Genomic DNA, 288,358 nt, shown 5'->3' with positions numbered 1-288,358 from the left:
GTGGCACAACACAGCCCAAGCCTGCTCACCACCTGGAAGGGGGACAAATGAAATGGGGGTTGGAGAAGGAGGTAGGACACACACATTCGAGGAAGATGTTCCTCTTTCACATAAATGAGCTTTGAGGAAACAGATCTGTTTGAGCATAGCTGACAGAGGTCCTGTCCCCTACAGGGTCCTCTGCAGAGACCCACTGACCCTTCAGATTGTGTCCACAAGGACACTGCTCCATAAAGGTCTCTAGTATCTACAGCAATAAATTTTCTGTGTATAACATAAATGAAGTCTGTTTTTAACACCCTACTTAATGGTTCATTTATGGCGAAAAAGGGTGACTGTGGCAGAGGATATAAAATGCTACATTTAGTGACAGACTTGCCTGTCAGTTGGAAGTCTCTGGATAATGAAACTGTCACCTTTAGACTCTCATCCCTCAGGCAAACAGGTAGTTGTATCAAGCTTGCAGACAAGAAGTGGTGACAAGACTGGGTCTGGGCAGGCAGGCCTGGAGGAAGAGTTCTTCCAGCATTTTCCAGTCCCTGGCTTAGGAATGAGGAGAGGACAAGAGGGGAAATTCTACCTATCCTACGAGAAAGTGGTGACACCATAGCTATGACACCATTTGCTTCAAAAAGGGATAGAGAGCAAAGCCATAGGGACATTTGAGGTTGTGGTTGCAAATCCATCACTGCTGGTGATTGTTATGTCACAGTTTTACCAGAAAGAGATACGGACTTTATGTGAAATCCACAGAAGTTACAAATTATCATTGGCTGTACTGTAGGAAAATCCTTTCTTGAGCAGTAGCTTGCAACTTACATATACTATGCAATGAGTAAAGACAGAAAAAAGGAACTGTGTGTTGCGGGTAATGCTGAAATTCCAATTAATAAGTGATAGGTAAGGAGGCTTAAAATGCACTTTCATTGAAAAAGAAAGACCTTGATTCTCAGATTCATAGTCAGCCAGTATGAATGACAACAGCGATGTGAGTAATGGATTGAATATAAATGGAACGTAACCAGCAGCAACATTTGAAATGACTTACAAAAATGGGAACAGAAAGTACAGAAGGTCAAGGAAAAAAGCTCCGTACTCTCCTGATGATGTATTTCTACCATGTAAAATGGGGTTTAGCCACAAAAACTGTCAAGTGTGTAAAGCACAGGCGAGCCTTCTGCTGGATTGTCAGCTGAAACAAAGGTCTCATTTAGGCAGAAAGAATCTCTGTCAAAACAAATACCTATAGTTTTAGGCTTTACCTGTCTTTCTGGGCATCTTTAACGGCCACGCATTCCCAAACATAGGTCAGGAGTCTGTGCCTAACACAAGGAAAACTGCATTCACTAGAAAGAGAAACGAAGCACCAGCTGGGCAAACCTCCTGCCATTCCGAAGGCATGAGAGAGAAGATTCCTTCTCCTCCTGTAACTTTAGAGGTAACCCATTGACTAAGTAACCTAGCTAGCAGTCCAGCTACCACGTCACCATGATGGTAAATGATCCTCACTACTCAAGTCACTCTCAGGCTAGAATGGTGCTTGTGCTTTGGTGTCAGTAGAGAGTGTCATCCTACAGCTTTGAGCGTAATTTAGTCCAACCTGATGGAAATGCTGCCTCCTTCTGTTCTGAGGCTTTAGGTAGCTCAGCTCCAAATTATTTCAGCTCTATTTAGAGGCAAACAGGAGGAGCCTCATCAGAGCTTTCTTAGCACTGTTGCTGTCACCAGCACCTCCTGCCTTACCGCCTATGAAACAATCCAACAAAAGCACTGTAGCCTTTGGGGCAAAAAAAGCATTATTCAAGGCCCTGGTGCTGATCTGTTCCACCTTGGCACAGGGAAGCCTTCTCTCCTCCCTGTTCATGCAGTCTTATTTCATACACAGCTATGACAGCTGTGAAAGTATGTCACAGGAATTCTGGGCAGAAAACCCCAAGCAAAGAGTTGTTTTGGGGCTGTCCTGCCTGCTCCCCTGGGGTGTGCATAGAGCCCACTTCCAGCTCTGCAGCTTTGGACAAGCTGTGTAGGAACATGCTCTCTGGCCACTCTCCCCCTTCCTCACCTGCAGCAGGACCTGAGGGCTCTCGCCTGCATCTCCAAGGGGTAACCCTCACTTGGGAAATATTAGCAGCATTAAAATGTTAAAACAGAGTGGAAGGAAATGAAGGTCAGCTAGCACTGTCTTTATCTACTGCCCAAAAGCAGTTGAATCTGACAACCCTTAAAACCCAAGAAGCGTGGAAAACACACGCACTGAATAACAGTATATTTTCAAAACATTCTGACACATGTTCAATAAATGTCAGCTGCACAAGAAAGAAGCGCAGTGCTATGTATTTGTAGCCAGACTTGGAAGTGAAGAAAAATCTAATCATTATTACCCTAGAGAGGGGAGTTACACCAACATACACCCTTTAAGTTACCACAAGGACTGAAAAATGGAAAGATAACTGAGGACTGCCCAGGAAACCCTCCAGACAAGTGAAACATATTCTTTGGGCACAGCATTTCAACTGATATTGAATCTAATTATTCTTTTGAAACTGCCAGCAATGAAACATGCAGCTGGGCTCTGAGAACCAAAGATCAAGAAGAACCTTGGAAGAATAATGTGATGATAAATAGAGTAGAAATGGACAATAAATCACAATGAATTAACAGCAAGAATAATGCCTGGGACCTAGTGATTATAAAATTATGTGAAGTCATTTGCTGTGAAGCAATTACCTTCCACAATATTTCTGATTATCGCAGTAAGTGGCCAGCTCTATTGATTCAAGATACATCTATAATGTTGGGAGCTAAAAAAAGTGTTTCTGTGCCTTGAGAATGTGAATTCTGTTAATGCATTACTAGCAAATATCGCCACCGAATATGGGACAAAGCAACAAGAACACTGACAAATGCCAGGGCCAGGGTTACTACGACACTGTTACATTGTACAACAGTGCTGAGGAATACGCTGACCATGCTGTTTAATTTATTTCCTGTTGCTCCCTTAGCTTTACTCTTAGACTTGCTATTGTCTTCAGTTGAATGATTTTAAATTGTTCTCTTTCAGGTGGAAAGTTTAGAGGGGAATCTCTGCACTTCTGTATTTGTGAAATGTTAACCTGTGCTAAAAAGATGAGTGGCTTCTTGTAAAAAGTTGCTATTAAAAGGAAAAAAAAAAAATTGAAGACACCCAAAGCATGATTTACTATCACCCATGAAAAATTTACCAAGTTACCTGATTGTGTGACAGTATTAGCTAGCAGCAGCTAAAAAAAAAAAAAAAAGGACGCTTTATGGTACCCAGGTTAAGCACAAAGAGATGAATCTTGATGTGCTCACCTGGTTTGCTGTTCTTCCCTTCAGTACAATATCTGCCATAATGAATGGGAAGAATTTGCAGAGAATTTGCAGGCATTCTGCTAAATGCAGCAAGACCTGCCTGAAGTCTGGGTCTACCATTGACATGTTTATCGCTGTTATGGTACTGGTGGGGATGTGGACAAATAATATACCCAATAAATGTAGTGAGGCTGGGGAACTTAGTAATTTTTGAGGTTATATTAGCCAAAAAAGTACTTTGCAACTCATTTTGTTTGGAAAACTAGTAGCAGCTATGCTGACAAGATAACTCTTTGACTAAGCGCTCGCTTACATGAAAAGGGACATTCCAGCCTAGATAAAGTAACAGTATTAGCTCAGCAAACTTTTTTAAATGTAGAAGCCAAAGTGAGGCCTGAATAAAACTGGAGGCCCAGGATATCTCCTTGAAGCTGGATCTGTGAGGTAGGACTGGAGACCATTTAGCATGAATCTCTTCAAAATTAATCACGGTAGCTGAAGTCATCCAGCTCTGGGTTTCCTCTCCCTCAGCTCAAATGCTCTGGCAACCAGGGTACTGTGGTGTCAGGCCAGCCTGGAATCCTACTTAAGAACAGTATTTCTAGTGAACAGGGCATGCATAAACCCAGTACTACAGCTTCGAACTGCTTAGCATTTATTTGCCATTTATACCAGGTCAGTAAGGGAACAGTGTAGGCCCTATACAGTCCCTGGTCCAGCGCCCACTTTACAGGCTTCAGGACTAAGGCTGGGGAACTTTATACTGATGATAGAGCAAGGCTCATTGTATAGCGACCTGCAAGCAAAGAGGCAGATTGTAAAGCTTGGGTATTCATATCCTTTACGAAGCAGGCATACTGGTGGGCACGTAGTATGCCCTTACATAGGAGTTATGTTTCTAGAGGGATGCTAGTGTGGTTGTACATGGGCTCTCAAAGGCCCAGTTTGGACCCAAAGAAAAAAGTGTGGGATTTGTCCTCTTGTTTTCACCCATATAAAAGAAAATGCACTGGACATGCATTTCAGTCACTGGACCACAGATGAGCAGCTGGAAAAGTCTGAATTAAAACCCATATTGGCAAGACTTTCTAATAAAAATGTTATTGTGCCCATCTGCTGCAGCACTTTAGGCACCTGAAAGTCACAAAGTCAAATCCATTAAAATATTGCACAAACAAACAGAAGATAAAACTTACACAGGCAAATACAGTTAAATCATTGCGCCAAGCCAAAAGCCTCTGCAAACACAACTTCTGAGAGGATTTATCCAGCTTCAGAAAACTGGAAGTGGTGGGGAGGTTCTCATGGCACGTAGCACGTAGCAGTTTGCTATAGAGTTGGAGCTCTTTAGAGCTTGGACACCAAAGGGAACTGATGTCTCAAGTATAGACCAGATCTACAGACATACAAAGGAAAAGAATGGAAGTTAGTCCCAAAGGTACAGCTGGAAAACAACACTGACAGAGTTGTCCGCATTCCCCCCAGTGCTGGATACCATAAAAGACACCCACCACCTTTCCATTGCTCATTCAATCTTAACTGAGTCTCCTTTGTACTCGCCAGGTGTGGTCTTCAGTTGTATCATCTTGTAATTGCACAGGATGTGATCTACTCCAGGGATTAATTAGAGCTGGTGTGGAGGCTGTGGTCTGTTCTCTGAGACCTTTGCTTTAAATGTTGCAAAAGTTTACTTTCAGAGTACATGGACATGGAAGGGAAAGCGCCTCACTTTACACTGCAGGGAAGGCTAGAGAGCCAGGCTCCGCATGCTCCTGGGAAACAGGAAATTTTAAAAAAAACATTAATGGTAGTAGTAGCAAGTAGTAGAGTAGCAAGGCCATGCTAAACATGACATATGAAATACGGGTTGATCAGTAGCACTGTGTTGGCATAGCTACGTCTGAAAGTGTAAAACAAGAACAGACCCAAACTGCATATTAATTTATGTACTTGCATCCACAAAAACTTCAGTGTGGACTTACACAAGGGTAATGAAAGTTATCTTGTAGTATAGTTGAATAGGGAAACTGGTATTAGCTGTACTAATGAAATAGCACTTTTGATAATTCAAGCTGCATCTTTACTAATCCTGCCCAGAGAAGCTAAGGGCTTTTGTTCTCAAAGAAATAATACTGCGGTGTTAGGAAAAAAACTCCCAAGGAAAGGGTGTTGTTAAGAAGAAAAATATTTGGAGTAGAGATACTGCTGATGAAAGAGGGGAACAATTCAAACAAGGGAGAAGAGATAGAAAGGAGCAGCGTTCTTCTTACATTCCTTTAGCAACCTCTTCTGAGGTCTTCAGACCCTCATTTGGGAGGGCGTTTGTGCTCACTCAGATATCCCTGCTCTTTCATCCTCTATCAGACTTCAGCATGGTACTTCCCGAATCTCTCAAGCGTGCTCTGCTGGCTCAACTTTGATGGGATAAATGGGCCACAGCATCCAAGGTGGAAACATGATCCTGCTACGGTTGAATGTGCTTATTGGGGATTGAGAATACAGAGAGGAGAGCCTGCTTACTCCTAGGGTGACAACCGTCATTATAAACCTTCAACCTGTTACTAAAAACCCTGTAAACAAAGAAAAGGCAGCTAGAATGGATAATCTGAAGTATTTACTAGCACTTTCATCTGAACAAAATCTCATATCATTTCTTCCAAGCCGCAAAAAATATTAAAACCTCCTTTGGTGTGGCCTTTAGGGTGGTTAATGATGGGAATGAGCATTCCTTTGGGCTACATGAGGAGAAAAAGAGTAAAAACATCTAGGGCTCCACTGCTGTACCTAACATGCAATTCTGTTTTCATGAAGAAAAAACAGACCCAGAAGGGACAGACTTTTTAGCTTCGTCTAAAAACATATTGGAAGGGTTATATCATATATCATTTTCAAATAGAACTGGTAAATACCTTAGTTTTTAGGTCAGAAAAACCAGAGGACACATTTGATCCGAGGGTCGAGGGGTTCAGTGAGGAAGGGAAACATTTGAGTTTTTATTGCCTTTGAAAATCATTCAGTACTTAGGAATCATAGACTCTGCAACATACATTTAAATTGTAAGTTTTCCTTCATTATTTCATAAAACATGCTTCTTTTTTTCCATTATTTTGAATAGATTCCTCTGTTGGGAAAGTGTAAAGTCATTTTCAAATAGAACTGGTAAATACCTTAGTTTTTAGGTCAGAAAAACCAGAGGACACGTTTGATCCGAGGGTCGAGGGGTTCAGTGAGGAAGGGAAACATCGGAAACAACAGGAGGTGGAGGAAGAGGCACGGCAGGAGCTCAGCTCTTAATTTCAGATTGTCCTGGAGGACTGGGCCGAAGCCCCTCTTTGACTCAGCCACCTCGGGGCCCCGGGGATGGCGGGTTTCCCCACATCCCAGAGGAACCGGTGAGCGCAGTAGCCGGCCCCTGCCCCCGTCGGGTGGCTTTACAGCCCACCCACGCGCTAGGCCGGGCCCGTCCCACCGCCCCAGCCAGGAGCAGGTGCTGGGGGGGCACCAGGGCCACCCCAGCCCTGGGCACTGGGCACCTCCCTGGGGACGGGGACAGGCCGGGACGTGGCCATGGCTCGGCAGGGCCCATGGCCGGGGCCCATGGCCGGGCAGGGCAGGGCTGTGGCGAGCTGGAGGCCGGCCCTGCTGCAGTGTTTCTGGGGCAGCGGCTGGTAGCCCCGGGGGGCTGACCTGGGGTTCTGGGCCCTGGGCAGGTGCGGGGAGCCCAGGGGGGCTGACAGGGCCAGGCAGGGCTGCGGGTGCCCTCAGGGCCTCGGTGCTTTTTTCCTTTCATCCTCTCTGGGGTTTTAAATTCTTTTGCTGTTTTTCTTGCAGCTTTTCCACTCCCTTTTTCCAGTCCTGATGAGCACATGATAGGTCAGCTGGTGGCTCCTCCACATCCAGCCTGGGCCACAGCGGGGCTGGAGGCAGCGGGTCCTGCCATCGCCTGCTGGGTGTTTCCCCTTTTTTCCTGGTTTCCCCTTTTTTCCGGACACCCCCCAGGCAGTGTGGGGCTAGCAGACCTTTGGTGTGGGTGCTGCACAACCCCCCGGTGCCAGCCTGAGGCGTGGGAGGCCCCTCGGAAGCAAGGGCGTGAGGTTTAGCAGGAGGCAAGACAAAGAAATGAAGGGAAGACAGCAAAGAAATGAAGGGAAGGCAGACGATGGAAGAGGTATCGACTCATGGAGTTGCAGCGGTAGCGGTGTCGGAGCTGTAGTACTGTGGAAATATAGTAGGGGCAATATTTGGGGGAGAGAGGGATTATTCTGAAGCACGAGGTCGCTTATGCTTCCAGTTATTTCAAGTGCTGTAATAAAAGCAATTACTTTGTACAAATCTTTGCATACTGTCAGGTCTTCGGTGGAAGAAAAGGTAAATAAGGAACTGGAGCAACATCAGCTGCAGTCTGGTGCGTGCGCTCCCGCCCCCGCCTTGCGTGTGCCCATTTAATTTATTTATGCATTTGATGCTACATTTCCCCCTCCTTTCTCTCCGCCGCCCTCGCTCCCTGCAGGGCTCTCCTTCCTCCCTCCTGCCCCGGCCCCCGCGCTGCCTCTCGCTGCCTGCCCCTGCCCGGCATGGCAGGGCTGGGATGGGGTCCCAGGGCTCCCCAGTCCCGCTGCCCCCGCTCCTGGGAAAGCTTGATAGTCGGCTGTGGAAATTTTACATTGTGATAGTTTTCATGGGAAGGGTGGGTTAATTAGCTCACTAAATACTTTCTTATCTCTGGCAGGCAAAATTAGGGAGTCACCTTTACTGGAAGTATTTCAAAGCAAAAGAACTTCGGTTCTGTTTTCTCCTTGTTTCTCTTTCACACAAAGCCCAGCATTTTAAAGCACTGATTGTTTCGAGCTTTAAAGTAGCTTGTGTTACTTTTTGGTATATCTTGTGGTTGACTGTGCCAATTCTGCCTTAGCGTTTTGGAACATAACAAAATAATTTCCTTCTCTCCTCCTCTGCTCCTGCATGTGTTATCAGGAGTGCATAATCATCCTTTTAGTTTCTTTTACCTATTTTACAAAACAAAAAGTCTTACCCATGCAATGCAAACAATTTAATTTGAACAATCAAAGAAAAACAACTTAACTAGAACCCACTGCCATAATTTTAAGACTTTTTCCCAGTAAGCGCTTTGGGGAAATAATGGCGACTGGAGCCAGAGGCGATTTGGTTTATTTTTCCAAAAAGGGCTGAGCCCTGCTGAGTCAGTATTGTGCAGGATTGAGCTGAAATTGCTAAAAAGACTTTCCAAACAAGGCCTGATGAAAAAGCTTAGAATATTGTTCTCTAAAAAAGGAAAATATTCTTTCCTATAACAGCAGAGCTATTGAGTTTTTATTGCCTTTGAAAATCACTCAGTACTTAGGAATACATATTGGAAGGTTTATATCATAGACTCTGCAACATACATTTAAATTGTAAGTTTTCCTTCATTATTTCATGAAACGTGCTTCTTTTTTTTCATTATTTTGAATAGATTCCTCTGTTGGGAAAGTGTAAAGTCATTTTCAAATAGAACTGGTAAATACCTTAGTTTTTAGGTCAAATAAGCTATGGCTGAACACCCAAACCCATTGCTCCCAAAATTGGCACATAAATTTTGAGGGATAAAAGCAGATATTGGGGCTTTATGTGACTATAGAATTTGAAATTTTTAATTCTAGTGGCTGAGACTTCCCATTTTCAGGCTTTCTCAAATGTGAAGGAGAATTTTCTTTAAAATCTTATTGAAAAGCAAAGGTTTAAATTCCTCAAAACCAAATAATTCCTGGAAACTTTAAAGAAAACACTAGACATTGGAACACATTCTATAGAATTTCAGAAATGCAAAACAAATCTCATTGGCTTGTAAGAGTTACTCAAAGCAAAAAAAAATCTATATCTACATCTGTTCTTTTGGGAAAAAAAAAATGTGGACCTGGAAATATCCCAGCCTTCTCAAAAAACACTGAGATTCTTCTCATGCAGCTATTGATCTGGGGGTATTTCAAAGACTGGGGCTCATGCGATGGGCTTCATCAGATCCTTTGAAGTTTCTCCCCTGCTGAGTTTCGGTTTTAAATTGTAATTTCTGAGTGTGGTATTGCTAACCTCCGAATATTCATTACCCTGTGCTCTGCTATTTTGATACTTTATACATAAACTTAATCTCAAAATTAGGTTAAAAAGTAGTCCTTTATATAAAGATAGCCTTCTGAAGAGCTCTTTTATTTACTGGCCTGGTTGTTTGCTCGGGGGGGCAGTCTTTAACCGCAGCTGCCAAGCCCTCTTCTGTTGTAATTAAATGGTACATTTGGAGCAAAAGGAAAATATGTAGTGGTTTGTTTACTCAGGAGGACGTGTTTGATTTAATTTAACAGATTATATTCTTGAAACGGAACAGGAACAAAACCAGATCCTGAGCCAAATTCTGCCTTTAGCTACATCTTGCAATCTTAAGCACTGCCAGAGCCATGCTACGGAGCGGGCCCCGGTGAAAGAGTGGAGGCTGTTGTGGGGCTGTGTTACATCTCTGCAGGACTGGGAGGGGAGATAATAACCTTCCTCTGCCAGCTAGAAAAACTGGCCTTTGGTCTGCTTGTCTGCCAGCTCCAACCTCTGCCTGTGCAGAGGAAAGGGGAGAGGCTGGGGAATGTACTTTGCACATGTGGCACCCCCACGGCGGGGAGGCTCCCCGGGCACATCACAAACCAGCTGTGACCGACTGCGGAGAACAGGGAGAGCGACTGCATCTGTGGCAACCGAGAGATACCGGCTGAAATCACCAGTCTGATAAAATACACCGTGGCTTTTGCACAGTCACCTTGGACTGAGTGTGGAAAGTTCATGCATCTCTTCTCCAATGCTGGTTCCCATAGGCGGTTTGAATACTTAATTCTGCTCTTGGAGATACCGATACGAACCAAGGGCCTGAAACAATTGGCTACCAGTTGTCTTGTAATTGAGTGTTAGGATCAAGATTTTGTACAATAAGGGCCCATTCTTCCTTGGTCTTGGGGTACCTCTGCAATGCAGATACATATAACTGAGCTGGCGCTGCAGGGAGGAGCGCACTAGCTCCCTGCTCCCAGGTAGTGTAGCCCTGTTCTGCAAAAAAACCAAGGACTAGTCTTGGAAAGGGCATACGGTTAGTAAAGGGTAGGAAAAGCTTAAAGATTTTAATTGCACTTAGAGTAATTCTTCCCCTCTTTTTACAGAAACAGACAAAATGTCCTGTATGTATTACAACGAAAACATCCCATCCCTACTTACCTTCCTTCTCAACTCCAGGTCTCAGTGAACGCAGAAGCAAGGAAGAGGTGGGGCAGTGTGGAGACCATTACAGTGAACCTTTTTCTCTCTTCCAAAAAAACCCAACCACAAATAAAAAAATTGAAGTTACTGGGAGTCATAGCTGCATATTTCAGGAAATTGGGAAATCTCAGTCAATTAGGAAATAAAAAGGAGAAGGTAAATAAAAGAATCCCCAGTGTTTGTCATCTACTATGCATTGCTGTGAATCAGCTTTTCCCCTTTTTGGGTGGAGTGAGATGAGGAGAGAGCATTTAATGTTGTCAGGGCTGGGCGTCTTAAAAGGGGAAACTGATAGCAGTGGCCAGTATACCAGCGGGTAGCTTTCAGCAGCTCACTGGATGCTGTTAAGGAGCAACAGCTACTGTTGAGGATGCTCGTGTTCAAGCTCTGCAATTCTACCATTTTAAAGCTTTGATCTTTCGACCCTCATGTCCATCCCTTCTTTACTGAAAGCAAAACACTGAACAATAGCAGATATCTAAGGAAGCATATAAGAACAGGAAAAATACGGAAATAAAATACATTCCTGGTCTGCAGCCATTTGCAGCTTGGGACCACCTTAGATAGAAGGGACAATTTGTATTAAACAGTATTTGATGGCTTTTTCTTCCTTTTTTGTCCAATTGCTCCTTGAACTTATAGGAACTTCCCACACTCCCAGCGTGCTGCGACAAGGAGCTCCACAGCTTAATGCTCTATGGTGTTAAGAAGTATTTTCCATTATTTTAGCTTTTCTGTTTCATGCCTCCTGATTTTTTGTATTGTAAGAGAAAGTTGTTCTCTGCTTTCATGCATCAACCATGATTATATCAACCTCTGCCATAAGTTCCCTGCCCCCTTAATTTGTTTTCCCTGAGGAACATATGACCTGGAAAATAGAAGCGTATGAAATCCTTCCAGGTACATTTAACAGAACACAGGGTCACAAAGTGTCTGTTCTTAGACGCAAAAGCAACAGCCCTAGTCTGCACTACAGACTCTTCTTTCTTGAAGGAATGCCTTTGTGCAGGATAACACTCAAATTTGAGTCCTAAAAGCAAGACCTTGACCTTCTGCCAGCCTAATTAAACCAGCTTTACAAGCATTATAAATCCTGGGCTGGTTCAAAGATTTTAAACAACTACACATAGTTGTGAATCACAAGCAGCAACAAAACCTTCGTGCTGCATTCCTGTGACTACTTTAGTGACAATTTTAAACTTTGGAGAAACAAAATGTTACTTTCAAGGCTTTTAGATAAAGGATCTATTCCAGGAAAGTATTTTTAATATTTGCAGCTAGTGTTTCTCCTCGTTGGCTCTTCTTTCTCTAGTATTAATTGTACCATATTTCCCAACAAACTGCAGCTGCTCTCCAGTTTTGGGGGGCTCTATTTTGCAGCTGTATTTACCATATACAGGAATTTGAAGTTGTTAGGAGGGTCTGATGCTACTATGCAATGACTCTGCTGCTCCACCTGCAGGTCTGGGGCTTATCTTTAAATGCACTTTGTATGGGCCAAAGACTTTTGCATTACAGAGTCATAGGTATGTTGAAACAGTGTGCGTGTCCTCACATCAGTGGAACTGAAGACTTGGCAAGAGATTTTATTACTATTTGGTTTGGGAATAATTTTACATTGGAGAAAGTGAAAACATTTATCTAGCACCTATAAACCACAATATTTGGTTTGACTACAAGTGTTTTCCTACATCACTTTGCACTCATAGGCTGTTCTGGTTACATCTGCAAGTGCCTAGGACGATTCTGGAAAATGGCTTGCAGGTGCACTGCAAGACAAAACCAGCACTTGGGGCCCTGCGACAGGACTTTGGCGTGAGATCCCAGGGTGAAATCACTCTTTATCTCAGACATAGCTGAGAAGCTCAAGGACAGAAAGGAGGATGGGACCAGCTGGGAAAGACTAAACAAATCAGCCTGAACACCCACACCTCGTTCTACTCAAATGGCCTTGAAATGTGTTTACAGACAAAAGAGCTGTGAATTGTGCTACTTGGCTGTGCTGGGAATTACTGTAGGAAATCAGTGTAGGAAGCCCGGGTTAGTTTATTATGTTCACATATCTTAGGAAGTTATTTTGCTTTCTGCTAAAATATTATTGTGCTAAGAAGCTTTTGATAGCAGAGCCTTTCCTACATAGCATTAAATTTACTGCTGGCCTTACTTTGGTAACAAGCAAAGTACAAGGAAGGAGCACGTGGCAAAGCAAAGCCACAAACCCCTCTGACTGCAACTGCTTCCAAAACAGGACTGATGATTGGACAAGGAATCTGATCATGGCCAGAGGGGAGATAAAATGGTATTTCAGATTCAGAGAGGGCTCTAGCAAGGTGCTCTCATTGCTGGGCAGATTTTCCTTTTTGCTAGGTCAGGAGAGATGCCCGTGTTGCCTTTGGCTGAGCACACTGGCAGGAGGCAGCGGCGTGATGAGCACTGGCACCACATCGTGCCTGGTTCTGATGGCTGCTTATAAGTGCACTTTCTGTGCTGTTTATTATGTGGTTCAGAATATGGTGTCTAATAGGCAGGAAAGCTTGCAGAGTATAAACACATAACACTTGTTTGCCTGCCTCTGTGAGCAGTTCTCACCCAGATGATCTCTTAGACCTCCCTCACTTATCCTGCTAATTAGACTTCTAGTCCTATAGCCTCAGAACTGATGCAGCTTCTGCCAAGAATCAATAAAATGCAAAGCAGCAGGCAGCCAGTGTGCAGCCCATTAGATACCAGATGCTCATGCCAGGGTGCTTTCCTATATCAGCATACTGAGAAACCTGAGAGGAATACCTGAAAAGGACTCCCTGCCTCTAGGGTCTTGCATATCTGTGCAGTGTCCTTGGGACATGGCTTTCCAGAATTGGATGTGATGTGATTTTTAGCATTGTTACCACGGAAACTAAGCAACCTGGAATGAACCAACTCTTGCTATCCCTCAGACCTATGCTGCTCCAGTCACAAGAGATCCCTGCACAGTCTGAAAGACAAAAAGTGCCCACTGCACCTGTGAGCCTTCTCCCAAACTTCTCATTGTAAATCACTTTTAGTGATTAGTTTAAACCTCTCTGTTTCCACAGTGTACATGTTATCAGTGTTTGCGCATTTACTGCTATTTGCTCTTTTAGTAGGTGCACTTTAGGGTTACTAAAGTTGTGTTTTGTTTAAGTATAGGAACATTTTTGTGAACACTTTGTGTTTCCCATGCAGGATTCACAAAGCATTTTCAGGACAGCCTTCGTACGGATTATGAGCCTACCTTGGCCTTGTACCCTAGGGTTTAATATTCATGGGGCACCAAAAGCACAGCAGGCCCCACTGATGGTTCATATCACAGCCAAATATGATGCACCATGGGATGTATGCATCCCATATAAAGTGTCCCACATGGCCAGGTTTTCACAAGGGACATCAAAACCTCTGGAAGGTCAGTGAGCTTTCATGTCGCAGCTGTGGCAAAGCTCCTCCCTTTGCTTTCCCAGGTGCTGTGCAGGATGCAGTGCACAATTACGATTTGAAACCGGTACTGCTCTGTTGCCTTAATCTTCCTATTAATAGCTACCATGTATGTCTCGTTTTCCCAGCCACTTTCAGTCTCAGCTTCACAGAGAAGAGTTAAACAAGTTTTGCTCTGTGAGGCAGCAAAAGGCTTCATTATTTGCTGCAGGAGAGGACGGGGTACCTCAGGATAAGAGCAGGAAGGCTGATTCTGTTCACGCACATCAGACAGAAGAAGAGGTTACGGTGCTTTAGGCTCCCATGCTATGAAGACTAGCCCATGTGTCCGAGTTTCACATGACCCTGTGCTCATGTAGCTACATCTGCCTGCTGTGTGTGGTATTCATTCTCCCTTCTCCCTTGGGGAAAACACCTGAGAGATCTTGAGATGCAAGCAATGGCATTTACTGCCCTAACACCATCACAGCACGAAGAGCTGCCGTGTCCATAGCTGTCTGCTGGCAGTTTGAAAATGTCACAGCCTACCTGAGCACCTGGGTGGGGTGGGGAGAGAAAAGCCCTTCAATTTGTCCCGAAGTCTGGAGTGCAGTTACCTGTGCCATGTATCCCACTGAGACTCACTGAGCAATCCTGTTGCATGCAGAGCTCAGCACAACACAGAGAGCATCGCTGCACCGAGCACATACATGGTGGAAAATTCCCAATGCATTCCCAGGGAAGCAGTGAGAAGCTCTTCTGTAAAAGATTGTTGTTCATGCAGATGCTCCATTTCATGTCAGATAGTATGAACCTGAAGGAAATAATTTTGAAAGCACATCCACACAGGCATGTGAGGTAGACTGGAATCTAAATAACACACCTCCCTCGGGGTGAGCTCTCCCCACATATGCCTCAGTATCTGACCCCTTCCCAATATTTTTGTGGGGAGGCATACACATCAGGAAAGATGGTAAGGGAGAATTCCTCTCTCCAGCACTTTGGGCAAGCATGGTTCTGCACGAGATCTGCAAAATTTCTGCTGTTAAAGTTAAAAAAGGAGGAGAGAAAAGGAAGTGAGACAGCCCTTGCAGCTGGTTCCCCTCTACCTTGGCTAATGTTTGCGCAGGAGCAGGGAAATGTCAGTGGGGCTCAGAGACTCATTAACTGCCCCTGCCAAGTTTTGCGGCCTCAAGGTCACAGAGCAATGGTGCACTGGAAGACTACAGGAGTGCAGCAAAACAAGTCTGTTGGTGCTGGGGGCACCAGAGCACCTTGTCCACGAAAGGCAGAGCTCTGCGCACACCTTTAAAGCTGCAGCTAGGTTTGTTCCTGGGATTCTTCATCTCTGATGCTGACACAGCACAAGGATGTGAACGTTGGACCTCCTAAAAGTTGTGTCTTTAATTTTTATGGTTTTTTTTAATCATTTTTTATTTTTATTTTTCTCCTTTACTGCAGTTCCAGGGAAAAATTAGCCCTATATGTCTAATTGTAGTTGCCACCTGCTAAATTTCTGACATCCCAATTCTAGTCGCCTTGTCTTCAAGGTCTTCTTTTCCTGATGGGACAACGTGCTCCTTGCTGTCTGGTTAGTACCTGTGTTACTGGGATGATTAAACCTAACTCTCCCCCACAAACACCTGGCAGCTCCCTCACTTACAGTGCAATTTATGGAACCTCTTTTCCTGGATGAGAGCAGAAAGTCACCCCCCTTCCTCATGTCCTTGAGCGCATGCCTCTGTCTGAGGGCACTTGTTTCTTGTAGTCCACAAAGCGCAAGCAAGTCCTCTCAGTGTGGGACTCGTATTTTGCCGCTATTTCTCACTCCACAGCCCAGGTGAAGTTAAAGAGCATTTAGGGAGGAGGAATCCAGATTCCACACCCCCCCCCACCCCCCACAAAACTGTGTGCCCTCACCAATGAACAAGTAGGTGTCTGCTTCCTCTAAGGACAAGCCCTCTCCTACCTCCTTGACTGTAAGAGTCAAACTCCACCTACGCCCCCCTGCAGTGCTGCAGTTCCAGGACAGAGCTATAGCTTCTGCGCTGCTTTGAGCTGTGCCTGGTGCCTGAGGTCCCCAAGCCGGGGATGATCTGATCCCCAGACATCAGCCCAAGGCCACAGCGCCTTCCTCCTGTCCCCCATCCTCCCTCTTTCCTTATAACATCACCTGGTGCATGGCATCCCTGTGCGCTGACATCCAGCCAGCCGGAAAGGCCTCAATCTTACTATTTACCCACTTAAAGGTCAGTACATCTCACTTGGCATGAGCAGGAAAAACACACCAACCTTGTAGGAAGAATGATGTGTTACTGTGTGTAAGTTTACTTTTGTGCAATGTAAGCACAATCCTGAGTTTTCAAGGCTTGCTCTCGCCTGCTTTTTTATTGCAAAGAAGATGCAGTTGTAAGATGCTGCCAGCATACAATGCCCTCATATAATGTAATTAACATTTTGACCACTGGATGTTACTGTTGCTCCAAACATCTGCAGGGGAATGCAGGGCAATGCAATCTTCTAATTTTTTAACCTAGAACCTAGCTAAATCACAGTAACCTGTGGATAGGTGGATCACCTATTTATTGTATGCCCATCAACTGAATAGTTTAGAAAGTTGTTATTCAGATATAAGGGAATATCTGCATCCAGAAACATGCAAGCAAATGATTAAATTAATGGTACTGGACTGAGATTTTAGTAATGAAGAAGCAAGCGATTTTTTAAACCATTAGGCTTGGGAATTCTAACACATTGCCCAAGAGAGTAAAATGGTTTTGTATGTATTATACTAGTGGTACACGAAGCCCAGAAATAAACCACATATTTAGGAACCTTTGACCACTTACGTTGCACTCATTAATCCACCTCCCTTAGAACAATTAGTAAGCCTTATGTGTAAGAAAACTCTTTCAAAAATTTGTGGCTTTATTATTATTATTTTAATCATATGCAAACATTTTTGAACACTTCCCAGATCTCCAATTATTTTTGCTCTCTACTACATGCCTCCCCCCAGCCTTTCTGTATGGATCCCACACATTGTGTGCATGCAGCTTTCACTGATGTATCCTAAAGCAAAGTCTTCCTATCAGATGAGCACAGTTGTCACAGTTGAGATGTGCCCAGAGCAATTCATCATTTATTGATTGGCACCTCTGCGGAATACTTCCTTTATGCATATGGTGCTGCAGAAGCTCCTGTTTTCATCTTCCCCAAACAAGAAGAACCTTTTAAATATGCATGATAATTCATCCACCCATAGGTGGACAGCATATGGGTGGACAATATGTCCACCTATAGGTGGAAACAACCATTACTACACTCTACTGAAGCTGACAGAAATTCAGTACATGGCTGCACACCAGCTATCCACAAAGATGGTTCTGCAGTCTTTGGTGTTACTTTTTGATTCCTCACATATAGTAGGAAACATCCAGGAACTGTTCCCCCAGCAAGGCAGTGTTTTCTTAAAGTATCATTTTATCTGTAGACCCAGTAACCTGTTTATGCATTACCTTATCATTCCACAGTTTCAGTATCTCCAAGTAGGCATCTTGAAGAACAGGTTTTGCACACTTTTCTGAAATCTCTGTGTGATTTCTGAGCCAGTTTGTCATGTCTGAAGATACACCTGTCTTGAAATCAGAGGTAAAACTCCTACTTGAGATGTGAAAAGTATGAATGCTCACAGACAGTACTCAAATAGGGAACTATTCATCGGGAATTCACATTGCCTATTTTAACTGCTTAATGTAAATGACTAATGCTCTGATGTATCCCATTTAGGTTTAGACATTACTAAGTTCAATGTCTTGGTCATAAGTAGGTCATCTAGGCTCTCTTTTAGTCAGTCAGCAGGAAGAAAGAGATACCGCCAAAGGGGTGAGCCAACTGATCTCTGGACAAAACCTAATCCAGAAAGATATGAAACTCCAATTATGTGTTGAATGGAAGGCTTCATCACTGTGCATACCAATACAACACGGAGTTATTACAAAAAAAAGAAAAAAGCTTTCTCTTTTGACTCAATCTTATCGCTTAAAAAGTGGTTGTAAAAAAAATTTCCTTTAATTCTGAACTACTTTCTTTACCTCATCCTCAGAAATTCTTAGAGACTTGATACTAAAAATGGTTTCTTTATCAAAATTTCCCTCTCTCCATTTTGTATGCAGCAGTTTCTGCCCTGTGCCTGGAAAACTGCTAGTGGGCTGATGCGATATTTTAACATAGAAAATATGGGAGCTTTTTAAACTGACATGTAAAGGTTTCTTCATATTTGAACCTCCTAATCTAACTCTGCTTGCTTGCTATGGCAGAGCAGTCTACGCCTTTTGCTACGTGCTTGCCTGTTGTCATGATTTACATGCCAGATTAATGTGAGGGATAATAAATCAACAAAGTGTAGCTCCATAGTGCATAATCCTCAGTGCTTTAAATTAAAACTGTCTGCTGTGGGCAGGAGAGGGATTGGAACAGAACTTTGCCCTGCAGGCACATTTTTCACCACCCCATCTGTTGCCCCAGATACTAGGGATGGAAATGCTCATTTTGCTCATTTTTCTTTTAGGGGATCATACTTTTTTTCCTTTAAAAATGTTTTTCTTATATTTTCTTTCTTGAGACTGTTGCACATGACATATGAAATACAACATTCAAACCACAGCGCAGCAGTGGAATGTATGCTACAAGCCAGAGCAGTATAAAATATTCAAAGAAAGAATACATGCATATTTAGGTCAAGTAAAACGAGGGGTCCCTACAGTCACTTCCTTTCTGTGACTTGAACATGTTGTTACTCCTTAGTAATTATTTGCCTGGGTTGTTGTCCTCTTTTAGCTCTTTTCAGCTGAAGAGTTGGTGGTCTGGCATTTGGTTCCTAGAATCCGTATGATCAGCCTCCATCCCACATCAATCCTCTTTCCAACAGCTGGAGGCAGCACCCTTAGCCTGCTGTAACCTGGTATAAGACATGCTGGATACCCAGAGTGGAATAGATCAAGTTTAAAGCTTCAGATTGCCCCATCCCCTTGAATTCAATCAGGAACTAGTTTCTTGATTTCTTTGGAATTCCCCATGAGTTAATCAAAGTGAACTCTTGGCCAGATTAGCTCTGAAAGGTTTGGAGACGTGAGTCCAACTGCAGGCCAGAGCAGCAGCTACAACAGCTTTATCTGAAAGACCTTTGCTTTCCCCTCTCCCTTTTTCCTCTCTTCAGGACCATTATTTCCTGCTATAGGCTGGAAAAGCATCTGTTCTGGGAGAAGATGGAAATGTAGGACACAGATTATAATGAATTACTTGCCTTTTATTAAACCTATCTGATCCTCCATTCTGGCATATGTAGGGCCAACACAGTCTCTTTCAAGGGTACCTAACTGTGCAAAAATTCCCTCCACACACACTTTTGTCTCTTTTTTCTTCACATATTCTCTATGTGAGATTGCAGCAAGCCTCTCTGCCATACCTGAATCTTGCTCAGAGCGACCAACGTATGAGAGTTGGGATGAGAAAAGTTCAGACTGCTCATTTCCCACAGCAGTTTACCAACTCACGGAGTGAAAACTGCTAGATCAATAAATACACATAGTCAGGTTTATAAGCTTTGCACACAGAAATACAGGTCTAACTCAGTGAATGCTTGAAAACTGAATGGTTGGACACTCTCACATTGATCACTTCATGTAACTTCTCAGATACATATTCCTGAAATATTTCTGAGCTGTATTACTTTACAGCTAAAACTTTGCTGTTAATCCTACCTCATGTAAAAAGCCAGCATGGACCAAATGCCTGTCTCAACAGATGTAGGATCCCTTTAGGATGTGGATGTGAAATGGCAATGTCCAGGTTTTAGGTGGTACCAGCTGGTACTGGAAAACAGTTGATTGTGGGTGCCTGTTGTTAGATCTTAGCAACATGTGGAATGAGGATGGGGAAAAATGTCCCTAGTTTTCCTGATGTCCCATTCCATCACAAAACACATGTCCACTGCTACGTCTAGAAAAGAAGAGCCCTGGGTATTCCATCATGTCAGGTCCAAATGCTCTGACAGTAGTTGCTTCAAACACTCCCTTGCACAGTCTGCTCTATCCACCCCTAGGGCCCTGCCTGCTGTCCCCTGCAGAAGTCCCTGAAGCTCTTCAGGGCTGAAAAACTGCTCACTAGCAGGTTCATAAATGTCTCTCAGAGGCAGATAAATGATATCAGGTTCCTTCTGGCTCAGGAGGGAATTGCTGGCCTCCACAACCGGGCAGGTTGCTCCCTCTTCCCAAGGCAGTTGCTGGGAAGCAGTAGGTGGTGGCTCCTCTGCTAGTGAGGAGTCCTGTGAAACATCAAAATTAACCTCTGGGTCATGGTTTTCCTGTCTGGTACTGCACACTCTCTAATTCCTCCTTTCTTCAGAACTCACTTAGGCTCCATCTCATTTACAACATATGACTGCTCACCTCCAAATTGCTGATATTTAAATAATATGATAAGAACTGAAAAATTAGTATATTTAATGGTATAATTGGGCCATATGTCCCCTCTCTGTCTCTCAATGTGCCTGTTGTCTTCCCCATTACTATTTCTTATCACCACACACATTTACGCCAGCACATAGCATAAAATGAATAAAATGAAAGCAACTGCATTCATCAGAGTTTTTCTGCCTCTTTTCACAGGTGCTACCATTTGAATAGAAAAATGGGAAAGAAGAGCTTGCTCCGTGTGCATGTCCACCCAGTGCTGCTGGATCCAGCCCCAGCACTGTTGTGCAGAGCTGCTCCTCGGGGTCTCTGTGCAGGGAACTTCAAAGGGGTGAGGGAAGCCACCGGGCTGCCCATCCACTTCAAGCCTACCTGAGATACCTGTCCTCACTCGACATTAAAGCCACATCAACAGCACGGTCCCTCCACACAGTCCAGATAAGGTGACAGATGTATTTAGTAGTGGGAGCAATAGTAGCAATAACATGTATTTTCTGGGTTTTTTTGCCAAGGACGGACCAGCTCCTCTAAATGGATTACTTTAATCTACAAGGATAACCCCTTGCGTTTTCACACTCCCTACACAGAAGAGTAAGCAGTATGTTAAAAAGCTCTTCCCAGTAGCTTATCGAAACGTGTCTTCTCCTGGTCCCCCAGTTTTAGTCTTGAAATTAAAATATGCTCTTTCTCCTTTTATTACAAAGTCACTCAGCAATTAGCCTGCTGAAGATTCAGAAAAATTTTAATTCACACTAATGAGACACAGTTTTCTTCTGACTACTATCTGTCCAAGGAGATTAGAAGGTGGAGAAAATGATGTTTCTAAATGGGGATGGAAAAAATGAACCTCCTTGCCAGGGTACTGGGCACATCCCCTTCTGGAGTGTAACTGGCTGCGTCCAAGGTCAGCTCCTCTGCTAATAAGGGCTGTTGTGAAGAAACACAGAAGCGAGAGCCTGCTCCTCCTGCCTCGTGGGAGTTGCTTTTTAGTTGAGGCTTCACCCCTGCCCCCCCGCCTGTGCTACATCACTGCTGTGCCGCAGTGATGCCTGTGCCCCGGCTCCTGCTGCCGCGATTCTGGCCCTGACCCAGCTCCACCAGCTCAGCTTCCTGGCTTGCCCTTGGACATGTCTTTCTGCTGCAGACTTGCTTGGTGACCACCTGCTGTGTCTGACCCCAGTCACTGCCCCGGACCTGATCCTGTCCTGGACTGCCTGCTCAGCACCCTGGCCCCTTGTCGGTGAGGACTCTGCCCCGCTGGCCGTGCCGCCACGGAGCAGCACCAAGGTCCTCATGGCACCCCGACTCACTTTTGGCATTCCAGAGAAGGATTTAATCCCATTCATTAATATTCCCTCTAACTCAGAACCCAAGTGAGATTGAATTGGTCTTGGGTGGCCACGTGATGAAGCTGTTTCTGCCCAGCTCATTATTTCCAATGAGTAATAGCAGATTTGTCAATATCTATACTGCATCCTCAGTAAAAGTCAGCTTGTTTAAGCTGAGGTCAATATAAACTCTACTGATTCACGCTGGCTGAAAAATCTGCCCATACCTTCTAAACACTTCAGTTGAGGTAAAATCCCTGCACCTTTAGAACAAGAAATATCTTCTGTTAATATCTCTGTGTTAATATTTTCCTATTATGTAGATTAGAGACTTGGGGAAATGACATTAGCACTTTCCTTCAACACCATTTATAGCTTTTTACAGCTTCCTGACATTGATAAAGTGTGTTACGAAAAGCAGAGTCAGCAGGCTGAAGATATCGACTGAGTTATGTTTTTATTAAAAGTATTATTCAGCTGTCATGCAATGTCACATGTAAATATCCTCATAAGCCTCTAATGAAGCAGTGTCATATCTGCAGATGGTCTCTGTTTCCACTGTTGCCTTCACAGCGGCTGTAAAGATACCACGCCAGTGGAGAGAGAAAGGAATGGGGGCCCTGAAACTCAAATCCACCCCTCCTGGTTCGTGGGTGACCCTGGGCAAAGGCACAGCACGTATGAATTCCCAAGCTGTATGAAAGCGGTGTTACCTTCCAGATGGATATATCAAGTACTAAGCAAATATTTAAAGCCACCATTTTCACTCCATTTCTCATGTGAATAAATGCTCTCAGATTGACCTGCTTTATAAAATTGAATTCTGAACTCAGCTGTGATGCATTGTGTGGAGATACTTGGACACCTCCCGTTGCAGCGTGTACCTCACAAAAAGCAAAGATACCTCTTTGCATACTGGACTCACCACCAAAACCACGTCTGATGGAGGTACACCCTGACTAGTTCAGGGACTGACTATGTGCAAGCCTGGGACTCCGTATTTATGCTGCTCCTCGGGTAGATTTCACAACCTGCATTCAATTCCTTGCTCTACAGCTACATTATTGAAAATCCTAAAGTTTGGCACTGTAGAGCTGACCTGGAGTCACCACAGTGGTGCAGCAAAGCAGGTCCTTCAGCCTGCCATGACACAACAGGGCGATGGACAGCAGGAGGGACAGGAATAGAGTACCATGATTGACTGGGCCTGTGAAATGCGCTTCCATTTGAATCTGGCATTGTTTTGCCAGTAGAGATAATAGCAATAAGCTTGTAGGAGTGATCTGAAAATGGTAACTAATGCGTTTGGAAAATTAGTTCCGAGCACAAGGCACCAGGTCTGTGGTGAGCAGGTCTTGCAGCTTGATGTATGAGCCATAGCATTTGGTGTTTTTTTCTCTAAGTCCCACTGTCTCCCAGTTCTTGATTGTGTATGGCACTCATCTCAATTTTTCTTCTTCTTTTCTTTATGGAGTAGACTTAATTAAGCTGTTTTGACTCTAATGTGCATGCTATCTAGATGAGGACAGCACCGTGTCATTAAAACTTCCCAGGAGGCAGAAAGATGAGTCTGAGGACAAGATCAGTGTGCTGCCTCAAGCTTCTGGATCAGAAAAGAAAGTGAAAAGAATCAGAATGATATCAAACACCATTTTTTTAGTCATTTTCATGATTTTGGAGATTTTATCCTGTCTTCAACAGTGGCAATAAGAAGGTGGCTATTTAGGGAGAGCACGTGAGCCTGGCACTTTGCACTGCTCGTTTCTCCAGCACACACAAGTACATTAAGGCTGTGAAAGGGTACATTCTTGTCAATTCCTTTCAGTATTTATAGTCCTGTTTTCCATGAAGAAGAAAAGACAAGGTAAATAAAGAAAAGACATGTAAGAATCCTTTCAAGAAAGGAAAACACTTGGAGCTTTGGTTTTTCTTCCCCCTGATCAGAGCCACCTCAGGGTGCCTTCCTCCAGCTGCCAGTCTTATGGGTTGTTTCTGCTTTCTTGTCTGCTGTGCTCTCCTTTCCTCCTGCTCTGCCTTAGGTGAGAGATCCATATGGTTTGCAGGCTGGGAGGCTGCAAGCAACGCGTAATGAGCAGCGAGAAGGGAATTCATAGTCAGCAGACCAGGCTGCTGAACTACAGCTCCTGTAAACATTCATTGCACAGCGCCTGGAGGTGCTTTGGGGAGAAGCCCATAAACATCACATGGAAGGTACCAGCATTTTCCCCAGCTTTGATAAATGTGCATGTGTACCTTCCAAAGGGTGCCCGATGACTGCGAGACAGCGTAATTGCAGAGCGAGGTGGCAGTTGCTACAGAAACGGGTCCCTGGAAGAGCCAAGTGATTAGGCAAGTAAAAGCCAAGGAAATCATCCATGTGTAAACTGACTTCCTAAACATCCACACCTCCTCTTATTGTATCCATTTGTGTGCAGATAGATGGAGCGTGTAAATAAGTGGAGTATTTATCATCAGCCAGAGATGTTCTTTTTTTAATTTTTTTGAGGGGGAAGTGTACATCCTCTTTAAAAATGAAAGAAATGACCGCTTAGAGACAGAGGAAGCTTTGCTAAAAGGTCTGCTTTCCCCTGGCCTTATTTATTATTTAGTTCTTCAGCTGATGTATTTAATACTGCAAGGCACTTGGAGACTCTAGTTTGAAAGAAATATGCTGCAGAAGATCAAGCTTCCTCACAGGAGCAGGAAACATCTTCAAAATTTAATTGCTTTTTCACAATTAAATAAACCTCTTTATTACTGCCCTGTTCAATAAAGAAAAAGAACATGCAGCACATCTTTAATTTCTTCAAGATGCATGTTATATGGGTAGCCTGATTTCCCTCTCATTTTCTGTTTTGGTAACAGTGAATACTTCACACCAATGAGTTGAATCTGACTGTATATTGGTACACACAAGAAGAGAATTGGGCATGTTATCTGATATTTTCTCTTAATGCTGAAATTGGCTGGAGACACACAGCCACATACTGATTTACTTCATAAACCCTAAGGATAAAGCATAGAAGAGCTGCAGAAGAAACTGTGGACTTTGTCCTAGGCTGTTTTAAGTCGACAGCAGTAGATAATACATTAAGTTGAAAGCGCACTGGAGACACCACTGTGTACTGTCATCACAAGAGAAATAAAAATCCACAGTTCAGTGTTCAGAGAGAACAGCCGCAAATATTAGTTCTTCACCCAGGTAAGCAGGTACTGCCTCCAGGCTGAGCAACAAAACCATTCACATGCCTCTCTCCTTCACAGCAAACCAAAATATTGCTTATAAAGCTACTCTGAAGACCTTGATTAAATGATTAATTATCACGGACGTGTTAGGAGGTGAATTGCAGGACATGTTGCCTTATGGCTTTTGAACTCACACTCTCTTTTATACCCTCATACTATGGCACCTTGAGATCTGTGTGTGTGTAGGGGGGCTGTCATTCATTGACTTCTCCCGGTTGTGTGGAAGGGGGTACCTACAAAGCCTTTCAGTGGAAGAAGAAAGAACACGCAACCAGCTGTCTTTTGAGACCTGCTTACTGGTACTGAAGGTATTATTATTTTTTGTGTTTTGCATGCTCCCAGGGCTTTACAGAATGGATTAAAAGTTTGCCCTTGGTAGTAGTCCCTTACTGCAGTGCAACGCGAGCGGCATTAAGTGTAACATGTCACTGCTCTGAGCCAGGAGCCCAATGTACCCACCTGGTAGAGGTTTAAAAGGACAAGGCTGTGACCAAAGGTCAGGCTTGCATTGTGGGGTCCTGCCCCTGGAAACCTGACCAAGATCCCACAGCTGCCGTCTTTGACTTGGAGGATGCGGAAAATAAGAGTAACTGTGAGTTGGAGTGACCACGTGTGCTCATGGCTGTGTGATGGAGAAATGGAGCAGCTGGGACTTGATGCATATGCAAAAGAGGGCAAACAAGTGTGCACATGAGGGGCTGGACGGGTGACGGGTGTGTGAATGGCTACATTACAGAGGGAGACATGGAGGTTAAACAAATCCAGGTTGTAACTCCGTCCTCTGCTGTACTGCACACCAGGAGTTCTGGAAAGAGCTTTACGTTATTTATCTTCCAGCCACTTCCATTTAGCACTGAGAGGCAGCCACCCTGCAGTGTGGTACATCAACATGCCTGCAATGGCTTTCCTTAAAATTGCAGAGGAAAGCCACCTTGCTACCAGCACGCTAGGAATGCTCAACAGCCTCTGCAGCCATGAAGGGAGCAGAATCTATACTGAAACCAAGTCTGGCTATTAGCTGGGTTCATACCAGAAACTCAGACTGTTTATTTAGTGAAGTAATGGAAATGAAAAATGTGTAATGCAAACATACAGTTTCAGGAGAGTAGTGGGATTTTTCAGGCACAGAGGTTTCACAGTTATTCACCCAGCTGGCATTTATTTGTCCATCTGGAGAGCTGCTGTTGTGGTGAGGACTGAGACTGGAGCTCTCAAAGCATCAACAGGACACACCTTGAGCTGAAAGAAATAGCTGAGAGATGCAAATTTGGAATGGGGGCACAAACATCTATATGTAGCCCAGCTAGCGCTGTAGGAGGGCAGGGTACTACTTTAAGAGGCATACGTTGTCCTTTAGGTTACTGGTCAGATAACTGCACATACACTGCTTTCTATCGGCCAGCGGTGTTGCTTTATCGTGGCTTACACGCACACAGCCTCAGCAACTGCATGGGCAAATAAGAACACCCTCATGCTTGTATTTAGCACAGGAATCAATGTGTAATTCAGGTGCAAAATGTATGGGCTTTTGCAAATGAAACAAGTACTGGGATTTTCTCTTTGGTGGTAGAAAAAGTAAAACCAAAACCCACTCAGGCCGGGGACAGCAGGCGGTTGACTTTGCAGAACCACATCTGTGTCTCCTTGTTGCTGCTAAGCAGAGAAGTGGCTGCCCCATTTTTTGAGATCTTCTGGTGGAAGTTTAGGTTCACTGAGCAATCAGATAAACTCTGTGCTGCTTTTAAACAAATAGATATATGGTAGGAAAGGAACTGAGGAGTCCTGCTTTATCTGTTTTGTTGTGGCTGAAATTGGAAGTACAGCCTGTCTGCTTTGCGGAAATTTCAAGGCAGGATTTTGCAAGGAGTTTCAAAATGAGCTTTATAAGATCAGGTAGGAACTATGTTAAGAGATGTAGCATAGTTGGCTTCACAACAGTCTGAAGGAAAAATTACTTACACAAGTTATATCTGATTTGTGCAACTCATGTTGGAAACATATTTCTAAGTGAGATTGTGATAGAACTGCCTACTGGCTGGGTAATAGCAGCAGGGAGTAGACAGCGTTATAGTAAAAGATTAATGAGATGAAGGAATCTTTAATCTCAGCATTTATAGTCTAATTTGTTGCTCTTATTTTCACTTTACATTGGCTAGCTCAGTGAAATGCCTTATCAATGAAAACAGCAGCATGCTTAGATACTTGAAACAACAATCGTCTCTTTTCAAGAGGCTAGATTCTACATTATCAAGGAACTATGAAGCTTGACTTTTTATTTGCAAAACAGGGAAGGAAAAAATGTCTGCTGAGGGAATTTAAAGGCTAGAGTTCTGTGGCTTGTGTTACGCAAGTGAGCAGGCTTCCGCAATAGTCTTTCTGCTTGTAAAATCCATAAACTATTTGCCACAGTTTTAGTTAATTGGGTCATTGCTTTTTTCTTCCTTGTAGCCTTTTAATTGGTCTCTTATATATTTCTTCTGGCTCTGGTTTTGCTTTTTTTCTCTGCTTCTAGCAAATTTTTTATAATCTTTGTGTTTTGGTTTACCAGTAATAAAGTGGGCCTGGTAACACCTAGTCATCTCACAAGAGTATACTGAAAGTTAACTACAATTTGAAAAGCAGTCCTAGATCCTCTGGTTCTTAATTACCATGTAGTAACTGTACAGCACTGCAGCCTTAAAAATAATTTAGTACTGAGTTACTGAAGACATGACCTCATTTTATTTCTAGTATCAATTTTTAGAATGTGAAAATGTTCCATTTAGTCCATTTTCTGGAATAGAGTATTTGTGACTGACTGATTAGCAGCAGTTAGTTGACACGGATGTAGTTTAGCTAAAGCTTTATCTATAGTATATTTAGTACAGCAATAAAGGTGCTTGCTGCAGATGGTAATGCATGTGACAAAGAAAGTACTGTGCTCCCCAATCAATATATTTATGTCATAACTGGAAACAGTTCGGAGGCTTGAGAACATTTTATCGCATCATTCCTGGAGCTAAAATTGAGCAAACCTTATCAAAGAAAGCTGTGGTACAAAACTAAGTAATAACGAGAAGTTAGAAGCACGTCTTCTGCTCATATGAGAAAGTAAAGAGCAGGGGTGGGAAAGGGGGGAGGGGAAAGGAGAAATACAAAGTATTCCTAGATATACATGAGTTTTAGTAACTTGCAAAGGGCAAAAGTAGTGACCTTAACATCAAATTAATAGTTGCATTATAGCATTGTATTTCATGTGATGAAGCTTACATCATTTGTGCATCTGCGTGTACATCTATGCCGAATTTCTTTTATCTTATGCAAAATAAGCCTTCTTAGGAGTTTTGGGGTCTTAATTAAAATAAGCACATAGGTACTCTTCACTGGTAAATGATGAAATAACCAGGAGACAGACAAAATCCAAACCCATGGGGTGCTCTAGCTCTCCCTCTAGTGCCTCTGCAGCAGATTTCACATGGAGTTTGAATTTTTTTTTTTTTTAATTTTTATTTTTGCCCCCCACCCCAAGTCTGTTTATCCCACACTTCCTAGCAGCTGTACAGAGTGGGTGTCAAATGCTACTACAGATGGGAGGCACAAATTCTCAGCTAATGGCCTCTTGCATGCACCCAGTCAGATTAGTTACAGGAAACAAGCTTCACGCAGGCGGGTGTTGTGAAGCCTGGTCCTTTGATGGAAGGTTTAGCTCCTGTAAGGATTTCGGGATTTGGCCCAGGACAAATAACTGTCTTACAGCTAGATGGCCACTGTGCAATGCTCAGGGAAGCTTCACTGTGGTGGACCACTCAGCTGAAGACCTCCAGGTTCTTTTGGAGGCATCTCCAACAGCCCTGCCTTAAATGTATCAACACCCAAATGATTAGAACTGCAGGGTAATCCTCTTCTAAAGCATTTAAGCAATTCAGAGTTTAACTCCCACTTGCAAAAGTGACCTTGGACTTGGAGACACTCAGGCATTTAAAGAGGCAGAAAGCATCCGCAGATACTTTCACAAACCTACTGCACTTAGCTTGTGGTGAAGCGGGAGCCTACGGTATTTTAGAATCCCACTAGGCATCTGCTTATCTGTCCCAGTGTGTACATGAGTATGACCTTGACCTGTAGACAGTAAGAGGTGTGAATGATTAATTTTCCACAAAAGGCTGTTAGCCGGAAATATGTGAGTCAAAACTATAGACTCTGACTCGCAAGTCAGCTGATACCCAGCCTTAAAGAGGCACTTACCTGTTCAGTGGGTCTTTTTGACAGTACAGTTAGTTGGGCACAGGCAATTCTGCTTTTAGGGATTTCTAATGCTGCCTTAGGTGGGACATATTGCATAGGATTTCAGACCGAATGTATGCCCCTCTTTGGCTGCTAGGACTTTGATCCAGTAAATGCTTTCAGCGTATGCCTGGCGCATCAGGCAGTAAAATGGAGGGAGGGAGTGTGCTTGCTTGTCTGTTTTCCTTCCCCTAATATCCCACTGATACTCACCTTGGATATGGCAAATATAGGTTCATTGAGTAGCTACAGTTTTTCCTTACCCTTGATATCGATGGTTCAGTATGTACTTGTCTCCCCTGCTGAAGGGGTTTTGAATTTGCACTTTGCAGGAGAATGACCAAGCCAGGAGCTTATGAGGAAGAGACTACCAGGTGAGCCAGAGAGCGGTGCGAATACCGCTCTGCCATCAGGGCTGTCGTGTGGGGAGGAAAAAGACCCCCTCTGTGTTTAGCTATGTCACACTGAATATTTAATAATGTCCTTAGCGGGATGCAGCTGAGCGACTAGGCTTTTCCCTCGCTAATATTTAATGTCAGACTCTTTTGATCCCGTGAACTTTTTTTCATGTGCAGTGGAGCCGTTTCCATTGGAGGAACTGAACTTCTTCCTACCCCACGGCAGGGTGCTTCCCACTGAGCTTGGGACAGATTTATGGGAAATAAGAGCTTAATTCCACATCTAGAAGCGGGAGTTGAACTCAGGTTTAGGTTAACAAAATCCTTCAAGGCACTGACTTACAAAGGAGCCAAGCTGGCAGTGCTCTTTTACTGCATTTTGAAATAAAACGTTAGGCATGTTCCTTAGGAAGGATTTCTCCCAGAAGGTGACTCAAGGCTGTGAATGAATGGAGGACATTTTGTGCCAAGTAAAGTACTACAACCCTGGCAAGGCAAAAGATTTGGGACAGATTTCTTTAGCACTTTCTAGTGCTGAGGTTATGTGACCTACATGCTTCAGGTCTAAAATGCTTTGGGACTTGGCGCTCTCAGTAGACTCAGCACACTTATAGTCGTACAGTCTTGGTTTTGTTTGCCATTAGATCAGCACAGCAGCTACACTGAACTAGTATAACCTATCATCATCCGCTTCAGCTCTGTGTACATAGGAAGGTGTCTGTTCGGAGGTAATTGCATTTGTAACTACAGCAGGAAAGCTAAAGGGCAGCAAGGTTCTTTGAAAAATAATTAGTTGTCTTAAATCTGGATTCTTCAATGACCTTGGCAGCATTAATTATTTGAAATATTGGCCTTTATTAATTTCTGACTGCCTTGCCTGTTATTTGCAATAAATATCTGATCTGGGGGGAATATGTTTTAAAACTAGGCTCTGACTCCACAGCAGGAGATCTGGCCTGTCTATACAGCAGAGCACTGGGAAGGCTCAAGCGTTGTGAGTGTGAAATGAAATGTGACATACAGCTACAATGTGAGCTGCTTCTGCATTTGCTGCTCTACTCATATTCCCATACAATAAATGTCCCTTGCAGGGGACTAGGCCCAGCCCCACTCAGGACAAAGTATTTTGAAGTCCTGTATTTAGGTAGGTAGACTCAAGTTGGAACACGTTTGCCTTCTATAAATGTACCTGTTTGGTTTTGTTTTTTTAACTGACTGAAGGAAGCAGGAAGTCACGGGCACAAAGCTCCGTAGCTCAGCACACCCCTAGTCCCATTGTTCTTCACTTTTGTCCTTTTTCATAAAGACAATAAGACCTTCAGGACAGATTCAGTCTTTTACTCTCAGTTCACGTGTTTATATTCTACAATCATAATTGGAGCCCATAGGCAATATTCATACTACTTTTAATAGGCATCGGTTTGAGTAACAGATGCTCATTACAAAGATTCTGTCTCCTTGCTAGTCAGGGCTATGTGTAAAAAGGGAATACGTCGTCATATTTGGAGATGGTGGGTTTTGAGTATCTTCCCATGTAAAATCTTTCTGGATGAGACGGCTGGGGACTTGGTTGGGCTCTGATCCCACAGGTAGCCCCGTCGCCACTTTGAGTGGGCCAACAGCTGCTAGGGAAATCGAACTGCAGAGTGCTTAAGGGAACTGGGAAGGGCGAATTTCTAAACTTAGACACTGAGTTCAGGGAAATTGGTGCAAGGCTGTGCATGTTAAGGCTACACCTGTATTGAACAGGGCATTGCTCAGCAGGGTGGGCGGTGAGCCGTGGCAGTGGTGGGAGTTTCGCTGGCAGAGGGTACTGAATCAGCCTTCCAGATAATACCCCCTTCCTGATGGCTATCTCTTGCTTTTTGAAACGTGCTGGTGAAATATCTCTGCCCCTAAAAGCAGCAGTGAGATGCTGACAGCTTCACTGCTCTGCAGGTTGATTCCTAATAGGCATTTCAGTGCTGCTAGGGATGCTGCTCAAGTAGATGTAAAGGAAGGTAAATTTTAATGCTGTTGATATTCTTCCACTGTGATTACAGATCGTGTATCACATATTAGCTGCTTAGTGGGAAAGCCTGGGACTTCAAGCAGAGTACTGTGGGAAAAAATCTTTTTCTTTAAAAAAAAAAAGCAGATGTACCTTCTCAAATATCTATTTAAGTTTATTTTTTGAAAGAGTCATAAAACATAACTGAGTTACATGGGATGAGCTTGTGGTGAGAATCATGTATTTGGGCAAATTAATTGCTGTGCTATGAGATTAAACAAGGTATAAACATGCAGAGATGTATTCTGATCTAGTCGCTATTTTTATGGCACTATTGTAACAACCTCCTGCTGCAGCTACGCAGATCCTAGAATATAAGCAAGCGTTCCTTTACCCTAGCAAAAGCTCACGGTCCTCAGCTGCTTCATAGATTGAAAAATACCTGGATTTGCTGCTGCTGTTTGTCATCACAAGCAAGGACATCCTGAGTTGGCACCTCCTGGCTCGCTATTGTGCTCTGCTTTAGCATGTGACCGTGCATGCTGAATGCTGGTGACAATTTGGCTATTCACACAGCCCCACGCCGCGGAGGCCTTGCCGCTCATTCTGCACAAACATTGATCTTTTCGAACAAATGAATCCATAGACATCAAGGCCAGGGATTTGAAAAGGGTGGAGTAGATCTTTTCGGTAGCTTAATATTCCTGGTAGTCTTGTAAAGCAGCTTGCTGGGCAAACCACATAATGAAAACTTCTCTGCGCTTAGTCATATTTTAATAGAGTTCCAGTTGCAGTTAGGATAGTTGGTGGTGGTTTTCTCTTCAGCTGTTAAAGTCTCTTCAACGCAGCCACAATGCATCGGTTTGCCTGGAGTGCTAGCGAGCCACGCAGGGGAATCTCTGAAGCGAAAATAAAATCACAGTTTAATTGCCGTAACGCGGTGCAATTTGTGAGGGTGCATACGCTTTGCTAGCACATGCATAACGAGCAGAAGGGAGAACGGCCGCCAGCGGCGGCTTCCACAGCAGCGTAGGTGGATCCCTTCAGCTGCCGTGCTTCCGCAGCCTCTTCCCGCTCCCAGCAGTAATTACCGGCGGCGGGTTCTTCGCCTCTTTCCTCACCCAGCCCGAGCAAAGTTGTGTCGGCCAAGGCAGACGGCACGCTGCCTGCACACCCCCCGCGGCGCAGGGGCGCTGCACAGCGAGCCGGCCGCTGCCCTGGCGTGGAAAATACCAGAAATAAGGGCTTGACCGAGGGGAGAGCACCGCGCCCAGAGGCACGGGGGGGGGCAGGCCCGAGCTCCAGCTTCAGGGCTCCTCGTAGCGCGCTGTGGGCGCGTAAGGCGAAGAGCCGACACACAATGAATCCGTTCGGCCGCTTCTCCGCCCTTCAGCGTTCCAGCACGGAACCCGCCGCGCCTGCGGGGCCGGGGCCGGGGCCGGGGCCGGGGGGCCGCACCGCCCCGGCCACCGCTCCGCCGGCTGCGGGCCCCAGGCCGGGCCGCGTTCCCCGGCCGCCCTCACCTGGGCGGGGCGGGCCGGGCCGCTGACTGACGGGCGGCGGCCCCGCCCCCGCGGGCGCGGGCGGCGCCTCCGCTGCCAACCAGCAGCCGGCGGGGGGAGGCGGCGGTTGCCGGGCCGAGGCGCCGCGAGCCGGGACCGGCGCCGGGGCTGCCATGGAGCCCCCGAGGGACCAAGGTAGGGCGGGGGCTGCCGCCGCGCCTCAGGCCGCCCCGGGTGGCGGTGCCTGGCGCTGCCTGCGGCGGGGCGGACGGCGGCTCCTCTCGTAGCCCTTCCGCCGCCGGCCCGGACCTGCCCTGCCCAGGTCTGCCTTGCCGGCCCGCGGCGGGCCCGGCTCGGCGCACCCTGTGTCCGCGGCCCCCGGGCTGGGCTGGGCTGGGCTGGGCTGGGCTGGGCGGGCAATCCCGTGGCGGGCGTGAGGAGTCTGCTGCCGGAGCTGAGCGCCCCGGGCTGGGGTGGCTCCGCTGGGGCCCGGGGCCGGCGCGGGAGCGGGTCCCCCCGGCCTGGCGCAAGGCTGCGCCGCCCGCCGCGCCCTCACCTCGGAAAATGCGGAACCGGGGGGCGGGGGCGGGCGGCGGAGCCCCGGGCGGCCGTGTCCCGGGTGTCCCCCCCGCGTCCCCACAGCCGGTGCCGCCGCTCCCTGGGCGGCGAGCACGGGCAGTAAATCCCGACCTTCCCACCGCGGTTAGGGGAGCAGAACAAACTTTCTGGTTTCGCCCAGGAGTAAAAGTAGAGCGCTGTCCATTTTACGAGTGTGTAACTTTTGATTAACCAGCGCTGTCTGTACGGCTCATTCCCTCTTAAGGCCGTCCATCCCGGGGCTGCCCAGCAGCTGGCAGCTCCGTTTTGGCAGCCGCTCCTCGGCCCCGGAGCCGTGGCAGGGTGGCACCTCCGGGCAGCCGCCTGCGTGGCTCTGCGGGCTGCGGAAGGCGGTGGTGCGGGCGGGGGGGCGTTTTGCATGGGGAAGGCTGTTGTCCTAGCTGCCGCGGTTGCAACGCTCTCCCTAAAAGTTCCTGGTATATTTAAAACAACAAAAAAAAACCAACCAAACCCTTGGGACTGCTGCCCAAGAGAGTGGTTGGTGCCTTATTGAGGGCTGGCCTGAATGCGAGCAAAGCAAGATCTCTTGCTGTACAAGCTTCTCCCACAAAGGTGTACTGTGTATATCCTACCGATCCATGTATCGGTTGGAGGCTTTTATATGGTGTAGTGCTGAACTACGCACCAGCTGCTTTCCACCGGATGAAGTGCGGTTGGGGTCAATAAGCTACTTTGAGTACGCTGCTAACGCTGCTCGGCCCAGCTCAGCGTCTGCGCCCTTGGACTGATTTCGTTCAGCGTTTTCCTCCTGCGTGTGCTCAGGACGGTAGGAAGTGCTCACTTGTGGAGGCAGCGGTGTTTGAGGCACGCAAGGTGCTGGGAGTGCAACCCTTGACTGCGCGATCAAGGTCTCTGCTCTGCCAGGTGAGCTGGTTCAGGCACTGACCTTGATCTGTCTGTGCTTTCGGTTAAGTGTTTTGAGGCTGCTGTAGTACACTTGTACAATTATCAATGACTTCTGAGTTTCTCTGTAGATAGAGAAAAGAGCAAGTTATCTTTGCTCAAGCAAAAGATATTCTGGTGCGGGTGCTGAACCTCCTCAGGGAGGTTCCTTCAACCATTCTGAAGTCCTGTGTCTATCTTCAGTATATATAAATTTAAAAAAAACCCAAAAAACAAGCAAACAACCCCCCAGATCCTATTCTTGGGGACTGGCAAATAGAACCGTTCAGCCAGAAATCGGCACAACTGTCAGTTCGATGAGGATTTTAATTCCAACTGCAGGAGCATTAACACAGATTTCAGTATTTGTCCTGAAGTTCTTTCTTTGTGTTTGAGCCTGTTAAAGGGCAGACACCTTTATTGAAACTGGAGGGTCTTGAACAACTTCTAGTGACTGTTATGGAGCAAACGTGGTGCAACACCTTCTTCCTCTACCTTCTTTTTGGAGGTGATTATGCTATTTTCTCTTTTGGTTGAGGTGAAGACCTGCAAGTACAGTGGGAAAATCTAGAATACCAACACACTTATGTCTGTTCAATTAATGGCTTCTAATACCCTGTTAGTTAGCCTTCAAAGACCCATTTCACTGGCAGACTGGAGTGCTTGCGTTGGAAATTGTGCTTGATGATACGGTATTACTCACCAAAGCCATGTACTTGGCTAAAATCCAGGCTGCCAGGTCCTGTCTCTGGGGCTGGCTTAAACATCCTGGATTGCCTCCTCTAACCAGAAATTAATTTGTTTAAAAGTGTGAGTCAGAGGTTGCACTTTTCGTTGTTACGATGACAGCTTTCTCAGCTAGCGAAAGTTAGGAGGTGGGAAGCAAATCTAAATTATAGTTCAGACTGCAGCCAAACTAGACAAGGCTTATACTCTAGGTGTATAGTGTGTTTTAAGTCTTCCCTCTCTCTTGAGCGGTCAGGTGTGGCAGCAGTCCTTAAACAGTTGTTCCTAGCCTACCATTAGCAGCTCAGAAACATTGAGCAATTTTTCACTTGAAGTGTCATTATTTTCAGTGAAGGGGTGTTTGGCCTGGCTGTATGTTTCTACACGGTGCTCAGTGCCCTTCGACTGCTCTGGAAAGCTTGGGCTGCAAGTACTTGGGTCTCTTGCTCTGTGATTACAAGCACCAAAGCAGTAGTGTTGGCTCAAGCCAAATGGATAGAATATTCTCCTGAGGAGTCCCTTGTTCTATTGCTTTGCATTAAGTTGCCATGAACAAAAATCTGGGCTTTCACTGTGTGGATTCAGCTGCTGAACAGGCTAATAACTGCAGTTGTGTTTTCACAAAGATTCTGGCTTTTTTTTTTTTTTTTTTCCTCCCTTCCTCCCCACAAAAAATCATGTATCTGGTTTTGCTTGCAAAAAGAGTCTGTCTGTGGCTTGCCACTGTTACTGTTAGTGCTGGTATGGTTCACCACTGGAAAAACAAGGGTGAAGCTGCCCCAACAGTAGCAGCAAGTGCTGATGTGCTCTGAATGAGGAGACCGTGCCGCTCAGCAGTCTCGTGAAGACATGCAGCACGACACAAACAGTTACCTAGTAATACTGCATCTCCGATCTTGTGTTTAGGGGGTTCCTCTTATGCTTCAGCAGCTCTTCACTTACGTAACCTGGTGTCTTTCAAAATCTTCTGGCTTTGTGGGACTTAGGAGTCCCAGAACACTACACATTTCTTGAGAGAAGTATGTGAGCCTTTCTTTTCCTAGAGCCTTGACTTGCGCTTCTGGGGCTGACAAAATGGACTTTAATGTTCCTTTTGTGCAGAAAGAACTTTTTGCTGGCAGTAGGACAAGATTTCCTGCATTGTCCTAATGGATGAAGCTGCACCTTTTTCTGCGGTTTTATTTGTTTTCTTTATCGCTAGGTACTGTAGTACTGTAGGTAAGAATCTTTTTTTTCCTTAATGTGGAATTGTGAAATCAAACACTTGCAAGTAAATAAGAGTGGACAGCTGCTCTCGGAACTGCAAAGGAAGAATGATTTCACTGAACTGAGCATCTGTAGCAGTGACTTGAAGATGAAAGAGGAAAAAAACAGAACAGTTACATCAGTAGGTCCCTTGAAGAGCAGCAAGTCTTCCCCTCTCTTGCATGAAGAACTTGGGGGGGGAGGGAAATCTCGTCATTCTGACTCAGCTGAGGGTCCTGGCTTGACAGGGTGGCGTTAAGCGAGTTATTTAAGGGCATTGCTATCCTCTCCCCTCAGCTGGCGCATGAATGAGGTACTGAAATTCAGGGGATTGGGGCACTGTGTTGGAGGGATGCTGGAGCAGCTGGTGCACAAGCAGCTGCCCGTGCATTGGTGTGGGGTGGGCAGGCGGAGGCTGGAGTGGTGTCAGCTGTTCCTGACCTCTCCAACGCTTGGGCATTCAAGGGTAACTTGAACTCTTCATTCATGCTCGCACCCGCTTCAGGATGAGGGGAGCCTGCCTGGCTCTCCAACAGTGGAAAGTGTTGCCTGTGGTATGTATGGATCTTCTGTCCCTGTTCCCTATAACCAGTGCTGTCACATGCAGTCAAGACAGTCCTTCACCCAGCCAGAGTAAAGCCTGCTCTCAGAGCTTTCGGGGTAGGGAAAGCTTAGCTAAAGAATCTGCTTCCTTTGATCCTCCAACAAGGCCAAGCTGTAGCTGCTTGGGGCTTTTAAAATCCCAGTGACATGAAATTGATGCAAGTCTTATTTGATCCAGTTTCCCACACTTTGAAGCCGGGTGAAACAGCCCATGGATTCCCCTTTCTCCCACTGCAAATGCCCATCTAAGCAATGGGAGACCTCAGAGGCTCGGTCTGACCTTGCTGGCTCAAAACAAAGCACTGTGCCTCGGCTCCAGTTTAAGAGCTGCGCAGGCTGTATAAGCGCCTTGCTCTGCTTGATCGGGCTGCTTTGTGGGTGAAGTGGGAACAGCTGATTTTTTTTTATGGCTGAAGTTGGCTGCCATATGTTAGCACCTCTCCTAAAGCTGGCCTGGGCACGAGTGCTATTGAGCTGCTTTCAGCTGTGCCTGGAGACTTCTGAGCAGGGCCCCTTCCATCTGTAGGGGCTGGCAATAACCACATACTGCACTGGTCTGCCTTGAGAATTTTATTTGTATTCATTTTCTTGCTCCTGTTTATCTTGTGCATGCATTTTTTTTTTTCCTTGTCTTCTACAGCTGCTAAATACAGTAGCCCTTGACTAACAGCCTGTGCTTCATGAGCCAGATCTCAGCATAGTCCTGGGGGGAGCCAGGTGGCAAGGGAAATGGGTGTTGGGGCTTCTGATGCTTTCTGCCATGCACTGTCCCTGCTGGGTGAGGGCACCCTGAAAGCTGCTTTGGTTGCCCGAAGTGTCGTAAAGGCCGGGGTGCTGGGTAGGCTTTGCCCTCTTCCTTCATGACTCTTTGCTCCTTTAATAGGAAGGGGTCCAGCCAATTTTCATGGGGAGGGAACCCTTCAGCCAGTACAGAGGAGTCTTGTGTGAAGTCCAGGGACTAGATTTGCCACATAAAATCAGTGAGTTGTTTGTGGATTGCTGATTCCTGGGGTGCTGGACATTACTGCAGGTAAGGGAGGATATCAGCTGTATCTCTTCAAAAAGTGATGTTTCCATGGCAGCAGATACAGTGCAGGGAGTCTTCTTGAAAGGCAATGTTTTCTTGACCAGCTTTCAAAAGAAAAAAAAAAAACCCAAACAACTCCATTCTTCATTAAATAGGAAAGAACAACAGTATCTGTTGCTGAACCCTGTGCAGCAGACATCTGATGGGTGTGGGGTTTTGCATGTTTTTAAGAGAAGCTCACCTCCAGGTAGGATGATGATGACGACCCCACTGTTGCCTCCACTGGAGTCTTCGTAATATGGGCACTTCTGATTTGAGATTTGCTACATGGAGGAAAGGAGGTGTTTACGCTTGTCCTTTTAATATCCTGCAGTGAGTAAGCAGAAAAATGTCAAAGGGTGACTGAAAGGGAAAGCAAGCATTAAGCAAGATTAAGCACTAAATTGAAATGCTCTTGTTCAGCCAAAACTGTCACTCTCTGTCAGCTTCAATTTAAGACTCCAGAGGGACAGCTTTCTCTTCTGTTAAAGGTAGTGAGTATCTGCAAAGTCCCTCATATTTGGGTCTGTATTAGCCAGAGAGATTGAGAGCCTTCACTAAAAAACCTTGTATTGGAGGCTTTCAACCACAAGCCTTCTCTTTTGAAAAGGGCTGCACTAACAGACTAGCTACCCATAATTTTCTAATCTGGATCTTTCCTGAAGGTTCAATGTCGCTCCTGCCATTTCCTCTTGCTCCTCTTCCTCCTTCTCCTCTGCCCCTCCTTAAGGTTGCTGAAAGAACATGTAGCTGTCTGTTGGCTTTGACAGTTTGGTAGGGTGATAACCACTGAGCTGCCAGCAAATGCTGGTGTGTGGAAAAATGCTCATTGTGCTATTACTTGCTCCTGAACAGAAAGGGGTGGATTGATGCTATCTAGTGAGAAACCAGCTCTGCTATTGTGGTGTGAATGCTGTCACTGAAAGAGGCAGCTTTCCTGTTTTGCAAGCTGACTTCTCTATTGTAGAGTGCGAGAGCAGAGCAGTAAGTGTCCTCGGATGCTCACTGACAGTGGAGTGCTCCAGCAAATGTGTATGCTGTGTTGGCTGAGCCTGGGATGCTCCATTAACTTCTGCAGAACTGAGGTCTGTAGGAACATGCTGTGCCACTCAACGCTTCAGAGTAACAGGCTTCTGAACTGCCCCTCTCCGCTGGTACCCTACCAGCAGCACAACAAATGTGTTCTATGCTTAAGAACTTCATAGGCAAAGAGGAAGCAAATTTTGTGTGTGTGTATATATATATATAAAAATAAAAGAAAGCCAGTATTTTATTTTTAGTGTAATTGAAATTTTAACAATCTAATTCAAGAATGAATAGTAATTTAGATCTTATTACAGAAAAAAGACTATTTATGCAGATGAAGTCTTAGTAATAATAAAGGTAACGTACGCACTTAGTTTCTACGCGTTTTCCTGGTGTTATTCTCATCCTTCCCCTGGCTTCTGAGGCTGGTAGGGTCATTTTGGTGGTGGCAGGGGTATTATAGCAAGTTGGCAGCATTGTGAATCCTTTGCTGGGAGGAATAGGATGTTGATGGTGGCTTCTTCCTCGCTGTAGAATCCACTGGGGTCCTTCCATTATGTTTGCTTTTTACACATTTGCTCTTTCTTTCATTGCTCTGCACGCTCCATGTTACATCCAAATCTACTATATAAAGTGTCTTTTATGTATGTTAGATACTATTTCTTTGCTCTCTTTGTTACCTCTAAAATAGTTTTGTCCAGCTGCAGATCTCCATTGGTGATTGATGACTTTCTTACAGCCGTGGGGTCTACAGTGTCAACCCTCTGCCCTATTACTTATCATACCATGCCTGTACTGTCACATCCCGTGTCTCTGCTTTCTGAGATATGCCAAGTAAAACAAAGCTATAGGCAAATCAAGAAGAGTTCAGACAGAGCAAGCCTGACAAGCCTCTAGTCCCGAGGCCTTGCAGACTTGGTTCAAAGCTTATGGCCTGTTACTAGCAATGGCAGTATGGTATCGTGGGGTAACAGAGGCGGGTGAGCAGCTGCAGCTTGCTGGGGGTGGTGGGAGAGGCTAGCAGGGGAAGAACAGCAGTTTTTCCTGTTTTGCTTTCCCTTCTCTAGCAGCTAGAGGGGAGCTGAGTTTCATCAGAGCTCCCTAAGCCTGGGATGCAGGTGAAAAGATGGGCCAAAAGAGGCAACCTGGGCTGGAGTTGGTGTTTTCAGTCAGGTGCTTCCTCTGTGCTTCGCTAGGATCAGAGCCCACACTAGGCAGTGATCTCGGTTCATGGGAAAAACCTCAAAAATGTTGAAAAAGAGTTGTAGGTAATGCTTTTAGCTGCTCTTTAGCATGGCAAAACTGCATGTTTCAGCTGTGAGCGTTGGGGATATTGCTTATGTCTGTTTTCCTTTGTTTACTTTTTTCTAAAGTACTTTAAACTACTAGCAGGAGTCCTAAGATGAGCAAAAAGCAATCCTAATCATCCCTCTCTCTTCAGCTGTTCTCTGCCTAAATATGTATTGCATCATGGCATTAGAAAGTCTTGATTAACTTGATCAGGATAGCAGAATTTGAAAGAAACCCTGCTGATGCTTCCGCTTGAGTCATCGCTGTCTGACATTTGTTGCACTGCTCTATAGCAATCCAGTCCATGGGAATGCTCATATAATAGTGGACATCTGCAGCTGCTGGCAGGAACAGCTGCCTTTGAAGAAGGCCATTTCTCTAAACTTGCACCTTCTGGTCCCCTTAGTCTCTGTAGAGTAGTCTAGGGTCCTGATATGTCCCCTGCTTTTCTTCACACAGGCTCCCAGGAGTGGAGCTGTACAAGGACTTGCCTATAAGCATCTTTAAAGAAGCTGTCCTGTAAGTAGGAACCAGTACTTCCAACCCAAAAGAAGGGTTGGGGCTATGAAATGGGCACAGCTTGCGCTGGCTGAAGTGTGTCTTGCTCTCTGGTTGCGGTACTGCTCTGTAGAAGACAAATCATTTCAGCACAGCTCAAAAGTGTTTTGCCTACATCTGAGGCATCTCGAGAAGCAGGCTGAAGGCAGAGCAGAAGCCACAAAATCAATCGCTGTTTTTAAGTAACCTGCTGACTCTTCTGTGTACTTTGATTACTGTTTGCAAAGCTTAGTTTTGAACATAGCTACTGAACATAGACAGGCTTCAGTCCGCATGAGTGGATCACACGGTGCTGCATGCTGTTTCCATAGCACCACTCAAATCTGTGCTAGGCAGTCCCTGAAGAGGCTTGCTGAGCAGCTGACATGTGTTCAAGGATGAGGAGCATCAGGAGATGTACCAGCCTAGTGCACGGGGTGGGGAAGGAGCATTATTTAAATATTGACTTTCCTGTTGCCAGATGTCACTGTCTTGGCAGAAGGAGAACAGGCCATTTTACTGCTTTGCTTGGAGCCATGAGCTCTTAAAAGCACCATTTACGCCATGTGTTTCATCTCCTCAACAAGCCACTTGCAGTGTTGTGCTCCAAAACTGTTTTTTTAGAGGGGATTTGATCTTGAGTAAAAGGATAGACCTGCAGTCAGTTCTTGTCTTTCTCTTCTCCCAGGACTGCTCTGGTGCCTGCCTGGCAAGTATTTATTTTAATTCCTTATCCTCTGGATTGTGACACCCCTTGGCATCCACTGCCTAGGCAGACTCTTCAGGTGCTGTGCAGCTATAGTGCCCCGAGTAGATAGTGTATGGGCCCTCGAGCAAGGGATGCGTCCTGGATGTCTCTACCCACTGCATCCAGAGCATTGCCATGTGGTCCGTCACCACCTCCAGAGTCACTTGAAGGAGCAGGGAGCAGAAGTTACTGCAGAGGTTCCCAAAGAGATAACTGGACATCTGAAGAAAGCTGGGTGATGTGTCTGAAATGGGAAGCTGGGTATGTGCTGCCACCTGCCAAGCAGTTGCTCTTCCCTGATCTTCTCACTGAGCAAGACTGAGTGCAGCATGGGCCTGGGTCCATACTTCTCCCGGGTCTCAGGCCATGTTTGGACCCCTGCATGCTATCTTCCCTACCAGCTCCTGCTCCAGGGTGCGTGGGGACCTCAGCCCCAAGCTTGGGCTGGTGACACACACCCCAAACCCAAGTTAAGGATGTGTGTGTGTGATCTTGTGCTCCATAGAAGTTGGCCTTTAATTTATATAGCTTAACTGCTAAAAACTCTACTGCGACTTCTAGCTGGCTACTACTGTTGTAAGATCTAACTGCAGTAATTTGGAAGGAGGGGAAGACCTTAAAGCTTTATTGGTGTTTTCTTCAATAAATCAATCCTTAACTGCAGTAAAGGTGTGTTCTGGACACCCGCTTTAAACCTCCTCACCTGAAGACTCTGAGGAAGGAATAAACAGCTGCTGCTGCTCTTTAAATAGCTGTTTCTAGGAATTGGTCTTAAATACTAGCCTTTTCTGAAATACATTTGCATTTCTTAACGCACCTCTAGCAAATGCTGAGGTGCAGCAGAGACCTGTCTGTATCTTGTGAACTGCTACTTGAGCTTTGTATACTGATCTTGATGCTCTGCCAGGACTGCAGATCTGTCTAAATAATGGGCCTTTCTGGGTTCAGTGCCTTGCTAGAAAACATGTTAGCACTTTACTCAGTGTAGCAGAACGCGTGTGGACGTTAAGCAGGTAGTAGTAAACTTCTTTGGAAAAGTAAACTGCAGTGGCTGAATGTCTCTTTTTGAATAAGATGTTGATTTCTAGGTGCAAACAAGTCCTACTTTCCTGCCCTTCATGTTGATCTTGAAATACTCAGTCAACTATGTTTTATCTTTTCTGGAGGAATATCTGAATATTTAATGTTAGGGGCAGAATTTAGTTTTGGACTGCATTGTCTCCAACAGTTAATTAGTTCAGAGAAATATGTCTACTGCAAGTGCATGCTTTATTACTCAGTTCCAGCAACCAGTGCTGCCATTCAATGTAAACTTGTTTAATTGTGTTTCCCGTCAAGGGAGGAAAAAACCAGAAGCTCACCAGGCATGTAACAACTGCCAGAGAGATGCTGCATACATTGCAGGGTACTGGTGCCATGGGCAGTGCTGCACAATCTGTCCGCTGGTTAGATTGGTTAGACAGTACAGAGCGCTTCTGTAAAGAAGCAAGAGTTTCATGGCTTTGCTGGAGTGTGCATGGGGGTACTTGTTCGGGATGTTTCCTCATGAATCATGGTTGTGAAGGCTTGGTTTTAACAGTCCAGCAGAAGAGACAATTGGTGCTCTGAGAGCACGGCTGGGATGGTAGGTGGGCCTTTTGCCTAATGTACCTCTGGGTGCATTGCTTAGAACACCAGCTTCTGAGCTGTTGTTCACGCTATTAAGTGTATAATTTGTTCCTGCAAATTGTTCTGGGTTGGGGCAACCCCTGGTACCGGTACAGGCTGGGGGATGAAGAGATTGAGAGCAGCCCTGTGGACAAGGACTTGGGGGTACTGGTGGATGAAAAGCTGGACATGAGCTGGCAATGTGCACTCACAGCCCAGAAAGCCAACCGTATCCTGGGCTGCATCAAAAGAGGCGTGGCCAGCAGGTCGAGGAGGTGATTCTGCCCCTCTGCTCTGCTCTGGTGAGACCTCACCTGGAGTACTGCGTCCAGCTCTGGAGTCCTCAGCACAAGAAGGACATGGACCTGCTGGAGCGGGTCCAGAGAAGGGCCACCAAAACGATCCGAGGGCTGGAGCACCTCTCCTCTGAGGCCAGGCTGAGAGAGTTGGGATTGTTCAGCCTGCAGAAGAGGAGGCTGCGGGGAGACCTTGTTGCGGCCTTTCAGTACTTAAAGGGGGCCTATAAGAAAGATGGGGGCAGGCTTTTTAGTAGGGCCTGTAGTGATAGGAAAAGGGGTAATGGTTTTAAACTAAAAGAGGGTAGGTTCAGAGTAGATATAAGGAAGCCATTTTTTACAATGAGGGTGGTGAAACACTGGAACAGGTTGCCCAGAGAGGTGGTAGAGGCCCCATCCCTGGAACCATTAAAGGTTGGGGTGGCTGGGGCTCTGAGCAACCTGATCTAGTTGAAGATGTCCCTGCTCATTGCTGGGGGGGGTTGGATTAGATGACCTTTAAAGGTCCCTTCCAATCCACATCATTCTATGATAAATCACAGTCATTGTCTGAATCTTTAATTAGGAAACTTATGCCACCCTTAAAGAGTATTTGGGGCATCCTGCTTTGATACCTTTCTGTGTGGATTGCAGATGAACATGGCAGATGAACATGAGTGCTATGGTTGACGAGCAGCAGTGATAGGGAGAATTCGTTTCTGTGTATTTCTAAACTGTAGCAAGTGAAAACTGTTGGAATTAATGCTCTGAAGCTGAATGGTTTCGGTTGGCTTGCATGCCTGTCACTGAGCAGGTTTTTTGGCGTGAAAGATTTCTGGAGATTGTGTAAGAAGGAAAGCAATTTGAGTGTCAGGAGTGGAATCTGCAGAGCAACCTGTTGAGTGCTTCCTGCAGTGGCGAGGGAGTGTTTTTGGAGTAAACGGCAAAAGGGAGAGCTTTACTGGAATAAATTTGTGGTCATCTTTAATTCCGTTCTAGCACAGTGGTAAGTTAAGTCTTTAATATGCTTCTGTTTCTTATTTACAATTCAAGAGCAGACTTCACCTTGGTGAATCACAGAAACGTACTTCCTTTCCATCCCCAATGAAAAGTACTTCCCTATTCAGGAAGCATCTTCTGAGAAAGTGAAAATATGGAATGGGAGGAGGGAGACAGAAGTCAAAGGAAGACCTCTGTGTGTCATCAAGAGGACCTGAGAAGACTTTTTAAGCTCTTTGGGAGGGAGAACTGATAAGGCGAGGACAAAGTAAGCATTGAGTAAAATAACTAAACTTCTTTAGTCTGCCTGTTCCAAGGCAATGTCACTAAAGAGGTCTTGTTTCGCCTTCATGCAAGGTGGTGGCAGCAGCATTTCTGAGGGGTGTGATGGCTCCTTAATAATAATAATGCCATATCACAGCTCCCTAGCTAAAGTGCACGCTTGGGGATGGACAGCTGGGAACAAGCAGTATGGAAGTCAGTGCTTCGAATTTCCCCTCTTCAATATCCTGATCCAGTTTTTATCTGGCAATGCAGAATGAAACATTGTGAATTGCATTATTAATAGCTATTTAATCTCTGAATTATTCTGATGTTTAGGAAAACTAACCTTTGTGTGGAATGGACTGGGACACAACTAGATCATGCATATATGAATACTGCTTGGAAATCCTGGGAGATTAGTACTTTTATGATCTGTGGTCAGTACTTCTCTGATCTGAACCTGTGTAGGTTGTAAAAAAGCAAATACAGATTGCCTGTGATGTCACCCAGAGGCAAAAAGTGATGTCTTCTGTCCAGAGTTTGATCTGATGGAAGGTGGTATGCTCATGTTCGTCTAGGACCTGGAAATCCTTGAAAGCTTTATCTCTTTGTGGGGAATCATCTCTGGACAAACTTTTGACCCTTTTCTTTGCTTTCCTCTGCTTTTGGAGTGATTAGTCTTTCATGACTGTTGATTTGTGTGACAGCAGTATCTCTGTAGGCTAACAGTTTCATTTAATTTACTGTCCTAGTGTGACTTGGAGTAGGAGCAAATGTCTCTTAACAGGATTTACTCAGCTCAAGCAGCATTTAAAGTCATTCAAGGACATATCAATCAGATAAAATCTCAGAGTACTTATTAATATAATGGGAACTTGAGTGGTCATAGTACTTTAAAGGTAGATGCATTATCTGCATTATATTAGAAAAAAATAATTCAGTCGGTGCAGCTGGTTTGTTTGTGAAGTGCTCCTGGTTCATCGCAGGCACAGTTGCAGGATTCTCCCTCTTATCTCTTAAATGAGCTTAAGAGCAGCACAGAAATAAATATTCAAGCCTCACGTCTTGAGTTTGACCAGTTTGCAGCCCTGGCAGAATGCAGCTCAAGGTCTCTTTGCTAGTGACAGCCATTGCTCCAAATCAGTTTGGAAGTACCGCAGGAATTGGCGCTGCCCAGCTGAGTATGCTGTGCAGCAGTATGGGCAAATAGCAGCCAAACTCCATCTTGAATGTGACACTTCAAGTACTGCGTGGTTGGATGGGTGACTTGTAAAATGCTGGACTGTAAAGGAATAGGTAATATATCTTGCTTGATGCTGCAGAAAAAACAACACAACTTGTTCTGTGTTTTCAAATGAGAGATACCCAGTAATAGTGACCTGCTGTATTAGTGTGCACGAGTACTTTATATGAGCAATCTGTTGGTGTGCCATTAGCACTCCTCTGTGAGGACTTACTTTCTTAGTTTAGGTGGGCTCACCAAAATTCTGCAGTGGGTGAGAAATGTAGATGAATAATACCGGCTTGCCTTTGTTATGGGCTAATCTACTTGGATAAGCTATGTAACTGGCTCAATGTCTGTTGTTGGCTTTTAAGTACTTCATGGACAGGCTGGTGCTCTGAAGGGTTTGTGGCAAAAAAGCATTACTAGCCTAAAGGTGTGATTTGAGCAGCTGGGGAAGGGGGATCAGGAGCATGTTCTTATGACTTGAGAGATTTCTGGGGCATATATGATTGCATATTTATTGTCCCAGTGCACTTCTACTGCTGGCTAGGCAGGGTTTTACAGTTTCATGGACATTTCACACTATCTTCTCAGATAAGCCAAGAGCAAAAATGCTAATAGGATTTCTAAACAGCTTGCTACTTGCAGTTGTGTTGGAGAAATCATACTTCAAGTGTTATGCAATTACACTTGTTTGACAGCACCAGCCTAAATCTCAGACTTGGTTAGTCAAGGACTGAGAAGGGAAGAGAGTAATCAACCTAGTAGTTGCCATTATCATGTTGAATTATTAAGCAAAAAGCTTATCTTTGTCAGGGATAACTGAATAAGGAGGCAGACAACAGCAGGAGTGCAGCTTAACTGTGCAACCGGTAACTTCTGTGTGGAAGTTCTTGCTAAAAATGTATGTTTTTACAGCTTTGCAGTTTCCAAGAACATAATGTGACTGCAAGGAGCTATGAGACTTGAGAAATTGGAAAAGTTTGTGCTTCTCAGGATGGACCACTTAAAAGTAACTGGTGTCCCAGGAACTTGTGCGTATCCACCTCTGTTTGGTAAGAGTGTGTACAATAAGGGCTAGATTCAGCTGTAGGTTTTCAAATCCATTTCCACATTTTAATATGCATTTATTGGAGGGGCTTAATTCTCTTCCAAGTTGCAATAAACTTGAAGTTGGGTCTGAGGATGAAAAGGGTAAGTTAGAGGTCTAGGTCCTTGTTCACTTTGGTAGCTTACTGGAATGGCTTCAGGCTAGTATCAAGTACCTTCAATTGAATTCTGATACATTGTTTGGATCTGTCTTAAGTCAGCTGGTATTGTGAGCCTAGAGGAGGGCAGGGTAGCCCAATGAGGGGATTAGGCAGGATAAAAAAACCAAAACACAACCCAGTAAGGTATCCAAACAACCTGACAAAAGGTTGGCTGCCCGGTTTCCATATGAAGGCTGCCACTGAGCAGTGCGTGTATGTGTAACAGCAGAAGTCAGAATGATGTTTCCATTAAGTCCCATCAAATCTGCAGTGAGGTTGCCGGGGTGAATGTATCTGCACACTGCCTGCATTTACAAAATTGAGTGGGATCTTAGGAGAGCACAGTGAGCTAGCTGTTTCCTTTGTTAGTGTTAGGGATGTTTAAGGGGGGAATTATGTCAACAGGGCAAGGCCATTTTGACAAGATGGAGCTTTCTGTACTTTGTTGTCTTCTGGTGGTAAACTTAGCAGTGCTTCTAACACATTTCATCTAGTTGGTGTTATGTGTGCATCCTTTGTGGGAGCCCACCTGCAGATTACTGTGCTCTGACTATTTCTGGGCGACTTGTATGACAGTGCTAAAAATTACTATGTCCCATGCACAGAAGTGACTCTCCCAGTGCTTTTGAAGGGCAAGCTAACATCTCTAGCTGAACTGACATGTGTTTGGAAGCTTTTGTGCTATCTTTTGTGTGGACTGAGGAGCTTTGCTAGGAGAACCTGAGAGCAAGCACTAGCAAAAGTTGCTGGAGGAATAAAGGAAGCTGCACTGGGGTGGGTGAAGAATAAATTGAGGAGTCTGAGAAGGGAATTCAAAGACTTAACTTCAGCCTAGTTTCCCTGGGCTCTGTTTAATCAATAGATTAAAGGGTAAGAGGAGGAGAGGCTCCTGCTATAAACAGAGCATAATATAGCTTTAGTATAGTGACACTGATAGCTAATTTGCCTACTTCAAGCTTTGCTTTCTGTACAAGAATGAATTCTTCCTGCTGAAGCAGCATATATTCACTTGCTTCCTGGGGAAGTGGGATGGCTTTCTAAAATGTATTTGCCAAGAGCTGCTTCTGTGCTAAAGGTCTGGAATCATGTGTCAGGCCTAAGAAGTTGCTTGCTCATTCATTTTGTGAGCAAAATGTAAGCCAGTCGCTTTTATGCAAATACAGCCCCCCTCCCCCCCTGCCCCCCCGAATCCGGCACAACTGTACCAGTCAGCTGCCTTTTTCCTGCAGACTCCTAACTGACACCAAAATAGTCTCTATTGATGTAAATACTCTTGCCTTGCTTGTCAGCTGTCGTAATACTCTGGTACCCTGAGGAGATGTGAGGAAGTACCAAGTCTCCTGTGAAGTCTCTGTCCATACCTCAGTTTAGAAAGTATGGGAGAAAATTGAACTTTATTCTGTCAGCAGATAGGTATTTGCAAATCTAATTCAGAAGATGAGGGGCTGGCCACAAACCTCCCTCAGGGCAGGGCACCAGAACTCCTTGTGTTCCTGGACAGTGTCTCCAGAGTTGCAGTCCTTGGAGGGTCTGGGTGAGCAGCTTGTGACTTTGTACAGTCACCGTCTTAATCACAGAATGGTTGAGGTTGGAAGGGACCTCTGGAGGTCATCTGGTCCAACCCCCCTGCTCAAGCAGGGCCACCTAGAGCTGGTTGCCCAGGACCATGTCCAGATGGCTTTTGAATAGCTCCAAGGATGGATTTTTTGAACTACTTGCCCTAAGCCCCATTGCTTGTATCAAATTGTGTGCTGCTTGGTTGCTTACGTGCATCTGTACTCTGTACTTCTGTCCTTGATAGTAAATGGTGCAAATTCTGTGCTATGCCAAATCCAGGCATGAACTTGGTAATTACGTGGTGGGAGCTAGTGTGTACCTCAAGCATTGAAGAGTGTTTGCTGGTATTATTAAGGTATTGCTAAGACTACAGATACTGCTGTTTTTGGTGATTATCCTTTCAGATATCACAGTATGTGATTCAGCCTAATACGTAATCAAATCTGCTTTGTTCTTAAAACTTCAGTGTCGTTTTCATAGTGGGACCTGATATTGTGGAGTGGGAATGGTGAGCTTTTCTGGAGCTGCTTTTCAGAAATGGAAGCTCTGGGGTGCAGCATTGAAAGAGGGAGGTTTGCTTTAAGAGTGCAAAAGAACAGACTTATCTCCTCAGGGAGGATGGGAGTTGCTCCAATTGAACTCACTCAAGTAAAGCTTTTAATTAGATTGCAAGGTTACATACTAAAACTTTGTTTAAAACAATCCTGTTCTGCACCACAGCCTTTTCTTCCTAATCTTTTTCCCACTGTCATCTGGCTGCAGCCCAGCACTATTTCTCCAGTGTTTTTGACAGGTTCAGTCTCTTACTGGGGATCAGAGTCTCTAGAGAATGGCAGCATAACTGGGATTAAGTGGCTGAAGTCGAATAACTAAATACATTCTTCTAAAATCCACCTGACAGTGTTTTGACTCTGTGAATCTCACTTTGAAATGTTGCTCTCTATTTGCAGAGTTTGGCCCGAGTTCTCCAAAGTCAATGCAGTGCTCTACCTGATCACTGTTTCTGGGGTGCTGGCTACTGCATCCTTTGGCCTGGACTCTTCCCATAGGTTGGAAATGCTTTTCACCTGTTATTGCTAGAGTTGACAAATGTGACTGCTTTGACCGCCACTTGAGAGACAAAACTTTGCCATGAAGCAGGGATTTCCACCTAATGAAAATCCTTCAGTGTTGGAGCAGATGTCTTCAAAAGGTAGTGGAGAACCTGTGCAAATAGAGAGACTTCTGTCTGATATGAACAGGTTAAGAGTCTTACTGTGGTATCAGCTTGTCTAGCGGCAAAATATGCTGGAGCATGGGTCTACTCCCTCACAAGATCTCACAAAATTAGTCTGAGTTTATAATTGGATTGGGAGGAGGAGAGAACTGCTGCCTTCGCTAAGACATGCGTCAGCTGTCTGAAATGCTGTGAGCTGAGACTTTGGCTTAAGAGCAATACTAGCAACCCCATAATCCTTAACTGTAACACTCAGAAGCGTTTGTGTTGCAGGGTGATACATCTTGGGAGAATACTGATCATTCTAAGAGAGTTTTGTTTGTTTGGGTTTTTTGGTGGTTTTTTTCTTGTTTGTTTGGGTTTTTTTTTTTTTAATATGGGTAAGGGAAGGCAGCATTTAGTCTTAAGAAAATGCTGGAGAAGATATTTCTATACAAAGAATCATACTGGACAATGGCGTTGCATCAGGAAGAACTAGTGCAGAGAAAGCGTGTGTGGGGAGGCTGAAGTAATGAGATTAATATGGTGGTGTTGAGTTGGACTCTGCCAGAAGGCAGCAAATGCCTAAACCCTTAAGCCACAGTTTCTTGACCATTACTAACAGGACTGCAGAAGCCTGTACTCATACTGTTCAGCAACTGCTTTAGCTGTGCAGCTCCATTCATGTCATGCACAAATCTCGGGGGCTGAAAGAGGTATCTGCTGTTAAAGGGAGGGGAGAGAGCACAATATGGAAATAGGAGCATGAACGTACTAATTTAAGGCTTGCTTAGTGTTTGGGCTTGTGTCCTATTGCTTCATGGCATCTTTCTTAATGCAGTTTTAAGGCCTTGGATCAGGTGCTGAAACGCTTTACTCATCTGTAAACTGGTAGGACTTTGAAGATCAAATTGATGCTACAGAACCTAGATTGGCTTAAGATGCTTAAGTAGCTTTATAGCTCTTAAAATGGCTTATGCCCTACCAAACTCACTTGGAGTGGGGAGAGGAGCCTGACTGTTGCTGCCTGATTGGGATCTACCTGGGAAAGATGTGGGTGGGGGAAGACCTGGCTGGAAGTGTTTACTCCAGCCACCATTACTGGAAGGCCTCCCATCAGTCTTGCCTCCCATCAGACTGCAGAAGGTGCAAATTCAAACCAGGTATAGGCTGAGCAGGCAGTTGAATCTTAACGATCAACCTTGAAATAAGATATTGAATCTCTTTGCTATGCCCCCAAAACAGCAAGTGACTCTTCCCCTTCTTTGGCAACAAACTCTTCCCCTCATCTTCCCCCATTCTCTTTTGCTTGCTGAATTAAGTGCTGGAGTCATGGTAGGCTTGCCAAAAGTATGGGCTGTGGTGCACAAGTCTGGCATCTCTGTGCTTAAACAGGACACAAACTCAGGACATCCGAGATGGTGAAGGTGCCTATGTAGCAGCAGAACTCTAATTTGATTAGGCACAGATCTTGTGGATTGGTTATTTAGGTAGCTTTATCCAAAGCATTGTTTGGATCTTGTCCTAGGGTAGCTTCTGCATTCCTCCAATCCTGAGGCATTTGTGGTAGCTTTTCCATTTTGAATTTAACTCATTGTATGAAATGCTACTGAATACATAGCTTAGTGTCTTCAAAGCCCAGAGATAGTATTCAGTACTTGAGCTGGGTTTGGTTTCTTTAGGGAAAGAGGTATGTAATTTTTTCATGTGTAAACAAATTATTGTTCTGCTAGACCTGAATGTGGGAAGAGCAGCTTCTCTGCAAGGCTACCATAACATCTTAACCTTGCTTAGCTACCAACAAGGTAGAAGTGCTTTAATACTATATTGCCTTACTTGCTGCTAGAGCCTTGGGCTACGGTGGAAGCTGCAGACCTGGGTAGCAGGTGGTATGCGAAGAAAGAACGATGTCTGAGACTAGGCAGGTAAATATCTGGTTAACAGTGTTTGCTCAAACTTAACAGCTTTTCTAGCTGTGCAGGAAGTTCCCTCCCTTATGATTCATGATGTGCACAATCTGGGACTGATGCTCAATGGTTACCTGGGAAAGCGTTAAGCACACTAACCTTAACAGAGGAGATTACAACATGATTAATGGTGGGAGTTGTGATGGCAATGCTTTGCTGAGGCTTGCTGAGCCTTCCTGAGCCACTTTGTGACATTCAGTTGTCAGTAAGTGGTTCAAGCATACTTGACAGAAGTTATATACCTTCATGCCAGTCTCTCAAACACCAGCTTCTAAAACAGCATAGATGACTTAAGTACCAACCTCTTCGTTATCCTGGGTTGTTAAGGGCAAATGGGTACTTGTTCTGGAACACCAAAATCTTCAGTTTTAATCTCTTGCATAGTGAGCAAAACCCCACTGCTACTTGTCTCTGGAGCAGGTGTGTCCTTAGGCTTCAAAAATCTCTTCAGGTACTGGCTTGCAGCTGATACCTGCAGTAACAACCAAGGTACACCTGTAATGATTGAATTTGCTGTGCAGGGCAAAGAACAAAGATACTTGAGCATGCACAATAACTACTCCAAGCCACATAAGAGAAGTCTAAACTCAAGCTTCAGCTCTAAAATGTATGTCTTGCACTGGGAAGGCAGGGTACATCTAGCAGGGTATGGTTCTACAGCCTCAGTTCCACCTTGAGTCAGCTGCATGTGCTCTGAATTACCATGAGGAGGAGGAAGGCTGTGCAGCAGGAGATTTTGGTCATGGGAGGACCCTTTAGAAAGGTCTTATAATGAGCCTGCGTTCATAGCGTAGAGAAATCTTGATTCCTGCCATTGCCTAGCTGTGCTCAGACTGCTGAGAGCTGCTAAACTTGTCAAAAAGCTTCATGCTGCAGAGCAATACCTTTCTTTTCGGTTCCATGTGGCTGCTGTCTGTCATCCCCATCCTGCTTTGTTTCCTTGGGGCCATCGCTTTAATTTGGAAAGTCCCTTGGAGAGACATTCATTCCTCCTCCAGATGCACCACACTAACAACTAGCAGGACCTATTTTCTTCAGACTGTCTTTAGGCAGCATGGGCACAGTGCTGCCTTGCTCTGCCCTGAATCCCTGGGTGTGCTAAGGAGCTACTGGGGAAGAAGCAGACAAACTGACTGTTATAGCTGGCAGGGGAGTACCTGACTTCCCTAAATTGGATGCATTAGGGATGACGGGTAGTCTAGAAGTTGTTGTACAGCTAGTTTGGAAGGCTGGACCGCAGTCCTTTCTCCTTACAGCTGAATTGGCTTGTACTTCAGGGTGAAGCCCATCAAACTTCCCTAGGTGATGAGGAAGAAGCTTGTTCAGTGAGACAGCTTCCTTCCTCACCAGGTAGGATTTGTAGCTGAGAATGAGCAAGGAGCAATGCTCCTGTAAACTGCAGGTAAGAGAGCAGGAGGCTGATGTGTAGGAGGCTTGTTTGGGAGGTGGTGTAGCAACCCAGCTGTGTGGCCACTATAAGATAGATTAATCGGAGCAAAGAGGGTAGTTTGAAGTGAGGAGTGCTTGCATGGTCTCTCTCTTGGCAATGATCTTAGGATAGTAATATTTCTAAAAACTAGAGAATTGTCTCAGGTGACTTCTGGGCTCATACTCAGGCTATGTGTAAGCAGGGGCAAAAGCAGAATTCAGCCTCTCATGAGGAAGCTCAGATTTGTAACACAGCAAACCTTCTCTGTAAGCCAAAGGTATGTTCTAGTGGTGGGCAATGTCCTGTACTTGTCCCTCTGACTACACTGAAGATGTGTTGGAGTGTTTGGCCCATACACACTTCTGTCTGTAGCGGTGACAGGCCAGGTCAGCAGTCTTAGACTGGCAATCTGTATGTCTCTAGGGACATGAAACCAACTTTTGCACAATAAAGATGCAGGAAGAGTACCAGATTTTTTTTTTTTAATAGATGGTGTGGGGTAAAACTGAACGCAGGGAGTTTCCTCTAAATTACAAGAACGTTAAGTGTTGACTCCAGTAAATGCCCTTGGCAAGGAAGTGGTATTCCTGATTGTTAGCAAGGATGAGCAGATCTTCATGGGGGTTCTTTTTCCTATAAGGGCTGCTTTCAGTTGTCATAGCCTGCTAGCATTGACTTGTGTTACATGGAATGATTTCCTGGGGTTGGAAGAAGTCCTAGGGGGTAGCCTCACCTTCATTCTCTCTTTCTGTGTCGGGAGAGTGATGGTAGAAAACACCCAGCTCTTCCAGCGTGCTACATCTGATAACTTGTCATTTTGCCTAATCCAGTTAGTGCAACTACTGCTGGAGCCATTTGCACAGAATGGAGTCGTCTGCTGAATTACACGAGGGAAGGCTGCAAAGCAGAATCAGTAGCTATTCATATTAGCATGCTTGGTTAATAGAGAGTGTATTATTACTGTAGCCGTGTTACAGTTCTCTGCTGCCTCTGGATGCTTTAACTAGAATCTGTGACCAGAGCTTTGACCTTTGTCAGGTGAACTTTGCAGTATTTCTGGCAGATGCCACAGCCACGTGTCAGAAATGCAGAGGGGCATTATATTTTCTTCTTTTCAGTGGGTTCGGAAAATAGCAGAGACCTGTGTTTCGGGGTCCGGCACTCTCATTGTTATGAGCCTGCAGGTAGTCTGCACCAGCAGCCAAAGTAGGTCTGCAGCCTAAAGGGGCTGCACTTTGATTAGCAGGAAGGTCTGTTCCTGCGCCCACTGACTGCAGTGGAAATGGGAAGTTAAAACTTGAGAAGTGGTACGCTTTCTTCTCGTGTCCCCAGGGAATACATTGCCCCAGCTTGACTTGGATATGCTGCAAGGCTCCTTCACTTCTTCAGCTTCAAGTGGAGGGTGGTGTAATGTCACTGATCGGCTCTGTCTTAAAGCATCGCTCTTACGGTGGAGGAAAAGATTAACTTACATTTGATTATGCTTCCTCTGTGTGCAGGCTGCAGTGAAGAGCCCAGGTGAATGTGTAGGGTTGGGAGGACAATCGTTGCTCAGCTGCAAAGGTGATCTACACTGCTAGTAAGCTTGTTTTTTCAGTGAAAGAAGCTGACCTTGGAAGAAAACAAAATGTAGTGAAGCACTGCAAAACTGTGCTGAGTGCCTCTGAGGAAAGAAGCACTTCTGCTTCCCAGGGCTAAATCTTACACCCCCACCATGAAGTCAGGTGGCTTATGTAAGTTGATCTTTCTTTATGGTATACGTGTCAAAACATAAATACGTTTCACTAGGACAATGCATTCCAGTGTTACCGGTTCCTGGCATAACTGGCTGCTCTAAATGACACTAGCCGAAGCACCAAGGACGTAGGGCAGTGCACTTCGTTAATATTTAAAAAAAAAATAAAAAACCAAACCCAACAACAAAAAAAAAAATCCCAAAACCCACCCAAACCCCTCATACCCAGATATGTTTAGCCTCGTGGACAAAAATCATAATGAACATTAGCGCATTCATTAAAAAACCTAGGTGGCGTTTATAATGTAGCCTTCAGAGATGAGTGCCGCTCTCTTTTCTATTCTGAGCTCGCACTACGGTGTGATACCTGGGCAGCCGAGACTGGGTTCTGGCTGCTGGTTATTACAGTGGTGGAAGCAGCTGGAGAAATAGTTAGGCACGCAGAATTTTCCATTAATCAGAAGAAAAAGTCCTACACAGATGGTATATAGGATAGATTACGGCTAGTAATCCTTTTGTGTCCTAGAAGATTAAGGATATCCTAGTGTAGCTGCAGTCAGCTGACCTTTTTTTATTTAAATGATTGAAAATTCTTGATGCAGTTCTGCAGAGGACCAAGGCTCTTCCAGAAGCCACGAACGGTGTGCTGTGAATGTTTGTTAAAGGAACGGTCTGTTTAAGTCCAGCCCCGATTATAAATTTACAGGAAGTTAAATTTGTGCCATGTAAACAGCAGCAGCTACAAGATGGCTAAGAAATCACTTGCTAGATGGATCTATCAAATCTAAGAGGCGTAAGAGAACTGAATTTTATGAGGAGGTATAGTGAGTGTCATGTGAAGAAACAGAGCATTTCTGAATCCTGCTGTCTGGGTCGCCCCAGAAAATGAAGATGAATGCTTTGGTGGAAGAAGAGGACAGCTGCACACTCTGAATTTTCTGGCATGGATCTGTATGAAGATTACAAATCGCCCTTCGATTTCAATGCTGGAGTGAACAGAAACTATCTTTACCTGTCGCCTAGCATAAACCTTTCTCCACCTGGATCACCTACATTAGCAAAGTCTGGTAACTTTCTTCTTCTTTTTCAAAACCTCCATGTGGAAAGCTTAGTGATTAAGATCTGTAAAAAGGAACTTCTCAAATTAAGAATCTGTAAAACTTGGCTGAAATGCAGGTGTAAATGAAGGTAAAAGAGTTGACCTGTTGTTAACTCCAGTAGTTTATTAGTTTGAGTGTTTGAGTGTGTCATGTAGGTAATATCTCATGTGCTATGCATTTACCAGCTTTACCTTATTTGTTATTTCTTAATTCAGTAGAAAAGCAGTTTGAGGGAAAACAAAGTGAGCAAAAAAAAAAATTAGGAACAAAAGGGCAAGGAGTGATTTGCCTAGTTTGACTATTAGCTTTTTTTGGGGGGGAGGTAGGAATTGCATACTTGCTATGACTTCAGAGCTCTGGATAGTCTAACAGCTGCTCTTGCCTTACCACTGAAAATACCACCAGTTAACAAAAATGCCCTCTAAAACCTTTACTCTGTTCCACCTAGCATTTAAAATACTGTTAATCTTACGCTTGCAGATACTAACTGTACTTGTGCTGACCTGAGGAGCGGCTGTTGCGTGCTGTGCTGCAGGAGCATCTGTCTGTCTAGTGCTTAAACCTGCTGGTTTCTAGCTGGTAACCTGTTGTACGGAACATCTACAGCCATGCCTCCCAACAGATCCTAGTCTGGTTTTACTACCTTTCCTTTCCATTCTGTGCTGCCGGATGTGATCTTCCAGAGTAACTAAACATAGAGAAAGCTTAGCCCTACTTCAGGTGTGACAAAGCAAAGTTCCAAAGGTGTTGACTTTTTTTTTTTGGTGGGCTTGCTCTTCAAAAATCTTAAAGAAACATGCATCCCTTGGGGAACCTCTGTGTGAACTAAAACCCCTCCGTGAACTCGATGAGCTAGGGGTCTCTGGGGAACAGTGGTCAGCTTTCACCTTTGCAATTACTGCATCTCCCACCTCTTCTAAAGGAGGGGGCAGGAGCAGTGCTTTGTATCTGGTGGTGATACATCACCAGAAAAAGAAGCCCAAAGGTTGATGTTTATTTCTCATTCACTTTGAATGAATATATGATTAGTGTTGGGGAGAAGCCCAAGAACTTTCTCCCTTGAGTTGAAGAAATATGTCTTGCTTTGGCTTTTTTACTGAGATAAATGGGAAGCACTTAAATTTGATCCTTCTTATATATTGCAAAATAAATATCCTCTGTAGCACTGTACATCACTGAAATGTTGGAGTGATCTTACAATTTTGTAACAGCTCGCTCTCCTGAACTCTAACAAGTGCCTTTTTTCTTTAGCTTTGCCAGCTATATAGTGATAGCCAAAATGCTCTTCTGAGTGTCTGACACAGAAAATGTCTGTCTAAAGATAAAAATAAAACTTCGTGAAGGCTAACCCTCCCTCACCCCAAAGGCTGCTCCCCTGAAATGACCAGTACTTCCTTAAACTGCTGATGTTTACTGCTAATCTCTGAATCCAGGCCAGAAAGAGGTAGGAACTTCTGGTCAAAATAGAGCACAAACTTGGGTTGAAACCAACCAAAGCAAACCCCAAACCAGAAAACCTGTGTGTAAATTGCATGACTAATGCTTTGCCTACCCTGGCAGAATAATAGGGGCCTAAGTGCTGTTTCCCTGTACGTGATCTGTGCAGTCCTAATCAACTAACTTGTTCATGTCTTTATTTGGTTCATTTAAGTAGATCTAATAAACTGCTGGGATAATACATTAATCTTAGAAATACAAACACCTAAAAACTGACCTTAAAACTAGGTAAGTTTTCCCAATACTAGATAAGTTCCCAAATTTTTTTTCCCCAATGGAATTTTTACTCTTAAGAGTTTGAGAGATGTGAAATGCTCAGCTAAGCTTGTGTCTTGGGTTTGTGTGGCACGGTTTTGGGAGCAGGGGGGCTACAGGGGTGGATTCTGTGAGAACCTGCTAGAAGCTTCCTCTGTGTCTGATAGAGCCAATGCCAGCCGGCTCCAAGATGGCCCTGATGCTGGCCAAGGCTGAACCAATAAGCAGCAGTGGTAGCCCCTCTGTGATAACATATTTAAGAAGCCGGGGGGCAAACCCCAACAACAGGACACAAACTACTGCAGCTGGCGAGAGGAGCGAGAATATGTGAGAAGAGTGACTCTGCAGACACCAAGGTCAGTGAAGAAGGAGGGGGAGGAGGTGCTCCAGGCACCAGAGCAGAGATTCCCCTGCAGCCCATGGTGAGGCAGGCTGTGCCCCTGCAGCCCATGGAGGTCCACGGTGGAGCAGATATCCACCTGCAGCCCGGGGAGGACCCCACGCCGGAGCAGATGGATGTGCCCAAAGGAGGCTGTGACCCCATGGGAAGCCCACGCTGGAGCAGGCTCCTGGCAGGACCTGTGGAGAGGGAGGAGCCCAGGCTGGAGCAGGTTTGCTGGCAGGACTTGTAACCCCATGGGGGACCCACGCTGGAGCAGTTTGTGAAGAACTGCAGCCTGTGGGAAGGACCCACGTTGGAGAAGTTCATGGAGGACTGTCTCCCATGGGAGGGACCCCACACTGGAGTAGGGGAAGGGTGTGAGGAGTCCTTCCCTGAGGAGGAAGGAGCGGCAGAGCCAATGTGTGATGAACTGACCACAACCCCCATTCCCTGTCCCCCTGTGCTGCTTGCGGGGAGGAGGTAGAGAAAATCGGGAGTGCAGTTGAGCCTGGGAAGAAGGGAGGGGTGGGGGGAAGGTGTTTTAAGATTTAGTTTTATTTCTCATTACCCTACTCAGTTTTGATTGGCATAAATTAAACTGATTTTCCCCAAGTCGAGTCTGTTTTGCCCATGATGGCAATTGGTGAGTGATCTCTCCATGTTGTTATCTTCACCCACGAGTGGGGTTTTTTTTTTGTTATATTTTCTCTCCCCTGTCCAGTTGAGAAGGGGAGTGATAGAGCGGCTTTGGTGGGCACTTGGCATCCAGCCAGGGTCCAACCACCACAGCTTGGTTATAGCAGTTGCAGTACCAAACAACTGAATTTTAAGTCCTTTGCAACTCTAAAGATGCAAGAGAACTAATGAAAGGTAACGAGTTGGAAGCCAAGAACTACAGTTCTGCTGGTGAATGGAGAAGACCACAATTGAGCAATGCTCTCAATAACAGACTGAGCAGAAGTATTTGCATCTGTTGGCTGACTGCTATTTCCCTGGTTTCTTGCCCTGCACCCCACAAAAATACCTAAGGTGGGCCGTGCACCTTTGCTTATGAAGCTTGCTCAAAGCCAGGATCTTACTGTCTGTCAGCTGTAGTTTATGGGGTATATTTGGGTTGTATCCATGCCCTTGTGGAGGTCTGTGGGTTGTTATCTGTGCAGACAACTGCGTCTTGGTCAGGCTGCCTAGCACAGCCTTCCCATAGCACAGATGAACCCTGTGTCCTGCAAGTATTGAAATGAACTGAGGAATGGGAGCAAAGCAAGGAGAGAGGTGAACAGTAAGAGGGAATGAGAGGGGAGGTGCCAGAATAAAGACTGATGGGAAGGTGTTTGCGTACTTCAGATGGAACTAAAGAAAAAGTAATAAATGGCAGGGGGGCAAAACGTGAGGAGCAGAAGGCATGGTTAGATGTACAGGGTGTGAGTAGCAGTGATTTCCTGTCTTCCTAGAAGATTTAGAAATGGGAAGGGGAGGGGAGATCATTCCCTTGCTTCTTAGCATTGTGTCGTAAGTTCAATGTAGGCAACAAGCAGCACAAACTCCCTTAAAACGCTAGTTTTCCAAAGAGAAGGTACATTCCCCAAACGGAAGCTATTGCTGTTGGAGACAATCCAGCATGTTTTCCTACTGCTGGATTCACTTGATCTATTTTTGGTGAGATAATCCAGATGCCTCTTCATAACCAGATTGAACAGACTTTCAGCTGGATGTGCTAATGCTCTTGGAGTCAGCATGGTCTTTGGTACTTGCAAACTTTCTGAAATGGCTTTTGCAACGGCAAGCTCTGGGCCTGCAAATGGAGAACAAGGTCAGGAGTCAGAGGCCAATGCACTGGGGGCTGTAGAGTGTCAGCGGAAAATGCAGTTTAAATTGTGAGTTTTCCTTCAGTGTAGGCATATGTAATTAATAGGATAAATAGCAATTTGACAAAAAGGTATGGCATTCTTAACTGTTTGATATTAAGAAAAGGAAGTATAGAATCATAGAATGCTTTGGGTTGGAAGGGACCTTGAGAGATCATCGAGCCCAACCCCCCTGCAGTAAGCAGGGATTGAACCTGTGAACTTGGCGTTATTAGCACTGTGCTCTAACCGACTGAGCTAACCCGGCATATGTTGATGTATAAAACAAAAATTATCTGATTGAGACATGAGCTGTAATCGGGTTTTTTTTTTTTTTTGGTGCTGTAGTGCTGTGCTTTGGTTTGGGCATTAGACTTGAACTTTTTTTCTTCCAGAAAATAGTGTATTGGGAAACCTATAGGAACTACATTATATTTGTATAGAATATAGATGTAAATTTCTGGGAAAACGTGCTATAGATTTCATAAATAAATGCAGAATGGAATTTCAGGTGCTTTCTGTATGCTTCCTTCTCAGTGTACTCCGTGGTAACTTACCATTTACAAATGTTCTGCCCATGTAGCAGTGTGCTTCTAGAGGACAAGTGTTCTGGACACACATACAGGCAGAAAACATACTATTTTGGAAAGAATTTGTGGAATTGAGCTTTACCAGAGTTCAGTAACTTGATCAAGAACAAGGCTTCTTCTCTTAGGCTTGACAGCTGCTAGGAGCATCTTTCATAGAATACCTATGACTAATTACAGACTTGCAGAATCTTTTTTTCCACCTGACTTTTCAGTTGATTGTGGTGTAGCTATTTGATACCAGGCCTCACAACGAAATCATAGTGGTGGTCTCATTGCATATTAATGAGTTCTTGGATTCCCAGACCAAATGGTAGTATGGAGTGCCATCAGAAGCTGCTGAAATGAGGATGGAATTTTATCCGGTTAATTACTGTAGTGACTAGTAAGGGAACAGTACTTAATATGTCCTCAACTTGTCTGAATTACATATTTATATACACATACACACACACTCACCCTCTGTCCTTACAGACAAACAATCCTCCTGGTTTTTTTTTTTTCCTTCTATTTTAAGATTTTTCTTTCATTTCTTTTTTACTACCTATAAAGCTGTTTTATCTCTTGAACAGAGAATTAGTTCTGGGAATCCACAACCACTCCAACATGCAGTCTCTCTGCAAACTGCTCTCTCTGCAAATTAGAACAGGATTCCTTAATTCTGGCAAACTGTATGTTTAAGTGTCAGCTACAAAGATTCAAAATGGGAAATCTTTTGCTAGAAAATCTGTTTATTGCATTAAAAGGTGTTTTAAATTGATCTTAGTGCAAGCACTAAGGATGCAGAATAAATAAATCTGCATCATACTAATGTAAATAATATCATTCTCCTTCCTTTCCCTAAAGCTGTGAAGGCGAAAGTTGAGTAAGACGATAGGGATGTTTGGGATTCACACAGAGGAGTTTGGCAGAGTTTTGGTTTCTGGATTTGGAAGGGGAAGAGGCAGCAGTGTGAGTGGATGCACATCCTCATGAGTCCCTTCTCAGCGCTCCACCGCTTTGTCTGAAGTGATGGCCTTTTGTTCCCAAGCTTCTTCTCTGGGTTTCTCATCTGCCTTAATGTCCAGGTGCAAAACAGCAGCTTACTTCTAGTTCCACGCTATCTGCGACTTTCTAGCCATGGTAGTCCCAGTTACTAGGGACGGAGAGCTTGAGCAGGGTACGGGAGAAGTTCATACTTGCAGTGCAACCCTTTTCTCTGCTGTTGCTCAGCTTGCTTGTCGCCGTCACTGCTCCCAGTGTGCTGAGAATGGGCGTTTTTAATCTGATCCAGAGAGCAGTGAGGGAGGGAGCCTCTGTGTTGGTCTTGAGCACCTCCAGCGCTTCCAGAGTTTCTGTGGGCAAGAGAGAGCAGAGAGCACATGGACTCCTGGGCAGAGGTTGTGTAGGAACCACTGGTTGGGACACAGCGTTCTGCACCTTGGTTTCTGTCAGAGTAGTGGGATGCATTGTTCTCAACATGTTTCCAGTCTCCTATTATAGTAGCAGTTGCCATTATATTGAGCTTTAATACAACTTGATAGAACAAAACAGCCAGTAAAATGCCTTTGGTTTCCTGTATGCCGTAGTACTTGGGAAGCGTGACTTTGGTGTCCTCTCATCAATTTTCTTTGTGCACTGGCACAAATGGGCTGTATATTAACGTTAGCTGCTGTCTGGCAGACATGTGATGATCTGACTTTTAATGCTTTTTTCACCTCAAGGGCTGCTGAGAAGTGACTCTATACCTGAGGTTGGAGAGGATGCTGCTGCTACAGTTGGTATGGCAGAAACACTCTCAGAAGAAGAACAGGATGAGCTAAGAAAAGAGCTTGCTAAGGTAAATCTCTTGCAAATAGCTCTTAAACTGGTTTTGAGAATGAAAATCTGGGATAATGCTGTCTTTGAACATATAGTTAATGCTTTGCATATTTTTTTCTGTGAGTGTGTAAAGCTGGGTATGGCACTCCTGTGTATTGTGGGGAGGGAAAGGGAAGGTGTCAAGGAGAAAAGAACAGCCAGTTCTAGCTATGAGGAATTAAGCTAGAAGTGCTGATTGTAGAGATCTTAAACCAGGATGCATAAATGCCTAACCCTTTTTTTCCTCAAGTGAGAAGGGGGTAAATAAGCTGTCAAAGAGAACATGGTTGGAAGCCAAAACCAAGTGTTATCTCAACTGGTGTGGAGTAACTAAAGCTGTTGTTTTCATGAAGGATGCTTTGTAGTAATATCTATGTAGATACTGTTCTGCTAATGTCTAACCATGTAACTGTTCTTGTCCATAGTTCATACAGCAGAACTTTTAAGAGTGAGTTGACGTAGTGCTCTTCGAAGGACAGTCGAATATTCAAGCCTGATACCTGCGTTTCAAAAGTTGTCACAGTTAAGCTTTACTGAGTTGCCAGTCTTTTTTTTTTTTTTTTTTTTTTTTTTTTTTTGTAGCTCTGTGTGACTTTAGGACCCTAATAAAAGGCACTAATTTAAGCCTAAGGTTAGCTGTGAAATAAGCACATTTAATGCAGTCTTGGTTTTGGTAGTCCTGAGTATTACTTCATGCCAAACCAATCAGCTGAAGATGGTGAGGGAAATCTGGTCCTGCTAGGGTCCATCACACTGGACTTTGGACAGGTATCCAAAACAAAGGTGCATTTTAAATATTGGTATTTCCTCAAAGGACCTTAAATGAGTGGGCAGCCTGATACTCTAAAGTAGGGTGGTCCAGTCTGGATGAGGAAGTAGAGTTGGATGTATTCCTTCGCCTTTGTACATATGGCCTTAGTGCCTCTGTCACATCTATATAGCCCACAGAATGGCATCGTAAAACTGTTTTAACGTCTCTGATTATGACCTGGTTGTGCTTCTGTGAGAGGATTAAGTGAACATCTGTGTAAAGATGGAAGTATACAAACAATACAGTTTTCTAGTTGCTGAACAGGTGCTGTGTTTTTGGGGGGTTGGGGTTGTTTTTTTTTTTTTGCTCTGGGGAAGGCAATCCTGTGGCTGGATCCAGCCTGCAGTTGATGGCTTAAGCCACAAAAGAACCTTTCTGTTCAAGCAAGGCAACAAAACTTGTGTATGGATCAGACATGCTCTGAGCTTCCTGATACTCGTCATACATTGGTATCTCTTCTGACGTGGAAGGAGAATACAGGCTTGGCTCTTGTCCCAGGTTTGACTAATCTTCAAGCTTCACATAGGCTTAATGTTGTCTAAAGGTAATGATTTCTAACTATGCAGTCTTTTACTTACCAACTTCCTTGTGCGTATTCCAGTAACAGAGCTAGCTGCAGGTAGATTACCTTCTCACTAGCTCTTGTTGTAGATGATGTTGGATTTCCCTTTCAGTATTTAGAAACAACTGTGAGGCAATGTTAAAAATGTGTTAGCCCTCCCATTACTGGTGCCTAGTAGATGTTTTAATAAATACATAGTTAAGTGGCTGGGTATATTGCTTGTTAACTTGCATCTCATCAACTCTGCTGCCACAGGTGGAAGAGGAAATCCAGACGCTCTCACAAGTGCTAGCTGCCAAAGAGAAGCATCTAGCAGAAATCAAGAGAAAGTTGGGAATTAACTCATTACAGGAACTAAGGCAGAACATTACCAAAAGCTGGCAAGATGTTACATCAACCACAGCGTATGTACCAGTTCATGATGATTGTCTCAGCTGTTGAGGTGAAAACTATGTAGTTCTTGTGTCATGTCTAAATCCCGTTCTTGTGAAATGAGATGAGTGTAGATAACACAAAGTTAAGTTGCAGTAAACCTTATCTGGATAAATCATCATAGATTTCTTTAGCTGTATCATCTCATGCACAATAAGAATGATTGACCATAATATGGGTGATTCTAATACACTTTTTGTCTGACAGATCTGAGATACCGTTACTGAGATACCAAAGTGTCCTAAGTCCACGAGAATACCCTTCTTTTCCAGTCTGAAAAATTGTTGTAAAGTGAGCTCGTGCAGGAAGAGTGCAAAGTCAGAGTTAATGTTCTTGCCAAACACATCTGTTAGCTTAAGGTCTAGAGTGAGCTGCCTTCTGCAATTAATGACTACACAGAATGTAAGAGGATGTACCTCAAATTTTTTATGGTGAAGTTTATTGACAAAACTATTTGGTACAAGATTTTAGACGCTTGGCACAAAAAATAGACCTCTGTTCTTTTTCAGTGGGTGTGCATGGTGTTGTTTTCATGGGGTTTTTGTTTTGGTTGGTGGTGGTTTGGTGGTGGTTTGTTTTTTGGTTGGGTTTTTTTTTTTTTTTTTTGAGGTCCTACAATAGCAGATAGTATCTGTTCTGAGGGTTGGTTAGTAGGTGCATGTTGGTGAACCTGGTCTGAAGTCTGAGGTGGCAGAGATGCTGTAGCCAGATGGGACTGCAAGGCTCAAGATAATCTCTTGAATAGCTTGTTCATTTGACCCCAGAATTGAAGTATGCCTCTGGGTTTGATACAAATTTACATATGCTAACAGGTTCCTTATGTGTTCTGTTAAAATAACTACAGACTTAATTTTGTTTGAACACAGATACAAGAAAACATCAGAAACACTGTCTCAGGCTGGTCAGAAGGCTTCTGCTGCTTTTTCATCTGTTGGTTCAGTCATAACGAAGAAGTTTGAAGATGTCAGGTAGGTTTCTTTAGCTTTTTCCAAATAGTTGCATTTTTGATTTAAGCAGGTGATCACTGAAATAAATTTATGCTGTTAACCACTGAAATAAATTTATGCTGTTAATGTACATAGCAGTTCTAAAAGTCTGTCAAGAACCCTTAGTATCAGTTTTAGGAGAGCTGAGTGACTTGCTGCAAAATTGGCTTGTATGTCCTCACTGATGCAGAAGAGTTCTGTGGTGTGTGTATTTTATATATGCAAGAGAAGCAACGTATGCTATTACCTTCACTGCTACTCTTATTTTTCTGGTAGGATTGCAGGTGGCTGTGTCTCTGCCTGCCTCTGTGTGATGCTCTAGCATTGTCATTTCTGTTCTGACTTTCTCAGCTTGTGGAGTGCTACATTTAAACTACTAATGTCTTTAACTGTTTGTGGTTTGGTTGGGTTGTTCGCTGTTTTTGTGTTGTGGTTTCCTTTCAGGAGTGTTTTATTTCTTTGTAAGCTGTTCTACCTCATAGCAGTGGCTTGATTTTATTACCTTTTTAAGGGACTATTGGCACTTTTAAATTCTCAAATATTGGCATACAATGTATTTTGACTTTGTGTTAAGTGACACAGCCCTTCATGCAAATTAGGTAAGTTTGGTGGTCATTTTTAGCACTATTGTAAGCTGCATGCAAAACTCTTCCTGGACGCAATCCAGTCATATGCTTAGCTTACAATTATTTGTTTGATTTACTACTGGAACAGGTACAGCTATTCAGCTGTGCTTGTAATTTGTGGTGGATAGTGGATCAAACTTATTTTTCAGTTATTGGACAAGTAAAAATTCACACACTCTAACAGAATATTGCTGCATTGGAAAGCAGTGTAATAAAATCAGCCCTCTGTTTTAAAGTGCTGCCATTAACCTCTTTCTTGCTTTTTGAAGTCTAGTGAGAAAACACTTTGAGGTGCAGCTACATAGTTACATATTTTTCTTCAGATTTATCAGAACTTCCTTTCTCTCTTTAATGCTTACTCGGCATTGTGCAGACTACAGGCATTTTCACATTCCTTTAGGTAAGGTGGGCGCAAGAATTGTTTCTGAAACTAAGCATGTAGTCAGACTGTCTCCATTAAAATTTTTAAATAAGTTTTGTCTGTAAAAGGTAATTTCTTTTTTTCTCCAGTGTTAGTTACTGTAAAACTGAAGCTCTTTTAAATGTCACGGAAGTTGTTTCTTCATGTTCACCTGGTAACTGTCCCAGAACATGAAATCTTGAGAATACATAATAATCAATTAGTCTCTCTTCCTTGTAAGAAAGGAATCTGTTAAAATGATTCTGCAAGGTGGGTTTTTTTGGGTTTGGTTTTTTTTTTTTTTTAGACAGACAGAATATGGTTTTGAGGTCAATGGCATGCAGAATTCCTCCTTCTCTTTGTCTGTACAGTGTTTGTGCCTTGAACAGAGTAGAAATTTTCCTTTTTCTGTGTCTATTACAATAGCTGTTTAGCATTGTGACTCTAATCAAATCATGAGAGTCTAAATGGAAAATAGTTTATGCATTTTCTGTTCATAGTTTGTCCAGTGAAACAGTTCTTATCTTTGAGTTGATTACTTCAGCAGCTCCAGACACTGAGTATTTTAGTTACTTTGTCTGCATTACATTTTATCTGCCTAGTCTAAGCAAATATTCAGTGTTAAGTTTTGAGTAGTTAAAATTCCTGTGTAGCAACTTCTGTCCATTGCCTCTCATCCCGTCTGTGCACACCTCTGAGTCTGGCTTCATCTTTTCTGTACTCTTCCACTAAGTAGCTAAAGACAGCAGCAGGATCTCTATAAAGATGTAGGGATCTGGCTCCTAGAATACTAATTAGGAGCTATAGCCCCAGGGGCAGCGCCTGGGGGGGGAGATGGGCAGCAGAACAGGACACTATGAGAACTCAGACTATGAAGTGAGCTCAGTTTGCTCAAGTACAAGAATAGCAGCCTGTCTGAAATGCCTCCCCTTTAGCATCAGTAAGACAAAGGGAGCCTGGAAGATGTCTCTATACCTTCTGGATGCAGAGCTCTGCTACTTACTTAACAGGGTTAACCTTTCTTCCTTAAGGCTATGGTGTTCCCTTCCTAGTATTAGACTGTTGCATTTGACAAGGACAAGCACAAACGCATAGCTTTCTTCTGGCTTCAGGAATTTAGTACCTCAAAAGAAGTGCGTCCTAATTACTCAAGTTAGTGGCTGGGTGGGTGTTGAGTACTCTCTATCAGAAACTGGGCCACTGGGAGGGAATGTAACAGGGCCAAATTTGTCCATGCTGCTGGTGTGCTTCCTGAGGAGAATCACGGCAATGGAAATTCAAGGTATAGTTATAAGTTCAGGAGCAGCTGGGTTTAAAAACAAAAAAAAGTGGGAAGAATTAGTGCTGTTCAAGATCTTAGTTGCACTTAAACAGAAGATTAAAAACCTTTGAGTTTTTCGCTTTCATGAAGACCAAGTTCATCTGGGATTCAACCAGTGAATTCAGGTCCCAGGGTTACATGACTACTCAAGTGGTGTCTACTTTTAAGACTGCACAAGTCTGAACTTTAGGAAGTCTTAGATGCCCAAGTTCTTTCCTGGAAATGAGAATTGATGGGCCTGATACATACTTGAACAAATACTGAATATGCAGGTGGATTTTTATTCTTAAACTCTTAAGAGGCTTCTTCATCGAGGCTTTGCTTTTCTTGTACTGTTTTAGCTTAGGGACTTCTCAGCTGTAACAGCACGATTTCTTCTGTGTTGGACTATTTCCACATGTCCCATGCAGCAAACATCACATGCAGGTCTTCATTCTTGCACTGCAAAGTGATTTTGGATGGAGTTGTGAAAGGGAGTAAGGCAGCTGGTAGAGCTGTGGACCTGGAAAGTACTGAAATAGAAAGGAAGAGAGAGGACTGGTAGTGTGAAGTCAGTGCATTATTGCTTCCTTTTTGCGGCTTGGTTTTTTTTTTTTTTCTTTCCCCTCTGCATTTTGTTATGCTGAAAATGAACTCTGTTCCTTCTTAGGTTTCTCTTAATTCCTTTACTCTCCTTTATAAGAACGTCTTGAACTCTTGATGAGCTGCCATCCTTGTGTAGGCAACATCAGTATTATGTGCAAAACAGCAGTAGTACCAAGATGTAGCTCTGGGCAAACTTCCTGAGCAATCATGACTTTGCACTTAGCTCCTCTTGCACTCCATCCATCTTATGGAGCAGAAGTCCTCATCTTTGCCCTGTTCTGAGATTGCAAAATAACTTTGCTTGGTTTGGAAATCTGATATTATCATGGACTCATGGATCACCGTTTATTGGCGTATCAGCTGGAAACCTAACTATTAACAAAAGTCAATAACTAGTGCTTATGCACTCTTAAGCCTGTGTTTTCCAGGCAGGGACTCTGGCATACCTCCTTGTGCATTTTCAAAATCGGAGGCAATGTGGTAGCTATAAAAATAGTGTGAAGGGTAAGAAAGCTTTTAATGCAATACAAAATACATGGAAGGCTGGAGAGCAACTTACTGTGCCTTTTTTTTTTTTTGTTTTGTTATTTTTTTTAAAGCTAGGGGTTTGCTTGTGAGCATTGTAAAAAGGGCTTCTCTTCTTCAAACTGCCGAACTTGATGGCCTAGTTGAGTGAATTGTTTGATGTGGCATTCTGTCATTTGTGAGAAGAAATACAAGTTCTCTTCTTTGTAAAGTTTTTCAAGGCTTAATCGTGCTTCTTTGCATTACTTGAAGAACAGGTGATTTGATGTTAAAAGATGATCAACTGCACTTACCTAATCCAGTTCTCTTGCAAACCAGATTGTTCTGTGATAAAACTATGTACTATCTTACGGTGACATTTTACAAAATGGATACTGAGTATATGTAAGTGTATTGTACAACAGCAACTAAATCCTTCATGAATGTACGAATAGTTCTTCCATTAAATGATCTCTGTGAGATTAAACTAAACTCCCCTAGATGCCTGTTAAAAGATCTGCAATACACTGTAGGTTGTTGCTTTTCAGTGTGAGCAGGTCTACAGACTGTAAATATATATGGGGAAAAGAAGGTAACTTTCACCCTCTTTAGCCTTAAACTTCTTGCAGGGAGGCACTTCCTGCAGCATAAGGGGAAGTGGCTGAGCATGACTGGCCAAAGAGAACTAGTTAGTATCAGCCTGTTTAGTTCTGGACTAAAACTTGGCACATAGCAAGACCAGAACTTATAGTAATCCACATCACAGAGCGAGGAATATAAATCACACTCCAGAAGACAATCAACTTCTATGTACTCTGGAAAAGGTTGTGGAAGCCAAACCGTCTGTGAAGATGAAACACAGCAGAATTGGGGTTGGGGAAAGGGATGAAACATGGCCACACATTACTGACATGTGTCAGAAAAACATCTGGCCTTTTCGTATCTGATTCCCAGCACGCTGCACCTACAAAATGACCTTCAGTTGTGCATCTACCTTAAGGGATCCCAACCTTAAGGGAACTTTTTACATGTGTAGTATTTTTTCTATCACTGTATTCTGCTGATGAGCCTTCCAAAACAATCTCTTAAAACTTGTTCTGCAATGAATTCGTAACGTTTTTCCTTCTGTGAATGTATTTCCCATTGTGCTGAAATACTAACTGGAGTTTTGGAGGTGCTCAAATGTGAGAGATTTCGCCCCCACGCAAATTGCCTGGAAAGTATTCTCTTGAAAGACATCGTAAAGCCCAGTCAAAATTTGACATTCCAAATATAGTTACGAAAAACTGTGATCATCTGTTCTAACTTACTGTTATGGTGTTTGACAAGAAACATTTCACATATAAGACTGAATTGTATGAAGAGTAAACAGGGATTTTTCTAGAATATCTAACTAAATTAGATTCCAGATGGTCTTGAAGTTATTTGGAAGCTCCTTAATCTGTATCCAGTCACCTTTGGTTTAGTGGTGGACTTGGTAGTGTTAGGTTAATGGTTGGACTTGATGATCTTAAAGGTCTTTTCCAACCTAAATGATTCTATGATTCTATGACCTTCTAGGAGTAGGTGTGTGTTGTCACTAAACAAACAGTAACCGTATAGCAACACTGGCAGGTTACAGAAATCCTCCATGAATTTCAGAACCAGGTTGAGACTAGGACTTCCCCCTGCCCCAAGCATAAACCTGACCTTGAATACGGATTGATGTGACTGCTCCTGCTAGATAATCTATATTGATGAGTAGATAATTTGTATTGATGAGTATGGAAATCTTACACTGAATTGAAATGGAAGCTTTCTGAATGTAGGAATAATTCTTTCAGTAGGGAGATTAGTTGACTGATAAGACTCTTGAGTGCTCACTTTCTACTTGATATTGTCAAAACTGTAAATGCAGCATGTCTCTCATTTGCTTGAGAAACTTAAGTAGACAGACTGTTGCAGCTGGGCAGAATATGTACTAACAAGCATGGCACTTGAATCTTTCTAAGGAAAAAAGTTGTTGCAGCTTTTGCTCTCTGCGTGTGTGCGTGCATGGCTAAGCAATTTTAAAAAGCAAAACCAAGCAGTTACTATACAAGACTATAAGACTGTTTGCCTGTTTACCAAAGATTGTATCTAGAAGTCAGCTCTCTAAGCCAGTTTCTTCTCAGTCTATCACTTAAACTAACTTCTCGCTTTCTTTTTTCTTAATGCTGGCATTTAGTATACGCTCCATACAACACTCAATTAGCATGCCTATTATGAGGTAATGTATGCATAATCCAGCTGTTGGATTTATTTATTTTCATGTGTGGAATCAAGTCACATTGAACTTAAGTCAACTAACAGATTTAAAACAAAACCAAAAAACCCACCCAACTTTGTAATGGATTTCCTGTACTAACATGTATGATAAAATTTGTTTTATTCTGCGTAATGGTGGTGGTTATCGCACATCTGGAATGTGACCAAGTGCACTTTCCTGCTGTTTGGAGAACTATAACAACTTTTCCCTGCCTGTTAGAAATTTAATGCTACTAAATGATTCCAAGTTTAAAAGGCAATAGCTTGGCATCTGGTTTAGAACAATGAAAGTGAGTAAAAAATACTGCGGTTTCACAAAAAGTCTCTTGCTGACTTGGAGTGCTTGCCTTTTCTCTCCCCTTGCTTGGCACTGTCCCTTCATCTCCTGAGAGAGTCTGGTTTGATATATATATATGTCAATGTGTGCTTTCCCAGATGAAAGAGTGCTGCTAAGTGTGTGGGTGACCTACACAAATACCAAGCAAAGGGGGAAGGGAAGCTTAAGACCTCTTTTGAAAAAACCCTCCTGTCTTTCATCTGTATATAATATTTTTGAGTCTGCTACAAATCCTTAGTCCTGGTCCACTGAAGGCAAGCATTTTCCATCCTGCACAAAGGCAGAAAAGGTGTACAAGCTATTGCACAAATTTGCAAATGGCAGTGACAGCTAGTTGGAGCATTAAACCACTCTTCTGACCCTAATAAATAATATACTGGCCCTCAGCATTGAAAACCCCGAGCTGTCTTCCTCTTCATATGCAGAGCTTACCATTTGTAATCACAGCTGTCTCCAGCACTTAAAAGGCAAAGGAGATTCTCCCTTAAATTTAACATGTTAGCAGAAAATGCCACTATGAACCATGTTTTGTTAATTGAACATAGAGCCTATTAAATTAGTTTTCCTATAGCAAGTGAAAAAACTCTGACAAGCTTACAAGCTTTCTTCAGCAATAATGTACTAGGCTAACCAGAAGCGATGAGTAAGCTTTTCTGAACAAATCCTTTAAGCCAGGAACCTGTTTGAAATCACTGGGAATAAGCTAAACGTAAAATACTGGCTAGTCCTCCCTTCCTTGTTGTGATGAAAGATCCTATTGCTGAGCTTGGCAATGCTTAGTTGCCAAAGATACGAATGAGCTGCAACTTGAGTGTGTTAGAATTTTAGTTTTGTAGTACTTAGGGACATCCAGATCTAAACTATTTTTAGGCTACCCTGAAAACAAGGGAAGAGCCCCAAACAAACAAAACTCATGTTGACATTGGAAAAAGCAACCGTCTGCTTGTTTTCTGGTATTTATAGACTAACCAGATATGTTTTTAATTCTGTGGTTCCTTTTTTTATTTTCCTAGAAATTCTCCTACTTTCAAATCCTTTGAGGAAAAAGTTGAAAACTTAAAGGTAAGCATTACTACAACACCTTGGTGATTTTGGAGCGGTGGATGTGGAGAAAAGACTAAGTGGACTCTGGGTAGCCTGGTTTTTAGTTATTGGTAAACTGTTGAAGGTGCTTAGATGACATCTTTTTAAGTACTGTGGAAATTGTTTCTCTGCCTAATGATCTGAGAATAAAAAAAAGGGGCTTCCTGCACCTCTTACAGGAGGATGCCTTTAACTAGGATGACTAACAGCTAGCTAACCTGCACAAACAGCTAGTATAACCTACCTAGCATTATGTATCTAAAATGCTCTAGGCTTTTATTTCCATGCCTTCCTAAGGACTGGTATCTTACACAGGAGTATAGCTTGGAATGTTTCTCATATTTCTGGCATAAAATACACAAGGTCTTTGTACCTTAATTTAAAATTTACTCACAAAAGCCTCAAGTGCCAGAAACAACCATTAATAGCTCTCCAGGTAAAAAATCACTTTAAAAATAACTAATACATGTAACTGGAACCAGATTTGACTGTTGTCCTAGGCACACTGGGTTCGAAGAGAAGCATGCAAGTGATAGCATGGGGAACTAGACATTCCCTTGCAAACTAATTGGCATTAACGCTCCTGCCATGCCACAGGGTATATATACTGTAGAGGGATGTGAAAAGGCAAACACGTTATCTGGAGAAAGTAAAATAGTTACTATGCTCCACTGAAGATCTCCAGAACTGCTGCCGAGACTGAAAACTGGTCAAGGTTTGTTCTTGAGCACTACGGAAGCGAGTTTTAACTCTGAATTTTTGAAAGCTTAAATGGCTTGAAAGGCTGCATACCTGTATCCATTTTTAACTGAGGGTGTGTCAACCTTCAGACACCCTGGAATCAGGGCTGCTTCATGCTTTGTGTATCTCAAAGTCAAAGGGACGCCGCTATGTTCATCTGCTGCTGGTGACTGCTTTCTGCATGATACTTCGACTTGTCTTTAGAGTATTGTGGAGGTAGCCCAGTCCTGAAAAAGCTGCTCTGCTGAAAAGAGTTATTAAACTTTTTCAAGCAGGGGTACGGGGTTTTATCCAGTTAACCATGTTTGGCATGCCAAATAACTGCAATCTTATGCTGAGGCTCTGTCTATGTTCTAGTCTAAAGTCGGAGGAAGCAAACCTGCTGGGGGAGACTTTGGAGAAGTTCTCAACTCTGCTGCCAATGCCAGTGCCACAGAAACTATTGCAGAACAGACACAGGAGGAGACCCACTGAGATTCCTGCCTCTGTCCTGCTACCCACTGCCAGATGCTGCAAGCAAAAACTAAGCACACTTGTAACATTCTTTGCGCTCTTTCCACCAGATGTGCTTTTATTTAGCACGTAGTTATTTTACCAGATTAACTGATACTGAGCTTGTTCGTGGGTTCAAAATATTTTTGAAACTAAAATACATTGTTTGGGGTTTTGTGTGGGAAGGGGAATTTTTAGCCTTTCAAGCATTTAAAGGACTTATCTGTAATTTGAAGGCAACCTTTAAAATATAGCAATGAAAAAAAACTCTTGAGAAGTTAATTATACTGTACATATACTGTGGATACGTAATTACTTTTGAATCTGTAACTACTGCTCAACTTGATCGTTATGAATTTACTGCTGCTGCCGAACTGAAGCTTGTTACTTCACTCCCTTGTGATTCTTTCAGTTAAGTGTTGCCTGCACAGGACACCAGACTAGGAGGATCGCTCCCAGCTAAAGAAAGGACTTCTGCTTCAATGGGCTTTAAACAACTTATTCATAGCAGGATTACACATGGGTAGGAACGTACTGTCTTACGAGTGTGTTCCTCACACAACAGATGTGGATACAGTAATATGTAACATCAAAAGCTTATTGATTTGTCTGTGGATTATCCACCTAGGAAACTTCTGACCATCACAGATGGAAGCAGGATGCCTAGTAGTGCTGGTTTGGTTCAGTTACAATAACATTTTCAGTCTTGTTTTTTGTACATGATGTTAATGTGGTATACTCTGCTAAACTTTTGATCAGTCGTGAATAGATTAATCTTATTTCACACATGGTGGTGTCACATTTACACTAACAAAGCATGGACTGTAAGAATAAGCCTGAAGACGAAAGTGGTTCTTTTTTAGGCATCAAGAGAACAGCTCTCAAATGCTAATGTTGTTTCTCTTGTAGGCTCACTATCGAAAACATCTGCTACACTCTTACCTTTTTTTTTTTACGTGTTAAAGTCCTGTACTGCTGGCATCCCTATTCCTGTTTAAGACCCCAGAAATCTGTTTCGAGAGGTGCACAGTGTCATACCGCAGCATAGCTCTCTTAACAAGATCTGTTCTCCTACATGTTGCTTTATCTGATGTACTCTTCAAATTTCTTGTTTTGTATGTTTCTAGCACATGGTGTCGGTATGGTTAGAACTTTTGGTGAGTGTTTTATCACCATGGTTAGAACTGGAAACAAGTTTTGAAACATTTTGTGTGAAATCCATGAAACTTTTTCTTCCAGACACCTGTGGCAATTGAAAAGTTGGCTCCTGACAACCTTGTTAGCATGTCAGATGTAGTATATATGCTTAATTATGTGTGAGAACCTTAATAAAAACCTGTATGTGAGGAATGCATTGTCCTGTGAATATGGAGGATTATATAAATAAGAAATTTTTATTTCTAATTGAAACAGTCCTTTAAGTTTGGTTTCAAAGTAGTGCTGTTATATACTACTGTACTAGGGGGAATCTGCATGGATGAGCTTGGCATTTCTAGAGAAGACTAGGCCTAGGTTGTCTTCTAAACTGCTGTTTAAATGGGTTGAGATGTACCCTCAGTGTGGCAGCTGCACCTTAATGAAGGAGTGGAGAACTGAATGACACAGCGGGAGTGGAGCTCTCCCTCTATGGGGTCGACACTGTGTAGGGCAGGTCCTTGGAGAACATGATCCTTGTCTTACGGGTTCTTTTTTTATCAGAAGGGTCACCTAGTCCAGAGCTGGGCTTTCTGGGTTATGAATGAAGATAGTGGTTTTTTTTTTTTTTTTTTTTAAGGCCAAATGGCTGCATCGTTGGGTCTGCAACACATCGCACTCAGCTTTGCAGCTGCAGCCGCATCCTCCTCTGCCTGCACCCCCCCCTGCACTGCAAGTAGCCCGAGGGTGGCCGTTGCAATTTAGGATTTACTTGCAGGGGTGTGCGCATTAACGTCGCGGCCGGCATCCATCTCCCGCTCCCTGAGGCAGGGCAGCCGCCCATCTCCCGCTCCCTGAGGCAGGGCAGCCGCCCATCTCCCGCTCCCTGAGGCAAGGCCTCTAGTCTCGGCCCGCCCCTGGCCTGGCTCCTTCCCTGCGGCTGGGTGCTCGCCCCTTGGCCGGGCACACGGCCCGGGTGTGCCCGACGCCGCCCGCGACGGCTTTCGCCCCGCCGTCCCCGTACCCCCGTAAGCCGCTTCGGGCTCGCCTCAGCGGGAGACCGGCGGAGGAGAGCGGGCGCCGCGGTCAGCCGTGGCTCCTCCTTCAGCAAGAGCGCCCGGGCCATGCCCCACCGCCGCCCTCCCGCCCGCAGAGCAGAGGCCGGCCTCCCTCAGCCAAGATGGCGGCCGCCCAGCCTCAGCCGCGCCCGGTGCGCTTGCGCCCGCCGCGTACCGGTGACCCGGGCGTGGCGCGGGGGTCAGAGTTCACGCTCCGCCCTCCACGCGGACAGTCATGGCGGCGCCGAGCTGGGGCCTCGCCGCCGCCCGGGCAGGGCTTCGGCCGTGGCGGCTGCGGCTGCCGGCGGTGAGGCAGTGCGGCGGTGCCCCGCCGGGGGGAGTGCCGGAGGCGGGGACCCCCCCGCAGCAGACGGAGGAGCGGTCGGGCACCGGTACCGCGGCCCCCGGCCCCCGGCAGGTGAGGGCGCGGCGGGGGGGCCGGGCCGGGGCGGTGTCCGGGGGCGGCTCTGGCCTGGCCGCCCCGGCGGGGCCGCCCCTGCAGGGCCTCCTCGTGGGCCTGCTACCGCCTTCCTCTGCCTCTTGGCCGGTGCAGGCGGCGTGCTTCCCGCCGGCTTCGCGGTGCCTGCTTGGAATGCCGGCTCCGTGCGCAGCCCTTCTGTCGGTGCACCTGGCTGCTTTGGGGTGTTCATCTCTCTTCTCACCGCTTCACCCTGCGTAGTAAATATCCTACAGAAACGTAGACGGTTCTTAAGCTTTTTTCCTAACACGCTCCTACAAAAATCTAATATAGAAAGCGTACAAGTAGTTTTGGGTGTGTAGGTACAGCTCTGTGGGCAAAACTTTATTCTGGCTTTCACAGGCAGGCAGGGAGGATGTGGAAAATCTTTAAAAACAATTTTAGCAGGTCAGATCAAAGACCTGTTAGGCCACTACTCTGGAGAGGTGTAGTGGAAATACGAAGGCTGGTATGAATGAAATACACGTGGAAATGCATGTATGTGAAGGTGTCAAAAGAAACAGCAGGACAGGTTGGAAGAATAGTGTACATTAATGTGGAAAACCAGAGCACAAGTCTCATGAAGAGTAGCTGAGGGAACTGGGGTTGTTTAGCCTGGAGAAAAGGAGGCTTGGGGAGACCTGATCACTCTACAACTACCTGAAAGGAGGTTGTAGTGAGGTGGGTGTTGGTCTCTTCTCCCAAGTAACAAGCAGCAAGACAAGAGGAAATGGCCTCAAGTTGCACCAGAGGAGGTTTAGATTGGATATTAGGAAAAGTTTCTTCACTGAAAGAGTTGTCAAGCATTGGAACAGGCTGCCCAGGGAAGTGGTTGAGTCCCCATCCCTGGAGGCATTTAAAAGACATGTAGTGCTTAGGGACATGGTTTAGTGATGGACTTGGCAGTGCTAGGTTAATGGTTGGACTTGATGATCTTAAAGCTCTTTTCCAACCTAAACAATTCCATGATTCCGTGATGCTGTTCTCAGGAGTAAAATTGAGGATCCTGATGTTCTTGTCAAGGCCTGCACTCTGATAAGCCTGGAGCACAGATGATTCATCAAGGGCAGACCCTGCTTCTGAACAACAGGAGGGGGGCAACAGGCTTGTATCATAGAATCATCATATCTTAGAACCATTGTATCTTATGTGCCATTTGTTTTCTTGTTACTCCACCATGAAAATAAACGTGCGTAGATAGATAGATAGTAAGCAGTAGTCTGCTATTTGTTGAGGCTGCAGTAAGTGAGTTTCTGGAGCAAAGGACCACCCTGTAAACAGCTGTTGTCTCCTGAAGGGTATAAAAGATTTGTCCAAAAGCTAGTTCATCATTGCCAAACAGGAAACATCTCAGAGATGTGGTGAGGCTTTGATAGCTGGCATCCTTTATCCTTGGTGTTGCACCCAAATGGTCCTGCCCAGACCACTTCAGTATATGCTGCTTCTTGTGAGTCTGCGGGTATGAGAATGTGAGTGAATGAAACTTGTGAAAGAATGAGTGTGAGTGGACAAAATGTATATAGAGCTGTTATTAAAAAACATCACCTTCTCTGGCTGTTGCACTACTTTTTGTCGTGCTGATTTTCCCACAATGTCTGTTGTGATAGTGGCTGTTAACAAATGCCTAGGGCATCACAGAAAAAAGCAGTGTGTGTGTACTAACATATCCCAGATTATCTCTTCCAGGCTGAAAACCCCTGACCTCTGTTTTTTCCTCAGGTGGCAGTGATTCCATGCTGCTCTTAATACTTGTCACTCTTCTTTTTCTAACTTTTCCAGTTCTGACCACATCAGGGGCTGGGATTACTTGGAGTATGCCTGGTAGGATATGGAGATTAATGCTGTGAATTAATATTGCATGACTGTTTACTACTGGGAATGTAGAACTAGAAATGCCTCAGTCACTCAGCCACAGAATACAGGACCTGAGATCCTAAATTACCATGTAATCTGTAACACTCTGTTTTCCGTTGAATATCTGCACTGACAAGGCTGGCTGTGCTAGGATTGAAAGTCTGTCTAACCCAGGGTACTGGGTGCATCTAACCCAAGGGGAAGGTCCGCAGAAGAGTTTGGGAAGAGATGCAGTTGATCCAGCTGTAGAAGATACTGAATGCTACTTTGGGGATTTGAGGGGTCAGGTTTTTTTTTTCCCCTTTCTGTTGAAGTAAGAAGCTAGGGACATAGTCTGTTTCTATCTATAAATATATTGTCATCAAGCCTTTAAAGGTTCTGAACTAACTCTAATGTTACATAGTATTCACAACATCATGTCCAGATGGAATTACATATACAAATATAAATAATACAATACAGAATTCAAACTAGGAATATATGAAGAGCTGGACTACAAGTCTGGATTTCTCTATGCTCTGCTGAATTACTTTCTCACTTGGAACAAGAGGAAAACTACTAGCTTGCTTTAAACAATGAGATGAAGTAAGATTGTCATGAGTCTAGTTTCATGCTGTTCTTAGCCCAGTTAGCAAAGTGCTTGGTGAGCCCAGGTGTGGTTGATGATTATTCACCGTTTGCTCTTCTAAGAGTGTGCAGAAGTGGGAGTGGGTTTTGGTGCGAATGAGTTAGCAGTGGAAGATGGTACACTGAAAAAAGAGGAAAATGAAAGGGGTCTGACTTGCAGTGTAATCTGTTGGTTCTGTGTAGTTTTCTTTAAATCACCTTTTCACCAATTTTAACTGAGTTTTGATTGCTAGGAAGTGTGTTATTTGGTAAATAAACTTTTCCACAGCTGGGAGCAAACCTGATGCTAATGTGGTATAAAGGTGGATAATGCTTATGGGAGGATGTACTGGATGCTGCTGGAAAAACTCAAAACATTAGAAGACCTTTTGAGAAAATTCTTCTGAGGGGAGCAACACATCCTCCTCAGGAGAGGGTGCTGTGGCTCTAGCTGCAGTCCCTTTCTGGGGTGCCATGCATCTGCAGGATCTGCTCTTTCAAGCAGGAGGAATGCGGGCTTGCTCATCCCTTACCTGAGCCGCAGCCAGAGGAAAGCTTGTGTGTGCCTTATCTCTGCTGGCAAATAGACAGGTACAAAGCACTGCCTGGGTTTTGGTGTACTTATACCCTGCAAGAGCACAGAGATGTTATTTGGGTCCTCAGTATTTCTGTTTCTTTTTGGGGGGCGGGTAGAGGTTTGGTGATGTTTCTGTACTGTTTTTCTGTGTCAGCTGTTTTTGCCTCATTTTTGAAACTGGATGAATGCTATGATATTTGGTAGGCAGTGCCTTTTTTTAGGCAAATGTCAGGAAACTTGATAAATGGGTGTGTTGACATGCATTCGTCTAAGATGATTCAAAAAGCATGATGATATTTTTCCTAGGTAGCTTTTTAAGTTTTTTGGGCACAGCAGCAAATGTGTACTCCTGACCTTGCTTCATAGTTGTCTGGTGGTGTTCTCTGCTGTGTTGGTAATTTTTTAGGGTTTTGTGGGGTTTTTTTCACCTTCAGTTTACAGTTCTGTTGCCACTGTTTTGCAAGTAATGAAACTTATAAAGCAGGCACTTAAACGATTAAAAATGTTAAAAAGTTAGCAACTTAGTAAGCAAAATATTCTGATAAACCCACATGATATTTAACTTTGTCTACAGCAGGCATCTTATTTCTTAAGCTTACTTCTTACTGCTTTTTCCTTCTGTGTTTTTATAATGTCTAAGTTTTGCATATTAAACTGAACAAGAAAAGGACAAGTTTAAAGTTCTCCTCTTCTCTGTGGAATTGCCTAAAGAAATCTTTTAGAAGGACAGGAAGTACTTTAGGTGTTACCTTTATTTGCAGATTGAAGCTGCCTGCCTAGCAAAATAGGAAACCTTGCCTTTTAGGAAGGACGTGATGATTTTTGTTGATACGGGTAGAGAAGTGGTTGTTGAGCTACGTTCTTAGCTGGGTTACCAACATTTGAAGAAAATGTAAGAATGAAGGAGCTAATTAAGAATAAATTGTATATTTTCCTGCATTGTGAACTATAAATAGTCTAAAATGTTTTAAAAAAAAAAATGACTGATGCAGTTTGTCAAATACATTTTTCAGTAGAAATGGGTTATTGCTATGATAGCTTTGCCACTGGTCTGCAGTATGTGTCACAGTGTAATAAAACTTCTCTGTTGGTACCTTTTTACTTTATAGTAACAGGGTACAAACCATCAGGTGCATGTCAGAGATCAGTGACATGAGCAGAAACGTAGTCTTTATTCAGAAGCAGAGATTTCCAGCTGCAGGTCCCGCTGAGGCAGCCGGGCAGGGATGCTGTGCTTGGGTTTAGGTGAACCTCCGCGCCCGGCACAGCAGAGGGCATTGCTTGTTTCTAGATGTTGCAGGAAAAGTAGCATGTTCGAGGAATTTCCTATTCAGTTCCTTGAATAATGTGTTTTAAGGGAAAGCATTTATTACGAAGAAACATAACTGATTTTCTCTAAAGTTCAGATGGAAGGGACTGGGTTGGTATCGGTACATCATAATAACTAATTTCTGAAATAGATTAGAAATTATTCTTCCAGAAACATATATATTTTTAAATTTATTTAATCAGTCACAGGTTCTTTGCTGAAGGGATTCAGAAATTTGAGGAGGGTGTCTGTGTATTTAAATTTCTTGTCACTATTTAAAGAAAAAAAAATCAGTATTCATAAAAAGAAGTAAATAGAAACTATTTTAGTAGGTGATATAAAGAGTTGCCTTATCTATTTATGTGTTAGGGGAGAGATTTAAAAACTAAAACACAAAAGTGAGAATTTTAAAGGAAAGTATTACACTTCTGAAAGCTACACGGATATTCTTTATAAAGGATGTGTATCTGTCTTGCTTATGCAGTATCTTGGCAACCTCAGTTTAAAGTAATATATAACACTGGATGTTTTGAAATCAAGCATTAAAAAAAATCATAATTATTTTTAATGTAATCATTGATGGGAAATATTTCTCTCAATCTATCTTTTCACCTAAGTTAACATTTAGAAGATCATTTTACTGAAGTTGCAGTTATTTGAGAGCAAAAATACTTACTTATATTTAGTGCAATTTTCACTTGTAATTTTCATAGTGTAGTATTTTTTAGGATGCGTATAATCTTTGTGTGGATGGAATGCTTTTCCAGTGTTAATAAATAACTTAAAAACATTTTTGGTTTGATTACAAATGTAACAGCATTTTATAAAACCTGTATGCCAAGCACAGAGGTTACTCTTTCAGGTAGATTACCTTCTGGCCAGCATTCAAGTACTGGAAACTGCTGACTAACTGAGAGCGGGACTTGCCAGTTGTGGGATTTGCGGGAGCTGGAATGAGTTTTCTTTACCTGGAAGTTTCTCTTGGCTTACTTTGCCAGCTTGTATGGCTGCGTTTGAGAAACTTGGGTTATGTCTGCTCCTGCTACGCTGTGAAAACATCCTGGTGCCTTCAGCTTTGTGCTAAATAAGGACTGTCTCGCAGACTTCTCCGTGTCCTCTCAGCTGGGTCTGCTCAAAACGCTGGTTTGCGTTACAGTGGGAATGAGCCATTTGTCCTTCTGTGAAGGAGCAGTTCTAGCCTGTGAATGCTCTGGCTGAGGCACCAAAACTTGGCTTTTCTGGCTTGGGTTTGTCCTAGCTGTGGACACAGCCGGGTCTGATGGATGACCTGCTTTGCATGTAACAGAAGCGCTTGCATGACAGGATTTTGTAAACTCACATGGTGTTGGAGCAACGCTCTCTGAAATGAAGTAGACAGGACTTCTGATGTTGTTGTTGGACGGCAGAGGAACGATGCATGCTGCCCCTTTGGAGGATGTAATTGTAGTACAGTAAAGTTGTACACAGCTGTGATAGGCAGCAGTGACTCAGGAACGCAAATTTGTGTGGGAAGGCCCTGAGCACCTTGCACAGCTCTGTCCTTGGTTGGCAGGAGGAAGACCACAGCGCTGGTGGAGCAGTGGGTTGCAGTTGTCTTCTGGAACTCGCTCCTACAGATAGCTCTGGGTTGGGGAGTGATCGCTTTGGCATTGCTGGAGGTCCGTGAGTGGTAGGCATATGTGATATGCCTTGGATGACCGGCTGTCAGAGTGGAATCCCAAAATTCAGACTGTCTTGGGGCTACCAGGATCATGGAGAAAAACAAACAAGTGAATGGCAGCTGCCTACTCTTGATCGGCTGCATGTGACTTATCTGGAAGAAGATGCATGGAACTGTAATGTAAAGGTTAAATAGGAATTGAAATCCTTCCTAGTGGTTATTGTTATCAACAGGATATTTACATCCACTGTTGCTGTGGGAGATGCCAGTTACTCTCCTACTATGACTATTGAAACAGCATCCTGTCTTCCAGGAGCCTGGAAAAAAGAGCCTGGAAGGGCAGGGCAGTGATAAATGGAGAAACTGTCAGGCTGAAGATAAGGCAGTGCTGTTGTGTGGGATTGCCAGTGTCCCATTTCAGCATGGCAACCCTATACAGCAGCCTAAAATGTGAGGACACGGACATATAACTGCTCAGAGACGTGATGCAGAGTTCTGTCTAAGCAGTCTAGCTGCACGGGCAGATGCCGGGCTCAAAACATCATGGGCTGTTCTTCGGACTACGTGTGCTCGTCTAGTACAATTTTCTTTTTGATGTAATCCGTGCAGTAGGTTCACCCACTTTCCCTGATTTAGAGACTAGGTGATTTCTGTTCAGAATTGCACTGGAGAGTTAGACACTTCGGGTGTTCTGCAAGCTGTGAGTTTTGGTATGCTCACACCCCCGGGTGACCTGGTGTTTGTGTGCTCCTCGGGGTGGCTGGCAGCGTGCTGGGTGGATGGGAAACTTACTGTTGAGATAGCTGATCCCAGCTCATTTAGGAACTGGTGCAGGCACAGGGGAGGAGTATGTATGAATTGGAGGTAGCTGGGAGGAATGTGAAAAGCCATGGATGTACAGTTTCAGGGCATTGTAGAAATCACCTCTTGGTTCCTGTTTTTCTTCCACCTCTTCCCATGTATTACATAAAGTAGTAAAAATATTTAGATAACTATAAGTGATCTGAATTTGTTTCCTTTCCTGTTACTGATGAAGAATTGCGATAAGACTTGGCTCTCCTCTTATTCCTTAAAGCAGAACATCAATGAACTATTGTCTGTACTCTTGTCTTCACCTCTTTGTTTTCAGCCGTTCTTTCTTTCCATCTCTCTGAAAGCTTCATGGTTTGTTAATCTTGTATTGATTCTGTTGCAATGTTCTAATTTTTTGCTATGAAATAATCATTGAAAGATATAGATAAATATGTTTTAAATTATATATAGAAGTTATTTAACTTCAAGAAAAATAAGGAGCTTCATTGTGACCAAATTACGTACTATTTTATGTTATGAAATAAATTCTTAGCTCAGCGTTGTTTAGTAAATGATCCTTCTGGCTAGTCAACAGCATATTTTCAAAGCTGCATTTGAAATTCTTCATGGAAGTCTTGTTTTGCAGTGTTTGCACTGTGTGTCCAATCAAATGTGAAGATAACTGGAAAACCTTCCTTTTACTACAAACACAAAAAAGTTGGTATTAAGTGAACCAGTGCAGTAGATTGTACATTTACAAGATCTGTTGGGTAAGCCTTGGTGGTTTGGGTATCATTGTAGTGTGTTAGCAGTGTGACTTTGCTGCTTTCTGGTATTTTAAATGGACAGTTGATTGATGGAGAAGTTTCAAAAAAGGGTCTAGAAGCAGCTGTAGATGCTTAATTTTCTTGATTACAGCTGTGATGTCCTTCCCCTCCCTAGGTGTACTCTGTTGTTTTAGGCTATTCCTCCTAAGCACAGTTGCGTAAAGTCACAGGGAAAAAGAAGTATAGTTTGAAATGTTAGTCATGTGTGTTGCTGTATATAATACCAAAAAATTCAGACTCAAACAAAATAGACTATACCTTTGACTCTTCTGATAAGAGGCAGGTATAGCCATAATTGACTAAAAAAATCACCTGTCTTTTGGATTTACTACAATAGCACAGTATTTGTTGTAGGACATAGGAGGTTAGTCTGTTAATTGAAAAAATTTACATTTGTTTTATGAACAGTATTGCTACATTTGATTTAGCAGTATGGAATAAGACATTGGTAACATGTCATTTTACAATGTATTCTGAATAACTATGCTCTTTCATGAGTTTGAAGAACAGTTAATGTGCTGCATCTTGATGATAAGTCTAAGAAATATCCATCTTTGAACAGAAAAAAGCTGCAGATAGCCTTAACAACATAAATTTCTCGACAACAAAGAAGTTGTGCAAAGAAGTTGCACAGTGTACAAATCCTATTCCTGTGATTTTTTTTTTTTTTTTTGAGATCTGCATGATCCTACTTGAAAAATGTAATTATGAGAGACAAAGATTGGTTTCACCATGGTATTTTACTGGTTAAGTGCTACATGTATTTGGTTAATTGTTATTTGCATCTCTTGTAAAACTGTGAACTAAGCACATTTTTAAGTTGCTCATTATTATGAGGACAATATATATACAAATATATACATACAAGTATATTGTGTGTTCTCTGCACAGCTGAGATACTTTTAATTAGAAGTTTTTCTGTATGCAAAAATAAAATCAGGTTTGGTATATAATATATTCATCAGTCAGCATTGCAATGAGTACCAAAATATGGAGCTTGATGGAAGGATGTTGATGAACATAAACTGATGTCAAATAGTGTATGATGAATCTTCCATTGTTTTTGAAATACAAGTGTAATCCTTTCCTAATCTCCAATCAAAATGTAGTTTAAAAAACTTTTTAAAGAAGTGTAATTTCAGTATGTGAAGTTGGCTTAAAAATTGTATCTGTAGCCAAGCAAAATCTTCCAGTGCTCTTTGCCAAGTATGACACCTATTACCCTTATAAGTTCTTATATCCATGTTTGTTTCCCTTTGGAGAATGCTATGAAATATGAATAGTCCTGTTCTTAGTAAAACTGAAGTTTAGTCCTTTTTATATTTTTTTCTATTTGGGATGAGAAAAGTTAGTAAATAGGAACTGTAACTTGGACAAAATTAAGATATTCTTCAGTGAAAAGCAGTTATTTCTGCATTACATGCATTTCAAAATAGCATGGATATTTTTGTGTAGTAGCCTCTTTCTTAGTCACAATTCTTCCTAGGTGGAAGTCAATGAAGCAATACAGCTCTTGCAGATCTTCTTTAGGAGTTATGTCCCAGAAGATTTTATAGCTTGCATAGGATGTTGGAAAAATGGTATCTGTATTGTTGAAAGTATAACATGTACTTACATAACTGAAGATTAAACAATTGATTTTTAGGCTGGGAAGAATCACTGTGGCCATCTAGACTGACTTTGATGTAAGGCACTGAATTTCAGCCAGAGACTCTTGGACTTACCACAGCAAGTTTTTCTTTCCGATAAATTTGCAGACATAAAAATAAATAAATACCCTCTAGTCTGCTCTCATGAGACCCCACCTAGAGTACTCCATCTAGTGCTGGGGTCCCCAGTACAAGAAAGACAAGAGCGGGTCCGGAGGAGGGCGGTGGAAATGCTCAGAAGGCTGGAACACCTCTCCTGTGAGGAAAGGTTGAGAGAGTTGGGGTTGTTCAGCCTGGAGAAAAGAGGGCTCTGGGGAGGCCTTATTGCGGCCTTTCAATACTTAGAGGGCTTGTAAAGTCTCTCTCCATCTTTTTACCAGGGCCTGTAGCGATGGGACAAGGGGCAATGGTTTTAAACTGAAAGAGAGTAGATTTAGGTTGGACAAAAGGAAGAACGATGAGGGTGGTGGGATACTGGAACAGGTTGCCCAGAGAAGTTTTGGATGCCCCATCACTGGAAGTGTTCAGGGTCAGGTTGGATGGGTCTTTGAGCCACCTGATCTAGTAAAAGATGCCCCTGCCCATGGCAGGGGGGTTGGACTGGATGATCTTTAAAGGTCTCTTCCAACCCAAACCATTCTATGAAAAAAGTGTCAATTGTAATACATGCGTGTAAGAAAGCAACATCAGAGTTTCTTTTGCAGTATTACTTTTGGTGTTTTCTGCCTTATGAGGGCAGCTTGGATATCTGCTTAATGTAACTATCTAAATGGGATTTCCTAGAGGCTTTTTTTCAGTATTATTGTAGTTTACTTAGGACTAAATTGAAAAATAAACTAAGGTATTCTTCATTTTCCAGGGCTTATAGCTCAGCTGGTTTCAAATGGATTGGGAAGAGCAGCTTTAAATTCTCCCGTTTACAATCAAGGCTTAAAATACTGTCAGGTTGTTTTGTCCATGCTGTGTAGAAGGCTTATGGAGTAGATCATGCTCTCTCAGATGTTCCACAGGGGAGAGGGTGCTCTGCTCTGGAGACTTCAGTTTGGGTGTGCTCCCAAGTTGCGCTGGGACACTGAGACTTCTAGCGCATTGCATGCAGCAAAGTCACTGCCAAATTTTACCTTCAAGTGAGTATGGAGGTACCTTAGCTTCTGCGCTTATGGTCCTTAAAGCCTAATCCTGCAGTATGTAAAAAAAAATAAGGAGTCAGGGTTTTAATGAAGAGGTCTTTACAAAAAACTATTAGACTTGCACAGTAAATTAGTTGCCAAAAATCCTAGTATCTACAGTGAAATTTAAATGACGGTTTGCCAAAACACTTAGTCACTGCTTCTCGCCAAGGGATGCTTAGATGCCTAATTTCAGCTTTTTACTTCCAGCCTTTTTGGCTGAAGAGTTTTGTTTGTTTTGCTTTCTAAAATAAAACCACGTTTCTTCACTGTGCTGAGGAGAATGTATCGATGTTCCTTTTCTTGTTGAAATGACAGAAGTTTGCTTTACTTTTTGGCAGTTCTTTGGGGGTACTTATAGTTTTAAGGTTGTGGTGGCAAATAACTCTAGACAGTTAAAACCCTAAGTATGCAAGGTTTTTGAAAGTGAATAAAGACTTAATAAAGGTAAGAATGAAAACATAGCAGTCAATTTCCCTCATCCTCTTCTAGGCAAAAAGAGCTGTTTTCCTTTCCTTTTTCTGATCATAAAATCTGAGTTATTTCCCTCCAGATTTTAAAGCTTTAGAGGAAAAGCTTTCAGTGCTCATTGTGCTCTTCTTGAATATCGTTTTTATAGTACCATATTGTATTAAAAAGTGGTTCTGTTTTCTTCTCCCCTCTCCTGCTTTCTTCAAAGCTTATCTTTAAAAAGATGGGTACAGACACTATTTATATTTATTCCAAAACTATATAATTTGGGGTTTGCTGCCATCAAGGGTGCAATTCAAATCATTATGCAGGTATACACAGAAATTAATGAATATGGTATCTGCTGGAATTTTTAGTTGTTCTGATAATTCTTCTACTGGACTGTAGATATTAAATAATTAATATTAGAATATATTAGAAGCCTTATAACTGAAATAATTCCCTTAAAGAGTTCAGGTCATCGTAGTCTAAGCTGGTATGCAAGTGCTGTCTTGCACTTGCCAGAAATTTGGCCTTGTAACAGTCTTCGCATAGGAAGTGGCCCATATGAAGCTTTTCATAAATATCTTCTTGCTACTAGCAGGGAAGCTTCCAGTTTTCTTGACTGCTTTCAGAGCTCCCCTTTGTGACTTTGCAGTCATTAATCTTAGATTTTTCCCTAAATCGCTGCTTTTATTTCTGCTTTGAATCACAGGTCCTTCTGGTATGCTTTCTATTTGTACTATCTTCCTTCAGTAGTTTTATTAAATAACACAAATCTTGGTTTTGTTTCAGCTATATACTGTAGTTAATCTTCAGAACCCTTTGTTAGCAAGTAGTTTGTATTAGTTCTTCACTTTTATCTGTTTGTATAGACTAAAATGGAAAAGTCTCCTGTTTAAAGGAAACTGAAGAGATCTTCCTCGTCTTTGTAGTTGCCCAGTTTGGGTTGTAAGTTGAATCTGTTGGGAAACAGTATGAACTTCAGTTGTTTATTTGTTGTGTGGTTTTGTTGTTGGTTTTTTTTTTTTTTAATAGGACAAAACCTCAGACCACTAATTGGGGAGAAAAGAGAGCTATATTATGGTGGGGAAAAAATGCAGAACAGACAGTGGACTTTAAAGGAATAAACTCTGAGTTCATGCTGTCTGATAATAACTGATTATAACTGTGTGCTGTAAGTGGAATGATGTTGTGCTGTTACTTATGAGCCTTAGTAGGTGAATTTTGTGGCAGTTGTATTTAATTACTTGCATACTAGCTAAAACTTGTGTCCTAGTTTGCATTAGGCAGAGCTGTGTAAGAATAATCTCCCTATTTGCTACTGTGTGCATAGTTTCACATGTCTTCCTTATTCATAAATATTTGGGTTTTTTAAATAATAGTATTTTAATACTTGCCTTAGTACATGTTGCAGAATTAAACATCAGACTTCAAAAAAGGCTAAAATAGCCTTGTGCATCTTTTAGTGACTGGAGCATCAAGCCGGTGTTTATGGTATGTATTCTCCATGTGTGAATAATGTATATTAGCTAGCAATTTGCAAATTTTCCTTTTTTTTTTTATTTGAGACGAATGCTGTTTGCGAATAAGAGGATAACAAGTAATTTGATTTTTTTTTTTTTCAAATTTCTCTTTTTTCAAATGGTAGAATGGAGATGGAGAAGAGAAGGTATGTGCCGTACTGAAGAGATGGTTCCTGTCTTTGCGTTACTGTTCACATGAAATTCCAAGTGATGCTCCAGAGTCATATTTTGTCTTAGACTTCTGATTACTACAAAATATAAGCAAGTCATGTACTGTATATGACAAGTACAAGTATTTGTCAGATTTTATCTCTATTTATTGTTTACATATTTGTTGATAATAAACAAATAGGTGAACCTCTGGCCTGCAGAGCTGTAGCTTGTGTTGTCTGAAAAAATAATGGTGGGCACAAGCCTTCTGCAAAGGAGTAGGATGCATAATACTGTAGTTAGTGCTATATATTGAGGCGATTACTGGTGGTGTTTTCTGCATCTCAGGATGTATGTAAACTGTGGGACAGTATTTAAAAAAAATTTATGGATGAAAAAGAACAATTCTGTATCATCCTGTCCTTTGGGTAGAGATGTGAGTGGTAGAGACCCGAGGTGAGCAGTGCAGGGTGTTTTGCCCAGTGCAGAGCTACTTTAGAAGAGGAGACAAAAATTCCATGACTGCAGGAGGTTTGGAGGGCTCTGCAGGTTTAGTGGGAATGCTGTCTTGGTAGACAATAGCTGTACAGTGGAATGAACCTGAAGATGCAAGACTGGGTTAGTTTTTAAGAAATCTAGATTAGGCACTTACTAAAGGTTGACAGTATTTTAGAGTAAATAAGCAATAAATGTTAGTGTCAGCTCTTAACTTTTAAAATACTTATTTTCTAAACTTTTCTTTCCTACTAATACAGGAAGCAGAGCTTTTGCTTTGAGAAAGCTCTAAAATCACTGATTACTGCTAGGCACAAAGTTGTGAACATGTTCAAAGTTGGAGGTATAGAAGGTACTTGAACTTACTTGTTCGAGGGGAGACTGAGAGCTGTATGTCTCTGTTTGAGATGAGTTAAAGGCATGAGGCCTAAAATTTGAGTGATTATTTTCTGGGACCAGAATAAGATATGTTGAACTTCTAAGTAAAGAGTCATCAGCGTTAGACCAAAGAGTTTTATGATAAAAAGAAGGCGCACTCAGAGAAATTACTTCGAGCTGTAATTCCTTTTATGCTTATGTGTTGAAATTTCAGTCGCTGTGGTCCTATATCGGTTCTCTCGGTGCTTCTCCTGAGTCTTCACCCTCGTTTCTTGGAAGAACTTCAGTGTGCAGGGAAACTGTGGTGGTGAAACCAAAGATCGATGCTTGTTCTTTCATAAATTTAGGAGAACTCTAGAGTTTGCAGTGCTTGTTAGGCTGCTTTTGGATGGAAGGCTGTTAACTGTTGGATGTCAGGTTTTGTGGTACAGCGTCTGATTTGGTCCTGTTGCCTTTAAGGTGATATTCTTCTGCACAATGCAGTTTTGACTTAAATAGAGCTTGTTGCATTCATTTGAGTAAAAAATAGTAAAAGGACACTAGAGAGGAGTTTGGTAAATGAACTGCGTGAATCACTATTACCTGTTACCCTAGTAATGCCTACAACAACTTTTAAAAAATTCCTGGGATTTAGGTTTATACCTAAGCAATGGTGCATACTTTTAGTAGTTACAAGGTATGGAAAATTAAGGTCTGGTGAGCTAGTAGATAGCGACATTTTTTTAGGTTGCTGGTTCAAATAAGCGCCTTATCAATATATGCTTGGTCAGAGAGTAGCTTAATGTATTGGGTTTTGTTTTAATATTCTTTACAGCAGGCTCCCAATCTTCTCTGTTTCCTAAATAAAATAATACATGTTGAAAGTGATCTCAGGAGGTCATCTGGTCAGACCCCTTGCTCCAAGCAGGACAAACTTGGTTCAGGTTGCTCAGGGCCTTTTTCAGTCAAGTTTTAAGTATCTCCAAGCTGTTGGGCCTTTAACTATTGTGGCGTCATACTAACCTGTTACTGCAAATCAGTTCTCCCATTTTGTTGTTTTGTGTAACTAACTTTGGACAGGGGAAAAAAAAAGCTTTCTAGCTATGGATGACAGTGCTGAGGAAAACATTTGGTACTTACGGAGGGTTGCGTTCTTTGCATGCTCCTTGATGTTAATATGTCATTCACCCCTTAATTGTAGCAGTCAGATTACAAATCTCCCATCTCACTTCTCCATGTTTCATCCGTATCTATCACATTCCAGCATGTGTGCTGCTTGCCTTTGCAAGCCAACTTAAAACACTTACCTAGGGTTTTAAAGACACATTGCTCAGTGGGTGGGATAGGACCACCCTGCTTGTATAGTCATAGGCTTTGCTCCAGAAATAGTATGTTACCTTCCTCCATTGGAATAAGGTTATTGGAATACTTAGCTGCTTGTGATGGTTTAACCCCAGCTGGCAACTAAGCGCCACACAGCTGCTTGCTCACTCCCCCCTGGTGGGATCAGGGAGAGAATTGGAAGAGTAAAAGTGAGAAAATTCATGGGTTGAGATAAGAACAGTTTAATAGGTAAAGGAAAAGCCACACACACAAGCAAAGCAAAACGAGGAGTTCACTCACTGCTTCCCATTGGCAGGCAGGTGTTCAGCCATCTCCAGGAAAGCAGGGCTCCATCACGCATAACAGTTCCTTGGGAAGACAAACGCCATCACTCCGAACGTGCTCCCCTTCCTTCTTCCCCCAGCTTTATATGCTGAGCATGATGTCATATGGTATGGGATATCCCTTTGGTCAGCTGGGGTCAGCTGTCCCAGCCGTGTCCCCTCCCAACTTCTTGCGCACCCCCAGCCTACTCGCTGGTGGGGTGGGGTGAGGAGCAGAAAAGGCCGTGACCCTGTGTAAGCACTGCTCAGCAGCAACTAAAACATCCCTGTGTTATCAACACTGTTTCCAGCACAAATCCAAACTATAGCTCCATACTAGCTACTGTGAAGAAAATTAACTCTCTCCCAGCCAAAACCACCACAAGTTTCTACTTTCATTTGGATCTTACTGGCGTTTAGATCAATGACTTTTTCCACTCTCTGGTTAATACATATCATCTTGCAGAGTATTCTGTTATTGAAAGAGCTACTGGTTTTTATTGAACTATTGCACACAGAAAGTGAAAGGCATCCAAATATTTGTGAAAAACTAAAACCTAGAAATTAGAAGGAAAACCAAACAGGTTAGGCATTTAAGAAGGAGGAAGGAATAAAAGCCTTTATACTTCAGGTACTTGAAAAGAATGTGCCCTTTGTGCTTCGGAATTCTGTAATATTCTCCAATTTTTGCAACTTGACATGTTATTGATGCATTATCTATGACAGCTGCATGGCCAACAGTCCTTGAGAATCAGAAAAGTAGATTGGTTAATAAAGTATGTTGCCCTGTTGTCTTACTGTCTTGCTGTTTTTCTTTAGTGCTACTGTGAGGAATACAGTTAAGGAGATTTAGAAATCGTGGAGGAAAGTACTCAAAATGTTATTAAATCTCTTTAAATGCTTGAGATAAATTACTGTTTAATGAGATCTCCTTTAGGTTATGCAGAAAACTCGAGAAAATACTGTATTTTACCTCACTCTGTTTCTAGACTGTCCACAAAAGAATCCTTGATGGCAGTAACCGATGGAGTCTCTTGAAGATTCTCATATATGTAAATTAGATATTTTAGCTTTTGGGAAGTTCCTCCCCAGGAAGAAGAATGGAGAACGCTGCAGACTTGTAGACCTTTGATAGAATTCAAACGGGTTCCCAGTGGCTTCCTGGAACACTGTCCACAATGAAGAATGGCCAAGGATTTTTTTTATACGTTATCATCTGTATCTTAATGAGTTTAATCTCTGCTCTAGTAAGGAATGAGCACATCTGTCAGGGTGTAAAGATAGCATTTGTGTGTTGTGTACAGAGATTATTTCACAGGCAAGTTTGCATATGGGAGAATTTTGTATCTATATTTTTTTTCTGCCAGGGGGATAAAAGGAGAGGGGTGTTATTAACTAGAATGGACCATTTTTAGGTGATAAAAACAGGAAATCCACAGGATGTTAGTGTACCCATCTTCATGATGTGGAGATAAAAATTTCACAAGCAACAAGGTTTTTTTAGGGTAGAGAGCCTACTGTGTGTGCCATTGTATGGAGGCAACAAGAATGAGGTGAATGCCATTTAACGAGTGTAATTGCCAAGAGACTAAGGAATTTACTGTGAATTGTATTGTTGCTTCAAAAAAGCTCAGTGTTGCTCAGTGTGTTCAATGAGCATTACTAATGCCATCTTTCTAGATAACTTAGGAAAATCTTCAAACCAAACTCGGAAGTTCTCTTGATCCTCTCTCCGAGTTCAGGCTTTTTCCAGATGACCTAAATATAAGAAAGGGCAGTTCAGTTGCTGGAAATGGACCAACTAGTGTAGTGTCTGATTCCACTAGCATTCACTAAATTAATCGAAACCATAGGTGGACCTCCTCACATCCTGTTGAAATATGAAAACAAAGCTGCTCTTTACCTGAGACCGGACTTAGCTGTGGAGTATATATGCATTGGCTTACAGATGGTAACATCTGCTTTTCTTTGTGCAGTTTTGTGTGTGTGTGTTTGTTCCCCCCCTGCCCCCAGCCAATTTTCTCATTAGTTTGCCTTGTTATGAAGGATCACTGGCAATATTCTGGGATGAAATTATAGTAGTCCTTATCATCCTGAGTTTATATGTTGCTGCCATGTGCTTATCTTTGCCTTTGTGTGTGGGCACTCTTACACTCTTGTTTGTTCATCCTGATATTCACTTGGTCCATCGGTGATCTAGTTTGGAAACTAGACCAACAGAAAACTGTCCTTACAAGAAAGTAAATAGCTTTTGTTTGTAACGTTCCTGAAACAGGTTTACTCCAGGTTAGGACAAGTTTCAGTGGCGGCATAAGGGCACAGGAGTTCTGTCTGGGAGGGAGTGGAGTGGGCAGGATGAGGCATGGCAGTGCCAGCTTGGTTGGTTTAAACATTTACAGACCTGTGTCCTAAATTAAGAAGACTTAACAGAGTTTTTGGAGGACCACAGAAAACCTTTGTCAGGTGTTTGGTCTCATAGGTGGAGCAGGTAAAGTATTTGGAAGGATGATCTATTCCAAAACATCAGTTTCTGAAAAGTCAGCATCTCTGCCAGTTGATGATACTGTGTTTGTGTCTGTCTCTTCAGTTATCATATATGCTGCCTTTCTGTGTTTACATTATGTGTATTTCTTGAGTCTCTGCAGGCATCTCCCCTCGATAATGTTAACTCTTACTTGGGAAAGTTGTTTTTGTATGTAGCACTCAGCTGCTCCTTGTGAGAGACTGAATGTCCACTGGAAATCCTCTGCTGTAAGTGTTCCTGCTATCACTTCCTGGATGATTGTTTTATCTTCCTCAGACAATCTGGTTAGGTCAGGAGTGAAGGATGGAGAAATGGGATAATGCTGGTTAGGGAAGTAGGGAACTGAACGATCAGCTCAATGGATAGAGTAGTTGACTGTGGAGTTTTGTTGTATTTGACTGCTGTAACTTGGTGTTGAGTGACAAGGTATAACTAAGATGAGCTGTATCATCTTTGAAAACAGTGTTTATGAGCATACAGGATAATGGAAAAGTGTTTATTACTTTACAGGGGCAAGCAGTTGAATTCCAAGGCAATCGGGTGATTCTGCAAACTAGTGAGTTCGTAGTGAGAAAGTCAGTGGAAGACCACTGAATTTTGCACTTTGTTGTACCTCAGTTTACCTTAAAACAGGTTTTAGCATTTCAGTATGAGGATTGATTTATAATCTCCTGCCCAGATGGAGTCATTTTGAGGGGATGTTAATTTTGAAGTGTTTACTTTTAGCTTACGGCTTGTACATTGATTTAAAGTTGCACCTAGGTTGCTGCTGCCCCTTCAATTCATATGATGAATCTCATTTAAATACTTCCCCTTATTGCTTCCACTATTTTGCATTTATTCTTGGAACACTTACAAATGCATTCTGTACAATTAACTTTCATGTATTTGAAGTTAAACTGCATTGTGAAATTCAGACAATCCTATGTTTGGAACCTTATCTGATATTAGCTTTCCTGTATAAAATCCTACTGCTCTGTTTGTGATTTACCATTACCAGCTGCTTTCTTTTTGTGGTGTGTGTGCATGCACATTTGTGTATTTGTTGCACTTTGTTCAGCCCTTGTCCTTGGGATGCTACATTTAACAGTTCCTGTTTCTGAAGCAGCAAATTTACCAGGTGTCAGATCTCTAGCTTATAATTCTCAAGGCTATGTCCCGTCAGAGCAACCCGCGCTGTTCGCGCCTTCCAGCAGAGCTGGAATTCAAAACTGTCTCTTGTTTTGACTTCCCCAAGAATAAAAGTTTCCCAATGTACAAGTGGAAAATGGTGGCATTATTCTCTGTTCATATAAAATATAGGTGGATATTCAGCATCCACTTGAGGTAGTCAATGGGAAAGTGTGTCATTGAGGCCACCAGATCTCTAAACCTTTAACTGCGTGATTGTTTTGTTCTGTTTAGTTCTTCTGCTGGCTTGAAAATAGTCTGAAATCTTGCATGAAGTAATTATTATATCAGTTAATTATCACTAAACGCGGGGGAAAATCATTAGGCTCTCTTTTTGTCAATCTGTTTATCCATCTATAAAATGATTTGCGTAGATTCACTTTCAGATTTCAGGTACATATTGCTTCCAAAATGCATCTCCCCTTTCATTCACTATGGGCAAGAAGGCTTTTCTTATGAATTGTATTTCAAAGGTGGTAATCTTTAAAAAGCAGTCAAACTTAGTATATCGGAGACAGTGTATGTAAGAATGAGTCTCACTTTGATATAGCTGGGTATTTTCACCTAGCATGTGATGGGAAGCCTGTGATAGTCAGCTTTCTCAGATCCCAGAACAGAGATGTCTCCCTGAAGAAGACAGGAGGATTTAGGTTTCCCCATTTTCCCAAAGCACTATGAGAAGAAACTGGCATTTTGTTTATTTGGTTACTGAATTCAAATATTTACTTTGATATTGTAGAGTGAAAAATGACAGAAGTGATGGTTCAAATTTTTTTTTTAATGTGCTAGATCAGTCCTGTGTATGCTTCCTACTTTTTCTGCTTTGGCAAAATGGTTTTGTTCTTTAAAATAAAGATTTAAGTATTATTCATTATTAAATAGTTGCATGAATAGCTGCAAGGCACTAATTCTGTTCTGGTTTTCACCAAGGAGATAACAAAGAGGTGAGGGATGTTCTTTGCAGGAGTATTTCCTAATATTGGGAATGCATTTTTAAAGCAACTTACCTAACCAATAGTAGAACTAGCAGATGTTTTCAGGAGATGCAAAGTGTTATGCTTTTGTGTGACTGAATTAATGAAAGCTTTGTCTTTAATGTGCAAAATGTTTGGGGTTGGAGAAATGTATCAGATGCCTCCTTAGAAGTCTTACTAAAAATGTGCTGACCACGTGAAACCTTTACTTGTAATTTAGTGGATAATGCCTTTTTCTATATTACAAGTTTAATTTAATACCTCCTTCAGATAGTGTGTTTTGTGAAATGATTTTTTTTAATTTATTTATCTGTAGGTTCCTTCAGAGAAATCGGAATCCTTTGCATCCATGTTGAGACGCTCTCCTTTAATTCAGATGGGACCTGCCAAAGATAAAATTGCCATTGGTCGAATATTCCATGTTGTAGAAGATGATCTTTATATAGATTTTGGTGGCAAGTTTCACTGCGTGTGCAAAAGACCAGAAGTAGATGGAAAGTAAGTAATAAACTTACGGTAAGCTATTAACATATGTGAATGACATACTGAAATGCATAGCTGCTGGGATTTGACCATCTTCTGGACTGAGCATGGATAGTTTGTATGAATTTTGTGGTTTAAACTATGGAAGTTTACATATTGTGCAGAATGAAAGTATGATCACAAACAGATCTGTGTAGCTCAGACATCACTGTCTTGAATGCAGATTGCTTTGCAAGTTTGCATTATTGCTATCTACATTATTCCAACCTATGATGACCAAATGAAGTTACTGGGTGTTTTGTCACTGAGGAAAGGGGAGATTGTTATCATCAGAGTTGTTAAAACAAGTGCTATTTATTGAAATGCTTAGGAGTTTTGTGAATGTGGAACTTTAATCCCATGTAAATTGTAAACCTCCTTAGGCACTGTCTATGCTAAATATATATACATGAGGTGATGTGCTGGGGACTTTGCACGTTATTTGTGATAATATGGTTCATAATAGATGATCAGTGCTAATGTGGCCAAATATTTCATATTGTAGAAGAAGATTTTATATAGATTCTGGTGGCAGGTTTCACTGTGTGTCCTGAACTAGAATAACTGTGGTGAGACTAAAACAGTTGTGTTGGGGAATGCAGTAGTTAAAGAGCTGAAAGATAAGCAAGCAACAAATTCTAGTGGAAATTGCATTTATAAGCTTTGTAAACTGTCATTATCACCTTATGATTATGTATTATTCAAAAATACCTTGTCTATTTAATTTGTCTCTGGGTTGCTTTAGCACTTAGTTTTTAATATATAGGCAAAATACCATGTTTTTGAGTTCATAACATCAGAGTATTATAGTCCATCTCTTTTCCTTGAGAGGAGAATGATCTCTGTTAATCTGCAAGATCACTGTGTCTAAACTGTTAAATATGATTCCTGATAAAGAGTTCTGAAAAATTTGATTTTTTTAAAAAAGATTTAACAGAAATAATCACACGTTTGTGTGCAAGTTTGTGATAGTATTTTATCAGAGCATTTGTATACTGAACTTCCATTTTTGACAGGTCTATGACTTTCAAAGCAAATATGATTGATAGCCCAGGATAAACAGAGTCCTTTGTGCCAGTCACATCTGGCAGCAGGTGAAGATTTTCTTAGTCTTTTGCCGCTGCTGTAGCGGTAAAGCCTTTGTTGCTCTTTATGTCTCTTGCTCATTCTAAATTGAGATGAGCTTTGCCTTTCCCAATACCATTCTTGCATGCCTGAGGAGTGTTTCTATATTCATTGGAATTTATGACCATTCATTTTGTTTTTGTAGTACAGTTTAGACCGAAGCTTCCTGTTCAGCTGACCTAGCCTTCTGCCAGGCCCACTCAGCTTTTGCAGATTGGGGAAGACCCTTCTAGAGCATTGAGGAGTTTGTCCTTAGAGATCAATGGCCTCTTCTGGGCACTTTTTCCTGTCAGGACAGCTTCTTGTCTACCCTGAGTAAAGCAAAGTCTACTGTCCTGAAGCCCAGATCTCTCTTCTGCCACTTACCTTTCTCACTTTCCTTCAGCATTTAAGCTCTGTCATTGGTGGTCACTACAGCTGAGGTTGCCATCAGCTACCATGTTCCCAAACGGTTTTTTCCTGCCCATGAGTAATGTGTCCAGCAGAAGACCTGCCCTAGTTGGGCTGTCTGGCACCTCTGGAAAAAGATGTCACTAGGGCACTCACTCTGGATTGCTTTCTCTGCTCTCTGTTTGTTTCTGCTTGAGCAGACATGAGGACATTTTAAGTCCCCTGTGAGAATCAAGGCCTGCAATCATGAGGTGGCTTCTCATTGTTTGAATGAGGCTTCATCCGCTCCCCCTTTCTGATCAGACAGCAGACGTCCACCGTGACACTGTCTTTGTTGGTCTCCTCTCCGATTCAGACCTGTAGCTCTCAACTGTCTCCTTTTATGGTTCAGAGCAAGGCTCCATGCACTCATGCCCCTTCCTTGCTTGCAGTGCAGCCCCCTTTAACTTGTACCATGTTTGCTTGCGTGCTTCCTCCCACATTTGGGGAGCGGGCACCTTCGTGTATTGTCTTGAAATCCCTAGCTACGGTTCATTCACCTTGTGAATGCTGAGCCCACCTTGTGTGGTGTTAATATCTTATTTTGTCATGGTACTCTGGAATGCTTGGTTGGCAAGACCAGTTGGGGGAAGGTAATGAAATACATCTTCCTAAAAAAAGCTCACAGGCAGCAGGCAGACAAGTGAGACTTTCCACTCCTTCCCTGCTCTTGTCTTTCTCCTAATGCTGTATGTCTTTTCTTCCCATGCACGTTGGGTGGTACAATGGGAAATGAGGCCTAAGGAAATTGTTGTTGGAGTAGATGCTTCCAAGTGAGTCAGTTGTCCATTGAACGCTGGGAGCATAAGCCTGGGGCTGAGAGGATCTAGACTAGTTATATTTTTGGCAGCCTGTTATAATGATAAAAACAAGCAGATCCACATAAGGCTTGTTTGTGCTTCCCTCTCACTGTTTTTGAGTGGGAGTGGAGAGAGGGAAATCAACAGCCTGGGCATTTTTAATGAAATAAATTTGGAACTAAAGGCGGTAGTTCACAAAATAATACAGACAGCACTTACAACATTGAGGATGTAGTGGAAGTAACAATGTTGATACTCTGTATCTAATGGGCTTAGAGCGTTCATTTGAGATGTAGGTGACTGATTCAAATCCCCTTTCTCCTCAATTCATTCCGAGAACCTGAATTTGTCTCTGACTTGTTAAGTGTTTAAATGCTATATGAACCTAATTCTCTAAATAAAAATATTTGTGTAAGAAAATAAGTAATTGAATTAAGTCTTGCCACCTTTTTCCAATTCATTGTGTTTCTGGAATTGGAATTTCTAAAATTTACATGGATTTACAAAAAATTGCAGTCACAGGCAATCTTTTGGTCTGTTGTTTAGCCTGTAGCTTCTCATAAGGTGCTGTGTCATATAACATAGCTGTACCAGTTCATTTCTAGCAGGGATTTGTAACACAAAATTTGCAAAGTACTCATGGAATCAAAACCAAACATGGAAAACTGCTATCTTAGCTAGCTGTGTATGCCATCAATAGCATTCACGTGCTGCTGAGTTTGGATCTCCCTGCTTATTAAAAAGTAGTGGGAAGACTTACGCCTTTGCTTGTACAATTGCTTTGATCTGCTTACATAGTAAAGACAGCAGCTCATTGATTTACAGAGTAAAGTTTGCCTTATCAGAACAAATACTATCTTTTCATATGCTGGCCTCTTAGTAAGTGTGAAGGCTTAGAGTCTTTCGATGGATGCTGACCTCTTCTTGGAAGGCAATAACTGCTTTTGATCAGCAGAATAAAGGTCAAACTAGTGCTAGAGTATCTTCTACTAAAGCTTGAAAGTAACTGGGTAGAATTTGCAGTGTGTATTTAGATGTGTACCACCTTACGTTGGTGACTGAACTAAGACTTTGTTACTGTTATTTCTGTGAATTCACTTGCTGAGAAAAGTGACTATCACCATATGGTACGTGAGTGTAATCAGAACTGTTTACTGTTTTGTTTGCAAAATGTTTAGTGTTTGTGCCAAGGAGAATAGTGGGCATTTCAATTTACAGATAGTAGACTATTTCTTGAAGGCCATCAATTCAGGACAGAACCACCAGATTTAATCTTCAGACGTGGAAATTCATGATACCATTTTTATGAAGTCAGTCTTGAGAGCATGGGTCTTCTAGGACCTGTATTCTGATGCTAATCTTTAGTTTTACTATATTGACTTTTCAGGTATTTGGCAACTCCTCCAAAATATTAGTTTAGCATCTTTAAAGGAAAAAAACCCTCTCTCCATGAGGGCATCTCCATGAGGACATGTGCTTTTGATATTTCCTTGGTCATTTGGCTTTTTTCTCACCAGAAGTCAACTATTTTCATGATACTATAATACAATTTTCTTTTTCTTATATAGTGTCCTTTGCTCTTTGAAAGTGCTAGAAGTTACTTGAAAAGAAACAAAAATCCTACAAGAGGTTCTTGTCTGTAAAGCTTGTTCTCTTAAATTGCTCAGCCCTGATCCTAACAGTTGTGATTTCTTGGGATGTCCAAGTGAAAGACCCTGTAGTGCTACCACCATGTGGCCATAAGAAAGGATTCCACGTTCAGGACTGTCTTGGGTAAAAGAGGAACTAGAGGAAAAGGTGTCCCTCACTTGGAAGATTTGAAGTAGCTACATAAATAAATTTTTTCCATCAGTTCTTCTAAAGTAAACTTCAACCTTTAAAAAACCCGACCAAACAAAAAAAAAGCAACCAAAAAAAACCCCCAAAGCAAGCAAAACAAAACAACACAAACTATTAAGTAAAAGAAACCTTAGAACAGTAATGATGCAAAATTTAAATTGAATAAACATTTGAAGAACCTGCTAGCTATTTTCTTTTGTTTTTTGCTGACTGTTTTCCTTCTTCCTATCCTCTTTGGGTGTATTGGGTTTGTGTGGCAAGGTTTTGGGAGCAGGGGGGCTACAGGGGTGGCTTCTGTGAGAAGCTGCCAGAAGCTTCCCCTATGTCCAATAAAGGCAATGCCAGACGGCTCCAAGACGGACCAGCTGCTGGCCAAGGCCGAGCCCATCAGCGACGGTGGTAGCACCTCTGGGGTAACATGTTTAAGAAGGGGGAAAAAAACCTGCACAACTGCAGCTGGCGAGAGGAGTGAGAATATGTGAGAGGAGCAACTCTGCAGACACCAAGGTCAGTGAAGGAGTGGGAGGAGGTGCTCCAGGCACCACAGCAGAGATTCCCCTGCAGCCCGTGGTGAAGACCATGGTCAGGCAGTTTGTCCCCTTGCAGCCCATGGAGGTTAACAGTGGAGCAGATATCCACCTGCAGCCCGGGGAGGACCCCATGCCAGAGCAGGGGGATGTGCCCGAAGGAAGCCATGACCCCGTGGGAAGCCCATGCTGGAGCAGGCTCCTGGCAGGACCTGTGGACCCATGGGGAGAGGAGCCCAAGCTGGAGCAGGTTTGCTGGCAGGACTTGTGACCCCGTGGGGGACCCACGCTGGAGCAGTCTGTGAAGAACTGTAGCCCGTGGGAAGGACCCACGTTGGAGAAGTTCATGGAGGACTGTCTCCCGTGGGAGGGACCCCACCCACGCTGGAGCAGGGGAAGAGTGTGAGGAGTCCTTCCCTGAGGAGGAAGGTGCGGCAGAGACAACGTGTGATGAACTGACCGCAACCCCCATTCCCTGTCCTCCTGTGCTGCTTGCGGGGAGGAGGTAGAGAAAATCGGGAGTGAAACTGAGCCTGGGAAGAAGGGAGGGGTGGGGGGAAGGTGTTTTAAGATTTAGTTTAATTTCTCATTACTCTACTCTGATTTGATTGGTAATAAATTAAGCTAATTTCTCCAAGTCAAATCTGTTCTGCCCACGATGGTAATTGCTGAGTGATCTCTCCCTGTCCTCATCTCAATCCATGAGTGGTTTTTTCCTATCTCATTCTCTCTGCTCTCTGCTCTGCCAACAGCTGAGGAGGGGAGTGATAGGGCGGCTTGGTGGCACCTGGTGTCCAGCCAAGGTCATCCCACCACATTGGGAAAGCTGTTTCACAGGATTGCAAAAAGTATATTGCATTAGCAGCATTGATGGTGTTGAGATCTGAAGCATGCATCAGCTTAGTTAGAGACCAAAGATATTGTTGGTAAAATCTCACTGGGGTCAGGCAAGGATGTATTTGGTAATAAATATCAACAGCATTTTGTTGTTTGGGATTTATTTAATGTGACAGGAGTATTTATTACCCCTATGATTTCAAGGTCTTACTAAATATGTACTGTACTTATTTAGTATATACTGTAATTAGTAAAAACATGATACACTTTGACTTAAATGCTATGTTAAATTCATGTTTTATGCCAACAACATAGAGCAATTCTGTAAAGCATCCAGCATTTATACGAATGAGAAAGGGTTTGTAGGAAAGTAAGGGTAAAGTAACTTTTCAGCTACAGGAAGAAGGTGGTGTATTTTTTTCCTTTCTTTGAACATGCAGAGGAAATGAAGTTCTAAAGAGGAAAGTGTCAGTCTTAGATCTCCAAATGAGCAACAACTTAATCCATGGCAAAAAAGTGCTGTTACAGCCTGCTTCTGCCATTATCAGATGGAATTCCTAAGAACCAGAAAATGCGGGCAGGGGTTGTGCTGACACTGCCTGTTGCATGGTCTGCACCTGTACTGTTAATGACCCATTCCCATCAAAAGCACAATGGCTTTCAGCAATTTTCTAAAATGTAGGATTGCAGGACCAGCTTCCAAAGGGGATTAAACTGCACCTCTCCATGCCAGTGTAATGAAGCTTTATTTTCAAAGACTGCTGTAACCCTCCAGCAACTCCAGTATTATCAGGCTGTAGGATCAGAAAGACACTTCCTTTATGTTTGAGTATGCAGCTGGTGCAGGGATTTCCAGTATATCCTGTGGCGATTTTACTTGACACCTTTTATACTGTGCATATTTGCCAAACTTAAATAGTAGAGAAGGGAAGAAACCATTTGATGCTGGTTGTGATTTAGAACATGACAGCTTAATGAGCATCATAAAACATTACCTAATGCTGTTTCTGTAAATTGTATCAAAATATTTATGCTTTTTGAATGGTTGCCAGGGTGGATTTTATTTGGGAAACATTTTAAATTCTTCTCGTTTTGTTCTATTTTTAAAATATTTTATAGATAAGAGCAGGATGGAATCCAGTTAAAAATAATTTATCTTTTTAGACTAGGTAATGTGAATAAGGCTGGCTGTTTTCTAGCACATCCATTTTATTAAGACAGTCTTAAATTTAAGGTAATAGTGGTATGTGAAACTATTTAAAAGATCTTGTAAGATTATAAAAAAAAAGTCAATTTTTGAAAAAAGGTGCATGGAGAGAGATGCTCTGCAGGGGGGATGATTTCAATAAGACACCATTTAGTTTAGTTCCAGCTTGTGTATTAAACAAAGTCACTGCATTAAGCTGGAGGGTGAGTTTGGAGTTAACTACTCCGTTTTGATGCCATGTGAATATGCTTCTGGAATAATTAGTGCATCTTTCAACTGGAATGAGCTACCTCACACAAAGCACTGAGTCAGCTACCTCCATCTCGGTGTGCGCCAAAGGTACTTGCACAAGGGAAGATGTCAGTGTGTGGTAAATTCACCCTTTGCTTGCTGAACCCTGGTTCCCCTGACTGTTGTGTATATAATGCTGCAAGATTACTATGGAAAGGTTTAGAGAGACGATGTTAAAGACATAACTTTTCCAACTCTTAACCTTTAAAATTGAAGACCAGACAGCTGGCAGGAGGCTGGCCTGATAGAGAGACCCAGCACCCCGCTCCCTTCCCCGAGGCCTTCGCTCTTTCATTGCCAAAGGAATCGCAAGCATCAAATTCACGCTTAACCCGGTGTCTGTGACTAACTGGGAGTAAAGTCTCTGAGTAGCAGCATGGGCCACCTGTAGGATACAGATCTGGTGGCAGTGGAGAGACTTAATGATATTTTCCTTAGAGTATGTATTTCTTCCCTATCCTATACTGCTGCTAACTGGAGTGGTGCTGTTCTGGCAGCCTGGTACATCCTACAGCTTTCTTGTCAAACTTTGAATGTTGATGGAACTGCTGAAAAAAAAAACAACCTGGTAATTAATGTGATATATAAAGGAAACATTTCTTGCTGCAGTAATGCTGATTTTAGTTTTACATGTTTGTTTTTATGGTGGTCTGCTTCCTTTTTACTGCCTGTTGCCAGCAAAATAGCATCTATCTGTAATATGTAATTCTCAAGGGGAAAGAAGGAAATTACTAACCAGCAGTACAAGCGATACAATAAATGACGCTTTTGCAAGTACAGTATTCAAACTCATGCAGATGCAGGAAAAAAGGTTGTATGAAAGAGACCGAAAACGTATAGAAACTTAGTAATTTTTTAAGATTATTGATGCATGTTGAAGGTACTGATAAAATGCACACTATGCTGGGTTGGTGTGCAAAGTTGCTTTTGATTTCTGTGGTGTAGTCTTGCTTAGAAAAGGCTCAGGGTCTGTTGAGGAAAATTTTTTTAACTCCCACTTTTGGTAAGTGAGGAGAATGAGCACCAGTAACTATACCAGCAGCATTTTCTTATTCTATTTATGTGTTCAAATTGTTGCTGTTAGCTCATCGGCATTAAATCGGTGACTTCCTCCTTCGCTGCTTCCCTTCTTTTGTAGTTTTCATTCCCAACAGATCAGTCTTTTTCTCACAAGTCTTTCTGGTAGTAACCACACTGTAGAAAAACTCTTACAAGAAGATGGAGAAAATGTATAACCAGTCTCTTACAGGGAATACATTATCTTCCTTCTTTCCATCATCTTTTGCTGCCATTGCCTTGTTCATGTGCTCTGTTGTTAACTATTTGTACCACTTCCAGGCTTGTTCTCTGTATTCTTTTTTTCCAATACTGATTGCTAATATCTATTTCAAATATAAATGTAATGTAATTACATTTATAATTAATTACGGTTTTATATTATTGTATCTATTCAGTATTATATAAGTTAGTAAGCCTTTTTAGCTTACATATTATTGCTCGCATTTTTACCAATGTTTTCCTACTGAACTGTTAGAATTTGTAGTTTTGTTGTGTGTTTTTAAGCAGTCACCATGTTTGAGGTGGCTGTATTGCAGCAGTGTATGATATGTTCCTTCTAATAATGCTTTTGGAAAGTTTTATAAATAATTTTTGGTCATTTATACATAATTAAAGCAGAAATTACATAACTTACTAAAATACCTACTAACATAATCTTATTTAGTCAACATGAACACTTACCTGGCCTTTCACACAAAATTTGCTCTATTCTTTTGTTATCAGCTCTGAATTTTTTTGTTTTGTTTGGAAAGGATTTCTTGCCTATCAAATAAAAAATTAGGGGCATAAGTAAGCAACCTGGGAGAATTTGGTAAGTTTATATGACAATGATTTCCTTTGTGCCTATAACTTCAAATAGTTTATGTCTACCAGTGCCATGTTGCTAATATGTTTGTAATACTAAATAGCTGTCTGAAATCAAAGCAGTCTTCATACTTCCCTGCTCCTTCCTCACCCTCCGTAGCTTCCAAGTTGTCCTACCTATGAGGTAAGCACCTGCTTATTGCATTTTGAAAGATGAACTTAGACCATATTAATTTTGAATTGTTGCATAATTATGACCTGGTCAAATTTGCCGAGGTATAAAACAAAGTGTGCACACACACTTTCCTGAATCTGTTCCAGTTTGTCTCTTTTATGGAAGACATAACCAGACAGCTGGTCTCCACACTGTGAAAACCAGTCTCTTTCTGTGATTAAAATTACCAGAATGTCATGTTGAAATTCTCTGAGGACCAAGGTGGTTTGCACTAGTCATCAGCAAACTTGGGTTTTGGTACTCTGGTCAGCTTTCGGTCTCAAACTTTGCCCAAATTCCAGGGAGAAATGGTAAGCAGGATTGATCTTGTTGTCCTGTTCCCACATACCAACATTGCAACTTAAAAAGGAAGCCTTATTGTTTATATTGAAGAGGGCTAAATTCAAGGAGGTGGCATGAACTCCCTTTTCTACAAAGCTTCCATACAGCGCAATTCGCCATTGCTCCGAGCCCAAACAATGCACACGGTGCCACTCTGTCTGCTGTCGAACAATTTCAGCTCTATTTTTTTCAAACAGGCATGCAGAATAGCTGTGTGATTGCAAACTTAATCTGTGTACTTCAGCAAATAACCTCTAACTTATTTATAGCAGTGTGCATTTTGGAAATTATACCATTTTTATCCCCTATGGACATAGCTTATTATTTGCTTGGTTACTTTACAATTGTGACTGTTTTTACCACCCACTGTATATCGTTCTTCAGTGGTTATTTTCAACCACAAATGGAGGTGTTGGCTTTGTGTGGTTCTGTAATACACAAGACTGTGCTTCTAGAGTTCCTGGAGCCCAAAGTCTGTAAACATTTTTTTTGGACTATACTATAAATTTTTCGTCACAGATAGGTACTTTAGAGTTTAGTGAATGTAATTATACCATGGGACAGGTGTTCATTATCAAAAGTACAATTAATCCATATTAATGAGGCACCTTATGCAGCATTTGGTACGGAGTATACAGCATAGACCTAGGATTACAGCTATAGCAATGCGTGCGAGCCTGCAAATCACTTTTTCACCTTTGTTTTCACTTCTGTCACTAGTTTAAAGTAGCAGAGAGTTATGAAATTTGATGGCCTTTGGAAGAGAAAAACCCCACAAAACTAGTAGCATTTACTGGTGAAAATCTTGTGCCAGCTTTATCTTCCCAGGGCATCATGATAAATGGGAGATGGAATATGCTGTATAAAACATCTTGGGAGAACAAAGCAGTCTATAGGTGGCCTGGAGCTTTTTTGGCAGTGTCAAAGTCTGTAAATACTCACTAAGCCACACTTTTTCTTCATATGTGGACGTGCACACATACACGATAGGAAAAAAAAAAGGCTTGGGAAACTTATTACTGCATTGGAAGGCTTGAGTGTTGTCTGTAGAAGATGAGGTAGGTTAACTCTCTTTTCCCCTAATTCCGGTATTGGATGTCAAGAACTGTAGAAACTAGAATTACAAGCTCATGACTTGGCAGAATAATTAAAATTGCTTCTAGTATTTTGTTTTGAAATTGATGAGAGTAAATGACTTGAGTCTCTGTATGCTGCATACTCTTTTTTTTGTTTTCCCCATGCTTTGGAGAAGGCCTCGTGGTTTGCATGCAGGGAGGAGCTCTCTCACTTAAATATTTCTAGTAAAGTATAATTAATTACCTCAATAGCTAGAAAAGGCTCCAGGATTCTTATTTCAGATTTAGAAGATTACAATTTTTAGTGAAAACCCTAAGGCTCCCCAACTTGTTTCACTGACTCTAGCTGACAGTGGATGGGGTAGGGACATGCCAGTTAAATAGGCGTCTGGTACTTTTCAGGGGTACAGGGAACTGTACTTTACTAAACTGCATAGCAGAGCGAGGTGCAGATGTTTCTGGCTTAAAGCCTGGTCAGTTTGACCTGTTCCTGTAACAGAGGTAAGGGCTAGGTGAAAAAGCAGCCCGGGTTACCAAAGCAGTCTAACTGCTTTATTAGGTTGTGGGTAACTATGTGCTAAACCCTCTTCTTTGTGTAATGAGTTGAGGTGCAGTGCTGCGTTGATCTGGCCTTTGATTTCAATTCAGAAGCCAGCTTGGTCTAAACTAGCTCATGGGCTCTGCATGGCAATCTACTGGGAGGTGTAGACTTGCCCAAAGACAGAAGCTATTTAGTTTCTAGGTTGAGAAACTGAATTAATGACGGTTTGGACCAAATGTGAATTACAAGTCTTCATATAACATAGATCTTACTCAGGAAAATTAATGCTATCATATAACCATGAAGTGGTAATTATTCATCCCTCTGGAATAGTTTCAGTAAGTGACTGAGAAGGGAATTAACACAACTAGGGAAACACTCTGCAGGTAATATGTCAACCTTGAGCGCTTCAGAAGGCATAAGTCAAGCCTTCTACAAATCATGATATTAAAATTGTTTTTATTTTTTGTTTTATTTCTTTTTGGGTTCTTTAGTCTTTGGGTTCAAATAACTTTTTTTAACTTGGCAGAGTAGGAATTTTTAATTAAACCAACTTTTTTTTAAAAGGCAATTGAGCTTCTTGTGTGACAGTATAGCTGCAAGAAGCAAGACTTTAAGACTCTAAATATCAGAAAGATAAGATAAAGTTGTTTAATATTAGCAAAGCTAGAGATGTTTTACAGAATTATTGCACTGATAATTCTTCTCAGTCTGCTATATAAAGATTACTCCAGCTGGAGGCCAGTAACTAGCAGTGTACCCCAGGGGTCAATACTGGGTCCAGTCCTGTTTAACGTCTTCATTAATGACCTCAGTGATGGGACAGAGTGCACCCTGAGCAAGTTTGCATAGAGTACCAAACTCAGAGGAGTTGTTATACAGGGTGGTTGTGCTAGCATCCAGAGGGACCTCGACAGGCTGGAGAAGTGGGCTGGCAGGAACCTCATGAAGCTCAACAAAGAGAAGTGCAGAGTCCTTCCCCTGGGGAGGTACAACCCTAGGCACCAGTGGATGCTGGGGCCACCTGGCTGGAAGGCAGCTTGGCAGAAAAGGCCTTGGGGGTCCTGGTGGGCACCAAGTTGAACATGAGCCAGCAGTGTGCCCTTCTGGCAAAGAAGGTGAATGGTGTCCTGGGCTGCACTAGACAAAGCATTGCCAGCATGTGGAGAGAGGTTGCCCAGAGAGGTAGTGGAGGTCCCATCCCTAGAAACATTCAAGGTCAGGTTGGATGGGCCTCTGAGCAACCTGATCTGGTTAAAGCTGTCCCTGCTCACTGCAGGGGGGTTGGGCTAGATGATCTCTAGAGGTCCCTTCCAACCCAAAGCATTCTATGATTCTATGATTCTCTTCCACTCAGACCTGGTGAGGGCAGACCTGGAGTCCTGTGTCCAGTTTTGGGCTCCCCAGTTCAAGAGACAGTCCAGTGAAGGGTCCCTAAGATGATGAAGGGACTGGAGCATCTCTGCAATGGGGACAGGCTGAGAGAGCTGGGACTGTTCAGCCTGGAGAAGAGGAGGCTCAGGGGGATCTCATCAATGTGTAGCAATACCTGAAGGGAGGGGACAAAAGAGGACAGAGCCAGGCTTTTTTCAGTGGTACCCCATGGCAGGACCAGAGGCAACGGGCACACGCTGAAACACGGGAGGTGCCCTCTGAACATCAGGAAACGCTTTTGCACTGTGAAGGTGACTGAGCACTGGCACAGGTTGCCCAGGGAGGTCGTGGAGTCTCCATCCTTGGAGGTACTTAAAAGCTGTCTGGACATGGTCCTGGGGGACCCTGCTTTGAGCGGGGGGGGGGCCTGGACCAGGTGGCTTCCAGAGGTGTCTTCCAATCTCTGCTGTTCTGTGATCCTAAGATGATAAGTTGATAGAAGATCTATCTGCCTGACTGAAGGTGGCGGCCATTGATGATTTAGTCACACATTTGTATTTACAGTCAACTGTCTGTACAGAGGGATGGCTCATCAGAGGGAGGAGTGGGTCTTGACTGCCACTTGGAATAGGCCCAAAAGACTGATAAAATTAATTCTGTTACTCCTACACACCAAACTCCTGACAGATGCTTTTCTTCCCTTGACGCTTTCTGTAACTCCTTGTCAGCCTATTTAGATGCTGTTATCCAACCAGGGCACAAAAGCAGGTAAACTCCTACAAAGCAAGGTAAGACTTTGAAGGCCAAGTGTTTCTGAGCTGTATAGGGGATTCAGCTGCTTTGCTATTATTGGGCAGCTCAGCAAATCTGAATAAAAAGAAAAAACAGTGTTTAGAGGCAAAAATAAGTAACATTTTATTGCATGTCTATCATTTAAAAATAATTTCCTTTCCTTTTCTCTTCTGCTCGCTAATATGCTAACAAAACCGACACAGTCCTTGCTGTCTCTGTTTTCACATGTGCTTGTGCAGAGCTAGGATGGGAATAGAAATTGAGTATAATTTTTGTATCAAATATTTTGGAGGAAGAAGCAGAGGCAATAGAACAACTAAAGCAACATGTAGCTTATTGCCCTTTCTGAGTAAAGAGTGTCTGAAAACGCGCTCTTTGCTGTTGTGTTTGCTTGCCTGATTTTTCTTAAATTTTTAAGATTAAATTTAAAATTCTAGGCAGGTATTGCTGTTGTGCTGGAAGAAATGCAGTGTAAATAAAGACTCATCTATTTAAAAAGAAAAAAAGTGTTACTCTTCTAAGAGTGTTCAGTAGCTGTTAAAACTTGCCTTAATAAATTTTGGAGTCTGTGTGTGGTCACTGCTGCCATGGCTCTGTCAGCATTTTAGGCATGATAGCAGCCAAGCAGGGATGCAAATGTCTGTTGCTTTGTGAACTTGCTGAACGTAGGCATGATTTATGGACACTGAAATATGAAGTACGATGATAGTCAATCATGGAGTGCCTTTTTTTTTTTTTTTTTTTAACAAAATCAAAGCTCTTTTTTCTTTTGTGGTAGCTGTCAAGAGAGGCAATTTTTCTATTTTCCTGTCTTAGCATTTTACAACAATTTATTTTTTATCTAAAGAACTCAAAATCCAGCCACCCAGTCTGGGTGAGAAATAATAACACCCCTCCAGTCCTCCAAATGCTGAAGGAATTGTTCTGAAAAATACTGAAGCTATATTTTTAAATGAACTGCTTTGAGACTTGGCAGGCTCTGATGACATGGAAAAGTGCACATAATGTGGTCACACTGCGTGAGCATGTACCCACTTAACCGAGAAATTGAGATACGACTCTAAAGGCAGGGATATAACCACTGGATACAATGAAAAATGCCTATCACTTATTAGTGTTTGGTGACTTCACATTAGTAGGGTAAGAGGAAAAGGGCTTAAGCAATTTTTCTTTGATTAATTATTTTATTAGAAGAAATGAAAGATCGCTTGTTTGTTCGCTGTGAAACCTCTTGTTCTTTATTTTCATAGTAGTTAGCAGGCTCTTCCAAAGGCAATGAGATCTTATGAACCAGTTTCACAGTTGGTATAAACCTATATAAAGCATGTCTTTATAGAAGTGCACAGCACGCATGTTTAACGTTTCTGAAATCTTCTGGAATTAATGGAATGTTAATTTTAAAAATTAAAATATTTAAACTGTAATCCTCTACAAAGTGAAATTCCAGTCAAACTTTGTAGGTCTTTTCTGTACATCGTAAGGAAATGTAAGTAGCATACAAGTTTAATTTCTTTGCAATTTGTACTCATAAACTTCAAGTATTCAGGTAGAGATCTTAATCTGAGTGGTAATTATAAGTTGATTGCTAATCTGCCCTCTGCTTAGGGAGTTCAGTTACTTCTTTTCTTATGACTTTATACATTTGAAGTTACCCAGAAGTGTTTTAATCTTTCAGGTCGGGCAGTGCCTGCTCCCCCTCACTCATCTTTGGGTGCGTGGTGCCAGACCAGTCTACTTACCACCTAAGTACTAGATTTTGCTCCCTCCGAAGCCTTTCAAGACTGTTCTTGGCAGCTGGCTTGACAGGGCTGCTGGAGACGAGACTGAAACGCGCTCTGCTTCCTCCAGACAGAGCTCGGTAAACAAACTGTGATCCTCTGCTTGGCAGGAGGCAGCGCTGACACTGCTGCCAGCCTGGGGGGGATGCAGAGCGGCGGTGATGCGTGGCAGCAAATACAGGGTCCCTTTCTGGGTCTTTCGGTGACTTGAATCACACGTTGCTGTAATGTGAAGGTTTGTGAAATATTCCTCTGCTCCTGCAAGATGTATTAAGAGTATGCTACACTTTGGCCTGGTGTACACACCAGTGGTGCATTTAGCTAGAACTAAATTATAGTAAGCCAGTGGAAAGGAATAATGCATGGCTGGAGTAGGTTAGGCTAGGTTTAACTTGCAGTGATTTAAGCTTAAACAAATTAAAAAGAAAAGAGGAGTGTAGCAGTGATTTAGAATCACTCTGTTGAAAGAATTGGTGGACCAGAGTTTACTTCTCCATTTTCTTCTTCTGTCATCATAGGGCAAACTTGGAAGGTCTTTCTCTGCTGAGAATTTCCCATTCATTATTTAAAAAAAAAAAAAAAATTGTGCTAGATGTAAATTCTTCCAGCTGTGTTGATCATCCTCAATCTATGAGTATTCCCATGGCAGGGTGTGTAATAACCCTAACAGTAGTTGAAAGGTGAGGATCTTCCTTCTCTAAAGTGAAGTAAAAACTGTCTGTTCAGGGTTGTGATTGATCAGATCCTTCATAGGCTTGCAGGCATCCTTTGGCATTTGTACCAATGTTTGCCTACTTTACATCCTTACGGCCACTATACTCAAGTGCAGTCATATGCCTTATAGCTAGTGTTCAAAGCAGGCAGGCCTGCTTTATTTAAATAAGGCCATATGCAAATATAAAAAGTAGAAATTCTTGTGCTGTTTTAAAATAAAGTATATGAGAATAAGGTGGTGGTCTTCACATATCTTTCAGGTTACTTGCTCACAACTTGTTTGCCAAGAGCGAAAGTCATGGCTTCAGACTCCCAAAATTTTTGACTAGCTCACACATAATGAAACCTGCCATTTGTGGGATTATTTTTTTTTTCTGGCATTAGGCACATTGATTTTTTAAAATATTTTGCAGCTTTCTTCTGTAGCTGGTTAATACAACATTACAGTATTTTGAGCTTAAAAAATAAACTTGAAAGAGCAGTAGAAAGCATGCTAATACTATCTTTGCTATAAGTGATAAAATGAACAATACTCCTTGTGTTCTATTCATTGAAATCCAGAGTTTTATTTAATTTAAAATGCATTTTTTTTCTTCTTTCCTTTTTCAACCAATTCACAGTCTTAAAACATGTTAAACAGGTCTTTCACTCCGACTTTATCATGTGTGACTATCTGTAGTACGGTCTGCATGAGTTAAAGGGCAGTTGCTAAGTCCCTTACATCTGAAGCTTCATGCGAATCATACCAAAGTTGAAATACCTTTTGCAAGCAAAGCCTTCACTCCTTAGAATAAACTATGCATATTTTGTTTTATACTCCAGTGTATATGAAGCAGGTGAAGGTAACAGTTTTGACTTTGTGCCAGAGGGCTACTGTTGTTTCTTAGAGATGTTTATAAGGATGGTATTGTTAAGAAAAGAAGTACGGTTTCTCTAAGGGAAAGTTGACAAAAATAATTATTTGAAGAATAGCAGTAATACATATGAAGTGGTTTTTTTCCTCTGCTAATAGGTAACTAGTATGCAGGTGCATATGCAATATTACGTATATGATAAATTTTCCCTGACCCTTTATTTGCACAATATGGATTTTTTTTGTGAAATACAGATGCATAGCTATGGTTGTCTTTTGTTACTCTGCTCAGTTCCTTTAAAAGTCTTTGCAGTGGGAATTTAAAATGACAACTACATTGTTACTGACTTTGATGTACCTTTTGAAGGGACGCAGGGCTATTGTAATTCCTTATCCCATGCTCACTTTTTCTCCTGGGTCGAAGTTGCAGCTGTGAATTGGGTCATGGTGGGAGGGAAGGGGGTGGGCGTTACCATGTTTTTGTTTTTGAAGGAGATAAAATATGCTATTTACAACTACCACGCTGTCTCCGCGGCGGCGGCATCGCACGTAGGCTTCGCCCGAGGTCGGAAGCGAGAAGCGTCGCTGCTGTGCGGCGGGGTGGCGGGAGCTGCGTGACCGGTGACTCCGGGCTTCCCGCCGGAGCTGTCCTGCGCTGGGGGATCTGCCGCTGGCTGCCGGGGCGAGCGCGCAGCCATTCTTCCGCCTTCACTTCCTCGGCTCTTTAGCCCCCATTGAGCGGCGAACAGTGGTGGGGGACAAAAGCTGTATACACTGTACAAACAGAGCACCAAAGCGGCAGTACACTGACTCATTCTTCGCTCTGTGTGAGAACTGAGGGGGACTCTATTCACCGCCTTTGTGCCGGTGTCTGTCAACAGCGCTGTTTGAGGCCAGCCCCATTGTGCCGGCCAATGTTTCTTATTGACCCGAGTCTGTGCCCGCAATGTTCCCAGGGTCGAAGTTGCGAGTGAGAGAATGTTTGAAAAGGGGGTAATCGTGGGCTAAATGCGTTTTGCTGCATTGTCGTCTGACCTATTAAATCTAAACTGCGGTCCACGTTCATGCAAACAGGTAATTATGTAGTCACAGCTGCGGCCATTGACATCTGGTTACCGCCCCGTGGAAAAAAGGGGATGAGGCGCTCGCCTCTCCCTCCAGGCTCTCAAACGCTGAACTTTAATGATATTAACTGAAAATAGAGGGTGGATTAGCGAGACTGACAGGTCAACAAGGTGGCTACTTTATCCATGTAGGCAGAAATAAGTCCAAGCACAGTTGCTTGGGTATTTCTGCTGCCTTACGCATCAGATTTTTCCCATAGCTGCGGGCTTGGCTGGGCTTTAGATCCAGTTATTATTTAGCGGTTTTAGATCAGGAGTGGCTGCAAAATACTTTTGTCATCCTGTCTTGCAGAATGTCTGTGCAGAACAGCTCTGCAAACAGCCACCACATTAAGTTTTTTTGTTTTTTTTTTTTCCCCTTAAACCAAGCAGCTTACAATGGCTCTTGTCCCTAGAGGCTGGGTTGCCAGGATTTCCAGATAACAAGCCTTCATTATCAATAGGCCAGCATTTCAAAACTTAGTGGTAAGTGCACAAGGGTAATAAAACGTTGCTGGCCATAAACTATTTTAGGGCAACTGCTTTTTCTTTTAATGTACTTTGGAACTGAGGCATAGTATTTGCATGTAAATTAGTCTGACACATCCTCTCTCTCATCCCCCTCTGCTCCCCCCTTGTGCTGGGAGGGAAGAGGTCTCTAGATAACATACATAACTATTAAAACAAGCTTTTCTGTTCTGTGCAACTTTCAGTGACGGGGTAGGCAACAACCACTGTGGAAATTAGGAGACAGGGTTACACGGCCCTGGGTGACTTCCATGGCACACCAAAGCTGGGAGCACACTCGATGCTGGGCAGCCCTGGCTGCAGGGCAGGAGGGGAGTGCAGCCAGCTGATAAATCCCTGCTTTAAGGGATCTCTTGCAGGAATGAATGGTTAGCTGCTTCTCCTTGCATTTGCATCCCAGTGCTGTTTCTTAGGAGCCAATTCTGGAGAGCTGTTGCAATGTGGAGTGTAATGCAACAGGGAGAGTAGGTGCTACATGTTATGGCAAATATATATATATATTTTTATATATATATATATATATGTATGTATAAAATCCCCATAGTTATGGGAGGACTGTAATTGCTAAAAGTGTGAAACTTGCTCCTGTAAAGGCATGTCCACTGTTTTGGAGCAGAGGGCTGGCTCTTCACTTGTGGAGCAGGGAGGGAGAAAAGCTGGTCTGCTCAGGCTCATGGGAACCTGCTTGTATTGTGGATCTCTAAAATCGTCTTGTACAGGCATCTGTTATGTAATTAGCTTTTTCTCTTTTTCTGTGCGTTGTTTTTTTACTCTTATTTCTACCTTCTTATACTCCTGCAGGCTTCTATAGAACTTGCTGACTCTATTATGCAAGAAACAAGGGTAAAAAAGCCAAAACCGAAAATATTTCACATGTATCCAGAAATGTGTTGGCATTAGCATCTTTTTCAGGCAGCGGACAGTAAAGAAAGACCAAGTCCCATCTTTTTCAGGCAGTAGACAGTAAGGAAAGACCAAGTCCATCTACCAGCAAAAGACAAATTACATCTTCACAATTACCTGATTCTGTGGCTCTTTGATACTTATTGCTGTAGGAAGGAATAAATTTCCTTAGGGACTTTTCTGGGGCATACAGGGCTATATACAGTCTCCTTGCTGCTTGTGTGTCAAGGCACATTTTTCCAAATATGCAGAAAACTATATTTATGCATTCCCCAATAGGTTTATTAACTTCATAAAAATACTACATAGCCTTAGGAATTTGTTGTTTCTCACCAATGTAGCTCTGTCTCCTAAACCATTTGCCATTTCTCTCCTTAAAAAAAGGAAATTTTCAAAATAGAGTCCTTCCTCTTCAGCACCCACTGTTTTTTCTGCTTTGAAGGGAATACTGAAGAATAATATTTATCTAAAGGACTCAATTGTCTAAAACAGTGTTCTCCTCAGGTGTGTTATCTGTAGAGGAGATAAATGAGACCAAAGATTTATCCTATAGAAGTCTGTAAATGCCTTACACTCTTTAAAATACTTTAATTCTGTAACTAAGAAAATCTGTTCCACTCCACATATGAAAAGTCGGGAAGAACTTGAAATGAGAATTTCCAGCAGAGATCAAGAAGCTTCCTGGAGAAACTGTTTTTTCCCGTGACTTACCTAATAAGTAAAACTTGAGCAAACTTTTAACTTGGGTACTCCAATTTTGATGCCATGTGCATCCTGTGATATCTGGGCTGTAATTCTGGGAGTCTCTTTAGGTAATTCAAAAGGAGTTATGAGAATACATTTTTCAAAGAGGCAAAGATGACTTGTCTCTAGATATGTCACCCAACTTACTGAAATAGGTATTAACCACTGCAGCATTCTTGTACCTTTGGAAGGTGGTACTGTATAATGAAAGGAAGGTTGAAAACTAGTTGTAGAAATAATTACATGCTCAGTGGTTTGCAGCATTAAGGTGGTAATATCAATGTAATTGGGGAAACCTTGCATGGTGTATGTAGCTTAGTTTCATGCTTCAGCAAACAAGGCATTATAGACAAACTTCATACAGTTCTAGACAAAATAAGAGAACAGAGAATTTAGACTTCTTGGATATGCACTGAAAAGTGATTACCTGCATGTGCGATATGTGTACTCAACATCCTGGCCTGCTCTTTGTGGAGAACAACGTCAGTGTGGGCTCCTAGGTTTTCCCAGAATGAAAAATTCATAATGTCTTCATTGGTCTAATTAATTTTCCTGAAGCAGTGGGAGCTTGCAGAGGTAAAACCAGGCAAATAAGCATAAAGCATTTCAGTTGAGATGTAATGAGGGTTTTTTCTTTTTCTTTTTTTTTTTTTCTTGGAGGTGGTAGTACTTGAAATGCTCACTATTAAATGGGAAACAGGATGCCTCTGATCAATGCTTAGCAGCTTTTCCTTTATCTTTCACAGTAGCAGCATGTATCAAATGAAAAACTAATAGTAATTTATTATACCTTTTACAAAGAATTCTGCTTGATTTTTTTAAAAAAAGATTTGTTTATGTAGTGGATTAGATTGTGATTCAGTTTTAGTATATCTCTTTTTCTATTTTAGTTTAATGTGAGTTAGCCTATGTGAAAACTATTCACAATGCAACAGTATTATCTATCAATCAGTATCTTTCTTTATGCATTGGAAATGGAAATGGATAATATTCTTTCTGAAACTGGTATACTTACTGGTAGAATCGGCCCTAAATACGATGCGTATGTATGCAATTTATACATGACACATATGTAACCATAATCTAAATGGACATAGTTCGTGTACGTTTCTTAGAAGGAGAATGAAGTGTGAGTCAAAAAAAAAAAAAAAAGGTTTCTAACAGAAATTAGTTGGCTTGTTTCAACAAAGGGCCCCAGGATATCATAACCTATGTGTAAAAACACTAGTACACTTGGCACACATTGCCCCTGCAAGTTCAAAAGAACTTCATGGAAACTGAAATAACCTTTCTAAAAATATATTCGAGGGCATACCCTTTGAGTACTGGAAATAACGTTCTGATACCACAGTGTGGGACAGCCCTTTTCCGTTACATAGCATCTGTGGATTACAGCTATCAAGAAAATACAGACAATACCTATAGATGAAGGCTAACCTGTCACCACTGCTCCTTTTAGGATTTGCCTTTGTACAGCCTGTGGGAAAGGATTCGTGGTTCTATGAGCTCCCAGTACAAACAACTGAATGTTAACAGTTGTCTGTATAAACATGTTTTCTGGTGTAAAAAAGTGCGTTTCTCTCAGCAGAAAACTGGAATAGCACAAAACATTTGGAATTATTTTTGCTAACTTAAAAAAAAAAAATTCATTTAAAGCCCACTAGGTAGCTTTTTTGTTGTTGTCGTTTGAAAATGTACAATATTATCTAATACTGAGACAACATTATGAGTATGTTCATGTAATGTGTAGTTTTCTAGATGTGTCGAAATGAAGAGCTCAGATGCTGCTTTGCATAAACAAAGCTATAGGGAGGGTCAGGTATTTTAGTTCTTAACATACTGTCTAAAGCAGAAAATTTCACTTCAAAAAAGGAAAACTCTGCAACCAAGGTCAGATCACTAATGGCTTTGGAAGACAGCTCTGTTTTTCCTGCCATGGGGGCAAATGCACAGTAAGAGCAAAGAAGTGGGGTTGGATTACAAATTACCTCATTTAGACTGTGTAAAATTCAGATTTATTGCCCCAAAGTAATCAAAGCCTCCATTACGAATGTGGTGTTATACTCCGTAATATGAGGGCAATTGTCTAGTCAACTAAATTTTCTGGTTTTGTAACTCTTTAAAAGCTGAAATAGTTTGCTTTTTCCTACTGGTTTTATTGCATGTAGACATTTCTCATATTCAAGTTAAGATTTACTCCCCCCCATCCCAGTTACTAGAATGAAATTAACTTAGTTCATCTCTCAGTCACCTTGTGACTTATATTGCTTTTCAGTAGGGAAGATTTCTTTGTATAGGCAGGATGCAGTGGTTAAACAGCGTTTTGGAACAAGAAAATATAGATTACAATCGATGCAAGTGAGCCTCGACATGGGCTTCCTTTTACCCCCTCTGACTATTGTCACAGCTTCCCCTCATTCAGTTTGATGGCGGTTGTTCTTCGTGTGAGACCAATAGGTGGTATTGCTAAATCAGCAAATGTTGGATTTGTATTTGAGCTCTTGTAAAATAGAAAGGCAGCTCTGGCTCCTTCAGAATTCCTCATTACCCTAATGACAAAATTGCTGCTCTGCAGCCTTCAAGAATGAAACAAAAACCTATTTGGATAGTAAAGAATTTTCAGCAACCTATTCTTGCTTTATTTTTTTAAAGGAATTTCCGCTCTTTGATAATTTGAGATCCATCTGTTTTTCTTTGAAGGAAAATAGACACGGCAGTACACACCAAATTCATGCAGGAAGAATACTTATTCAATTTTAGAAATGCTGCTAAAAGTCATAGTGCCAAATACCTGGTTAATTCATCTTCATTTATAGAATCGGTGATATAAAAATGTGGAGGGTTTGGAGCCCTCACAGTACCGGTAATGTAAGAGCTGCTCAGGTATTTCTAGCGAGAAGATGCATATGCCTTGGTTGCTTCTGGACAAGGTAGGTGCAGCAGAGGGTTAACTCTCTGACATACTGAAGTGTCTTAATTAGAGCTTGGCAAAGAGCCATGGTCCGTAGAAAATATGCCATGCCTGGGACAGGAGCAGTAACTACTGGCTTGAGCCTCTGGCGAGGTCTCCTGCATTCAGCAGCACTCTGCTTGTGCCTACCTGTTGTGGGAAAGCGAGATGCCGCCCGGACCTGAAACAAAGCAGCCGAGCGTTTTCCCATCCAACTTTACCATTGTAGCCTTAAAAAGAAAGGATGTGGGGATGCGGAGAGGGGGGAGATACCTGTCAATAAAAGTAGCTTTCGCAGCAACTCACTGCACATAGCGACCCACAGTTGAAGGAGGGGGTAGTTAAAACTGTGGAGCGAATCCGGTTTTGCATGCTATAGAGAATGAGTACAATATTCCTTAAAATGGGAAAATGAACGGGAAAATGGGAGAATTTGAAGTTTGAGGCTGAGAAGATATTAAAACATTGATGGACTGTGGTGATGTGTTTCAGATTGGGAATTGCTGCATTTTTTTGAAGAATGATGCTGATTTACTTGTAAGAATTATTGATACTGCTTTCCAAGGTTATGGCCTATTTACAGTCCTGGTGGGAAAAATATAATATCAAGTTGCCCAATTAATCGTATATTGTCACAAGATGGACAATACAGATTAAATGTAAAACAAACCACCAAACCTGTTATTTAAAAATTAAACAGTAAAACTAGTTATAATTTCAGGACTAGGTTGCTGGATCTTACAGTGAGAAATACAGAGATAGAGACTTGTGGTAAAATTGAGCTGATAACATCGTGTATGTAGAGGCACATATTCAGAAAGACAGTAGGGTAGGTACTCCTCAAGCTGCTATGTTTGTAAAGTGTGTAGAAGGGCATGTATTTTTATAATTTTTAAAAAAAGTCTTGGGGTTTGTGTGAATGCTGAAATGCCCCATACCTGTATTTGAAGAGAAGAAAAATGTGTTGTAACTTTGAGGGAGTTTCCAGAGGTACCAACAGTAGTTAAGCTCTTCTATCTTTCACTGAATTTCAGTGGAAATTAAACACCTCACTCCAGTCAGCGAAGGCCTGAAAGTCATCTCCGTTTAGGTACAACAACATTAATAATGCATTGCAGTCTGACTCTACAAAACCACAGTGCCAAGAATAGTCTTTACTGGTATTAATATTTAATATAAGTAACAAGATCGAATCAAAAACATACTTGTGTGTATCTTAAAATCTCGAGGTAGACCCTATTCACTTCAGTGGGACTCTGTGTTACATAGCCAGTCCCATCAGAGGAGACTTGCAGGTCACAGCAGAGTGAAAGTCCTGCTAATTAGTTAGGCACTGAATGGTCATTTAATCCATGCCAGTTGTGTGCGTAACAATAGTCTGTTACTTTAACACCTCACTGCAGCATTTTTCAAGTTTCTAACTCTGCCATCACTCAATAGGCAAGGGTAGAATGGCAGTGCTGGTGTTGGCTTTGTGTGTGCCAGGCTGGTGGGTACCATTATGGACCTGTTCTGCACTGTTTGAGTAGGTTTTGGTTATATGGAGAGAAATGTAAAAAATCAGCTGTGAATTACAGTCTACAGTTTGCTCTGGTAAAAGCCCACTTGGAATAAGATGGTAATGGCCATGGAAAGACTATGTCCTGTTTTATGCTTTCTACTCACAAGTTTGTCTTTTTGCCTGGGATCATGCATCACTTCAGAGGAACCCATCAGAACCTTCCAGCAGTGAAAGTCCACCCTGAAAAGCAAAAAAAGGACCTGTTTCCATAGCATTCAATCATAGCGCAGGCTGCTTCAGAAGAGAAGGACCTTCTTTTTGGAGAACAACACCTGCTTAGGTCTTATTGCATGAAGAAGGGTTACCTTCTGCTTGAAAAAGGTGATCTCTCTTAGGCTGTAGTAAGCACAGATAGGAAAGAATTCTAGGTCCTTTGGAAGACTTCCCAGTATGTGTACCTGATTGGAATATAAGGAATTGAGCTTCTTGGACTTACTCACCTGCATTATGCTTCTGAGACAGCCAGCTTGTCTTGTGTGGGCACTTAGTTGTATGCCATGGATAGCTGAAGTGTCTCTTCCCTGCCTAGTGAAGACGTGGGTTATTCCTTCCAAAGAAACCACATGGGGAAATGGATGATGTCCTTGAGCATGGAAATGTTTTCTGGTCTTGGGTACATGCAGCTACTGCCAAGTTAATTATATTGTAGAAGTTGTGTGTTTACATTTTCTGCATATGTTTTCTAGGAGAAATATTTGGATAGTCAATGATCTGCTCTGCTTTTCCAAATGTTTGCGCAATTATTTTAAAAAAAAATAAAAGAGCGAAGTCCATACTCAAATATATTGCTGTAGACAGTTTGCATGTGTGTGTGTTTATTCTAAGGAATGTAATGTGTCTGTGTTAATTTGTATTTAGACACTTGTAAAAATAACAGTTTGACCCAGTTATCTGAGAGCAGTTGTTTCGTGAAAGGACTGCTGAGGATCAATTAAGATCTACCATACACATATTGCAATGCATAATGAATATTTACAGTGAAAAATTCCATAGCTAAATTATTTGAAACTTAGGCATATAGCACATGTTTCGCTGATACTTTCAACGTTTAATGTTACTCTCTTTAATAAAACCCTTTTGCTTGTGAATCTTATAAACCAGAAATAAAGGTTCATATTTGAGCCTTAGCTTGTAAAATATGTTAAGGAATGAGGTTGAATTTAAAAAAGTCCTGAAGAGAAAAGTAAGTATTTGCAAAAATATTTGCTTTTCAGATATACTTGTCAGGGAAGTAGATTTGCTCGTTTTATGATATTGATTGTAGTGAGATTGTTTGTGTAGTATTAGAATTACAGTTAAGGGGCTGAAAATTATATGTGTGCATATATACATTTATATGTAAATGTATTCAATTCAGATACTATTTCTTGGATTATGTGCTTTATTTCAAGCTCAGTTGAACAGAGGATGGTGGCAGCCAAACTGTTGGCAGGTAGGAGAACAAGTCAGTTATACCATTAAATTGCAATGGGCACTGCTCATTTTCATTTTTCTTGTTTGGCAGAAGTGTAGTCATATGGCTTTCTAAACTTGATGGTGGGTGAGAAATGCATCTTACTGCCATCTTGACCTACTTTTGATGTGGTAAAATGGGGCACAACAGGTTGCAAGAATGAAATAGGGGTCAAGATCCTATGTGCAGTGTGGGTGCTTAGCATCAGCAGACATTTCTTGGGAATGTGTGCTTTCTGCAATGTGCTTTTGCATTTTATGGTTCCGGTGTATGTTGTGTTTTATTATATGCAGTTCAGAGACTAATGGAATTAATATTTCTAGAGGTGTAACTGAGCATGGGACCATTCTGGATCAAACTCGAGTACTTGAAACACTGTATTGGTATTGTGATTTAAATGTTGTTTAGCTTCCGTGAGGCTTCACAACATAGAAACTTGGGCAGATCTGGCCCTCACATAGAGCTGTGAGTTTTGTAGTATTCTTGTATTTGGGTGACTTCAGTTAATGTTAAGGGAAAGTGAATTCATAGGTAAAAAATTGTACGCTTGATCTTGGCTTGCACAGTATTTTATATGGCACTTCTGCTGCAAGTTTTCTCTCCGCAAGGAAAATGAATTCTTCCCTGTCCAGAGCATTTTCTGTTTAAAATCAGGTATGTGAAGCAAGGACAGCAAAATTAGAAGGGCTGGAGTTTGAAAAAGTAGGTAAATCTGTCTACATTTAGTTCTAATTCACTTTTAAATCTAATAGAAACTCATTCAGCTTATCACAGGTAACTGTAAACTTTTAGAGGTATAGTGTAATTTGCTGTATGATAGTTGTGATTTTTTGTTGTTCTTGTTGTTTAGGAAATAATTTCTTTTGTTGCGTTATATCTTCAAAACCCTAGAAGACAAGGAGATGAGTAGCAATCCCTTTGAGTTTTTTAAAAATTGTGTAAAATGAATTTATTTTTCTTTAAAAAATTAGTATTGGAGTCAACAGGTTTTGTGGACAGAAGGGAAATGGTGCTTGTCAGAAGGTTGACATCAGTAAGTGGTTCATCTAGCTTGGAGGTGTCGCCGAGGTTAAGTTGGCCTATGCCCTGCATCAAAACTGCTTCCATAAAGAAGAAAGATGGGTCATTGTCATAGGAGACTCCCTTCTGAAGGGAACAGAAGGCCCAATATGCAGACTGGACCCACTTCTTGAGGAAGTCGTCTGCCTCTCTGGGGCCCAGGTAAAAGATGTGAAGAGAAAACTTCCAACCCTGGTATAACTCTCAGATTATTATCCATTAAAGATTTTTCAGATAGGCAGCAATGAAGTTGCAACTAGAAGTCCGAGGGCAATCAAGAGAGAATTCAGAGCCTTGGAATGACTGGTGAAGGGATCAGGAGCACAAGTAGCATTCCTCAACCTTCCAGTTGCAGGGAATAATGAGGGAAGAAACAGGAAGAGCTAGCAGATCAATACCTGGCTCCAAGCCTCATGTCACTGGCAGAATTTTGGGTTTTTGTGATCATGGGTCGGTCTACATGACACAAGGCCTGCTGTTGACAGATGGGGTTATACCTGTCTCAAAGGGGGAAGAGGATCTTTGCACAGGAGTTATTAGGGCTCATTGAAAGACATTTAAACTAGATTTGAAGGGGGAAAGGGATAAAACCAACCTTGCTAGAGATAAGCCTGGAGGCAGCACGCCAACGTTTGAGGGACAGTGTGCTAGCGAGGTCTGCCATCTCAGTGGAAGTAGGGGATGGAGATCCATGTGGCAGCAAACACGTAAGGGTTATTGATGTATTAGAAACCATGGAAGCGCCTGAGAATGGTCACATAGGAATTAGGGCTTCTCCTCCCAAAAAGGTAGGATCAATAGCCCAACTGAACTGCATCTACACCAATGCACGCAGCATGGGCAACAATCAGGAGGAGCTGGAAGCCATTGTGCAGCAGGAAAACTAGGATATAGTTGCCATCATGGAAATCTGGTGGGATGACTCGCACAACCGGAGTGCTGCAATGGATGGCTATAAACTCTTCAGAAGGGATAGGCGAGGAGGGAGACACAGTGGGGTAGCTCTGTATGTTAGGGAGTGTTTTGATTGTCTAGAGCTTAATGATGGTAATGATAGGGTTGAGTGTTTATGGGTAAGAATTGGGGGAAGGCTACCATGGCAGATAGCATGGTGAGAATCTGTTATAGACCATCCAACCAGGATGAAGAGGCAGACAAAATACTTTATAAGTGTCTGGGAGAAGTCTCACAATCGCTAGCCCTTGTTCTTGTGGGGGACTTCAACTTACTAGATGTCTGCTGGAAATACAATACAGCAGAGAGGAGACAGTCTAGGAGGTTCCTGGAGCATGTGGAAGAGAATGTCCTGACACAGCTGGTGAGTGAGCCAACTAGGGAAGGTGCCCTGCTGGACCTGTTGTTTGCAAACAGAGAAGGACTTGTGGGTGATATGATGGTTGGAGGCTGTCTTGGGCACAGCGATCATGATAGAGTTTTTGATTCTTGGAGAAGTAAGGGGTGGGTTCAGCAGAACTGCTACTTTGGACTCCTGGAGGGCAGACTTTGGCCTGTTGAGGGGCCTGGTTGGCAAAGTCCCTGGGGAGGCAGTCCTGAAGGGCAAAGGAGTCCAGGAAGGCTGGACATTATTCTAGAAGGAAATCTTAAAGGTGCAAGAGCAGGTCATCCACGTGTGCCGAAACATGAGCCAGCGGGGAAGACAACCAGCCTGGCTGAACAGAGAGCTTTGGCTGGAACTTGAGGAAAAAAGGAGCGTTTATGATCTTTGGAAGAAGGGGCAAGCAACTCAGGAGGGTACAAGGATGTTGTGAGGTTATGCAGGGAGAAAATTAGAAGGGTCAAAGTCAAAGAAGGGTCAACTAGAACTAGATCTGGCTACTGCCATAAAAGACAATAAAAATGCTTCCATAAGTACATTAGCCACAAAAGGAGGGCTAAGGAGAATCTCCATCCTTTATTGGATGCGGGAAGAAACACGGTGACAAAGGCTGAGGAAAAGGCTGAGGTGCTTAATACCTCTTTGCAGTCAATCAGTCTTTAATAGTAAGACCAGTTGTTCTCAGGGTACTCGGACCCCTGAGCTGGAAGACAGGGATGGAGAGCAGAATGAAGCCCCCATAATCCAAGGGGAAATGGTTAGTGTCCTGGTACACGACTTAGACATGCTCAAGTCTATGGGGCTGGATGGGATCCACCCAAGGGTACTGAGGGAGCTGGTGGAAGTGTTCACCAAGCCACTTCCAATCCTTTATCAGCAGTCCTGGCTAACCAGGGAGGTCCCAGTTGACTGGAGGTTAGCAAGTGACGCCCATCTACAAGGACAGCCAGAAGAAGGATCCAGGGAACTACAAACCTGTCAGTCTGACCTTGGTGCTGGGGAAGGTTATGGACCAGATCATCTTGAGTGCCATCACATGGCACGTACAGGACAACCAGGTGATCAGGCCCAGTCAGCATGGGTTTATGAAAGGCGCAGGTCCTGCTTGACTAACCTGATCTCCTTCTATGACAAGGTGACCCGCTTAGTGGATGAGGGAAAGGCTGTTGATGTTGTCTACCTGGACTTCAGTAAAGCCTTTGACACTATTTCCCACATCATTCTCCTGGAGAAACTGGCTGCTCATGGCTTGGATGGGCATACTCTTTGCTGGGTAAAAAACTGGCTGGATGGCCAGGCCCAAAGAGTGGTGGTGAATGGAGTTAAATCCAGTTGGCAGCCGGTCACAAGTGGTGTTCCCCAGGGCTCAGTATTGGGGCCAGTTCTGTTTAATATCTTTATCAATGATCTGGATGAGGGGATCGAGTGCACCCTCAGTAAGTTTGCAGATAACACCAAGTTGGGCAGGAGTGTTGATCTGCTTGAGGGTTAGAAGGCTCTGCAGAGGGATCTGGACAGGCTGGGTCGATGGTCCGAGGCCAACTGTATGAGGTTCAACAAGGCCAAGTGCCAGGTCCTGCACTTGGATCACAACAACCCCATGCAACGCTACAGGCTTGGGGAAGAGTAGCTGGAAAGCTGCCTGGCAGGAAAGGACCTGGGGGTGTTGGTCAACAGCTGGCTGAACATGAGCCAGCAGTGTGCCCAGGTGGCCAAGAAGGCCAACAGCATCCTGGCTTGTATCAGGAATAGTGTGGCCAGCAGGATCAGGGAAGTGATCATCCCCCTGTACTCGGCACCGGTGAGGCCGCACCTCGGATACTGTGTTTGGTTTTGGGCCCCTCACTACAAGAAAGACATTGAGGTGCTGGAGCGTGCCCGGAGAAGGGCAACAAAGCTGGTGAAGGGTCTGGAGCACAGGCCTTATGAGGAGCGGCTGAGGGAACTGGGGTTGTTTAGCCTGGAGAAGAGGAGGCTGAGGGGAGACCTTATCGCTCTCTGCAACTGCCTGAAAGGAGGTGGCGAGGTGGGTGTTGGTCTCTTTTCCCAAGTACCAAGTGATAGGATGAGAGGAAATGGGCTCAAGCTGCACCAGGGGAGGTTTAAATTGTATATTATGAAAAATTTCTTTGCCAAAAGCGTTGTCAAGCATTGGAACAAGGCTGCCCAGGGAAGTGGCTGAGTCCCTATCCCTGGAGGTATTTAAAAGACGCGTGGATGTGGTGCTTAGAGACATGGTTTAGTGGTGGACTTGGCAGTGTTAGGTTAACGGTTGGACTGGATGATCTTAAAGGTCTTTTCGAACCTAAACGATTATATGATTCTGAGTGGTTTTGTGCCATTTCAAAAGTGGCCTTCTGATAGCAAACTAGGAACGCAGGAGCTGTACAATACATGCAAAGCTCATTTTAAAACCATAGTACATAATTATCAGTGAGCAGTTCATTGTCTGAATGAAAAGATATGTTGAGTCTGCTTCCACAGGACACTGCCTTGGGTTAGTGGTAGCTACCGGCATTTTCGTTAATGATCAGGGTGATGGAGGACTGAGTGTGTTCATTAAATGTGTAGGAGATACCAAGCTGAGAGGGGCTGCTAATCCAGTTTCAGATTCCTTTAAACTGTAATGTGGCTTTAAGTTTCAAAATTAAGTTGGCAAGTTGGAGAAAGGGTCTGAAAAAAAAAATTGGCAGTCCGAAGGTGTGGTTACAAAGTGTTGGACATACGTAGAAATCAGTTATGCAAATGAGGATCGAATAGTAGGCAGCGGTTCTGCAAAGTAAAACCTTGATGTTGCTGTAGATATGAAGCTAATTATGAAGCAAGAAAATCATGCCCCCCCCCCCCCCAAAAAAAAGTAATAAGGAATAAATTTTCCAGATTGATAAAAAAGGGTATTTTTGGTTAATGTTATTACTTTGATCTATGGTGACTTTTTTTTACCCTTCCCACACTGGTGATCCATACAGCTCCCTTCTCTCCTCCTCTCTGTCCACCTCTGGTCATCTGAAAAACCAGTGAATCTGTTCTTTTGTCGAGAGGGTTTCTTAGGCCTGGTGATGGGACAAATCCTTAGGTGTCGTAAAATGTGTTGGATTGGGAAGGTGGCATCAGCCTGCTTTTGTTTTGTTGGGGAGAGCCCCATAGATAGCTGGCGTATCTGTGATATCCTGTGGCTGGGACAGATAGTCACTGGTCAAAAGACACTTTTGTGGCCTTTCAGGCTGCTCTGTGAGCACAGTTTTAATTCATTGAAGCACTGATGCTACGCATGGTCTCCTTCCATGTCAGATGAAAGTCAATCACAATGCGTTTTCGGTGAATAAAGTTTGTTATTAGGGTTTCCATCAATATAAAAGGATTAGCTCTGGAGAAACTTTTCTGTAGCTATTCAGTGACAGAAAATGCACATTTTTAATGTAGGATCTCTCGGTTTTGATTGAATTATGTTAAAACAAGTGCTGAGTCAGTTGCATGCATTTTAATAGGTATAAATACATGAAAGGAATAACAGTTTGTTCAGCATGCAATTTTCAGTCACTTCTTAGGTTTTCATTACTTCAAATGAAAGAGGCTGTACAAGCATAAAAAATTAAACCACTTAAAAAAACTTAAACCAATTAAAGGAAAGTTGCATTCCTGGTGAGAAGAAAGAACAACTTTTGTCTTTATTACCTTCAGTTTATATTCAGACTTATTTTTGCATCCGTATTTTTAAGCCAATGATTTTTAAAACCTTTTCATGTTTGTTTGAACAACAGAAAGTTTCCAGAGCATCTGTGTTTTCAGTGACTAAGTTTTGCTTCCAGGTAAGTGATGAGATTTCTGGTCTTTTGAGTATTTTGGTTTAAGTATAAGGGTAGCTTTTAAAGACTTTACTTCCCTCTAATCACAACTATTTAACTCATGTCTGGGGATATTTGAAAATAATTGAGGTTTTGAAGGTGTTTTGAATGGATGCAGAACACAGAATTGAGAGGAAAGGAAGGACTTCCCAGCTGAGGACTCGAGACTCCTGTTGCATCTGCCTCCCTCCAGCCTGCCTGGGAGCTGATCTCCTAACCCCAGAGCCACTTGTGGTTGCCTGTGGCTTCTGGTGGCAGAAACAAGAATGTAAAAACAGCTATTTTGGGTAAGACAGCAGTACGTCTAGCAGTACCCCAGTCTCCAGCAGTAGCCAATGCCTGGGGAAGCTTTAAGGAGAGGGCAATAACAGAGCAGTGCTTTTGTTCAGCTTCCAGCTGCTTGCAGCTGGAGGGGCTTCCTGAGCAAGAGGTAGTGTCCTCGTGGTTAATAGCCCTTCACTGATCTCCCCTGCCCCAGTAAAACACTCCTTGAACTTCTGTCAACCGTTTCAGCATCCACAATAACTTATGACAGAGTATCACAGCCTGTGTGATAAATGAAGTTACTTTTTCTTAGCTTATCATGCCAGTTTTATGTAATGCCCACTTATTCCTGCGTTAGAAGCAACAATGAACCATTTTACCCACTCGATACTTTCCATGACTCAAGACTCAAATGTATTCCTGTTTGTCACACAAAATTGAAGTTTAACAGGGGTCAGGAGCAGGGGGTACTGGTCACACCGTTCAATCCTTTCTTTGTGAGGCTGAACAGCCCTAGATATTTTTTCCACTGTTCTCTGAACACTTGGAAGTTTAACTATATCCTTTTACAGGAGAGGGGATGAATAAAGGGGACACTTTTTAAGGCCATTATTTTGTACAGCAGCATAAAATATTTTTGCTTTAGTTCTCTTTTTCTTACGTAAGGCGAAATACTCAATTTGCTTTTTGACTGCAGCAGCGTCTGAAGCAGATGTTTTCTTTAAAATCATCTCTTGTAACCCCACAATCTCCTTCCTGAGCAATAGAAAGTAGTTTAGTGTGCATGTAAAGTTTGGATATTTTTCCCTCAATGTGCACCACTTCACACTTACCTGCACTGAATTTCTTTTGTCACTATATCCCATTCACACTACTCTGTGAGGTGCTTATGCAGCTCTTTGTGACTAGCTTTATTTTTTGCTGACATAAATAGTTGTAACCTCCTTACTAATGTTGGGGGCAGACTATTTCCATACAGATTGCAGCATTAGATTCCTGTGGGACTTGACTGATGATTTCCCTTTATTGAGAATATTAACCACTTCATTCCTCATTTTATTTCCTGTCTTTCCCACTCATCGATGTGATGATTATCCTCCTTATTCCATGACAACTTAGTGTGGTGTTCTGTGTGGGGTGGGGTTTTTAATGATCTCCTTGGAAGGCACCTTCTGAAAACCTCTGGAAATTCAAGCAAACCATTTTGGAGTGATACAGATCTGTAGTTTGGCTCCTTTCAGCCTTGCACCAAACCATCTGATCCCAGTTACATAGTCTCTTACTTTTCCCACTGAAAAGGGAGGCAGGGGGGCATCTAAGGACTGCCTCTTCTTCCCCGTAGAAACTGGAGTGGCTCTCGGTACACCGTCTGGACCAGATTGTGCTAGTCTTACAAGGTAACCAGTGCCCTGGGCTAGGGGAAGAGGAAACCAAAATTTGAGGTAGATCCAGCGAGTGGGAAATGAGATGTGTGAAAACTTCAAAGGACATAAATGGGATTGCTGACAATTATCGCTAGTGTTCTTTGAAAGTAACCTTTTTCTTGGCACCTGGGCCATTCTTGTCTGCAGTTTGAGCAATGTTATGTGATACAGGACCATTTGGGGAAGCTGAAGAAGCAGTTTCTTTGGAGTAGTCCAGTTGACTCCATGGGAATTTTGATTATGCTGCACATCAGAGGTGGTTGGATAAGTGAAACCACCTTGTTTAACTGCTGGCTGCCATTTTAGGCTAGCCTGTCCAGGAGCCCATCTTCTAAAGCATCCTGCTCTGTGCTCGTGTGTGAGCTGGAGTATGTCTGCCTCTCGTATACTTGCAAGGGTGCAAATATATATCTACAACTTTTCATTTGCTATTAGCTTTTTAAAAGAACTTAGTCTTAGCATACTGGTTATTAGAAACTGTCCGTAAGAGATTGGATACCAGCTCCTGTGGTGGGCTTCGTGTGTGGGATTATGGTGAAGGTAGCTGTTAAATTAACACTTGGATCAAGTAGAAGGACTCCAGGATATGGCACAAGATAAGCTGTGAGATCAGCAATGTCATATCAGTGATATAAATTAATGATGATAACAATTATCATGATGCAGTAAATAAAAATAAATAGCATTCTTAACAGATACCCAGTTTGAAGTAAATTTACTCAGAAGAAATAAATATGAGTGAAGTAGTGAATTCTTTGCAGTCATAAAGCCCAGGTCATCACCTCCATATTTTCTGTCTGATTAGTTCTGGGATTATTTCTGGTTCTGTTATGTCTGCTTTCATTTCACTACAGACACAACTTCATCAAATATTAATAGTAAGGGGTGTAGGATAAAACCTTTGCGTCTGGTTCCTTGCTCTTCCTTGCTGCCTTATCAGCAGTGGGAGTATTTTGGAAATCGTGGTCAATTGCTGCTGCAGAGCCAGCAGATGGAGAACAAGAACGCTACTCAGTTTCTATGTGAATATGAAATAAGAAGTTGCTATTGTTTGATGAGGAAGGGGGGGGTAAAATGTAATTAGCCAATCAATACCATGAATAGAAAATCAAGTTTCAGAAGGTTCAATTTTGAAAAGACACCCCCCCCCCCTCCCCCAAGTCAGTTATTTTCCCCCTTAAAATATTAAAAGTACTCCAAACTTTCTGGCTGGGCAAATTGGCAATTGCATGTAACATGCAATTTAGCAGCGTGGCTAGCTTCTACCCAAATTGTTTATTTTAGTTTTTGCATCCTGCAGCTGATAGAATAATATGATTGCGGAAGTACTGCTGGTAAGAATGCTTTTGTTTTAACTGGGCTTGAAATTGGCACCTGTCAGGTATACATTGGCAAATGATTATAGTTATGTGAATAGAGGTACAGCCTCTCTCTGAAGGCAAACACCTGGACCCGCTGGCAATATAGCGGATATACCATTTTATCAATCAATCATTTCTCTAATAGAGTATCTCCTATTCTGGTACTCCTTCTTTCTTGATTTGAAAGTACAACTTTTAGTCATTTTGCAGAAGGTTGCTTTGTAGCCCACTTTAATCACAGCAGAAAGCATTAATTATATAATGAACTATGTGACATGTACTGACAAAAGTATAAAATCTTTCCAATATTCATATCAATGAATCAGGTAGCTTCTAGGATAATAAAAAAATACATTTTTATAGTCAGAATTTTGATTCATGAGAAAAGCATCTTTTAATTCAGGTAATAATGAGGCTGTTTAAAAATCCCTGATTGGAAACAAACAGTCTACGTACTTAGGATTCTCACTCATGACAAGAACAATTTTTTATTTAACAGAGCTTATCTGTGCTCACTCTTGTTATCAAGCCTAAAACTTCTCACACAGAGTTTTTATAAGTATTTTGTGGGCTGTTCATAGCAGTGAGCTTCATGTGGTATAGTCAGTGTATCCAGGCTCAGCCTCTCATAGTTTATAAACCTATTCCCTTAAGGTTTTAGTCACTTTGAATATTAGTTAAGTATAATGGGATAATGATCCCAACTGCACTTTAAAGGTTTAAAAGCACAGTTTTGCCCATGTCCTTCTGTAGATTAGGGACAGTGGAGTTTTATTCCGGTTGGGTCCCATCTCCTGCGCCCATCACCATGTACACGTGCACATTCCAGCAGCGCCGTGAGAGGCATGGCTAACATCTGTCGCATGCAATCCGCTCTTTGTTTCTCTTTCCTTTTCCCAGGGGTAAAGTTTCATATGGAATTTTGTTTTTACAGATTTTAATTCGTATCTCATTTGTTAAGTTTGCTTCCTAGAAGGAGCCCCAGCTGAAGGAATGCAGCTTGTACTTGAAACACAAAGGTGTGCCGCAGGGTGGTTCTCACATAGGCAGGCACTCTTTTCAGAGCCTGTGTCTTGAAGACTTAAGTTTTGATTTGTGAATAAATCACTCCACGTGCTTCAGCTTCAAAAATACCTTTAAATAATAGAAATCTGCCCACTAGAAGATCTTTTATATATCCAAGCCCTGTGTTTTGAAATACCTCTAAATCCAAGGGATGAAGATCTTGTAATACAGTGCTGTGTTTTATAAGTCAGTGTGCCGATCAAAGGAGGGGTTTGATGTGCTCCTGGTAACCTGTTTTGCCAAGGAACTTCTAACTGTTGTTTCCTCAAGAGTGGCTTGATGCCTGGGGAAGTGATGATGCTGTTGTCCATGTGCCTGATACTCACCTCTCTCCTGTTGCCCTGGCAGTCGGGCAACTGAGTCTTTGGGTGGTTTGATGCAGTCCCAGAAATTAGCAGGAAGATGCTATTCACAGGAGAAGGTGGAATTCAAGTGCTCTGCTCAATTCCCACCACTTAGAGGAGGTCTAACCATTTTGTCATCTAAGCACTGGTACCTTTGAGAAACAGGAAGAAAGCAGAGTGTCTGAAAATTACTTCAGAAGGCGGCAGTAATCCTGCTTGCCTAGTTTAAGATGTATTTATTTCTGAGGCCAGACCAGTATCAATCATGACACAACACTTTTTTCAATATCTGGTCATGGATATCACTAAGTATTATTTTAAATTTTATGTGAGACTTTAGTGCAGGTGGGACTTTTGTATCTGTAATCAAGTTTTTCTCCACTGAAAGCAATATTGACTCTTCCAGTCAGGAAAGGCCCCACTGGTACAAAACCAGGAAACACATGGGTCAAATTTGTAAAAGCTGGATTGAAATCTCTTTAGGCTTGTTTACTCTTTCCTTATGTATGCAAGGATTGAACTGGAGGAAACTTGACGAATTGTTTAATTGGTGGTGGAAGGATGGGGTCATGGTACCTAAAGGAAAATTTTGGATACCTGAGATGAGAACAGGTCTTTATAGTGCATTGGGCTAGACCCTGCAGTGAACTGTAAGCAAAACTGATGAGGCAGTGCTGAGTAACGCTGAGATGCTGAATAATTCTTTAAACTGTGTTTTAGTAACTCATACAAAAAAAAGTGTCCTTTTCCGGTCTTGGGCTTTCAGAATTAGCTTTCCATAAATAGTGATCACATTTGCATTCTTTTATAGTTTCAAAAATTAGGCTGCTCTCAGGTGCCACAAGGAGCTTGCTGGGATGAGAAGCATGGTGACCAGACTGTTGTCACCACTGATAAACCTCCTCCTTTACTGATCTGCAGACAGAATACTGCTGTCCTCCAGTCAGCTTGGTAATTTTAGCCTCTATGGACAGACCATAGCTGGTTGAATTGCTGAAGTTTGCTTGTTTGAATGAATGTCTAATTCAAAGGCATTATTCAGGTTTTCCTTCTCTATTGGGTCTGTTGTTTGTCAGTTTTTTTGGTGTGAGTTAATATTGTATCTGCTTTGCATCTCAGTTAAAATATTAAAGTTTGCTTTCTCTCTGCTTTTTATCTTGTATTTAAAAAAAAAATCACACCTTCACATTAAAGATAGGTTAGATATTCTGCCACATATTTATGCTTTAGTGACTAATTTAGTATGATTAAAGCAGCTTTCTTCCTCTTTTGCTTATATTAATTTGAAAAGTACATCAATAATTTTCTTTATTTTCAAGGCAAAGAAAGCTTAATATTTTCATTAATTACATAAAAGAATTAACATTATCAAATACCTGCATTTAATTGGATTTGGAAATACCTTTAAATATATTTTTCATGCTTCTTGTCCCACGCACAAGGTGGGTGCAGGTTTTCTGCCTGTAGTTTGACTAGAGGCCATCGGGTTTCATCTTGATCTGGGCTTGAGCAGCTTTTGAGCATGTGAAAAACTGAGCTCACAGGCAGCTCCTTCTCACCCGGAGGAGGGATGTGCATGCGTGAGCGTTGTGCAGTGTGTATCCAGAGTGATAGTAAAAAAAAAAAGGGGGGGGTGGGGGGGTGGAAGAGTGGCTGCAGCCTGCTGAGCATAAGCAGCTGCTGCTTGCTGTCTTGTGCTGTGAGAGCACCTTTCTGACAGGTTCTCAGGCTCGGCTCCGAGGTCAGCGCGGGATTAGGATGGGAACCCACTTTGCCTCTCCTGACAGCTGCAGTGTTTAGTCACTGCGTGGTGACTTCAGCCCTGTGGCTTCTAAAGAATGTTTAATTAGTTTGCCCGCTATCAAAAATTATCTCAAGCAGAGACACAAACATATGTTGGAATTGGAGAAGACATAATAGGGGCTGAAGGGTAGCATCCAAAATAGTATGAATTATTTTTTATATAGTCTGATACACTCTGATTCTGATCTGGTGATTGCATGTTTTAGTAATTTATTAGTTAAACTTCAGCTTATTCGAGATTAAAGTCTGCAGCGAGCTGGTGCTGTTTTCACAGATGTAGGTTTAATTTTGATGATTTGATTTGTAATCTAAGCATTGTATCTGGTATTACCATATTCTGCATGGTCTGTGTTTTGGCATGTGGAAGTAAAATTTAAAGTTTTCATAGGTAGTAATCCCAAACTGAAGAGATGCTTTTGTTCTACATAATTATTTTTGAGACGTCCCCTGAAATCAACATTTCTTCTCTAATGAAAAAGTATGCTGAAGCGAACAAGTACGCTGCTGTTCTCTCCTGTGGAGTAAGAGGTTGGTGGGAACTTGAGGAGCCTTGGGAAGACACAAGTGCCCTTGTGCGAGGAGAGCCAGCCCGCCTTGCCAGCACACTGTGAGTGCAAGCCAAGTCGAGCGAGTTTGTTACAGATAAAAGCATTGGATCTCTCCTGCTTCCCCCTGGGACCGGCGGTGTCTCGCTGTAAATTGTGACTCCATTGCACCCTGAAACACTTCCTGAAAACCCAGTTATTTTCCAAATAGCTTTTAAAACGGCATGAAATGTATCGGCATCTCCTCCTTTGTAAGCTCTCTGTACGAAACCAAACTGCATTTGAAGGGTAAAAAGCTTTTCACTTGCTTAAATGTTTAGCTGCGTGGCTTGCAGTAGGAGCGGGGACGTGGCAGGCGAAACGTGGCAGCACTCGCTGGGTTTCACAGCTGTGTATGAGATGCGACCTGTGGCCACTGCTTCCACTTGGCCACCCCACCCCAAGGGCATTTTCCCACCAGGAGATTGGGGAGGAGGCTGAGGAGAGCTCGTTGGCCTACAGGGTGAGTTGCTGAATATTTAGGTCACATTAGACCAGCAGAGACTGCAGTATAGAAATATGTGGATACACATTCATAGGAACCCTAAAGACATATGCCTAGCTACCCTGACTGCAGAACAAATTGGGTTTTTTTTTTTTCCTATGCTTGTCTCTTTTACCTTTTTTCTACCTTTCTTTATCGACTTGGTCTTAGGAATGTTTTTTTTCTACCATTTTAATTGTAACCTCCTCGTGGTATGGATAGTCCCTACAATGAACCTCAGTCCGTATTTATTTTGTTTAAAATTGTTCTGAATTGTCATGATATGTACTTTTCAAAATAGATCCCGAGTAACCTCATGGCCTGTTTTTCATCTTCACCCATCCTTCTGCTGTTTTAAGCTCAATTAATTTTTCATTAAAAATAAGTTTTTAGGCTTTTCCAGGCAGGAATTGTATCATCTTGCCTGTTTTGTGCATCCCTGTAATAAAATGCCTGTTCCTATTTGTGATCTTAGGCTCATATGAAGGGTTGATGACATTATAGGGGAAACAGCCTGTTACAGGTGCATATCCTAGTTTGTAGAATAACTGTCAATAAGATGTGTCTCTGTACAAGTTGTCATATCAAATTACTAATTTCTGTTGCTGACTTTGGAATCCTCAAGAGGAATGTTGTAAATGTTAATGAACCATGGTTTTCAACACCCCACTGCTATAATAATCTATTTTTCCCATTTTCATAAAGAAAGAAAAAAATTACAGCATGGAAAAGGTAAGGTACCCATGAATACAGACTTTTTTGGCAGGAGTAAGAAGTAACTGAATTTATTATTCCTGTGTTTTAACCAGGAGACCTTATTCTTCCTGGGTGAAATTTGTTGATTCACATCATAATTGAAAAGGACTCTTCTCATAAATGGCATAAATGTTGCTAAGGCTTCCCAGCATCTATCTTCTGGCAGTCAGACTGCAGAGCAGCTTGGAGCTAGTGAAGTGTCTACCTCTGCTTGTGCCAGTTTGCAGAACTGTGCTGTAATGGAGGGTGTCAGCAAGATTCTTCTCTGATTTACAGCAAGAAGAAAAACTCAACACTGTCGTCTTCCTTACTGTTTAGATTCTTATTTTGCTTGCTTGAGATTTGTAAGAATACATTAGGAGGGTTAATAGTTTAATATGTGTAACATACTACATAAAAGTGTGTAGCTGTATCATCGTCCCTCAGCCAGTTGCTAGAGTTAAACATTGACTGATGTTTTGCTTAATATAACGAATATTTCTGGATGCTAAGATAAAAATGCTGTGTATGGTCCTGTAAACAGATGTTTTGTTATGTTTTGGATAAAGATGTATAGAGAATTGCATGTTTAAAAAAAAAAAACAAACCACCAAACTATAGATTTTGCTATAATCACAGTATTTATTGTTCATTGTCTATTGCAATTGTTTAGTGGGCTTTTTCTATTTAAGATTTGTTTGTAGGGAAAGGTTCCTGTTAAAACCTTAATTGCTTTCATTTCAGAAAAGTAAAAGCTGAATAAGAGTATTGAATACCTCTGAGATATGTAGAAACACACAGTACCTAGGGAAAGAAAATGGAGAAAGTCAAATTGTTCTCCCAACCTGTGTACAGATTGGAGTTACCACTTGTTTTCGTTATATTCTACAACCGGTATGAAGTGGCATAGTAATTATGCTGTGAATAGAGGAGTAGCAGCTTAAGACTGTTATCTTTTCCACAGAGTGCATATTGCTTGTGTGCACCATTGTTGGGGATTTGGCCCGTCTCTGCAGTGCATCAGGGAGTATTTCTTATGTGAGGATTTACTCTCTAGGGCTGCGTATTCTGGTGATGGTCGTTGTTTCAGAGACAGGCAGAAGAGTTTTGTTCGTATTTCTTCCCTATCCTGTACATCTTCCAGTTCTACATTAGCCACTCTTCCTGTTGTGCCTCTGGTGCTGTAGATATGATAGTCTGCTACCTGTCTGACAGCAGTCAAATGGAGATTCTTTAGGAAACCAGGAGGGTACCAAACAGTACGATGTTCTAGCCTTATTTCTCTGAACTTAAACTAAAGAAAACCCTAAAATGTGCTAAAAATCTCCAGATCCTTCACTGGTGTTTTGGGTGAATGATGGAAGTCATCCTTCTCATAGCACTGGTGTGTGTTGGCTGTCACGTTAGGAATCTGGTCTTCAGCTAGGAGAACCATAGAATTACAGAATGGTTTGTGTTGGAAGAGACCTTCAAAGGTCATCTAGTCCCCTCTTCCATGGGCAGGGACACCTTTTACTAGGTCAGGTTGCTCAAAGCCCTGTCCAGCCTGACCTCGAACACTTCCAGTGATGGGGCATCCACAACTTCTCTGGGCAACCTGTTCCAGTGTCTTGCCACCCTTGTCATAAAAAATGTCTTCCTAATGTTCGGTGTAAATCTATACTCTTTCAGTTTAAAACCATTGTCCCTTGTCTTATTGCTACAGGCCCTACTAAAAATTCTGTCCCCATCTTTCTAATAAGCCCCCTTTATATATTGAAAGCTGCAATAAGGTCTCCCCGGAGCCTTCTCTTCTCCAGGATGAACAACCCCAGCTCTCACTGTCTTTCTTCATAGGACAGGTGTTCCATCCCTCTGATCATTTTCATGGCCCTTCCCTGGACCTGGTCTGACGGGTCCATGTCTCTTGTGCTCAGGACCCCAGAGCTGGACCCAGTATTTCAGGTGGGGTCTCACCAGAGCAGACTAGAGGAGCAGAATCACCTCCCTCGACCTGCTGGCCACCATTGAAGTTGTCTTTTAGCTTGTGTAGCTTGCCATTCCTCTTCTGCTCTAAATTTTTGGTTTTGGAGATATTTTGGAAGTTTATGCTTGATTTCCTCAGCTATTCCAGTGTACATTAGCAGTCAACACAACAGATGTATCCCAGAAAGAGGCAAATGCTGTTACCGTTTTGGGAAGAAATCACAGGAATCTCTTCATTTACCAGAGTCTTGGAGAGGGGGCAAGGAAGTTCTTGACTAATAGAACAATGGAAGATAACATTATTGGTAGTGAATTAATTTTACCTTTCTCTATAGGGTATTGATAAAAATGCAGCATGTCACACACTGATGTATTCCCTTTCATTAGAAGTGTTGTGTGAATGACGGGGAATTGAGTAGGAAGCAGTAATTATCAACTGGAGTTTTATGTATAATTGGGCCTATAATGAGACATGTGAGTGGTTTGTTTACTGTGTGCTTCAGTTCTGAAACATAAAAACACAGCCAGCAGCACAATGAAGAGCTGTCCTAATAAGTTCACTCAATTTGATACCAATGTTAGAATTTATTTGGTATTAAAACAGTGCAGTGCAGGCATACATAATGGTACCAGTCATTTAAATGTACATTTTATACTATATATATAGTTATATCCTCAGTTTGGTGGGAAGACAAAAGACGGATGGAGGATATTGAAACCAAAAAAGCCCACCTGAGCTTCTTTGGTTATGCCATGTGCTAGTTCTGTGTGGTCTCTATTGCTCAAAAGATTTTGATGGGGAGGGCTTTTCAGTGGAACGAATTGCACCGTATTTGGACAGTGGTGACTCATGGGCATGGGTATCTGCTTGCTAACATCTTGTATACTGCTGTTAATGTTTATGTTAGTGCCAGTTTATTTGCAGTAACGGTATTCTTGAGCAGGATGTAGGCAAGTGAATATTAATGTTTCCTATGAAATATGGCATCTTTCAGCAATAGCCCATCTTTGAGGTATTACACTGTGCTGTCAGTACTGGGGGGAAACCCATCACCTCGTGGCACTTGACCTGAGGAGACTCCTGTCAGCAGATGGGCAAGAGGAGCCAAAGTAGCTTACATGATGGGTCATCAAGCAGCCACGGGTTGCTGTAGCAGCAGCCTACAGAGCTCACTCGCTCATAGTGACTTTACAGTAAAATTGAGGAAGAATGTTTTACAGTTGACCAAGGCTGGGACACATTTTCTTAGTATACTATTTTCAGTATTTGATTTTTAAACTTTACTAAAAGTCTGGAGAAATTGAGGCGGGGGGGCAGGGGTAGTTAGTAATACTGTGAGATTTCATTTTCTTTATATTTTTCTTCTGCTTGTCATCTTTAATAATGTGTTTGAATATAAACATAGGACTTCTTTATCTAAAAAACTTTTTTATCACTTTATTTTTTCTTAATAGTGCTGTGTGAAAAAATCCAAGAGGATCTAGAGTATTTCTGATGACTTGAAGGTAGACGGTTTCCATTGTGTATCAGGTATTTCTTTCTTATGGGAACTTCTGAAAGGCACAGTTTCTAATAAGTCAGTATACAAATACTGGCTGTTACTGTATTCCGTCAGCAGCTATAGTAGCTGTTAAATTGCATTTATACTTGTCGTAGTGTAACCGCAGCTGGCAACTGAGCCCCACAGAGCTGCTTGCTCACTCCACCCCAGTGGGACAGGGGAGAGAATTGGAAGAGTAAAAGTAAGAAAACTCATGGGTTGGCATAAAGACAGTTTAATAGGTAAAGCAAAAGCTGCGCACGCAAGCAACACAAAATCAGGAATTCACTCACTACTTCCTGTTGGCAGGCAGGTGTTCAGCCATCTCCAGGAAAGCAGGGCTCCATCACGTGGAACGGTTACTTGGGAAGACAAATGCCATCACTCCGAATGTCCCCCCCTTCCTTCCCCCCCCCCCCAGCTGTATATGCTGAGCATGACATCATATGGTATGGAATACCCCTTTGGTCAGTTGGGGTCAGCTGTCCCAGCCGTGTCCCCTCCCAACTTCTTGTGCACCCCCAGCCCACTCGCTGCTGGGGCGGTGTGAGAAGCAGAAAAGGCCTTGACCCTGTGTAAGCACTACTCAGCAGTAACTAAAACATCCCTGTGTTATCATCACTGTTTCCAGCACCAGTCCAAACCATAGCCCCATACTAGCTACTATGGAGAAAATTAACTCTATCCCAGCCAAAGCAAGCACAATGCAGCAATTGTATATGACTAGTTGAGAATAGAGATGGCAATTTCCAAAAGGTTGAGGCTGTTTTTTTCCCTTCCCCAGACATTTATTCAGAAACTAAGTCAAAATGACAGGAAGGTGGGGCATCTCAGCGTAAGCTAAATAAAGTCTGGGATGTTCTGGAGAACAGCGGGGGGACATGCTGTCAGTACTGCAGAGCACGCTGTGGGCCTCAATCAGAGGTACCTGACTGCATGGAAACCTACCAGTTGTGCCAGCCCTGCGCTGGTTCCCACAGAGGCACTGGAGATTTCTCTGTGCCTGAATTAGAACTTTCTAACCCAGGAGCATCCCCTTGGTCTCGCTCAGGAAATGAGACCCGAAGTTAAGAGGTGGCACAAGAGGAAGAACCTGTGCTGTACAAAGCTCCTCATCCCATCTTCTGCCCCTAGATTTCTCTCTGCTTCTGATTCTTGTCCTCTGTTTGGTCCCTCCCTTGTGCCTCATATACTGAAGTCCACTCCAGCGTAGGTCCTGTGTTTCTGAGGCACGTCCATTTATCTGTGCTTGTTTTCCCACTTCTTCCCCACTTCCAACTCAAAAGAGTGGTCAGTTCTGCGAGCCCTGTAATTGCCCTTTCAACAAGGAAGGGCATCTAAAAGCCCCTTGTGCTAGTAATTACATGCGATTTCTGTACCAGTTTGAGAATACGCTTGTTCAGTGTTTGTCGTCAGCTGCAGAATATCGATAGAGGTTGCTTTTTCCAAAAGCGGTATAAGCTGCATACAGTATTTATGTTATGCAGTGAAGTACAGACTGCTACATAGCCTACTGAGTCAGAGCAGGGAAACCAGGGCATGTTTCTCCAGTATATATGTGTTGTGTATACGTGTACTACTTTCTCATGCACAAACATGTGCTTGAAAAGCAACCGAAGAGGAAAGATCCTTCTAGCTGTTTATGAACTCTAGCTAGCACTCAGAAGTTGAAGAGTGCTTAAGTTGCCCATCCGTGCTTAATTTTCATCTTAAAATTTTTCTAAGTATTTAATATTGTTTAATGCATAGAATGAGTGGTATTTATGTAATGAACAGCTATGTCATGCTTTGAATAGTTTGCAAAGAATATAAAATTCCCTGTTTTTTCTTGGCATTGGTATGATATCATTATAATAATATGCTTCACAGTCAGAAATTAATTTAATTTTTCAGGATCCTATGAGCAGAGAGGCATATTTATCCCATACTTACCCCAGTTCACAAATGGGCAGCTAAGGATCAGAGATTAAGGATGCAAGTATCTATTATAAATTCTGGGAATTATGATTACACAGCTTGAGCCGTTCCATCTTCCATTTCTCTTCTGACTTTGATACCTAGCACTCTTCCTGCAGCTGTATGAACCGAGCAGCTGCCTTTGCAATCAGTGCCAGTATTAGATACTGGCCTGTGCCTCCAGCACTTTTCCTTCAGCTGCATAGGCAGGCAGGCAGCTGCTTTTATGTATTAATATGTGGAGTTGGCATTGGTTATTAAGGCAGCTGCTCAACTGTCCTTACAGCTGGAGGAAGGGTGTTTCCTACTAGGAACAGCTCATAAGAGTGGAGAGACTTCAAAACAAGGAGGGTATGGCCTGCTTTTTCATCTCTAAGCTATATTGCTCAGGGCTGCGAAACTGTTTGATTTCATTAGGAAGTGTAAACAATTAATGGAAGTAATTGAGTACATTGAAGTTACCTACCATTTTTTTTCTTCTGCATTTTATGGGTTTAGACTGGTGACAAAGTCACTATGTGACTTGATTACTTTTTTTACGCAGAAATGTTTTTATTGCTGAATTTTAACCAATTGAGTTGAAGTTTTGTACTAAATTTAAAGTCTTGTAACAGAATTTCTTTTAATTGTACAATTAGTGTTAGGATCTGTTCACAAGTTTTAACATTTTTTCCTGATTTTCATACAGAGGTAAAATGGAAAGTAGTGCATGGCCATCATTGCTTGTAGCACTTGGCCGTTTGTTCAGGGTAATTCTGTGAGATTTAAAGACTCAAATGAAGGAGTGAGTTTGAACCTTGAGCTTTTACTTCTGCCCTTATTTAGAGAAAAAGAATGAGAGCTTGCATTACAATCTGTGCAGCCTTTGACAGATGAAAGCTCTACTCTGCTGTATTTCATCTGGTCATCAACAGCCAGTGGCAGCTTGGTTTTGGAAGGCCTTGTCCATATGAAACTGCCTCCTGTCAAATTCTCAAGTAACATAAGGCTTAGAAGAAAAGAAGAATGGGGATTAGTGAAAAGCCTGAAAGTGCTGTGTGTGACAAAGCCATGCCATCATCAGTAAATGACATAAAGCCCACCACTAAGCTACTTCAGACTTTGTGGATGGTATTGAATGAAGTAGCAAAATTCTGCAGAGAGCACCAAAGTGTTTCTTGAAAGAGGAAAGCAGTGGAGAGTGAGCAAGGCGATATTTAATATTCTGTTGTGAGTTGGCAAAGCAGGCTTCAATGGCGCAGTACTGTGCACCTCTTGAGTTTCTAGCAAGCTAGTGGAATAAAGGGGGTGTTTGAGGAGTAAATAGGAAAGCATGAGAGGATCTCGGTGTTGATGGGAGCACGTTCGTCTGTGCGATTCGGAGTCCTACACACCATAAGCCGCTCTTGGAGCATAAACAAACACCTCTTGGAAGAACGTGGCGTGCTTTCCTTTGATGTTGCTGAGAGGTTTTGGAGTACGTGTAAGAAGTAGTCTTCCTCTTTTTCACACCCACCTCCTCACACCGCGTAGTTAAAATTAGTTTCTGTTCTTTCCTATGATATTTGCAGTATGCAGAGTGAAAGTGTTTTCTTTTTTTTTTTTTTTTTTTTGGCTATAATGAAAATCTCTTCTCCTTTCAGAAGTCTTCAGACCAAAAGTTAAGTTTGTCCTATACTATTTTTAGGTGACAATTCAAAGAGACATTATTATTGACCGTAATTTCTCCTTTGATGTACAAATGAGGTTCTTTTGATGTGGGGCGGTTGTTCCCATAGCAAAGCAACTCTTCAGTGCAGTTCATTATTAGCAAGCAATTGTTAAATGAATACATCTGTTTATACTACGTAGGCAAAACTGATTGTGGTGCTACCTAAGCAAGCTTGCCTCATATGCTGTGTTTTATATCTCCTGTTACTTGTTGTGCTGAAATCCGTTGGATTTTGAATGCTTGGAATTAAATTATGTGTCGTCATTTTTCCTTGAGTCTGCTGTTCATTTATTTTACTTTCTGTATTGCAGAAATGTTTCAAGCATTTCTGGAAGTATGTTGCTGTGGGTGTTTTTTATGGAGTTGTTATCCTGCACTGCTTCTGGGCAAAACCTTGAAATTTGACAGGGATAGCCTTCATCAGAGAGGTGCCTCATGCTACTTGCTCGATAATCCACATAGACTGAGCTAAGATGGGAGGTGTTTGGACATGCATAGAGATTTGATAGGTGCTTCTGGTGAGGATCTTCCAATGCATCAGCTTCTCTGAGCAATGGTCATCTCCAGACAACTCTCTGTTATTTTCAGCACCCTTTAGTTTCTACTGGCTCTTCTCCCAGACCAAAGGCAACCTGAGGTCTGACAGCAGAAACTCACGTCCTACAGCCCAGTGAGGGAGAATGGATAGTAGTCAGGAAGAAATGGTGATTTCTAGACTACTTCTTGTTTTATTTCTCCTGGACAGAAGAAGAATGATTGGCATTTCACAGTCTCTTGATCACTGTGCCAGTCATCAGTCTTATGATTAGAGAATCAAGTGTCATTTTTTGTGTTGGATAATAGACAGTTTGCACGGGGTGATTTCTGCTAGTGCCAAGAGTAACAGCTAGTAGTAGTGATGATCTTTTCAGGGGAGGAAGACAAAACTGAAAACTGAACTGGGATTTAGAAAAGTTAGGCTCTTTTTTCTGCTCTATGATATGCTTCCTATAGCAGTAAAACAAGTGATGTTGAATAAAGCTTGAATGTATACCTAAGGGACTGAATTGAGAATGTTGGAGAAACTTCATTTTCATCTTTAGCTTTTGAGAGCTTATTTTTGCCACCTTAACTTTCTTATAGCTTTCCTTCATGTCATACATACCAGAATTAACAAGGTATTAAAGGAAGTCTTGTAATTCATCATTTCTTTTTTGATCATTTCAATATGAACATAATTTGTGCATGTATTTGAAACCTATTAGAACATGATTCAGTTGTATCTGTTGATCTTTGCTGGAGGAAGAACAAAAAAAGTTGGCTTGGTTTAGACAATTAGATTAGACAATTAGATTAGACAATTACATTAGATATTAGGTAAACAAGTTCAACTGTTAGGATGGTAAAACTGTGAGAGGGCCTACCTAGGGGCTGTTTAAAAATCCTTTCCTTCATAGAAGTTTCTTAAAAACAAGTTGGATAAATATTTGTCAGGGCTAACCTCCTTTAGTGTAAAAAGTAAGACTGGAAGTATCCTCCCCGCCCCCCCCTTGAATTTTTCTGATTTTGGTCAAGCATTTAAAAAGTGGCTGGTCATTAGAGAAGACTTCCTTTTGAGACACTTTAAGGCAAGTACAGTACAAAATCCAGCTTTCCAATACAGTAGGTGCCAGTAAAATTCAAAATTCCTGAAATAAATATTTCTGCATGCTGAGTGTAAAATACTCTTTTTTCCAAGATTTTGTGTTCCCTTGTAAGTGACCCAGATGGATGAGAAATACCATCTCAAAGTAATCTGCTCAGCTTCTTTTGTAAATGACCATGAAATAATTAGGAGTGAGATGGGAAGCATTTGGCTGAAATACTGATACAACTGTTACCCAGAATTGATTCTGCCACCTCAATTTCATTTGGTGCATTTTCTTAGCTCTTGTTCCTTTCCATTTGTCTGATAATTGTTGGAAGAAGCTGAGGTGGTCAATCACAGGACCTTATCTCTCAAACAGTTTATGAGCAGGCACTGCTAAACTGTAACTTGAGTATATTTTAACTGAAATAATTTTCTTTGTGTAGTAGTTGTGCATCCATCAGTACTGGGATTTAATAACTTCACCTCAACCAGCACACTTTCTTCTAAGTTTCTTCTCATAGTTCACTTAACTTGGGACAGTGTGAGATGTGGCTAAGATGGAGTCTGAAAGGGTGTGACTCCAATGTGCTTAAAGAAGTTGGTAGATAGATGAGGTGCTGAAATTCTGGCAGCCTTACTGGAGTTAAATTTAAGGTTTCAGTCCCTGAGCTTTGTGGTACAGTGGTGTAACAGTGCTGAACATATGTCTCTCGTGTGTCCTGGTTGCACATTGAATTTCTGCAGGTGATAAACGGCCGAGCAGGTACTGAAGATCAGTCCTGTAACAATGTAAACCTGTGCTCACCTGCGGGTGCTCAGCTGTGCTCTGGGCTCTGTCGGTGTTTTATCACCCACATAATCTGAGTTTATTCCCAAGTATAAGAGAAACTGAATTTGACCTGGATGACTGAATGCCTGTTTTTGCCTTGTATAGTAATTATTGTTATGACTAATGCCATCGGCTTCAGAAGTGTTTTACTGCAGGCATAATCTTTTAAAATGCATAAGTAAATTCTTTGAGAGTTGATAAAATATTTTAATGGAATTGACACATTAATACCCAAAATTGTTTATGTGTAGTTTTTTCCTTTCCCCATGTGAGAAAACTTTCAGAATGATTCTTTCCACCCCAAGAGTATTATGGATTGCATGGACCATCAATACTTTCCTCAAATCTTTTGTGGAGTACAATAAACCTCCCTGTCCTTTTTATAGAGTGAGTGGTAGAATTTCACCCCCCATTTAAAATGCAGATAATACATTGTTTGGAGAAGTTTGTTTGAAAAGGTAGGTTAAGCTGGAATGAGTCGTCACCTAGGCGCTCTGTGTGTGTGTGCATCTATTGGGAACTTGATACTGTGGGAAAGCTGCAAGGCACCTTCTAAGGTGATGGAAAAGAAACACTGTACTACAATTAGTTTTACTCACAAACAAGAATAGGATTTTGTTATCGTGATTAATTGCATCTTACCGTGCTCCACCAGAAGGTAAGCAATAGCAGGAGCTGAAACTCTTGAACGGTAGAGAGAAAGAAAAGACTAACAAGTGAAAGGTATGGAAGCAGTCTTGAGATCTCTCTTACTTTTACTAACAAATATAACCACAAGGTCTGACTTCTGAGATAGATGGAAGTGATAAGCAGGTCCCTTTTCAATGACCAAGCTTACTTGAACATTGATTGGGACAAAACCATTCTTTGTTTTATTAGTGTTACTGAATCTTTAGTACAAAGTTGGCATTTAAACCAAGGGTTGCCTTTACTACAAGGCTAGTTTCTAACTTTTCAGGTGCCCATTTTATTCCAGGCTTAGAGACTGTGAATTTTCTGTTGGGTTTCATTTGCTTTGATGAAATTCCTCCAGTACGAGACACTGGCAAAGCCTGTTGTCTTTTAATCCTATTCTCCATCTAACTAGTTCCTCTTGATCTCAGTTAGCAGTGGACAGAGGGATGGAGGGGTCCCAAATTGTTTTTATGGCCTTGTCTTCTGGTGTGAGTGAAAGCAGGCAGGGTCCACGGTGGCATTATCCTCAGCTGCTTGCGCTGTCCATCTCCCTTGTGCAGCTGCATTTAGGTCTGGGAAGCTGATGCATTAGAAAACTGCCCTTTTTTTTCTTTTATTAGTCTTCAAATTGATCCAGTTCCTGATCAGGTTGGCAGCCAGAGGGCTTGCCCTGTCACAAGGACAGCATCAGGAGTGGTCAGGTTGGGGTGAAGGAAGAAGGCTCAGACTGCCCTTTCAGCAGCTCAGGTTTGTGCTGGGTGAGTATGACCGGGCAGTCCCAGCATCACAGACTCCAACATCCCTGCTACATGCAGGGCAAGACAAAAATACAAACTGCAAATGACTGCAACGTCCTCCTTCACCTCTGTTGAGGTAATTCACTGCAGCAAAGCCAGTGCATGCACAGCCTCTACCACAGCTCTCTACAGCACAGTTTCTAGGAGTTTGAGTGTGGTAGTTAAGCAGTTGAGGCTTTCAAGCCAGCTTGGGAAAAGAAAAAGAGAGTAAAAGGTTAAAAATAGAAAACAAAAGGGTGCATGACCTGGAGAAGTGGATGGAAGGGTGATGGGTGTATGTGCTAGGCTTCTTTGCAAATATTTCCAAACCCACTCTGTTTCGTTCGTGTGTGCTGCTACTCTAAGTCTGCAGTAAATCACTGGCAGGATGTATTTAGTTTACTATTCCTGAACAGCTTCAAAACTTATTAAAATACGAAACTCGTTCTTACTTGTCAGAAACTAAAGGTGAACATACCAAACATCTGATTACAGTTTGCTGTAGAATGGGTTTCCTGTGTTTATAAAAAGGCATAGGGCATATTATAAGTGTTTGAAATCTTTGGAGTCTTGAAATATCTTTTCAGTGTTTTTAAGAATGTAAAAATAAATGTTCAGTAGAATATTTTGCAGATAAAAGAAAAAATGGGGAGGGGGCTTGAAGTCTGTTCCTGTGATTTTGCAGATAATTTGGGGAAAATGTTTCAGAGCCACAACGGAAATAAATTCTGATTGAACAAGTGAAGACCCTTGCAGAATTACTGCACACAAAGGAAATGTGGACTTTTATTTTCTTAAGTAGTGAGCAGTTTGGCAGTAGGGCCTGAAGATCAGGACTTGGAGGCACTACAAAGAACTGCAGTGATGAATTAAGGAGATCATGATCCAGGGTTTGAATATTTTTTGCATATTACCAAGGGTTGGGTGTAGAATGTACAGGAGTAGTAGGTAACAGAGAGAAAATGAGACAACATCTTAACAGCTTCCCTTTTTCACTCCAGTAATACAGGATATAGGCCTAGATGCTTGGTCTTCTAGGAGTTGGTGTGAGCATTAGCTAGGAGCAAATGTTCTCACTGAATGCTTGTATCCTATGACACCAGCTAGAGAAACTTTTGGTGACTTTTTTAAAAATCAGATCAATGCTGATAAGGAGAAGGGGGGTAGTGAAGGGAGTTATACAGGAGTTTCAGTTTAACTGCCTAAAGTTTGGAGGAAAATACGAAAAGTAGAGTAGAAATGTGTTACATTCATAAAGAAGAGCTACTGCTCTGAAAAAAGTCCAGCAAATGAGAGAAGTTGCCTCCTTATTGTGTTCTATCTGTTCTTCATTGTTTTGGTTGGGTTGTTTTTTTTTTTTTTTTTAGCCAATTCAGCAGCCACTTGTGCAGGCATATTGCACAGCTGTATGTGTAGTCCCACAAAAATCAGTAAGCTTATCCATGTCAACGACATGGACCAGAACTCTTAGAGAATGCAAGCAATAGTTTGCAAATACTTTCAGGATTTGCTGTCTCTGTACATGTTTGCACAAAACCTAGCACAATCCTGCTCTGAAACTGGGTTGAGGATTTGGCAATAACAATGAGGGAAAAAAGGAAAATTCTCTAAAAATCATATGCATTTCTGACATTTGACTGACTGCAACCATTTAAATCTTGTTTTCATGAGCATTTACATCAACTAGTTTCACTGAAAACTGCAAAATGAGAATTAAAATATATTGTCTGTACATGCACAGATATTGTATTAAGCAATTATTTTTATTTTCTGGTAATTTTTATTCATGCATAGAACAGGTGAAACATTTTTCTTTCACACAGTACTAACCTCAAGCAAATGTTCTAACTTTATTCAAGTATTTAGTTGTGTTTTGTCTAAATGAGTCCTAGTTTGGACTTCATTCTTTGCAGTCACCTCTTTTCCAAGTGATTGAGGTGGAGATATCCAGTTTATTCCATCTGCCAGGATCTCACGGCTATCACAGGATGTTCTAGGAAGGACATCGAAGTGGTTCCATGGAGGAGATGTTGGCACCCACTCACCTCGAGCCCCTTCAGATGTGGGCTGGTTTCTTGCAGTGCTGTGTCGTAGCCCTTTGCATCCTGAGTTCCAGCAGGACATAGCTTAAGTGCAATGCTGAACTGGAGCTGACTCTTCCCATTCAGGTAGTGTTAGACCTCGGTCCGTAAGACCTTCTGGGAGTTGGAGCCCAGTGCAGAAATGTGTAATCAGTCTTGATTTGGCAGGGTCAGGGCTAAACAAGAGCTAAAAAATTTTCCTTGTCCTTAGCTGGCTCTCTGAAAAGCCACATTCACCGTGCCCCTCGGAGCTCCTGATATTGGGAGTTTAGTGCAGCTGCATCAGATCTGGCACCACAGAGAAGCAGTTTAGATCTGCATGGATTGGTAGTCAAGATATGCCCAGTAAAGGTGCTTGGACTGCTTCCACACCCAGGGAGCCCTGCTAGACCTGAACTCTGCATGCCTGAGTTCAGCCCTCTGCATTGAGCCTCCTAAAGTAGAAGTGCTGGACCAGTGTCTCCGAATCCAGAGTAAAATGTCATGGACACCTCTCCCAGATGACAGCTGTTTTGCTCCCTTTCCCCATGGACAGTTGTATGAGCTCCTGTAACTCGATTTCCTCTCTGGAGAAGGCACGCTAAGATAACATGCATACAGTGAGCAGAAAACGTCATATTCTTTCTCTGACGTGCAACAGGTATGTCAAAACCTGCCTGTTTTGCTCAAGCCTGTTCCCAGCAAGGTAAGCGTTTGAGAGGCTGATTGAAAGGCTGAACTCTGTTCCAGATTTACATCTCCTGGCTCCGTTTTCCCAAAAGGGAAGGGGATGTAATTTCAGACTCTTGGTTAAAGAGTTACAAATATTTGGGGAAACAGGTAAGTCGCTGCTAATTGATTCCCTAGGCCGCTTGTTCCCAGTTTTGGAGGTACTGCTGACATTAAAGATGAGGCACGAAGCAGTCTGGGTTAATGGTCTTTGTCAGATGATTAGATTGCACCACACAGGTTGGGAAGGAGCAGCTGGAGAACGGGCAGGAAGAAAAGGAGAATATGGCATTAGTAAGCATAGCTCCAGAAAAAAAACTAGTTTCTTCTGATTTTTGCATGTAGCCAGAAACTTGAACATATTTAAATGTCACTGGGCTAGGACAGTCCCACTACCAGAAAGTACCTTCTGAAGTGGAGAAGAAAACAGCATTTTCAATCCATCAGTAAAGAATTGTTGGATTATTTAAATAGCTGATTAAGCAGGTCTTATTAAAAAAAAAAAAAAGCTCATTGGTAAGTGGTAAGTGATGGTCTTTGCCCTCTGTAGAGGGTCTTTCTATAGTCACTTGCTTCCATTGAGCTGGTTTTCATTGCTTTACAGCTTTCATTTCATGCTAGTGCAAGTTCCTGGTTCACATTCTCTTACACTGCTGTCCAAGTGATTGACCCAATGTTCAGAAAGGCAGCAGTATTTGTACTTGTTTCGCCTGATTTTTTTTCCTCCTTTTTAAACTTTGTTCATAATCAAAGTGCACAAATGCATCCATCTTGTACGAGAACATTTTACTATCTGTAGGTCAGCATTTCATGAATGAGGTCTGAATTACAGTCATAATAATTTGTGCTAGAGGTACAAGTAGACCCAGAATCCTCAGATTATTTGATGAAAAGTAGGCATATGTGTTTAACGCCTAAAGAAATCCTTTCTGGTAAAAATACATCCAGGCTAGAACTAGTAATGTGGGAGAAACTTAACCCTTTTCACTGGGCTTGGAGAAGTAGTTGATAACTGCTGCGGCTGTTTGACTCCCTTGTTCAGATTAAAAAATAAATTAAAGGAAGGAGGAAGGGAATGAAAGAGCATTTCCTTACCAGGCAGTCACACAAGCTATTGTCTGTGAGCTCCCTGCCCCCATCTCTTTCACCCAGGCACACACACGCGCGCACACACACACACACAGAAAAAGCCAGTTTTGTGTCCTTCTGAGCACACAGATGTTCCTCTTGGCATCCCTACAGTATGGATAGGTTTTTTTGCAGGCGCAGAATGTGAGGCTTCTTTGTTGGAGACAAAGTGTTGCCTGTGGTGGGAATTGCTGCAGTGATGGGAAAGTATCGTAATGTATTGTTGGATTACTGTGGTTTTTTTCCCCAGTAGAGACAGTACATTAAAGTAGCTTTGTGGGCAGTGAATTGTTTGAGCCAAGCCTGGCTAATAACACTCTCTCCTTGGCAAGCAGTCGTACAAGGTATAGTTGGCATAGTTTGGACGCTCGCGGGGTTTGTCCCAGGCATGTGCAGCAGTTCTGCTGTGTTGAGTAGAAGTCTTACCAGCCGTATTTGGTGCGCTAACAAAAGTGGTCTGACTGTGAAGACAGAGCTGTTGTACTTTCAGCTCTTCAGTTTTCAGTTGTATGAAGATCCGATACAATACATGCCTCCTTCTAAATAGTTTTTAGGACATTTGTTCTGAGTTTTCTTTATAATGGTTCCAAGAAAACAGCTGAAAATTAGAAACTAATAACATTAAGTGTTTGCCTGAGCTTTCATACAGAAAAGGATATAGCCCTTTCAAATTGTTTCTTGTGCTACAGCCTGCCAGAGAACATGGTGCTTCTTTGGGCACAGCTGATGATGTTGCCAACCTAAAGTTCTGAATCCAGCTCTTCTGTTGTTGATGGTACCAAGCAAGAGAAACACAGACCTGTCGGCTGGGGTCTAGATTAAGTTCCTTTTGTCCATATCATGTTACTTTTTATCTCCATTTCTGAAATACACACAGATTTTGTCATGACTTTACCTCCTTTGGTTGGCAGTTTTACACCCCCATAATAAATATGTTCTGATGTGAAAGGTCTGCCTATGTAGATCCAGTTAAAAGATTGCACAGTTTAAGATGGAGAAAATGAGGTATGGCTCAATTTCAAAATGGCTCAAGAAAGAGCTTATAGATGAAAAATTCCTTGAAGAAGCTGCTTCTAGGGAGAATTTGGAGGTGAGACTGTAGAGAAAGTTACCTGACTCTGTATAATAACCATTAATTATTTTGTTTCTCAGTTTGTTCTTCTAATGACAGAAGCTCTATTCCTTGCTATTTTTCCCAGATATTTTTGTCTATCTCTAGTTTCCTCACTGTGGAGAAACAGGTAATTTTTTAGCAGAAAGTGGAGCCATCAAATATTGGGTTTTGTCAGACAGGCGCATGGCATTCTGCAGAGAAGTGAGCCTTCCCCATGCTTCACACCCTTCCTTGCCAGTTCTTGAAAATCAAACTGACAACGTCAAACCGGTTGTATTTTTAAGGAGCCACTCCCCAGTAAGATTTTCATGTTGTCTCTGAATAGGCTTTTATTAACTGTGAAAGCCATTTGAATGAATAATGCAAGTGTTAGCTTACAAAGAAATGTTCCTGACCAAATCTGAAAATGTCCCTTTTACAGGAGCACCATGACCTCTTTTTCATCAAAAAGTCTGTTCAGTATTAGTCCATATTGTTCATTCATAATGTAAGTAGCTGAGATTGTTCATTGGACATGCAGATTAAATGGACACTAACAAGGAACTGAAACTTAAAGGAGTATTACTTGACTTACCTTAAAATGTAGGATAATGTTCTCTGGTATTTAAATGCAGGCATATATTCCAGATTTGCACACTCAGTGATGCTTCAAGATAATTTGTGCGCACTGGATATAGTTAGGTTTATAATCTGTTGTTACTGTGGTGCTTTTTGCCTGCAAGATCCCATTTTATCCTCTAAGCTTTGCCAGACCATAGTGTTGATACTGTCAGATATTTTTAGCTAAAATCTTTGATTACTTCTTCACTGAGAGTCTTGCAGTTGTCTGAGCAATCTGCATATGCTGCATCTTATAGACCAACTGTTATGTAAATGTGACTTGACTTTTGCTACGGGTGAACAGTAAGAGTGACTGAGCACGCCCAAGGGCAAATGATACAGGCAGTGCTTTTGTGTAGGCACCAACAACCAAGAGGAGAATTGGGGAACGACGTGGGAGTAGGGAGGTTCAGGGAAGAGACTGGTACTTTTCAGCAGTCCTTTGGGAAGGAGCGGTCCTCCCTCGGCCTTAGTTGATTGATAAAGGGGAACCATATGGTACCTTCAGCTCCTCGTCTTAGAGCCCCATCTAGTTCTTCCTCCTTTTCGCTCAAGCCCACCAACTCTCACCAACCCAGTATTCTCCACAGACCTCACCCACATTCTCCGAAGTTGTATTCCTCAACCTACATCTACAGACCCTGCCTCCCGATTCCAATCTTTCTCTGAGACCCCAAACCATTAGTGCCCAGCCTTCCTCCATCTTTAGCACTTTTCATGCCTCTTCTCTTGGATCCACGTGCAACTGAGAATTCAGGTATCTGCTTCAGCTGTTCAGCAACTCCATTTTCTGTCTGTCTGCATATGCCAGCCCTTACATTAACATGGTTACCAGCACTCACTGCCACTGGAATAGCCATTCTAGCCTTCCCACCCATCTTCTGCATCCAGCTCTCCCAAGAGAAGAATAAATCCGATTTATAACTATGATGGGGTTTAAAGACAAAGCAAGGACATGGACAGTACTTACCATTAACGCAGATGGGAGCATCAGAGCAGGGTTAGAAGATGTGTCTGCAAAAACCTGCTGACAGTATGTGAATTATCCTGGTTTGCTGAAGTTTTTCCTGTGTGACAGCTTCTCCAAGCTGTACAAAGCTTGAGGGCTGAGCACCAAGATTGGGCAGGTTTTTAAATGCATTGTTATTGTTCCCATAGCTGGTGTCATTACCCAGACAGTAAGGGGGAGAAACAGTCTGATTTGAATTTTGATAATAACCATGTCTGGATTATCAAAACCTACTATTTTTAATCCCTTGTAAGAGACCTGCCAGGATGGCTAGTGCAAGGGGACTGGAATCAACTGAGTGAGAAAACTGAGAAGCACTGCAAGAAAAAGAAGACAACTGAACTTAGTTGGTATTGGTGAAAGAAAAAATTGTGATGGGGTAAGAAACTGAAAGGAGAATGAGGTTGGCTGGGTAAATGGGCTGGGACTAGGATCAGTGAGGAAGGCAGTAAGTAAGAGAGGACAAGAAGAAATGTCTTACAGTTTTTCCTGGGGTAGAAGAAAACTGGAAACGCCCGGTCAGAGATCCCAGGGAGACAGAGAGAGATCAGAGAAGTTATGATTAGAGAAACGGGGTAAATGTGAAAGAGAGTAAGATTGAGACCACGTGTATTAAGAGGAACACTAGAATTGTATTGTGGAAACTGCATTTGAATTTGGAGGGCTGAAGGTTTAGGACTACGTACATGAAAAGTATCTGACACAGACAAGGTCCCAGCATGGGAAAGGGAAGGGACAGGAACTGCAATAGTTCCTGCAATAGAAGGGACAGATCACTTGTGGGAAGATGGATAAGCGAGAGCATGCTTCGTGTGAGTTTGCTTTTTTTTTTCCCCCCCCACTTGGCTACCTTTTTCTTTCATCTTTTAAGCAGATTGCCGGGCTTCTGGTGCCCATAAGCATGAAGGGCTATGAGGTTTCTTAATGTTTTGTAGTATAATTGGCTAATTTTTTTATAAATTTAGGTCTATAATCTTTATTTTTTAGCATTTAGTAAGTTACAAAGCAATATTTTAATCAAAATAGTTCATTGCATAGTTTAAACAGCAGAAGAAAATCTAACAATTTGGACTAAAGACTCAAATTTATTTTAGAGTGATGTTTCCTCTCAAGATAAAGGATATGTTTTACTTTATAGACCGAGAAAGCAAGTGGCATAAATTACTGTTTGATGACATAACTATATCTGATACAAGCTCTTAGATGACAGGAGCCACCTATTGCAAGTTTCATTTGTCAAAGCCTACTTCACCATGCCATAGAGAAAAGGTTATAGCATTCATCTTTGATGTGATATGAAGTACATTTTAAAATATAGATTATGCTGTGGATTCCTTCTCTAAAAAGGGAATGATCCTGTCCCAAAAGTTTTAGTGAATGCAAATGGATTCTTGAGGAGACTGTAAGCAAAACTTACAGCAAGATTTTTTTTGTCTGTTCTAGTAAATATTGGGCACTTTGGTTTCTTTCTGAATTGAAGGCAAGCATGTTACTTTTTAGAAGTTTTTCACAACTAAGAAGTTCTACTGAGAGTCTAAATGTCCATACTGAGTGGAACAGAATTAGATTTAAATATTTGGCACCTTTGGGTGTAATTTTTTTTGCTGTCATAGAAACAAATCCCATTGATTATTGATATCATTGTAATAGCAGAGCTTGACAGTGTCTTCACAGGGGTTTTCTCAGGGCTTTTCCATGACAATCATAAAGCAACTCTTGTCAGGCTTTGCATTTACCTTCTTCTAGCTACAGGAATGAAAACTTCCATGTTTCATTTACCTACGTCTGTGCCACTTTCAGTCGGCTGCCAGTTGTCTCAATAGCCAACAGTGGAGACACAGGAAAGGGTGACAAGGTCCCTGAACTTGGGTCCCACAGAATGAGGATGCCAGAGCTTGACCAATATGTTATGGTTTTGGGCAGCTCCATAAGCATAAATGGAGATAGTATTTTACCCCCTAATGATGGGGTGACCCCCAAATTCTGCTGCTCTTACCAGTCTTTTGGTAGTTATCTTCCCACCAAGTGTCAGTACATGCAGTGACTGACATCAGTGTGTGTGCTTGCTCCAGTTGGCCAGGGCTATATTCAAGTGCTTCAGTGTGTTTTTCACATCAGGATCTAGCTAATATCCCCAAACTCCTTCTGGTATTAATTTCAAATTTCTGCTTTAGCAGTGGTCAGAGCAAAGTGGGGTTTGGCTTTGGACTTCCTCGGGTGCATAAAGCACCTGTTGGTTTTAAGGATGCTTGCCATAGGCTCTACTTGTGCACTGTTGTTTGAAAACACAAGGTGACAATGACTGTTGCTTAAGCTGATGGTTTCACACCGTCTTACAGCATTCTGCTAAATGCTTCCAAGAATATGAGAGGCTTTTATCCGCTTTTATGTAGCGGAGTATCTAGATCTCTGCTTCTGTCTAGCAGAGTATAGCCTTTTACCTTGTAAAAGGATGGCTTTGACACAAGGAACAAATATATTCTGAAAAATTAAGCAGGTGAATGTTCAGAAGAAATGAGAGCATGTTTGCTTGCTTAGTTCATGGAAAGAGGAAAACGAATTGAGTAGGAAACAAATACAGCTGAAGTGGCAATAGGTTGATGAGCCATGAGAAGAAAGATTGCATTTTCTGATGGAGCATTTTTTGTGAAGCGTTTGATTGCAGAGAACAGAGATGCTTTGAAAATCCTATTTTGAGCATTCGTCCTTTATTTGAATGACTGGGTGCTGTGATAATAAATAATGGATGAATAAAATTTAAGCCAAAAGAGACCTTCAGGTCATCTCTCAGGACTTCAGTGTATCACAAGACATGACATTTCAGCAGGTTATCCTGAACTGAACTAACACATCTGTTTTGACATCTCTTCATTTGAAGCCATCAATGGCTGAAAAGTCTCCGTGCTTGGAGGTTTTTTCTAGTGTTTCATCAATATTATTGGCAAAATTGTGATTCTCATTTGTATTTGTTGGACTTCACTTTCCTGCCATTACATGCTTTTCCCAGATAGATTTAAGCGCCTTTTAATACCAGTATTTTCTTTCTGTAAAGGTACAGACAGCTCAATCTTTTTAATAACTTAACAGATCAAGATCTTTACATGGTTATTCAGTTTTATGCATGTTCTTCGTCCTCTCTTTAAGAGCCTTTAAAGAAAGGTAGGCAGCAGGATACTACACCCTCTTCTGTATCTCTCTTACCACCCCATGTTCTGCTCTGCAGAATTCACTACACTACCTTCAACTTGACAGCAATCTGTTAATCTCATCCATATTTCTTCTGAGTAAGAATTTTATGTATACTGGCGGTGAGTGAGGGGTTGCTGAGGAGTGGTGTGCTCTTGCTGATCTCCTTCCCTGTAGGGCATCAGAGGGTGACCTATACAAAAATCATATAGATCTGTGCCAGGGTTGCACCTTAAGCTGGCTGTATGGCCTCCTTTTGCTGATAAAGTTGAGACCAATGGGCTCGGGCAGCATCTGTGAATGCTTCAAAACATTTTTGAGAAACAAGGTGAATTGTTCTGTGCACAGCTTTGTCCCACCCCAGCTGCACTGCTTTGCTGCTGGCTGGGGTCAGTTCGAGGTGGACTTGCTTCTGGGAATGCATCGTAGTTTCAGTATTACTAATGAGGAGCTACAGGGCGATTTTGAGTGGATTTGAATGGTAGTAAGAATGGTGAACAAACAATCTGGAGAAAAAGTGGTGGTCAAATTTATTTCATTACCTTTTGTTGTCTTTTTTCTGAGGTTGATAATGTGATGTCTTCCACATAATAAAAAAAAAAAAAAGAGAAAATTAAACAATTAAGAATCTTGTAAACTGTTCTGTACTGTACTCTGTTAAAGCACTGAAACAAAACCTCTTGAATAATAGATCTGAAAAACACGCTTTGAAATTCTCACAGTACAAAAATGAAAGACATCAAGACTTCTCATGGCATTTGCTGAGAGTACCATGGCTCAACTCTAACCCTGTTTTTGGAGTGTTTTATATTACTCTGTTTTGTATGGGAGATAATCCAGGGACTCCTTTTATTGCAGTTTTTGAAAGCCATCACTAGAATGTGTTGGGAGACGTTAAGAAATAGTGATGCAAAAAAATGTAAAAATTCAAATTAAATTCTCTAAATGACACCCTCAATATAGGAATTAAAAACCAGGTTTGATAGTTGCCTTCCTACTCCATTCAAAAATGCATGTTTCTGAGGGGTGGGACAGATGGCATGGAAGAATGAATGGTGGGTGCGAGCAGTCATAGCCAGCCCTAGCTAGTTCATTCAGCTTTGCATTGCACAGGTTATTGTTCCAAAAGGAGGCTGTGGAGACTGAAAACCAGTAACAAAATAGAAGGAATGGAAGCTAAAATACTCCATTTGTCTCAAAATAGCAGTCCTGTATTTTTATAGTATGGAATAGAGGGTATCTGTGAATGCATTTTTAAAATGAGGGGAAAATACTACCCAAGACCTGGTGAGATTCAACCCTTTCTGTAATTGCATTATTTTTGTAGCACCATTTCCAAGTGTAGAAGGCTTGTTGCTTCAAATTTTAAACTAATAACTTGAGTAGTTTTAATAGAAAAAGGACTGCTTGCTAATTTGTGATCACATGCAGTTTTAAATATTGGATAGTTTAACAAAACGCTTTAATGTCTACACCTGTAATTTAAAGTTTGGATAAAATTCTTAATGCCATGTAGTAATGAGGATGCTTCTTCTACATGTGAAATTGCACACCTGCAAAACTACTGTCCCATTTTCTTGGTAGTAAATGATATAATTAGAATCAAACCCCCATTTTTAATTATCACAGAATCACAGAATGGTTGGGGTTGGAAGGGACCTCTGGAGATCATCTAGTCCAACCCCCCTGCTAAAGCAGGGTCACCTAGAGCAGGTTGCACAGGATTGCGTCCAGGTGGGTTTTGAATACCTCCAGAGAAGGAGACTCTACAACCTCTCTGGGCAGCCGGTTCCAGTGCTCTGTCACCCACAAAGTAAAGAAGTTTTTCCTCATATTCTGATGGAACTTCCTGTCTTTCAGTTTGTGCCTGTTGGCCTTTATCACATCTCTGGGCACCACTGGAAAGACTCGGGCCCCATCCTTCTGACACCTGCCCTTAAGATATTTATAGGCATTGATAAGATCACCTCTCAGTCTCTTCTTCTCCAGGCTAAACAGACCCAGCTCTCTCAGCCTTTCCTCATAAGAGATGCTCCAGTCCCCTAATCATCTTCAAAATGCTCTACTGGCCTCTCTCTAGTAGTTCCTTGTCTTTCTTGAACTGGGGAGCCCAGAACTGGGCAGAGTACTCCAGATGTGGCCTCACCAGGGCAGAGTAGAGGGGGAGGATAACCTCCCTCTACCTGCTGGCCACACTCTTCCTAATGCACCCCAGGATACCATTGGCCTTCTTGGCCGCACGGGCGCATTGCTGGCTCATGGTTAACTTGTTGTCCACCAGGACTCCCAGGTCCTTCTCTGCAGAGCTGCTTTCCAGCAGGTCAACCCCTAACCTGTACTGGTGCATGGGGTTGTTCTTCCCTAGGTGCAGGACCCTACGCTTGCCTTTGTTGGACTTCATTAGGTTCCTCTCCGCCCAACTCTCTAGCCTGTCCAGCTGTCAGGCTGCTGATCACAACCCCCTGAGCTCTGCCATAGCCTCCTTGTTTTTAGATGCTCATTGCTTTCCAAGTTAACTCCCTTTGTAAAGCTTTTGCTGTAGCCTGAAATGACTTTTAAGTTAAAAAAAGAACATCCCCCCTGCAGTGTTCTTGAAAGTTAGCAAGAGCTGAAATACGTCATTCCATATCCTCCCCCTCCAATTTTATTGTGTAAAAATATTGGGGTGTTCTTGTTTATTCATATATTTTAAGGGGACATAGTAAAATTACTTACTTTTTAAAAATTACAAGTTTAAAATCTTGACTGAAGAGTTTTGGGGTTTTTGGCTGTTTCCTTTAATTTATCATTAAGATTTTGAGAGATTTAAAGCTTCAGTGCAAAAGTGAAAGGATTAGGTTAGGGACCAAATTGCAATAAAAGGGATATAGTCAGTCAGAAGGAAGCTTCCAAGTTGCTTAAGTTTGGAAGTACACGCTGTGCTATTTATGTGTGTTCAGCAAAGAGAAGACCTACTTTATGGAAGTTAAGACACAGTAGCTTGGTATTTGCATGCAAAGATAAAAGGTCCTACTTTTAATATAACAACAGGACATAAACTTTAATTTTTGTATTTGCTTTTAAAGTTTCTTTAAGCAGCATTAGCAAGGCTGTACTGTATGCTTTCTCTGTGCTTGTACATACTATATTATATCGGGGATGTATGGTTGTACAGGCTTACAGTTCAAATAAGGAAAAGGATTTTCGTCTTGCTTCTTTTCAAATTCTTTTCCATGACAGTCCAAAAATTACCAAAAGCACTGAAGCAATTATTTGGATTGCCTCCAACTTAGCTTAAAGTCATCTTCTGGAAGCGGATGTTTGAGGAAAGGTGCACCTGTACCCAGTGCTTTTCCCACTCCAGAAGAGATGGTGAGAAGCCTGCAAACACTCATTCAAACTAGAGAAAGCTTTTCGGAGCCCATTGATCCTTGGCTGAAGTTCAGGCGAAGGTTTCTGGTGGGTGCTTCAGTCGGTGCTCTACTGACTGGCCTGAGATGGGGTCATGGCTCAGCAACAATGCACCCTCAGCAAGTTGCAGATGACACCAAGCTGAGTGGTGCAGTTGACACACCAGGAGGGTGAGATGTCATCCAGAGGGACCTGGACAAGCCGGAGAGGTGGGCCTATGTGAACCTCATGAGGTTCAACAAGGCCAAGTGCAAGGTCCTGCACCTGGGACGGGGCAACCCCCGGTATCAGTACAGGTTGGGGGATGAAGGGATTGAGAGCAGCCCTGCAGAGAAGGACTTGGGGGTACTGGTAGATAAAAAGCTGGACATGAGCCGGCAATATGCGCTTGCAGCCCAGAAAGCCAACCGAGTCCTGGCTGCATCAAAAGCAGCGTGGCCAGCAGGTCGAGGGAGGTGATTCTGCCGCTCTGGTCTGCTCTGGTGAGACCTCACCTGGAGTACTGCGTCCAGCTCTGGGGCCATCAGCACAAGAAGGACATGGACCTGCTGGAGCGGGTCCAGAGGAGGGCCACAAAAATGGTCCGAGAGCTGGAGCACCTCTCCTATGAGGCCAGGCTGAGGGAGTTGGGATTGTTCAGCCTGCAGAAGAGGAGGCTGCGGGGAGACCTTATTGCAACCTTCCAGTACTTAAAGGGCGCCTACAGGAAAGATGGGGAGAATCTTTTTAGCAAGGCCTGTTGTGACAGGACAAGGAATAATGGATTTCAACTAAAGAAGAATAGATTTAGACTAGACATAAGAAAGAAATTTTTTACAATGAGGGTGGTGAAGCACTGGCACAGGTTGCCCAGAGAGGTGGTGGAGGCCCCATCCCTGGCAACATTCAAGGTCGGGTTGGCTGGGGCTCTGAGCAACCTGCTCTAGTTAAAGCTGTCCCTGCTCACTGCAGGGGGGTTGGGCTAGATGACCTCTAAAGGTCCCTTCCAACCCAAAGCCATTCTATGATTCTGTGAACAGCAGACGGTGGATTCCCACCTGGGAAGCTGGGTGTTAGGCGGAGTCCTTCCATGCCAAACTGGTGTTCCCAAAGGGTTAAAATTAGTAGCTCTTGTAAATAAATTCTATAGAAGTGGAGAAAGCTTTGGCTCTACTTGCAAAATAGATTTTTAAAGTTCTGTGGAATATTCCTATACCTTCACTTATGTATGCAACTAAACTACCTTTGTCTACTTCATAGTGAGTTTAATACTCTTACCTGGCAGTAGGAAGTGGTGAGAGGAAAACATGTGTGTCCTCGACAAACACAGTACTTGGGGGTTGGGTGAAGGTTAATGGTTCCTGCTGATGGTCATGAGATAGGATGATCTTGAATACCAGCATTGTTACTTAAAAATAAAGCAAGTCCTTTTGCAAAATGGAGTAGATGGTTTCTTTCCTTTTACACTGGTGTCCTGTGTCTCCTAAGACACCGTTCCTGAAAATAATAAAATGCTTGCTTTGTTTCTGGGTCCTGCTTCAAGCTTGTGCTTTAACCATAGGATAGTTTTATCTGTTTTAAGGATAGATACCTTCATGAATAGAATGTGCTTACTATGCATAGAGCAACTATCATTTCCTCTTGCTCTAAATGTGGTGGATAGCCCACCACTGCACGTTGTGTTCGTGTTTCTGCTTTTTCTACATCCTCCACTTCTCGTTTATTCTAAAGTGTTTTAGCTGTAGGGAACATCTGTCACAAAACCAAATGTTTATATTCATACAAATTGGCAGCTGTGTCAGCTCCTTAAAGTGATGTTCTTCAGGATCTGTTTGTAAGCAGATGTGCTGTGACTGGAAAACCTTCTTTAATAATTGACTTAAGTATGATTAAAGTATCTGGAATCTGTTTGAGTTACTGAGGCAGCATTGAAGATTGTGGTTCTTTTTATGAAAATACAGTTGCTTGGATTTTGCGTTACATATATATGCTAAAATTGTGTCTGGAAATTTGAGCAAAGTTCTCTGCAGACTGTACAATGAGAAAAGTCTTTGTAATGCTAAAATGGATGAAGTCATGCTGAAGCTTATTAATTTATTATTAAATTAGATGTATTAATCATGAGAAGTACAGTTTCTTCACAGATTTTCTTCATGAGCTTTCCTGGTTCTAAATAGCACTTTTAAAGGTTTGATTAGAAACAAATTAGTTTCATCTATGCACTTGCAAAATACCCACCACTGCGGTCTAGTAACCAGCCCAAAAGGAACTGTTGCATGATGAAAGTAATATTTTGTATTTCAGTTACAAAGATGGAGCTCAATATCTCTCCCACTCTGTCTGTCAAATAGAGGGAGGACTTCTAATTCAATTTAAACCTCGTTCAGTTCGATCTTCTGTAGAAAAGTGTTGGGCACTGTGAAGGCAGTTTTCACACTAGCGTCCTGCTTTACGTTATTGGTGAGCTGCTTCCACTCTAGGAGGAAGGAGAGGAGAAGGCGGCAGAGGGATTGCTGGTTTTTAAAATTTGTCACAGAACCACTAGTTTCAGTATTAAGTTTTATTAGGTTAAAGACATGTCCGTCTTTTTAAAAGCAGCACAGAATGTTGTAGTTCACAGGTCTGAGTTTAGTGTCACTCAAGCTTTAATAGTTTTATGCAGTCTTTACTTTTCTGTGACTTTTTTCCTCTTCTGTGGGTCTACTCTGTATACAGTTTCCTTCATTTCTACACTATTTGCCTGCAGTGTTTTCAGTGGGTTTTTGTCACCCACTTTAGCATTTATCCCCTCTTTCGTATCTTCCCAAGCTTCCTTTTTTCTCATTACAAGGTGTCTGCTCCCTCTTTTCTGTTTCCATAGATGATTTCTCCCTCTCAAATTTCCTTCTCTTCCTCTCATTTTGCCTTCTCTCAAAACCTAATCTCTCTCTTTCTTTTTTTTTTTAAAAAATTTGTCTTTTCTTATGCCCCATCCACTCCTCACACTCATTGATAAAGGCAGAAAAGTCTGTTAGTTTATGCCAAAGACGGTATTAGGGATCAGGATAACTTTATGGTTGCATGCAAAGGCAACCCATCCAGCCAGCAGCTGTCAGTAAGGTAAAGCTTTGGTTCATGCTGGAGAATTTTCTGGAGATTTCTCCCATATACCTGAATAGCTAAAATCACTAGTCAGCTGCTGTCTTCATTTAAGGTTCTTCAGTGAGGAGCTTTCCTCTTCATTCCCCTTCTTACCTCAAAGCATCCTGACTTCTTTGGGGGACTTCCTCTTAAATAAGCCTAACAAATCCCAGAAGATACCGCACATATTTAAGGTCTTATGCATTGTCTTTTAATTTTGTTTTGCCCTTGTCTTACTCCTCTGAAATGTTGCACATTAACTTTCATGAATAATTATCATCAGTTGTGAAACTGTTCTGTTTTGAAATGCAAATATTTCACAGAGAAAGGGGCAGCTATTCAGGTAACAACCAAACATAAGCTGTTCTCTGTCTTTGGTAGCTGTGCTGTACTCCTCACTGCAACAGTGGTTACTCGCATTTTGGACAGATGAAGGACTTCAGTTTTATGTTTTTAAGAAAATGTGTGGTATTTCCACTGTGTTAATTCATACAGATCATCACAGGATTCATTGGGATGAGTGTTGTCAGAAACCTTGCTGGCCGAAGCATCCTATGTATCTACTTGGTCAGAGTGGAGGTATCAAATGATCTTCCTTTGCAGATTGTGACATAACTGAGTATATTACCCAGGATTAACCAAGAGGCAGAGGAAATTAATGTAAGACAGAATTGACAGAAAACGGAAGGAAAAAAAAAAAAGATAAATGCAAGTCCAGCATCTTTTCTTAAGATGTTTAGTTTTCCAAAGGGTCTTGGTTTGATGTGCTGAAGAAAGTTGAAACTGAGTTCAGTTTTGTGCAATGTTTGCGAACAGTTGTCAGACAGTAAAGATTGTTTGCCCAAGCTGAAGGTGAAAATGAGCAAGGTGGAAATGCATGCAACCAGACTTCCCTGTTACATTTTCTCCAGTCTGTAACCAGAGAATGTTTCAAACTTTCTCTTGCTTTTGCTTAAGGTTGTCAAGCTTGATGCATCTTCAGCTCTTTATGCTTTGACTAGGAAAAAAAAATATGTGTGGCTTGAACTTTCAAGAGAAGAATAATTCTCAGTTTTATTGCTGGACTTTGATCAGCGGCTCTCCTGGTGCATTATAAAGATGCTAGTATTTAAAAAATCTTCACTAATTTGGTATGGCCATCTTGACACAGGGTCTGTTTTAAAAACACATTGAACACTCGCATCTTCTGACTTAAAAAGAAAAAGAAAGAAAAAAAAGAGCATAAAACAATAAAACCCAACCCCGTAGGCAGAATGTTTCATTATGGGGTTTCTTTTTAATTGTATGTACTAAAAAACTTGCAGACGATACCCACTCTTTGGAGGAGGGAATAAGACAAGAAAAGTTCCCTTGCCTGAGGCCCAGAGTTGGAAATACAAACCACAGTTAGCTGGCATTATCCTTGTTTGATAATAGCAATGTCACCAGTGATCTAATGATGACTTGTCCTCCCCTTTAATAATACGTTGTCCTGCAGATAATTGTGTGCGTGATAGCAGATGATACAGTAAAATATTTTGATGGAAGACACAAACAGTTTCCTTTACAATAAACTGCTTTTCTGTAGAGCCTGGGGGATCCGGTGGTGTCTGCTCTTCCATGTATCAACAGAGACTGGCTCTGTGGTGTTACAGAGTGTGTCCCAGCAGTTTTAGTGCTGATGCATTACGATAGCGTTGGACTTCCATTGCAGCACATTGTTTTCTACGGGGCTGCTACTTCAGTCTGCAGACAGGGGAGCTGCCTTAGGACATGCAAGACTGTTGCTTAACAAAACTTACCTTCTTCCCCCTCTCCCCTTTTCTTCACAGAAAATATCAGAGAGGAACCCAAGTACGCCTGAGACTGCTGGATCTTGAACTCACGTCTAGGTTCTTGGGTGCAACAACTGATACAACATTGCTGGAAGCTGATGCAGTGCTTTTAGGGCTTGTGGAAATCAAGCAAACAAAGCAAAAGGAGTAAATTTCATGTAAATACATGCACTTTGTGCTGTATAGCAAACTATACAAATGAAATGTTTCCTCAGGAAATAAATGAAAAGTTTCTGTCTGCTTGGTTATGTAAATAATGAGATCAATAAAAGACAATAAGCGCATTGTACCTGATTCTTGCTCCATTTTTATTCACTCATCTTTCTAGCTCTTTGCCTTTAGATTTAAATGTGAAAGGTTAACTGAGCTTCTGTAGGTAATGTTAGTTGAATGTTCACATATTCTTGTATAAAGGATTCCAGAGCTTGTCTTTCCATCCCAAAGGATTGTTGATCTAAGACATCGTACTTCTATGGAGGAAGTCCAAAGCTCGCTGTCGTGTTGCTCCTTCCAGTACGGTATTTCATACAGAACAACATCAAGGGTTCCTGATTTCCAAGTTGCAGTGCGGAATATGTACTGCAGATACTGGTTTTAATCCCTGTTATAATACATCATGCTTTTATCTCCATCTTCATGAAGAACTACAGATTATTCTTTGCTTCAATTGGAGCTCTCATTTCCAATGCATGGTAGTAAATTTTCTCTGGTTGTTAATATAAATGAAAAGAAACTATTTCAATGTAGTAGACCAAGTGTAGGTCTTAGGTATATTTAAGATGAATATAATGGGTATTTGAACGCACAACCAAAGAATCATGCTCCGGTGTTTCCAATATCTTCTTGGAGCATTTGCTATCAGAGAGCATTTCTTTTGATTTCTGGTATATCCAAGTCTGAATTCTGCACAGTCATTTGTGATCTGCATAGTGCCTAGCAGGTGTGCTGAGGGCAAGTGAAATTTGCCATTTATACCACTGAATTACAAAAGAAAGCCTGTTTAATCTTAAAATATTTTTCCCAAATGTTGGAATACAGTGAGATCTGTTAAGGTGGTATGCCTTGTGTGTCTGCAGTGACTGTCCAGTGACAATGTGTTTCTCACTATACATACTAATTTAGCAAAATGCATGCTGGCTTAAGCGTGTATTACTCAAATCCACAGGCACCTCATGTTCCTGCTGGAGCAGGCCACGTGAGCAGTGATGGAGCCACTAAAGGATGGTATAGCTCCTTCTGCCTCTCATGACTGAGTCTATTGGTGTTTCAGTCACATGAGGGAAGAGGAGATAAGGGATCCCTAAAGAAGCAGGGTACCAGGGAGCCAGCCCCAGGCTGCCACAGCTCACACACCCCTCTCTTTGCCTGCATCTGAGAGATGCTTGGATAAGATGGCACCAGAGAGCAGAAACTGTGAGCAATTCTGTTCAATTGCAGCTGGCCTGTGGGTCAGATTGCCACCCAAACGCTGCAAGTCTTCATATGGGCCAACAAAATTCATTTCGAATAGGATACAAAAGCTTTAATCTGTTTAGAGGTCTTTTCCAAAAACATTGTAATTTCTCTTTTAAAGGTTGTTGTCTTTTATTTTTTTTGTTTGAAAGCATAGAGAAAGAAAAGCAAAAGGAAAGCTGAAGTGCCTTTTTACCTAGAACCACAACCCTATGACACAGTGGTTTGATTCTTTCTTCCTCCTCTGCCCAAAAGAAAAACTTGACAAAAGAAAGAGAAGAAAACTCCTTTTCTACCTTTGCCCTTTTGTAACACTGAGAAGAGAGCGTAGTGCAGGCATCACCTGCCACAGGTAGTTTCCAAAATACATCTCATGCATGATCTGTCAAGGAGAATATTTTTAATATAAGGCATTTATTTGTCCAAAATACTGGGAGGAATCACATGGAAAATGCATAATCATTCTGAAGGGAATGGGCATGTTTTAGCAGATCCTTTTATAGTTTTGCAAACTGAAGTTTTGTTTCTGAAATCAGTAAGGATTCAAGCATGAGAGAGGAAACAAGCAATGTGAGCTTATTTTGTTGCTTTCATTTGCTCATTCATCTCAGTGATCTTAATTAGGGGAGTTTGAACGTGAATTTCACTGGGTGTTAGCCTCCAGGGAAAGAGTTATCCTAGCACTGGAGTAGGAAAAGAAGGCCCTTTTAAGAAGCCAGAAGGGATTTAAAATATCAGAGAGAAATCCTGTCTGTTGAACATAACTCATCCTGCATGCTTGCTCAACCCTCAATAAGAGTGATTTGGAAGGAAAGATATGTGTTAACGTTTTGGGGGCAGGCTAAGAGTTATTTCACAGTAGGGTATCAAATAGTGATTTTATCAAATCTTCCTCTGGATATCCTTTAGAGAAGTGGCTTTTACAGACTGTAGTGGTTGCTATTTCAAATCCAGCTTAGTGTTTAATTTGGAAACCCACAGGTTCACATAAACTGGCCCAGTCTTACCAATCGTGTGGTTGTACCTTCAATGGCTTTAGGCTGCTGCTAGCTGTTCTGGCCTTTGGAGAACCAGTCGTTCTTTCTCCCAGCTCATCTTCAGTGACCTTCAAGGCAGTTATTTATTGGACATCTAAACTGTTCAGACAAGAGTTGTCCCATGGAGGAGTCTCTATTTGGGGGAGCCTGTGCCCCTCACACATTACCTCAATTCTGTACAACTCCCAAATGCAGAATTACAATGACAGAGCAGGGAATTCTGAAATGTGGTGGGCTATTGGGGTTGTGTCTCTGTCATGGTTTGACCCAGCAAGCAGCTAAACACCACACAGCTGTTCGCTTACTCCCTCGCAGTGGGATGAGGGAGAGAATCGGAAAAAAGGTAAAACTCGCGGGTTGAGATAAAGACAATTTAATAGGACAGAAGAGGAAGGGAAAATAATAATAACTATAATAATGATATAAATTATAATAATGATAAAAGAATATACAAAACAAGTGATGCACAATACAATTGCTCACCATCCACTGACCAATGCCCAGCCAGTTCCTGAGCAGCAGCCGCACCCCCCTGGCCAACTCCCCCCAGTTTTTTTGTTCAGCATGACATCGTATGGTATGGAATATCCCTTTGGCCGGTTGGGATCAGCCACCCTGGCTGTGTCCTTTCCCAGCTCCTTGTGCACCTCCAGCCTCCTTGATGGCAGGGCAGTATGAGAAGCTGCAAAGTCCTTGACTTAGTGCAAGCACTGCTCAGCAACAACTAAAACATCAGTGTGTTACCAACATTATTCTCATCCTAAACTCAAAACACAGCACTAGTAGCTGGTGCTACTAGGAAGAAAATTAACTCTGTCCCAGCCAAAACCAGGACAGCTTCATATTTGTAATACTTACATATGCCAAGGATATGTGTAGACTACATGTCCTTAATGCAAAGTTCATTACTGAACAACCATGGTGGCACAATTGCATGGCCCTTTGTCTATAAGACTGTTCTCATTTTTGACTCCAGTCTTTTATCAGAGTAGAAATTGATAATGCAAGCAGGTATTTCTAGGGCCATCCATACAGAAGAATAACAAATGCAGACACTTTTCTGCTGGTTGCTACCTATCCCCAGGAGTTCCCTCTTTCTTCATGGCCACACGCCTTTTTGCTTCTTCTCTTTGCATTTTCTGCTGCCAAACGCACACAAGTGTATGTACCGCCCATTCTTCTTGAACAATGCACAGTGAAGTCTCCTCATCCACATAGTTCAGATTCCTGAGTGGCCTTGCATGTGCCTTCGTTTGGGCACTTGCATGAATCTGACTTTTTGTTTGAAGGTCATTCTTATTTCGTGTATGAGGATAGTTGTTTCTACTAACGTAAAGGAAAGGTAAAGCCACCCCAGCAGGTCCTGCGGCACTGTGCCTAGCCTGCACCACCACCTGGAATACTCATCATTTAATAAGACAATTCATTTTTCTGATTATGCAGCTGAGACGACGGTTTGGTGTTAGCAGATCTCTTTGTTTCTTGATCTGTTTTTCAGAAGGGTTTTTTTTTTTCCTCTGAAAGTCTTGAGTTTTGAAAGTGTTTAAGGATTTTTTTCTCTGAAAATTTTCAGGTAACAGCACAGACCCCACTTCATTAGCAGACACTCAGTTCTCCATACTCCTCCATTGCTTTGCATGCTGCCCACATCTCTTAATTGACAAACTTCTCACGTAAATTTGGATGAGCATGACAGATTCACTTCAAGTAGTTGTAATTCATGCTTGGTATGGTGTAAAATTTACACTAGGAGATGTAACGCAGAGTGCTCAGAGAACAGCATGGAATGCATCCTCAGCAGAGGGAGAAGGGCTGGCTGCTGTCTCAGCCTCACCATCCCCACTCGCTCGGGTGCTCTACGCATGCACTGGCAATAGAGTGCTGGGTGATTCAGTACGAAGTAGCTGTGGGTGGGTACAAATCTTCACTTCTACACAAGCAAGAAATATTTCCACACATTCTGCTGGAAGGACACTTACTTCTTCTAGGCCTGTAACTGCCCATGAGCTTCACCCTACCCCACATCCACTTCTTACTCCACCCAAATATTATATCTGAATGTCCATAGTGCTTTCTGGTTTTAGAGATGTGCTTATAAGCAAAGTTAGCTATAATAAAAACTGAATCAAAGCTGGTTTGGGTTTTAGCTGAAGCAATACTTTGCCTTTTGTGTTATTCAGGTCGTGTTGTGAAGGCTTTAATAAGTTTTCTTAAAATTCTACCTTTTATTTTATGAACAGAACATTAAAACACCTTACACATACTTGGAAAGTAAAATAGCTTTATCAAGATGTGGATTGGGAAGAAAAATGAAAGTAGTTCAGTGTTCTTTTGATGACTGATGTGCTATAACAAGACCTGGTAAATCCCCGTGGGCCTGTCTGCCTGTTCATTTTCCAGGCCTTTAGGTGATGAGATGGGGAAAAAAGGGAAATGTTGAAGAAATTAGACCTGCCTATTGACAGCAAATTAGCATCTTGCCACCAAAGCTCTGGCACTGAGCTCGTTTCTAAAGAAAAGAATACTTCACGTTTTACTTTTCTTTAGGGCATTCTGGAAAGTTTGGGTTCCTCCTCATTTCTTAATACTGCCACATTTATAGATCAGGCAAGTTACTGTTCAAGCTTTTTTTCTGACAGCATTATTCCATTATGCTGGGAAAGCTTTTCAAGTCTTCTGTTTTGGCTAGAAAGCATGTCTGCTAGATACAAGCATGCACTCTACGTGTATTTTTTAGTAAATTATGCATTCTGGGGAAGTGTTTATCACATATGAAGGGTCTAGACTGCCCAAATGAGGCTATTACATTGTCATCTGGCTATAACCCAAAATAAATATTATCCCTGGTATGACTACATTAGACTAACATCAGTAAGTTCTTAAATACTCTTGAGTGTTCTTGTTTCCTTCTGGGTTGTGTCTTGTTCAATCAGAGTTAAGCAAGCTGATGCACTCACCCTACATGGCGGCTATACCGAGGAAATCAGCCATTTGTTAACATGGCAGCCTGTCTGGGTGTCAAGGCTGGGTGTCAAGTGCAGCCAAGAGTTACGGTTCCCAAATGGGTTAATCGATCCAAGGCACCCTTTGGGGCAGATACTATAGTCACTCTGCAGCTTTGGGTTAACTTCTGAAAGTGGCAGCATATTTAAATTATTTTAAAATGTTGACATTTAAAGGAGTAAAAAGGGTCTTTTTTTCTCCTGTCTTTATGAGAAATCAAAGAACTGCTGAAATAATCAGCTCTGTTATTAACTGTCGTTTACACCACAGCAGTTTGGCTGGTTGAATCTTTGCTTGTCTTCTCAGCCTCAAACCTGGTTTGTGTTTAGGAAATGACACATATGGGAATTTAAGTGTCATTTCACAGTCTCAGTCCAGTAGCATGAGGAAGAATGTTAAGGGCTTTATACTTCTCTTCCCTGGGAGAGCAGTTGCCATCTTCTCATCAAAATGACGAAATTGAATACAAATAAAACACAAAACTAACTGAAGTTGAAGGGCACAATCTAATGTGCCAACTACCAAAACATACAAACAGAGACATCAGAGAACAGACTTCAGGATACGTCCTGACCTGCCTCACAAATGACTGTATGGGCATCATGTTGAACATCTTTGAATGGTCATGGTGACCGGGAGAGGTGCCTGAGGACTGGAAGAAAGAAAATGTCACTCCTATCTTCAAAAAGGGCTTGAAGGAGGACCCCAGTGGAGCCCAGTGACAGGACCAGAGGCAATGGGCACACACTGAAACACAGGAGGTTCCCTCTGAACATCAGGAAACAGTTTGTGAGGGTGACCGAGCACTGGCACCGGTTGCCCAGAGAGATTGTGGAGTCTCCATCCTTGGAGATATTAAAAAATCATCTGTTCATGGTCTTGGGAAACCAGCCCTGTTTGAGCAGGGGTCATGGACAAGATGACCTCCAGAGGTCCCTGCCAACCTTAACGATCTTCTGATTATGTCATCTGTTGGCATCTTATTTCTGATGCCACTCTGTTTGAACACTGCTTCCTTTCATTTCTCTAAGTTTGTGAAAGCTTAGATCTTCTTCTATATGCCCTGACATGGAGATGATCTGCTCCTGAGCTAGGAAGGTATGGTCTTCACTTTGGGATCAAATTGCTAAAGGGCTGCAGGGAATCAGGGTTCTCCAGAAGTGGCAAAGGTGGAAATTGGTTTATTGGTAAATTCGGTGCATCCTCGAGGCTGGCTTGCTATTTGTTCAGCACAGCCTTCTCTGCAGTGGGAGACTGTGGCTGCTGTGTGTGGTTACTGTCATCTCCCACTTCCACCGAAGGTAACGTTCCTCCTGCTTATTCCTACTGCACATGTGGGCAAACCAAGAATAGGTTCAGTCAAACTTAGATTTCTTTAGGTTCTGGCTTCTGCACAGTGGGGTAAGGGTGTCCATCAGCTCAGAGTTTGGCAACAGCCACACCAAGTTAAAGGACAGTTTTGCCAATGTGGCTGCCAGAAGCATCTTGCAGCTGGCAGGGCTGTTCTTCAAGGATAGTTTTTCAGAGTGGCAGGGGGGTCCATGGACTCCTATGTTTAAATGTCCTCTCCTGCTAGTCACTGCTAACTCCTGCCTTCCCCATCTGCCAAAACCCTTGTGTGAGCTCCCCTGGCTTGTTGTAAGCTAGCATGGATCTAGCTGTTAAATTGCTTGACCCAGAAAAGGACATTTAAATAGCCCTGGTGCGGTTTGCTCAGGATCATATAAGTGATCCAACAAGGCGTTGGCATGTGATTTCATTTTGTCTTGAGGGCCAGACTTTGCTGTCTGTGACTGAGGGGCTCGTGCACCCATTTGGGTTCCCATTTGCTCCCAGAAGACCACCACTGCGTTCACAGAGGCATTTGGGGTGGCGGGGTCTTCAGCAAGCTTAGGAAGGATGCGTTACCCCAGTGCTCGGGGTTTCCCTCTGCTGGGCGAGCAGCGGGGACGTGAGAGCCGGAGCTGGCAAAGGCAGGCAGCTGCCCGACAGCTCGAGCTGTGAAAGAGCAGCGTCGGCTCGAAATCTTTCTGCCGTGCCCTTTGCACCTCGGGCTGCGGCTTCTTTGCACACGCTGGATCACCGGGGAGCTGAAGTTTCATTTACCGACTGAACGACTCTGAAAAAGGTCCCCCGTCCCAATTAGCGTTGCCAGTCGTCCGCCTCAATGGCGGGTTAAACTGAGCTGCCCGCTCAAGTGGTGGGCACGGGGCTGGGCGGGGGGCAGGCAGGGGAGCCGGCAGCGCGCGGGGGCGAGGAACGCGCGCTGGGGGGGCGCGGGGGCACCCGCCCCTCTCCAGGGCGCTGGACCCTTTCAAGCGAGCTGCGGCGCGCCGGGTTCTTGTGTGAAAAACAAGGGGCACAATGCTGGAGTCGTAACCTCCTCACCCCTGACGGCATGGGAAAGTGCACTCCTCAGCTGTTGGGTATAGAAAGGCTGCTGCAGGCATGAGAAATGTTCATAAAAATGCCGTTTAGAGCCTGCCCTTCTACTCTGCACATGTCATCTTGCCTATCAAGCTGCCTAATTGGAAAATTAGGCTGGCCTTAATTTAGAGCCCTGAAAGTTCATGCCAATAATTTCCCAGAGACTTTGTTTTTCCAATTATTATTATAAATGGTTTCAGCACATTGGAAATCTTTACTGAAAAAAATATCCAACACCCAGAAGGAGCAGATCTTTCATTTCAGAGTGATTCTTTGATTTCTGTGTGTGAAATTGTATTGTTGTGCATCCTGTGAATGATCATCCAGAGGCGAATGTAAGCCCCCGTTGTTTTCCATGCATTGTTCCTTATGTGACTGTACGTGGAGAGCGGAGCATTTTTTAATTTACAGCATGTTATGATCTTATTTTCGAGTTTAATGCACCTGCTATTTTCTGTCTGCTGAGGTTCTGGAAACAGCAGTGAGCAGAAGCTGCCTTGCAGATGTAAATGTTTCCCCCACAGGGTCTTGCGTCTGTGGGCAACGCTGATCCCAAGTCACCTAAGGAGACCTGAGACGGTGTGCAGGATCAGGCTGGTCGGTTGAATCCTTCTTGGCTTTGATCGGGGCTCAACCCTGCAGTTAGCCACATCCAGATAGCTGTGGTCTATGTCTTCAAGATCTCCATTTCGGACTCTGTTTAGATGACATGGTGAAGATCTCCTGTCTGTACCTGGATACTGTCTATCTGAGACTGCCGATAGAGTAAAGGCATCAGTGACCATGCACACCAGGCTGTTTTGTTTAGCCTCGGCTGTTAGGATGAGGAAGGATTTCCTTCCCTCCCACTTGTCCTCTGCGGACAGGAGCTGTGCACCACAGCCAGCTGGGCAAGGGCTTGCAGAGGCAGTGCGGCAGGGTGCTATCGTTGCTCCCACCATACGTGCCAGCAGTTGGCTGCGTTGGAAGCTGGATGGGCTGACAAACCCTTTTGCTGTGTCTCTTGGCAGCAATAGGAGTGGCCGATGTGTACAGCAGGGACTAAAGCATGACTTGATAAACCTAGAATCATAGAATCATAGAATCGTTTAGGTTGGAAAAGACCTTTAAGATCATCCAGTCCAACCATTAACCTACACTATCAAGTCTACTCTAAGCCAATCAAGGGTAGACTAGACTAAACCATGTCCCGAAGTGCCTCATCTACCCGTTTTTTGAACACTTCCAGGGATGGGGATTCCACCACCTCTCTGGGCAGCCTGTTCCAATTCTTGACCACCCTTTCCATGAAGAAATTTTTCCTAATTTCCAACCTAAACCTCCCCTGGCGCAGCTTGAGGCTATTTCCTCTCGTCCTATCGCTAAGCACTTGGGAGAAGAGACCAACACCCACCTCACTACAACCTCCTTTCAGGTAGTTGTAGAGAGCGATAAGATCTCCCCTCAGCCTCCTCTTCTCCAGACTAAACAACCCCAGTTCCTTCAGCCGCTCCTCATAAGGCCTGTGCTCCAGACCCTTCACCAGCCTTGTTGCCCTTCTCTGAACCTGTTAGTCCTCTGGATTTTTATCCTGTTGCTGAAAGCTGCACCCGTGATGCACGTGAGTGGGAGAGGTCTACATCTAAGATGATTTTCAAGGTCAACATCGGATACCTTAAGATACATGCAGTGTGCTAAGGCCATGGACGCATCCTCCCTGGGCTCCTGCTGAGCCATCTGGAGAGGCTGCTGCTCTTGCACAGATGCTCTGCTACTTCCCACCCCAGAAACTCACTCCTGGGTGAGTTTCCAACCAACTTTGACCCTGTCGTTTGTACAGTTCAAGGCTGGTTGGTCATTCTGGTTGCTTGTTTTCGCAGATATACTTCCAGGGGCAGGGGCAGGGAGTGGGAAAGAGGGCAGGAGGAGCATCTGGCATGATTTTGGGGTGGTTGCCTTTCCATCTCCAGCAGAACAGCACTGCTGAGTGCTGGGATGGAGGATGCCCATCCATGGGTGAGACCACCAAGCGCAGCTTAGGGGCAGGATGAAACCCCAGGGTTAGGTTTGGCAGGTTCAGCCCTTCTCTTGGTGAAGCAATCTATACGTGTGAGCAGGACCCCAATCTTCATCTTCCTCTAAAATTGTCGCCACACACAAGCTGGGGTTGAGATCCATAGTTGATGCAGAAAGAAGGGTTCACCTAATGAATTACCACCACCAATTATGAGAATGATTTTCCTTGAACTATCCTATCCATCCAAGCTGTGACAGCCCTGACAGCCTTGGTTAGGCTCTGGCAAGGCCGTGGAATTAAATTTTCTGTGAGTTATACTAATGTCAATACAGCTTCACACATTGCCGTGACTGACCCACAAATCAGAAGGGAAGCAAAGGATTTTTGTGGGTGAAAACCAAAACGTTAGGGCAAAGAAAGTGCAGAAAACAAAGTGAAAACATAGTAAACAAAACTCCTGCTCATCTCGGGCTTTATCTGCCCTCCCTGCAGGTGTATAGTGTTGCACGGGAAGTCTCATCGCAATAAAGCACCCACACATCCCTGAGAGAATCACTGCCATTTTAGTTCTGCTGGAGGGCAAAGCCACGCCCAGATAGGATGCACAGAGCAAGGAGTCCTGTATTCATGAGAAAGAAGTGCCATTACTGTTCCACGTTTATTAAATGGTTTTGAAAAGGCAGGAGGTCTTCCTGGAGCAGGATTGAGTCTGAGGTGCATAAAACTGGGTGGAACAAGAGAGTGGTACCTTGTGCAACCCAGAGAAGTATATAGTATACAGCATGGAGTACAAATGTGCACGGGTACTGGATGGAGAAAATAGGATGAAAACCACATATTTCTTCAATTTACACAGAAAGATAAAAGCATGCTGCTGGCCGTGCTGCAGCAGTGCCTCTGGCAGTGCCTCACTTTGTCTCCTTTCAATGTCATGGTAAGACCCCGAGCTCATGTGAGTCCCTCCTGTAAAAGGGCCAATTGCAACATCTCTGACCTTATTTTTGGTGCCTTGTTTGCTGGTGGCAGTGAGGGCACCAGGCTGGAAGAGCTGCGACTACGCACCATGATGCTCCACCAGTGCAAAGCACAGTGGCACCCCAAGAGCAGCTGGGGAGGACCTTTTCCCAGTTGTTAGCCCCAGCTCCCGTTACCCACTATTTATAGAAAAGCACAGTTGTACCTACATATCACTCTATTCGAGCTCCTTGACATGGGACTCAGCAACCGGCCCTGCCAGGGATGTGCCCCCTCTCCTGCCTTTCCTCCAGGCAGGCCCACACTTCACCAGCATGAAGTTAACAGGAGTTATTCTCCCTGCCTTCCGCTGCTTACAATGGAAATTAGTTCAAAAGGATGAAAGGTTGATGGTGGGAAAGCATGTCAGAAAATACAATGCAGAGAACACAACTCTTGGGAGAGAGCTGTTTGTTTTGTTATTTGAAAGGGCTCAGGATTTAGCCAAGGGGGCGTAGTTATAATTTACTTTAAGGGATGCTGACAATTGCATTTGTCAAGTTAGATTATGGTCATACTGTCGTAAAGGATCACTCTGTTGTTTTACTGCTAGTGTATATATGCTGGTATATGCATAAGTACTTTGGGCCTCAATGAGGATGAAAATACAGCTCTGATGTGTGAAAACCGATACTGCTGCCTAAATTTCCACACTGCTACATGGCCCTTTGGTGGCGATAGGACTATTCAGTGCATACGTTTGAGGACTTGAATGGATTTTAAGTCTTTGTAGATCTGAAATAGCTTGACCTTCTGATAATCACATGCTCTTAATTACTTGTCCTAAATACAGGCAGACTGAATGGGATATACCCAGACATTTTCCAGCCCCATTCTACTGGGGGCTGATGGGGTCCATCTGTCAGAGAAGGGGAAGAGCATCTTTGGTCATAGGCTTGCCAAGCTGGTGAAGAGGGCTTTAAACTAAAGTTGCCAGGAGAGAGGAACCTCAATCCATCCCACTTCTACCCATTTGATGTGAGTGCTGGCAATAGATGCCCAGAGCCTGAAGAAGGATCACAGGTCAGCAAGAGAGCATCTGAAGAGCAGCACAAAGGCATTCCAGCCACTCCAGCCAGTAAGTCAGCTTCATGGGGGGCCCAGCTTAAATGCCTCCATGCAAATGCACGTAGCATGGGGAATAAACAAGAGGAGTTAAAGACATGTGCACACCTGCAGGGCTATGATCTAATTGGCATCATGGAGAAGTGGAATGGCTCCTATGACTGGAGTGTTGGAATGGAAGGATACAGGCTCTTTAGGAAGGACAGGCAGGGGAGACGAGGAGGGGGTGTCACCCTCTGTGTCAATGACCAGCTGGAGTGCATGGAGCTCTGCCTGGGGATGGATGAGGAGCTGACAGAGAGCTTATGGGTCAGGATTAAAGGGAGAGCAGGGACAGGTGACATTATAGTGGGGGTCTTCTACAGACCACACGACAAGGAAAACTGAGCAGATGAGGCCCTATATAGACAGGTAGGAGCAGCCTCACATTCACAAGCCCTGGTCCTCATGGTGGACTTCAACCACCCTGATATCTGTTGGAGGGACAACACAGCAGGGCATAAGCAATCTGGGAGGTTCCTGGAATGCGTTGATGATAACTTCCTTCTCCAAGTGATAGAGGAGCCAATGAGGAGGGGTGCTATGCTGGACCTTGTTGTCACCAACAAGAAGGGGCTGGTGGGGAATATGAAGCTCAAGGGCAACCTTGGCTGCAGTGACCATGAAATGGTGGACTTCAAGATCCTTAGGGCACCAAGGAGGGTGCACAGCAAGCTCACCACCCTGGACTTCAGGAGAGCAGACTTTGGCCTCTTCAGGGATCTGCTTGGTAGACTACCATGGGATAAAGCCCTGGGGGGAAGAGGGGCCCAAGAAAACTGGTTAATATTCAAGGATCACCTCTTCCAGAGTGATGTATCCCAACAAAGATGAAGTCAGGCAAAAATGGCAGGAGGCCTGCATGGATGAAAAAGGAGCTCCTGGACAAACTCAAACACAAAAAGGAAGCCTACAGAGGGTGGAAGCAAGGTCAGGTAGCCTGGAAGGAACACAGAGAAGTTGTCCGAGCAGCCAGGGATTAGGTTAGGAAAGCTAAAGCCCTGATAGAATTAAATCTGGCCAGGGACATCAAGGGCAACAAGAAAAGCTTCTATAGGTACGTCGGAGATAAAAGGAAGAGTAGGGAAAATGTGGGCCCTCTTCAGAGAGAAATGGGAGACCTGGTTACCCAGGATATGGAGAAGGCTGAGGTATTTAATGACTTTTTTGCCTCAGTCTTCACCGACAAGTGCTCAAGCCCCACTGCCCAAGTCACAGAAGGCAGAGGCAGGGATTGGGAGAATGAAGAACTGCCCACTGTAGGAGAAGATCAGGTTCAGGATGATCTAAGGAACCTGAAGGTTCACAAGTCCTTGGGACCTGATGAGATGCATCCGTGGGAACTGGCAGATGAAGTTGCTAAGCCACCATATTTGAGAAGTCGTGGCAGTCTGGTGAAATTTCCACTGACTGGAAAAGGGGAAACATAACCACCATTTTTAAAAAGGGAAAAAAGTAAGACCCAGGGAACTATGGGCCAGTAAGTCTCACCTCTGTGCCCAGCAAGATCATGGAGCAGATCCTCCTGGAAACTATGCTAAGGCACATGGAAAATAAGGAGGTGATTCGTGACAGCCAACATGGCTTCACTAAGGAAAATCATGCCTGTCAAATCTGGTGGCCTTCTACGATGGGGTTACAGCATTGGTGGATAAGGGAAGAGCAGTTGACATCATCTACCTGGACTTGTGCAAAACACTTGACACTGTCCTGCACAACATCCATGTCTCTAAATTGGAGAGACATGGATTGGACGGGTGGACCACTTGGTGGATACAGAATTGGCTGGTTGGTTGCACTTAAAGAGTTGCAGTCAACAGCTCAATGTCCAAGTGGAGACCAGTGATGAGTGGCATTCCTCAGGGGTTGGTATTGGACCGGCACTGTTTAAGATCTTTGTCGGTGACATGGACAGTGGGACTGAATGCACCCTCAGCAAGTTTGCCGATGACACCAAGCTATGTGGTGCGGCCGACACGCAGGGAGGGAAGGGGTGCCATCCAGAGGGACCTTGACAGGCTTGAGAGGTGGGCCTGTGTGAACCTCATGAAGTTCAACAAGGCCAAGTGCAAGGTCCTCACATAGGTCAGGGCAATCCCAAGCACAAATACAGGCTGGGTGGGGGAATGGATTGAGAGCAGCCCTGAGGAGAAGGACTTAGGGGTACTGGTGGATGAAAAGCTGGACATGAGTTGACAATGTGCACTTGCAGCCCAGAAAGGCAACTGTATCCTGGGCTGCATCAAAAGAAGCGTGGCCAGCAGGCTGAGGGAGGTGATTCTCCCCCTCTACTCTGCTCTGGTGAGACCCCACCTCAGAGTATTGCGTTCAGCTCTGGGGCCCCCAACCTAGGAAGGACATTGACCTGTTGGAGTGAGTCCAGAGGAGGGCCATGAAGATGATATGGAGCACAGGCTCCAGAATACAGGCTGAGAGAGTTGGCAAGGTTCAGCCTGGAGAAGGCTCTGGGGAGACCTTATAGCAGCCTTCCAGTACCTGAAAGGGGCCTACAAGAAAGCTGGAGAATGACTTTTTGCAAGGGCATGTAGTGACAGGACAAGGGGTAATGGCTTTAAACTGAAAGAGGGTAGATATAAGGAAGACAGATATAAGGAAGAAATTCTTCATTATAAGGGTGGTGAGGCACTGGAACAGGTTGCCCAGAGAAGTTGTGGCTGCCCCCTCCCTGGCAGTGTTCAAGGCCAGGTTGGATGGGGTTTTGAGCGACATGGTGTACTGGAAGATGTCCCTGCCCATAGAAGGGGGGTTGGAACTCGATGATCTTTAAGGTCCCTTCCAATCCAAACCATTCTTTGATTCTATGAATGAGATGTGAAGAGTGTTGTCCTGAAGAGATTGGGCTGACACTGGCACTTTGATCTGCCTGTATGTTCAGAGGCAGGTACTTGTTCAGCAAAGTGACCTCATGCCCTTAAATGTATGTTTTGCTATTCATTATCATGACTTTCCTACCAATTTATGCTACTGTGCTTACACAGAGTATTACTATTTGCCATCCCCCTTTTATTTATCTTCATTTTTGATTTCAAGCTCTGAAAGTCTGAGGATTGATCTATGTTTTTTTATTTTCCTCAGAAGAATGCCTGTCACTATTTATATGTCTTAATCAAATGTTTCCTTTCTACTAAAAGACTTGTGTATTTGGGAAAGCCAAGTACTCCCAAGAAAGCTGCCAGTACTGCTGGGGGATGATGCTTAGCAAGGGTACAGGGGCTTCTGGGGTACTGAGCCATATGGGACAACTCTGAACCATTTCAAGCTCCTGACATGAAATATAGTCCTCCTCAGGCTGTGTATCAATGAATGCAGGCAGACCCCCTGCGTAAAGCAAGTCTGATTTGAATGTAAATGATGGGACTTTGCTGCAGTTATCCATGCTGAGGTGCTTCAAGAAGTGGCTTGGTCATTCTGAGCTTGGTTTTGTGCTTGTGTCAGATCCCTCACTCTCTCTTCTCTTTGCGGGAAAAGAGGGATGAAGGACTGGATTGATGTGTGAGTAGATAACTGCCCGTGCATTTTTTTTCCCATTGCTTTCCAAATTGCTCTCTCCCTTCTGCCCCATGTTTGCTGTTCTTTGTGCTGCACTCCTGAAAGGCAATAGTTGAGCCTGGGAGAGCTCAGTGTTTCCACCCTGAAGGGTTGTTCTGAAAGAATTATTTTCTGCATGAGGATGGGTACATTAAAACACATCTCTCACAGCTGGATAGGCAGAAAGGGATGTTGGCGGTGCATGTCGAGTTCATCTGGAGCAGTGTGTGGGTGCTCATGCCAGGTACTCACTGTGTGCTCACATTAATGGAAGCCCTTCCGGAGCACTAGCTTTGGCTTTTTAAAAATCAGGTTTAGCTGACAAACCCTGAGTTTATTATAGAATCCTTCATTTTTAATATAGAAATACTCCAATTTTGAGTCTGGACATGCATTTGATTCTTGTGAAACACTTGGCCATGGCTGCAGGCACAGGTAGGTTTAGTCGCTGGAGCTTGCTCACTGGCACCCAGCTCTCCCCATCTTCTCTAGCCCACAGTCCCTTGAAACTAAATGAGATGCAGTTGGGCTTTTCCTGGTGCTCTTTGCTCCCAGAAGGGCATGTCATTAGCCGTGTGTGTGCTGTGACAGCCGGTGTCTGGCTGAGGCAGTGCAGGGCTTGCCGGGGCCGTGCCGGTGGCACAGCTGTGCACCCGCCCCAGCACAGAGCCAATTCTCCCCAGTGCCGCGGCTGATGAGCACACCTCAAATTAGCCATGTGGCCAGCGTTTAACCGCAACATTACCGTTTCACATCCGAACAGCTGACAGCCTGAATAATTTACTGCATGCAAATGGTGGGACCTACCGTCTCTGTTAGTGCCGGGATCTGATTGCCACAGCCCATTAATCGTAATTGCTAGTTTGTGCTGACAGGAGCAGGGCCGTCACCCTGTGAGCGATTAGGCAGCTACCGGGGAGACCGTCCCCCTCCTTGCCCTCCCCTGCAAGGGGGCTATGACTTTTTTCTTTCTTTTTTTTTTTTATTTAATTGAACTGCAAGGCCAAACCCAGTGACTCCCATATGCTGTGTGCCCCAGGCAGTGCAGGAGAAGCCCCTGCCCCAGGGGAATATGGTTTCTTCGGGGCCTAATTGGCACCTGAGGGTTTTCTGAGGGCTGCCCCAGAGGCGGACGCCATGTGCTTGCAGGAGAAGAGCTTCCCCGGCACACGTCCCGCTGCAGGGGATCAGGGCCACCAGCTCCGTCTGGCTCGCAGGGGACCATCGTCCAGGGCCTCCCTGCCTCTCTGCAGTGCGGCATCTAGCACGCCCATCAGTCCAGTTTGAAACAGCTAAAGCAAAAGAGCACCCGCTCCCCATCTTGTCTCAGATTTTTTTGCCAAGAAGCTTCTTCATGACAACCCAACTTCTCTTCTCCTTTCTTCTTTGCCATTTCCAGCCTATCTTCCCCACCTTTAGCTGGGCCATCCCATACAATCGCTCAGACACCCTCTGCACTGCTCAGGTAGCCTCTCTGCTCCGCGAACCCTTTGGGTTCTTCTGCAAAGCAGATTTGGTCTTCAGTCTTCTTCACTGATCAATCAACTCCTTGTGAACACACTAGCTTTCAGTTTTGGATGCTTTTGCAGTGGGCCGAATAGCAGGATTAAGCTCCCTAAACACAGCAGTTATGTTGTACTGGGGTATTTGTAGCTGCTGCTCAGCTATGGCAGCCATCATGAGTGGCCGGGAGGGTGGATTGCCAGCAGACACGGTCAGAGCAAGGGGGAGAGGCAGAAAAGAGGAGAGAAAGCTTTCCTCCCTGCAAAAGTCTGGGGGAGCAGGGAGGGTGTACGCCGGTGGGTGTAGGGGACAGAGAATGAAGGAGGAGGGGGAAGCAGAGGAGGAGGCGGCAGAGGGACTGGAGAGTGCAGCAAGAGCAGGCACAGACCTGGAGCAAGCCCGGGCCTGGGGAAGCTCCTTGTCATTGCTGGGCACGGAGGAGCAGGGCTGCTCATTTTGGCTTGCAACAACAAATGATAGTTTTTCAAGTCGTCACCTTCTAATTGATGACTGCGTGAGAGTGCAAGCCCACATGAACAACTGTTGTTTGAATGGCTGGGGGATGTGGAGAGCTGGGGAAAAAAACCCTCTGGAAATGGTGTAACGAGCCTGTTTGGCATCTCTAAGTATGTGAGCGATTTCAGGTATGTTTGCTACACTTCTCCGTTACTTGCCAGCACATGATATAGCTATGCCTGTGTGCGCGTGCATGCTGTATATAAGGGGCCATGTATCCTGGTGCAATGATACACAGGTTTCCTTTAAATCTATCATGTCAGGCCCCCGTGTATATCAGATGAAAATGAGATGTGCTGGTGAGTTGCTGTTCTTGTTGATACAAACTGTATTTAGACTTGACCAGCCCTTGGACATTTGAGAAGTGGGAATTATTTTTCTTGTTCCTTTTCTTTATGTACTCTGTAACACAAATCACAAATAGCACAAGCCCTCTGTTACCCATCTCCCCTCCCTGTCAATCCATGTGCTTAGAATATGCAGCTGAATCCAGGCAAAAATTTTGGAAAAATCTCTGCTGGGGGGAAGACACAACATCTGATCCCTTCCTTAATTAGAACATAGGCTTGATTTGTCTATCCTGAAATGTGAAAGGCATTTGTATGTTAAGCAAATACTTACAAAGGCTTATTTCAACCCTGCACAAATGTATGGAGCTCTCCTGCCCACTCAGGTTTCCCAGGAATATGAGCATTAAGGGTGAGATGCAACAGGTTTGTATCCTTCTGGTGCTGAGAAAAAGAGACGACTGAGGGCAGGTGTGATAGAGGTCTATAACATTGTCTTATAGTAGGGATTGATTGTTCTTCCAGTGCAAGGAATAGGGGCATCCAATGAAGCCAGCAAGAGGCAAGTTCAGAGCAAACAGAAGAAAAAACCTTCTCCAGATGATGCATAGCTAGCTTCTTGCTGCGGGATGCTGGGGAGGCTGAAAGCATGCACAGATCAAAGGGGAGACTCCACAAATTGAAGGAGAGGAAAGCTGTCAAGGGTTGCTAAATGCACAGAAGCCACTCCTGGCTGAGGCGTCTGCCAGCGGTTGGAAGCTGGACAATGCTGGTCTGACCCAGTACAGCTGTTCTCGTCTCAGTCAGCCACCCCAAACAAGGGATCCGCTCTCAGATGAGGTGTCCGGGCCACATCCTATGAGTTGCGTCAACCAGCTGCAGTTGGCTAAAACTGAGCTTTATCCTTGACATTCATCTAACCCCACCACTCCTCTGATGGGCCTCAAGAGCATTATATCCTTCAAGGCATTTATCAATGCCTGTGTTTAGCCTAGGAGCAGTGACTGGCTTGAAAAATCACTTTGCTTGAGCTGGCCTGTGAAGGAGAATGGGCATCTTCCTAAAAAAAAAAAAAAAAAAAAAGAGGAAAAAAGAGGTCATGTTTAATTTGATTACCTAGACCTCCTACTTCTGTGAGGCCTGGCAGTCACACCTCTTCCAAGAAATCTTCCCTCAGTCAAAGCTGCTCTGAGGTCTGCAGGTATTTCCATGGATGAGGTGATTACTTTGCCGTCATGCAGAGGAGGAGTTTGTTCCCAAAGCCCTGCTACTCATGATGCCTGTGGGATTGCTCTGGCTCTGAGGAGCTGTTTCCCATTACATGTAAATACTGGCTACAGAGCTCCATACTGCAGCTACCACCTTGTACCAGTTAATGCCTCCTCAGAAAGCACCTTCAAAATTGCACTAAAGTATGTATGAAAACCTACTTGGGGGGAAGAAAACCCACAAGCAACTTTCTGAACTTAGTTATCAGATTTCGTAATTTTTCATTGTTTTAATCTGACATGGCTTATTTCAGAACGATGGATGTGGCATAGATATCTAGAAATATAATTTGAAATGCTAGAAAAGTGTACTTCTCTCAAGCCTATTCCAGCTTCATCTTCTGCATCTGTATTGTGCTGGGACCCGTTGTACTGTCCGCCAAGGCATGGAAAGGTCCTCAGCAGCTCTGTGAGTACACAGGCTGCTAAACACAACTGTTTTTACAAGGGCAAATTCACTGAACAGGTTTAATTTGGATGTTTTTCTCTCTTTGCTTAGGTGCCCTTGCGGTATGACCCTCTGAAATATATCTCTGCAGTGGTGGGATCTCCTGTGTGCCTGCCAGCTCTGCAATGTGCCATTTTCTATGTCTCGGCACTTCCCTCCCAGCCTTGTCCCTTTATGCTTGGCTTTTATAAGGAACTATGCAACATAACAGCCTGGGGATGGGCAGGAAGAAGTGACACTTTGATTGACCATTTTACATAATCTTTAACAATAGAAGGGTTTTAGTGACTTGGTACAGCCTGTACTCAACATAAAACCCAGTCTGTTATCTAGAAGTGCTTAGATGGCAAGATAAGCTGTTAATGCTAGTAGAGGAACATTACTGAATAAGAATACAATGATGATTTTTTTTTCCCACTTCCACTCTTTTTTCCTTACTTAAAATGTTCCCTTGAGCATTACCTGATAGACTTGAGTCTTGCATCAGGTCATTGTTTTGATTGGACAGGCTGAGATCTTTTCCTCATTTTAGCTGATGAAATGGTTGCATTTTTTTCCCTTCTTTTTTAAGTAACCCAAGGTATAAGCTAACCAAGACACACGTGTTCCAATCTGATAGAAAGAGGCTTTCACATCCTAAGAAGTAAACCCTTGTTCCAGATTACAGGGATATGTATTATCTAGTGATATTAATACTTAAGTAAGAGAAAACTTCCCTTTTATTTTCTTTGCTGAACTAGCAGCTGTTGTATACCATACCAGGTTGTATGCTGACCAGCGTCTAAATAATGTTTACATTATATAAATTGAAGACAAGAATGATACTAGGACAGTCTATCACCAGAGCCATCTTTTGAGGCTTGTCACGGAGGAATTAGAAAGAACCCACCTGCTGTCACCCCAGAGGTGCCCGTGTTTGCCAACTGAGTGGTGGGACAGCAGGGAGCAGGGCTCATACCTTCATAGAATCATAGAATCGTTTAGGTTGGAAAAGACCTTTAAGATCATCCAGTCCAACCATTAACCTACATTACCAAGTCCACACTAAACCAATCAAGGGTAGACTAGACTAAACCATGTCCCCAAGTGCCACATCTACCCGTTTTTTGAAGACTTCCACGGATGGTGACTCCACCACCTCTCTGGGCAGCCTGTTCCAATGCTTGACTACCCTTTCCATGAAGAAATTTTTCCTAATTTCCAACCTAAACCTCCCCTGGCGCAGCTTGAGTCCATTTCCTCTCGTCCTATCGCTAACTACATGGGAGAAGAGACCAACACCCACCTCACTACAACCTCCTTTCAGGTAGTTGTATACAGTTCCGTGTATTCAAAGATGAGGGGAGTGGAGTCAGGCTCTGGTGTCTGTCCTTTGCATGTGCACCTCAGTTCTTGAGTCTGCTGGTTGTCCCACGGGTCTCAGCTCCGCGGAAGGAGGATGTTCTCCAAGACAGTGCTCCTGCGCTGGCATCAATGAAGAGATTGATGCCCTCATGAGACTGGTCCTTCCCAGATAGCCCCTCCATGGAGTCAGGAATGGTTGTCCACATGCAGGACATCTTAGTGGGTCTGTCACACCACATGTGCATCCCCTCCACGGCAGTTCCATCCTGCCCTGCCAGGAGGGAGAGCGATGTGGGGGCTGGAAGATGCGAGGGGGACTTCTGCAGAGAGGGTCAGCCTGGGTGGGAATTTCATTTTTGTAGCAGAGAAGGAGGTCCTTGTGATGTCAGATGATGTGTGGAGGGATATCTAGGTTAGGGAAGGACTGGTGAGAAGAGGCTGCCCCTTGGGAATAGCAGGTCTGAAGGAATCCTGCCTAAAACCTCAGTGCTACAGAGGGGCGGTGGGGAAGCGCCTGGGCCCAGCACCTCTCCTAACTTGTGAAACAACGAAGTGCAGCTATAGGGGAAGCAACAGTTCTGAAAAAATGGCATTGCAGAGGGTAAAAATTCCACATTGTCACGTTGCGGCAGGGAAGGCGAGTGTCCTACTGGGACGTGTAATGGGAGAGCAGCTTGTTAGGACCTACGACCTCATCCTGCCACTCTGCTCACACTGGTGTGGCTCCCACCAGAGCACCAGTTCCAGTTTTAGTTTCAGTACTGCAAAAAGGAGGCAGGTCAGTTTTTGAGAAGAATGCAGAAGAAAACAGTGCTCAGGGGCCTGAGATACATTTGAAAATCAGCATTGTTTGGACTAACAAAAACATGGAGGGCTTCAACTGCGTACATGTCAGCTGTGGGGAGGAGCATTCTCCATGTCCATGGAAGACAGGAAAGAAAAGTAATGGTTTAAATTGCAGTAGGAGAGCATTGCATTAAACTTCATAAACTAATTTCTATCAGTAAGGAAACTGAAGGAGTAGGATAAATTGCCTGAGGGAAGTTGTGCAGCTTTTGTTACTGGAAGTCTTTAAGGACAGCTCAGGCAAACATCTACCCTGCTGGTCTCCTGCCCTGAGCAGGGGAGTAAGCGAGATGACTTCTTGAACTCTTTCCTCTTCTAGGACCTATTCAGCCGAGGGTGTTAAATGTGTGCTCGAATTGGACTGGAGTCATCAGCTTTGTCTTGGCTAGGATACAAGCGTTATAAAAAGTGTTAAAATGGATCCATATTCAGGAAAGCATTAAAACATACGAATCATTTCAGACACGTTTATCACCCGGTGGGTTTTGTCGTGCGTAGGAAGGAAAGGGCTGGTAACAGAAAGTCTTAATTAACACATTTCAGAACTCCAGTGTGGATGCAGTCGTGTAGCTTTCAACATCTCCTTGCTGGCCAAGTTGAAACCAATGCTGCCAAAACTTTCCAACACATCTTTAAATCCCGGCTGAGGACCAACTCAGAGGGGTTTAAGCATGTATTTACAATGAAGGATTTGCTTAGTTTACATGCTGCCTGCAAGGGCGCCAGGCGGGGCGTTTCACATCTGGGGAAGGTGCTCACCCGGCGGGAGGACACGCCGTGGAGGACACGTGCGGGATGCGCCCAGCCTTTGCCGGCAGCCCATCGCCCTGTGCACAGCACCGTGGCTGGGATGTGCAGCCCTGGGCAGGGACTGATTTCCCCAGAAACCACAGTGGCTTGGAGTTTCTGCCTGAGAGGATCAGCGTGCCCAGGACCCGTCAGAGCAAGTGACATGATTTCTGGTCTCAGCGGAGTGCAGCCGGCTTGGCAAAGTGGTAGCCCTTACGCTGATTAAACTTTTGTCTATCGGCTGTCTGTCTGGCGACCACCGGGATGTGCAGGACTTTGCCGTCAGCTCTGCTGGATGCTGGGTGCTGAGAGCATCTCCTCCCTGCCCCAACACCCAGCCCCAGTAAGTCGGTACCTCCACTTCATCTGCTCATGTTGCTCTCTCTGTTCGTTGCTCCAACTCTACTGTGTTTTTTAATTCACCTCCAAATTTTTAATTTGTGAAATTTATTAAACACCTCACTGCAGAGGATAAAATTTAATATTGGAAGTAATGCACAGATGTTGTTATCCAGGCAAAGCCTAATGAATGTTGAAATGTAACTAATTAATATTTTCTTTTGAAAGGTTTTTTGGTGTGAAAGTCCTTCTTTAGATCCTGCACAGTTGGATATTTTCCACTTGAATTTTTGCAGTGGAAAAATACAAATTACATACTTCCATATTTTAAAACACAGTAGTTAGAGGATAGAGACTCTGTGAAATATTTGGCCACCTTCATTCAAAAAGGAGATACATTCGCTATATGTGGAAAATGTTTTCCTCCACCTGTGGAATGAATACGAGCAATTGCTTCACACAACTCACACTGGTATTTTTTGTTTCCCTGTCAGAATATGATTTGTATCAAACAGTTGTTGTGTTTGTGTCCTATCTGATTTACCACTCTTCATAACACGCTTTCCATACTGGAGACTGTCTTCTCTCTTGCTTCATTTAAAACCATCAGCTTTTTTTCTTCCTGCAGCTTGCATGCCAGAGTTTTATGTGTGCCACTAGTATCTTTGCTGACCTCCTAGGCTTTGTAGGATATTTTAATTTCCTCTGAGCAATTGCAAAACCTTACTGGTTTTTAGCAGGACTTGAGCATGCCTTGAAATGTGCGCATCCAATCCAAACAAACGTGATTCTGTTTAAATACCTGGTGGGTTTGCTTTTTTTAAGCTATTTACGAGGGTGCTAGATGGTAACCTGTGCAGCATTATGCAGATGCTCCCAATAGTAATGCTTGCAGTGCAGCCTGTTTTCACTCTAGCGATTGCACTACACTCCTGGAAGACATTTAAATACGGCCTTCATCAGCAAGGGACCCCATTTTCCGGTAGATAGATGTCAGCGTAGATAGACTTCACCACAGCATGCAGGGGTTTCCGTGCGCATGATGCTTCACCTTCTGCCATCTGACCACAGGATCAGGACCTGACGGAGCGTGTCCTTTTGTCTCCACAAAGCCACCAGGGAAGTCTCCACTCTGTTGTAATGAGTGGCAAAACCTGTGTTAAAATCAACAGGAGCGATATTTTTCCCTGTGTGTTCCCTATGATACATGCAGCCAGGGAAAGCGTAGGTAATACTGTAAACACTGAAGTAGCCTGGTGTAAAGAAAGGCTGGCAAGACTCTGGGGATGAGTCAAAACTTAATTCATTTTTAATTCCAGGGCCGGCCGGCAGTTGCTATTCTGTTATCAACCTTTCTTCACCCCCCAATATTTTGATTCCAAAAAAAGAGACCAAAAACAATAACTGCTTGGTTAGCAGCAGTTTCTTTATAAACAATATAAATAGATGAGTACTGCACTGCCCTACACTGAGAGTTTGAAAAGGGTATTTAGAAGGCTCCTTAAGTTAAATGAAGTATAAGATCTTTATTGGTTTGTGGGCTGTAAGCGCCTGTGGCAATCTAGAGACAAACCAAGACCAACAGGAAAAAAAAGTACCCTGTGATAAATAACCTTTCCATATTAAATGCACATCAATCTGACATCAACAATTAGCTGTCAGGTGCTTGGCTTTGCTAGCAAAGGCCAATTTTCAGATTAGTGCTAATTGCAGGGCAGGCTGACACATCAACTCAGAGCCCCGGTAGCTAACGGCCGGGGTAGGAGCGGGCTTCAATAGTGGGAGCAGGGGAGGGCTGAGGCTGCCTGTCTCCAGCTTGCTGGCAGTTTGACTGTAGACTAAAGTAATGGAGCTGGCAGGGTGGAATCAATTACTGGCCAATGAAGATTTTCCCACAGGTCGAGGCTTGGGAAAAAAAGGACGTTCCTGCTGCCGAGACAGCTGGCATGGACTGTCCACTGGGAAAGGAGCCTGGAGAATGAGAAAAAGAGGGACAGTTCTCGGTGATAAACTGGTGACAGACTATAAATTATGAAAAGGGGATTTGGCAGAGGATTTAGAGCTTGCTACCTCTGCTTTTCCCTCCCCCGAGATTTTAATGCCAGCCATGTTCACTGAGTCATTCAATTATCTTAGTTAGAAAATAAGAAGTGTTGAGAGAAAAGGCTCAGAATATATTTTGCTGAGCAGGGTGTGTGCACATGTGAGCTGAGCTTTTAAAAACCTTTAAACTAGCACTTTCCCCTCCAAGCGAACCTTCGAACTGAGCCCCTTGATGCAAAGCTTGCTAATGCTGCTGTGTCTGGTGCTTGCTCGTGAGATAGCTGGACTTCTGCAGCGCTGTTTCAAAGGTCACAAAACATTTTGCCGCCTTCATCAGTTTGAAATTTCTTTCCCTGCTCCTTTTCTATAGCAGTTCACTTCGGTCCCAAAGAAAACAGTAGCCATGCAGGAGTGCAGCACGTACCTCTGCGTTTCGCTACGTCTCAGCAGCAAAGTCAGTGATGTACTTGCTCTGAAAAACACTGTCCTTCCCTGGCAGAAAGGAATCACCAGAGCATTCGTGGCTGGGAACAGCCAGCTCTTTCTGTACTGAAAATAAGATATTTATGTTCTCAAAACCAGTATAAGCATGCAGTGAAGTGAAATGTGTATATAAAAAACTGACAGAGAGGCCAAGCTAAAGATGCAGGTCCTATTCTTCCTGCTCCTTTTGAATGTGTTTCCACATTAGGACGAGAATGACATTGTTTCTTTCTGTCTCCTTCTTTGTACTCAGAGGCGTTTAGTTCTTAGAAAAGTCAGGAGGCGACAGGTAAGCATTTGTCATTTTTTGCTGTGTAACATTCCCAATATTGTGATCAGTAAACTAAGAATCTTCAGATTTTATTTTTGTAGCCTCGTTATAACTGAACAATGTCTGTAGTGGGACTCTTGTGAGGCTGATGAATTGGTCTGGGTTTTATGTTGGTGTAACCGAAATGATGACTGTCTATACTAGCAAACCTGATATTTGACATGGGTATGTGCCTGTGTGCCCATGGGTGCACCTATATTTGTGAGTCTCTCTACCTCTATGCACCCCAAAATAAAACATAATGAAAGCATCCAATCACCTGACAACTACCAAACTAAAGTTTATATACCTTTATTTTGCAGCGCTTAGTGGCACAGGGTAGTTCACTGGAGAATGGAGTCATGGCCCTGCAGTGACTGCCCCAGCCATCCAGGACCAGGGCCGTGGGCACGGTAGTTACTGCAGGCTTCTTTTGATTTGTCTTCTGTTTCCTAAGCCAGTATGATTTGCCATATTCACAATTTTGAGCTTTTTTTCATGGCCCTGAGGGATAGAAATCTACTTTTTGATGAAAGCTGAGATTCTCACGTAATGATTTCCTTTCGGGAGCTGGGGCTTTAGGGAAAACACCCATTATCACAAGACAGCAAGAAAAAATCTCAGGAGAGTTGGCAATGTTAAGTTTAAGTTGGGTTTAAATGGCTTTGTGGGAGGTTTGTAGAAAATACGACTCTGTGGTTTACATCAAGTTTAACTAGATCTTTCTGAAACTTCTTTCCAACTGTGCATCTCAACAGATGGATGGAAAGGAGCTTGACTGGTACATCAACTTGCAGGGTCTGGTGAAGGATTTCTCTTGGCTGTGCCCAAGAGTTGGAAGAAAGCGCAGAAAAATCCAGCAGTCACCTGGCTCAGCCCGAGCCCCCTTCTCCTTCCCACTCCTCAGTGTTGCTGATCCTCCTCTCACCTAACTGCCTTTCTCTTTTCCCCTCTGCAGATGCCAGAACAACTCCCACTGCTGCCCCTCAGCCTTGACAGGGTAGACCAGCCCTCCCAGAGGCTTTGCTGGTTGCTTCACCATTTCTTGTCACCTTTTTTGGCTTGAGCTTTGGCATTTGCACCAGCCCTGGGATCCCACCATGCCTAACCTCAGGCAGTCCTGCACCATGGCCACCATCCCAGCCACTGCCACCATCGCCATCTCCACCACGGACTACAATAGTCCAGCAGGAGCTAAAGCCCACCCACCACTTTTTACCCTGAACTCCAGCTTTGGCTGATGGTTTCTTCCCTAATTCAAAGGGGGTGTTTAAGGGTGGAGAGTGAGGTGTTGCTGCTAAGGTAGGTAAGAGAGAGGTGATGTTAGTGTCAGATAAGGTGATGCTGCGGGGAGAAGAATCCTCTCAGACCTGCTCTGCCTTCCACAGTCTCTCCTGGCTCTTCCTTTCCCTCCCTTGTTCTCGTGCAGCTGTACCCACATGCAGACTGGAGCAGATATAAAAGTGTACGCATTGTTCTTGGAAGAAAAGTCATCTACTGATGTTTTCTTTGTGAAGGATGACAGATATCCTTGAGTCTACATGGAGGAAAATCTGGATCTGGTCATTGGGGCTAAGATGCACAGCAGTGGTCCTGTTTTAGGAAACCCAGCATGCTGGTTTCATGGCAGGGTTGTTCTTAAGATAAAAAACAAGGACTACAGTTTTTAAAGGTACCCGCTAAGAACAACTCAAACTGCTAAATTTCTAGAGTGGAGCTGATGCAGCTGAATCAAGAACTGTTTCAAAGCTGTCTTTAACAGGGGAAAAACCAAAGAAGATGTAAGGATGGACTCAGGTCAGAAGATGTGTTTCCTAGGAATAATAAAAGAAAAAGTGTCTGGTCAAAGCTCCTGCTTTGAGCCCAGCACAGCCTGATCCTCATTTGTGCCATGGTGAGACAAGCAGGAAACAATTCAAGAATGGGCAGGTCCCTTTGCAGGACTGTGACAAGGGCCCAAGACACAAGGAGTGGCATTTGTGGCCTAAGGTCATCACTTGCACAGACATTTTAATGCATCTCTGTGAAAAAGGTGTTTGAGGGAGTCAGGTCAGAAACTACTCGCGCTGTTGAAGATCTATCAGATGCCCAAGGTGTGCTGGACTATTCCTAAAACCTGATGGTATCTTGGCTTCACTGCTGCTTTTTCTCTTCTCATATTTCTGGCAAATCTGTTCTCCAAATTATATTGGATGTTTTTGTTTTCTGAAATAATTTAGAGACTTACCTGACCCTGCTGACAGGTCTGGAGTCTGTGCAATTTCTTCACCAGGAGAGGCAGATTAGGCAATGCTCCTTATTGACCGCAGCCACAGGAGCCCCCAGTTTGAACTGCAATTTCCTACCTTGGGTCAGACATTTCCTGGTGGGGAGCCCTGCGGGATGAGCAGCCCTGGTGCTTGTTTTGGGGTTAGCCTGACAGGTGGGAACGGTGGCTGTGGTATGAGCACCTACTACAGAGGGTGCTGGCAATTAAATACCAACAGGATTGGGCTGTGCCATGTCTTCATAAACTCAGGAACTGTCCTCTTAGGGCATGCAGGTCAAAGGGGTTTGGGTGTATCACATGCATGTTGGCCTGGCAGCAAATTGGTTTGACTGAATGGAGCAAAAATTCACCCTTGGAGGCTTCCCTCTTGGCTGTGCCGAGCCCTGCGCGGTACCTGCAGCTCCTTGCCAGTGCCTAAAGTCAGGGTGATGACGGGCTTACTTAAATTAGGTGATGTCATGGCCGCAAAGCAATGTGGTGAGATAAAAAAGAGACAAATTCACATCTGACTGGTGTCTTGGCTATGACTTTTCATTACAATTGCTGGAGACTGTCTTCCGTTGGCTGCAGTCTGTGGCCATTGCTTGTTAAGGGAATCTCTGTGGCTTTTTCTGCTTGGTCTTGACTGTTTCGTGACTCACCTTATAATAGATTTGCCTTCCTCATGTGACAAGTAACATTCGGAACAGGAGAGAGGCTCATTAATGGATGTGAATATGTGGTAGACGTGGCACCAAGATGTCAGGAACAAACCCAGCCATAGGCTGGTGGCTGCAAGGAGAGAAAGGTGTCTGAGCGACAGGACAGCCTTTCCCCATCATTTCTGTGGTGGAAATTTCTCATTAGACCTATTCAAAGTGCTCTGGAAGGTGAATAGATGGGACAAAGCTGATCTTAGTATAAAACAGGCAATGCAGGGCTATTGTACTGACCGTATCATTTATTTTTATATGTAGTTCAATAAAATCCTCAGGGATAGCCTTGCTTCAACATTAGGCCTGGCTTGCAGCGAACTGTCAGAAGTTTTAATGACTTTTATTCAGCCTTGGAAGAGGCCAAACAGGCCAAAGGGGAGGTGCAAACCTTTTCCAGAGGGTAAGGTAATTATTTTCATCATCCGAAGTGCTGTCTCCAAAGTTTCTGCTTGAAATCCCCCCCTCCCCCCAAATAATTCAGAGCACCTCTGGCTGCAGAAGGAAAGCCACTCAGAGCAGGTTTTCTATGAGGGCTTCTCCATGTCTCACGCACAGCTCCTAGTGATAAAAAGCAAACACGTGAAGCGATCCAGGAACCCTGTAACAAGAGCTGTGGCAGATATCTGTGCTCCTAGACGCTTTTCCCACATCTTTTCCCCACCTCTCCCAGGGAGGTGGATGGGGAAATGCCTTCTGGAAAGTCAGTCAAGAGGGCTACAAAGCCTCCCATTGCTTCTGTTTTCTTTCATGCCCCCAAACTCCTTGGACTGAAATCGGCCATGTAGCCCCATGACGGCTGCAGTGGCACTTGCATGGCTCCAGGGAGGTCTGCTGGGCGTCCTAGCAAACACGGCCACTCGCGGGGGACAGGGCAACAATACTGTGGCCCAGAGGATATCTCCACCCAGAGACCTGAGCTGATTCTAATCTTGAAACACTGAGGAAACAATTGAAAGCTTTCAGGCTTAGGTAAAAGGACTGAAAAAGGCTCTGAAAATGTGGAACGGTATGAATTAAGTATGAGCATCCTGAGCAGATCCTGTTTAAATGCTGGCACAAAAGACTTCCCCGACAGGAGCCACCCTTGCCATCCCTAGGGATGCTTTCTAGACAGAAACACAACGTAAAGAAAAAAAACACCCCAACACCCCAAAACTGGCTGCTAGCACCAGTTAGTCTCCACATCCATGAACAGGCTCGCATGTCCCTGCTGACGTCTGAAAGCCGTATCACTTTGGTCTGCTCCAAGCAGGCTTATGCGCGCACGTGGAAGCTCCCATGGTGGCAATGGCTGCGGGGTCCCCGGCGCTGCCACAGCCAGTGAGCTGGGATGGGGTCCGTGGCGGCAGAAGTGGCTCCGAGGTTCCCTAGCTCATACACACCCTCCGAGTGACTTTAAGAAACTTGACTTCTGACAGAGGCTTTCCATGCCCAGAGCCAGAATGTGAGGCATTTTGAAGGACTGAAACACGCTATGACTCATGCAAAAATAAAGCATTTCTGGATATGAAAAGACCATTTATCCCCTCTACACACAAAACCATTTCCCCCCCGCCCCCGCTCCCCCCTCTCCACGTTATAAGCTCTTTGGGAAAGGGGACTTGTTATCACTCTCAATTCAGGGCTTTATGACCATGCGGTATCTGATTTTCTCCCAAAGGGAAATAATGAAAAAGCATCTTTCTCCCTTTTTTTCTCTGCAGCAATTCAGGCTATAAAAAGATTAAAATTATCAGGATTTTCTACTTCATATTTTCTTATGTAAATACATAAAATATAGCTATTTATTTTTGCTCCTTTAAATATCCTTTTAAGTCACTTCTGCTTATTTGTACAGCTTTCCCAGAGTCCTCTTTCCCCAGCTTGTTTATAGTTGGAAGGCCTTCTGCTTATTGCTCATCCTAATCTCTTGCATCTTTACTTAGCAACGCTGAACCTATTGCCCTCATCCCTGTCTCCACTTTGCTACAACTGATTTCGCTTTCTTTATGGATCCTCTCTCTCTTTGTGTGTTTAGCTTTTCTGTCTATTCACAATGTGTTTGCAGTTTCCAGGATCACAACCGTGCTTCCAGGGTTAACCCTTACTTTGTGGAAGGATCCCTTTTCCCAAGGCTAGCTCCAAAGCTGAAGCTGTCTCTAGCTCCTCCCCCATCAGTCTTATGTCTGAGGCAGACATCCTCCAGTTTGCTCCAGGTGAAGGGCAGCATTCCCTTTTTTTTGGCCTGTGAGGAGACCACGATGAAATTGGTCACTGGGAATCAAGTCTCCATTCCTAGCCCTCCCGTGACCTAAGTGCTTCATAAGCTGTGGCACTGCTTTTCACCATGAAGCTTTCCTTCTCGCTTCCTCCCTTCACTCCCTCCAGCCACGGCAGTTTGCCTGAACCCTTTTTTGAACCCATTTTTGTTTTTTCTAGAAGCCCTTTTGAACCCCTGGTACCTGTTTCTACTTTTTCTTTCCACAGACGTAAAGGCTGGCAGTGTTACATTCTTGGCATGTGTAAAAACCGTCTCCTAAATTTCTCTCCTCAGCATCTTTGGAGGTCTATATAGCATCCATCCTTACATTTCTTGACCACAATGCTTTCCTAATCTCTGCACTTCCTTGGCTTAGTCAAAGTATTTGCTTCCGATTTCAACCTTAACAAAAAGCTATTGCTCCCACATTTGTTTAGTTTTATACGAGCACAAGCTCTCCAGCTCTTTATATTTAAAATTCCTCAGTAATTTTCCCACTTTGCCCGTTTATATCACCTGCACAGTATAGGTATTTTAATGAAGATAATAATGCTAGCTCAGCATTTATTTTATATATTCAGGTAACGTGCAGTAAAGCATGTTGCTAGTCTTCATTCTCCATTACAATGTATTTTCTTTGTCTGCCAGCTGCTAATTGGGGAGCACTTGCCCTATCATTATTTTTTTCATTCCTTACAAATATCTAAGGTGCTAACCAGGTTCCTTTTCTGTAGTAGCAGGTAATTTATTTGTCTCCATGGAGATAAACTGTTGGCACTTTTATTCATGCTGTTTTCATCATTAAAAAATACTAATTATCTCAGAAATCCTGAGGTTTTTGCCTGAAACCTCATACTGCCCAAGATCCTTATGAAATCCTCTAAACATAAAAACCTAAAAGCTGGGTTTAGATTTTTAAAAAAGGAAGAACATTTACACATCTCTGATGAGGGTTACTTACTAAGAATATCTTGCAGAATAAAATCATGTAGTATGTATTTATATTGTGTCTTTCCTCAGAAAGTGCTTTTGAACCTTTTAAATGGCCGTAAGTAGGAGAAGGACATCATGTATCACTGAAATGTATAACCCCAGACATAAAAACACTGCACTTTTGAACATTTTATCTTCATAGGCTTCCTCTTCAACGAACGGAGAGGTAAAATGAGCACATAAAATTAATCTCCTGTCAGTATCTCACTAGTTTCCAAAGAAGGTGTTCTGAGCTCCAGATCTGCCCAAGGAACTCGTATCATTCTTCCAACTTAAGAAACAATGAGTTGTAGCATCATGATGCCATCTTTGCCTATCTGGACAGCACAGCCAGCCTGAATTCTATGACTCATATGGTGTCTGTGCAAAGAGGGGAAAATTGGCTATAAAAAGAAGGAAAGAAGAAAAGGCACTTCCACAAATCCTGCTGCATCATTCAGTAGGTTAATTCCTGTCTGCGCTCTGAGATGGAGCTGTATCTCAGCCTTACAAAAGGAAAAAAAATTACAGTCTGGTTTGCAGATTTGGTTGTTTTCTATTAAGTCAGCTCCTGATCTGCACCCCTCGTGCCAGCAGAGCTTTCTGACTCGTGCTGCCTACTAGGCTTGACTCAGCTCTGGCTTGGCACTCTCTGAAACCCGGGAGAGTCTCCAGTGACTTCTGGGGACATTGGCTCCATCCTGGATTCCTCACCCTCACCACAGATGCTTTCAGAAACATGCTACAGAGCATCATGACTCTATTTTTTTTTTCCTAGAATTAACTCTTTTTTTTTTTTTTTTTCCCCATGGCTGAAGGAAACCCCAGCTCAAAGTGGCCTGGGGACATCGTCAAAGGGAACACGCTGTATTTGCTTCTTTCTCTTCTTTGGAGTAAAATATTCTCAGGGGCTTTTGGATGGCCTTCCTTTTCACTCCCATCCCTGAATGAGGTTCTTGGGCAGAGGCAGCTCAGCTCTGTTGTGCTCTGCTCCATAGTCCCGTGAGTAACCAATGAAGTGACTGATACTGCAGCCTCTCCTTATGTGCACAGACCCTTTGAAGTCACTTCAAAGGGGCTGTTTGCAAAGGGGCTGCAGGTACAAGGCGGTTAAATATGGCCAATACCGTCTCTACTGTTTAATGATTCAAACATTATTTCTTATGAGCAAACAGAGGCATTTTTTTATATTGTTGACACTGATCCTCTAGCTTAGCAAAGGGCACTCGTGCAACATTTTCTGACTCAATTTATCATCTGCCCTAGGCATTCGTTGCACTTTTCTCATCATTAGGGAAGAAATAAAAGCCATTCGCTAATCCCCAAACCACTTTGTTCCTCTATGGCCCTTCAAAGAGTAGGGGCCCTAAATGGTGATTAAGGACTCTGGAGACCTTTCTCAAGAGAGATTCCTTTCCTTCCCCATACCAGGCAGAAGGAATCAAATTCTCAAGCTGGGTAATGTTTTTTTTAATTAATACCACGGGACTGAAAATAAAATAAAATAAGATAATTATATGGGGCTTTTAACCTTTTTTATAGGCTTTTTATGTTGCCTTTAAATAAAAACAACTCTCTCTGCTCAGCTTGTGGATTTAGGGTGAAGGTGTTAATTTGCAGGCTGAGGCAGAGATGACGGGAGTAGGGAGTTAGGCTAAGCTCTACCTGGCTTCCCGCTGAAGAAGCGAGAAGATCTCCTTGTGCCCTCTTGCTCTTGGCCCCGGGACGTTGTCTTCATGAAGCCAGGGGGACTTCAACCCCCCCAGCAACACGGGGACAGGAGAGGCTGGGACTTGGGCTGAGCCCCGGCCCCGCAGCGGCTGCTGGACGTGGGGCTTTGCAGCGGGTACGCCGCCTCTCCGGGGAGCAGCTGCCCGCCTGCGGAGCCTCCTCGCCCCGGGTCTGGGTGTTTGCTGACGGACACGAACCCACAGCACCGGCAGCTGTGGCAAACACTTGGTTTTCTGCCCCTTCGGTGCAAGTTGAATTCTCTCATGTATGTGCAAAATGTGGGGAAAAATACTGGCTTCTGTGGTCATCTGCACGGGTGTGAGTCAGGTGCTGGGCAGAAGTTCAGCAGAAAATACCCACCCGAAAAGTGGGAAAATTTAGAGGCCTCCATTTCTATTTTATGACATCTCTATTTTTTTGTCTGTGTGTTTTTTCTTCTTCTCTGGAGCTCCTTCCAGTAGCACGTGTCCTGTGAATACTGATTTGAGACATGACCTCTAGTTAGAAGTTTCCTCTCTCTCCCTCCCAGGCTGGATGGTCACATTTCTTATTTTCCTTTGAGCACAGCAAAGCTTTTTTTAGCTCTGATGCTGCTGTTAGAGGCTTGGGGACACAGGTGCATGCGTGGGAGAGCGGAGGCACAGCCACAAGTTGAACACTCTTTGTTTCGCTGTTAGAGGACTTTCCTCTTTTACCTCCATGCCCAACCAGGGAAAACGCGGAGGTTCAGAAGAAACCCTGTACGACAGAAATTAAATATGTTTCACCTCTTACAGCTGGCTTCAAAACCTCAGTGCGCTAGAAAACTGTGATGAGTCAGTAACATCCATGAAAGGAAAATAATTGAAATTGTTCTTCCTATGGTAGTGTTTCTAGGTCTGCTTTGTTTCAAGCCTCCATTTTAGGAGAACAGTGGGAAAAGCACTTTTTTAAAAGCCCCCTCCTGACGTCAGTGAAACTCTGATACTTTTGTTTAAAAAAACCCATTAAGTCACCTCACAAGTAAGGGCAATGGTATTGGAGTTGTAACGGGGCTGCAGAGCCGCCACCACTTCCATTGGGCAGTGCAGGAGCTGGAGGGCTCCGGCCGAAGGCTCAGTCCAGCGATGCTGGCTGGTCATTCCCAAAATGCAGGCCGGGGACCAGCCCAGCCTTGCCCCAGCTCAGCCTGTTTCCCAGCCTGAGGATGTGACATGCAGAATGGGCCTTACTGGGGGCTCCCGTCTTGGTGTAGCCCTCAAGAAATGACACCCAGGATCTTCTAGAAATTGGTGGTGTTGGTGCCTGCAGGAAGAGGAGGAGGAGGAGGAGGGCAGTTCTGTAGCAGTAAGCGAGCAGAAAAGCGTTGCTGTTATCCATAGTGAACGCCATGGGGCTTTGCCAAACCTTCTGCAAGGAAGACTGGTTTGTGCCTTTTCTACAAACCATTGGCCGAACTACTAAGCTATATTCTCCTCTCAATTCAGGCCCTCTGGTGTAAATCTAGAGTAAGCTAGTGCAAGTCAACGGAGGCTCAGCAGCGTTATCCGAGCAGAATTTGTCCCTTTGGTTTTTCTCGCCTGTGGCGGATTCGTCTGTCATTGGGAAGAAGCAGAAACTTATAATTAACGGAGAAGCAGGAAGGGAAAAGCAGAGTTCAAAGCCGTCTGCCAAAAGAAAACGATCCCAATCGAGTCTCCCATGATTGTGTCTGGGATGACAATCGCAGCCCAGCACTTCCAAGGACAGCTTATTGTTGTGCCGTGCTCCCCGTCCTCGGCCGCTGCTATTGTCCGCCTGCCTTGCCTGGCTTGTCGAGCTGTACGCTGCCAACCCAAAATTAGGACTCTTCAGGGGCTAAAGGTCAACTGGCAGCTTTGCGATCCTTTGGAGGATGTGAGTTACAATGAGATCACAGAGAAGTGTTTGAACGACGAGCGACGCAGTGGCCGAGTGGGTTGGCTTAGCGATAAGGAACGGAGCAAAACTGGGGGGCTGATCCATCCCTCTGGGTAAATTTCTATACAAGCGCCGGTATAATTTTGTCCGTATAAACCAAACCCAGTTTAACCTATTTCAAACGGGGTTAAAAGGGGTCATAAATCTCTACAGGAGCTGAGGATCCGCAGAAAACTCCGGCTGATCTTTTTTACATCTGTTTCAGGTTCTCAGCCTTATCTGCTTCAGCTGCCTTTACCCTTTGTGGCTGCACACAAATGCCATTAAACAAAAGTCCTTTTGCCGGGGCTGAGTGGCAGGTATAGGGTGACTATACCGCGGGCGCAGCGGAGGGGAGGGAGCGGCGGGAGTTATTGCCGCAGACAGCCCCCGAAGCCCGCCTGATTGACATTGTAAATCTATACAGAGGGGTTGTTTGAGGGGAGCCTGTCAGATTGACAGTGTAAATGTGTAACACACACAGCCTGGGAGAGAGGAGCCTGCCGGCGGGTGGGAGAGCGCCGGCGGAGTGGCGGTCACACGGAGATTGAATTACAGCTGCATTAGATCAGAGCTGTGGGAAACGGCACCTCCTAAACACACACACGGCCCCGGCGGGCGGGCAGCTGCGGGGCCGGGCCGAGGGCAGCGCCGGGCGGAGCCGCCGCCGCGCCCGCAGCGCTCCCCGCCGCCCTCCGCGGGGCTGCCCCGCCGCCGGGAAGGGGGGACACCCCCCCAAAAAAAAAAAAAGGTGTGTGTCTGTGTAAGGAAAAAGGCCGGGGTGGGAAAGGCAGCCCCGCAGCTGGCGGGGTCAGACTCCAAAGGGGATTTTGCTGGCTCCATGCCTTTTAAGATTTGCGGGTTTATAGCGTTTCACTGCCGCTGCGGGGAAGCACCTCAAGACCCTCCCGGCCCCCTCAGACACCAATCGCCCTCCTAATCCTTGTGATTCGCCATGTTCCCCGCTGGCATCTCGCAAACCCGCGGTGCTAATGCCTCCGAGCTGGGGGTCGCGGGGTGGGGGCTGGAAACCAGAAACATTTTAAGCTCTATTAGCAAGGGCAAGAAGTCAGCTGGCTTTGAAATGAACTCGCTCAGCAGGAGCGGTGGAAGCATTTCCAGGAGACAGCGGGAAGGCATTTGTTTGCTCGGCTGGCACCGAAGCGGCGGCCCGCCGCGCCGCGCACAGTGCGGGGCCGCCGCCCCTCCGCACCCGCGGGAGGGCTCCGCCGCCGCGGCTCCGCTCCGCCGGGGAAGCAGCGGAGAACCATAGAACCGCTGAGCCTCCTCGCCTCGCCTTTAATCGCCGCTGTTTGCACATCTCCCCCAGGGCTGGATGAGCGGGGGTCAGAAAATGACCATAAAGGCTTGCGTCCAGAGACCGGGTTTTTTCCCTTTTTTTTTTTTTTTTTTTCCTAATTGTTATTTTTCTTCTGCAACCTACTTTTCAGGACAGTACTTTTTATTTGATTTTCCAGCATCTCCTGCTTTGCATAATCCCCTTTCTGCCCATCTCACAAACATTGACCAGTCCGTTTGTAATTTCTCAACCTCCAAGCTAATTCTCATAAATAAAACGCAAGCCAAAGAGCAAGACAATGCCTGACAGTGGAGCCAGGGCTCCGCAGACTCCACAGATCCAGAGGGCAGCTTGCCCCCAGCTACTGGGCAGGATCAGACCTATGCTTTGCAGCTCTTGAAGTCTCAGAGACTTACTGCCGGGCTGATCTGCGCAGCCCGGCTGAAAACCGGAGCGGCTGGCAGCAGGGAGAGGCTGTCGCCAAGCTAACGCAGTTGTGGGTCCTGAACTGGGAAAGACACAGAGGCATGCTATGATTTGTAGCGAGTGGCCCTGCAATATAAAAACCAGAGCCATTTTTCTCCTGCTCTTCCCAGGCATTTACAGACTGGATTGGAGCCCTACTGTCTCCACTGGTAGGATGCTCCCAGTAAAGGCAGACCCCCGGCGCCTTCCCATTTTGTCACACTGAGCTGCAGATTGAAGCAAGGAGCAAATATCTTGTGTTCAGTCTGAAGGGCACACAGAGGGCCACCACGCATCCCCTGCCTGCATGTCAGCTAGGGGGAGACTGTCCCTGCTTTGGGTCATTTTACCTCCTATAGACATCACGGCTGATTGCAAAATCAGTCCTTAATTCCTGTCTCTCTGAATGACTCAGGTCCTCAAAGAACCTCCTTCCAAAACTGTTCAAACTCAGCCAGGTTTGGCTGACCTGGGCTGGATGAATAACGCCCGCAGCTATGGTGGCAGAGCTGCTGAGGCAGGCGGGATGATGAACATTTTGAACAGCACTGCTTCAGCTGTCTCAGCTGCAGCCAGACCACCTTCAGGATCCCTGTTCGCAGCAGGATGTCCCTCCGCACCAGGATTTCGAGCTGGCTGGCACAGGGCTTGGCTACTCCACCATGACAACTCAGCTTGTCCCACCAGCATGGTTTTAGCCCAGTCTCCAATACGCAGAAGAAAGTTTAGCTGTATGGATGTAAGCTGTGTTGTGGCACTTGGCCTTATAAGACCTGGCCTGTTTATTTTCTAGTATAGACATAGTCCACGTAGAAGTAAGCCTGAGCTTTACAGCAGAGGTTTGCTACTCCCAGTTCACAGACAACCTGCCACACAGCAGACTCTGACATTGCTTTGGGTCACAGGAAATTAAATCTCAAGACAGGGCCTGGCAGCCTCTGCAAGGGTAAGAAAGCCTCTGCTTATCCAGAGTTCCTTACAGTGCTGTCTGCTACAATATTTGGGGAGGGGGATACATTCAATTTCACGGTTGCTTATAGTTCATTCACTGTTGGAAAGAGTGTAAGGATTGTTCCAGAAGTTGTTGGTAGACAAGCAAACCCCAAATTCACGTGCTTTTGATATTCACACTCTATTACACTTATGAGAACTTGAAAGATGCATGGGGCAGCGTCCCCCAGTTCTCTGCCTTCAAGCTCTGCTAGCTGCCATGGGCACAGCTGTGCTCTCACTGACAAAATCACTGCCTGATCTTGTCATTTTGCCAGGCCTAACCTTGCTGGAGAAGATCAGCCCAACTTTCTGGTGTAGCTGACACAGCCTTGTGGGAGAGCAATAGGGTCCAGGTGCCCCACTCTTTGGCCAGTGGCCAGGCCTCTTCCAGCTAGCGCTAACCGCTGGAAGATGTTTCTTCTTGCACTCAGTTTTTGCTGAAGTCTCCCAGGTCAGCCTAGGACTCCCAGGAGGGAAGCTATTACTCTTTTGGGTGACCCCATACATAGGACTAGAAAACCTTGTTCAGTGCTCCATTATTCAAAAGCCTTGACTACAAGGAGGAGAGGAGGTGCTTCTCCAGTTTGTTGACCGATTTGGGGTTTGTCACAGCTCACTTGCGGAATAACTCACTGATTCTGGTCCCTGCTGCTGTCACTCAGGGGTAACCCTACACCAGCAGGCACCCCTGTGAGAAGGCTGCAGGGCAAAACAGGTTTGCTTCCACCTCCTCACAGATGTAGCTAAGCAGTTTGCTGTCCTGAAAAGAGAGAAACAAATTCTTTTGAAGAATCTGCTAGTTGACAGTAGAGCATTACAGAAGACATTTTCTTGTACAAAGCAACAAAGACTATGAAAAAACAGATTTTTATATTGTGTACGTTTTAACATCGGAAAACTTTTCATGGCTTTATGAGCTGTTTTCATGGCCTTTTATGAGAGGTAACCATGGAATGAGGTAAAAAGTTAGAGCTACAGATGCACTTGAGTCTCAGGCATTTTGACAGGTTTTGTCCTTTGGGCAAGAAGGTGCTGATGCAGCGTGGCAGGGCAGGCGGCAGCACGGGGTCCATTTGCAGCTCTGCAGAGGATGGCCAAGGCACATCATGCAAATAACTCACCTTCTTTGAATTTCCAGTGCTATCAGGGTTGAAACAGTGTGAGTCCACAAATGCTGGCCATCAGGAGCTTTCTGTGGAGCGTTTTGCACCAGCAAACAAAAATTCTTCAAGGCAGAACTCTTTGCAGAATAGGATTTTGGAGAGAGAAGTGCTTCAATTTATTCAAAGTTTGAAAAGAATATGCTGTGTCAAAGTCACTGAAATATAACTTAGTTCTGATATTTTAGTTAATTTTCTCTAAAACATAATTTAAATAAAATTGCTGTTAAATAAATTGTTGTGAATCTTTCCTATATTACCTTGTCAACATTCTTGAGAATTCAGTTTGGAGTCTGAGTGTTTAGCATGGGGGTCCTCCAAAGGTTACCCCATAGCTTCAGAGAAGACCCACCAAATGGGAATATGAAGGAACAGGATGACATTGTCCTTCAGACAACTTTAATTTATCACAGCTTGATGAGATCCTGGCTATTTATTTAACTGGAGCAGGTAACTTTTCTCCTTGTTTGCTGCATGCTTGCAATATAATTTCTCTTATCATAAACATGATACTTTAAGGGTCGACAATTACGCTTTGTGTTGGGGCTGCTCCAGTTTTCATGAGAGATCCAGCAGTTCAGCTAGGGAACAACCCAGTCCTGTGAGTTCTCTGCAGGACTCTCCTATCTCACGTAACCACTGATCCCTTTCTCAGCTGAAAGCAAACCTCCGTGTGAAACGCATTGATTCAGTCACGTCAGCACACTCCTTTCTTTTTTTTTTTTTTTTTATAACCTGAATTCCTGCTGGCTCCCAATGCAAATCATGTTGGCCCTGGTTCACAATGGAGCAGGAAGGCTTTCCACTGGAAAAGCATTCGGTTTTGCAAGTGCTTGTAGCACTGGGGAAGCTCACGGGTTGCGGCCAAGCAGGGCAAGATCACACTTCCAGGAAGGTATGACTAACCCAATTTCCACATTGACTTAGCACACAGAGTGCCCCGGTAAATATAGCACCTCAGAGGTCATAGGGATGGGGTGCCAGGGGTAGAGTTCAGTTAATTTATGGCCAGGCAGTGCAAATCAGACATGGGATTCAGCCCTTTGATGTCAACTCTGTTATCAGCACTGGCTTGCTGGGTGTGTAAGATTAGCTAGCGTACATTATAAGCCTGCAGAGCAGGACATTGTTTCCTGGGCAGGCAAAAAGAGATGATGCAGAAATGGGGCGGTGTGCCCATCAGAGCTGGTGGGCTTCTGACAGAGGAAAGCTGGTCTCGGAGGGGTGGTGGGGAGGAGGTCACCAGTGAAACATCTTTTCAAGGTGGACATCTACAAATGCACACTCTGTGAGCTGTTTAACCCACCTTGGCCTTCAGACACCATGTACATAGTAGCTGCAAGTGTGGGCCAGTTCCTCTGCTGCTGGCAACATGGCCCATGGTCCTCAACACTCATTCCTCCAGAAGTTTTTCAGGATGTTTTCTGGCCACAGAAGATAAATGCCCCTCTTCTCCTGTCTCCACATGCCACCCAAACAAGGGGTTCTGTGAAGGGGTGTGGACACAGGGCCCTGAGGGACCCGAAAGAGAAGCTGAGTGCTGTTGCTCTCACCTACTTAAAGCTCCTCTGATCAGTCTCAGACAGCTGCTCTTTCCTCTTTCATTGCCCCTTTCCTCCTAACAACTTGCCTGGTACTTCCTTCAAAAACAGAGTTTCCTTGTACAAGAGCTAATAACGAAATGTCTCAGTATTTGCAGACAAAACAAATCTAATTTTCTTTAAAATATATAGTGTATATGCAGAACACAGAGTTGGGCAATGTCTTAGCACTGCCCCTTCTTGTTGCATCTACCCAACATCTCCATAGCATCTCCACTGGTGATGAATGAGGATGCCTCTGCCATGTACTGAAAGCTGCCTGGTGCACCACCAAGCACCCATGGGATCTCTCCTTCAGTGACTGCAGCATGTAACATGGGAGCTACTGCATCACTGCCATGTGCAGTTTTCTGTAGATTTAATTAAAAAAAGAAATATTTGCAGGGGCATCAAAAGCATTATAAGAAAAGCTTTCGACTACAGGAATTTGTGTCTGAAAGCATTCACGTACACCTAAAAGAAACAAACAGCAGTCTTGTTATTTACCATGTCTGAAACCCACTGGAAACTGGAGAGTGTCCCACTAGAAATACCAAAAAAGAAGAAATCTTGTGTAACGGGTGAAGCAAAGGAAGTGCAATCTAGTGATTAAGGCAGGCACAGGACTGCCAGGAGGTCTTTCTGGCAATAGTTTTATTCCTGGCTTTACCACAGGCTTCCTGTGTGACTGGGCAGGCGCTGAAGGGCCTGACAGCGTAAGCACGTCTCTGTGCGCACCGGGAGCAATGCCCTGGGATTGCGGCCAGGGTGTTTGTGGGGTCAGGACTTTGCTCTTGGAGTGGCTCATGAGCTGCTTTCTAAAATCCAAGCCAAGGAGCGCGAGGACATCGCATGGCCCGGTCTGGGGTAGGGATCTGGGGAAGAGCCACCATGGAGAGGTTGTCCTGTGCTGGAGGGGAGACAGGCATCGTCTGGGTCATGGCATCACTGCCTCTGGGCGGGCTGGCTGGCCCTGCTGGGGCTTGTGCAGCTGGAACAAAGCAGAGTTTTGAGTTATGACTTTCTGAGCCCAAATCTGTTGTCCTCTACACTCGTGATCCCTCCTTGTGCAGTCACGGTGGCGACTACTGGACTTGGGAGACTTTGTAAAGCTGCCCTCACTGAAGCACATCTTCTTAGGGGAAAGAAAAAAACGGGATTGAAATGCAGAGGATCATTTGTGGTCTACTCAGACAGGTTTCGCCCTCTGCTCTCACCACCCTCCGGCTGAGTTTCCCCTCCACAGGCAGTATGAGTGAGGCAGGAGATGGAGGGACACAGATTCAGAGGTACCACCCGCCCTATTTATACCCATCGCACATTAAAGGTGACGGCCCTGGGGTGTCCGTGTCCCCCGCACTGGCCGCCTCATCAGGCTCAGATAACAAACATAGCCCTGGCTGCACAGCAGATCTGTCGCGGGGATTATCTGCTCGTTTGAAGTGAAATTTAGCTGGTCTTAATCAGAAATCTAAACGCATCAGGTTCACATTAGCTTGTGTGGAGGTAGTAGTTTCACACGCTGACATGGTAGCAATTAAGCGAGTTGCTACTGGTTCTTACCCCAGGGTACAACTTTGTTTTGTTCCTTGCAGATTAGCGGGGCTGCGCTAGTTTCCACATAGTTTTCTTTCCTGTAGACCCTGGCTATTTCATGTTGAACCCTCTGGGACCGTTTATTAGACCACACAAACGGTAATTATTTCCCAAAGAGGCGGATGGTGTTCCAGACCTCTAGCATGGCCAGTTATAAAAAATGTTATGAATCTGAGCAAGGGAAGGGATTTCACTAAAGCCAAAGAATCCTTAAAACTACAAAAACACAGGGAACGAAATATTTTTGAATGGCAGGAACAGAAGACAAATATTAATTCCAAAATGCATCATTATGCCTTTCTTGACATGGGAGGTGAGAGCGAGGGAGATCTCCTCCTGGGTCCCCCTTCATTTCCTCCCTCGGCTCCTTGGCTTGGACAAAGCCACAAACCTCATCTCATCTTCATGTGAACCCCTCCCGGGGGACCCAATTATAGCCTTGTTACCCCTCACATGAGCCCACCAGGAGAACCCACATTTATTTTAAGACTGAGGCTGAAGGCCTGACATGCGGGAAGGGGTTGGATGTGTCCCACCCTTGGAAACAGCATTTTGTACAAAAGGAAGAAGTTCGCAAGGAAAGAAAGGTGAGATCCCTAAGTTACAGCCGATCAAGGCAAACACACAATCAATCAATTATCTGAGCCGAAACTGAGCCCCTTGCCACTATGAGAGCAAATGCTTTTCACAGGATGAGCTGCTCTCAGATGAATTTTCAGCATGTGACAGTTTTTCATCCTGAGGACCACATGCCTCTGTGTGGCAGCTATCTTTTTCTAAACAACCCTATGTCTTGTAGATGCTGTAATGAAAGGACTGCTGTCCATTACTTTCTAGAGTTCCCTCCTACAATATTCTGAGGCAGTCATGCAGGGGAGTATCTTGTTCCAAACCCATTGTGTTTCTCTTGGCGTTTGCATCAGTCAGGAGTGAATTATTTGCATGTGAATTGAGGGAAAAAAATCACATCTATTACCTCAAAAATGTAAAATTCCATAGCCAAAATTTCTTCCACCTTCTAGACCAAACCATAAAAATACAGGAAGAAGAAAAATTAATAAAATAGCAGTTTTCTGCCTGGCCAAAGGCGATAGATGATCATGTTACCTTGATGTTATCTTGTTAACGTAGAGTAACTTAATCTTATTAAGTCATTTCATAACAGGCTGACATTTATTAATCCCAAATATATAGAGAGTCACTTATTGCCAGGGAGGACGGACCTAAGCTGACGTTACTGTTGGAAGACTTGGACAACTCCTCTATGGTATTTGAGTCCCCTGAAAGCTGTCTGAAGAGCTGCCATTGCTCATGCACAGGATTGGCCCCAGCAAGGCTTCTAGATGGGAACCCACCTATGTTGGACGCTTGGTTCTCCCACAAGCACAGTGAAGCCGAGGGAGCGGACAGATGCAGGAAGGCTGGTATGAGTTTTCTCAGCTCTGATGTCTACATTTCGGAGGGGCTACAACATACAAATACAAATAACACATGAAGCAAGGAGGCCGGCATTTCTAACAAGCTCAGCCTGGATCTTCGCAGCAATCGTCACAACAGCTGTTAAGTCCATAGAGCTTTTGAAAGGCAAACATTAACACTGGCAAGCAAAGATGATGGCAAATCCAGCTGTAAGCCACCAGCTGAGGATTTTCTTGAGATAGTGAATGGCCTGCTGCAGAGACCTGACTCCTGTCACGTTTGTGGGCTCAGTGAGTGTCCCCACTGCCACTTGTGCCTCCTGGTGCAGCTGGCAGGTGAGAAGCAGACCAGGACCACGCAGATCTCCTTTACTGATACGTGCTCTTGACAGGCTGTCTTTGGCACCACTTGGACGAGGTGTCCATGTCAAGGCTGGACTTCCAGATCAGAGACCCAGTTCTGGCTCCGTTAACACCTGTGTCAACTGGAAGGGGCTGAGCTCCCGGTCAGGAAGGTCTCAGCTCCAGCAGCTGCAAGCTATACCTGGCTAGGAATCAGTCCATGGCCTGCTTACCTAAGAAGGTGTATTTTAGCTAGCCTGCATCAAACTCATCCTGCTACCAGCAGCAATGTGGTGGCATGAACGAGGCCTCTGGGAAACCAGCCATAGTCCTTGGTAGACTTGTCCAGATGGTGGCTGGTTCTTCACAGCTGGGGTTACCTGTTAGCACCTCCTGCATACCATTACACCTAGGCTCCGTGCTGGGGAGCACTCCTCCTTTTCCACCTCCATGGCATCCTGGGGCTGCTTGTCTGTACCTGTAATTAATAGGACTATCTCTGACATTAGCAGGGTAATGGCTATTTTTATATTCTTGTAACTGGGAAAGTGTTGTACATTGCCTCAAGGAAGATGGGGAGTGTGTGTGCATGTGCCAAGAGATTTCATGGATAACATGATAGTTATGGATTTTAATGCCCTCCTCCACAGTTTCACCAACAGAGTGAAAAGCAACATAGAGCATTTTCTGTGTTAGTGCTCCCAAATCCAAACAGACCCCCTGTCTTCCTCTTGGTTTAAGTTTAGATGCTGCGTTTCTTTACAGACACACAAGTGGCAAAGACTCCAATAAGCACAATTTCAATGGCTTTCTAAAGTTATAACAGAGCAGGCGTGTTGTATTTTGTAGGGCTTACAGAGTATTAAAACAAAATCAACTGACATTTCAAACGAGGCTGGGAACAGAAATTCTTGTTTCATACTTTATACCATTCCTGACGGCAGCTACCACTTACATTTCTTGCTGTTTACTTTTCAAGAGGTCAACAACCAGTGTCTGCAGGGAGGGTTTGCCTGGGAGTTATAATATTCCAACTGTGTTTTTCCTTTCAGCAGCTCCCGTCTTTTAGTGGTCCAAGGTAATAACTTACTTTCCATATTTTCTTTTTCTTTTTTTTTTTTCACTGCATGAGAACTACACTCTTAAATTATGTATATATATGTTTCCCATTGGCCAAAGCCCCCTCTCCCTAGTATTCATGAAAAAGTATAACAATGAATATATCGACTTCCAGTTTTGAGCCACAAGATTGATATTCCTCCAAAGTAAATACTGGCCTTGGCTGTGCCACAGTCAATATTTACCTCGAGTAAATCTTGCTGACAACCAAAACCTGAAGTCAATATTGACTTGCTGTAATCCAGCTGGTATAAAGTAATCAGTTTCCCTTATATTACCTGAACGCTTTATGCAAATATTTTCAAGTTAAAGGTGGGCTCTACATTCCTGTAGTTGTAAATGCGGTACTGAAACCGTCCCCCCGTTTTCAGTCACCACAAACCTGAGAACTCTCTGAGAGAGCGTATGAAAGCTCTCCTATCTGAGAAACAATCTGCAAGTGACTGATTAACTATCTAAACTGTGTACCTACTCTGAGGCCACTACTCCAGTCTCTTAGAGTCTTCCAAATCCTTGAGAGGGGCAAAGTTTGCAAAGAAAGGGAATATCTTTTACTAGACTAGGTGATATAGCTGAGAAAGTGGATAAACTGGGCAAACAAACCTTAGATCTAAAGATATTGACTCTTCCCAAAAAAACCTACATCTCATTATTTAGACCATCAGGTCTACAGCAATATCATTGCTACTACTACCTCTAAGGAGAGAAATAATTTCTTCCTCCTAATCCACAGGGAAACATTTTAGTACTCAACAGAGGCTCTTTTTAAATGGATTTCCTTTGGTAACCAAGCTTGGGCAACCATCTCATTTATTTGCCTTGCTGTTTATTCGTCTATTGATCAGTCATTCCCCACTCAATAACGTTGAAGCCTGTTGACCAACACCTACCGCCTTTGACAAATGGCAGATTCAAACTAATGAAGATCCTACAGATTTTATGCAAAACTGGTGAAGAAGAGGGACCTAGATTAGTCTTCCATTGGCCATGCCAGAGGAGTTGATTTGGGTAGTCAGCATGCCCAAACCTTTGTGCCCGCTGCAGCATAGTCTGCCTCTTGCCCACATGCCAGCCTGAGGGCACAGGCAGCAGCACCATGGAGTGAACCGGCAAGTACAGATATTGGGCCAGTATCAGGATGTAGAGCATCGCTCCATAGGAAACGAGGTTTGATTAATTCTGCTGACCATGGAAAAGCACCATTTTTAAATTTTTTGTGTGTAACCGAGTATACTGTACCACTACACACACACAAACTTGAAATGAGGTCATTCACTTAATTTGTAGTTCCAAAAGGGGTGGGCATCTTCACAGACCATTTTGCAATTACCGTGACCAATGCACCCAGAAGCCTCTCTTTTAGCTGGAGCTATGTTGTTCCATTGCAGTGGCTGTTGTAGGCAACTTGTGGCCATGAAGTCTGAGTGAAGTTCCCTCAGGCAGAGAAACCAGTCTCAAATAGGCTTTGCGTATCAGGACAGGAATCATGAGCCACTTTCCATATTCAGTGAGAAAACAGGAAAAAGAACAGAGAGCTTTTCGAATGACTCACTGATGGGCTGGGTTTTTTTGTCCTTGCTAGAGCTTTTTCATTTCTAAATAGAAATAATGAATTACAAGAACTAAAAAATCATTAACTAGATAAAGTCCCAATGAAGTTTTGTAATTGTTACAGTGCAGAGTTGCTTTGCTAGATTATTTTTCCTTTGGTTCAGGTTACTTGTGCAAAGATGTTGGTGGTCCTTACAAATCCTTAAAAGATATCTGAACACAGCACTTGCCACTCCCTGCAGTGCAATTTTGCCTGATTAGCAAGCTCTCTGGGAGGTCAGTGGCTGGAACAGTTTGTGAGTTGCATTATAAAATAAATAAATAATAATAAATTATAATGTTTAAGGCCAGTGGAAGACCACAGGTACAAAAAGCTGCAGACTCTATGGACTACTAGTGCTACATTAAAGCCTAGTTTTCTCCTTGGTAATACTGTAGCCATTCCCAAGGACAGTGATGCTTTCCACCAGGAAAAGGAAGATCTGACAGGACACTGCTCTGGATTATTTGCTTGTCATGGTTGCCAAAGGTATAAACCTGGGGCCAAGTCGGGGTTATTTAATGGAAATAATGAAGTTAACGATGCACATAAGAATGCCCTCCATATTTCTATAGGGTGCCTTCCTCGCCAGCCACCTGTTTCCTGAGTAAAGCAGGCCGTGATGCAGGGTGGACTCTGCAGGTCTTTGCCTCATTAAGCTTCTCCACGTTCACGGTGGGTGACCCCGACTCCAAGGCAGACCGTGCTTTGTGACCCACTGGAGCACCAGAAGTGCTGCTCATCTGCAGAGGGCTGTGTCACCAGCTACTTGATTGCATCTCTCCTGAAATTCTAGCTCCTTATCTCATCAAAAGCTAGATTGCAAATATTTTCCCAATTTACCTACCAAAGCAATTTGAGCTACTGTGTGGATGTGAAGTGTTTGTAAATGGCAAAAGTGGTTATGAACAGAAAGCAGGATGTGCAAGATGGTATGAGGATGCCAGCTCTGAAGCCTTGCACAGTGACTCTGTAAAACACTTCTTTCCACAGCAGGAAAATTACCCAGCCTTGCTTTGGGCCAGCCAGCCAGCCTGTGCCTTCAGTAAGTCAAAACATTTTCCTGCACCCTGAGCTGAAGAGGGTATCATGAGACAGGTAACCCAGAAAGGGGGCCCAGTCTCAAAGAAAAAACAGGGTTGGGGGATGACATAAATGACAATGTCCAAGTATTAATGTGGCACTCAAAGAGATGCCCTTTAAAGCTGAGCTGACTCACAGGGAAGTGTTTCACTGTTTCCAAAACCTAGGACTTGTTTTCCCCACAGAAACGACAGGAAAACCCCAAACCAAACAGACTTAAGATACTTCAATTCTTCCTGACCCAAGTAAAAACAAACAAACAAAAAGTGTAGAAATATTGGAATTTCCTGGAGGATGGGAATTTTGATTTTTACCTAGCTTCAACCCTGCAATGGCAGGGCAGACTGACAGCCATTACTCTGGGTGTTTCCTTAGACATTGGCAGAGCTGTGTAGGAAAGCACAGGCTATACTTACTTGTGCTGAGCCTGACTACAGTTGTCAGCAAACCTCTGCTTTCATAAGCTTGTGCCTGGTGAAAGAGAAGCAAATGCAGTCTTAAACCTTCTTCTGTTTCTGGGTGAGCGCTTGGCACTCCCCCTTCAGTGTAATAGGTTAGGACCTGCCTCCTCCTGAGCACGCCTGTGTCTTTGCAGAGCGGGGCAGCGATGGTAACACAGGGATTAGGCACTCCAGCCAGTTGCCCGTGGCTGAAATGAGAAGACCCCCAGCTATGAACTCTCCCTTCAGGGGGTCACGGACTGCGGGAGCCCCCTCCCCTTGCCTGGCACGCTCTGAGCCCCCCACTTTTTTCCTCAGCCTGTGAAACCAGAGAATGTGGAGGGTCACTCTAGAGCAGTGGGACAAGGACTATTAATGCCAGAAGAGCACGTCCCCAGGGCTTGCTGCCTGAACAAGAAGGATGGGGTTCAGCTAAGGCTGCTGCCGTGACACCAGGTGTCGGTGGGACCCCGGCAGCTCCCGCCGGAGCCCAGTGCCTGTGTGGGCTGCATGCTCCCTGCACGATCTGGGGAGGGTCTAGTGTGCTGGGCATTTGAAAAGCACTAGGGCCACGGGTAGGAGGATTTAATTGGAGATCTAAATGAAAAAAAAACCCCAGCAAATCAAACGCTGAGTCTAAAACCTGATCCATGCACAGGTACTTGTTCTCGCCATGTGACTTGGCCTTGCTGTCTGATGCCTGCACTAATAAGCAAATGCCATGACTCAGGTAATTCTCCCTCTCTCTCTCTCTCTCTCTCTGGGTCTCATTTTGTTTTGCAAGCCATGGCGTGAACTAGCTTTAGCCTTGCCATAAAAATCTGACTCACTTCCTAAGGGCAGGCTAAAATAACCTGAGGATTTTTTAAAATGCTGCTTTTACCTTCTTAGCCACAACAGAAAGACATGGGGGATTTCTGGAGAGAAAAAAAAAAAAAATCAGTTTTGTTAAACACAGATGAGGTGTTTTTTCCAGCCGGATTTTCGTTGACTCTATGAGTTGCTCCTTTTCAGAAGAGAAAATCTGTGCCTCTCCTGTGGCTAGCGTTTGACAATCAGCACTTCTTCTCTCTTCCCTGAGTGGTAAAGCTGGGGGGGAGGGAGAGGGCTGAAAGTAAAGCAAAGAATTGTTCAGATTGCCTAGATCCCTCCAGGAAGTGATCTTTCTGCTTTTACTCCAGACACACGCCTCCCAGCTAGCCAGCAGCTCCAACTAATTAGCACACGTGATGGGAATAGGAAACAAAGTCACAAACAATAGTAGCGTGGGAACGCAGTGTAAACTGCAATTACATAGACCCCCCTCCTCCCCCCCTGCCTGCCCCCCACTCTGCCCTTCTCCAAATAAATAAATAAAGGCATAAATAAATAAATAAGTGCATAAATCCAAACGAGCTGCTGACAATACAGCAGATCAGCGTGGGAGGCAGCACAAACCGCGCTGGGCAGGAGGTGAAGATCGGCTTTTGCAGGCCGAGCAAGAGCCAGCTATTATTTTCATTCCATACTTCAAGTATATCGAGGCTGCTTCGTTTCCTTTTGCTCAGTGTTCGGGCACAACAGAAAAATGTGTTTGGGGAATTTCAGCACTTGCCAGGTCATGGGGGAGGTCACTCCACTTTTGTTGGGAGAGAGGCAGAAGAAGAAAGAGGGCAATCAAATATCCTCCTTGAGACAGCTTACAAGCACATGTCTCATGCTGTCAGGGGGCTAGGCTCCAGTGTGACACTTCCAGCTTCTTGTCTTCCTGCCAAGCTGAATATGTTTGGTATACGTTATATATGTGAGAAGTGGTCACCACTTCGCCGGCCGACCACAGCTTTAAGACATATTGTAGCAGAGCTATTGTGTGGGATTAAACACATTTGCTGTGGTTTAAGCAAGAGCGTGTGACTGTTTGCGCTTGCTTTAGAGCACCGTCATTAGTACTGACTGCGGAGGTGTTCATACAGAGCTCATCATCGCGGCATCGCAGTGCTTAGACAGTTATGCATCGAGAGCCATGTGCTACTGATTTGGTTTTGTAACAAGTAAACACAAGGGATTTTTATCACAGCTACATACAGCAGTATGAATCAAGAGAGGCCTGGGTATCCATGGGAAGTTATTGCTATAGCTGTCCTGGCATGCTGCTTTGGTAGCTCCTGTTCCCATATAACTGAGATTATCTGGAATCAATCTTTCAGATGGACGCTATTTTGGAATAAAACTATTTCTCCTGGAATAATTTTTCTTCTTTAAAAGCAGATGAAATGAAGCTCACTCTGAGAACACTGGTTCTGCACAGGGTATTGGTCTTGCACTGCTATACTGGTCAGTTCTGCAGGGTCCACAAGTCTTGACTTTTCTTAAAGCCATAGGAATGCTGCAGTTTTTAAGTACTGTGAGCAAGACTGAAATAAGGCATCTCACAGGAAAATACCCTCAGTGTCAGCGCAGGCCATTGCTATTCTATTACTGTGTTTTCGTGGCACTTCAAAATCGGCTTGAATCTCAGAATGCTTTATGACCCCTCAGTTTGGATTCAAAACCCCTCAGGTCAGATGCTGATACACGTTTAGATGATTTAAGAAATAAAAAGTTTCCCTAACAAAAAGTAGGTTCAGTATCTAAATTTGTTCTGGCAAAATCAGAGTGGCACTTCTCGTCTGCTGTTTATTTTTATCCTGGTATTCCGTAACGTAATGGAAGAGACAACTGATGATAGGATTTGATTTTGATATCCTCCAATGTCCAAATACTCTGCCTGCCTGGAATAAGGTTGCACATTCAAACCAGTCAAGCTTAATCTTTATTTTATATAAAGCAGACAAATCAGGTGACTTTGCCAGGATCTCCATGATGAAACCTCAGCCAAAGTCCCAACTGCCTTGTGGCAATTAAAAATCCCTGGCACTTTCTCACTCTTGTGACACGTGCTAAATATCCCCTCACAGTTCATTTCTCTGCAATTGGGGGGTGTCTTACGTAGTGGTTGTTTCCCCAGGTCTAACTTTCACTCAGGTGGCTGATTGCTGTGGGACAGCAAGTGTCTAGTAAATGCTGTGACAGAAAGGTGTGAGGTGAAGACAAGTTATCACATGAGAGAAAGTAAAGACACACTTTTCCAGGAGTCAGTGCTCACCATGTCAGATAGGTAATATGCACTGTTTTCATTTAACTTGGCTGTGCAATGGTCATCAAAGCTTTTCATAGCTGGTACCTTCAAAAGCAATAAACTATTACTTTTATTTTCTTTATTCCAAATTGTACTTACCAACAGCTCAACTTTCATTTTTATTTTTGCATGATGAAATGTAGTTCTAGGAAACTTGTTAGGAAAAATTGTTTTCAATTTGCCAGAAAGTCAGGTTTTCCCCTTGAAAGAAAGAAGAAACATACTTTACAATACCTTTAAATAACAGTTTGTGTGGTGGAGCAGAAGGTCTGGGAGCTGTTTTCTATCCTATGCTTCCTAGCAAGAATGAACAGCACACACACATTTTTATCAAAGCTGCATCTTACTGGCAAAGAAAACTCCAAGTAGGTCTCAGACTGCAAAGTCTTTGGAGCAGGGACATTGTCTCCATACATCACTGTATAACATGAGGCATGGTCTGAACACTGCTCTTAGAAGATTGAAGTTGCAAAATTGCACAGGAAAAACAGCTAGGCAGGCTGTTCCTTGATGGACTGTGAGGATTTTGACAGCAGAAAACCAGAGCAAGCTTCTGTATGACTATTCCTCAGTCTAATTATGAGAAAAGTACTGTAGGAACAGAAGAAAACTATTTTGGCAAACTACAGAGGACTTGGTTGAAAAAAGGTCAGCAAAAAGAAAAACGTGGTTTTACTCTGTAATATCTGGTGCAAACTGTACTGTGTGATACTGAGGAATGAACATGGGGATAAATAAACTGTCCAGCTATATATATCACCTTGGCGGGATGCTGTCTGTAGGTGACACACATCTGTGGCCATTGTCGCCTCTACCATTTGGCAACGCTGATAGAGGCTGTCCTGCCACTAACGTGTTACTGAGTTTCTTGTGTGATTTTACACACAAGGTACACTCTTACACACGTGGCCATTAGGTCATTTTCCTGTAATTAAGAGCAAAGGTGGCTGCAAATCAAACCAGAATTTTCTACACACCACCCCAAGTCAGCCCCCTTTTGCATCTATTTTGAGACAGCCGTTAATTAACATGACCTGCTGTCATTGCTTCTGTAGGATCTTGGCCTCCTTCAGTGCACAGGACAGACTGTGCTTTGGGAATGGATGAAAGGATGTCTAGTGGAAGAAGCCACTGTCTGCAAGAGCCTTGACTCAGAGGGAGGTGTGCATAAAAAGAGAAAAGGGGCTGGACTGATTGGAAAGGAAATCAAGTGATAAAGTAGCCAATGTGCCTGTTCCCACCTCAGACAGTGGGATGACTGAATATGAGATAGCTTTGCCTGTCAGTGGCTTGAACGTGCATTCACAGATCAGCCTTGTACACAGTTATAGCCCACGTCTGGTTTTGGAGATGAGCTGAAGCCTAATCAGGTAAATGCAAAGTCTACCTGTGTTGTTCAGAGTCATCCAGAAGAGAAATCTGTCTGCACTGCTGCTGTTAATATGCTGACAGTGCTAGTCTTGCTTATTTATAGCTATACACTACTTCCAAAAAATGAGAGCTGAAACCTATGCTGCAGCAGAAGTGTTGCAGCTGAGGCATTCTGCTTACAGTAAGGACTTTGATGTAAAAATTATCCCCGTCTTTGGCCAGCTTGAAGACAGAAATGTCTCGATGGCCTGGACATTACTACAGATGCACGTGAGTGTGAATGTGTAGTGTTTATGTTCTGCTGCTGCAGTGGTCGCTCCAGCACGAAGACGCACGGCATCTGCACAGCAGAACTTGGGGCCAGCATGCTTAGCGTGCACCCAAGCCTAACTTCTGAACTGGGTATCTGGACCTCAGAGACATGCAGATGTGAATTTCAGTGTTCAGTAGATGAGAAAACACCTTTACAGTTACAGTACTGCTAACAGATCATGCAAGAAGTCTAAAAACCTCTTCTGTTAACTCCTGCTCACTACTCAAGCGCCTCCATTTGATCTGTGATAACTAGTTTTGAACTGCCGCGGTGGCACCCAACAATCGACACATTCAGGCAGAAGTCAGTAAAGAAAAACGCAAGATTTGGAGCAGCGACTTCTTGCTTGCAGAGCTGATGCTGCAGCTTGATATATGCGGGGGCGAGGGGGTGGGGTGTGGGGCGTTGATGTTTTTGCCTGGCTGCAATGCGAGTGCCAGAGCCACCGGTTGAATTGGGCACAGTAACCATAGTAACGCTGAGTTTCCGGGACTCGGGGTGACAGGTTGACGGGATTACTCTTCAAAGCACTTGCTCCCTTGGGAGAGAAGACCTAAAGGAAGGGGATGGGAGTTAATTTAGCGCACACACTAGAGCAAGGGTCAGCAGTGGCAGGTCTCTGCTGGAGGGAAGCCTGCAGCAGCAATAAACAACTCCCTTTCAGTGGGACTTTGACTAGCTCCGAAATCACCGTAGGAGGCATTCAACAAAGAAAAACGGGGTGGGGGGTGCACACAAAAACTGACACCACTCCCATCTAAGGGGACAGTCGCGACCAACAGTTCTTGCGTGTTTCAAACCTGAGTCTCTGCTTTGCCATGCTGCCTTTACCCTGTCCTGCTGTTTCTGCCAGATGTGGCTGCAGAGCCTGCATCTGGAAACGCTGAGTTGTGCCAGACCTGGAAGCGATGGGGAAGCGGGGTGGTGGGAGAGGCAAGCGGGGTGGTGTATATGATAGGAAGGGGTGTGAGGAGCAGCTGTGGGATGAAATCTTTGGATGGTGGGGAGACTGAGGCATGGGCATGGCTGTAATAAGAGGTGGGCAGGTAGAAGGCAAAAGGGTGCTTGCACTGTAGTGTGAAGCAGGGAGAAATGAGGCATTGTGGCAGTGTAAGGGACAGGAGAGAAGGCTGTCATCTCCTAAGGTTCATTGCTTCATTGCTGTGAAAGTATCAATGGGGTCTGAAATTAAGCTCTTTTTAGAAGTGCCGCCTTCTTGTGCACTGTCATTTTAATTTCTTTGGACTTTGGTGAGCAAAAGGCTGCTCTCCCGTCTGCCCTTCTGGCGAGAGAGCTGCATGACAGCTCTGTCTCAACGTGTTGGTAATTTCTGGCTAATAAAACTGCCCTTTGGGCCACGGTTAACAATCAGACCAACGCTGAGGGTCAGGCCCTGCCCAGTACCAGAAAAGCGCAAGAGTAACTTAAAGCTGATTTTGCTGTCTGCTCCTCCTAGTGCTGGATGGGAAGATTGAAACCACACATGGGCAAACATTTCTTACCTTCCCACGGCAGCTGATAGCCAACTGCAGTTGCTCACACTGAGGCCCAGCTACATTCTACCTGCCCGTTCCTGTAAGCCATTTGGAGAAGTCAGTGTCTACACAAGCTCCAAAAGCATCTTTGGAGGCTGCTTGGCCCCAGTGGTTGACAGAGCTAAGGATGGGGGTCAGCTCCAGGATCTGACTGCGGGGAACCTGGGTGGCCAGACCTCTACTCACAAGCTATGAATGCTTAATGCCATGTGATCTCGTTTACAACGTTTTTTTCCCCCATTGTATGAAGAAGACATGTACATGCCTGGATGCGATAAGTCTAATGTGTAGTCTGCAGGCCAAAGAGGTATAAATGTCACTGCGCCTTCCACTGACCTGGCTTTTGGTCCTGTAAAAGCAAGTGGTGCGGGCAGAAATGTCTTACAACAAAAATACAGAGGCTGGGAAGGTGGATGTAATAGAAGTGCTGACACAAGCTTAATTATAGCACTGCAGAAAGGATAGATTTATGAAAAATGTAATGTGGGAACAGAATATTTCTATCATCATCTGTTAGCTAAGAGGTGGCTGCAGGACTGTTTCTATGTTCTTAACTACAGCTCTTTTACTACCTTTAGCCTGGTCCTTACTTCCATTTCCCTTCCCACCAGAGATGCTTTGCAAAAATATGGGCAACTGCATGAAACCTGGAGCAACTCTGTGCCAGGAACTTTTACCTAAACCAGTGGGAGGCTGAAAGCAGCTATTCCAGGGTCCCGAAATGGGGAAACCTTGGTTCATGGGTTCTTTGTTGTCACACCGTGCACATCTTAGTTATCCTCCAGCCCCTTCAATTGCGAAACACAAAAGAATCAACTTAGAAAAGGAGCCTTAGTTGAAAGGCTTCACGTAAATGAAAATTTAATTATTATGAAACCACCTCAAAGGGTATGCCCTCATTTCACCTGTCCCATTTTGCCAGTACCTCAGCCTGAGAAAGCTGGCAGAATGAAGAGGACTTGCGCTGGGGAACATGGCAATTTGGAGGAATACGGCATCCAGGCTCAGGGCCCTGCTTAGTGCAAAGCAGCATGTACTCACTGCGAGCGCGCCAGCCAGAACCCTGCACATACCGCATGCAACGCTGACCTTTCCTGTCATCCCTTCTCCCTTGCCAGCAACTGCATAGCAAAGCGCGTTTGCTTTCAGCTGCTTAAAAACTGTTCCTGCTTCTCCCCACCTCCAAAATACAGGGGGGTAAGACAAGGATTTGGCTGGCAGATTTGCCGTTTAGAAAGGCACAGTCAAGAGGGACGCCTTCATTTCCTTCGCACTGCCAACAAAGAAAAAGCCCTAAGTTTGAGCCTCCTCAACTTTGGGCTTTAGCCACCCCTTTAACTCATTTTTTTCGAAGGAGGGCAAGCTGCTCCCGCCCAGGCTTCCCCTTCTCCTCAGGCAGCACGCCCAGCGCCCCGCTGCCGCAGCCTGCCTCGGGGCAGCGCTCCGAAGCCACGCCGGCCCCGGCAATCCCCCTCCAGAGGCTGTCATCAACCCGCAGGCCGGGCTCGGGCTACCGGCGACCCCGGCGTCAGGGCCCCGGCGCTGCCCTGCCCACTGCGCCCGCTCCGCTCGGCAGCGGCACCGCCTGGTTCCCCCCCGTCCCCGGGATGTGCCCCCTCCATCCCCGCCCGACCCCCCCCCGGCCGCCGCCGGCGGGGCCCGCACGCGGCGGCCGCCGCTGCCGCGCGCCGCCCCGCGCCGGAGCGCCGCCGCCCGCCGCGCCCCGCGCCGCTTTCCCACGGCCGGCGCCGCGCGGCCGCACCTCCCCCGCCGCCCCGCTCCCAGCCGAGGGGGCGGGGCCCAGCGGCCGGCCGGCGGCAATTGGCTGAGGCCGGCGCGCCGGCGGCCAATGGGGGCGGCGGGGGCCGCGCGTGGCGGTGCCGGGCAGCGGGCGGTGGCGGGCGTGCTCTGCCCAGCTGCCTGCTGCTTTGCTGCCCTGCTGCCTGCCCGCCCGCCCGCCCTGCTGCCTGCCTGCCTGCCCTGCTGCCTGCCTGCCTGCCTGCCTGCCTGCCTGCCTGCCTGCCTGCCTGCCTGCCTGCCCGCCCGCCCGCCTGCCTGCCCGCCCGCCCGCCTGCCTGCCCGCCCGCCCGCCCGCCCGCCTGCCCTGCTGCCTGCCTGCCCGCCGGCCCGCCCGCCCGCGGCGGGTAAGAGGCGAGGCGTGGGAACGCCATGGGGGAGACGGGTGCCGGGCGAGGCGCGGGGCGCGCGCTGGGCGCCCTCCTCCCGCGCGCCGCCCGCCGCCTCCCCGACGGCCGCCCGCGCGCCGCCGCCGCCATGAAGCGGGCGCACCCCGAGTACAGCTCGTCGGATAGCGAGGAGCTGGATGAGGCCGTCGAGGTGGAGAAGGAGAGCGCGGACGAGAATGGGTGAGCGCAGGCAGGGTGGGCGCCCCGAGGGGGCCCGCGGCGCCCCGTTGCCTCCCCTCAGCCCCGCGGAGCCCCGACACCACCCCCCCCCCCCCCCGCCCCGGGGTGGCGGTGCCTGTGGTGACCCGTGTCCCGCTGCCCCCCGCAGGAACCTGAGCTCGGCCGCGGGCTCCATGTCTCCCTCCACCACCTCGCAGATCCTGGCCAGGAAGAGGCGCCGAGGGGTGAGTGCCCGCCGGCCGGCCGCGGCTCCCCTCAGCCCCGGCCCGCCCGCCCCTGACCCTCCGCTTTCTGCCCTAGATCATCGAGAAGCGCCGCCGCGATCGCATCAACAACAGCCTGTCCGAGCTGAGGAGGCTGGTGCCCAGCGCCTTTGAGAAGCAGGTAGCGCCCAGGGCCCCGCCGCACTGCCTCCCCCCTCTTCCCGGGAGGAAGGGTCGCCCCTCTTTAACATCTCTGCTTCTGCCTAAAAAGTCTCGTGCTTCCCCCTTCTCTCCTAGGGATCAGCCAAGCTGGAAAAAGCAGAGATTCTGCAGATGACTGTCGATCATCTGAAAATGCTGCATACAGCAGGAGGGAAAGGTAAAGTTTTGTGCCTGACGGTGGGTCAGCAGCTCTGCAGAGCGGCTGCTGTGAGAGGAGCGCGTGTCCTAGCGTTTGGTGTGCAGTGTGCTGTGGGGGTGCTTGGAGAAAGTGAGTGGAAACTCTCTTACGTTTTGTCAGGAATTTGGGACTTTCTTCCACTGGACAAGATTTGCGGCATCCCTAGCACTGCAACATTGCACGGTGCTAAGCTCCAGGTTGTTCTATGGGAGAGTGATTACAAGTCTCTCTAGCAATGTGTCAGCGCTGTGAAGTGAATCGGCTTTTGGCAGCTTTGAAAACACAAAGTTTTTGTTGTTGTCAAATGTTTGTTTCTCTAACTTTCTGAAAGTTCAGAACAGAAACGAGAAAAAAATACAGGATGAAATGAGTAATGAGGAGAATTAGTAAAAATGGTGAAATGTGCTTTTAGCAAAAATTACGTTACCTGCAGAAGTCCCCTCTGATACGTTAGGACTTGTGTTTCTAATGAATTTCACTGCGCTTGTGGTTTCACTTGCACTGGGGAGACATGAAAAGAACAAAAGTACTTTCCTCCAGTGGCAGTGTGCAATTTCAGTTTAAAAATGGCAGTCTGTGACTGGTCTTGGGACTTGCAGCATCACAGCACAGATATAAAAGAAAAGCTTGTTAGACAAAAAAAACAAAAAAAGGAGCTGGGCTGCTAATCTGTGGCTGGGAATACTAACCACATCCAAGTGAAATATGCTTATAGGGGAGGGTGGAGTGGGGAGGCTACATGTAGACAATGACTAGAAAACAGCATCTTAAGACTCCATTCTCTGTTCTTTTCTCTTAGGTTATTTTGATGCTCATGCTTTGGCTATGGACTATCGGAGTCTAGGGTTTCGAGAGTGCCTGGCTGAAGTTGCTCGATACCTTAGTATTATAGAGGGTCTGGACGCCTCCGATCCTCTGCGAGTTCGACTTGTGTCTCATCTCAATAACTACGCCTCTCAACGGGAAGCAGCAAGTAGTGCACACACTGGCATTGGACACATTCCTTGGGGCAGTGCCTTTGGACATCACCCTCACATATCTCACCCGTTGCTGCTGGCTCAAAATGGGCACAGTAATACCAGTACTACAGCATCTTCCACAGAACCACATCACCAGACCAGAATTGCCGCCCCACATGCTGAAACTTCCTCACTCAGAGTGCCCCCAAATGGCAGCGTTGGACCAGTGCTCCCCGTGGTCACATCTACTACCAAACTGTCTCCTCCTCTTCTCTCCTCCATGGCATCTCTCTCTGCGTTCCCCTTTTCGTTTGGCTCCTTCCATCTGCTGTCCCCCAACGTGCTGAGCCCGTCTGCACCAACGCAGTCAGCAACCCTTGGCAAACCGTACAGACCCTGGGGGACTGAGATTGGAGCCTTCTAAGAACTAACTCTTTAGTAAGGGTGGGGAAGCCTACAAACCTAGCTGAGCTGGGTTATGCCACGCTTAAAGTTGAAATTCTTAATAACTGGGACAAAGGTACAGCTTCACCTTAACTGAGTTTGTCTAAAAACTGTCTCTTTGGATTTTTCTTTTTGTTTTGTACGTTTTTGTATTAGCAATTTTTTTTAAAATAGTTGCTGAAGTTGTCCAAAAATAAAATTACAATAGTGGTTGTTAACACTTGTGTTAGATCTGTGCTGAGCATTTAAATCACTTTTGTAAACTGTTTGTTTCAAATGTTTCATTTTTCCTGGGTATGTCAGACCGCCTTTTTATGAAGAGGTATTGCCTGTTACTGTTAGCCATGGCCTAGTTTAGTTCTTAATTTTTCCAAGACCACTTTTCTCAGCATTAACGAGCTGTGTTTTTGTTAGTATTTTGACATTGAGATGTTCTATAAAGACTTACTCTTTTTGTAAACTATATTTGAGTCTTATGCTTCTCAACAAAGCGTTGACAAATCAGATGGACCAGCTTGACCAGCTTTATCTAAGAGCCCAACTTCTATTTCGTCTGCAGTGGTTTGGTATATTTGGTGGTCTCATTCTAGTCCCTAGTGGACGTTTACTCACATCACAGAACCGCTACGCTATTTCTTCCACCAAAAGGAGGAATATGTGCTTTAGAGCAACCTCTAGAGTGGGGAGGGCGCAAAAGCCAAATTACACGCTATATTGGTGATGGGTTTAGTTGCTGGGGAAGCCAAGGGGAAAAAAAGTTGTCACCTGCAGTAGCCTTCCAGCTGGAGCCAGTCATATGCGTATTCATTTCACAGGGCCAGATTCTGCTTTGAGTTAGAGTGGAGTAATTGTTCTATTACCCCATATTCTTGGGTAACTGAGATCAGACTCTTTCCCTCTGTGACCTTCAAATTTGTGCCTGAAACAAATGACGCTGGTATTTAAATAGCCAATGGAATGGTACAGTGGGAACCCGTTCAGTGCACAGCCTTGTTGCTTAACAGATGTATCCTAACTGGTTGATTTTTTTCTATTGCGTTTTACTTTTAGGTGCAGTCCAGTGCCACTCCTCATTTTGTAAGGGCTCTGCTGCATTCTTGTGTGCATGAGACTGTGTGCGTGTACATGTATATTTTGGTTGATTTCATGAGAATCTTAATCTGAACAGGTTTATCTAGGGAGTTCCACTGGATGGGGTTTGACTGCTCTTGTATTTGTGTTGTGGCTAAATAAAGGAGAAAGAACAAAGTATTTTAAATGACATGTTTGTCTGATATGTATCAGTGGAGAATTCTATGCCTCTGGGTATCATGGGAGATGTCGAACAATTGCTATTGAGTCTTGCTGTGGGCATTTGTATTTACCTTTTCCTCAAATACTATGGTGCACTCAGCAACATTAGCTCAGTACATGAAGAACCACAGTAGCTCAGAATAACAGTCAAGGGAATGAAAATTTAGGATACATTTCGTGTGTCACTTCTACTTGCCTGGCAGTGTGTGGGCAGACAGTGAAGAGACCAGGGCTGCTGCTGAAGAAGAGATTAAAGCTTCACTGTACCTAAATATTCTTCCTGATTTGTGTTAATATTAAAAAGTGATCGTCTTTACAAATGCGGAGTCCTTCCCTGTCTAACTCATTAAATCTTTATCTGTCCTATAGCTCTGCAACGCAGTTTTGTACCTAACAGTCTGGTTTAGCTCACATTCAGTGCATGAATGCAGAATCTTCCCAAAGTCTCCGACTGGTCCTGTATTTGTTACTGAGCGGTACTACTACCGTCTTACACTTTTTCTTGAAGTAACAACCTGATGGGCTTACATGTAGATAGAAGGTTTTCTCCAGATGTGGTCCGTCCTGCCTGCAAACCTCTACCATCAACAACTTCTCCTGGAAGTACCTTGCTTCTTTCCTGCGCATTTGAATTTATAGTACACTTGCGTTGGTAAATGGCACATCCTTGTCTGGATTTAGCTCTGCCAGAATAGCAGAAAGAGCTCGGCCCTGTGGGAGATGAGAGCTTTGTTTAAAGAGGGGCTCTCGGGCCAATTAAGGAGTGGCATTGATGAGAGGCTTTCTTGGAAGAAGGATTGCCGTGAGGCTGGAAAGAGTGGGAGGGCATTCAAGTGCGTAACCTTGTTTTACCTTCCTCCCTAGGCTGTAGGAGACCACTGCTAGAAATGAAACGCAAAACACTGTGGGAGCTAATAATACATAGGTGTTATTGAGGAGAGATTATAGAGCATAGTATTTCATGTAGAAACATGAAATAAGAGGCTGTAAAATTCCAAATCCAGTTTCCTTTTCACAGTGTGTATTGTCTCCTGTTTAATTATGCTCTGCCCTGTCCCTAATAGGTTTTTATACCAAATTAACAACTCCTACCTAGAAGATTGCTATAGTGCATGCAACTATTCTTTAGATCTTTTAATAAATGGCAATGCTTCTCAGCCTTTTAATGGTTATTTCATTGACATTCAAATGACTTTGCCTGCCTCTAAATGGCTGGCTCTTTTGTGTAGAAAGACCCCTGTAATTATTTTTGTCCCACTGTCCTACTCTTGAATGGACTTCAGAAGCAGAGAGTGCAATAAAAGTTTAGCTGCTGGTGTTTGTCTCTATATCCACTGTCTTCTCTTTCCATTACCAATGGCAAAGGCATTAATGAAAAGTACTAATTTTATTCAACTTTTGCAGTGAGTCTAGATTAATTTTTAGAGGCTCAAAATCTACTGATTGTTGTTGTAGAAAGAGATGAACAAATTCTAGGGACTTACAAAACCTAGTAATTCGAATGGGAAAAGCATGGCCCAGAAGCTGAAGCACCAGGGTTGGAAGTCCAGGGCTGTACTACTACTGCTGCTAACTTAGTAAATCATGCTTGGCAGCCACTTAATCCATGTCTGTTTTGTCAGCTGTGAAAAAGGGATGGCAGTGCTTGTCCTCCTCCCTTCATCAAGAGACAGTGGTAGTTGGAAATTTTCTATATGAATGACAAATGTGGTTTCTCAAAAACTACAGTTCTGAGATGTTCTATTTTTCTTTCCTATAGGATGCTAGGTTTCTAAAGAGCAACTTAAAAAGGCAAAATAAGCTTGCTTCTATAGACAACAGATATGTCCTGAGCCCAAAACATTTACTTGTTTACCCTATTGCAAAAGAGCAATTCAGGAGCACAAGCTTAACCAGAGGGATGCCGGAGAAGAAAGGAAATGCATATGTGACTTGATCCCATGACCCCCCAACTGCCTTCAATTGCTTTGGATGAACTGTGTCTGTCCAGAAATCCTCAGGCTAAAGCTTTGTGTGGGATGTAAGATGATGTGGTATTTCATATAAGCTAATATTATCTTCCTTTATCAAGGAAGCTCGATTTGAGTGCAGGATAAATTTAAGAGGCTGGTAAACGCTGCGCAAAACCAGATACAAACCTTTGGAAATCCATTCTGTGCTTTGGCATAAAGGAATCGCTCATGAAAGTGACATTTTTTAGCTTTCGGAAAGGAGCTGTCATTTTTTCTTAAGACAGTTTCTGTTCAGTGCTCCCATCTTAACACTAGCAGCATGACGGAGTTTGTTAGGATCATGCTGAACACCCCACGAATCCTGGCTATTGCTCTCTTCACTCACACATCAGCGTGTGCGTCCCCAGGTGACAGGAGCCTTCCTAGACTATTGCATAGTGGTGGGAAGCCTGCCAGTCTTTTTTCCAAGCAACAAACAAGCCCAAGTGAGCACAGAGAAACTGAAATCCTTCTTCCTGTTTTATATTGTGTGCATATTCACAAGCGCTTCTTGCCAGAAACTCTCAGTTTGGATCGTAACATACTCTATATGGAGCTGGAAGTCTGTAGTGAATAATGTGGAGGTCATGGGCTTTGTACTGGAAGGCAACAAAAATGATTTACAAAGCCCTTTTCTGAGGCCTTACATGAAAGGTTGCAGAGATGGGTTGTGGTACTTGTGACTCAGGACGCTAAGGCACAAATATGTCCATGTATTAACCAGCCTACCCGGCCTTGTAGAGCAGTGTGTGCTTTGCCTGTAACTGAATGCCTCTCTCTCCACTTGCCCAGCTTATAAATAAAAATTAGAACAGTGCCTTTCTTCTGGAGCCAGAAGATGCAGGCATTGACTCATGCTTGCAATATAGTAGCTTGACTGTGGTAATAAATGTTGAAATGCCAATGCCTAGTAAGACACAGATACTTGAAGGGGTCTTTCGGGAGTCTGAAGTGTTCATTTGGTGAAAGCTTTTATTAAGGAAGTGCTTGGGTGTTGTATGTTCTCTCTTATTCCAGCTAGTCCCGTGCAATTTTTTCTCTAGCAAATTCTACTAAGTATACACGCAGCTTGAAGGAGCAGACCAAACTGCCTTGCTTTGACCCGTGCTGTATGCAGCCTGCCCAAGCCTTCCCAGCAGAGCAAAGTTCAGAGGCAGAGGTTCTCTTCCAGCTCTTTTTTCTTCAATACATCGTGTAACACAGCTGTATAATGCAGGAAGGGCTTATCTAAGTGCTCAAACCAGCTGAGCACTAGGGGCATTCTGCCCTGCTTATAGAGCCCTTAACCAAATTACATTGCTTGGACCTTTTCAGAGTCTTTTACCAGGCTCCTTTCTTCAGGTGAAGCCTCTTGGAAAGGAAGTGGGGGGGAGCTGGAATCAGTTCTGCATATTTTCTGCACTGCTGCTCGTTGGGGCAGCCTCAGCACAGGGACACCTCTGCAGACCACTCCCTTCTCTCTGCATTGGAAAGGCTTCTTGGAGCTTTGCAGGTGCCTTGTATTTCTCCAAGGTAAGCTGTAAAATCTAGTCACAGACAGTAGTAACAAGTTAAACACTGACGGTACTTGCGTTTCTCTGTTTTGCACTGCTTTCACAGAAGAAAGGATGTTGGGAGTAGAAAAGTTGGTGGAACAGCCCTGCGAGAGAATGGCAGGGAGCAGGAAGGAAGGCTGATGTGCAGGATCAGAGGAAAACAGGCTGTGAACAGATGAATGAAAAGTTGCATTGTTTGCATTGCCTGTTGCAAAGATACGGAAATAAGTGATGTCAGATGACAAAATAAGCTGCATGCAAGTATGTAAAGGATTCAGAGTGGGGAAAGGAATACTCTTAGCATTAATAATTTTGCTCAGTAAGCCAGAATCAGATGAGCAACATACGAAGACTGAGACACATAATTTAAAACCAGTAAGGTGCTGAAACAAATGTCTGTGAATGTCTTCATCGAATTTGATGGGTCATCTCACTGGCTAGGGAGGAACCAGGGATCAGATGGACTATCACTGTCTATAAAAATGCATCACAGCATGATTTACTGATTGCATTTGTACAATCTGGTCAAGTGAATATAGGGTGGTCAAGGGATTGAAGCATGGTCCATGCACAAGAGGGGGCTTGTGACCCAACTTGACAGAGAATTTGAAACATCAGGGTAACTGATATGAGCTCCTAATGACCGGCAGCTATTTCCACAAACCACTCAGCCTTTACCAGCAGCTACCAGCTAGCTGCGGGTGCGGCTGTTTAGCTCCTGGATTTTGGTCTGGTGGTTTTGGGCATGTGTTAGCCATCTACGTAGGTCTGACGTCTCCTTCACCATCAGGTGAGTAGTGCAGGTGCATGTTCAGGCCAGTAGTAGAAAACTAGCTCTTCTAGTGAAAGGGAGCATGGAGCCTGCTTCTGAGATAAGGAACATCTGGTAGAGAGAATGCAGAGTTGCTAACTTGCTTTGTATTATATATGTGCTATTGATAGTGCAGATAATAGCTTGATAATACTGCTTCTTATTATCACCAAGCCTGTCTGCTTTAACAGAGAGGCCATTTCAGAGGCTGAATTTCAGTATCAAAAGATGAAATGAGAATAATTGTCATCTGTTGTTTTTCAGCGATGGTTATGTAAAAGTTTGTGGGATTGGATAAGGATTAAAAATGTGGCAAAGGGAACTGAAGCGTGTGCTGTAGGAAGTCTTACATGCTACACAGCAGGTAGATCTATTTTTTACTTCATCAGGAAAACATCAATTTGATTGAACAATGTTCCCTGTATAATGTAGATGCCTAACTGTCTGTAGATTGCCCCTTTGAATTTCTCTGGGATTCATTGCGTCTTCTATTAAGAGGAAATTATCAACAACAAGCGGAAATCCTGTACTAGTACTGAATAGTCCTTATTTTAAAGGTACTTCCCTTCTTGTGGGAACTGTATATAATCAGAACAACACTCCATAAAACAGACGAATTATTTTAGAAGGAGACAGGTCAGCCTTTTATTTAAAAGGTCTGACGTTATTGTACATAAGAAAATCAATTGTTAGAGTGGATGACATTCTTCCACGAGCTGCCTGTGCTTCCCAAAGGTGGGGCAGAGTTGAAGGCATTGGTAACAGGAAGTTTGGACTCCTTAGAGACTTTCACGTTTTCTTGAGCACGCAATGACAAAATTGCTATTTTTCTTCCCAAAAGTAGCACCAGGAATAATAATGATTAAACTTTACCTTGTTAAGAATTGGAGTAGGTGGAGATGCGAATGGTGCACGTACTTGTTGGACAAAAACAAATATCCATTAAGGTGGTGTGGGCAGGGGTAAGGTGCATTAGTCAGCGATGTGTTGTAAAGGCTATGCAAGCAGAAAGAGCAGCTCTTTTGGAGACAAACCTTTCCCTTCCATTAGGTTTCTAAGATCTGGCCCTCTGTACTTCAGTTCCAGCTGCACGGACCACTTCCACCATATAAACCAGTATGGGCTGAGCAAGGGGCAGGTGCAGCCCCCAGCTGAAGCCAGGGACTGAACTGCCACGTGGCCACAACCGTGTCCCAAGATTTGGGGCACCAACTCAAACAGGCACACTGAGAGGTGTGACTGTAGATCGAAAGCTAAATGTTTGTCACTCCCTCACCTGTTAAATCCATATCTGTTTCAAAGGAGAGGATTGAAATCCCATGTACCCCCCACCCAGCCCAACCAGCCATGAAGCTGTGAGAGCCCTGAATGAGTCAGATACTCATTGAAAGACATTAAAGCAAAATCTTTTATGGGGCTTTAAAAATCTTTGGGTTGTTGTTGTTTTAGGCAATGTTTGTCCAATTTTTATCTCCTCTCTGGGAAGTAAGCAGGGTCCCTGCTTCTTCATGGTGCTGACAGAGGTCTGCAGGACTCTCTACACAGCCCCCTCAGGTCTGTCCTCATCCTGCCAGTTAACAGACTGAAGCTTCATTTTCCAACCCTGCAGCACAGCAACATCCCAGGCTGAAAGCACAGCTTTAATGACAGGGCTGGCTGAGAGCCACAGGGGCCCAAGACTGGGAATTCCCATGGTCTGCCCCTAGGGACAAAGCTGAAGGAGTGACACATCAGGTTTCCGGGTAGAAAAATCCCTGCTTTTTTTTTTTAACAGCATCAGTATCCTCATAATATGCTAGCCAGACAGTCTGAATTCATGCGTTTTTTTAAGCAAAAAGGGAGCAATAATGAAATTATTCTTTAGCTTTCATTTTGGCTGTGTACTTTCTAATTAAAAAAAAAAAAAAGGTTCAAAATGCCGCCTTCTTGTCAGTTCTTCTGCTAGGAAGTGCAGCCTTCCCTCCATACTATTTTCATTGCCTTGTGTGAGATAGAAACCCAGTTGCTGAGAAAGCTGTGATTCAAGCTTTATATAATGAAATTCTTTTTATACCAGAGTCTATTGGGAAACAGCCTGTTCAGCTCAGCTATCTGCATTGCATTAACTTTTATAACCCAAACCTCCCATCAGAAAGGAGATTTTTATGAGATTGTATTTGACACATCCCAAACAAGGTGCCTTTAACAACTATGTCTGACTGACTGAAAAAGGCTAGAAAAGACTTTGCCAGGGGCTAGTGCCACCTCAGATTTAATTTTTTTGTGACAGTGTCTGCTCCTCACTTGTTTGTACTAGTAGAACTGTTGCAACAGTGCTGTTAATCCTATGGCACAGTGAGAGATGATGAAGATAAATTTGTATACAGAACTTATACCCAGCATCTAGCCCCACTTTGTTCCAACATTGCAGAAGCTGCAGAATGAAATTTACTCCAGGGGAGTGGGTAGGGTACAGTGGAAAAGCTGAGACCCCTTTTATGTTGAAGCCTGACTCTAAGGAGGAGTTTTTTATTAATAAGCTTCCTTCTCCCTATACCCAGGGCTTTTCAGTCTCAGCCCTATCACATTTGCTCTCCCAAAGTTAAGTGATACTTGCTATGTCCTGTGGAGGTGTAGCACTACATTCTGGGTAGGGAGTTGGGACTCAGAAATTTAAAAATCAGATAATTGATTGAGTTGCTTGGCTGAGGTGTTTCAAACTGGGTTGTTTTTTTACTTCAGGACTTCTGCAGCAGTTCCTGGATTCAAAGCATAGCTGTTCTTGACTTTCTGGAAGCCACAGAGAGTGAGTACTTCTTCACATCAGACTGAGCTACTTCCCATGTCAGAGTTTCAGGCAATGAGGAGAACAAGGAACCTTTAGGAAACCTTTTCGTAGTCTCCCACAGCATTTAACTAAATGGAAGCAAAAAAAAAAAAAAAAAAAAAAAATCCTGTTCCCACAACACCCTTAACTTTATTTCACAGTCCAAAGTCTCGTAACACATTCAACTATTTCAGCAACAACTAGACCCCTTCACTACTCCCTGATGAAAGAAAATCCAGCCAGTGGTTGGAATGAAACAGATTTCTTAGGCAAAATTAATACTTCCCTTAGATGTGTTTTTGTGTGTTTGACTTCACAACTCAGCACTGTATTTTTAACACAGTCTTTTGTGTATAATGTACTGGGTCTTAAATAAATTATTTGAAGGCACAGCTTCCCTTATGATGTCTCAGATCATCATGCATACGGTTCATCAGTAGGGCTGAAGGTCTTGGAGTTGCTGCTTAGACTGCTTCGACTGGGAGGGATAATTAGTGACACATGTAGGTTATCTTCATGTGGACCAGACCTAGAGCAGAGTGGATTTAAGGGGGAGAAAGGTATCCACCTGAGGAGCTCTGTGTGTGGATGATGGTGGGGTGTGCACAGCTGAAGGCTCTGTTGAGATGGCACAGATTGCCAGTGTGGTGCTGGGTCGTGGTAGGGACATGGGGAGGTGCAAGCTGGGATCCCAGTGGAAAATCTTGCAGTGACAAAAATGTCTAGGAGGTGAAAATTGGCAGTTAGAGTGCAGCTTTGGGAGGAGTTAAAGGCATGAAAGGAAACTGGTTGGGACTGTGGAAAGAGGTTAGGGTTGAGGAGAGGCTCATGTATGAAGGGAGAGGATACTCCCTTCAGACCTCCTCATTTGCTGGAAATGTCCCAGTGGTTACCAACCCTGCGTGATTCATCAGTAACCTGGACACGAGAGGTAGGATCACCATCAGCTGCGCTGGACCTTTATTCCAACTGGAGTTGCCTCTATTCATGAAATTATCGTAATTACCTGGATGAGAAGCTGGCAATAAAACATTGCTCCTTTTGCACAAGGTGGCCCAGAACCTGACTTGCTGCAGACTGTGCTCTTACAGTCTTCCCTGGGCATAAGCAGTACCATAGTAGATTTTTTTCTCCTAATTACTTGTTTTCCTTCTGTTACCTCTCTAGGTTTACTGCGTGATACCAGGAACAATCACAAATGTGTAGCACTAAATAAACAACTAGATGCTTCAGCAAAGCGTTTGTGCCTACACATGGCTCAGTTGCTTCAAATGGCCAACCTGTACCTTGGAGTGATGGCAAGAATCTATTCAAGAAATGAACAAGAAGCCCTTATAATCTTGGGCAAGTGGTCTCCTCATGGTGATGTCAGGAAAAAAATTGTAATTTGCACAGGAGGCTTGTTTAAGGATCCTCCATAAGGAAAGAAACACTGTATCTCTTTAGAGCAGGAAAGAAAACACTTTTCTCGAGGACATACAAAAATATGTCAGTTATGTCTCTTCTTAGGGAGTGTACAGAAAACACATTACAGATTAGTTTCTCTGGAACAATTTTGGTTTATTCTCTGGCTTTCACAAAGAAGGTTGTGAGGCAGCAGAGCAATTGCCGTATTCAGTGGCGTGGCCCATGGGAGCGAAGGAGCACCATTTGGGGTGGGTGTGTTGGCTGCACAATAGTGATGGAGCTGTTTGGGAAACACTTTCATACAACTTTATGAGAGAGAGAAAATAGGCGCCTATAGAAATAACTTTTACAACTCTGTTGATTTAAAAGAGAATGAGAGTGCAATGAGGGTGCTTTTGTTCCATCAGAGGACTTTATAGTATGTATTGTCTCCTGACGTTTCTGTGGCTTTCTGCAGGTTGGGGCACAGTGGGCTGACTCTCCTTGGCTTTCCTTCCTGTCCCTACAAAGCCAGCAAATGTGGCTGGGCGCAGTTCTAACATGTAGGGCACAAGGAAAGGAGGATTTCCTTCAAAAAAACCAAAACAAACCAAACCAAAACAAACCTGTGCAGAGGCTTGGCACAATGGGTAATAATTAAAAGCTTCACCCTGCTGTCTTCATGGAAATGAGAACCTTGTTTCAGTCCAAGAGTGCCTTTTCTTCCTGGGACCTGTGGGATCAAGTGTTACGTGGTCAAAACTGCAAAACAATAATTTCAGTGCCACTAAGCACTGAGAGATCCCTTACAGAAAATAATCTAGTGTCAGGAAATATCTTTCTGCTCTGGAGCTGTACTGGCATCTCTATGGAGCGAGAGCGTCACACTTCTGCAAATACCTATTCCAGATGAGGGGTTGTATTTATGTGCTGCTGAAATAATCACTATTAGTAGGTTTGAATTAACTGTTATTAAAAAATGAGAAAATAGTAACAGAGAAGCCCAGTCTGAAAAGTGAAATGCGGTGGGCACACTGAACTGTCCGAGTCCCGCAGGCTTATGTACAAGCATACCTAAAAAGCAACAGCAGTTGCGGTCATTGCAAATCCTCCCTCCTGGCCCCTGAACTTCGTGCAATAATCTCATAGATAACCCAGCCTGCGCATCACACACAAGCGATGACACAGTGTGACCTTAATGACATGCATGCCTCTAAGGTGTCCAGATGAACAGGGAAGGATCAGCGTTACAATTTTTTTCCTAACAGATGCTTCATTCTGGACAAATCGCTGAAGAAGTGAGATATGATTCAAACCATGTACACTGCTGGCATTGAAAACGAACCATGTCACTTTTACTTTTAAGAGGCAGTGATACTTTGACTAGAGAGGAAGCCTGATGGCAAAGCACAGCAGCGCTGCCTGGACAATTTGCATCAGCAATGGCTCTCGTGTCGCTAAACTGCCAGAAAGTAAGCCCACGCTTCTGGAAGGGAATGTTTGCCATCTACTTCCCTCTGTGGACTGAGTTACTGAAGTACACTAAACTTGGGTAAACTGAAGATGAATCTCACAGACAATGAAGTGGGGTTGAAAGGCAGACAATAGGCCAGATTCTTGGCATTGGTAAGCTGCTGGAGCTTTGCTCAAAATATTGTAATGGCTGAGGACTGGCCCACTTTGCTCTTAGTTTAAGCAGCGCCCTTTATATAAGACCATGCTCTCAAAAAGAAAAGACATGTTTTATGTTGTATTGGGTTTGCATGGCAAGGTTTTGGGAGTGGGGGGCTACATGCGTGGCTTCTGTGAGAAGCTGCTAGAAGCATCCTCCGTGTCTGATACAGCCAATGCCAGCTGGCTCCAAGACGGACCCGCCGCTGCCCAAGGCCAAACCCATCAGCGATGGTGGTAGCACCTCTGTGATAACATATTTAAGAAGGGGGGGGGAAAAAACCTGGCACAAATGCAGCCAGAGAGAGCAGTGAGAATATGTGAGAGGAGCAACTCTGCAGACACCAAGGTCAGTGAAGAAGGAGGGGGAGGAGGTGCTCCAGGTGCCAGAGCAGAGATTCCCCTGCAGCCCGTGGTGAAGACCATGGTGAGGCAGGCTGTGCCCCTGCAGCCCATGGAGGACCATGGTGGAGCAGATATCCACCTGCAGCCCATGGAGGACCACACACCAGAGCAGGTGGATGTGCCCGAAGGAAGCCATGACCCCGTGGGAAGCCCACTCTGGAGCAGCCTCCTGGCAGGACCCATGGACCCGTGGGGAGAGGAGCCCACGCTGGAGCAGGTTTGCTGGCAGGACTTGTGGAGAGAGAGGAGCCCAGGCTGGAGCAGGTTTGCTGGCAGGACTTGTGACCCCGTGGGGGACCCACGCTGGAGCAGTCTGCTCCTGAAGGACTGCACCCCGTGGAAGGGACCCACGTTGGAGAAGTTCATGGAGGACTGTCTCCCGTGGGAGGGACCCCACCCACGCTGTAGCAGGGGAAGGGTGTGAGGAGTCCTCCCCTGAGGAGGAAGGAGCGGCAGAGGCAACGTGTGATGAACTGACCACAACCCCCATTCCCCGTGCCCCTGTGCTGCTCAGGGGGAGGAGGTAGAGAAAATCGGGAGTGGAGTTGAGCCCAGGAAGAAGGGAGGGGTGAGGGAAAGGTGTTTTAAGATTTAGTTTTTATTTCTTATTATCCTACTCTGATTTGACTGGTAATAAATTAAACTGATTTTCCCCAAGTCAAGTCTGTTTTTCCCATGATGGTAATTGCTGAGTGATCTCTCCTTGTCCTTATCTTGACCCAGGAGCTTTTCATTATATTTTCTCTCCCCTGTCCTGTTAAGAAAGGGAGTGACAGAGCAGCTTTGGTGGGCACCTGGCTTCCAGCCTGGGTCAACCCATTACATATGTGTACATACTTTTGCAGGTGCTTCGTCTTTTTTATGTCTAAATAATAACACTCCAACCTAAATTTTCTTTGCATCAAATTGTCAGTCATCACTGCCACTTGGCATATAATCAGGGAGGAAAATGAAGCAGAACTACAGTTTTCTTTTTCCAATGCCATTTTTAAAACAACAGCTTTGTATTAGTCACCACAGCTACCACATGCGGGCAGTGGTTCAGGAGAGCTTTCCAAGAGTATTGCTTTCTGTCACTGAAATGTTGGTAAACTCACACTGGCTGGAAGGCTCTGCTTCCAGTCCTTCATGGAGTGCTATGGAAATGTAATATGCATTATAGAGAGATACCTTTATTAAACCCTAACAGCTCATTTGCACTAGAGTCAAACTGCATAATATCTATCATCCTGTCCTGCTCTGCCTTGACCACAGAGTATGCATTTCCCTCTTCTGGGCAGGGAGAAATGGCAGCAGTGACTCATGTTTGACACTTATGTCATTTGACATGAAAACCATTTCCACTGGAGACTTGCAAGACCCTGGCTTGCAGTTTCTTTTGTTTTCTCACTACTTCTCTGGCATCCTCCTGCGTGACATTGTGTTTGAAAATGCTAAAAGGGATGCTTGGTCGGCATAATACCCACATGATTTATTTTCTGCTGACAGAAGTGTGTTACTCAAAGGGGCTTCAGCTCTGTATAAAGCACCCCTCAGATTTGAACAGATTTATGTTTGTGCTGGTTGCCTGAGACACACTGCAAAACAGCATGTCTGTGCCCAGAAACAGACTTCATCCGGACAAAAGCACCTTCATGGCCTTGACACGATCCTTCCTCTGGGTGTATGGGTGATGTTGAGGTGTCCCCTGAATTGGTTCAAAGAGCACCATAAGCTCTGTGTTATCTTTTGAGAAGTGAGCTGAAGTGCCCCATCACCTGCTGGACATGTTATTGCAGCTCACGCTATGCTGAGATGCTACTGCCTGGGAGATTGCTTAGAAATACTGTGGATCTCTTTAAGAGAGTAAATCTCTTAAAGCTTTTGGCAACAACATGTGATCATCTGCCCATCTGCAGAATATATTGGCTGGCCACCACATGGTAGTTGTCAAAAATAGCCATGGGATCTCCTGAATGTGCCAAGGAATGCTGCAGCTCTTTCTTGGTGGCCTTTGATCAGAGGCACAAGCTCATGATTTGCTTGGCTCTGCTCAGCAGATATATGTTTTAGGACTCTGGTTTTAACTGTCATCGCCAGTCATCATTTGTTGTTATCTTTACTTCAGGCCTGCTCTGGAACATAGCAGTGGATTTGCTGAAAGGTCAGTCATTTTTTAACACTGGGATGAGCCATGTTCTTCCCTCATTCGGCTCCTACATGCTGCTGTGCTCACTTGGGGTATCCTGCTAGAATCTTAAATAATCTGAAATGACGTGGGATCGCTATTGAGTTCTACTCCTACCAGTTTCTTCTGGTTCCCTCAAATGTTCTGGGTGATGGGCCACTGGGAGCACACCCAAACCCAAATATCATTAAATCAAGTGAGCATAAAGGTTTTATCATTTACATCTCTCTCCAAAAGGGTTGATGAAGAAACTCCTCTTTGGGGTGGATTAAAATAGATGTAAGTAATCTTTGCAGTCACCTTCACAGATGCCTATACAACATATACAACATGTCCTTGACTTTAGCTTTAGTACCTAACATGATGGGAGAATTAGATAGGCTGTGCAGGGCTGTGGCCTGACTTTCTACTTTGAGGATAGGTTGGTTTCTGACTGGGAGTTACTGTAAAGCAGGCAAGCTCCTCTGTGCATTTCTTCTTGCAGTCGACGTGAGACCAGCGTTGCCTGCATCCAGCACCTGCTACTGCTTAGGTACTTTGTTGAGGTCTAGAGTCTGTTATTGCTTGTATGTCTTGTACCAAACCTACTATTCTGATGGCTTCATTAATAACACAACAAGGATTGATAAACTCATGAGAGATCTGGCAAGTAGGAAGGTAGCTCACCCAGAAAGTTCATCTGTGTTAGAGAATGGAGACATGCAGCTCCTGAGCCGAGTCCCACGTGGGGTCACAGGTACTTAACCAGATAACTTTTTCATTCTTTGTAGGAAGCCAAAGACAGTATTTCATTTGCTGATATTGCTTTTTTTTCGGTTTGCAGTCAGATACAGGTACTGTTTGGATACACGTGATGAATGAATGATTGCCATAGTTCCAGATCAACAGCAATGTACTTTCCATTTTAGGGAAAATTATGCCATGGTATTTAGATAAAGAGAGGATGTTGTCTGAAGGGACATAGTATGTGCCTTTTCTTATTTACTCAAGTGACTCTAAATGTTTCCTTTTTGCAATGACTCAACTTTTCAACTATGAGATTTTGAATTACCTGATTGGACCCTGATTCAACATTTACTGACATTGTGGAACAAATTTCTGTTGGTATTAGCAAATATTCAAGTCAGATCCTTTATTAGCCATGCAAAGACCAAATGAACGAACACACCTCTTAAGTGTTATTTTGTTCTTTTCTATGAAGTTTACAGTTAATTTTAAATTGTGTGATTTTGGAAGTATGATCAAAATGCAAAGGTTTAAATCTATAACCAAAAAGATTTTACTTTGAGGCTGTATTTATTGTGACTGTTATAGGACCATCAGTTTTTCTTTAGAATAATGAAAACTGAGATAATGTTTCAACAGCAAAAAATCATTCAATGTTCTCTCAGGGATGAAAACATGAATGGTCAAAACCAATTAAATGCTAACATAATACATATGATTTGCAGCACTTACTAGTGATGTCCAGTTAAAGAATTCCATATATGTTCAGAATGCAGCAGCCATTTCATTATAATCCATTCTTTTTTAAGAATCTCTGAAAATGGTCCTGGTTTAAGTAAATTAAGCAAATGAGATTGTGATTAATGGGAAAGAAAAGGAAAGAAACTTATCCTTAAGTAACTTTGCAGATCCACATCTGGTTTTTGAGAGGCAAAGTTAATTCTTCACAAAGTGAAACACTTCTTCAGTTTGACAAGTATTGGATTCTGTGCAATTCCTTGTATGTGACTTAAACAGGTTTCCATAGGGCAAGCATTGCACTGTTTCAAGAAGCGCACATGAATTAATGAGGTCCAAACACTCAAAATGATGTGTTACCTTGTTATTTATGTTTCTTTAACCCCTTGTGCAAATCCCAAAGAATGACCTGCATTTGCCATGAAACACTTTTACCAGGACTTGTGAGTGTTATCTTATTTTATGCTATAATGGACAAAATACATAAGATGGGGTAAACCAGACATATTTTAGAAACTGTCTGCCTTCTCCTTTACATATTTTTCTCTACCATGGCCTCTGAGACGTCTTTTGCCAGAAAATATTAAGCAGTTTGTAGTAAGGGGGGGTGTCCTTTCTAAGATGTTCAATAGCGTTTGAGAAGTTAATGGATTCACATCCTTTTATGACTGCTGTACCTAAAGAAGCCCAATGCCATCGACAGGCTTACTCAGAGGATGGGTAGCTTGTAAGGGTAACTAGGGCACTTGCCTGGAGGACTTGGGTCATGGAAGAGGCCCACTTAGGTAGGTAGCATGTGAGTCATCCAAAGTGTGGGTGAGAAGACAAAATTAGAGAAGCTTTAATTTCTGTTTTGAGTTGCCTTGAATTTAATACTATTTATAGGAACAGTGTCTGTGCTTGCAGCAACTTTCCAAAGGCAGCTTAAAATCTGTCAGTGGTGGCCAGGTAATTGCAGCTACCTAAATGCAGGACATTTTCACCAGAACCATGTACCTATTTGGCCCACTGTTTGCAGGAGTGGCCATTCTGTGTCTCATAGGTGGCCTCCGCTTCATGAGGAGGCTGTTTCTGTGCGGGACTATAGACTGTTTCTCCTCTTCTGCATGAAGAATCCTCCTTGCTGGTCCCTTGTCAGAGGGTGTTTTATTCTGCAGCTTTTTTGATAATTATGTGAAAATAATTTTATGATTCCATATGGAGTTGTTAACGCTTCATAGATTGTATTACTTTAGTGGCATATCATACCCAAATCCTATGAAGACATGTAGTTAATGGTTTCTCCAGTAGCAGGCTGATTGTTGCACTTGCTATTGAAAGTGCCACATTTGTAATTTCATAGTGGAGTTGTTCCTCAGATGCAGATGTAATAAAATATCTGCAGTTACTGACATGGTTACCTCTGTTGATGTGTAGCAGCTACCTCATGCAATGCAATGAATACCATGAATGTTCATAGTATCACGCACATACCCACTTGCTTTTGTCTTCCTAAAGTCTGTTGCTTCATCGATGCTATTTATCTCCATCCCCAGTCATTTTCTCAGAAATAGCCCTCAAGATGGTAAGATTCATGAGTCTTAGCTAATTCTGAGAAATTGTGGGGTTGTTCCAAAGCTTCTTTAGGCATTTTGATATCTCAAAATCATAGTCTTTGTGTAAGAGCAGCCACTGAATAAAACTGCAACTGCTCTAGCTACTTGCAGCTGTATTATCAGGCAGCCCTTGTCTAGCCAAGTATAATTGAGATAATTTCATATTTCATTTCTGTTTGCTTTCTTTTAAGACCACTGTAAACACAGTGGTCATTTGGAGAATAATACTGTCTTCATAGTGACGGAAAGATGTGAAAGCATGTTTTAAGCCTTTTTCTTAGTGAGATAATATGCACTGTGCAAAAGCCTTTCTGTGCTTTCAGTCAACTATAGCTTCTACTAAAAGGCTACTGGAAAGAAAATAAGTCATTGTTAACACCAGAATAATGAATAAATCACTGAGCCGAATAAGGAGAAAGATCATGTTTTCCCATGTTACACAAACCAAGAAAGATTAAGTTTACAGGTATAGCTATGCTGGGATTCAGTATCAGGGTAATTGTGTTTGATTTCCACTGCAGAAATCAATATACTGCTTAGAAACACAGTATGATTCTTTTTTAATAATTTATTTTTGTTTACAGTCTAGATCTGTACATCATCTTATGCTGGGCATAGGACTTTAGAGCTACAAAATGCATACAGAGCTCTTTAGCAACCTGGAATACTTAGTTGATTTCTTGTTTTTGTCCTGCTTTTAAGTCCATTGGAAAATAGTCTGAAATGTGATGGAAAAAAGGAGAGATACAGGCTACACCTATGTGCTTTATTCCCCTGGGAAGCAATTATCTTTGATTAAGAAACCTCTTGCTTTTCTCTCTTTGCCTGGAAAATCCTTAGAAGGCTACAGGTAAAATAGTATCTGACTGCATGGTGGTCCCCCCTGTGTTGCAGAACAGGGGAAAGCACAGATCCCCTTCCAGTGTAGGAAATTATTGTCCTCCAAACTAAGAAAACTATAATTTCTTTCAGAAAGGAGTAAAATGGGAAGATAAAAAAATATTCCCTATATTTTATTTGTCCAAATAAAAAGAGAGGAATTTTTCCAGTATTAAAACATAAAAAAAAAATTTCCAGTTTTCCATATAATCTGGAACAGTGCTCCATACTTACAGCAGTAAGCAGTAGCATCTCTGGGTGACTTGTGCGAGCTAGGAGGGTTTCACCCTGGGCCAGAAGCCTTGAAAATATGAAGTGTGCATGGGTATGCATTTTCAGTGAGGCAGAAGATCTACTCCACTTCTGAGACCCTGCATGGAGAAAGAACCTCTCCCTAGGGGAAGGACTACTCTGGCTAGAGACTGCCAAAACCAGGAACTGGCTTGTGCAGGGCAGGAAGGCACATCTGTACATCCGTTGTGTAATACTGTGGAGCACGTCTGTTAAAACAGACCGACCCTCAAGAGTTCTGCTGCTTAAACTGGGAAGAAATAGAATGGTTTGGGAACATAAGGACAAGAAAACTGTACTTTTGAGGGATGACTCTGCCTTCCTGCTGGTGATGAGTAGGTGGTGGGTGAGTATATTTCAGAGAGTTGGGGAACTGCTGGTCTGGAGGAACAGAAGAACTTTGTCCAGGAAATTTCCCTTCTTTGTCAACAGATTCAAAGTTTCTTGTCTGGCTCTCTTTTTTTTGAAAGAACTGACGAGCTTCTTGAAGACGTAGCAGATAGCAGACACCAATACCAGGTAAAATCAAACACCCATGGGGCTCACGGCTGTGGGATGTTACGGATACCAGAAGTTTGCATTGGCCTCAGAAAGTGATGAGACATATTAATAAAAGAAAATACCCATCAGGGATGTTAAATGTACTATGTAATTCTTGCTCAGGCAGCTTCAGAAGTGCATATTGTTGGTGGCTGGAGAAACATCACCATGTGCCCGTACTGGTTTTATACTAATTTTTGAGTGTTTGTCAATGCCCACCAGCAGCAGCTGAGTACTAGGTCAAATGGGTACTTGGTCTCACCCAGTGCAGCTGCTTTTGCAAGTGAAGGTTCAAAAGATGCAAAATTAATCAAACCTGCGTGACATCATTTTTGCAGTTAGGTACTTGCTTAATTCAGATGGAAACAGTAGGAGAAGTCTGGAAAAGCTTGAAAAATCAATGAATGTGTTGGGGACCCCTGCTCAGAGCTACAGGACAGGCCCACAAGTCCTTCCCACACCCTTCCCTTCCTATCCACTTTTGGTGGAGGTCTCGGTGCAGAGGTGCAGCAAAGGGAAAGACGTGGCCAAGTGGCTCTGGGAGTCAGCCTCAGCATCACGGCAGCCAACGGGACTTACCCAGTGCCTCCTGGAGGAGAAAGAGAATCAAGTCCACTTTAATACTCACAAAACCCCCCAAGGACTAATTGGGACGTAGTAGAAAAAGACTGGAGCAGCCAGCCTGGCTGTAGGAAGAGTGGGGAACTATGACATGGGAAGCCTTGACCAGAGGAAGCTGCTGCGCTGGGGGAGAAAGGGACAGAGTTTGGTGGAGGACTAGGTGCCAGCTTTGCCTTGACTCTCGGGTCTGCAGAGACCTGCTCAGCCATGGTGGCTCTGCCTGCCCTCCGCACCGGCTGAGCCGAGCCGGCAGTGAGCTGGAGCCCCTGTAGCTGTGCTACAGCAGCCAAGCACTTGCACTGGCGTGTCCTGGGACTCCCAGCATGGAGTTGCTTGGCTGGGGAGATCCTGTTTTCAAGCTGGCTGAGCTCAGCCGGCCCTGAGACCAGGCCAGGGAGCTTAGGGCTGTTTGGATACATCCTTGCAAATGATCTGCAACAGCCAGCAGATGCCTTGGGCAATGCAAAGGACTTCGTATAGCCAAGACCACTTGCTACATCTATGAGCATTAAACATGCTTCGGCATGGAGGCCAAATGGTGCAAACAGCCCGTGTCTCAGTAAACAATCACATTGTCCAAACAGCACAGCTGCATGCAGGCTGCCTGGTAGGAACTCCCCAACCCTGCTGGGGACCTGCCAGGCACAGCAGCAGCTTGTGCTGGCCAAAAGTGTGCCTGGCAACCCTGCAAACTCTCCATGGTCCAGAGCTCTGGAAGAAGATCTCTGAGTTATCAACTTCTTGCTAAAATGATTAGGTAGGGAAGAATGATATTAGGTGGCTCTTTTATTTTTATTGTCGTCCTCCTAGTCCTCCACCACCAGGTAGGTGTGAAAGAAAAAAAAGTCTCTTTGGCCTTGATGTGGAGAGACTGGCAACCTTGGATAACCGTAAAAATAATGCGAAATATTGAGGAAGAATCTCTCTAATTTCAGCGTTGTAAATTCCAGCTTGGTTTGCTGATGAGCTGTGTCAAAGCTGCGGAGGTAGCCTCCTGACAGAACAGAGATGCCTGCCTGCTTTCAAAAGTTGTCATGAATCCTTTCATAGGAAAATACTAACATTTTTAAAACTAGCCCAACATTTTATTATTGCATAAAGCAGGAGGGTAAAAAAGCACTGAACAATAAAAAAGTAGTATAATTTCTACAGTCAGCTCTAATATGGAGCCAACAGCTGGCCAGGACACACAGATAATGCCCAAGGCTGGTGACCTGCTGTGAGCTGGGGTGCAGGGCCATGCATCCATGCAGCAGTGTCCGTGCTGGAGAACATCTTATATGGCTCCAGAGTGTAGCTCCCAGGACGCCCCGTGACCCCGTGCACAGCGCTCCTTCACACAGGACCCCTCCTGAGACCCAGGGCCAGCGGGTAACTCAAAGCAGAAGCAGCACCCCCATCCTTGCCCTTATCTTCCTCCAGCTCAGGTGCTACTGCTGCGTTTTCTGCTGTCTCCCCCTTCCCCACAGCACCCAGGGGATATCTTCTCCCTCCCCTAGAGCTCTGCTGCAGGCTGTGGCTGGGCAGGCAGGGACCCGAGCTGACCCACCAGGCTGGGTTGTCAGGCTCCCTCCAGCATTGGTAGGGTGTCCTAAGCGCATCCACAAGGAAAACTGAGCTGGCCCTTCATGGGGACATCTAAAGGTCTAACAGAAACTGTTAATTCAGGCACAGGCTGTGTTTTGTGAGCAAGCAGCTATGCTGCTTCCAAACCTGTCCCTGGAGGCAGAAGACGTGCATTTATCCGGTGCTGCTCCCAAGCTGATACCTATGTCAGGGGTAATCTGCGATCCGGGTAACCAGTTCATGGTTTGCTGAGAGCTGTTCTTATGTGACAGTGCTCCACCAGGTTTTTTTATCATTTGCAAATGTGTAAGTGTAAAACACAGCGCAGGAAGGGAAGTCCCAGCTGCTGAGTCTGGTTGCTTCTGCTTTGAGTGTCACCCTTTCCTAGCCTGCTTAAAATCCAGCTGAAAAGCAGCGAGGTTTTCCTGCTTCCATCCTGCACTCGGGAAGGCTGGTTCAGAGTCCCTTGGGGGTAGGAGCCAGCTCCTAAACTCCAGACTAACAGAGCAGCTAATTTTAACCTGTTTATTCATATGGCTACCTTAGCCTTTAGCTTATATAATGCCTGTGCTGTGCTATATTCTCAAGGAAATCTAGACAAAGTAATGAATTTTGCCCAAAGAAAAAGCACTATCTTTTGTGCTGCATATAAACCCAAATCCAGATTTTAGGGTGAATATAGAACATCAATCTCCATGATGCTCTAAAGCAGGATTTCAGGATAGAGCACAGCTTGACAGGCTTTTCAAAGTAAAACTTACTACCTGTAGTTGCCTGTTCAGACTTGCCTAGTCAGAGCTTGCCCTCTTCTGGTCACAAGTAGTTGTACATAGGGATTTTCTGTGAAGTGTGAACCTGTGGAAATTATTATCTAAAAGACTCTTTGGCAAATTGTATATTTTAAGAATTAATGTTTTAAAAATGTATTTTATTATGGTGTATTTGTTTTCCAAAGTTTGTTTAAAAGCCTGTTGCAACTATAATAGCTAAAAGAAGTTTAAGTTGAAGCTTGGCTGTTTCCTTATATCACACTTGTCTGGGCTGTATCTTGGATAACGCCTTTCATGTCCTCCACCTTCAGGAGCTGCCCAGGAGGTAGGGAACCAGGAAAGGTCCTTTTCTGGAACCCATTTGACCAAATCCAACCTGCTACAGTAGGAAGACATTTTCCAGCAGCTATTTACTGCCATCCAAAATAAAGGGACCATGGCATCACACTGTAAACTTGAAGGTGGTGAAAGCTTCCCTAAGTAAATTGTCAATTATATGCATTCCTATGCTCTTTGTGGACATTTGAATAGAAAAAGGGACTTCCATTAATTTCCTCAGAGGACAAGTTAAAGCTCAGATGCTATCAGAGCATCAGCATAACACTGATGTTATGAATGGCTGAAACATAGACATTTTATTGTACACTGGAGAACCCCCCCAATCCATGGGGAGTCGATAGCATAGTCTGGTTTCTGCTGCTCACAGAGCTATGGGTTACATTTAAATATACACTATAGGCTGGATTTTAGGCCCCTCTGTCTTGTGCCCTAGTTCCAAGTATTGGGGTGGGGTGGAGAAAGAGATCAGTGTTTTTCAAGGGAGACCATCCTCTCTCCTCTGCTGGGAGATGAAGTCTGCTTTTAATGTGAGAGTTGTTTCATGGTTCATTTAGCCCCTGATTTGCTAATGGTTTTTGATGCTAGCTTTTCTTGCTCTTCCCTATACTTCTGACATTGCTTTTATTGTGTCCTCAGTCTTTCTTCTGAGCTGGCTTCTGTGTATTATCTGTTGCTTTCTAGACATGTTTGAAGGTTCAGTAATGCAGATATTCTCATAGTCATGAGAGTTTCTGATGGCAGTGTTGCAATAGTTATAATTCTGGCTACTCCTTGTTCCACACAAAAATATCAGCCCCTTTTTGGTCTTACAGCAATTCATGGTTGTGCCACTCATGTTACAGTGGAGTTAAACATGAAAATGGCTGGACTCGGTCTTCAGATTTCAGAGCCACCATCTACCTTACACAAAGACCTAGTATAAACTGTGCAGCAGACTAAATGGATATCCTTCAGAGGAAAACCTTGCAATCCCTGGTGTCTTTAGAGACGATCCCCATTATTAAGGCAGACCACTGTATGGCACTATTGCACCAGCATCCCTGTGACACCAGCCCTGAGGCATGGGAAAGATTATCTAAAATTCTCCCATTACCTCCCTTGCAATATCCCTTCTGCTGTGTGAACGGCTGCCTTCTTCCACTGATAAAATAAGCTCAGAATGGGGCATGTGCTGCAAGATGGAAGTGAGGCCTGCCTCTTCCCGTGCAATCCTTTCTTCTCTGCACCAAAAACCTGATGAGAGGGTTTGATTTGACATGATGGGATCTGGCAACAGTTGGATGAGAAAGGAGGTGTTCATGCTGCCCTAAATGTAGGTTTTAAACCATGTCCCTCTCCTTTTGGGAGACAAGTGAGAAGTACTTCTCTGTATGGTTTAAGGTGCTGTGAGTAAAGTTCTTTCCTACACTGATCACAGAGCCCACCCCTCTGAAAGGACTCTGAAAGGACTGCTGAAAGGCACTGCTGTGCGTGTGTGCATGGCACGTTGCTGTACATCAGTGACATGTTTGGGGATTCAGGAGTGAAGGAACAGACAGACAGTGCTATTTGGCTATAGAAGGATTAAGATTTTGTTCCAGTCATTCAAAAAAACCACCTCCATGTGACAGGAAGCGTGATGACAAAGGGGAAAAAAGGCATTGTTTTCAAATTCTGGATCAGTGATGGGTTTAAACCCTACATCCAAGCCTCCTGACTTTGGAAATGTCTGACTTGGTTTAAGCACAAATTTTGTGGCTTCAGTAGGACCACGTGAACTGTGAGAGTTTTGAATCATTCCTGTTTGATTACTTGGGCAGTCTCCTCATGGCAGCCTTGACATAACTGATGGGTTAGCTAACAGGAAACCGAGCCCTACCCACCCTCGGAGGGGCAGCCCTGGGACTTGTGGAGGCCACCGGTCAGAAGCGCCTTTTCTTGGTGTGCTGCACAGCTCTGCCCTGCTGCTGAGCCATCATATACCGCAGTGAGAGGAGGGAGCGTATGCGTGGTACAACGCCGGTGCTCCAGGCTCCCTCCTGTCCTTCGGGAGGTTTCAGCCTATGGAAAATGCTCTGCATTGCAGTGTCAGCTGCTCAAAGCTCATGGCATGTAGTTAGGCATCTATAGTTAATCAAAGATGGGGCTTAATTTTTTTTAATCTGAAAGTCCTGAGCACTCCGCTTGTCATTGAATTAAAAAATGAACTGAGATATTTCAAGTAGCCAGAATGGTAATACTTTAAAAATGGATGTTTTGAATATTTTATTACTTTTCAAGGAGATCTTTAATCTGTAACGCCACATGAGAGACCCAATGCACAATAAGCTTTTGCTAGCACAAGCAGGGAGGAGCTAGGAAGGTAGTACTAAAGCGAAATATAAGGAAATAATGTAAGGGAACAGCAGTAATATAAGGAAACGGCCATGCTGCAACTCTCCAGATATTTCTTTTTGCTATTATAGATTAAATATGCAGTGTATTGGCAAACAGGCTTTCAAAATATAGCTATACCTTAATAAAATGAACTCTAGACCCACAACTGTTAAAAGATCCAAGTGAACAGCAGCAGAGCATGGGCTCTGACATGGGTCTACAGCGCTCGCACTGTCTTGTTCTTCACTCATTTCCCTTGTGCAGTCTTGGTACCTGTGGAGAAGCATTTACCAGGCAACGCCCAGGTCTGTGCTGGGGTGAACATATGCCAGGGGCCATCCCAGCTGGCACTTTGGATGTGGACATCCTCGTTTGTGGGGGAAGAGAGTTTAGCCTCGTGGAGGCAAGGCAAGCTGCCCTGCTTGGCCTCAGCATCAGAGCCTTGTCCTTGGCCCATTCTCTGAGCAATTGTAGCCAGCAGGACAAAGAGGGAAAGGGCTTGAAGCATGACCAGAGCTTGTTAAGTCAATGGACAGGGAAAAGCGTAAGTGACTTGCCATTGGGAAATGAAACCAAAATCCAGGAGGCCTCAAACCAAGATCCTGGACCTTGAATTGAAATATTAGCCTGACTGAATGACCTTTTTTACTGGGGCTTAAAAGCAATATATAAACTTTGAAGGCTTGGCAACATTGAAGCTCATGACAATCCAGTTTCAAAGTTTGCTATTTGGCAGAGGCAAAACTCTGCCAGGTTTGCTTTGGGTAATTTTGCCAGAAAGAAAAGGAATTTAGGCAAGGAAAACCAGCTGTCATAATAAGTTGGAGTACTTCTCTCATTCTATGGTACAGAGCTCATTGCACACACAGCTGAGCTTGCAGCCTTGCACCTGGATCAGCTTCTGCTGCTTTTTGACTGCAGGCCAAGTCTTCCAGGCACCTAACTTGGCTCTGAAATAAAATAGACTGCACGGGTGAGAAATGGACTGTTGCAGATCTGGAGCTTTTGGCCCATCTCTTCGAAAGAGCAAGTAAATGATGCCACTTTCATTACTTTAAATCAGAAAACTAATCATAGAGGTACATTATTCACCTTTCTTTCCCCAATTTCCCTTTTTTTCCTAATATTGAGTCAGGATTAAGGGGTGCATGTACATGTTTTTGTAGCTAGATCTCTTTTTTAATCAACTCACTGCTAGAGGTCACATTTATAGCCTCAGTTTATACGGTAATCTTTAAAAATAACCAGCCTAAGCACTGGAAAACACATAGCAGGGGTTAGTCCTGTATTAGCAGAGAAATAGGCTTGGTCTATTAATAAGTCTTATTTAAGTCTCATTTCCATGCTTTTAGGACTACATTAGGTTTTCACCTCATGTGGGCAAATGTCAAAGAAGTAATGGAGCAAGAGAAGAGACAAGCCCTTTTTCAGTTCACAGAACCCCAATTCTTTATTAATCACAGCTTGCTCACAATGACATACAGGAAAATAGCACTAATGAAGAGTAGAATATGCAGGCAGCAACCTCCAGGGGGGTAGGGACAACTTCAAAACTGCAGCTATTTTGGGGACGATGTGTTAGGTTTGGTGATACTGTACTTGGCACAAGCACCCTGTCTAGTCATTCCTCCTGCTTCAGCCCTCTTAGTCCTAGATGTCTGTCACTAGGTAGGGTTGTCTAACACTGAAGAGTAAAGGTCATGACGAATGGAAGTCAGCAGTGTCAAAAAAAAGGTAACAACTGGCTCATGGGTTCGAGGTGAAATATTCGGTAGCCTCTTGTACTATTACACACGTGATGTGGTAGCATCAGATAAGTATCATAGATCATGGCATCTACATATAAAGCCACTTGATACTTTTAGTTGCTCCATCAATAAATTTTCAAGTGGTGAATTAAGCTCACTTTACAATTAGCATTTGTATGGCTGTTTGGCATCATCCAGAATTTGTCATAGCTTGATGCGTACAATGTGCCTCTCAAATTTGCCTCAAACTGATACTACTTGCTTTCATTCTGTTGCACAGCTGTATTTGTTGCCTCTCACCTCAAAAAGCAGAAGCAACAAGTACTGCACGTGGCGATTTAACCTCAATTATATAGCACACTACAGAGTCCTGTAGCGCAAGTTGCATTTGAAGAAACTACATTTTAAGAGCCTTTTGTCTTGGACAGCTGAACGTGAAGTCACGATACCTGTGATGTAGTCACTGTTTCAACAAAGCTTATTGATGGCAAAGCAGTCTAGGTTATTAGGCAATGACTGGTCTCTAGCACCATAGAACTACTACTGACTTTGTGGTGGGTTGGAATGAAAGTCGCAGGGAGTGGAATTAGACGTGAGGTGCTTCAAATGAACAGACCCAGCAAATTCAACCGAGTGGAAATAGACAACATCAGAAGCCTGTTACAGGACATGTAAGATTATGAAATAACTTGCATAATGCAATACTTGTATTTTTTAACAAAAATGTAAGTATTTACAAAATAAGATCCAAGTTTTTTAAACATCAAGCAAATCATTCTGCAAAGAGACCGCATTGTTTTTGTTTTTATTTTTGTTTCTTTTTTAAAGTTTTTTATTGAGTTCTTGATTTTTTTTTTTAAACCATGTCATACATTTCCCATACTGATATCGCATGATCCATAATAATATAGGCAGGGGAAGTTTACTAATGGTGGGGATGGGTCACATCCACCGTTGCTGTTTTCAGCCAGACAGTTCCACCTGGAGCTCCTTGTTTCTACGGACCTCTGCAGCATGCCTCTCCTGGAAAACATCAAGAAGGGAAAAATCAAACCTCTTCCTCATTCCGCCTGCCGAGGGAGCCTCATGATGACAACCCATTTAGGCTGTGCTTTAGGTGCCTATGCAAAACTTGTTTCACAGCACAACCGTCTTTAAAGGATGCAGGAGAGGTGTCATCACCTCAGGAGAGGTGTCATCCACCAGACCAGCCTGAGGCATGTTCAGTGCTTACATTCTGTTTATGCTCTGGAGCTCAGTCTTTTATCTTACATGGCCTTATAATCCTCAGCACTTCACAGAGTTTCATTTTCAGGCCCACACAGAAAGGTGCTGCTTGCAGCATAAAACATGCCACATGCTCATATTTGCTCTTTGAATTCCTAGATGTTAAACTAAATATAGGGAAGGATGAGTGGGCTTGCATTAACTGCTTGCACACTGTATGCAGAAGTGTTAGTTACTGTGTTATCTAGCATTTAGGAACCATAGATAAAGGTCCAAGAATTCAGTTCCACCAAGACAGGTCAATCTGAACATCTCAAGCATCCCCTTAGACACAATGATGAAGCTACCTGTCCTCTCCATTCTTTCTCTGGCTGTGATGGAGAAGGGGCATGGTTAACAAAAGTCAGTGCTAGGCCCTTCTGTCCACTTCCAGCCATGCTTATTTGAGCCACTGTATATTCAGATACTTCTGTAGAAATGGGCCTGTGGTCAGGAACAACAGCTCTCAAATGAATTTAGGAATGTTCTGCTTGGGGTGTTTATAAAACTATTATTTTTGGTAGCTTCTGGTTTTTACGTTTTTGGTTTATGCCTCTCTCCTTTCAACTGTCAGGCTATCAGACTTTTACCTCTTGTGTCTGATCACTGAACGCTCCCCCACCAGACAACCAAATTACAAACACAAGGTGACTACAGAAGCAAACATCTACTCATAGCTGACTTCAGTTTAAAGCACTCCCTAGCTGTTTCCATATATTAGAGGGTCTTTTATGGTAGAAAATACACTGAAGTCAACCATTATGGTTTTATCGTCTGAGTTGGACTATGGATCACAGGCCAAGACAACTTATTCTATCAACTGACTCTGTAAATCACAGTTTCTTATAAGATCCATAATACTGAATGCTAGATTTTATATGGGACTTGCTGCTTGCTCCTGTTAACTGCAGAAGCTATCTTTGATTGTAGGAACTTCTAGACACCAAAACCTTGGGGCGTCCACAGTTCTGTGTAACTTTTGAAGATTTGGACCCAGATATCGCACTTCTTTTCCTGCATATTCAGGGTTCACGTTTGTGTTGGCAAAACTGTATAGTCATGTGATTTTTAATTACTGGTCTGTACAAATGTTCCCAGATGAGTTACTGTCATCTTTGCTCAGAAGCCTTCTTTGGATTTCATGCACATATGCCATCATATTGCTGTGGAAATGGGGCTTAACAGTCTGTTAACATTAACCTAGGACACAGATGCTTCAGCTGTCCCTCCCATTTCCTTTTGGGGCTCAAGGACAGCTAACTGGCTATTCCCTTTGTTTTCATAAGCTTTGGGATATGTGCCTGCAAACTAATCTAATGCAAAAATGTCAAGTAATCTGGGTACAGTTCTTACGCTCAAGAATTATCCCATTTGTGTAGTCACTTGTAACATCATCCTTTGGTTTCTGTTGTTTCTTTCCTGCTCTCCGAGACTTTTGTTTCCAACAAAGAAACAGAGGTGCTTATGGAGAAGATCTCACTGAAAACCACTGAGAGCTATTTTATTTCTGTTAGTCAATTTACTAACTTATTAGAAAGTTAATCACTGAGAGAAACAAGTGATCACTCATTCACAATTAAATAATTTTTTCTTAACATTTCTAAATCTTTATGCGCATGTTTTCCTCTCCTGTGTGGAAGGGTTGTTTTGGAGAAGGGCACACTGGGTCCTGCATGGTGGCATTTGTGATTTACCTGTTTCCTCTGACTGTACCAAAGATCTCCAAAACAAAATTTACTCTCTTTTAGTTGCAAGACTTATGGGAAAACAGGCCCCTTTTGATGTATAAGAATTTTTTTTTTTCCTGTATTTTTTTGTCTTTCTCCTCCAAGAAACCAAGAACTACAGACACAGGACAACTGTTTGATTTGATCAATGACTTTTCTTAAAAGTCAAAATCTAAACACATGACCTTTCATTTGTTCACAGCACTTCTTAAAAGGTAGAAAATCAGTCTTTCTCTGGAGACAGTCCAGTGAAGGGCCATGAAGATTAAGGAACTGGAGCATCTGTCAGCCTCTCCTATAAGGAAAGGCTGAGAGAGCTAGGACTGTTCAGCCTGGAGAAGAGAAGGCTGAGGGGGGATCTTATATAAATACCTGAAGGGAAGGGGCAAAGAGGACGGAGCCAGGCTCTTCTCAGTGGTGCCCAGTGACAGGACCAGAGGCAATGGGCACACACTGAAACACAGGAGGTTCCCTCTGAACATCAGGAATCACTTTTTCACTGTGAAGGTGACTGAGCACTGGCACAGGTTGCCAAGGGATGTTGCGGAATCTCCATCCCTGGAGATATTCAAAAGCCATCTGGACATGGTCCTGGACAGCCTACTCTATGTGGCCCTGTTTCAGCAGGGCGGTTGCACCAGATGACCTCCAGAGCCCTTTTCCAACCTAAACCATCTGTGATTGTGTGATTATAGTTATTTAGTAATTTTCAAATGTGAGTGGTGGTTTAGACAGGCATCAGGGGCTCTGACTTAAAAAGTCCTCAAGTGTAGCAACTGGGATAGGAGCTACCCACATCGTCTCTTCAAAATATTGATTAGATTTTCCTCTCTAATCTAGGGTGAGGAGTGATGGTGTGGTTACCTTTTCTTGGAGACGTTCAATAAGAGCAGCTAAATTAGCTTCACGGTTTTCTTTGATCTGTTCCATTTTCAGTATCAGCTTTTCCTCTGCCATTTTGCTGAAGTTATTGTTCTCCTCCAAAGCCTTTTGAAGCACTTCTCGCTCATGTTCTCTCTTCTCTGCCAGATGTTTCAGCACCTGGGCCTCCTGGGACTGGAAACAGAGAGACATGTGGCTGAAATGAAATACTCATGTGGAGCAAAAAAAAACCCATAGGGCAACAGTTCACTGAGTTTGGAAACCACGTGAAGTTTGTTGCTTTGTTGTTATATGCACCGTTTTGGAAAGATCACTTCTGTATATAAACCAGATTAGCTTCAATAACATGGGCTTAGAGGCACTGGCTAAATGTGAGGTATGTGCCTCAGGCAGCAGCAGAGAAGTGTCCGAAGCACTTCTTTCTGTTAACAAGAGATGTTGTCATGTGTTACTGCCCTGGGTTGTCTGGGTTACTGCAGTGGTTGCTCAACCTCTGACAGCTGCAGGCTTTTAGCCACGAGCATTTTATTTGTGGAGGTATGGGACTGGGGGCTGAAGGTATGTACAGTGTTAAGAAGGAGGTTGCAGACACAGGAGAGGTGCATTTTTCACCTAGGCTGGACTATCCTTTAATGTGATTGAATAGTTAATAACAGGCTTTGAAGTTTAGTGTTGTGAAAGACAGACAGGATCAATTCAGACAGTGGGTTTTTTCCCATGATATTTATGTTTGGCTTCATCTCACTGATTAGGAAGGGAAAAAAAGGGGTTTATTCCATAGAAAATAACAAAAAAGCCATTTTTAGTTAAAAATTCCGATTTTGCATGGAAGATGAAAACTGCAGGTACGAATTAAATGGATGCAGCCTATGAGCAATACTGTGTTGTTATTCTTTGTAAACTCATTGCTCAGAAGCATAAGCTTGGTTATTTATTTTAAATTGAATTACTAACATGAAACCACTAATCCTAGGAGAGAAGCCAAAGAACTTGCAGCATTGGGCCCATCCTCCAGGCAAATCTAGTTGAAAAGACAGTATGTTTCAGAGGGGTTATTTGGAAATGATAAACAACATTGTACGTTTTTGGATAAAGTAAATTAGAGGGAGCATGAGAAGCAAACAGAAATCAGGGAATGAAATATGGCTCTGGGAAACTAAGTGTGGATTTCAGTGCAGATCACAATGCACTGATGCCACTGTTATCAGTAAAAATGAATTAGTTTAAGGCCTAAATTAAGGGCTTCAACCACTAATTACAATTAGTGACAATGAATCCTACTAAATTCTATCATGTGGCTTTAAACAGCGTGAAAAAGGCTGCAATTCTTTTACATGAGCGAGATCCAACTACGAGGAGAAAACAAGTATTTTAACAAAGGTAAGATACACACAAAGCCAAATGCATTGATGATCAAATTAAGCGGATTCTAGAAAAGGCTGCAAGAGCCAGGCAGAACATCTTGCAGCAAGACACTGGAGTAAAACATATCTGGGTTTGCAAGGCTGTAATGGCTTGCTTGAGATCAGAGGGAAAAGCCACTTTCATCCATCTTGGCCACTTAATGCATTTGCTTTCACTCTGGCCTGGTTGCAGTTAAGGGCTCATTTCTCAAATTGTGCTCCCTGGAGCACATGCTGATGGGAATGGTCTACTGAAATGGTCGGTACCTTACAAAGGCTCCTCCTTGCTCTTACCTCCATTACAGCATATGCTGAACAGTTAGTAATAGAGCAAGCATTTTTCAGATCTTTGACTCAGAGAGAATAACTGTTGTGCAGGCCAAAAGATGTTACAAATGGGAAAAAAAAGTCCCCAGAGAGGCGCAGTCAAAAGCAGAGGGACTTCCACTGGTGGAGAATGGAAGGAGAATGAGCCAAAGCGAAAGAGAGCTGGGCAAAGAAGGAAATTTGTAGACTGAAAAATCATAAAAGCCCCATAAATTTAACAAAAACATCAACAATTTAATAATCATATAATAAAAATAGGCTATTTTGAAGCAAAGTATTTGATTTTTACACACTTAGCATTTAACATTTCTTTAAATATAGGCTATTTCAAAATGTAAAAAAGTTATTTTGAAAGATTTTGTACAACATAAAACTGAAATAATTGAACATCTTCATCTTGTTTTACCATTTTTGGACCATCTTGAGTGACTCGGTTTAACCAGTGCTTGTGAAGTTATTCTGCATTTTCTGTTTAATTTACTATTCAATGTCAACGTTTCATCTACTTTTGCAAAAGTTATCATCATTAAATTTTGGTTGCTGGTATGAATTTTGTGAACCTGTTGCTTAACTGATCTGAGTTACTTTGATAATCTAAGAATCTATCTCCCTTCCTGTTGGGAGTTTGAACAGAGAAGATACTATGGTACTGATTGTAATGTCCTTGCCCATGAAACGTTTAAGGAGTGGCTTGTTAATTTGGAAGGCTAACATTTCATGGTGTTTAAATATGTATACATAATGTGTTATAAAATCAAGCATTTTCAGATTTGGTAAACAGACATTTTCGAGGACATACCAGGGCCCATGGAGATGCTATAATAGAAAGTAAAATTTGGACTGTGCCTATAAGCAGCATTTTTGAAAAGAACATTGGCTTTCAACAGGAGGTAGCAAAATGCCTTTGAGACTACGGGGCACTTGCCCATTTTTCAGGATTTGTTTTCTTCCATTCAAACCCTTTGACTTCTGGAACTACTTCTTGTTATCATAAATCCAGGACAATAGCGAAAGAGTTCCATATCAAAGTACACATAGTTCTGGAGGCTATGCTGGCAGACAACACATTCAAAAGTGATTTGTCCACTAATGCATCATAATGAAAAAAATCCTTATACTCCAGTTCAGTATTTACTGGATGCAAATTGTGTTGGCACCAGTAAGAGTCTGAATGAAAGCTAAACCAGGCCTCAGGAACTGACTGTACACCCCTAATGAGATTTTCCTTTACAATATGCCTTAAACAACATTCCTTTTTCTCACTCAACATGTTCAAGGTACCCAGGACTGGTTCAAAATAAAGGGACCCCCCTCCCCACCACAAAACATCCATGGGGTAGAGTCTCATTTAGACTGACGTCCCTTTTCCAATGCCATTGTACCCCAGCTGTGAGTCTGCTTGTCTCCCTGGTGTTCAGACAATTTTTGAAATCCCCTTACGACAATTTTGGAAGGTTGCTGGTGTGTTTTTGTACTCAATTGTCAAACGATTTTCTGTTTCCAACACATTTGGCAAAAGAACTTGGCCACCCTGTCTGTTCAAAGTCTACTACACATCCAGAAATGGCTAAATGAATGACCCCAGATATCTAGCGGGGCTGGGATTAATAGACTCCGTTTGTTGTTTGTGTTGGCTTTTAACTGCTGTGTTTGGACTCCCGCAGTCTTGATATAGGTTTCCAACATATGTAGGAAGTTTTTATTCCAAGTTTATTTTCAACATTGTATTGTTTGAAGTGCTGGAAAGGATATTTTCAAATCCTTGATAGCCCATGTTCTAACACACTCGTAAATGGCTTATGATAAGTGCTTCTTGTGCAGCTATTCTGAGAAAATGAGTAAAAAAGTCTGGAAATGGGATGAAAGATAAAGAAGATTAATAAGGAGACAAAAGTATGAAATGATGGAAAAAGCAATACTCAAGGGGGAATATCCAGAAGACTTCTTAAATATAACAAGGCATAATCAATGCAGCTATAGCTGCAGCATCTAATGATAGATGTGGAGGAATAAAAATGTTGCAAAACATTCCTGGTACATATACCTCTGCTCCTAGAAATGTACTGCTGCACTAAAAAGAGAGCTAACGCAGGCAAACTCCTATGATATTCATGTCATATTTCTAAAGGATCATGTGCACCCCCAGTTTTCAGAGATGAGTGCTTCAAAAGGAAATCCACATCTCATACTTAGCTGGCCAGAGATAGATGCAGACAACTAAACACTCACATAGTGAGCAAAATTATTTATGGAAACTGACTTTGGAGATGTGTACATTTTTAAATTATTACTCACAGGAAGAAAACTCATCTGAGTAACAGATGCTTTATTTTCTCACATTTATCTATTTTTCTTTGACATGTACATCCAAATATTGAAGTCATTAATGCAGAGACAAAATTAAAGGGTTACTTTTAAGGAAGAAATGGGCTTAGACAACTGCTTTTAAACTGGGAATTTCAGCTTGAATGTATTCACCCTAGTTACTAGGATCCTTAGTTACCAGGATGTATGAGGCACACTACTAGTCATGAGAGCTCCACTTTCATAACACATTCATTCACTGGCTGGATTTTTTAAAATTAAATTGTTCAGGAGAAGCTGCATTAACCTTGGTATTCTTCAGTGTATTTAAGAGATAATATTAATGGAGCATAATGTGAAGACAGGATGAAAGGCTCCTACTGCAATGTAAATGCCAATGTGAAGCCTAGGTATTAATCAGAAAGAAATGGTGAGTTGAAGTAGTGATGTTTTCAGGAGAAGGAATTGATATTGGGATTTTTCCACATAAAACCAAGGGAATGGACTCAAGTTAGACCTCACTCATGGCACTGGCTTCTTCAAATCTCTGTATGGTTACATCCTATTCCTCACTAGGAATACTATTATTTGTATTACCTAAGCACCTTTTCAGCCTGTTTTGAGGACTCATTGTCCCAGGCAGTGTACAAATATACAGCAGTTTCTCTCCCACAGCAATGACAGTCTGAAGACACATGAAAAAAAGGGGGATGCTCCTGCTCCATGGGGACACAGAGCAGAGGAGTGAAATAGCCATATGTCAGGAGAGCCAGAGACATCTGAGCTGTAACCGTAGGGGAAGTCTTGCTTCTACTGAAACCAGATGGTGCAAAATTTTGCCTGAATTTGGATGAGAATCTTTTCTTTTTTGTCCTGTCTGCCAGTGGAGCTTTGGGTCAGGGCTACTAAGAACACGAAGAAGAGTTTAAAAAAAAAAACCAAAAACCGGCCACAACGTGAAACAATCCCCCTCACTTTCTCTTCCTCAACAGGCACCAAACTGCTATTTGCAGGGTTGTGAACCTGTGTTTGCAGGGTGAACAAGGCATGTTGGAGAATGCAAGAGGTACCGCCTGAGCCCTCTGCCTGATGCTCCCCTACCTGCTCATGAAGGCATTTCTTGATCTGCTGCAGTTTGAGGCCTGGCATTTTAAAGTTAATAAAGATCAATGTCAGTGTCTTACAATTGTTCATTAGCAGCAAAGCCCATGGCAGACTGCAGGGAGAAGCTTTGCCAGCATTGGGATGTATGCTGTGTCTGCTCATGACTCCATGTGCTCTGAGACAGACCTTTGTGCCTAACACCCCAAACCCTCACCTAGCTGGTAGAAAACATCTCCCTGTGGGCACATATCCCATAGGCTTACACTTTTTGGATGAGGAGCTGTGGAGTGGCTTGCACTTTTGGCTATCTGTTTTTAAAACAGTAGGGGTGAAGCACCATGCATGGAAATGCTATGGTGTAAATCAAAATGGTGCAGAAACACCCAGTTCTGGTGCTGATTCCACATGTATTGCTGGGACCTTTACACAGAAAAGAATTTCATGCTGTATTGCCTCTCCACACAAGCACAGCCAAGGGCCAGCAGTAACAGAAAGGGAGATCAGTAGATGGGCAAGATGGGAGGCAGTGCCTGTCCTCCCTCCCAGCCTGCTCGCTTACAAATTACAGGAAACAAGGAGGGGAATAAGAATGAGCTGGAAGAACAAAACTCGCACCACTTTTGCCAGGGAAAGTGCTGATCCCTTCTCTGCCTCTCCTCTTGCCTGGAGTGGCAGTTTTGTAGGTCCCGCACAATTTCTAGGAGGGGGCATTCTCCCCCCAGCTCTGCTACCTTCCCCACCTTGGTGAAGCCTTTTCCCCCCAACAACATGCTGTACCATGCGGTAAAGCATGGGTGGCTTTTTCAATGCCAAGGGAGACATGGATCAAGCTCTGGGCAAGCTGTGGGGCTGGCTTAAAGGGGCAGCGAGTTGGGTGCTGAAGCCCGATGCAGTGTGGCCACGATGCTGGCAGAGATGCCCCAGGCTGCCTGCCTGCCTGCTGCAGGGAGCACAGCAAGCCTTGCCCAGGCTAGGCTGCACGGGGAGCTTATCTTGCAGCATGTCGTAGTAATGGTATTAAAAACTCATGTAGATATAAGCCTATATCCAACGGCATGAAAGTTAAAAATTATGACTGTTCTCCTGCATTCTTTGTGGTGCTAAGACTAGGAATGAGCCTCATTCATTTTCATCCCAATACAAAGCCATTAAGAGGATTTAATTACATATGATTTCTCTCCCATAATCCAAAGCCTAGTAGAAACGTGCGTTCCTTTAGTATTTCATTTTTATGCTAGTAAGTTGAACATGGGCAACAAAGACACATAATTCAACATATGGCTCTTGAAGTCTGTACATCAAGTGTAATAATAGCTGAACATTCAAGGCCAATGGATAAAAATTGATAAAGGTTCTGTAAGAAATAAACTTCTGCTGCTTACAATGTCACTGTGCTCTAATTTCTTAAGTGGGAAGGATGAAAAGATCTTTCTGATTATCCATCAAGGTGGGAAAATATAGCACACATATGCCAAAAAAATAATGGGAAAACGACATGCTGTAAAGAGGATTCTATAAATGGAAAGGACAAATCTGTAACTAGCCCAAATGGGTCTTACTGTGTCGTGTAAAAGGAAAAAATACCTCAGGTGAAACTCTCAGTTTGGTCTGAGAGTATGAGGTCACAGTGACTGTCATGTGAGGTAGAGAAAAAGGGGGAGAAAAGGGAAGACCCCTGTAAAAGCTTATAAGGCAATAAACAAGAATGATAAACAGGAAACAGCATAAGCAGGAGACTGCTGAAGTGCATGTATTGCTGTAGATGTTCTCATGAGTTTGAAAATTTATTAATGAACATTGCCAAATTAACAGAATCTAATTCCTAAACAGTGTGAAATCAATTAGTATTTTTTTCCAAAAAGGCAATTCTCATCCATTAGTTATACTTGATTTTAATTAGAACTGTGCTGGAAGGACACAATCTAGAATGGTCATGCCTGACAGCTGTTGTACATAGATTGGAAAGTATGATAACAAATGCCATGCTGGATGTGAGAAAGGCTGTCTGGTTTGTCTAGCAGCAGAAAGTGGAAAATCCTTAGGGAAGTGTAGATGAAGTTGGGCAAAACTGTCTGGTCCTTTCGTTGAGATACATACTATATGTATATACACACACACACACATATATATACACGTATATACCCCCCCACACACGTACATATATATTTATACATCTCTCTCTCTCTGTATCCTTAGCTTTCAGCAGTCACTAAGTTACATATTTTCTGAGCCAGAGGCTGCATTCATATAGCCATTTCCTACAAGGTAGTGCTCTATCAATTTTGCTATTGTCTTTTTGAAATACTTAATATTTTAATAATCTCTACATAGTCTGTGATAACAAATACAGCTTGATTAAACAATACATGAAAAGGTGACTGCCTCTCTCTGTTTTGAAATTGCTGTCTGATGATTTCATTGAGTGTTTCTTCCCCTTTAGATTGTGTGAAACAGAATATAATTGTTCCTATTCATCTTCTCATTACCATTCCTGACTTTGTAGACTTCTTTTTTATCTTCCATCTGTTGTCTCTTTCTGAGCTGAAAAGTGGACTATTTAATTTATCTTCTTATGGAAGATGTTCTGTTCCTCTGATTGCTTTTTCATCCTTCTCTGCAATATACTCTTTTTCAGGCCAAAAATGAAGGCAATAGTTGAGATGTGGGAGCACCAGGGATTTTAACAGTGAGGTAATGAAGTTTTCTGCTCTGTTCTTTGTTCCTTTCCCAGCAATTTCTGCTGCAATGTTAACATGGAGGATCTTGTCTATTAAAATAACTCAGTTCATTCAAAATGAACACAGTACCAAGGGGAAGAAATGGCAGGTGTCTGTATTGCTATCACTGATTACCAGTTTATTGCATAATGAGTTTTTCTTTAGGAAGAAATGAAATGAATGAAATGAAATCTCTGGGACATTCAGTTTCTACTTCCCACTAAGTATATGCATAATATCAGGCTTCTTAATTACTGCCATTTCATTCTGTGTCCATATCTTTACTTGAGTATTTGTGCTCGGTACAGTGGCACTTCACAGATCAAGTCATTGGGGCATATCATCATTTGGGTGTGTGAATGCTCATACTTCTGGGCAGGTGTTAGTGCAAATGCATATTCCTTTCACAGACAGTCATGTCCTTTTTACTGAAACGAATACTCTGGCAGAAGTATTTATTTGAAAGAAGCAATAGTGCTAATGTGTGTGCATGAGAAGCAGAGAGTCTTGTGTTAGGAAGGCAGCAGAAATGGCAAATGTAGCAACACTTCAGTGTTCACCTAAAATAATTGTTCAAATTAGTGAGGTCCAGAATAGTCAGGTTTCATTGCAAATCAAAACTGAGGGCCAGGTTTTAAGGACCTGTCAGTAATCCAGATCTACTGACTTCAGTGGACTCACTATACACCAGTGGAATCAGTCCAGTGGGTTTCTTGGAAGCGACCCTGATCTGGTCTGACAGGAGTGAAAGGGGAATGGAGCTGCTTTTGTTGGAGCTGTTCCATGTGCTATCTGTGGCATACCTGCTGTCCCTGGATTTCTGTATACATTTTTGTCCATACCTGGAAACAATTCTGTAAACGTCAGTTTTAGTAACAAATCACATTGGTTAAGAGATAAATGAAAGGCTTAGAGATATCTAAGCTTGTTTCATTTTCAGATACGCTCTACCAGGGACTCCATGAGCAGCTGGAAGGGGTTTCTAACTCCACTTTAACTGGTGCAGGCAGATTTGCCACAAAATAACATTGATCACGTGGTTGAAGGACACAGAAAGTCGTTCTATGGCTCTTGAGGCTTCTCTGGCTTCTGTGGCTCTCCTTTTGTGCCATAGCAGAAGGAAACATGGATTAAGCAGGGCAACATATTACTACATTTGCGCTTTCTGTGACCATTGCAGCCAGCCATGACTTTCTTGAAATGGTGCAACACAGCATAAACACTGGGCCCATACAGAACACTGCTAATTTTCAGAGTGGCAATTCAGACTGGCAAGGGTGAGTGTCTCATTGGCTTTGTCTCTCATCCTCTGACTTATCTGATCTGGAATTTGTCTTTTTATCTTCCGGAAAAAAAAAAAAAAAGCAACCTAAGCTAGCTCTGACTTAGAGCAAATAAAGACCTCTTCAACACATCAGTCAAGATGAAAGCCAAATAAACAGTTAATGTGGACTTCCTGCTGCATGCACCCTGTATTTGTGCTAACCTTTGTGAAGAAGGTGTAACAACCCTTCCAAACCCTATGTGACAAACTAATTGATTATGAAACAGGGTTTTACCATTGTGGTTAAGGTCATAAAGAAGGGAAGACTTAGTTTGTAGATAACCCTACAAGGCCAACTTCCAGCACTATTGAGACTGTCTGCTAGAAATGCTTCTCCTTAGTAGCTGTGTTATGCTAGCGTCTTCATCCAAGTGTGTGGTGAATGATCCAGAACGCTCTTTATTCAGGGCTGACATGCCTCCATACTGCATAAATAAGACATTTTAGCTGCCTCAGGTGGGCCTTGTGAGTCATTTCCAGGGGCACTACAAGGAGTCAAGATCTGGTAGCCCAGGCAGTAGCTGTTTGAATTTGCACATCCATCTCTTAAATTTAGACACTAGAAGAATTGCACTGGTTTTCAGCAACTATTATGGATGCTCTGAATGAACTACTTACATTCACACAGTAAGCATATGTATTTGAACCCACTTGGGCTTCCTGTCCAAAGTTATCTGTATTTTGTGATGCATACTTCCCAAGCATCAAAACCCGTGAGGTTTGTTTGCAAGCTGCTGAAAGAAGATAAACTCATTTGTTTCTTTAAACATGTTAATAGTTTTTGTCCATGCAGGCCACTGTGAGTTAGTGATGGCAATGGAAAACACCAATGGGCAGGAAACTTGGCTGTTATTCTGTACACTGTCAGATCTAATTACTAGCATTTTTTTAAGGAAACATACCTTTCTCCTCTCCTCTGCAGCCTCCAGCTTCTTCTGGATCTCCTCAAGAGAGAGTTCTTTCTTCTTTGGAGAAGCTAAAGTTCGTGGTGCTTCTGAGATCGGAGATGGAGGCTTTAGGATCAGTTCAAAGGCCTGGCCTGAGGCACGTTTGTTGATTTGTTTCACTTCCATATCTGCACAATAAAGTGAGAAATGGTAAGCCCTTCAGTACCTCAGTGGTACTGAGGAGAGAAGCAGCCCAGACGTCAGTGCAGGATCAGAAGCACAGACAAAAGATTTAGCATCTTTGCCTTGGGCATTTTAAATGCAATGGCAGATTATGGGCTGAAAACTGTTCTCAGGAGAAGTACATTCCATTTTCTCTGTAATAGCTTAATTATACCTTAATCTCATAAAGATAAAAATTTACAGCAGTTTTGGAAGCTTATTGGGGTTCTGTGTCATTTCAGACCCCCTGTGAGCAGTGCCTAAACTGATTAATTTTTTAAGCACGTTTTTGTCTTTTCTTGCTTTCCTCAGGAATTTTGACAGCTGTGAAGAGCTGTAATTCTCAAATGGGGAGTAGGAAATGTACAGCTCAGTATGAAAGGGCTAGTTTTAAGAGTTTAGTTAGCTGCTATTAGGAACAATATCCAGCATCACGGGTAATACACAATTAATAGAAGGTAATAGCCAAAACCAACAAATGAATTGTAAAATCAGCAAAACATCCACTCACTAACATTATAGACTGAGTAATTTTCCAGCACTGGCACATTATCTGACCTGCAGGATGATTTCCAGTGAAAGTCACTCACCATCATATTTATAGATGTTCATGTTGCGAGGTTCAGGGTAAAAACAGGAGCAGATCAGAGACAGCATGGACAGCTCCTTCATCTTTTCCTTGTAAGCTGAAATGAGAGACCTTGTTAGCGTGCCTCATTTGCCCAGATCCTCCTTAGTGAATCTCTAACTGAGGTGACTGGCTGCAGACCAGCAAATCTGCTCTATCAGCCACCTGGCAGATTTCTCTAGAATATTTACTTTCAACTATTTCTTCTGAACATTGAGATTTTATCAAATCACACATGAGATGCTCAGTACTGCAGAGACTGTTTCTGATCTCCTACATGACCTCAACCTTGGGTCTAACACAGGTAGTCCTCTTCAGTTTATACAAAGTGAAGTATCTGGCTACCGGGAAATGTATTTAGCATTGGAAGAGTGCCATGACTCCACTCTCTCCTGGCAGGTGGAGAGAAATGAAGCTCTAACAAATTCTCTGACATATCGAAATGCAATTGAGAACAGCACTGAAATGCTGCCCGTGTGTTGCCATAGGCAGATGCTAAAGACATTATCTGTTACAAATGAAAATGTCATCCAGATAATTAAAAATAAAAACAGAAATGAGGATACATTTATAAAATCTTTTGCATAATGTCCTTAATATGCATAACTACTTGAAAAAAAAACCCTTTTCCTTCCTCATCTACTTATTTCCATACTCAGGTCTAGTGTATATCAGCTGATGCAATAAATACCCTTGTAATTTACCTTTACAGTGTTACCTTTACTGGCTTTGTAATGGGTTTGTGAAAGGCAGGTCCTGCTTGACTAACCTGATCTCCTTCTATGAAAAGGTGACCCACTTAGTGGATGAGGGAAAGGCTGTTGATATCATCTACCTAGACTTTAGTAAAACCTTTGACACCATTTCCCACAGCATTCTCCTGGAAAACTGGCTGCTCATGCCTTGGATGGGTGTATTCTTCACTGGGTAAAAAACTGGCTGGCTAGCCAGGCCCAAAGACTTGTGGTGAATGGAGTTAAATCCAGTCGGCAGCCAGTTACAAGTGGTGTTCCCCAGGGCTCTGTTTTGGGGCCAGTGGTGTTCAGTATCTTTAGCAATGATCTGGATGAGGGGATTGAGTGCACCCTCCGTAAGTTTGCAGAAGATACCAAATTGGGCGGGAGTGTTGATCTGCTCGAGAGTAGGGAGGTTCTGCAGAGGGACCTGGACAGGCTGGGTCGATGGTCCAAGGCCAGCTGTATGAGGTTCAACAAAGCCAAGTGCAGGGTCCTGCACTTGGGTCACAACAACCCCATGCAACGCTACAGGCTTGGGGAAGAGTGGCTGGAAAGCTGCCTGGCTGAAAAGGACCTGGGGGTGTTGGTCAACAGCCGGCTGAACATGAGCCAGCAGTGTGCCCAGGTGGCCAAGAGGGCCAACAGCATCCTGGCTTGTATCAGGAATAGTGTGGCCAGCAGGAGCAGGGAAATGATTGTCCCCCTGTACACAGCACTGGTGAGGCTGCACCTGGAGTACTGTGTTTGGTTTTGGGCCCCTCACTACAAGAAAGACATTGAGGTGCTGGAGCATGTCCAGAGAAGGGCAACGAAGCTGGTGAACGGTCTAGAGCACAAGTCTTACAAGGAGCGGCTGAGGGAATTGGAGTTGTTTAGCCTGGAAAAAAGGAGGCTGAGGGGAGACCTTATCGCTCTACAACTACCTGAAAGGAAGTTGTAGCAAAGTGGGTGTCTGTCTCTTTTCCCAAGTACCAAGCAATAGGACAAGAGGAAATGGCCTCAAGTTGCTCCAGGGGAGGTTTAAATTGGATATTATGAAAAATATCTTTGCCAAAAGGGTTGTCAAGCATTGGAACAGGCTGCCCAGGGAAGTGGTTGAGTCCCCATCCCTGGAGGTATTTAAGAGACGTGTAGACGTGGCACTTAGGGATGTGATTTAGTGGGACTTGGCAGTGTTAGGTTAATAGTTGAACTCAATGATCTTAAAGGTCTTTTCCAACGTAAATGATTTGATGATTCTATGATACATCAGTTCAGGAATGGATTTCTAACTGCCAGTGGATGACTAATTAATCTAATTAAGCTTTGCATAGGGACCTCTAATCATGGACACTAAATAACCCACGCAAAGGAACCTTGGACTTGACAAGTTTTTTGGTTTGAAACTAAGTACCAACTTGTAATGAATAACTAAGAAATCCTCTGAAGGGACAAATTATGTCCAACTGATCTATGTTAATAGTCAAACATAATGATAAGTTAAATTAGGCCTCCATCCCACAAAGCATTTGACTGCATGCATAATTCTAAGAGCACAGGTGTGGTTGTCCAGACTGTCTTTTGAGGAGGGCTTGCCCAGCTGGCTGCCCACACCACCAAAATTTCATCCTCTTCAGCAGGGAGGCTGTGGAGTGGGTGAACATGAGACCCTGCATACTGCCTGGGAGGCTGCTAAACTTATAGAAAATGGACACTGGGTTGTGCGTTAAAGACATGGCCATTGATGACCCAAGCTGAAAGCTAAACCTTCTTGTACAAGGTCTGCTGCACCACTGCTACAATGTATACCTTGAAATATCTTTGTAGAAAGAGGCATGCAAAGCAGTGTCCTAGGAATCCTGCCTTTTGGGGCCTTTGTTACTGTTTTTTATCTTTGCTTGACATTGAGTATGTCTTGTTTTTTAACAGCGTTTAAAACAATTAGAAAAAGGTGTTTGTTCTCCCAGCTTGTCATCTGCAAAACATGGCTGGATAAAGATAAGAACGTGCTCAGCTCTCTCCTTTCAGCACAATACCTGCACTGAAAGCATGCTGGCGAAATGATTGTCCTATTTCATTCTGTCCACTGACAGAATTAGGATGACTTTCCATGCTTTACAAGCGTTACATTTTATTTTTTCATGGTATTGATTTAGTCTCCATTTGCCCTAGAAAGTCCTTCAACCATAGTTGGAACTTGGCTTGAATACTCACAGCAAGTTCTGGAGGCTGCTGCCACCCTGGGAACCAAACAACACATGGATGATACTGGAAAGGATGGGAAAGCAGTCCTACTCTGCCTTGGGCAGCCATTGGGAGAGTATGCAATGCATTGTATTCCTAATGTGTTGACAAGTACTGGTTTTCTTGTTGGAGACAGGGGCTGAAGGCCTCAAAGGAACCGAAGACCTACACATCTCAGGCACCCAAAATCATCATTGTGACTTGTCCCCCTTGGCCAGGCAAAGAACAGCTTATTTGGCAGCACTGAGTAGCAGGAGCCCTGCTTTGCTCAGCTGTCCTTTCCTTAAACAGCCATAAAATAAGCACTATTGTTAGCCCAGTGACATCTACACAGGCACCTGTAGTTAGTACCTATTAGGTCTGATTAGAGTGGCTGGCTGGTGCCATGCAGGTTGAACAGAGAGATATCTGTGCTTTCCTAAATCCCGAGGAGTTAGTGTTTCAGCCATGGAAGCACACCTAGGCCAGAAAGCCAACAGCACAACATTTATGCCATCTGCACAGGACCTCTTGTGTTAACTGAAATAGGCACAAAAATGATCTGTCTTATAGTGGAGCTCTTAAAAACCCTTGAAGAGAAGCAGTGATTGCAACAAAGTTTATTTTCCAAACGTGTTTCAACTGGCTTGCTAATTATATAGCTCCTTGTGCAGTCATGTAGGGTACATATCATTCCATTAACTGTGCAAGTTAAATGAAGGAAAGTAAATGATGGTAATCGTAATACTACAAAAGCTTTGATAGGGAAATTGCTAGGAAAGAACAATGTTGACAAAAGACAGCAACAGAATCTTCTCAGTTATATGCAGCAAGATTTAAATGTTTAGATGCATTAAATGCTTCAAAGTTGGGCAAGAGCAGAACACTGATTTTTTGCTAAAACCAGAAGGGATTTCAGTATTAGCAATTCTTGGAGTTTTGCTGTGAATGTCCTAGTATTTACAGGTTGTCTTAAATTCTGAAGACATGTGACTATTTCAGAACCTCACCTATTTTTTTAAATAAATTCATCATACTCAGAGTTGCAGAGAAAGCTTTGGAAATATTATCTAATGCCCTTAAAAGCTTTGACAGCTTCAGAGATGATGAAACTCGGATAAGTCTGAAACTCAAGACTGCATGATTTTTTTCTGAATGAGTCCCAAATACACATTAGTATCCCTGTTTTAAGCTAATCTCACCATTTTCTCAAACTTCTGCCATTATTTTTTAACAGCTATGTTTAGAAACTGTGAAGCCACTCCCTGCATTGGGTGAACATTTCCATGATCTTCCTTTGTGGGCTCTTTACTTGCTGACCCATGTAAGATCTCCCACAGGCTTTCAAGGGCACCAGTGCTATATCTGCATGAGCAAGCAGGGAAGCACAGCAGGACCAGATCTCCAGAGGGAAACAATTTTAAGGACTCCGTGCCCATGCTGTAAATATTTTGGGGGTCTCTTCCTTAGACTAGTTCAGTCCCATGGTCTGAACAACCATTAGTGCCTGGAGCATAGTGGATATGCTGCTAATGCACATCTTCCAGTTTCATTACCTATCAAGTAAACCAGTTTGTGCACTCTGAGATTGCTTTGCAGCATGAACCAAAGCATAGTCAGTTGGGGTGTGTTGATGACTCTCTTTGAAAGTGCTCTCCTGATCTCAAATAATATGCTTATCCAGATACATCCCATATTCCTCCACTAATGACAGAAAATTAGTCCATCGCCAGTCCTGCAGCTCACTTGCATGAAGCTAATGAGGAAGGGTGCTATGGCTGCCATTACAAGTGAGCAAGCACTTACTTGTTGCTGGGGGAAATAGGAAGATTAGGGAAAACACTGGTAAAACCACCCTGTCTGTTCTCATCTGTTATCTAATAGCTGTAAGGAACTTTTTATAGTTTACACTATAAAATGAAAATCTGCCCTGACTGACAGGCCATGGGCAATTTGGGTCACATTTTGTTCCTTGGCAAAGCACAGCTAGGACAGATTGCCGTGTCACAGCAGAGACCATTATTCATAAGCAAGACTATTTTTAACACATGAAAGCAGAGATATAAGTGTAAATGTTACTTATAATTAACATCTGATGAAGGCAAATCTGTTGATTTCTTTTGCCTTACTGAATGCAGTCTGCATATAATAAAGTGCTACTGATTTTTGACACTTCCAGTCCTACTAGCCAACTAGTTCTTGAAGTTCTGCACACCTGGAAGGAAACAGAAACTGGCATGTTGCCCATGGTCAAAATGTGCAACCCATGGCATGGCTCAGCCCTGTGTTCCCTTGCCAGGCACCTGTAAGACAGTCAGCTTTGTGAGACTGAATGGAAATCCTGCTTTGTTTTCGGCTTTGGAAGGAGTAAGAAGGAAGATTAGGTGAAGCATGAAACACAAGGTACAGAAGACCTACCACAGCAATCCTTTACACTGATTTCCCACGGATGTTATTGACAAAGCAATTTGTTACAAATTTCACTTTGTTAATGCTCCCTTTGAAGTGCTAGAGTTTTTGGTTTGTCAAGACAATGCTGTAAGTCATGAAAAGTCATGTCATTTTGTGAACAACCACAGGCACACTCTGTTGGCCAGTATTTCTTTTTTTTAATACTCCATTTTAGTAGTGTGCTGCATGCTTTTCTGTCCAATGAAATGGTGTTCTGTGATCATAACGGCAATTATTTCCCTATAGCTGGTGGGATACTTGAAGAAGGCTGCAAGATGAGTGCTGGTAAAGTGGTGAACTAGTACTGGGACTAGTACATGGGACTGGGAGAAGTAAAACTCAAGATGGAGCACAAGTGATAGGGATTCTACATAACATTTAATTTTTGGCACTAGTCTGAGATGTAGGAGTCTGGGATTCATTTTAATTAATGCTGGCCATCTAATATTTAAGGCAGCTAGTTTGCAGCAGTCATGAAAGCTTTCTTTTCAGTCAATGGAGAGATAAGCACCAGCAGAGAATGACTGGTCCCATGCCGAGACAGACGTCTAAGATATTTAACTTACTGTTTTAAGGCCAATGAATCTCCCTCTGTTACCAGAAAACCTAAGGATATTTACAGGCTTATGGAGTCACCAGTGATGACAGGAATGAAAGCAAAGCCCCTGCAGTGAATACATCTTATCCATCTCTTACGCTCAGCCATGAGTGACATCTCATTTTGGTGGTTCACACGGGTGGGGCTTATTTTGTGACTCTCTGAGTGCGAAATACCACTCAACAGAGTATTTGGTGTGAGTCCATCCCAGAGCCTCATGTATATGTGTACTTGTCCAGTCTCCCCAACAAAAATTAGATTGCTTTAAACTGTACTAACGGCTCACAGGCTCAAAGCAAAGGCACTCAAGATGAGCTGGACAGAACTGCCTCTTTGATGCCCTATAGTGCTCTCACGTTTCACCAGTGGGAAAGGTGGCACAGGACCCTCACTCACTTGGGGCCATTCTTTGGTCTCCAAGTCTTTAAAATTGCACTCGTCATATACTGCAATGCAGTTTAATATAGGGAGGAGTACAGAGTTTTGGTCATGTCCCCTGCTGCTGAATTTTGTGATATTTCTGCCTGATATATCTAGGCCATAGAGTAAGCAGGTACTATGAAAAGGAAACAAGAAACAGAAAATGAGGAAAAAAAAAATTGTGAATTACTGAGTTTCCTCTGTCAACAGTGATTTTAGCATTTCCTACCATATGTCCAGAAAATGAGAAAGAACGAACTTGGACAGATCTAGTCTGCTTTTGTGACAACTGAGAATTTTAAAAAGAAGTTTTAGGCATTAATTTCTGTAACCCTCATGACCATTCTGAGGTCACTAAAGCTGCCTAGGGTTTGGCAGAAGTATTAGCAATTTTATTCTGTCCAACAAGAGATCCTTTTAACAAATGGCTTTGAAATGGCTTCGGGTGGAATCAAGCATTAGTGTCATTCATAAAAGCACAGGGTGGCAGTGAAATCAGGGAGCACTGTAGCATCCGTTCTTCAAAACACAAGATGCAAGCGACAGACCTGACCCTTCAGCTTACTGTTAAGGCTGTGTCAAATTGTACCAATGAACCCTGTCCTCGAGTGCAAGCCACTTCTACAGCATAGTGCAGGTGACAGCACAGGAGCTGGCTGGAAAACCCATCCCAAGGAACACAAAAGCAGCTGTTTGCTTATGCAAAGACTGCCCAATAATGATTTTCTTGCATCTACGGTGTGTAGATGGAAACACATGCGAACATGCAGATTGGAGGGTGGCACAAGCTGACTGAAAATTGCCCCTAAATTTACAGCTTAATCACTGATCATTACTATGGATTTTTGGACTAAAATGGATTACTCCAGACACCATGTCTATGATTTTTACTTATGCGTGTGATTGGATTCAAATGTCTTTGTTCGCTTTATTTTCTGATGTCAGAATGCTAAGATGTGAAGTTACTATTTTGTATTATTTCAATTTCTGTAATTTTCACTGCTGAAGCTATGAGAAAAATCCATTTATTGAATCTTGACTGTTATGGTCATCCGTGACATAAGTTAATGGGACTATTTTGTCAGGCTAATGCAACATTGTCAAAATGAGATTTTTAATATTTGAATTTGGGAAAAAAAAAAAATCTTGTCATGATTACTCAAAACAGTGATGCAGATGCTTTGCCATAGTCACTACTGGAGAGTCTTGATCCAGACTGTACTGTCTGTTTACAGAAATGTAAACACAGACATTGCCTTCTAGTGTGAAAGGAATACAGACATGTGCCTGTCCAGAGCCTATCAGTGCACTCAGGGCCCTGATAGCCTCACGGCATTGCATGCTGGTGGAAACGTGGGAATAACAGAAGTAAGCCAGACAATAAAGCTATGGGTAAGCTGCTCCTCCTTCTCCAGCTCTGCAGAAACTAGCCTGTGGCAGTGGCAGAGCCAGACACTGCACTCTCTGTTGTGAGCCAACCCTTTGGAGAGCCAGTGCATCACATCAGCATGAGGAAGCTCTTTGGTAGTTCAGTTCCAGCAGTCCGCGGGGACTGAGGGGGAGGTAACGGAGCCCAATGCTAATACAGAGGTCTGTGGTCCTCCTGAAATCCGTTTGAACTTCATAGAGCTTCAGCCAGGGTGAAAACAAAAATTCAAGAGATTTTTTTTTTCCCCAGGGGGAGAAGACCTCCTTCTTTAAGGTCTTCCTTGCCTTTGCAATTTTTTGAAGGCATTGCCCCATATTTCCCTCCCTACCTCTACACCCCATCTCCCTTCCCCCAATTTTCTTCCCACAGAGCTTTTTATATAGGAAAGGATATGAGCTACTAAAACAGACTTTGAAGACAGTGGAGAGGATGAACAGTGAGGAATGAACTCAAAGGCTGCAGCACTCCTAAGACAGCTTTATTTCCTGCTGGTTAACTGAAAACAACTGTTTAATTTTTTTGCAGTGAGAAGTTCTACTCCTGTTCTTCAGATGCTTTGGCAGGATGCTGATGTTTAAGATGCTGAACTTACGCCTACCTTCGTAAGAGGCCATCACAGCCATAGATGGTTCCTAATACACTGTTATTATTGTGTGAAAGTCATGTAAGCATCAATAGCTTGCAAGTCTTTAAGGCAGCTCCAACCAGTAACCATTCTGCTATCTGCTATCTCCTATATTCTATGGAAACTCAAAAGACTGTGGAAATTCAGCTATGGGATGGTGTAAACTGAAGAGATTTTCTTGCATGTGAACTGGATGGGAAAAGGGAATAGGTGGTAGCAGCTGCACCAGGAAGAAATAACCCTCCCTACTTGGCTCACCTTACCTGCTTAAGAACTGTTGTTTGGTTTGTTATGTACCTGCACATGGGGAAAACAGTCTCTTTTGATTGGTATTGTAGCTAGCTTGGCTCTGTCATGTCAGACATGTCAAAATCCTCAATTTTACTTTTAGTTTAGGACTACTAATAAAGTATTAGTAATGATTCTGCATGCTATCATTCTGGGTCTGATCCTATCATTAATCTTCCTGTTCTCAAGAAAAATCCCTATCCCTTGAGCTATCACTCAAGACTTAGAAGAATGATTTAAGGATCAAAGCCTCAAGCCCTGGAATTTCTGAATGGGCATATTTGCCTTCCATGGTTTGATGCTCACTGTGTGTAACATGTTCCCTTAGCATCGTATGCCTGAAGGATTATGACATACCCTTTTGCCAGCACACAAAGCCATTAAACTTTTACTTCTGAGACAAGTCACATATAAAATGACTTAAAAAGCCAGGTATTTCACTCCAAAATTTCTACTAACATGATTTCGAAGATCCTCCCTGGTAAGCAGCACTGAACCAGAACCTCAGTCTCCACACAGGCTAAAGGGAGTGTTTTCAGGAATGCTAATATTCACGTGTGAAGGTCAGAGAAGCAGAAGGCTTCTCAGAGACTCTCCTCAGCACACCCATCACAGCCCTGCTGTACACAGGTTATCTTGTCTCAGCATTTCTGACACTGGGGCTACCACCTCTACTAGCCTCCTTTAACAGCAGCCTGGTGGAGGTTGCTTCAGGACTTCCCCGCAGCAGGACAACCCCCAGATTTATGATCCTTCCATCAGAAGTGGCTATGTAGTGCTTACAAGCCCCCCGAGCCTTGCTGTTTCCTGGGTGCAAAGCAACTGGTACTTCTTCAGTGTCCTCGAAACAGGTAACAAGTGAGGTGTGGGGTGGACCAAGTTAGAGTTTGGAAGGACAGAAGTTGCAGAGCCTGCAGGAACCTGCTTTCCCCTGACAGCCCTGGCATGCAGATATCAGTCATCCCAACAGCAGCATGCCTACAGCTTTCTGCTTGCTGATGATCTAGGCACTGGGTAGGAAATGCAATTTTGAGTCCTTGTGTTTAGCACACTAGTTTCCCCTGGAGCACCCAGCAGTCAGGGACTAGGCTACTGGAGATGGCTGCTGTCTCCCAGCATGCTCTTAAGGCCATCTTGTTATTGTACTGTGGGAGCACTGGAGGCCCAGCTGAGATCTCTACTACACCCTGTGCCAAAGAGCTTATGGTGTGAGAAAGACAGGCAAGGGATGCCGGGGAAAAATGACCCAGAGGTGGAAAAAACTGCCTCAGGTCACAGACCTGCTCTGTAGGAAAGCTTCATGGAGAACGCAGGTCTCCTGATTTCTGGAAGAGTGACACCTCCATTGGCACAGGCTGTCTCTTTGAGAGTGCTGCAGACAATACAGGTGCTGGCTGGTGAAACAGCCTCTAGAGCAAGGATGTAAATCAAGTATGATGAAATAGAACAGCTATGGTTTAGTGACACAGCCTGCTATGATCAAACAGCATCTTCCCAAGGCATGAATCATGTTGTGGGTTCTGTTTTAGCACAGTAAGACTGGGTTACTAGAGCAGGTTGTGACAGAGCTGGCTGCCAGTATTTCTTCTATTTTTCTGAATCTCACCCTCAGCCATGTGTGTTTGGAACGGTGGCATTTATTCAATTTTTCCTAATGATCTCTTCAGAGGCTTCCACTGAGTTAATTTTGCATCACCCTGATACCTTCATGTAGGCTCAACAAACTCTTCCTGGTCTTGCATCACCCGGCCATGCATCACCCACTAACATTGGATGTATTTTATTCCATGGTGGCTGTGTAATATCATGCCTAGAGAGTAATGACGTAATCCTGGCATATTGTCAGTCTTCACAATTGAAGTAAGAGTTCTGCTACTGTTTCTTTTCATCTGGACACAGTAGATCCTTTCTGGACTTGTACTGATATTATTTCAATTATGTTATGAAATCCCTCCTCATCTTTGGACTGAGATTACAGTCAAAATGTTTTAAGAGCCAGACTGAGCTTCTCAACAGAGCAAATTTTAGGAATTACCCACATGTTCTGAAAGCAAGCCATTGATACAGCACCAAGCAAAGGAATGGCCCAAAATGCTTCAGCAAAGCAGGCAATTAAGAATGGGTAAAGAATCCAGCTTTTTCTGTTTTCATCATTCAGGAAGTGTCAGCTGTTGTGGAGTACCTCAATCAAGGGAACAGAGCTGCATTGCTGCCAGTTTGCATTAACAGACAGTCTGGTCCTTGCCATTTTTCTGGGATCAGATATACATGTGTTTTTAATAGAACTGTAAGTCAGATATAAAATGTGACCTTTTTTATAACTCGTACAGGGGCTGTAACCACAACTCTCATTAATATACATCCTGTGCTGTTCCAAAGTGCAGATAGCTTTGATGTCTTCCAATATTTTAAAAATTGTGCTTTGAACTGCTGAAAGCCAAAAAATTAGTTTGTCATAACTTAAGGCTCAGCAAACAATAAGCATATGCAATTGCAAGGTACATTCTTTTTTTTGCTTTAGGCAAAGAAAATACTGAGGGCAATCAGCTAAGTAGAAATTTGTGTTCATATTACATGGAATAAATACAATTGTAATTTGCAGCAGGGTTGGACTCTTGATCTTTATATTCCAGTAATTAAATGTATTCCTTGCTTGCTGAGTCATTTTACTGAGTGCAGAACCTATTGTAATTATTTGCACACCATAATTATCAGGAGAATCCATTTTAGAGACAATAAACTGCTGTGAGGGCTGTGGAAGGTACCCCTCAAACTAATCATTTCATATAGCCTACAAAAACCATTTGATAGTGTCTGAATAGGAAACACATAGAAGCATTCATTATTTCATTTATGTTCATGTGTATACATAAAAATGTATCTATATAAAGCTTTTTTAACATAAGTTTATTGGTTGATCTTGAGCAATCTGCATGTATTTAATGTACTTAACCCAAAGCCAAATATGTGTAACTGCATCTTTATGCTACACAATCACTCTTACTGGCTGCCATGACTACCGACTAAACATCAAAATGCAAAAGACAATGAGAGGAGACAGTTTGAAAAATCAATTTTTCTTCTGGGTTTAGAATGGAATTTTAATTTTGTGGGGCATTTTAAAATGAGGTTGTCGCATCAGTTTGAGTAAAGGCATTAATTTGCTTTCTGTACACAATTGCAAGTGACACATATAAGTAGATTACCTAAAAATGAAGGGTTCCTATCCTTGCAACAATGCAAACAATGGCATACACATTATAATTGTGTTAATTAACAATATTATTTTAAATTTGAATGCCAGAACAAAATAAGCTCTTAGTAAATGTCTTTCAACTTTCTGTCTAAGACTGTTTGATATTAGAATTTGCCTGTTGACATAACTCATATTTCTGGAGGATTTGGCTTTAAACCTAAGGAGGTGTGATAATGGAAACTGTATTTCAGATGACCTGATACTCTGGTTTATACTCTGGTGCTTTATATCGTATGGTTTAATTCCCTTTTTTCATAACAAAGACTATACATTTGAATGTTTTTATACAAATTTAAGAGTCTACTCAATTGCGTATATGTGGGAGCAAGGGGCTGTATTTATTTAATTGCAAGATATTCCAAACTACTGAATTTCTGGGTTTAGAGAAATTTAGTCCCTAATTTAAGAAAGTATCCCTATGTAGGAAGGCTATCAAGGATGTGTGTATCCTTGGAGAAATCCTTTGGTTCAAAAATGTCTTTAGGTTTTGAAGGACTTTGAAAGCACCACAGCGTAAGCAGAAATGACAGCAACCCCCTATCAACCATGTTGATACAATGCAGATTCTGTAAATCTCATTTTTTCATTTGGCATTATCTCCTAACAAGTGGGCAGCAGAATGACTAGGGAAAGCATCTTTTGGCAGGTCCCCAAATCTAGAAACTTTAGCTACTTCTAGACATTTCTGTGTTCAAAATGTTCACTGTGAAAATCTATTTTCACAACATTTAGACATAAGATAGTTTTCTGCTAGTCTTCTACACAGTCCTTAAAGAGAGTACAAATGCCCAAGTAGAGATTTCAGATATTTCAGTGTATGGCCATGTAAACCCGTAACAGTCAATGCTGAAAGATGAAATCCAAACACCAAAATAGGAAGAGATACTGGGGTAGCACCTTTTTTTTTTTTTTTTTAAATAAATTTACAGCGATAAATTCAGCATATGTAGGTTGGCTCTGAAAGTCTCAGAAGGAAGAGTTATTTTGCTATTTCTTCCACCTTTCTTTTAAAGGTGTCAGATTGGGAAAATGGAGAGAGGAAGTAGGCCAGAAGCAGAGGTTTGTGTGAATCAACAGGAGAGGAGCTTGGATTCACCAGTGGTTGAAGGTATTTGGTGCTGTGGAGCTGCACCTGAGGTACTGCCTCCAATTTTGGGCCCTCCAATTTAAGAGGGACGTGGAGTAACAGGTGAAGTCCAGCGGAGGGCTACCAGGAAGGTGAGGGACCTGAAGCATGTGGCCTGCGAAGGGTGGTGGAGGGGGCCAGGTTTGTTTAGTTGGGCAAAGAGGTGGCTGAGGGACAACATACTAGCTGCTTATAACTATTTGAAGGAAAGAGCAATGAAATGGCAGTCCCTAACTCTTCCAGATAACAGAAGAAGGAACAACAGCCACAAATTGTGGCTTGGGAAGTTGTGAGATCATCCATTCAGGAGTTGGCTAGACAAAGTGGCAATGGTCCTTCCTCAAGCAGGAGGACAGGCTAGATAACCTCTAGATGTCCTTCCAACCGGTTTCTCCATAGTTCAATTCCCAGGGTGAGCTCAATTTTATGTGTGCCGCTGTGGGAGGGAGGGCTCGCTAGCAACTTACGGCCCCAGCCCACTCCTCTTTGTTGTTCACACCTGTTAGTGCTTGCTATCCTAACAGAAATGCATCTCATCTCACTGGACCTCTGCACTATTGCTGTCATTCAGGATTGTGCATTCGCTGCAGACTCTTGGTGAGCTCATCCCCAGCGCATTACAGAACCAAATCTCTTCGGTTCCTTTCCTGGCTCTTCCCCCAACTAGTCATTCACTCCCTGCCCTCCATCCTACCTCCTTTCGTGCCAAAGAACCTCATGGTTTCCTCTTGCCATGTTCCAAGAGCACCTCATTGGGGTAGCACCAGGAAGAGACCCCAGGTGCCCAGCTGCTGGACTTCAGATGTGGCCATCACCATAGGCCACTTCCCCAGTCATCCTATCTCTCTTTTGAAATGCAGTCTTCCAAGTACCCTTTCAGATTTGGTAAAAACTCTCTCAGCACTTAAGCTTGCTTGCAAAGCAAGCAATAAGCCATACAGAATAGGCACAGGCAATAAAAAAGATACATAAAAGCAAATAAAGAGAATTATTGTCACTATTCTTTTAAACTTTGCCTCACTTGGAAGACTGTATAGCTCACAGAGTCTAAATGGTTATTTCACTCTTGAAACTGTTGCAAATAAAATAGCAGTATGGTCATCAGTGAGTATTAACTTATATAGCACAACAAATCTGGGGTCTCTGCAAGTTTTGTTATTGAGCAAAACCATAACATCGTATTGGAAATAGAGCATCTGGATATAAATGTGTGGCTAAAATAAAATATTTTAACCAGAAATTGGGACAATTGAAAACACTAATATAGGTGAAACTTAAGACCTAATCCAGACCATAAAATAAATCTGAGATTTATTTAATTGGACATTCTTTGCTTTATTTAGTAAAACTGAGTTGGGCAGTGACAACAGTCAATTAAGTGACTTGTGTTAAGTGATGGATGAAATCTTCAATAATCTTGACTCCTGCCAGGTGACAAGCATTTTCCAATTTGTCACATCTTTTCTTAGCCTGAGAAAAAATGCATGCAAAGCATATATGCTAAAATAAAGCTTCAGCCTGAGCACCCACTGAGCTGTGGCCATTTATCAGCGGTGCTCTAGAAGCCCATCTGTGGCCCACGTACTGCATCATTCTGCTGTTGTGAACTTCTCCTAAATCCCAGTAAAATTAATTACAATAGTTTGAAGTTTTTGTCAGTCGTCATCTTGAGTTGATTAATACTGTTTTACTAGCAATCAGATCATTCATGGATAAAATCCCAGCCTTGTTTTAAAGTCAACTGAAAAGTTCGCTTTGACTTTGGTGCATTTAAGTTTTATCCAATAGATGCTTTCTGGGGGGCTTTCTAAGATGAAATTTTTGAGCTATCCATCACATGCCTATTATTCTGTGGCTTTCAGATTTTTCTGTGTGATCTTTAACTAAACTATCTATGCAGCTATTATTACTAATTACCTGATTTATACTTCTACTATTGTATCCTGTTATGTCTTTATGCATATATTCAAACATTTGATTGCCTCCATTAAGAAAATAATGATACCACTCAACAGCATATTGCTAAAATTTATCATAGTTAGGCATAGATTATAAATATTATTGAGTACTTTAATCAGAAGATGTGTAAAATGAATGACGAGGAAAAAAAAAATAAAGAATGACAGTCTATTCTTTGAAACCATGCTGACGGTTTGAAGAAATTAGTATATTATTCAGAAATTGTTAAATTGGCCGAGAGAGAACAATTGCTGGTGGGATATTTTTGTTACAATTGATGCTACAGTGAAACTAGAACAAGAACCACTGGTTAGAGAAAGTGACCTTCCGTTTTAAAGTAGCTTTACTCAGATTTGCACAATAGAAATACATTGATTTTTTGAAGATGTAAAATTGGCGCATAAATGTCTATGCTATAACAATTTATATGGACTTTCAGTAACATGACTGCTCCCAGTTATGTCTTTCATGATCCACCTCTGTTTTTCATCTTTTCTTCTCCTTTCCTCTTTTATAATGTTTTTCAGTTTAGTGATTTTTTCCTGTTCTGAAGTATTGTTGAATATCTCCAGAATTCATTTGCTCTGCCAGTCTGTTTATCTCTCTGTAGCTATCTATCTGTCTATCTATCTGTCTCTCTGTCTCTATTTTTCTGCAGTACTGGCCTCTACTTACACAGAAGAGGATCTTGAATTCAGAGACACCACTCTGCTACTAAATTAACCACATGAGGAGTCGATCCCTGCAGAGATGCTCCACTGATTTCTGTGGGGCTCTGGTGTGAGGGTGCTTGGCTCATTTCAAATAAAAAAGGATCTTCAATTGCAGTAGCCAGATTTTCAGGGCACTGTGCACCAGCATATCCCAGCATCAACAGTCTGTCATTAAAGGCAAATCAGAACTTCTTCTGTGTTGTTCAGCCTGTCCTTTATAACAGACTTATCAAACTACCAGGACTGGCTTGGCCGTCACATTTTTCAATATGTTTTAAAAGTAATGGGAGCTGGAGAGATCCAAATGTCAACTTATAATGGCCTGTTTTTTCTCTTTTGTTGTATAATCAAATTCTTTTTCCTGTACAAAAAAGTCTCTTTTCCTATATAATCAAATTCTCCTTTATTAGTGTAGCTGGCTTTTATATGATTTTTCAAAATAATAAAGGAGATATTTCCTTCCTAAGCTGCTGCTTTGGAAGATTTAAAGAAGAAAAAATGGGTTCATCAGACATAAATCAACATGGGTCTACTATGATAGATTTGCACTTGTTTAGGATCTAATTCTAGCAAGATTTGTGTTCCTGGCCTTTGCACATCTTAGCCACGTAAATGTGTGACCCATACAGGACAGTGAACCACTGCTATTCCCCATCTAGTGCCACTTTTTTTACTTCCACTGCATTAGAAAATATGGGAGTCCTCCTTCCAATGAGTATCACTTTGTTAAATTACAATGATTTGGCCTACAGTTTTCTTGGCTGGAGGGCTGCCCCTCGCTGCATTTTGGAGACACTTTTAACAAAAATCATTTCAGTACTTCAGGGAAGATGGCTAGGGAAAAATACATAGCTTGCATGCGGTAAACTAAACAAGCACTTATTTGCTTGAAAGGCTGTAGCACTTTGTGCCAGGAAATCATTCCTCATTCGAAAAATCTGCCCAGGCCTGGCTGTGGAATAAGTCATTGAAATATCTGATTTCAAGCTTCAACCGAGGCTGGGAGAGACATGTCCAGGCTTTACAGCCAATTTCTCTGAAGACACTTTGTGCTGGACATGACTGAGTCCACATGGGCTGATGCTCCAAGCACTGCTCCTCCTGGTCGCTGTGGACCAGAGGAGTGCTGGAAATTGGAAAAAGAAGAGGAAGCAACTATCCTGTGGTCTTAATTCCTCCTCTTCTGGCCCCACAGAAGCATGGAAGATTATCAGAAGGAACGGGCTGTATGAAAGGACAAGAGTTGAATCTGCCTGGTGGAAGAAATTGCTGAGAGCAGACAAATTAAAAAAAAAAAAGAAGAAAAAAAAAAAGGTAAAGTCAGTCAGGGGATGGGATGATTGAAACTGGACCAAGAATGAGGGTGACACTATGACTGACTGGATAATGAGGCTCAGTTAAGAAAAAGAGGGAAAGGATACCAAGGAAATGGATTGGGACTGGAAATCAGTAGGTGGTGGGGATGGAGCAGATGGGAAACTCTGATTAGGATGGCAGATTGTTCACAAGAAAGTTCAGAGTCATCTGAAATAGAAATCTTCCTGACTGCTAGCTCAGACTTTCCTCTAATATGTAAATGACACTAAAAGAATATAAAAATATTAGAGTGGAAGTTCAGGGACAGGCTGAGGTCCATCTGATATAATATTCTGTTTCCAGGATACTTTTTCTTCGTTTTTGTTTTAATCTAGGAAATTATATCTGTATAACTACATAGAAATGTACTAAATGCAATTTTGTAACCTTTGTATTGTAGATTACTCCCATTTGCTTCTCTAAATGCCTTGATTTTTCTGCCAGGTTTCAGTATTTATTCTTATTATTGCAATTTTTTACCCTTTACAGTACTGTTCACATCTTTCGTGCAGAAGAGATCAGGATGCCAGCAGAGCTGAGATCTCTAGAATAGCATTGGCAAGCTATGCAAACTGGTAAGTGCAATTTTGCAGAGCACTTAGAAGTACCTCTATCATACCTAATCCTGTTTTTCAGGCCTCCCACCACTAGAAGGTGAAATTCTTTACGCTGTTAATCTAATGCAGTATGATTCTCTAAGTAAGATATTTCCCTTCTTAATATTTCACTGCAAAAAAATATGAATGCACTTCAAAAGGCAATAACTTGAGTCCTCAATGCAGATTAAAATAAGTATCTTACTATTACTGTTCTTAAGAAGTCCTTATTGGTATTTTACTTAGAAAATGATGTTTAGAAGTAGAACATTGTTTCCCCAGCAAGAAGCTATTTGCCTTGAGAACAAGTGTTTTGTTGACAAATATTAAACATTTAGTTTTTTAAACCACAATAACTATGGGCTTCTTTCCTATCTACAACATATAATATTGAAAGCTCCCTGACTGCAGAAATGACAGCATGAAAAAATATCTGAACGCATAGAAAAGATTTTAGCTTAGAAACAGTCTTTTGTATTATATCTACATAATAAATTGAATAAATGCCAGTACCTGGAGACAAAGACTGTATATTCATGTGATTATAAACATGACTGCTGAGTGACATCAGTTGCTCTTTCTTTTCACATGAATGATGTAAGGAACAAGTATATCAGAATAGTTAAATGTGATATTTAGTAAAAGCTAATAAAATGGGTTACAGAAATGAACTTCACTTCCAAAAAATGTCTTTGAAAAATTATAGAGCTTGATTCATGCATTAATTTTAATTTAAAATATTTCCTAGGAGCATGCAAACATTTCTCACAGCTCCATTCAGGTAACTGGAAGATGTGAAGTACAAAAATACTAGTAAACCAAAAAATTTAATTTTTGCTACACTTTTATACATAAATGTAGGTAAAAAATTTTGTGTGTCTTTGACCTGGCTGTAGTCTCTACAGCTTTTTGAAATGGAAAAAATAATAACTGTAATAATATTAGACACTCCAGGGAGCCCTGCCAATGAAATCCCATCAGGAGCCATCCTAGTGGAAACCAGAGGATGAATTTGAACATATGTATATCAGATATTTTAGGCCGAAAGGACAACCTGTGTTTTCAACAACTATAGAAAGGATCAAAAATAGTATCAAGATCAAAAGTTATAGCTACATAGTCACTTAATGACTTGTGAAAATATTTAAATTTAATGTAAAAACCTGAAGCATTAAAAGGTACCTTAGCTAGCTTCAGGTAAGGCCTAACAGCTTAAGTTAAAATCTCAATTTGTAGACTTCTACGCCAATCAGTAGTATAAAATATAGGCATCATTATTTATCATTATTCTTTACCTAAGAAATTCCCTAAGTATTATAAAAGGTACCTGAATAGCACAGAATGCTAATACAGCTTTAGAAGGTAAGTCGCTCTGTTTCCTAATCTGATCAGTATGGATTTTTGCAACTTCTATAACATTAGAGCATTGTTACACATTTCCATGCAGTATGGAACATAACCTCACATCACAACTCTGAGGTAAGTATATAAGATTATCCCCATCTTACTGAAGAGAAAGTCAGGTCATAAAATGATTAAGGGACAAATCCAATAAAGGAGCTAGGTGCCTGAAATGGTATTTAAAAAAACCACAGGCTTCTAAATCCAAAATGCGGATTCTGCAAATTCCTGCACAGCTGCAGAGAGGTCATGAAAATCCATAAATTCCACAATCTGTGCTCTTCAGACTGGTGGTGCATTGTTGGGTGCTACTTTTTTCTATGTGCAAGGGTGCCTCAGACTTTAAATGTTTAATCCCCTAATATTGGGAATTGGGTGTTCTTCCAAACTAGTCTCCATCCTCTGACAAAATCTGTGTAGCCTATTTTCTGAGAGGATGTAGCACACATAGAAAGGACAGGGTCCTTCGTAAATGCAGGGGCAGCCACTACTTTCTTTTAAAATGCAACTGAGGAGAAACACTGCTGACTGTCTTACTCCTGCCCTCTGGTACAACTGTCCACAGTAACCCCCTTGACTCGGAAATGCCAGAGCTGTGTTCAATCTCTTTCAGAAATGAGGGGATTAAAGCTGAAGGGTCCTAACTGCCACCCAAAGAAACTTGAGCTTTATCTTCTGCTCCCACAGGTGTTTCTATTTTTCATCCAGTGGCTGTATCATGCAAAATCCAGCAATGGTCCTATAAACCAGAGCTTCCCAGTTACTAGGTGGAGGTCATGCTCCCTCCTGTGTGCTCTCCTGTCCTCTCTCCAGCATGATGCCATTCCCATGGGAGGGTGGGAAAGGGCCACAGCTTGGTGGCTCTGCCGTTGTCTGGGGAGGGAGGACACGCAGGGACAACGGCCACCACATCCCAGTGCCACACTGGGAGGCCAAACACCAGCTGTTTGGCTGAGGGGGAGGACTTCACCCGTTGCCACCTCTTCTTCCTCCCACCATGATGGTGAAGACCAAATCAAGGCTTCTCTGTGGCTGCGGGTGGAGCGCCCAAGGGACGGTTGAAGTCTCACCATTCCCCCCTGTATTTCCCTCCAGTTGCTGAGTCATGAGTGCATCCACTCTGGGCAGACCTCAGCAACGTGCTCTTCTACCATGGCCAGAGGCACTGACCTCTTCCCACGTGTTGTGGAGGTACAGTCACACCTGTATCCCACCATGGGTGCCTTAGAGCTTTACTAACTCTATCCGCAGTCACCTCCCTAAACTAACCCACCTGCTTGGGGCAAAACTGGTGAAAAAAAACCCACCAAACCCCCACAATCCTGTTTTGTGATTGTGTGCGTGAAGGATCACCATTTCTCCACACAATAACTGCTACAAGAGTGATGAGTTTTGTGTATTAGAATGAGTACATAAATTGTAACTTATTTATAAACTTCTTGTATTAGACAGCTATACCTACAAAAAATAACATTGCTAAATGTATTCAGCAAAGCCTAATGTTTTGTGTAGATGCTGTGCATCAGTTTAACAGCACATCCTGGAAGAAAGAGCTTAAATTTGCTTCATTTGTTAAATTATGTATTAGCAGACAGGAAAAAAAAAAAAAACCATAATAAGTGGAAGAGAAAATGAAATAATTGCAGAGCAGCTTTGTATGCTGGTATTGCTCAGATACATGATGTCTTGACTATTTTGTTCCCAGGGGCCAGCATTTCTGCACTAGTCCATTTTTTTTTTGACTGAGGATGCAGGTCTTTGCAGACTGAGGTCCCCAAAGTAATTTTTTCTGTTTTTGAAAACTGCTGAGCAACTAGAGCTATAGATACTGCCGGCCCTGCAGTCATGGGTGCCCAGCACCTTTCAGGATTGAGATGGTGTGTCCTAGGTAGAATTGCTGGCTGATGTTCACAGCAGCACTCACACATGCAGGTGGGATCTACAGTATTTTTAAAGTAAATGAAAATCAACACCACCTCAGACTGTATCCACAGAATTCATAGCCTGAGGATTATGTGTACCCTAGGGAGAATTGTGAACATCAGCCTTTCCTCCAAATCAGCTACCAATTTCTGTGCCCCCATGGGCTAAGTATCAGCTGATTGTGCTGAGGCCAGTGGCTGAACTCTATTGACTCCAATGAGGCAAGACCCATTTGCAAAGTTGGTTCATCTATCGTCCTTTTTATGGACACTGCTGACGAAGACATGTTCTCTACAAGCCACCTGATGACAGCAACTGTTTTTGTTTATAAAGGTGACTTGTATGGAGAAGGAACATTGGATTTTTGAAGGTATTACTGCAGAAGTAAGCACTGCTGGTTCATGATGT

General features: G+C 43.3%; 3 protein-coding genes across 7 annotated transcripts; 2 read left to right on the top strand and 1 right to left on the bottom strand.

Annotated features, from left to right (window-relative positions):
- The first annotated feature begins 56,431 nt into the window (after positions 1 to 56,431).
- On the top strand, positions 56,432 to 166,706 carry TPD52 (tumor protein D52). Of its 4 annotated transcripts, XM_009484447.2 has the most exons (8): positions 56,432 to 56,603; positions 62,905 to 63,020; positions 64,669 to 64,817; positions 65,712 to 65,813; positions 66,831 to 66,857; positions 71,474 to 71,515; positions 72,904 to 72,952; positions 74,072 to 74,518. In XM_009484447.2, the coding sequence occupies exons 1-8, from the start codon at positions 56,432 to 56,434 to the stop codon at positions 74,186 to 74,188; spliced, it is 774 nt and encodes a 257-aa protein (XP_009482722.1). In that variant the 3' UTR covers positions 74,189 to 74,518. The 4 variants fall into 4 exon arrangements, with proteins under 4 accessions (XP_009482722.1, XP_075560980.1, XP_009482723.2 ...); XM_075704865.1 differs by lacking the exons at positions 66,831 to 66,857; positions 71,474 to 71,515; positions 74,072 to 74,518 and adding exons at positions 96,907 to 97,088; positions 166,428 to 166,706 and having other exon boundaries at positions 56,480 to 56,603; XM_009484448.2 differs by lacking the exon at positions 66,831 to 66,857 and having other exon boundaries at positions 56,480 to 56,603.
- A 56,937-nt stretch (positions 166,707 to 223,643) lies between these two features.
- HEY1 (hes related family bHLH transcription factor with YRPW motif 1) lies at positions 223,644 to 225,826 on the top strand. Of its 2 annotated transcripts, none has more exons than XM_075705742.1 (5): positions 223,644 to 223,840; positions 223,989 to 224,064; positions 224,141 to 224,224; positions 224,341 to 224,422; positions 225,243 to 225,826. In XM_075705742.1, the coding sequence occupies exons 1-5, from the start codon at positions 223,644 to 223,646 to the stop codon at positions 225,824 to 225,826; spliced, it is 1,023 nt and encodes a 340-aa protein (XP_075561857.1). The 2 variants fall into 2 exon arrangements, with proteins under 2 accessions (XP_075561857.1, XP_075561858.1); XM_075705743.1 differs by having other exon boundaries at positions 223,749 to 223,840; positions 224,141 to 224,236.
- Positions 225,827 to 253,042: 27,216 nt separating this feature from the next.
- STMN2 (stathmin 2) lies at positions 253,043 to 266,944 on the bottom strand. The gene is made up of 4 exons (XM_009487096.2): positions 266,833 to 266,944; positions 266,036 to 266,208; positions 255,937 to 256,128; positions 253,043 to 253,102 (listed from the first exon to the last, which is right to left on the bottom strand). Exons 1-4 carry the CDS (start codon positions 266,912 to 266,914, stop codon positions 253,043 to 253,045), a joined length of 507 nt encoding a protein of 168 aa, XP_009485371.1. The 5' UTR covers positions 266,915 to 266,944.
- Between the last annotated feature and the right edge of the window lie 21,414 nt (positions 266,945 to 288,358).

Source organism: Pelecanus crispus, chromosome 2, assembly GCF_030463565.1.
Source record: "Pelecanus crispus isolate bPelCri1 chromosome 2, bPelCri1.pri, whole genome shotgun sequence".
Taxonomy (NCBI): Eukaryota; Metazoa; Chordata; class Aves; order Pelecaniformes; family Pelecanidae; genus Pelecanus; species Pelecanus crispus.
The sequence above is the reverse complement of the archived record's forward strand: the minus strand, read 5'-3'. Positions and strand labels throughout refer to the sequence as shown.

Excerpts from the sequence above, each read along its gene's own strand:
- STMN2 (XM_009487096.2), bottom strand. The coding sequence starts at position 266,914 with ATGAAGGAGCTGTCCATGCTGTCTCTGATCTGCTCCTGTTTTTACCCT. Across the intron at positions 266,209-266,832 it reads GAACATCTATAAATATGATG|ATATGGAAGTGAAACAAATC; the intron begins GTGAGTGACTTT and ends TTTATTGTGCAG. Across the intron at positions 253,103-255,936 it reads TTGAACGTCTCCAAGAAAAG|GAGAGGCATGCTGCAGAGGT; the intron begins GTAACCACACCA and ends GATGTTTTCCAG.
- HEY1 (XM_075705742.1), top strand. The coding sequence starts at position 223,644 with ATGGGGGAGACGGGTGCCGGGCGAGGCGCGGGGCGCGCGCTGGGCGCC. Across the intron at positions 223,841-223,988 it reads GAGAGCGCGGACGAGAATGG|GAACCTGAGCTCGGCCGCGG; the intron begins GTGAGCGCAGGC and ends TGCCCCCCGCAG. Across the intron at positions 224,225-224,340 it reads CCAGCGCCTTTGAGAAGCAG|GGATCAGCCAAGCTGGAAAA; the intron begins GTAGCGCCCAGG and ends CTTCTCTCCTAG.
- TPD52 (XM_075704865.1), top strand. The coding sequence starts at position 56,480 with ATGGATCTGTATGAAGATTACAAATCGCCCTTCGATTTCAATGCTGGA. Across the intron at positions 65,814-72,903 it reads AAGAAGTTTGAAGATGTCAG|AAATTCTCCTACTTTCAAAT; the intron begins GTAGGTTTCTTT and ends TTATTTTCCTAG. Across the intron at positions 72,953-96,906 it reads AAAAAGTTGAAAACTTAAAG|GTTCCTTCAGAGAAATCGGA; the intron begins GTAAGCATTACT and ends ATTTATCTGTAG.